The sequence below is a fragment of the Choloepus didactylus genome, chromosome 7 (assembly GCF_015220235.1).
Source record: "Choloepus didactylus isolate mChoDid1 chromosome 7, mChoDid1.pri, whole genome shotgun sequence".
NCBI lineage: Eukaryota > Metazoa > Chordata > Mammalia > Pilosa > Megalonychidae > Choloepus > Choloepus didactylus.
In genome coordinates this window covers 138,713,459-139,001,816 of record NC_051313.1, presented here as the reverse complement: position 1 = coordinate 139,001,816, position 288,358 = coordinate 138,713,459, and the positions used below count along the sequence as shown (strand labels likewise).

At 43.0% G+C, this 288,358-nt stretch overlaps 1 long non-coding RNA gene across 2 annotated transcripts; it reads right to left on the bottom strand.

Annotated features, from left to right (window-relative positions):
• Positions 1-73,054: 73,054 nt before the first annotated feature.
• On the bottom strand, positions 73,055-250,038 carry LOC119539809. 2 transcript variants are annotated; one of them, XR_005217943.1, is made up of 5 exons: positions 249,942-250,038; positions 227,683-227,853; positions 226,050-226,117; positions 225,456-225,593; positions 185,363-186,054 (listed from the first exon to the last, which is right to left on the bottom strand). It is a non-coding gene; the product is annotated as an uncharacterized LOC119539809 (long non-coding RNA). The 2 variants fall into 2 exon arrangements; XR_005217944.1 differs by lacking the exons at positions 185,363-186,054; positions 225,456-225,593; positions 226,050-226,117 and adding exons at positions 73,055-73,559; positions 74,495-74,590.
• Between the last annotated feature and the right edge of the window lie 38,320 nt (positions 250,039-288,358).

The window sequence follows — 288,358 nt, the reverse complement described above, 5'->3', positions numbered from 1 at the left end:
CCCCCAGCCTTATATCCAGTACAGCTCCACTGACAGCCAAGAGAGAAGCAGCCGAGCCCCGTTTTGCCCTGTTGTCATTGCTTTATGCTAAAGCAGACAAGTTAGGACTGGCCACCACCTGAGGGCAGGAGGGCTGGGCGCCGCCCGGCTGGTCACTTCCATCGAGGGATCTGCAATGTATTTGTAGCCACGACCTATGGCATCTGTGCAGGAAAACTTCCTGGCCTCCTGTTTTTCCAGTTTTTCCCTTGGTAGCAGCTCTACCATACAAGCGTTGTGCAAATTAGATGAATAAGAAAAAGATACACCTGCCTCCGGTTTTCAGGCTAGGAGTGTACACTGGATTTCAATGCCCGTGATCTCATGGCTGGAAACTTACATTTATGCACAGTCTGCCCGGCCCTCTGTGGGAGCCCAGCTGGCAGAGCTCGTCTGAATGACGGAGAGGGAGAAGTGGCAGGGGTGAAGTATCCGTCTGTATAGAGGGGCGGCTCACATTTTCTCCACGATGTAGACTCCACCACTCCAAGCAACGACTCTCCTCTTTTAATATCAGCTATTGAATTATTCAAAGGCACTTTGATTGGGAAGCTGGTCTTCCCCATTCCTGTTAGTCAAATGACCAAAGCATAAATTGACTTTCAAAATGTAGTTAGAAATGAATTTTATCCTTTAAAAAAAAGGAGAAAAAAATAAAGTACCAACCACAAATCTGCACCATGGAATACTCAGGAAAGATCGATGGTAATAATACATAGTAAAACCTTCATACTGATAACATGCCTATCCCTGAGCAAGTCACAGCCTCTTTCTGTATTTTTAAATGTAATCGTTCCTCTCAACCTACCTGTGAGATAGAGTGGGTGGCCATTCTAAGTCCCACTATTATAAAAACCGACACTGAAAAACTGAACAGCTTGAACAAGCTCACGTAACACGTTAGCCTCAGAGAAAGTTCAGGATTCCAGCCTCCCAATACTCATTCCTGACAAGACCATGTCGCTGGAGAATGACTCCAAACAGCAGAACAGAGCCAAGATTCAAGACCATGTGCTGTTCATGCGTCTGTCTTGGGCTGAGCACGCTTAGTAGCTGAAATAAATGCCACTCCATTCCTAATCAATAAGTATTACAGTGCCCACATCACGGAGACGCACTGAAGACAGGCTTCTCTGCCCCACCCTTCCACACAGGGCTGGCTTCCGGCAGGTACAGCAGGACAGATGCACAGAGATGCCCAGGTGATCGATTAGGCTTTTGCTTGTTAACAGCAATAACTATTTTATTAGACGTGTATACTGTTTGCCAAACACTGTGCTGAGCATTTCACGTGATTTAGCTTGTAAGACTCTTACTGCAACCATGTGAGGGGAGCATCCTTATCCCTGATGAGTGGGGAGGTGGGAAGATGCCCAAGTCTACAGAGCAGCTTTAATAGCAAAGCTGAGACTTGAACCCAGAGCCACCGCTGATGTCCAAAGCCAGAAGTCATAGCCTGTGTTCTGCGCTATCTCTGATCTAAGTGGGTCCCCAAACTGTCACCACCGACCCTCTTCCACTCCCTTGGAAATGCTAACAACTGCTGCTATCTATGAATGAAATCAATTTAGTTCCCAGCAACATTTTTGATGAAACAGACTAGACAAGACCAGACTACACTAGAAGATATTATATTAGATAATTTCAAAGTGCATCCCAGGCAATGAGGGTAATTATTGTTTTGTGAAATGGTTGTTTCAAGTGTGTGTGTGTGTGTGTGTGTGTGTGTGTGTGTGTGTGTGTGTACTACTGGGTAGTGAGGTAAAATCTGTTTATTGTGGGTCACAATAGCAAAACACGAAAGTACTGACATAGAGTCCCAGTCCTCTGTGTTGCTCAGCTTTCTTGAGCTCGCCCTTCTCCCCACCTTGGCCACCCCAAAGACACCTTGCACCTGGGAATACAACCATTTGTTATTGGTGTTGATTTTGCTGAAGACTGACCCAAAAACTAGAACGCTCCATTTTAACTCCATGTGCCTACTGAGTTTTAATTTATTTTATTTTCAGATTACACATCAGCCTTACGTTGTAGGAGCTGGTTGAAGGATCTGGGGGATCGGAAGTTGCTGGGGTGATCCTGAGGTCTACATGTGCATCCTGTGTGGGACAAGAGGGAGGGGAAGGCTAAATAACTAATAATCAATAATGTGGGCTTGGAGCGGGCCTGGAGATTGCAAGAGGTGAGGGGGAACTTTTAAAGCTAGGCCATTAGAGGCCTTGGCTTTGGTGAGAGAATTGATATGTAGGCTAAGCTAGCTGGGTTCATGAAACCACACTATTAACATGACTTAGGGTAGTCTAGCGTATGGCCCAAAGTTTTCTTGCTAGGGATGCAGAGGAACCAACTGGCCCCTGGTCTGCGGTAGAGAAAGGAGAAGCAGAAGGTCCCACTGTGAGCAAGGAGACTGATTCCAGATACACACAGATGTCTAAGGGATGCTCATATCCCGCAGCCTGCTTTTCGGCATCCCAGGACCAGCAATGGGGAACCGGGAGGCTGGGTGCAATCCTTTCCAGCACACCCCAGACTCTACACTGGGTGCACGCTGGTCCACTGGACCTACCTTCCCACCAGCCAAGATTGGTAGGAAACCTGCCTGCTGAAAGTGGGCACCATCTGCCTGAGAAAGTCGTCAGAAGTTAGAACCAGTTCCACTTACAGGGAAGGAGACTCAGCCTGGTGGGCTAAGGAGAATTACCTGATTGTGTTGCCAATGTCCCTTCCATGAGCCATCTTTTGTTTTCCCTATAACTAGGACAGCAAATTAAAAGGCTCATACAAATGCATATACACATATACAGATCTCTGAAGGGTGGAATTATGTGGCTCTTTCCATTCCTAAAGCATATGTTTCTTGAATGCTTGCATTTTTAACCAAGGTCACCTATGACTTGGTGTTTTAGTTTCCTGGGATGTTCAAGCAAATATCATGCAATGGATTGATGTAAACAATGGGGACTTATTAGCTCATGGTTTGAGGCTAAGAGAAAGTCCAAATCAAGAAGTCATCAAGGTGTGCTTTCTTTCCAAAGACGAGAGTTCTGGAGTTGGCTGCTGGTGATCCTTGGTCCAGGGCTCCTTTGGCACATGGTAATGCACATGGTGGCCTCTCCTGGCCTCCCCATTCTCTTCCGGGTTCTGGTGAATTTCAGCTTCTTGCTTCCTCTGGTTTTCTCTCTATTGGAATTTCATCCCCCGTTTTAGTGACTCAAGTAGTAGGATTAAGACCCACCTTGGGACACACCTTAACTGAAGTAGCTTCATCACCCTACTTACAATGGGTTCACACCCACACGAATGGATTCAGTTTAAGAACTTGTTTTTCTAGGGTACATAGCTCCAAACCACAACATTTGGTAATGGAAAAAAAAGTAACATTTTATAAAAACACAGCACCACACATAGTAATAGCACAAGCAATTTACTAAGTATACCGAAGTATATTTATACGTTTATATATAGGAGCCCTTATCTCCCATCGTATAAAGTGCTGTCATATGGTGGAATTTAGGGAAAGGGACACCTCCTTTTCTAGTCTACTACATGATTCCAGAAAGAAGAGTGAAGACACAGTTTCTCTACATAAAAAGAAAGTCTGAGAAATGGGTTAACTGTTTTCCAAGGGAGTAGAGAAGCCCACCTGGATTTCTGAGTGCAGGCAAACTTGGAAATGATTTGCCCTGGAACTTTCTAGATACCTGAGAAGTCCGGGTATTCTGTTCCCTGATTGGTTTGGGGATCTGGGTTCCCATGGCTGACGTCCCACATCCCACCCTGACATCCTTCCCCACTCTGCTCGGGGTGGCTGAAATCTGTGACCACTCTCCACTGTTTCCTGGGTATAAAGAAAGCATCCTTTGGCTGGAGAACGCCATTTGCAGAAGCAGGGCGGGCACTGCAGCCCTGGAACGATTAAAGGCCTTTATTAGAGCCCTGAGTGTGGGTAGTGACAGGCCGCTGGGCCTTGGCTTTATTAAACTATAGTTCTTCCCCACTGCCACCTCGTTATTGCCAAGGCTATTGTTAGTCTGAATGAGGAGAACACGAGGCTGAGGGGAAAGCTTTAAAAAGGAAAGATGAGTCCAAGTCAGGGAAGGAGCGTCTCAGCCCACCAAAGCACAGAAAAGCTGACGGCTGTTCCCGCTCACATTATAAAGGACCAGGGGAGCAGAGCTCCGGGGTTGTTGGGGAACTGGGCTGGTCTCTGCAGCAGCCAGCAATTGAGCCCAGTTTCTGAACACAGGGCTCCCTTGTGGATTCTGGGAAATAACAAAGCCCTGGCTTTGAGGGGCCCATTCCCTTAGGGGGTTTCCAGCTCTTGTCTGCCAGTAGCTCATGGATGCTTCCAGCAGGGATGCCTCCCAGCCACCCAGGACTGCTGCCCGGCTCCTGGAAGGTTCTCCTGGCTCTGCTGCTGCTGGGAACTCACCCCCAAGCAGCAAAGGCAGAGCCCATCCAAAGTACAAGCCACTGTGTGGGGAAGGCGTCTGCAATTCCTGACAAGGATCCAGAAGCATTTTCCTGACTATCCTATGCTGTGTCTCTCCCCAACACTCCTTCAGCTGCCTTCTGTGTTCTGCTGGCCCCAAAGAATCTGTTCAGTGTGGACAATCCTGGACTGTCCACTCTTGGCTACCCAGTCCAGCCCTGGGTCAGAGCCAGGGATGGGGCCATCCCTCCGTCTCCAGCAGCTGTAGGAAGCTTTCCCTCCAAGCAGCATGGCCCTTCCCGGCTCAGTGGGGCTCGGGCAGTCAGGCTGGGACTGGAGGCCAGGGCCCCCAGGGAAGGTTGCCTGTTCCCAGATGTAGCTGAGATGGCCAAGGATGGCCGGAGCGTGTATAAAAGGAGAAGTGCAAATCACAAAGTGGCCTAAATGCATGGGTTTCCTGTGGCTGCTGTCACAAATGACCCCAAACCAGTGGCTTAAAGCAACAGGAATTTATTCTTGCACAGTCTGGAAGGTAGTGACAGAGCTTCTGGAAGCACTAGCGGAGATTCTGTTCCTGGCCTCTTCCAGCTTCTGGTGGCTCCCAGTCATGCTTGGTGTTCCTTGGCTGGTAGCTGCCTCGCTCAAATCTCTGCCTCACCTTCTCCTCTGCATTTGTCTTCCTGTCTGCCTCAAATCACCCCCTGCCTTTCTCCTGTAAGGAAATTTGACTTTTAATTTAGGACCCACCCGGAAAATCCAAGACGATCCCCTCATCTCCAGATCCTTCAGTCAACTTCATCAAAATAAGTTCACAGTCACAGGCTCCAGTGGATATACATTTGAGGGATCACCATTCCGTCCACAATACACAGTCACCCCATTGTGCTGCGAGGGGAAATCGGGTCCTAGAAAATGGAGGAACCCAGCACTGTGGAGAGAACATGGACTTGGGCATCAGTCCAGACCTGGGTTTGAACTTGAGCTTCACTAGTTACTAATGCTGGGACTTCAGACTTCTGTCGCTTCATCTCTTAAAGACCCAGTTCCCTGGGTGTGGGCAGGAAAACGCATAGATTGTTGTGAGAATTAAATGAGAACCTTCACTCTTCACACAGTACCTTCCACAAATAGGTGCTTAATCCATGTTAGTCATTTGAGTGTTGGGTTCTTTCTGGAAGGCTGAAAGGAACTCACTTCCTATCCTACCCTAGATGGGAGAAGACCTGGTCACACACTTTCCTGGTTGTCAGGGAGGAAGGAGAACAGATGCACCCCTTCAGGACTGGGCACCCCACCCCTTCCTCTCTGGCCCATGCCAGTGTAGATCGAGTTACGTACCCCAGCAAAGACTTGTTCTTAATCTTAACCTGCATTCCTGTGAGTGTAAACCCATTTATTAAGAGGACATTTTGAAGATGCTATTTTTCAGTAAACTGTGGCCAGCTGAGACAATGGGCCTTCATCTGTATTGCTGGAGCCCTATAAAAAATCAGAAGTCAGAGAGAACTACAGGAAATCAAGGATATCACCATGTGATGGGACCCAGAGATGCAAGTCAAGGCACCCCAAGGATTGCAGCAAGCACCAGAATGCTACAGAATTAGGGGAGAAAGGATAGGCTTGCTGATGCCTTGGTTTTAGACTTGTAGCCTCTGAAGCTGTGAGCCACAAAATTCCTGTAGTTAAACTAACCAGCATGTGACATCTGTCATAGCAGTCTGGCAAACTAAGACACTTATCCTCCTCTGTCACCTCCATTTCTCTTTTTTTTTTTTTTTTTGCAAAGATGAGGGAGTCCCCAATACCACCCCCACCCCACCCCCACTGCATCGCCTTAGGATGGGTCTCTGAAGAGGCTGCCCCATATGAGGGGAAGTGGGAGAATTTGCTGTGTGACCTTGGAAACATCCCTTCATCTCTCCAATGTCACAACCACAGGAAGAGTGGGTTGAGCTCTTAGATTTTTTTACTTTACAGCTTCAGAGTGAATCCCCTTTGGCTAACTCCCCTATCCCCTGTATCTGGCACCTGTGTCTTACCCATAATGCCCACTGTAGGGAATCCCATTCTGTTGAAAAGAATGGGGCGCTCCCCCAGTTGCTCCAAGCACAGCGTCAAACCCACACACACCCACTTTTCAATCCCCCCCTTCCCAGGACAGACTAAAGAAACCCTGGGAAAACAACCATAAAGCTTGAGGGATGCAGCATTGAACCACAGGCAACATTACAGACAGAGGTTAACTGTAAGGCCATCTGCAAGGCTCATTTTTCTGATCATAGTCCAGCAATGTGGACAGCCCTTTTCAACATTCATGTTTCCACTGGAGTGGGCTCCAAGGTCCATGAACCGACCAGGAGATTGTCAAGGGCCCAAGAGGAAGCACAGTCAGCAGACCTTGCTGCTTCTTTATTTATCAAAAATAAATGACCTCGCTTCTTGGCTCAGCTTTGCCATTCACTCTGCCATTTGTGACTTTGGGCAAATCACATCACCTCTTTGTTGTTTTTTTTCATGGATAAAGTGCCTGAAAGCATCACAACTTTCTGAAGTTCCAAACGGGGCTGGGTCTATGAGAGATTTTTGTAAATTGTAAAAGGCCGAGTGGGCAGGAGCACGTGGGAGGCACCGTGGTTCCTCTGCGGGCGCGTACATCTCCAAGCCCTGGTTTTCATTTTTTCATCTTTAACAAAGCATGTTCCTGCAGAGTGGCTGGCTTCTGCATGCTCTCTCTGTGGGCTCACTCAACTGCTGCAAAGCAATCTTTCTCCTTCAACTTTAATTTGTCTGCTTGGACCCATATTCCAAAACAGGGAAATGATTCCAGGAGTTGAAGAAGATGGCAGCTTGGGGTTTTGGGTGGGATGGGGTTGTGGTGGGGCTGGTGTCCTGGGCGTTCCCTGGTCAGAGCTGGAGAGCAGTGCCAGGCCCGCTGGGCATTTGCCCAGTGGGCCTGGCCTCTGAGCAGGGCTCTGGCCGTGCAGCCTTTCCCCTGGGTCTCTGCTTTCTGGGGAGTGCAGATGAGTGGTTGTTAGGGCCTTGGGAAAGAGGCACTCCTAGACCAAGACTGGACAGAGAGGACTGGTCCTGGACCCCTCGGCCTCATCTCCATTCCCAAGGGTTGTGGTGAGTGAAGTGCATGTTTAGAGACCTGAACACTCGAATGTGCAGATGAAATCGTCACTGAAGCGAGAGGAAGATGCATAAGGAAGCACAATATGGCTGAGACCAGAGGCAGGGAGATATGGGACACTTCCTGTTAAACCTGAGGACACATGTGTGGGGTCTGATTAACTTGGAGATGAGTCCACAGTTTGTTGGAATATGATATTAAAAGACAGATCCAGTAGTCTTGAGTCTTGAAGACGATTGTATGACAGTGTAGCTTGCAAGGGGTGCAATGTGATTGTGAAAACCTTGTGGATCGCGCTCCCTTTATCCAGTGTATGGACGGATGAGTAGAAAAATGGGGACAAAGACTGAATAAAAAATAGGGTGGGATGGGGGGGATGATTTTGGTGTTGTTGTTTACTTTTATTTCTTATTCTTATTCTGATTCTGATTCCTTCTGGTGTAAGGAAAAGGGTCAAAAATAGATTGGGGTGATGAAGGCACAACTATATGATGGTGCTGTGAACAGTTGATTATACATCATGGATGACTGTATGGTATGTGAGTGTATCTCAATAAAATGGAATTTAATTTAAAAAAAAAAGATGGGGCTACTTCTATACACACTTGTGCCAGTTTGAATGTATTGTGTCCCCCAAATGCCATTATCTTTGTGGTCTTGTGGGGCAGACGTTTGGGTGCTGGTTAGAGTTGCTTGGAATGTGCCCCACCCAGCTGTGGGTGATGATTTTGATGGGATGTTCCCATGGAGGCGTGGCCCCGCCCATTCCGGGTGGGCCTTGATCAGTGGAGCTATATAAATGAGCTGACTCAGAGAGGGAACTCAGTGAGTACAGCTGTGAGTGATGTTTGGAGGAGGAGCAAGCTTGCTGGAGAGGAACGTCCTGGGAGAAAGCCATTTTGAGGCCAGAGCTCTGGAGCAGACGCCAGCTGCCTTCCTAGCTAGCAGAGGTTTTCCGGACGCCATTGGCCATCCTCCGGTGAAGGTACCCGATTGCTGAGGTGTTACCTTGGACGTTTTGTGGCCCTAAGACTGTAACTGTGTAGCGAAATAAACCCCCGTTTAATAAAAACCTATCCATCTCTGGTGTTTTGCATTCTGCAGCATTAGCAAACTAAGACAACACTGCACTTCTAATCCCTACAGGGCCTCTATCTCTACAATATCGTCTTTCCTTTTGGTCTCAGTTTGCATTTATTGAGCTCCTGGTCTGTGTCAGACACAATGCTAAGCACTTTATAAATATTATCATGTAATCTTCATAAAACCCCATGAAACAGACATTATTATCCCATTCCACAGTTCACAAAAACAAAATCCAGAGAGGGCAAATAACTTACCCTGGGTCATCTAGCAGGTAGATGAGAAAGTCAGGCTTGGAAGCCTGTGCACCCTGGCTGCTAACCCCCTGACCTTTCAACTTATGCTGTACTGTCCCCCTTTCTTTGCTCTTTCCTTGCTGACCAGCAAAAGGGGATGAACGTCATTATTGCATTTCTTAAACTAATAAGATTTGAAAGGGCATGCTGAATGTTCATGCAATAAAAATTTACTGAGCTCCAAATGTGTGCCAGGCACCATCCAAGGCAGGAAGACAATGCTGCCCACACTGAAAACTAGAGGTAAAGCCCACTTCCTAGATAATGTATCCTCCCATTACACCACTTTGCCTTTCCCACTGGGGTTGCCTCTCATGGGGTTTAAGTGTCAACAAAGAAGATTTAAGATCTGAAATTTCTTTCTAATACCATTAGAGCCATGGTGGGTCCCTTAAGAAAATGCCTGATATAACTGTAGATAAAATAGAGATTTCCAGTAGCTGGGTGTCAGAAAAGCTGGGTTGTGGCACTTTGGGTCTCAGTTCCCCGATCTGTCCAACCAGGGGTTACCACTTGATCTTTTAGTGTCTCCCAGCTCTAACGCCTCACCAGTTTAACTGAGTGTGCCGTTTCAATCCTCTGTCTAGGCAAACACACCCTGAGGCCCATTTTGAAAGTCTGGGATATTGGCTTGTTTTTCTCATCCCAGGCCCTAAGTTCTGGACGATTATAATGTTTAGTCAATTGTTTTTTTGTCTCTGCACCTCTGATTCATTTGTCATTTACAGATACTTTACCTTTGTTAATATTTGATTCTGTAAGACACACACACACACACACAACCACAATCCAGATGTATACTTAATTAAGAGCTAACTGTTTTCCTTCAAAAGCAGCACACAAATCAAGAAACTGCAAATTGAATCTTTTTTTCAATGTAGTAGGACTGCTTACACTATAAAGAGTGTATAAAATGTGGACACAACATATTTCTGTTTGGCAAATTCGTAGTTTTATATAGTTGGATTACTTCAAAATGAGATGCAGGGACTGTTTTTGCAAACCCAGTCCAGTTGGTTTAGTTTGTATAAGACAGGAGCCAGGCACAAAGGGGTTATTTTTTTTTTTTTCTTTTTTTCCCTAGAAATTTCAAGAAAGACATTTTTTTCTCTTCCTGGCGATTCGATGACTGTAAGTGGCTGCACTCATTCTGTGCCAAGTATATAGATTATAGTGTATCTAATGCTTATACAACCCTTCAAGAACAGCCATTCCCATGCCCATTTTGTGGATGGTGAACCTGAAGTTCAGGAAGGTGTGAAATTTATGCAAGCCCATTTGGATGATAAGTGGCCAAGGCAGGATTCAAGCTGAGTTTAGGCTAAATCCAAATTGTTATGCTTTCTCCACTACATATGCTGCTTACAAGGGAGAAAAATTTGACTAATATCCAGATGGCTTCATACATTATGGGAATAAGCAAGGAGAAATTGGTTCATGTAAGACGCCACAAAATGTGGAGAAAGAGTAGGCTAATGCCAACTCACACCATGGTGCCTTTGTGTGAATTAGCAAAAGGTACCCCTTCCTGGCAGATGCAACCCACCAGGCAAAGGGTCTGTTGCACAGAGCAAGGGCTGACCCTCCATCCCTCATCCAGCCCCTCTGCTGGGGACCTTTCACCCAGCTTCACTATGGAAGGGTAAGTAGAGGTAGGAGTAAGGGTGGCTGTGGGCACCTAGGAGGGTCTTGAGGTCGGAATGGCTGGGGACCAGAAGACTGCATTATTTATTTTATGATCTTCAAATATTTATACTTCTCGCCTTCTCTTTTCTTTTGCAATAGGTTAGTGAGCAGAGGGAAATTCTTCATACTGTTTCCAGATGCCAAGTTCAGTTAGAGAGGCTGACCACACTTCCCAGGGCTGGTCTGGCTGAAAGCCAGGGCAGAAGTAATGCATCATTCTTGTTACTAAGTTGTCCCAAAGAAAGTTCAAGTTGGCTGATCCTAAAGGCATTCACTTCCAGTAACTTGGCCATCAACTTGATTTGCGCCCTGGACTGTCTGCTGCCTCTCAGTTCCCTCCTCCTCCACTTCTTTTGTCCCTGCTAGGCTAGGTCTCTGCTTAAATCACAAGGAACCTGGGATATTTGGGCTTTTGTTAACCATGAAAAAAAATTATTATATATAATATGATATATATCATAATATATTTTAATAATAAAAAGAAGAAAACAAAGTCATATGATCTGTGATAATGTCTGTTGCAAATGGGGGGAGGGAGAGGATGAAGGAGAAGAGAGGTTAATGCTAAAGAGAAAGAAAGAAGACATCCCTCTATTGAACTTTGAACAGCCAGAGGCTGACAAGAAAATCCAAACTACAGTGTTTTATTTAGAAATCATCTTATGAGTCATTAATAGTGCCCAACATTTGTAAAGACTTTACATTTAGCATGCATCATCTCCTTTAATAGTTAGATCAAGCTAGTGAGATACATGGGTACCAGAACCCCATTTTACAGATGAGCAAATTGAGGTTAGAGGGGTAAGTGACTGGTTCAAGGTCACCCAGAGCTCAGGTTCTCACCTAATGTTCTGGTTCCAAGTTCAATGAGGGACCCCATAATGCTGGGCTTTAATTCCCTTTTTTCTAGAGGAAGAAGGGGAATCCATCAAGAGGATGTGATTTGCTCAACTGTACACAGCTGGAGAGTCGGGAAGCCGAACCTGCAGCCAGTCCTCCCAGTGTCAGGGGAGATGACAACCCCACCCAGCCACAGGTAGACTTTCAGCAACTTGTGGGGCAGGGATTTGATAGAATTTGACATGAATAGGTGTTTCATAAGTGTTTGTTTAAGGAATAGGTGAGTTAAGTCCTGAATGGGAAAATGAATGGATCATGTTGCACACATGGGGGGAAGGTGTGTGTATGCCGGAAGGAGTGGTGAGGAGGGGCAGGGGGGAGTGCGAGCCTTGGCAGGCAGTCTGCAGGCAAAATGAGCTCATCCTGTCCAGATGCACCTAACGCCACCTATAATAAGAAACAGAAAATCGCCAGCAACCTTCGGGCATCAAAATGGGATGTGTGGGAAAGCCGACGAAGCTTCACGGTGACAGTGGGGTTGAGCTCGCGGCGTTGGTGCTGATGGCTATGAGAAACATTCCCATAAGCAGTTTGGAGGGTGAGGGTGGAATTGGTCTTTCTCTTCTCCTTCCATCCCCTGCTAGGAAAAGGGACTTGCCTCCTTACTGGGAGGTGTGAGTGCCAAAATGGCTGGGCCCAGGACAGGAGGCCACGGTCAGTGATGCCAAAAGGCCTCTTGCTCCAGCCTCTAACTCCCCTTACCTTTAGCTTATGCATGGAAACTTTGGTTTAAAAAATTAACATAATTAAAATAAAATACTTTATAAAATTAAGTTCCAAAATATGGAGTCCTGGTTTGTCTGTTTTCTCTCTTTCTGCTCCCCTTCCCCTCCTTCTCCCCTCCCCCCACCCCACGCGTGTATTTCCTTTTATTCGGATTTATTTGTGATCCCCATGAGCCGTTTCAGCCGAAGTGGGAGCACTTCCTGATGAATGTACACCTCAGGCACTGAGGGCCGCTCCCAAAGTGTGTATTAATCAGCCCCACAGCACCATCTGTCATGACCAGGGCTTAATTAGAAAATGGGCATTAAAAAGGGAGGCATCGCATGGACAAGGGGGAGGGGCGTGGCGAGCGTGGGCGTGGCTATCGGGGGGCGTGGCTATCGGGGGGCGTGGCGAGCGGGGGCTCCCCCTGCACAGGGGGCGCTGAGACACGCCAGGCCTTCCTGAGCTATCCCAAGGAAGGCTCTGAGACAGACACATTCAATGAGAGTTGCAAAGTGTCAGGGTGTGAATTTCAACTGACTTCAAGGTACCTGTTAAATTTCTTAAGCTGAGAAAAAAAAAATAACAAGAGATTGGATCTGGCAGATCCCCGCTTATCATACCCATAGCCCTTCCCCATTGTCTTCCGAAAAACAAACTAGGTCTGCCAGCAAATTCCCTTAAATTAGCCAGGCACATTTCCTTTTGGCAAAGTTGAAAACAGAACAAAATTCATTTGTATCCACAGACCCTACAAGCCAAGAGAAAGGTAAATCTGGTTACAAAAGCTTGCTTTGTCCCATTCTTTGTGGATGCCGGGGAGTTGCTGTGACAATTCTAAGCCGCTGCTAACTTTCTTTCAGTAGGACAGTTAATTTCTCCACCGAAAGTACTCAACGCACTCTTCGGGGATAATCAAGCAGCAGGCGAACGGGGATTGTGTGTGTTGTCCATGTGCATAACATTTATGCGTGTGAGAGGCATGTCAGTCCCCTTAGCGAGGGGGCCCGTCTGATGACTGGGTCTTACTCATGTTTCTAGAGACCGGATCACATGGTAGGCACACGGCAAGCAGTAAATAAAAAGCTCAGTCCTTCCAGGGCAATTACAGGACTTCTGACACAATACAACACACAGACTAAATCTCTCCCACTGCGCTGAGAGGCTTCAAAAATTTTTGATATTACTGCTCTGAGAGTTCTTTTTCCTTAACTTAAGCACGGTATTAAAACTCATTCCATTCTTTGCTACACAGTAAAATTTCCTTAATTGGGCCCAGCGTTTTGGAATTTATATTAATTACAACACGGTGGTCTTATTGGGTAAGAGGTTTGAATGAAGAGTTGTAATTTAGAAATCTGTACTTTTTATGAGATCTACACATATAACACAGTGTTTGTCTAAATTGTAATCTTAGATTCATTTGGTTAATTTTCCTTATTAGTACTCCATTCATTTCTGAGTTTATAGCATCTGTAGTGTATAACATAATTATCAGTATTTCTTTTAACAAATCCTAGAGTTAAGATTTTTTGTGTGTAAAATTAACTTAAATGAAATTCTCAAACTCCAGTCTTGCAAAATAGTAAGGTTTCACTGTATTTAATTTGGACCTAGTTTCCAGCAGCTTGGTTAGCCATGTGACAAATTAGTTAACCAAAGCCTCGGGAAGGTGTGGTCATTCCGAGTGAAGTAGCTGGATTTGAGGGGTTCTAGATGTTGTCTGGAGGATGCTGTTACCACACAGCCCCTTCTTTCCAGAGCCACTATGGCTATGAGACCCTCTTCACCTTTCCTGCTTGCTACAGCCATCTCGTGAGCCCGCTCTGGCTTTGGATATTGCCTTTGTTTCCTCCCCCACTGGGCCATTACTTTTCCTATAACAACCAAAGAAAGGTATGATTGTCGTTTTCCTCTTCCCATAGCTCAGGAGTCTCTGCACATTTTTAAGAGGCTTTGCCTAAGGGGGTTGTCAGGAGGTGTGGTGAAGGGAAGCTTCTCTCCCTACCCTGGAATCTCCCCCACTTCTACTTGCCTCCTGTGGAAAACTTTCCTGACACCCTCCTGGGTCTGGCTTATTTGTCTTTGCTCTGCTGTTTGGAGCAACGTGCAAAGAATGGGAGTTTTAAAGCTGCATGGGCTGGGTTTGGATCCAAGTTCTAATATTTATAGCAGTGCAACTGTAAGCAAGGTCCTTGATGTCTCTAAGTATATTTCCTAAAAAAAAAAAATAAAACTCATCCAAGGGTACTGTGAGAATTAGAGATAATATGTACAACATATACAGCACCAGAACAGTAAACACTCAAGAATGGCAACTATTTCTATTATTCTGACACCACACTGTGCCATGAACATGTTTACCCATCTGTCTTCTGAACAGGAGGCTGAGCTCTTTTAGGCTATCTCTCTATCCCCTATAACTGGCACAGAGTGGACATTAAATAAATGTTTGTTGGATGAATCAACCACTAGATCAATGAGTCCACGGAAATTGCTGGATCTACCTTTTAATGGCCTGGCTGTTTTTGCATCATTCAGCAGGCCTATTTCTTGAGACCCATTTGAGATTAGAGATCATTCCAAACAGTGAGGGAATCAGATGGAGGAAAAGAACAAATTAAAGAAATTGGATTTGATATTTCAGTCCTTAAAATGTAGTCTGCCCATAGATTATGATCAAACTTACTGTACAGAAGACTAACAGTAACTTGCTGTATCATGGCCTTGAACATGCATATTCTGAGCATTAGAATAAGAGGTGCAAAATGAAAAACTAACCCAGCACAATTCCACCCCCTCCACCCCACCCGGCTTTTCTTATTTATAGGCAGGATAATCACTATTTTCCTTCCAAGTACCATTCCCGGGAAAGCATTCAAATCTTACAGAAACTTGCAAAATGAGCAATCACTGGCATCTCCTTGGGAAGAAGAGAAAAACCCAAAGCTTTGATAGATTTTAAACTGCAGCCCTCCTGGGACACTGTAAATGGCTCATAAATACAGCTGGTGGAATATTGCCTGCGTGTATTTTCCACTTACACTCACCTTTGAGGTTCTGTTCTGGCCCCTTGAGGATCAATTCACACAATAATGGAATTGCTGATGTATTCATCTTTTTGCTGACCTAAGCCTTTTTTCCTCCCAAAGTGGGGGTGACACTGGGATAGGAAGTAAAATCTAGACCACAATGAAAGTAATGGGGGAAAATTTCATTTCTAGACTTCAGAAAATATACTAAGTATTTCTCTTTTTCTACTTGACTGAGGCATCTTTACGGAGTGCCCTGGCTGGCCCAGCAACTCTGGAGCACCCTCTGTCCTGGGTTTGTGACCTTAAAACAGAGTCTAGAAGGACCTCCCAGTGCAGCCTAGGCCAGCGGCACCTTTAGAGCAATAAGCCACTGTGCCAGTTTGGATGTATTATGTCCCCCAAAACACCATGTTCTTTGATGCAGTCTTGTGGGGGCAGATGTATTAGTATTGATTAGGTTGGAACCTTCTGATTGAGTGTTTCCACAGAGATGTGACCCACCCAACTGTGTGTGACACCTTTGATTAGGGTGTGATCTCTCGATTGAATGTTTCCATGGAAATGTGGCCCCACCCATTCAGGGTGGGTCTTGATTAGTTCATTAGAGTCCTATAAAAAAGAGCTCACAAACAGAGGGACTTCAGAGCAACTAAGACTGACATTTTGGAGAGGAGCTGCAGCTAAAAGAGACATTTTGGACAACGCCATTTTGAAACACAACCTGGGAGCAAAGGAAGAAGACACCAGCCACGTGCCTTCCCAGCTGAAAGAGGTTTTCCAGATGCTACTGGTCATCCTTCAGCGAAGGTACCCTATTGTTGATGCTTTACCTTGGACACTTTATGGCCTTAAGACTGTAAGTTTGTAACCAAATAAACCCCCTTTATAAAAGTCAATCCATTTCTGCTATTTTCCATGACAGCAGCATTAGCAAACCAGAACAGCCACCCTCCCCAGAGCCATCCGCTGCTGCTAAATGTTTGAATTACCCTGTTACACCCTACCATAGTGAAGGGATAACTTTTAGATGTGGAGAACTTTTCCCTGTAAATACACATCATAATGTGAAACTGATGGTAACGTTCAAGATTTCTGTCTGTTGCTGATGTGGGGCAGGGAGGAAGATGAACTGCTTTGGAGATGAGTCTCTGAAAAGCTAATAATATTATTACCTAAATTCTCAGCATGAAATTATTAATGCAATATCATTCTAAGGTGATTGACTTAGAAGTGAAGGAAGAGGCAGTGGGCCGCTCATGTTGCAGCTTTGCTTTTCCCACTTTCAGAAGATGGACAGAAGAGGAGGAAAGAAAAAAATCAATTCCTTTATTTTTATTTGTTATTTTCCTTCTCTTACCCCTCCTTAGAAAACAAATAAGGTTATGATCAGAAGATACATGGATGAATGAGATGCAACTTCCCCCACCCCAGGATAAGGAGTGAAGTCAAGGGAGGAATGAAGCAGGGTTGCAGGCTTTGGAGTGCTGGGTTTAAATGGACAGTCCATCCTTCCCTGGGAAAGTCACTTCTTTAAAATGGCAACAATGATATCAGCCTTTCCGGGGCGTTGCGAGAATTAAACAAGATAATGCAAGGTGGTGGGCGTTGTTTTTTTGGTAAGTGGATAGGTGACTTCCCTGTGGGGAGCATGGGGAGCTAGAAAAATTCTGGCCCCACAGGGAAGCTGTCCCTGCCAATAGTCCCTTTCCCAGATTGTCCCAGCTGCACAGTTGTTCCTGGAAGCTGCATCAGGGGTCCACGGTCTGGTAGCGCTGAAGCTTGAAGCTGGTGCTAACTAGACTGATCCTGTGGCAACATTCAAGCTGTGTCTCTGCTGCTCAGCCTTCCTTGGTTTCTGCCTAATTTCTGAGCTCAGTTTTCTAGCCTTCCTATCAGTTCTGGGAACTACTGACACCGTTCTGCTCAAAGTTCCTAAGTTGGTGTCTTTTGCTTCAATGCAGACACCCTGACCAACACAATATGTTACCTGCATAAAAGAACTAGGGCACTTAGTGGGATGCTCATCAAAGTAGGCAATCAATATGTGACACCTATTGTAGTATTAGCCTGGGCATTCCAGGATTTCGAGTTTGATGTTTTTGACTATTCAACTATCCATGATGTGCGATGATAGTTTGCTGAGATCCAAATTTAAATTGCCTTTGGAAGAATTCACATCAAATTATTTCTTAATTGTTTCATTTTTTCACAATGAGTATATATTATTTGTCATCATGAAAAGTAATAAACAGATTTCTATTTAAAAAAACAACAACAAAAGAAATGTGGCTTTGATGTGAATTGTGTATACTCAGAGTCAACAAAGCTTTGGGAATTTATTGTTCTCAAATTCTTGACTAGCAAGCCCAGGTCATGAGAGCGATAAATAGTATTCCGTAATTGAATTCAAGAACGGTAGATATCCCATGGATAGGAAGGAACTTCTGGTGGAATTCATCAACTCCAAGGAGCCTTCAATGGTTAAGGAAGGAAAGTCTAAGAAAAGAAGGCTTAATATTTTGGGTTAAGACCTGGCTTGCCATCTACATTTGACTAGTACAGCCATTTGGTTCATTCACAAGCTTGGGCCTCTGTGATTCAGGGTATCTTGTCAGTCGGCCAAGTCTTTGCTACTCAAAGTGTGGATCAACATCATCAATAGCACCAGGGAGCCTGTTAGAATGCAGAATCTCAGGTTCTACCTGAGGTCAGAATCTGCATAATGACAAGATCCCTGGATGATTCATCAGCACATTAAAGTTTGAGAGGTGCTGGTAAGTAACTTGGCCATCAGCAGTTAGAAGGAGTGTCAAGGTTGGTTTCCCCAAACTAGATTGGAATAAAACTTGCAAGCCCACTTTCAAGTGTCTATAATTTATTCTGGGATTGTTAACCTAGCAAGTATTATCATCTTTAAGGGAACAGCTTAAGGAAATTTCTGCCTTAACCCCTGTTAAATTATCTTTCTCTTTTTTCTTTTTTTTCAAATTGAGGGGTGGAGGGGAACAGAGATCCCTTTTCTTCTTTCATCTACCTCTGACTTGAAATGAGAATTTTAGGGGCACTATGGAAAATAATCCTAAATTGTCTACATCACAGAAAGGAAGTGGTTTCATCTTTTGGTGGTGGGACTGGGTCAGCTTGTATCTTGCTCAAGCTGTTTGTCAGGAGGCTCCTCTACTTGATAAGTATCACCAGCAGAATGGATTAGATCCTGAGGAAGCCATTACCATGGAGTGTCAGTGAGTATAAAATTAACATGTATTTTTAATAAGTCAGTAATTACTTATTCTACAATAGACCATATGGTGTATTCACTTCGTGTGGACTCAAACACTTAAGCCCTCAAATGCCGTTTTGCTTTAAAAACACACACACATAACATGCACCCCTTCCCCTCAAAGAAAACAAAGGAATTGCATTTCAAGCTCCACAACATTTCCTTAAGGAGCAAAAATCCAAATTACTCTCAAAATCCGGAATTTTACACTTGAGTCTAGAAAGCCTCAGTGACAGTCTTAGCCATACCTCTGGCCTTCTTTTAATTTGTTGGCTCAACAGTCTGAACTGAGGGCAGCAAACAGGGCTGCTCAGAGATTTCAGCTGTAAAGTGTGGATTTCCTTGTTTTTGTGAATTTTTGTGTCAGCCCTGGCGTTGTTATCTAAATGAAATCATTGCGTGTTTTTTTTTTTTTTTTTGTATTAGAATTCCGTTAAATTGAGAAACAAAGAACCCTTTGCAGCTTTCAAGGAGAAAATGCCTCCACTTTCCCACTTTTAGACTGTGGTATTTTAGTAAGGCCTTTTGATGATACTCTCGTGAACATACTTTTAGAGACATGCATGCATTTTATGACTTCATTTGGGTCTTTTAAAACTGCCGATTAAGCAATGCCTCTTAAAATTTTTTTTTTCCTGCTCTAAAAGGCTGCAGGGAGTCTCAGCTTGCTATAGTTGCCTGAGAGGGGTCCCACAAAAAAGCGCTCTCTTGCAATGCATTCTGAGGAAAGGAATAATAAATGCCAGCATTAAGGGAGACAAATCAGTCAATTTGAGATGACGGTATATTTTAAAAATTCATTAACTGAATTTTTTAAAGTCAATCTGATCACGATGGAAAATTTCACTTTTTAAATAAGCAAGAAATGCAGCATTGATAAATGGGATGCAGATCACCCAGACTCACAGCCTGCTAATCTCAACCCCTTAACTGGAAATTTAGAGGAATTATCTGCAATTTGGAGAGGCCAGTTCTAGAGAAGATCTGGTAAACAATGCACATTTTTTAGCTTTTTTAACCCAATGGTTTCAATGTTAATAAAGGGAATTCAGACTTAGGTTTTCCTGTTTTAAAAGCCTCTTTTTCATCGACTTGCACCACCACAGGGTAGGAAGTGTCAAAGAAAAAATTACAGTGGACAGTGATAAGCAGGCAAGGACAACTTCATTCAAAGCTAAAATACTATAAAAACAAAAGAGCCTATGTCTTGATGAAATTATAATTCACTTCCAATAAAATTATTAATAACCTTAACTCCTTTATATATGCAATAGAGAAGCAAGACCAGAAGGGAAGGCTAATGTGATAGAGAGAGACCAGAAGGCTATTTTGATGGAGAGAGACGGGAAGGCTATCTCAAAAGCAAGGACAGAGGGCTGAACTCCCTGAAGCAGAGGGCAGGAGAGCTTTCAGGACTAGGATGAGCTAATGGGAGAGGACTGGAGGGGGAGGTGAAGCAGTGGGGTGTGTCCACAACGTGATGCTATCTCCTGAGTTGACCGTGGGGGCCAGGTAGAACACGTTCTGTCTGAGTTCTGTAAGGGCCAAGGGGAAGGTGGTCAAGGAGAAGACTGTCTAAAGTTGAGTCAAGCAAAGGAGAAGTTCAGGCTTCCTTGGACAGTAACCCAATGGGTGGCGGATCTCTTAATCTACACTGTTTTCCAGGGTCACAGGGTTCAGGTAAAATTCAACATAGAAGTTTCACTAAAGAAAGGCATGTTCCAGGCAGAAATGACAGCAGAGGATAAAGCCCACACACAGAAGAGCGAGAGCAAGAAAACTACAAGTAGTTCTTGGAGGAATAGCACAAAATTAGGATTGAGAGCTGGACAGGGTCGCATCCCGAAGAGCCTCCTAAACCAGCTGGATTTTAGTCTTAGGATGATATTGGATATTTTAGCAAGGGAGGGATCAGATTTGCACTTTAGAACAATTTCTCCAAAGCAGGGTGATAAGAAGAAAGTATTAGACCCCTTAATCACATTGTTTAAAGGTCATCCTTTTAAAATTTCTAGTTTTGTACACTATTTACAAATACACTTAAATATAGTAGCAGTAGTACATGCATATAATTTGTAAATGTAAGTATATTTGGGAGTGCAGGGATGACTGCCGTAGAAAATTCTCTCTGGCTGTGCCATGAACAATGTGGAACATGGATTGGAGGCCGCAAGAGTGGAGGCAAGGAGGCTAGTTAGAAGGTTGTTGCAGTGATTGAACTTGAAGTGATAGTGGCATGCACCAGAGTGATGGCACTGAGAATAGAAAGAAGTCACTAAATGTGAATGAGGTAGACTGTCCATCTCACTTCATGCTTGCATATAAGACTATTCTATCAGAAATCTCCAGCATTCAAAATCCCAGCTGGTGGATCACGAGTCTAGAGATCACTCGGTGTCAAAAGATCCAGGCTGTGAGACCTGCTTTCCTCCCTTAAGATGCAATTTGGGTGAATCATTTGCTTTCTGAGCCTGTGTTTCCTCAGCCATAATAGATCCATGTCCTAACTACCTCCTGGGACTATCGGACCGACCAACTGGAATAATAAGGGATGACTTTGACAAATGATAGAAAAGCACTAGACAATTGATAGAAATTATTCCATCTTTTCTAGAGAAATGTATCACTTACAGATTCTATATTTTTGCATGTAAGTTGTCACCAAAAATATGATTTGGCTTCACCTCTAATTCTAACAAGGAAGCTATCTACCCTGATGCTTAGCAAAAGGCAGCTTCATGTGATGGAAACAATAATAGATGGGTCACAGGAGACCTGATTATGCCTCCTCCTACCTGGGAAGCCTGGAGACTCAGTTTCCTCTTCTATAAAAGGAAAATAATGGCATCTATTCTGACTGTCTCCTTATTCACCTTCATATGGGGGGAAATGCACACCCACTGAGCTGGGGGTCAGGAACTGGGCTTGAGCTCTGCTTTTCCCACCACTTCTCTCCGTGACCGTGAACAAGTCATGTGACCAACTCTCGCCTCAATTTCCATATCTGTCAAGTGTGAATGAGGTTGGGGTAGATGACTTCTAAGGACTTTCCAGCTATAAAATATCATTCTATTAAAGATGAAGGATGAGATGAAATACAAAGCACGGTTTATTATGGTTGCAATTTTATTTTTCTGTTTTGCCTGGTTGAGAGATAGAAGAGAAGAATAGGTTGAGAGGGAATAAAAAGTTTGCCACTAGAATTATCTGCATATTAACCAAGCCATGGAAAAAGGAAGAAGCTGTGAAGATTTTCTCAATATGCAGAGCCACCAGGCAATCACCGACAATAAAATCGTGAATGCAGCCAGTCCATGCTGTGTTTTAATTTTCTGGCGCTGGCATGCCCATTAGTTAAGTGTGCATTTGAGTTGGTGCCAGCCTGCCCCTCCCCACCAAGGCTAAGAAGGGGTGCTGAGAGCCTCCTCAAGTGCACACTAGCAGATCGGGGACGCCTGCAAGCCTGCTGCTCTTAGGAGTCAGGAAAGGGAGGTGGAACTGCAGACTTTATAAAGGACAAAGGAAGCTGGGAGAGAATTGGAGAAAGAATGAAGTAGAGTGGAGCGGAGAGGAGAACTGGAGGGATGGTTGGAATAGAATTAAGAGAAAGAAGCAAGGAAGGGCATGACTGTAAATGGTGTTTTCTGGACAACATGAAAGGGAGAAATTAGATGTCAGAATAAGGGATGAGCAGAGGATAGTAGAGCAGATGTGCAATGACTGTGTGTCTTGGATCTCTCTCTTCTCTGGCGAACAGAGCAGTCGGCTGACAGCCTGCGGAAGCTTTGTGATCGGCCACAGGGTTTGAGCTGGGGCCTTGCTCCTCCATGGCAGCCCCCCGCCAATGGATGAGTACATGGGGTCCTAGGGCCTGACTATTTTTACTTAACACAGGATACCACTCTAGAGCTCCCCGTTGGGTTAGCTGAAACTTTCTCGGAGCTGCCCTTTAGTTGGAGGGTCCTCCGACTCTCTCTTCCTTCCTTCCCCCTCTTCTTTCAGGGTGTCAGACCTAATCATGGTCTAAAGGGCCTCCCTCTCCCCTTTATCTTTCACGGTGTTACCCCCAATAAATCTCGTTCTTCTAACTCCACCTTCCCAGAGAAGAAAGTCCTCATGGCTTCGTTTACACTTTTCAGACTATATCCTTATTTTTATTTTGGTAAATGTGCGCATGATCGACAATAGCCATAGGAGCTCATAACATTTGAGTGGGAGGAAAAAAAGTTGAAGAAGTATAGTGGAAAAACAGAAATGAAAGGGAGAGCTAAGGCCAAGAGAAATATGGGTCGCAGCTAGAAGCATAAAGGAAATTGCCTTTCCATAAATGTGTGGCAATGTCAGATTTGAATGTCTTGCTAAGTAAGTAAAGTCTCTCCCAAGGGCTTTTGCAAACAGTGGCAAGGGAAGATACCAAGCGGGAAAGCAAAGGAGGAGACAAGCACACCTGGATGTTTGTCTCATGTTTGCTTTCACTTATTGGAGATTCAATTAAAAATGTATATTTTCCCTTTGCCAATTGCCATCTCTTAAATTACTTTATTTAAGAACACGTACATCACCAAACAAACAAACAAAACGAAGCAAAAATAACATGTACAGAAACAGTATTCCATGTATCGGCTTCAATTCTCTCCCCAACTTTTACAGATTTCTCTGCTTGGTCTTAGAAACTTCTGCTATTTCACTGCAGTTTTTTTTTTTTTCCCTTGTGGTTTACAGAGAATGGCTTGTATGGGTCAATTTCAGGGAGTCTCAGAGGTCATGTGTGTGATACAGTGATACAGTGATGACGCAAAAACAATACGGTCCATGACATGGGGTTTGGAATTAAATGAGTCCCAGTGCTCAACTTGTATGGCAAAGCCTGGCGGCCTTGGAGGTTTTATTTTCATTTCTGAACCAGCACTGACTTTCCTTAGTCTGCAGAGCTCCCATTCATTCTTTCTTTCATCCATTTATACAAAAATCGTTAATGCAGGACCTGGCAGGTGCTGGCCATTGTTTGTGCTAGATGCCAGGGGAGCTCTGCCCATGCAAAGCTTCAGGAAAGATTGGTGACTGCTTTGCTAGGCTGACGGTGTTGCAGGATCACTCAGCTCCTTTAGGAAAGGTGTCCCTTAAGCTCGCCTTAAAACCCTCTCTGCCCTTTTCCAGGTGTCAGACCTGCGGAGACAGAGTATCTGGATGTCGGTTGTCCCGTGTGGCCAGGGAAAGAACCTCGGTCCCTGCTTGCACTGGGGTCTTTATTATGAAAGCTGGAGTCAGCCTGTGAGGCTCAGCTCTTACCTGGCCCTGTTGGCTCTGTAACAGCCAGCCCTCCTCAAATAGGGGTCATCTTGGAAGGAGCAGGGAGTATTCCTGCTCAACACTGACAAATGCCACTTCTATGATAGCCCAGTCACCAATGTGCTGTCCTGAGAGCACCAGAATTTCTTATGCCAATGTTTTGCATTCATCTGGTAAACTCTAGGTGTAATATTTTACCAACTCTCTTCCTTGATAAAGTGGGTGGTGGTGGAAGGTATCACTTCATATTAAATTTAGGAAAGAAAGAAAGATCTGTATGTCTTCTTTTTATTTTGGTTTTCATTATTTTCTTAAAATGACACAAGGGATTCATGATCACTGTTGAAAAATTAGGGTACACGGGTTCATTTGTAATCGCACAATTCCCAGGTAATTGCTGTTAACTTTTTATGTGCAATTCTCCGATATTCTTCCTGTGACAATGGGGTCATATTGTAGGTAATATTTTGTAGCTTGATTTTTGCACTGGATAACATACTGTGTGAATTATTGCAAGATTATATATATATATAGATATATATTTCTACTATAACATTCTTAATTGTTATAATAATATATTCTACTGCATGGATGTACCATTGTTTATTTTAACTGATTCTCTGTTGCTGGACATTAAGTGAGTTTCTAATTTGTCATTATGATAAGCAAGTCTATATCGAATGACTTTGGACATGTATCTTTGTCCATTTGCCCAATTATTTCCCTCTGAAAAATCCCTAGGAAGGTATTTGCTAGGTCAACTGGTGTGCACAGATTTTGAAAGGCTTTTGATGTATATGGATAAACTGCTCTTCAGAAAAATATACCAATTTATAAAATTGCTATTATTTTAGTAGCACATTGTTCATAACCTTATATTGGCTCCATGTATTAAGAAAAACCTCTGAATCCTTTATTTCCAGAATTAAGCTTTGAAAGGAAACTGTCACAAATCCTAGAATATTAGGAAGAAGGAAAAACCAGCTTAATCCTACCCTTTTGGCTTTGAAGAAAATTCTCTTTATACATTGTTTTAAAAATTAAGTTTATCTCCCTTCAATGATGCACTATCCTTCTCTAAAATGGATACTGCATTACCTAAGAGTGCAGGGATTTAAGAGGCAGGCAATTTCTCAAAGAATATATGGATGGGTATAAAAAGAGTTAATGTTACTTAGTATCTGAGGATTGGCAGATGGGATGCAATGAAGAATAGATAGAGTAACTCGGTTCCCCAATTCTGGAATCCATAAATTTAATGTTTGTCATAGGGATCTAGTCTCCACAATCATCCATGTCACAGCATTCCATCAAATCAGCAGATCATAGACACGCAAGAGCCAGGTAAAAGAGGGCCGGCTGGAGCTCACCTGAGTTGGCGTGAACTACAGGATACTCGGGTCTCACAGCTATATCTACTCACCCACACCAAACTTCCCAAATGCCACTGGCAGCCAGAAACATAGCCATGTGGCTGACTGAAGAATCACCTTGACTTTGTCATGAAAGCCACAAAAGGGATTTTAATAACTCCGGACCTCCCATCAATTATAGTCGAGAGTTTCGATAAATGTCTGCTGCATTGAATTCTTCCACGTTAATTGTATGCTTCATCCTCAGGTGTTCACACTGGGGGGCACTTGGTCAGCATGAAAGGGATTGACCAACTGACATTTTTATTCATGTGCACCTGACGACAGAAACCAAAGGAAGCAAAATGAGAAGTGTGGTTAGTCTCTCACTTTGTTAATGTTCATCTGGGGCCAAAGGGGTGGAGAAAATGAAAGATCGATGCATCAGAGCACACAATTAATGTTGCATATTGAGTGCAGTTCTGTAATGTAAGAGCCCTGTTGGCCCCTCGGTGAACAGGAACCATGCACATTTCCTAGGCGTCTGGAACAGTGATAGCACACGCAAAAATTTCAAGGCAGGATTAACCTGAAGGTGAAGTCTGTTCTGCCTCCGTGATACCTTACTTCTAAGCTGTCACTGCACACCTCTTTAAACACCGACGCCAACATGCCAATTAAAAGCCTGGTTTGCAGTGGACAATAGCATAGAACACAGGTTTCATTCTTTCCAGGCTGAACAAAAGCAATGGCTTTGCAACTTGAGCTCCAGGGACTGCGAGGCGGCGTGGCTTCTTTTGAATGGTCCCTGCCACCGCACATTTCCCGACTATAGTCACCAGCCAGATATTTAACAAAAGGGGAGCAGATGCTAATGAACCCGAATTTGCAGAGGTTAGCGGTTGTGGTCGAGGAAGGGCCTGTTCCATTTGTATCTCTTGTTAACCAAAACGATCAGTGACTTTTGGAACAATTACTGCCTCCCTGACACCAAAACCCACACGGCCCATTTGCCCTCTGTTTTATTATTCATGGTCAGGTCACCTTACTTAGCAGGTTACTGGGACACTCTGCACCGCGTGCAAATTAGAGGCTCGTTCCGTTCCATGAATATACTACTGCTCAGTCTATTCATTTCTCCCTAAATGTTTCTCAACTTCAAATTGGCATTCCAGCCATGTTGCATATATATGTATATATTTTTAAGGCCATCTGATAGGTCAATAATATTTAACTCTGGCTGGTGACAATAATTTGTTCCTTTTGACTGTGTGTACGCGGGGAGCTGTCCACACAGGATGTGTCAAGAAGCCCATTCACCATCCCTTTGGTCTCTCCCATCCCAGAGAATGCTCTCTTCCTATTGTGTCCCAGCCTTTTACTGGCAGTCTTTTTTTCCTGCAAAGAGAGATTACAAATACAATCCTAGAATTGCAAATAGAATAGTGGATGCCTTTTGTTCCGCTTCGTGTCCAAGTTGTTACAGGCTTTGTCATGGTAATGAGCCATCAGAATTTCATAGCCTGAAAATGCTCTCAGACCTAATGTATTGTGTGCCTAAATTTGGATGAGTTTATGGCATCCTTCAGCCGAAAAAAGAGAGCTGGAAAAGTTGACCCGTTTGAGAGGATGACCCAGAGCTCTAAATGGAAGTAAACAGTTTATGGGGTTTTTGAAGGGTTTCCACAGCAAATCTCGAAAGCTCTACCTCCACTGTGTGAAAAGTAAAATACACACCTGCCAAGTTTTCTGATCGTGTCCTACAAAAGGTCAATGGGTTTTGTACCCTAGATGAATTTTCCCCAGTTGGGACAGAACAGTTTTTATCACTCATTCAAGGAAATGTGTGGTAAGTATCTACTCCCTGCCAGGCACTAAGTAAACAGTGGGACCGATAGACATGGCAGGTAAAGAGAACAGAAGCACACACAAATAATGTATTTATGTCCGCACGAACAAACAGAAAGCTGATCCATCTCTACCACTTAACTGTTAGGTGACTCAGAAAAAAATTTCACCACTGAGAGCCCATTTCTAACAGCCAGTATGCTGATTAACCAGTCACTAATTTTAACAATGAGTACCCATTTCTCACCTTGCCCACGCTCATTTGCTAAAGGACGGGCGTTGATCAAGATTTGATAACAGAAATGAATTTGTCAGAGCTGCTTCTAGGGCTTCCTGATGACAACCCCAAATTTACCCCCAAAAGGTAAATTCCTGATTAGAGCTGCTTTTACACCTGGGTTTAACTTAACACACGCATGATATTGCATCACCTATACTAAAGTATTTTAAAGCAAATCATAGACGTTGTAACAGTTTACAAGATGACCTGATCTATATTTTATTTCTGACATGAATGAATAATTTATTTCACTGGTATTTCATCAAAATTGTGCCCTTTCCCCTGTTAATTAGATGGAGGGTTTTTTGGTGACAAAGCAGAAACTGTTGGGGTTGGTTATAGAATATAAAAGGTCTTCCCCCCCTCACCCCCTCCTCACCACCACCCAGCAGATGGGGCCCCCCAAAGGATAAAAGAGAATTGAGAGCCACTTAAATGGGCCTCCAGGCCGTTTGTGATTGAAGCTAAATGCTAGCTGTGATTAAATTTATGTAAAGCACCCAACACAGTGCCTGGCACGGAGCAGCTGCTGGATATGTTAGAGCTGCACTCCCCACCCCCACCCCGAGTTGGGTGTGGGTGGCTTGAGAGTACTAAGATGTCTAGTCCCATCTCCAGGCAGGTTTTTTTGGTGTGTGTATGTGTGTGTGTGTGTGTGTTTTTAATTCCACCCTGCCCTTGAAAGAGGACACTTTTAGGTAAGTGACCCCTCCTGGTGTGCATTGAGAAATCATCGGTGAGGCCTAGAATAGAACTTTTGTGTTTTGTTTTCTGTTTCCAATCTGATACTTCCTCTCACTGGGAGCCGCTCTCCTTCTCGGCATGCACCTCTGCCAAAGAGAATGAGAGTCTCAAGTCAACTCAAGTACTCTGGTAGTTTTCAAACAACCAGTTCTTGCTATATCTCAAAAATATGTGTTGCTCTTATATTTGCAGTTTCAAACGTAGCAAAATGCAGAGACATTCTTTCCTTTCTCACTCCCCCTTCTTCCTTCCTTCTCTCCCTTTCATTCCTTCCTTCTCTCCCTCTTCTCCAATCCTTCCTTTCTTCCTTCCCTCCCTCTCTTCATTCCTGCTTTCCTTTCATTCCTTTCTTCTTTCTTTCCTTCCCTCCCTCCCTTCCTTCTTTCCGATCCTATCATTTCCAACAACATCAGGTTGGCAAAAAAGAAAGAAAGCAGGAAAAGGAAAAACCTGCCAAATGTTTTTATGTTGTGTGTGTGTGTTGAGGGCGTGGAAAGGAGAGGGGTCAGGACTATAGCAGAAGGAGCCCAGATTCATCTGGTGCTAATTAATACATTCTAACTTTAGAAAACTTCTCAACACGACTGGCCTGGCATGATTTTTTCCTCCTTACGACCCGATGACGGGAGCCTCTGCAGGCTGGGTGCTTTCTGACCACAGCCTAGTGAGTTACTAAGACAGAAACCATCATCATGGCAGACTTTGTGTCTGCAAATGTAGGTTATTCCATGAGGTCGAGGCTGACCCTGCTGCCTAACAACTGCTGCTAGGCCCCAGGGCTTACATTTCCTCACGCTTTACCTTGGCCCATTGCCTAAAAATGTAAGGAGAAACCGGGCCTTCTCGGCCTCCCTCGGAGGCTCCTTTCTTCCCTGCAAAGAGGGGGATCTCCTGGTTGGCTCAGAAGTTTCTCAGAAGCCACAGCGCAAATCACCCTAATTGTTTGCTACATGAACAATGATCACTCTAACCTCCTAATTAACATTGTTAAAATCTGCTAACAAAGGACATTTAACAGTATCTTAATTAGGAAGGATTTCCAATTTGTGATTTGGAGCATGTTAGACAAACAGGGCAAGGTTCTTCCTTTGTCCCTGGTCTCCGCAGCCAGGGAGATTACATGATATGAAGCTGCCTGTTCTGTATTTGCCATTTATCACTCTCTAGCCTTTACACATTTGCGCTACATAATTAGTGTCTTGGCTAATTTTACCTGTGTTATTGTTTGTGCCGAAATTTGGAGAGAATAGAGTGGGTGATGCTGAGGGATTCCTTTTGGGGCAGGCAGCTGGTTCTCTGTCTCTCTGCAGCTCCCAATTGCCTGCTAGCAAAAAGTGAACCTTTCGGAGCCATCCGTAGGGGGATAAGGGGTGGCCTTGTTGGGTTGATCCAAATAAATACATGCATGACTAACCACTTTAGTCTCCATTCCATTTCCAAGCTCGTACAGCTTTTTGTAACAGCTCCTATTATCTATTAGTTAATTATTAAAAAGTGTCTACTCTGTTTTCATAAATTATCCATGTGTTAGAGATACTGGCGTGTAAGAGAGAGTTGTGGGGAAAAGGGAGATTCCAAGCCAATTATCCCAGCTGGGAAGATTTTAGAATATGCTGGGACCCTCGAGTTATTTTGCACGAGACCTTAAAAAGGTGTGTGGTATATGCTGGGTTAGGGCCCAGGGAGGGAGGGTTAAGACACCTAATAATCCCTTATTCATTATTCTCATCTATCTGTGAGGACATCCTTGATGTTGCTTGGTGCTTTTTCAAGTCCTGAAGATAAGAGAAATGCTTGGAAGAAATTAACACTGAATGTTCTTTGGAATTACTACTTAAGTTACATCATCTAAATTAAATCAAAAAAACATACTGAAACATACTTAACAGCAAGCCTGGCACATAGTTCCTTTTGACTAAATTGTAGCTACAATAAACGATGTCCTACTATAAAGCTGTATATAATATATGATGACATCGTAGGTGCATCACAAAGTTGATGATGCTGTATAGAATACATAATAGATTGCATATAATATGTAATCTAATCAGATGTGCAAGGGCTAATTTCCAGACCCAGCTGGAGTTGCTGAAGATTCTCTTCTCTGAACACCTCAAGGAATAGGACAAAGGTGCAACTACCTCCTCCCAAATCCCCAGATCCAACCACGGAGGAACTGTCCAGCAAGATAGAAACCAAATAAAATCAAGTAGAAAACATTTTTCAACTGAATAAACTGTGGTCTAGGCCCATATTGAAAAAGCTGCCAAACTTGAACTGGCGCCTATCCCTTTTCTCTTACACACATATACCTGCAGACACAGCAGGTCACAGTTACACCGTAATCTTGGGGAGGGTCTTATGATGAGGATGCAAAGGAGAAGCTCCTAAGGGAGAAAGGCACGGTGTGTGGGTCTTCTCTGCTCAGAAAGCTCTTTTACCTTTTTCCTTGAAAGAGAAAGCCTACACCTAACATCACTCTTTGCCCCACGCCCAGCACACATATATACACACACACACACACGCACACACACAGACAACATACACCAGCCTGGCCTTATATTGCACTGGATTATATATAGGCGTTATTAACATTTTATAGTTGGAAGAGGCCTTAGAATCCACCCCCTTCTTATTTTACAAGTTTAGGAAATGGGGATCCCAGGAGGAAAATAATTTGCCTAAGATCCCAGCCTGCCTGTGAGAGAACCGGGGCTAAAACCCTTGGAACCCAAGCCCCAGGGCCTGCTCTCCCTGAAGGCAACAGCTAAACAGCAGTTCTGATTTCAAAGCGAGACCAAGGGAGGAAAATGTAGAAAGAAAATCCATAAGGATCTCTCACTCCTAATGTTCATCAAACTTAGTTGGGTTCCTGCTCGTTCCTGGAAAGGTGGGGAAACTGGGATGAGAGCAGTTCATCTACTGAGGGTGAGGGGAGAAAAAGAGCTGAGAGGAAAAGCAGGAAATTATTTAAATTGACATGCTTGCTCATGATTGCTTGCAAAAACAATTGCTTTTTGATGATACAGCAGCCTTATCAGGAAAAGTAATTTATAGATACCATTTCAAAAGGGGGAGGAATCCTACAAAATCTAATAGCACAGAAATGCAGAAGGATATATTGCTCAGGAAAAAAAAAAAAAAAGCCCAACAAAACAATAAACTTCTCCTGTGCTTTATATGTTGAAAACGTTTGACCGTAAATCCTGATTTTGACATTCATCCCAGATCCATTTTAGAGGCAGCCTCCAGATTCAACAGGGCCAGAGAAAACCCTAAATCATAATTACCTCATAAAAGCAAGGCCTGTTTCTCTGAATGCTTGAGAACTGGTGTAGCTTCTCAAAATATCATAAATCTATTGTGTTCTCTCCTGTTCTACTTAACAGCCAATTAATGTTCCCGTTTAAAAGAATTAAAGCCACGGCTTAGAAGGGGGTGAGAGTAAAGGGAAGATAAAGGTCTTTAAACTTTGACTAGCTCACAGTTACAGTGTGGAGATTCAAACCTCATTACCGGACATCTCATTGAAGGACTCAGCTGCAGAAAAAACCTTGCCATGATCCACACCCACCAATATAATCTTGCTCTTAGGAGCATTCTGCAAAGGAAAACATTTTTCAGCACAGTCTTGAGTTGGTTTTTCTACAGGTTGACATAAGACAAGATGGCAGGAGGTTTTGCTCCCCTCTGGGAAGATGTCTGCAAGTACCTGCAAGTGCGCAGACTGGGCCACCAATTATGGCCAAAGAAATTAGTGGGGGCAGTAGGATGGGTCAGACTGAGGCAGACACACAGCCCCAAGAGGTTTCCTGACACCACGGCAACTCGGGACCCTGCCATGGCCCTATGATCCAGCCACCCATCAACCAGTAAAGATGATAAAATCCTTGTTTGTTCTCAGGGCTGCCTTGCAACTTCGCCACCTTCATAAAGATAGCTAGTTCCATCAGTTGTCACCCTAAATTCTCAGCAAAGACTGGAGCAGCTGAGTGTGGGGACTCCTGACATCGCCTGAAATTGAGTAACCGATGCAGAGCTAGGAGCATTCAAGTCCCAACCTGACCTCCTTTGTGTCTTGGGCAAGACATGCTCGTTGGATCTCAGTTGCTGGTTCTGGAAAATGAAGATGTCAGTGACTGCCAATGGCCAATGTGGCAAAACATTCTAAAATTACTCAGTATATTACTTTTGTTATACATGAATCTCTCTACAGTATTGTGATCTGCAGCCAGGGTGATAACGTAAAATATTTAGCAACCAGGAAGTCCCAAGCACCAGGCTGGATGTCTGATCAACTAGAATGGAGGGCTGATCGATTAGAATAGATGACAGCAAAAACAACCAACATGGCCAGTGTGTGCTGGCTGGTCATCCACCCTGGTCTCTGGTGATTGCCAAAATCTCCCTGAACTGAAGCTAAGGATGGGAGGTACAAGAGAGATGATGAAGGTGGCTAGGAGATGGCCAAGAGGCAGATGACAACTAGAAACTGGACTCAAGAGGAGATCTAAACTGGATTTGGGCATGTCGAAAGAGCATGTGTTTTGTTGCCAGACTGACTTGGCTCAGATCTCATCTCAGCCCCAGAAGTGTGGCCTAAGGCAACTTCCTTCACTTCTCTGAGTCTCAATTTTCCCATCTGTAAAATGGAGATAAAGGGGAGTGTCACATATGAGATAAAATTAAACGCAAGAAGCAAACTATAGCACGTATTAAAACTTATTCTTGATAATCCCTCATAATACCCCTAATGTTTTCTCTCCCAGATCATCTCTCAGTGATCCTAATATGGCCTTATTTTCCTCCAACATTGGAGGAAATCTCTGTATCTCTGAGTGGCCTCAGGTTAGGGGCCATTCTGGAAAAAAAAAAATCATTGTATTGTGAATTTAGTTGGCAGGATCAATCTAGTGCCATGAGATGTTAACACTGTGGAAGGCCCCAGGAATTGAGACAGTGTGAGGGAGTTCTTATTTTGGGTGTTCTCTGGGACCTGGGTACACAGAGGTGAATTGGGAGCAAAGCCGCTTGCACCAGCTATATTAGATTCATTCTCTCTCCTCTCACCACCTCTCTCTTTCTGTCAAGCACACAGAGTTGGAATTGTCTAGGCTGAGTAAGTTAAATGCATGCATCATGCAACTCCACTATAATTATATATATATATATATTCCTTGCATGAATGTTCTAGGGAGCAAGAGGGCTAGAGCTTATCAATGACACAGTGCCGAGACTTGTTTTGTACTTAATCCATACATACTACTCCCTTCCCCCCTTACATTCGGAAAGGTCTTGTTTATAACTATTCTTGAAGAGAATTAGACAAATCACACTGTATGGTAACCCAATGCTCACTCAACATCTTTATCCTTGAATGCCCTTGAAGGTAACAAGAAGTTAAAAGGCGGGAAAGATGGAAGAAGGGAGGGAGGGAGGGAGGGAGGAAAACCACAGAGGAATATCTCTGTCAGTGGAGAGCATTTCAGGACTGTTGGTATTGAACGCTGGGTGTAGGTGGGGAGATGCTACAGCTCCATTCTATGTGTTCAGAGACTAATAGTAGCAAATTATTTATTGATCATATCTTTGGCTATGGACCAGGCACTGTGCTAGGTCTTTCGATGTGTGAGATGGAGGATCAGTAATTATTCATATTCTCTTCCCTTTCCACCTGTTCAAAAGTAGACTGTGTTGCTGTCTGGGTCCTCGGATCCTTGAGTCTTTGTCGGCAGAATTGGGGTGAAGGGCAGAACTGAGAATCACAAGGACAGGCTGGGGAGCTGCCTGCGGGAAGGGCCCTGCTTTTGGTGGAATGGGATTCCACCAGGAATGAGGAGATGGGCCTGCGCTGAGAAGGAGGCTGCACTTGAGGTGTGTGAGGAGTTTGGAGAGAGAAAAGAGATATGGGTGGTGATGAGGAGAGGGAGGATGTAGCTGGGAGTGAGGGGGAAAAAGGTTTGAAAAGACTTTGCAGCATACAAGGAACAAAATCCCCTTCAAAGGAGGTAAAGATTAATTAGCCTTTAAATATATTTTGAGGCTGTGGACCTTTGTTTCCCCAGAATGTGGTGTGCCATTAAGGCTGGGAGCCAAAAGCCCAGCTTTATCTGGGTTACAGAAAACCCTAGGAGGAAGGTATGATTGTGATTTCTACTTGTCTAACCAAACTGAGGCTGGAGAAGGGAAGTCACTTGTCTGAGGCCGCACAGCTGGTGGGTAAGGGTGGGTGGGCTTCATCCTTGTCCTAGGCCCTCTGGGCATGAGGGGATTCAGCTCCAGCTGAGCCTTCTTCTCTGGGGGGTGGGGGGTGGGGATGGGGCAGCTGCCAGCCGTGGGAGCTGTCAGGAAATGGACGCGGCAATAGCTCCGCTCAGCTCCTACTTGAAGTTGTTAGGGGAAAAGGACAAATGCTCACCAACATTCTAAAACCCCCAGTGGGAAATGCCCCTTCAGCTTGACTTAAACTAGTTATGGATTTACTGATGTCACCCCAATGTGGCCCTGTCAGAATGGTCCGGATCTTATCCCTGCTATTTTTGTTAGTTAGTTAGTATCCATATTCTTCCTTATTTTGGTTGTCTACTACCAAAAAAACAAAACAAAAAACAAAACAAAAAACAAAAAAACATTTTGTACTACGATAATTCTTTTGGTCAAAAGTCATGACGTCTGCACCGTCTTTAACCTAGAGTCTTGTTCTGTTTTCCAGTTCACATAAGTAACCACTGTAATAATTGCACAGCACAGTCTCTGAAATATCAATTTTTACAAATCCATTAAAAATTGTTGTGATTGACCAACCCCTTCAAATTTAGCAGTATACAAACGTCTCTTTAGCCCTCTCCGCAGGTAAGGAGGAGCAATAAACAGATGCCTTTCGATGACTTCCCCAAGTAAATTGGTAAAAGTTGTTCTCCCGGCCTGTTATTTTAGGCACGGCTGCTCCGAACAGTGGTTTTGGGTCAAAGTCAGGTTTATTCAACAACTTACACTCAAAGGGGCCTGCACTGCCTCCTGGCTTCTCTACTTCCATAGGCGTGAAGACACAGGCATGCCTATTCTCCCGAAGACTTGGGTGAGACTTGGAAACCTGGAAGGAACACGTGGGACAAGGGCACAGTCTTAGCAACAGGGCAGGGCTGCAAATTAAGCAGCCTGGATGCAGACAGCCCAGTCACCACCAAACATTGCAAAAGAGAAATACCCACTCCTGTGAAATCCTTAGGATTTGCAAACAAGCCCCTCACCGGCTGAAGCTGTTTCCAGCTAATGACTTTGCATGAACTGAAAAAGGCACAAACAGCGAGAGAATTAGTCAGGGTCTTTCCAGGGAGACACTGTCTCAGCCGCACGTTTCCTTCTTTCTGAAAGTGACTGTGACACCCGACGCCAAGTCATCTAAGAATCTCAGGGCTTCTGGGGAGCTAGTGAGCTGGCGCTTTGTTGTTGGGTTGGCTTGTTGGATGGTTTTAATAATTAACAACCTGCAAATATACCATTCTGAAATCTTGGATTTAACTTTCTAATTAAGTCAATGACTTGAGGGTTAGTGAGTGAAAATCTTTCTCCAGCCATAAATAACCCCTTTATTCTATAGGATTCCCATACTTCCTCTGGGTCCATTAAAATCAAAGTAAATACCCACTGTATTTCTGAATCTTTTTTTTTTTTTCTTTCTTTCATTACAGATATCTGCTACCACTGGGACCTACAAGGCTAGACACAGAGACAGAACATCAGCATTATACCTGAACTCACAGGAAAAGGCACCGGTAGGATTTACAGACGAGCAGGTAGTAATGTCTCCTCCTTCTGTTGCAGACACTGCCGATGTACTGAGGCTCAGGCCAGCAATTTCTCTTTGTACAATCTCAGTCACCTCTCATGCAAACATGTGCCTTCCCATAACCACCCCTGGGAAGGTGTTCCTGCCTCCACTTCCTACCTACTTATATGTCCCACTGTCACCAGCTTCAATTCCTTCTCTGATAATGAGAAAAAAATGTGAAACAGGGGATGGAATCTGTGATAATCGTTTGTGTCTAGAACTCTGTGGTGTTTCAGATGTTTGGGGCAGCATATTAAGAAATTAGGACATTAGATACACCCAAAGTTTAAAAAAAAAAAATGAAGCCTTGCTTATTTCCAAGGCCCATCCATGGACTTCAGGCATGGGGACATCAAGCTGTAGGAAGTCTCTAATTAGACAGCAGGGGGGGGCAGGGGCAGGATACAGAAGAGCACTGTGCCCCCGAGTGATCAGGGCAATAGCTGGTGGCGTGGAGGGCATTCTGAGTGGCCATCCTGGTATACATATGGAAAATGATGTCCTTAACCCATTCCATGTCCCCTCCTCCTCCTTACCCCCAGCTGATATGCCCCCTCGAATTACCTCTAGCTTCCACCATAGGATGATGATTGATATATTCTGAAATAATAATAGAGACCATGAATCATCTGAGTCCCTGGTGGGCTGGAAGGACCGAGCATGGAGCCACAGAAGATTACTTGTGGAATCTGCCCTGCTGGGTTGTGAACTTGCTTTAGACCAGTAACCCCCTTTACTCCTTCCAATTGCTCCCTACTGGAATGGGAATGTCTCTACTGTCCTGGGAATGTCTATACCTGTTCCACTATTGTATTTTGGAAGCACATAACTTGTTTTATGGCTTCACAGGTTCACAGATGGGTTGTACCTAGAGTCTCACTTCTACCTGATTTAGAAGATGAGGATTTGCACTTAGAGTTGATGCTGCAATGGGTTAGTGCTTTGGAGATGTTGGGATGGGGTGAATGTATTTTGCATGTGGGAAGGTCATGAATGCAGGCTGCCAGAGGGCAGACTATTAAGGGTTGAACTGTGCCCTCCTCCCCCTCCAAAGACATGTTCAAGACCTAGCTCCCATCCTGTGAATGTGACCTGGTGTGGAACCAGGGCCTTTGCAGTAGTTAAAATGAGAGCAAACTGGATTAGGGTGGGCCCTACTTCAATATGACTGATGCCGTCATCCGAAGGAGAGAAGAGGCAGGAGATGGGCACTAGGGAGAAGGCAATGTGAAGATGGAGGAGGTAGACTGATGCATCCACCAGCCAAGGAACACCAAGGATGCCTGGCAACCACCAGACGCTAGAAGCAGCAAAGAAGGAAACTCTACAGGTTCCAGAGGGACGTAACACCTTGATTTTGGACTTCTAGCCTCCAAAGTTCTGTTGTTTAACAGCACACATGTTGTGGTACTTGGTTACAACAGCTCTAGGAAACAAATTCCGCCCTAGACTGGTCACTGAACCTGTACTCTCTAATCGGTCCAACTCTGCAAGGTGTGGAGGTCCAGAACTTTGAAGGCATTGTACCACCATCTCAGTTTTACACTCTAACACGCCAAATCTCTCAGGGTGCTTTCCAAAGGTCCACTCTTAGTCTGTCCTACTTATGGATGAAGAAAGCAGTGCATCTCAGTTAAGAAACTGTTGGCCTTCCCCACCTACATGGGACGTGACTCCCAAGGGTGTAAATCTCCCTGGCAACGCAGGACATGACTCCCAGGATGAATCTGGACCCGGCACTGTGGGATTAAGAAAAACTTCTTGATCAGAAGGGGGATGCAAAATGAAACAAAATAAAGTTTTAGTGGCTGAGAGATTTCAAATGGAGTCGAGAGGTCACTCTGGTGGACATTCTTATGCACTATATAGATAACACTTTTTAGTTTTTAATGTATTGGAATAGCTAGGAGTAAATACCTGAAACTACCAGACTCCAACCCAGTAGCCTTGATTTTTGAAGACGATCGTATAACAAGGTAGCTTACAAGGGGTGACAGTGTGATTGTGAAAACCTTGTGGATCTCACTCCCTTTATCCAATGTATGGATGGATGAATAGAAAAATGGGGACAAAAACTAAATGAAAATTAGGGGTGGGTGTTATTGGGGGAATGATTTGGGTGTTCTTTTTTACCTTTATTTTTTATTCTGATTCTTTCTGGTGTAAGGAAAATGTTCAAATATAGACTGGGGTGATGAATGCATAACTATATGATGGTACTATGAACAGTTGATTTTAACACCATGAATGATTGTATGGTATGTGAATACATCTCAATATAGCTGAATTTAATTTTTTTTTAAAAAAAGAAAAACTATTGGCCTCTTTTGCTTTCTCTTCCCCAGAGTGAATAATTCTATTCTCTTAACCTTTACCGTGAACTTCTCAAACTTTCCTGTCGTCTTTTTTGTTTCCTTCTGTGCTTAGAAAATTGGTCAGTATTTTCCAAGTCCCTTTTAAAAATACAATCATCTCATTTGGTTATTTATTTCTGATTGGTACAATATGTCTAGTAGACTCTAAACACAACTTTAATTTTGAATTTAAAATCATATAAAGTGTGGTCATTTGATATAAAACTGTATTAATTTAATCCACATTACTGCCCGCATAGCTAATATTTTTCTGGCTATAAAATCATAGCTGGAAAAATGAAAAGATCTAATTAAGCCAGTGCTCAAGCCCCCAATCATTAAAAACCTAGAAACACACAGAGTTCTGTAAAATATTCAGACTTCATTGTTTTAGTGCATATTCTTTCTTGCATGTTGTTATAGGAAAACAAACAAACAAAAAAAACAGAACAAAAACACTGTACTTGGATCCAAAAGGTCTACATATGAGTTCTTAATCCGTTATTTTTGTCTGCATGACCTCAGGCGAGTCATTTCACCTCCACACATCCCCATGTGCACACTTATAGAATGATAGGGTTGTATTACATCTTGATGATGCCTTGAGTTTGGACTTCTCCAAGCCTCAAAACTCTTGAACCAATAAATTCCTGTTGTTTAAGCCAACCCATTGCATGGTATTTGTTTTAGCAGCAAGGAAACTAAAACACCCACTTACACACCCACCTCCTACCATCCCCTCCTAGTTTTAACAATTTATGATTTTATTCATAAGCACAGCTTTGGTATGTGTGAATTTTCACATTCACAGCATATATCTTTCTTTAAAAAATAAACTTTATTTTTAGAGAAATTTAGGTTTACAGAAAAATAGCACAAAAAATACAGAGAGTTCCTTTATATTCCCTCTTCATCCCTCCTATCCAACCCCCTTCCTTGGTTTCCCCTATTAACATCTTGCTCTAGTGTGGTACATTGGCTACACTTAATGAACCAATATTGATACATTATTATTAACTAAAGTCCATAGTTTGTATTGGGAGTTCACTCTTTGTGTTGTACAACTCAACAGGATTTGATAAATGCATAAAGTCATGTATTCACCATTATAGTATCATACAGAATAGTTTCACGGTCCTAAAAATGTCTTGTGCTCCACCTCTTCATCCTTCCCTTCCCAACCCCTGAACCCATGGTAACCCCTGAATTTTTACTAACTCTGGAGTCAGATACTTGGAATCATAGAGTATGTAGGCTTTTCAGACTGGCTGTTGTCACTCAGCCATATGCATTTTAAGGTTCCTCCATGTATTTTTGTGGCTTGATAGCGCATTTCTTTTTATCACTGAAAAATATTCCACTGTATGGATGTACCACAGTGTGTTCATTCATTCAACTATTAAAGGGTATCTTGGTTGCTTCCAATGTTTGGCAATTGTGATAAAGCTGTGATAAACATTTGCCTGCAGGTTTTTGCGAGGACATACGTTTACAACTCCTTTGAGTAAATACCTTGGTGCACAACTGCTGGATCATATGGTAGGCCTATGTTTAGCTTTATAAGAAACTGCCAAATTGTCTTCCAAAGTGGTTATACCATTTTACATTCCCACCAGCAATGAATGAGATTTCGTTGCTCCATATCCTTGCCAGCAGTTGATGTTATTGGTGTTTTGGATTTTAGCCATGCTAGTAGGTGTGTAGTGGTATGTCGTTTTAATTTGCAATGCCCTATCTTCTCATATGTTTATTCTCCATCTGTATATCTTCTTTGGTGAAGTGCCTGTTAACTCTTCTGCTCATTTTAAAAACTGGGTTCTTTACATATATCTTTGATAGAATATACATGGAAGTGTATGTGTACTTACATGTATATACAGAGGTAATCCAAATTTTCCAAAGCTCCTTCAATCTGTGAATAGTAATGTGGTCCCATTAATAGTAGTTACTCAGATGTCATGAGAGCTCTTTGAGCCACAAACATAACAAAGAATAGCAGCCCCATGCACATTACTCCCCAGTAGTTCAAAGTGGGGCAGTAGATGGTCTCATCGATGCACATTAATACGTGTGCTCCAGTAGATGCTGCTGTCCTTCCCCCTGATCCCTTGTCTCTCCAACTGGACATGAAAAATCTCTGTTGGTGTCCATTACATCTGCTGCTCCGCCACGTCTCAGAAACCCCTCCAGGTAAGGCTGTCTCTCTTGCTGGTTGACAGTTCCCAGCCATTGTGGCCCTGGTGAGTAGCTGGGGCAGAGCAACCACCCCATTGCAAACAGCGGCCCCTGCAGGCAGTGCCCCTACTGTGCTTCAGCAGTCTGGACAGCCCTGTCCCAATGCCCTGAGCACCTGCTGTCCCAGTGCCACAGAGCAGGGCAGGGAGAATGCCTCTGTTAGTGTCAAAACACTGTCACTCAGACCTCCATGGTTTAAGAGCCTAAAGAAAAGCTCTAATTTTAGTGTTTATTTACAACCCTGTCCCTCATTGCCACCTTCATCCTCGGGCTTAGACCAGTGGCCAGTGGGTGCTGGACCAGAAGACACATTCAATATAAAAGAGATCACACTATTCTCAGAACGTCCCTTCTCCTAGAATGCTTAGGACTTCTTTACTGGGTCAAATTCTTTGTTCCTGGTTCCTTTCTCCCTGAATGCTGTCCTAGGAGGCTCCTCAGCCCCCATGCAAATAAACTTCAGTTCTCTAGTTGTCCAGGGATGCCTGAACCCCGGCGGACCCAAGCAGGGTCTTTCTGGGACCTTGCACACACACTTAAGGGTGAGTCCATGCATGGCTATAGCATAAATCAAGGGCAGTTTGTCGTCAATATGACCTACAACTGGAAGACTCCCATCTTTTCCCGCAAATTTTCATTTTAGGATCCATAACTGAAACTCTTCAAGAGTGACAGGTGAATAGTAAATACTTAATTCTTTGGTCAAAATGAAATGGGGACCCACGGGAACAACCACATCACTCTAGGCTTAATAGCAAGGGGCTTCAGATATGTGGTAGGAAAACATCTTTATCATCTTTACCATTCACTGATACCACTTTAGTTTGGGCAACTGGCTTAAGAAATAATACAAATAAAGCCTATGACTAAGAAAACTACTTAGATTACCATTTCTCCAAAGAGTGGTGTGCCCTTCCCTAGTATCGTGAGAGTCTCTGAAAACAAACTACTCTATGAACAGGTTTGGGAAATGCAACATTCTATATCACTGTCTGTTCTGGTTTGCTAATGCTGCCAGATGCAAAATACCAGAAATGGATTGGCTTTTATAAAGGGGGTTTATTTGGTTACACAGTTACAGTCTTAAGGCCATAAAGTGTCCAAGGTAATGCATCAACAATTGGGTACCTTCACTGGAGGATGGCCAATGGTGTCCAGAAAACCTGTTGGCTGGGAAGGCATGTGTCTGGCGTCTGCTCTGGAGTTCTGGCTTCAAAATGGCTTTCTCCCAGGACATTCCTCTCTAGGCAGAATCTCCTCCTCAAAATGTCCCTCTCAGTTGCTCTTGGGGCATTTGTCCTCTCTTAGCTTCTCAGGAGCAAGAGTCTGCTTTCAATGGCTGTCTTTAAACTATCTCTCATCAGCAGCTCCTCTCTCAGCTCCTGCGCATTCTTCAGAGTGTCCCTCTTGGCTGTAGCAAGCTTGCTCCTTCTGTCTGAGCTTATATGGTGCTCCAGTAAACTAATCAAGGCCCATGCTGAATGGGCGGGGCCACACCTCCATGGAAATTATCCAGTCATACTTATAACCTACAGTTAGGTGGGTTGCATCTCCATGGAAACACTCAAAGAATTACAATCTAATCAACACTAATACATCTGCCCACACAAGAGTGCATCGAAAATAATGGCGTTTTGGGGACATAATACATTCAAACTGGCACACTGTCTTAGAGGATCACAAGTGCCTTGGTATGCTCAAGGTTGGAAAAATACTGAGTAAAAAAGACCTTTAACTTTTTATAACCCATTTGGTTTTAAAATACATTGACAAAGGAGCTCTCTCTAAAATCAAACACATTAACATTCTTCAGAAGTAATGTTTCCCAGAGTGCATTCTGAGAAAAGTTTGCCTAGAGCAGAGGTCTGCAAACTTTTTCTGCAAAGGACCTGATAGTAAATTCTGTCAGTTTTGTGGGCCATACGGTCCCTGTTGCAACTAGTCAAAGCTGCCGTTGTTGCATGAAAGCAGCCGTAGACGATATGGAAATTAATGGACAATATGGAAATGAGCGGAACGAATGAATGAATATGGAATGAACGTGGCTGTGTTCCAATAAAACTTTGATTATGGACACTGAAATTTAAATTTTATTTAATTTTCATGTGTTGCAAAATAGTCTTTTGATTTTTTGTCAATCATTTAAAAATGTAAAAAACATTTGTAGTTCATGGGTTTTACAAAAATGAGGTGGTGAGTTGAATTTGTCCTGCAGGCTGTAGTTTGCCGACCCCTAGCTTAGAAGGACTATGGAGCTAGTAAAATAATTAAGTGCCTGTACAGATACCTGTACCAAAAGTCCATGGAGCAGAAACTGGGTCTGTTTATTCACCACTGAATCTCCAGGACTCAGCCTGCTGCAAAGGACAGTGCCTAACTACAGGTGCTCATAAATAATTCTTGAATGAAGGAATAGCTACCAATTCAATTTACCAGTCTGTGGCATGGGCAGAATTTAGCTCCCCAAAGTTGTTTTCTTTTGTAGCTGTTGTTGTACTGGCCCTGATCACTGGATATCTCAGTATAACTGACAAATGGAACCCATAGCTCCGGTGTTTTCTGTGCCAACAAAGAGTTTCACACCTTTCTGAATATTATTTAATTGCAGGTAAAGACTGTTGCAGATACCTGGGGTGCTAATTAAGGTCAACAATAATTAGACTGACCTGCTGGAATAAAAATAAATGTCTTACAATAGTTGCCCATCTTTGTCAGATAAGAATTTAGATTCAATGGCAACATCTGTACCAGAACATATATTCATTTCTAGATACCCTTACTCACAGCCTTTTTTCTTGCTTCCTGGAAAGGGTCAGCTTTGGTGTCCTGGTGGCATCAATTTATCTCCATCAAACTCACCAGCTTTCATTGCAACAAGCCTGATTTCCATGCTCACTCCCAAGTTAGTCTCTTTCTTGCAACTGTCTTGTCCTTTGGAAGTTTTGTTTGCATTATGGAATCACAGGATGTCAACTTCCTGCACAGCTGCAGTCCCATCTACTCAGCAACATCTTTCCTCACTGATTTTCCTTACTCAGAGCAGGGCTTCTGCCTCTGAACCAACTGATTGATTGATTGTTCATTCATTCATTCATTCCACAAATGCTTACTGAGCAGCTGGCATGTGCTCCTACTGGAAATATAAAAATGAAAAAAAATCCTACCTTCAAGAAGTTCGCAATTTAATGGAAGTATCAGAAATATAAGCAGATGATGAGAACAACTTCAATAACACTCAGAACACCTCTCAACTAGTTCTTTTTCACACACCACCTGGTAGCTTTAGTTTCCTTTCCAGGTGCTGATGCTATAGCCCTCCAACTACATCACGGACGGATTCTGGAGGGCAGACCCTATGCTCTTTGTCTTTTTTACCTCCGAAGTGCCTGCTTACATAGGAGAGTCTCAGAAGCTGATTTTTTTTTTTAATTCAGTTTTATTGAGATATAGTCACATATCATACAGTCATCCATGGTGCACAATCACCTGTTCACAGCACCATCACATAGCCGTGCATTCATCACCCCAATTTTTCTTTTTAACATTTTCCTTATACCAGAAAAAGTAAAAACAAGAATAAAAAATAAAAGTAAAAAAAGAACACCCAAATAACCTCACCCCACCCTATTTTTCATTTAGTTTTTGTCCCCATCTTTCCACTCATCCATCCATACACTGGACAAAGGGAGTGTGATCCACAAGGCCTTCCACAATCACACTGTCACCCCTTGTAAGCTACATGGTTATACAATCGTCTTCAAGAATCAAGGCTACTGGGCTGCAGTTTGACAGTCTCAGGTATTCACCTCTAGCTATTCCAATATGTTAAAACCTAAAAAGGGATATCTATATAGTGCATAAGAGTGCCCACCAGAGTGACCTCTTGACTCCATTTGGAATCTCTTAGCCACTGAAACTTTATTTTGTTTCATTTTGCATCCTCCTTTTGGTCAAGAAGATGCTTTCAATCCCACAATGCCGGGTCCAGATTCATCCTTGGGAGTCATATACTGCTGGACAACTGATTTTTCAACCATGAACAGAAAGCACAAACGAGCTTGAGAATAGATGCTGCTGACTTTATTTTGCAGTTTGGGTACTGGGTGCTTTGCTTTCTTCATGACCTGGATTCACTGAGACGTGGTGGACCCTATGGGGGGTGGGGGGTGGTGACAACAACAGTGGGATCTGAGTGGGCTGGATGGTGCAGAAGCGACAGCAGGATGCTAGCAAACAGGTGAGTACAGACCAGGAAGGAGTTCATTGCTTACTTCATACCCATCCTCCCCCTGGGGATAAAGACCAGTTCATTTAGCAGACCCCCAGGCTCCACAGAACCCTCAGCCACCATGGACCTCAAAGGATCCACTTTCTAGGTCTATCCCATCTCAGCATGAAGGCCCCAACCAGAGCAGACTCTGGAGGGGGATGGCAAGCGGGGAGGTAGTTACACACTTGTAGGACTTCTCAAAGCAACAGAGAATCTGGAGCAAAATGGCCGAGCTGAGCAGTGAGGCAGGACCTCAGACAGTAGCAGCCCTGCCACCCTCTGCTACCACCCTTACCAACCTTAAGACAACACGGTCACACGTTCAATAGGAGTACAGCCGGAACTATGACTCGGAGAGGTGACGGAGTCTAGTGGAAAGAAAGCAGGCTTTGGAATTAGGAATATGGAGGCTTAGTATCTCAGTCTCGCTGTTATCTGGGACAAATGACTTTATCCCTCTGAGCCTTAGTTTTGGCATCTATAAAGTGGGGGGAAATAATGCCTTTTGCTTTTGTTATGTGGATTGCAAGAGAGAAAGTTTGTAAGGGGCAGGCACCAACAGGGGCTCCACAAATGGTAACTGGTATTATTATCTTTTTACCATAGGGGTTGTTTTCCATGCCATACTCACTTCCATCTGCTGTAGTATGTGGGCTTTCCAATTCCTGAGCCTTCTGAGATCTGCCGGGCGAATTGGCTTGAACCAATGGTATCACCCTCGGGCTCTTAGGTTTGATTTTTCATACATCTGCTAAAGTGAATTACCCTCCCTCCATCTGTTTTTCATCTTCATATATTGCAGTTCAGGATTACAGATGTCTCCTGCCCTTACAGACTATGGAGCTTGGGTTTATGTTTCTTGTTCTCTTTGTTGTTTTGGTGTGATTTTTGAAAAAAAAGGAGGGCAGAAACATCTCTGCTCTAGGTCATCTAAAGACCTGGTTGTCTTTTCGGAGTCATCAATAAGCACACGTAATAGGACATCCTAGGATTCAAAAGTAAAAGCAGATTTTCCCGCTCCCTCCTCCTTCTTCCCTATTCCCTTAAATATAATAAAATACACAATAGCACTCTTATTCAAGCTCTGGTGTTTCCCCTCCATCAGCACATTCCTTCCACTTTCTCCCAAAGGCTCCTCTCGCAGATGAGGCCGTGAAGCCTGGGCTTTGACTGACTTGCAGGGATGGGGGATGGAATCAGAGGGAGGAGAACATTATAACAAACCAGCTGCTCTTCGGAGGTTGATTTTCATTTTGGAAAATAGCAGAAGCAATTACCGTCGCTCATTAGAAGTCCTAACAAACTGGCTGCAAAACTATATTTGGAAAACTGTATTCACTTAGCTCTAAAGTGGTGAGCGGGTGCGAAAGGGTGGAAGGGAGAGGAAGCGACAGACCACGGCTGGCCTATGTTTAGACTCACGTCTGCAAACAGGTGACTGGAATTCAATTCTGAGAGAAACAAGAACTTACTGGAACTGGGACCCTGGGCCAAGCGTAGATCTGTGTTTCAATGCACTGAACATTGGGAGGCTGCAGCCCTTCGGGAAATTGGGTTTTCTCATGGAAAGGCCCTGCGGCCAAGTGGGAGTCTGACTAGAAGATACATCCAGTTTAATTGTGTCCTGCTGAGAAAGTGCAGAAGCCAACTTGGACTTCCAGGGAGCTGTGGTGTGCCTCTGAGATAGGTTCAAGGCTTGTTATTCGGTTATATCAGAGCCCACTAGCCTTTGCAACAGCTTTCATCCTTATCTGTCTGCTGCCTTCTGACCAGCATGTGTTGACACCCCAGGCATTGGGTCAGCTGCTACCTCATGTGTCCTGTATTTGCTCATAACCAAAGGTACTGGCATGGAAAAGACATGCTTAGGGAAAGAAAGGGCATGCTTCAGGAAGTTTGTAGGGTGGAACTATCCCAGAAAGAACTGGAAAAAATCACCTGTTCTCTTTTCTGCTAGGTGAGATAGCATCTGTAGCTGTTCATCCCGGTAACACTTCTTATGAGAGGGTACACAACTGAGCTATATTAATTTGTGCTTAAATAATCCCCAATGTTGGTACAGTCTGTTATATTTTATAAAAAACTTTTACCAGGGCTGCTGAGAACTGCTTTTGCTTAAAAAAAAAAAAAAAATGGGGGGCCCTCCAAGAGAGGCCGGGGCTGGGGAAAATGTTCTTTCTATGGCATTCATATCAAATGCAGCATAGACAGGCTCCAGGCCCCTTCTGAGCCTCCAGCCCTGGTCACTGGCCTTGGCTTCCCCTGACCCATTGATGACCCGTGGCTTTCTCATAAAATAGCTTATTTAAAACTCAGGTGCATATTATCGTTTTTCTTTTACGGAGGAATGCAATGAAGTTCAGGAAGTTTTAATGACTTACCTGGGGCCACCCGTTTACATAGCAACATGGCTGAGACATGAACCCAAGTAGCTTTCATGCCATTTCTACTCTACCATAGGGCATTAACCAGGGATGTGTCCATCTGTAAAAGAACGCCTGAGTGACAATAACTGAAACACATAGGGATTTTTTAAAAATTTTATGTCAAGTCTGGGGAACTCGCCACAAGGAAACAGCTCTTACTGGTTTACCATCCTTACTTAGCATATGGTTCTGTTCTCATACCCATGAGGTGTCTGCTATTCTTCAAGGCATCACATCCTCGTTCTAGGAGAAGAAAGGTAGAAGGGGTAGAAGCAGTATCAGCAGAATTCTTCTGTCATGGCCAACCCAGTAGAGGCAGGCAGGGGAGAAGGAAGTTGGAAAGGAGGGTGGGTATGTCTGACAAACAAAAGAATTGCTTTAATCTGCTTTATTTAAGATGAAAGGGAACTAGCATCACTGAGCTTATACTGTGGAACTGGCACTTCTTAGGCTTCTTAGGCTCTGTATTACCTTAATTGATATTGTAGCTCCTTTCTATGTGTCTCCCCTATTGGATTGTGAGCTCAGTGAAGGCAGGGGTGTATCTGCCATTTCTTTTATATGCCGTAGAGATTGGAGTTTGGTACACATAATTATGTTAGACAAATGACTGCTCTGCCTTCCTCAGCCCCTGCTAACCCGTTCTCTCCCAAGGGCTTCCTGATGTCAGCCATGGAAATTAGCCCTTGTTTAATGTTGTCTTCATTTCCCCCCCAGCATCCCCCCTCCTTCACCATCTCCTCCTCCTCCTCCTCCTCCTTTTTTTAAAGGAAAAGAGCAGCAGTTAACATTTCTTAAGTAATTGAGTGGGTTACTCCTCTTGTGGCCCAGCAAGGAATAAATTCCTTTCCAGTTACTCCTACGTCGTTATAAGTACTGTGAATGAGCGAGACTAGAGAATCAAGGATTATCGTTTTAAGAGGCTGAATTCTATTTCTGAAATGGAATCAAGGGTTATGTGTCCTGTTCTCTATAACTGTAGCTGTACTGGGCACACACATGTTCCAAGTTTCAGAACCACCCCAACTTGTCATAATCAATCCTTTTAAGTGTTTCTAAATGGAAAGGAGGAGGATATTAGAATCAAGCCCCCAAAGCCCCAATCATACATCGGAAGATAAATGTATAGTCGGATAGCGGGAAGAACAGGCAGACAGATGGAGTTCCGAGTGTCTGTCATGCTTGCCTCTGTGCTTTGTAACCAGATGTCACCTCCCTGGGCATAGCTGATTGGACCACACATGAGCACCTGGCCCCAAAGCCACCCTCTGTGGCAGTGGCTCTGCTCTAGAGGTGTGGGGCAGAGTCACCTGAGAGACTTTTCAAAATACCAGATAGCCAATCAACACCAGATGGAGATTCTAATTTATGATGTATCAATGGATCTCCAGCAAGTGTATTTTGAAAAAGTTGCACTATTGATTGTAATGTGTATCTCTGGTAAAGAACCCCAATATTCTGATTTCAAGGGCAATTCTGCTCAAAATGGGCTCCCTGTACAGGACAGAGACAGCTAAACCAAGACAATCCTTCCTGGGGAGTTTGAGTTGGTTATTTAGGAGATTCGGGAGTAAGGGTAGTAGTGAGACAGTAGAGATGTGGTCCTAAAATGGCAGAGCCCTGGAATCAGAAGCAGTGGATGTTTAATCTGAGGGGACAATGAGTGGAATCCATGCAAAGTCACCAGATTAGCTGTTGGTTTGTAAAAGCTCCTACCTTATCAGAACTAGGGATAAGCAATGTTCTGGGCTCTTGAGATAGTTTCCTGACCCTATACTTGCTTATGCATCCCTCAAAAATGCCCATTAACTGAGGTAACCTGAGTATATTCCTCTGTTACTTGCAAACTGAAAAAACTTAACACAGAAAAATAGCTAGACAAACCCATTTAATACTCCTCAAGAATATACATATTCTCCACCGAAGAAGAATTGGTGAGTAAGACAGACTGTCCCTATTTGCATGGAGCTTGCAATCTAGCAGGCAGATACAAAGACAATAAAGAAATTAAAAAAGTGATTTCAGATGGTGATGAGTGCTGTTTTAGAGAATGACACTAGGTAGGCTGGTCAGGGAAGACCTCTTTGAGGTGGGGGCATTCTACTGAATTGGTTCATTTAGAGGTCAGGAAACAGGCTCAGAGAGGGGAAGTGACTTGTCCATGGTCACACAGCAAGTTAGTAGCCAGATGCAGGATTCTTGTCTCCTCATTCAGTGCTCTGCCCACCACCCCAAGCTCACTCTCAGCAGAGGTCTTTTGGGGTGTCACAATTACTTTTACCATGAATTACATCTGTTACTTTAAGATGGAGATGGCTCGAGGGGAGCAGAGAAGCAGAGAAGGTAAAGCTACTTCTCTTCCAACTATTAACAGCCCTTCATTCTTTTTGGGCCAGTTTCTCTCTTACCCGAGGGGGGAGGACCGGGTAAATTTTGTAGATTACAAGGGACTGGATGCAGAAGTATCCCATCACCATGTTCTGACAGCTGTCCAATATCTTCCCCAGAGACTGCAGGGGAAAGGAGTGAAAGAGGGAGGGAGAATGGAGCAAGGAATGTGATCCTCCGTGAAGCAAGTGGGAATAAACCCGAGATGTCCTCCCAAGTTAAATTAATCAGACACTAAAGGCAGCTTTCCTCTGAGTCACCCTTAGATGCTCATTCTTTCCCCTTCTCCCTTTCTGTCTGCCTGGGTTTCTCCCCTCCCTCCACACCCCGCCCATTCCTTCTCCTTTCTTTCCTCTCTCTCCCTCACACCATGTTAGCATTATTGTCAGTAGAACGAGCTGCATGCATGCCAAATCAGGTCATTCACAAATATAGAACAAACGTCTGTCACTACAGATTTACCACTATGACTAAAGCATCGCCTTCTGTCTGTAAAAAGCGTGCCCATTAGTTATGTGGGATCACAGACCCACCCCCATAGCCTTTTAACCCTCTACCTTAGCTTACCCAAGGTAAGCATTCTTCCAATAAACATCCGGTTGAGTGTCTTTGAATGATTTATTGTGGTGGCTTCGTTTGTTTCTAAAGCCAAGACGAAGCCAGACTCTTCCATTTTGCCCCCTGCCCCACCCCAGCATGCGGACAAAGCCATTTCCTAGAGTATAACGCTCTTTTGTAAATATTTGCTCTGGGCTGAAACCTGCTAGAAGATCTGTGCCTAAAACAAGATAACTAAACAACACTCCATTAAAGAAAATGAGCGTGAACCGAGATAACTCTTCATTAAAGAGATTTAAACATCCAACTCTATTTACATTCTTCAAAATTCCTTTTTGGACATTTAACATTCATCATGTATTTTTACATCATTAAACTCAGAGCTAGTCTCCTCTTAATCAGATATTAAGGTATACATGTTGAGAACCAAGAAAAGGAAAAAATGGGAAGAGGAAAAAAAATGAAAAGAGAAAAGTATAAAGTGAATTTTAAAAATTCCTATTTATCTTTAAAATTGTCTTGTTTTCAAATGGTTTGGTCCATTTTGAAGTACAGGTCCACCCTGAGTTTTACATATGAAAGAGAAAATTGGTAATGGAAAATAAAATTCAATACTGAACACAAAATCCCCCCCCCAAAATGTGATCTTTTCTGGTTTTGTTTAACAATTACTGCAGAAAAGTCCAGAGAAATTTTAAAGGTCTTTCCAAACCCTAAGATGAAACACAAAAATAAAAGCACAATCTACCATTCATACAACTTGTTTCTGTTTTGATTGTTCGGCTGGCTCTATTTTCTGAGTTGAAAATTTTTATTTTTTTCAACAAAGGCAGCAGCAAACACAAATGTTAAAACGAGAAAAGCAGACTTGTTATGACTGCCCCAAATATCTGCATTACCCAATTGACCCCGGTTGTAAATGCCTTTGCCAGTTAATTTTTACACTATCATTATTGTTATCACCATTGTTATTATTTTGTTCCTTTCTCTGATCATTAGGTTGCTGGTTCAACCATCATACATGGACTATAATAGAAATTCATTACCATGTGAGGGTTGTTGGGCAGCCTATGGGAAATGACTGGATAGTCTTGCAAACACTGAATCATGCAGTAAATTAACACTCACTTCCATGCACGTTTGCTTGCATGTTGATGACCTGGAAATGCACGCTTTACACTCCATATTTTTTCCTTGTTGCTCCTGATTTGTTTCTTCTCTGGGAGGAAAAGGACAATATGGGCTTCCTCCAGGGGACAAAACAACACCTTAACTCTGCAGCTTGGAAGGGCGTGAGGAGCAGATGGATGTAAAGTATACGTAGAGAGGGCCAAGAGAGCACATGCAGAGAGGAAATGCAGCTACCTGGCATCACACCTGGGCACTGCCAACCATCTTGGCAGCCAGGCTGCCTGGGGAAGGGGAAGGAGTGGGCGGGGAGGAGGGTCAGATCCAACAATGGATCACAGAATAGTCCTTTGAAAGAGGGTATGCTAGGTAGCCTGCTACTGGAGTCGTGGAGTTTAGAATTTCAGTACTGCCCCCCACCCACCCCCACATTTCCGTTCCACACCCACCACCCCAATCCCTCCCCAAAGCGGGGAGTGGATGCAAATGGATGCTGTTTCTTCACTTTATTTAATATCTCCTGGCTTGCAACAGTCTTTATTCCTTTAGTTGGTAATAAAACCAAATCAACTTGTCCTTAATTCAATAAACACCAAGACTTTCCTGGTCTCTAGAGTAAGGTTGGTTAACTATTTTTTTTTTAAACCATGGGTGGGCCTCTGGCAGGTTATCAAAACCCTCCGCAGTGCTGTACAATGGAACTTTATACAATGATGGAAGTGTTCTATACCTGCACTGTCCAATCTAGTAATATGTGGCTATTGAGCACCTGAAATCTGGCTAGTTTGAGGGACTAAATTTTTAACTTATTTTAATTTAATTTTTCTATAATAAAAGTTTTTTTAATGACTCTGAGGATGCAAAGAAGTATATCCTAAAAGTATATCAAGTACTGTGTCTATCGGACTAGTTGAATTGGCACCATAATTAGCTCAATAAGATAGAGCACAGATCTGAAGTACAGTCTTCAGAAACAGCTGCAGACCTTTCTGGCTATTCCTTGTCAACTCAGCAACATGCATGTCATATTGCCTCAACCAAGCTTTAAAAGACCTTGGTGCCTTATTCTTCTTACTATAAACCAAGATTCAGGCCCAAGCTATCACAGCCAAGAATACAATTATTGTCTATAATCTGATGATGCAGAAATCAACCTTCTACACCTGCACTGGCTTTTTGGGTTCATGTAACACTCTATCTACCCTGTCAGTGGGCCAAGACCTCACCCAAGACACCCTGCATGAGAATCTCTGCAGGGGCAGCTTAGCTTAGAAACTTGCAGTTTTTACTAACTTTTCAAGTGATTCTTTTGCAAACAGCCCAACAGTGATTCTTACCACTGCTCTGCAGTGCATTTCAGACTGGACATACTGGGTGAATAGAACAATGATCAAATTCTTCATCTTCCTTCTCTGTACTTCTGCCTTTTCCAATTTGCCCAAACCCAGGAGGCAGTGCCCTAATTTTGGTGACCTAACTTGTCTTAAATCTTAGAGTCAACATCACATATTGATTAAATGCACCCGCCCTCGAGTGGATGGAACATAGGAAGCGTTCAACAAATATTTGATTCTTTTGTCTTTCCTTTGTTTCTCATAACTGATTAGTTGTAAATTAAGGCCTTTTTTCCACATCCTGGGTCCATTTAATTCTCTTTTTCTATAACCTCCACAACTTAATTGATAACTTAATCATCTTCATCCTGTATTATTCCCTCCATCACCATCATCATCATCATCAAGATAGCCACCATAAATGAATCCTATGAGGTTGAAATTATGACTCTTCCCATTTTACAGAGGGCTAAATTTGCCCTGTTTTATCTGACTAATAATTAGAAGAGAAATGTGAGTTTATACCAAAGCTTGTGCTCTTTCCCACTATGTGGTCCTAGCTACCTGCTATATGCACTGCTGCACTGTAAAGTATTCTTCTTCATGAATCAATCATCCTCACTGTTCATCTTGTTGAACAGGCTCTGCCCATTGTGAAATAATAACAGAATCGTCAATGGATGCCGTAACCACTGGGCGAAAGACTGTTGGGGTTCAGAGAATATCCAGAGTCTCCGGGTATCGCCCACGGATGACTAATTACAAAGGTGAGAGGTGGCAGACACCACCTTAACCAAATGACTAAAGTAATGGGACAAACTGAAATCATGTGCCTCTTGATCTGATGCACTGAGAAAATCACATCACCTACATAGCATTTCTGCCAAAATATTAAAGTTGAATCTAATCAAGAGGAAAGAATCAGAAAAATCCAAATTGAGGTACATTATGCAAACACACTGGCCTGGACTCCTTAAAAATATTGATGTCATAAAAGACAAAAGCAATTTGGTGAATGGCTCTCGATTAATAAGGCTAAAGAGACATGACAGTTAAACTCAATGCATAATCCTTGACTGGATTCTGATTTTTTAAAAAGCTATAAAGGACCTTATTGGGATAATTGGGGAAAATTGACTATGGACTATATACAATAGAATTATATCACTCTTAAATTTCCTGAGAGTGATAACTCTGTCATGGTTATGTGGGAAAATGCTCTTGTTCTGAAGGAATTATATTCCAAAATATATAGGGGTGAAGAATCATGATAGTTGCAACTAATACTCAAATGGCCCAGCAACAAACAAACAACTTCCAGAGAGAGAGAAAGCAAATGTGGCAAAATGTTAACAACTGGGGAATCTAGGTAAAAGGTATATGGTATTCTTTGTACCATTTTTGCAACTTGACTGTAGCTTTGAGATCTTTTCAAAATAAAAAGTAGGTTAAAAAAAAGAAAAAGTAATAATGCTAGATAATACTTATGTAGCACTTACTATGTGCTCTTCTAAGCACTTTCCATAGATTAAATCACTTAGTCCTCACAACACCCATTGAGGTACATGATTATTAGCCCCATTTTACACATGAAACAATGGAGGCCCAGAGAAGTTAATGATTTGCCCTAAGGCAAGAGCTAGCAGCGGGTTGAGCTGGGATTCCAACCAGAGCCCATGCACTTAATCTCTCTGCTAAACTGTTTTTTGGGCAGTATCCTAGTTTTCCTAGGGTTGGCCCGAGATTCTCACCACTTGCTTCCAGTCCTTCTGCCAAATTTCTTAAAATCTACATTCTTTCCCATGCCTATTGCAAAACCCTATTTAATTATGTTTAAAATCCATATCTATCACTGCTACTCAAAGTTCTTTTTTTTTTTTTTGACATTTGTATATTTAAAGAATCAAAGAATTTGAAAGCTGGAAGAGACTTCCAAAGTCATCCAAACATTCACCAGTTCTTGAATTTTATCTATGAGATTTTGACCTAATAGTCATTCAGCCTGTATTTTGGAAGCTCTGGTTTTAGAACTTACCATGTTCTGAGGGGGTTGAAAAAGTTGTTCATCACTATTCAACAATTCTAAAAATTTAAAGCTCTTCCTTGTGTTCATCTGAAGTTTTTCTCCTTCTGCCCGGCCTGCAGCCTTTCCTTGGGACCCACAAATTCATCCTGTGCTCAGGACCAGGTGTGTGTCTACAGTCTCCTCGTAGGTAAGGGGACTGCTGGGACATTCCCTCCCCTATTGTCCCAAGGATATGCAAATATTCACTGGAGACGGTTTGACTCTGGTGGGCATGTTTTACCACACCCAGCTCACAGGCTTGTGTTATATCTGTCCATGAAGAGGGGTGTTGGGGAGGGGAGTTCCTCTGCTGCAGCAGCACAGGAAGGAACACGAGAGAGAAGTGCAATGCATAGAACACCTCCCAGGGTCTGCCACAGATGGACACCTGCTGGCTATGGGGAACCAGTGCCTCCTAGCGAAATTGACCTTGCACTGTCTCTTCTCAATGTGAGAACAGTGTCTTTCCAGCATAGCCTGTGTAAGTCATGTGTCTGTTAGCATCCCTGGCACCTGCATTGGAGTGGGCTGACATCTCTTTAGGTATCTTTCCTTCTGACCAACGTTATGGTTTCTATCCATTTGTTCTCTTTCCACAGTGCGCCCGCCCCGAGCAAATCTTCCTCCTCCACTGGAATGTAAATGCCACAGGAATTGGGAATTGGTCATGTTCACCACTGCGTCCCGATGCTAGTAGAGCGTCTGCTGACACATGGCAGGAACTCAATAAATGATTTGTCAAATGAATGAGAAAATGAACGAATGAATAAATGAACAAATAAATGAATAAATGAATCAGCCTTTCAAATATTTGAAGACAATTTCTAGAAAGTTCCGTCTCTGTTGAAAACATTCCCAGTCACTTCAACTGTTCCACCAGTACTCTAGTCACTGTCCTCTACTATATAATTCCAGCATTTCCAATTTTAAGTTCAGTGTCCAGAACTGAAAATAGTAGCCCATAGTTCGCTGACCACTGTCAAGCGCTGTAAGATTGGCTCTTTCCTGGTTTTAGATGGTTTCCCTTTATTAATGGAGTCTAAAAGGTCACAATAATTTTTAAATGTAATTGTAAAAACTACATAACAGACTTCCTCATAAAGATGGTGGATTGAGCGTAAACATTTACTCTTGTTCTATCCTAAGACCTGCTGAAACAACCATAAAGAATTTTTTTTTACTTGCATAAATGCATAAAGACAAGGACAATGAGAGCAGAGGAAATAGTTAAAACAATTTTTTTTTTGGAAGTTGGAAAGCAGATGGACAAATGGTATCTGATTTATCAGACTTAAGACAATTGAAACTTAATCCAGTAGGGGGATCTGCAGATAAACAAACCAGATTATATTGAAGAACTCTCTGAAGGCTCAGAGATTGTTGGCACCAGGTACCTCTAGAAGCAGGGATTAAGGTAGGTCCAAGAGAGGATTGGTTGAAAATCTGTTTAAGACTTGGAATCTCTTTCCCGTGCTGTCTTCCCTCACCCTAGTAGAAACCTCAGGGTCTCTTCTCCAGAGAGGGCAAAAGAGAGGGTTTCTGGACAGGGGTTACACAAGATGCAGTTTAGGACAGGGGTACCTTTATAAAAACAGGAGGATTAAGTAAAAATATTTACATACTGAATGCTGAGGCTCTGCCCTCTTCCCTCACTCTGCTTCTAAAATGTTGGCAGCTTGTCTCTATCTTTCAGGCAAGAATTTGGAAGGCTTTTCTCTAGGGAATCTAACCATTTCAAGAGGAAAGATTTTAAGAAACTGACAATGAACAGGGCTCCCCAAGGAAATGGCTGAACCAGATCATCCTATTGGACTCCACAATGGATAAACCCCACCCATGAGCTCAGAGCTTCCATTTATTTTTTTAGTGCCTTACTCTAAAACAAGAGCAGACCACAGCTCAATAGACATTGCAAAAAGCCTCTAAGCAGACATCTGCTCAGACATCTGAGGAAAGCCTCTAGCATAAAAGACAAAAAACAAAACAAACAGACCAATGGGAAAAAGCAACTTGGAGACAATAGGGATTATTTGAGGAGAATACTATTTCAAAAGGAAAATAATCTTTAATAATAGAGAACAAAAATTATTTCTCATAAATTAAAAGGCATATTGAAACAACAACAATAACAAAAAGGACTAGAAGGTTTGGCGGATGAAATTTTTAAAAAATACCCCAAAAAGCAAAGCAAAAAATAAAACAGATGGGAAATCTGAGAGAAAAGATCAGAAAATTCAAGGACCCATCCTAGAGATCCTACTCCAAAGAGGAATTGCAGAAAATAACTTGAAACAGAAGGAATAACATGAAAAAATTTCCCATACTGAGTCTTTTGAGTACCCACACAAAGGTACATCATTATGAAATTTCAGAATACTGAGGACAGAGAGAAGATCCTGCAAGCTTCCAGAGAGAAGAAAACAGGTCACGTGGACAGCTAAAATATCAGTACAATGTCATCTTCTCAATAGCAACCCTGGAAGTGTGGAGCTTATCTTCAAAATTCTGAAGGAATTCTCTTTCCAGCCAAAGTATCAAACTAGTGTGAGGATCCAATAGAACATTTAGAAACGTTAGACTCTCCAAAAATTAATCTATGTGTTCTCTGCCTTCAGAAACTATGGTGGCTTTATAATACTGAATCTTCTGGTAAACCTACCCATTTATTCAGATCTTCCACTATGTTCTGCAATAATTTTTTGTATTTTTCAAAATAATAAATTACACATTTATTTTTGTGAGGTTTATTTCTGTGTACTTCATAAATTTTGTTTCTTTGCAAATTGTATCTTTTTAATTATATTTTTCTAGCTGGTTATTTTTAGTGTATGTTGAACTTATTGGATTATCTTGAAATTTTTTCCCTGCGGATTTGGAAACTAGGGATTACATTTCCATTCCTTTGATGTTTACCCTAAAATGTTTAATATACATTGGTAACTGTAAACTTTTCTTAAAATGTCAGTACTTTTGAATCCACCTAAATAAGGTAAATGCTTAATGAAAGCCTGACTATGTTTGTATGCCTACATACATATACATATAACTCACTTATATGATTATCAATATAATTTAAGCACAGTGAAGAACATAGAATAGGGGTGTAACAAGTGGTTACTGAATGATTCTATATAGGTGATGTATACATTGGATATAATGACAATATCTGGCCTCTATGGTTCTTTGAGCTTTTATGATGACAACAAAAGCAGTTGAGAATGATTAATATGCACTTTGAAATGAGACCCTTATACTTAATTTTATACAATGGCTATAAAGGATGCTCAGTGTTTTTATATCGCTCTCCAGCTTCTCCTGGTTGAAGAACTGATGATAACCATTAAACAATGCGGCCAGTGGAAGGCCCTGTTCCTCTTCTCTTTGCTCTATATTATCTTTGCTTTCCATAGTCTGATTAGAATAGTAATGGGTACCTTTTGTTTAAGGTCCCTTATTTCAAGTTTTAGGTTTTGCTTATATACTTGCTCTAAGGATAACCACTGAAAGAAGAGAAACACTGAGTCCTTATGAACTGATTAATGGGAGGTTTGGTTTCACTTCAAAGATGTTTTACAGCAAAATGCTGGCTCTATGTGCAATGCTGTGGTATCTGTTTTTACTCTTTCACATGACTGCATGAAGAGGATGGTCCATCCTTTTGATGGAGGAGATACTGAGAGCTGTAAATGAAAATTAGTAACTATTGAATAAAACATTTCCTGTCCAATGTTATCCAGAAGCAACTGTTTGTCAACGTTACTATTTAGCACTTTATGTCCTATATTATGAAGGTTGTAGAACCATGTACACTTAAGTGCTCTCTGTCTATGAAGAAGAGAGAAAACGAGGAGAGTGATTCTGGTGGTCTGATATCAAGTGAATTCCCTCCCGCAATGCATATTGCTGGAAAGTATTTGCACATGAACTGTATGCAATACTGAGTAGTTCTCTGGTGGTGACTGTTTATGTTAATAAGTGAAACAAGATATATATACATTTACCAGTGACATTAAGGACATGAAATACTTAAGCAAAAAAGCCCCCGACCTGATTTCAGGAGTGTGTTTGATGGTGCAATGCAGGAGAAAGGGTTAAAGGGATAACCTTGTTCACTCTTAGCCTAGAGAAACTCTCTTCCTTCCCCAAACCAGGTTGACTTAGGAAACTACCCTACACAGCTGCACAGAGAAGCTACCCCCGGTATAGGTAGGTGCAACCGCTGGTGGGTTTGCAGACCCCACAGTAGAGGAGAGGAAGCTCTTAAATTGCTTCACATACAGAACACAGATCTGTACAGAAGCAAACAGAAACAGAAATAGCTATCTGGGGTTGCACAAACATGGATGATGACGTTTCTGGGCCCGTAAATCTGAATTGTGAACAAGCAAAGAGGCTTCTTTGCTATTGGTAGCACCGTCCTGACGTGAGAACAACCCCTCTGTGCGCCTCACCGAGTGACATGGACTTCCACGGGATAAAGAAAATGACCACAGTCAGGGTGATGGCAGTTGGCAGAGTCAGACCAAATTGCAGATACTTACCTTAGTCCCACCATATTAAGTGATTCACCTGTTCCCTAGCACAAGCAGTGAGGTCAGTAGGAGAAACCCACAGAGGCCAGGTCTTCATAGTAATTGATGTTTCTTTGTGTATTCTTACTTACAGAGCACCTTGACGTTTCAGGTATGCAGAAGTAAAACAGGGATGGCCCTTGCCTTAGATATACATACATGTGTTTAAATAACTGGTTAATAAATAATATGTGGCTTGATGCCACAAAGTGCAGGTTAAGTCATTGTAATTTAAATATTTTTTCTTATCTTTCTATGACATTCTAGTTATGTTACTTTTCTGTTTAAAACTGTTCAGTCTTTGTTCTGAAAGTACGAACTCCCTACCCTTTGAAGGATGTTCAGGTATTGGTTTCTGTCTAATTTTCTAACTTCTTTTCCTAGCATGTCTCCAAAACACAACTATATGAAAACCAAACCAAACTTCTTAAATTTCCTGGGAAATGCCATGCCTTTGTGCTTTTGCACTGATGTTCCATCTGTCTGAAATCTCCTCCCAAGCCCCATGCTTCCATCCTGCCCTTCAAAGCCAAGTTCAGACTTCAGCCACTCTGAGATCTCCCACCCTTCCTCTACCGCCACTCCCGCTGCCCAGTGGAATTTGTTACCTCTCCAGCTTCACGGTCGTTTGACGTGTATACCAGGGCTAAATCTCAGCCTACCTCCTTCGTTGTGTAGGAGATAGCACTCTATTCACTGGAACACGACACAGTTTCTGACCCCAAGTGTCGCTCTGTCAGGCTAGCTAAAACTGCCCATTTCGTCGGCCTCAGGACCCCCTCTCCGAGCCCTGGGCTATGCCAAGGGTCTGCAGTTCTGCACAGGGCTGGGGTGGGGATGGGGGTGAGAGGTTCACACAGTTTACCCCCGAGTAACCCACTGTCTCTGTGCATACAGATCCCTTCTGTGCACTGCATTCTGCTGCCTTGGGGCCATGCTTGGGAAATAAACACCTCTGGCAGCCCGCCCTTGGTTTCACCTCTGCCGAGGTGAGATGTGCATCCCTTTCTCTCTCTGGTTGGTCTTCCCAGTGCCCCAGCAAGGTACGGGGGTCAAGTCTGACTTCTAGTTGCTCCGAGACTCCCAGGCCTCAGTTTCTTTCTCTCTTCTTCCTTCCTGCAGCCTGAGGGGAATCTCTAGTCTTGCAGAAGGGGGGTAGGTTTATCAATTTCAAAGAACCAGCTTTTGATTTCATTGAATTCTTCTACTGTTTTTAATTTACAGACTCCCTTAATTTCTGTCTCTTTTATATCCTTCCTTCTGCTTTGGGTTTCTTTTGCCCCCCTCTCCCCGCCTCTAGTTTCTTAAAGTGGAAGCTTAGATTTCTGAACTAAAGTCTTTCCTTTTTTCAAAAGAAAACAAAAACATTTAATGCTAAGAATTTCCCTCTAGGCACTGCTTTTCCTTCATTCCACAAACTTAAAGAAGTTATTTTTTTGTGTTTTAGTTGGTTCAAAATATTTTTTAATTTTCCTCAAGACCAAACTGAGGTGAACTGAATTGTCTAATGATCAATCCAAGTGTCTTTAGCTATCGTTAACTGAGTCAAGTTAATAATATTTTCCTTTTCACTCTAACTGAAGTGAGGTATTGTAAGGAAGATTTTAAGAAATAATGCATGGAATAGCTATTTACCTTGAATGGTTTAAGCTTTAGTAATTTAACGTAATATTTGCCCTGCAACTTAGCTCTGGGAAGATCCTCGAGTCAAACCCTTGAAACCTCAGAATCAGAAACTTTGGTTATGCCAGTAGCACCTTGTCTTTCAGAAATATGTTATAATGTTTCTTAAACTCTAGTGTGTATAAGGATCACTCTACGAGCTTAATTAATGCAATTGTTTGCTGCATACCAACAGATTCTGATTCAGTGTGTCTGGGAGGGACCCAAAGATTTGCATTTCTAGCAAGTTCCCAGGTGACACTTAGGCTGCTGGTCTGAAGGCCACCCTTTTAGTACTGTTCTAAAGCACTAGAAAATGTGGTCCAACAAGTCTTCTTTGACATACTTTCATACTTTGCATGGTTTTCTATCCTTTTCCTCTTTTACTTCTTTAAAATTTTCTTGTCTCTTTCCTTTCCCTTTCCTTGCCTTCTAAATACAGATACTTTCCAAGAATTATGACTTTGGTCCTTATCTCTTCATCCTTCCTTCCATTATAAATTCACCACCTACTCACTGAAAAGCTTAATTGTTCAGCTGGGCTGTGGGTACCAAATAAGATAAAACCAACGGGATCCATGCCCCTTGCTCTAATATTATTTTCTCTGTGATATTTGTCAGAACTGAGATCTTTTCTCAGAACTGTCTCACAAAAATGACCTTCTCCATTGCCTTCCCATAGCTCTTTATTTGTTTCACTCATCTGGTTTTTATTTCATTCTATCTTGGTTGGGAATTCCTTGAAACAATATCCTAAACCTTTATTGAAAACAGGATCTGGACGGCTCAAAATGATCTCAACCTCCAATACCAATTTTGTCACTCACCGCATTTTCTCTTTCAGGTTCAATAATAATATCATCCCTGGGATTGATCAGAAAATTGTGACAATCTTTTCAACACAATACTACCTTATTCTGATACAAAATATATATCTGAGTTTCCCAAAACTTTGATTAGTGTTTGGAAATTTTGCAAGAGAGGATGAAACAAAATTCCACTTCTAAACGTAGTGACACAAGACTAATATTTTTGGTACTTAATTTTATTTAATTTGGTTCAAATGACATGCATTGATAAATTGCAATATGCATGATGCCATCCTGTTGTATTTGCATGAATTTTTGCCCTTAGCCTATGCCACGACTCTCCAAATTTTGTGGAGAAAATAAAGATCGACTCTGCTGCTTCCAGTCTGCATGTGGCAGCAATCAGTGAAAATAGTGCTCGTCCCTGTAGACAACTGGATGTTAAAACGGGGGAGAAACGGGAACAAAGGAGAATATTTTCTCATAAAGACTGAATAAACATCAGTGGAAATTTCTCTGAGCTATCTCTCCCCTAAACGCCAGACTTCCTTCGCTGTGATATAAAATACTCACGTAGGAAGTCAAAGCACTGCACAGGAAATCCAAGCCTGACCGGATTTATGGGGCCCTCAACTGTTGACCTGTTCCGGGCACATAAACAGAGTGGGAAGGCATTTGGGCAAGAGAAAGAAAGGAGAGCCAAGAGTAAACCAGTAGACCTTTGGAATCAAACTGATCTAACCCAGAATGAATCTTGGGCATTTCCCAGGGAAGGAGGGAAGTGGCCTTCCATCTGTCAATTAACCTTGTGAGGATATCAAATTCTGTACCACAGATATTCTGCCAGGGTTCTCCAGGACAAGGAGAGAGAGCTCCACATACCTTTCTGCACTTCGGGGAGACACATCATATTCACATCCAACCAACATGCATTCCACATGTTTAACGAAAAACAATCATAACCCCTAACGGCACAACAACTACCTTATCTGGTCCTCAAGAAAAGAAACAGAGGTGTGTTCCAATAATGGAAAAAAACTGGCGGTGTTGCTCCATTGAAAGATGGTGCAGTATATTTACATCATGCATGGTGTTCTCAGAGGGTGACTGAAGGGACCTTCCTTGGTAGGAGAGAAATAGAGACTTGGCACCTCTGGGGTTTCCAGAGGCAGCTGTGGCGTTAGGCCAATGCCTCTCAGAAAGTGCTCTTCTAGACCATCAGCAGACAGGAGGGCGATGAAGGCCAGGTCTCTATGCAAACCACCGTCCCCTCCCTTCCCATCCCTCTGTCCCCCCTTCCTTCCCTCTCTTCCAATTCTGCTATCTTAGAACTTTTCACAAGATGAGGGTGATGCAGTGAAGTCCCCCGTTGAAGGGAAAAATTGGTGCAGTGCACTTTTAGTGGGAGCACTCACTCTGGAAAAACTGTGGGGACCCTTCATTGCCCGTGGGCTGTGCAACACAGTAGCTGTGTCCAGCTAAGCACCACCACAGCTGGGTAGTTTCCTAAGCAGGAGTGACTTTGGATTGTCCTCACTGTGAGACCAAGTTTGGTATTGTCGCCAGGCAGGACACCACATGGGGACTATATCTATCTATGCCAAACAGTAGCTCTTCTTCTAGCCTAATGGTAATCAGGTTTTAAGAGGAAGGAAACTATATAGGATTTAGTTTTGCTCTTGTGCAGAATTATGAAGGAAGTGTGTACCCAGGTCCTGAAAGAAAATGGGAGGCAAGGAGCAAATTGGGAGCTCCCTGTCCCAGAGCAAGCTGGGACCATGTCAGTGGGGCAGCCTGATTGCTCCAAAGAACGAGGTCACTGAGAAAACCTTTGCTTCGAGACTGAATTAAGAATAGGGTTCCCATTGTTGGTCTGACAGGGGCTAGCGTTCATGAGTGGCTTGGTTTGTCCCCAGGGACTCTGTTTCTCCACTCTAGCCAGCTCTGATTAAGAGGAAACCATATATCTTCTAAGAATATTTCTGTCTTCTGCTTAACTCAGTAACAGAGGGAAATGAGGTTATGTGAACTTCCCATGGATATATTTTGATGGGAGTGACTCAGCTGATACAAAGGATTCCCTGTGAAACATATCCATATAAATAGAGAGGGAATATTCTGATGATTCCCCTAGGTTTCACCAGCTCAGAAAAAGGAAAGAATATCCTTAAGAGACAATGACTCCATTACTATATGCAGATGGTGACCTAAACACATGGTAAAAAATGCCCCCAAATTAAACAAAGCAATGAAAAATTTTTTTACCTCAAATGGGTTAGGTGTGATATCTTTAAGTGACCTGGTCAATTCTGATCCAAATAGCTTCCCCATTGTTGAATTTTCCAAATAAAATACTATCGTTTGGCAGTCAGTGGGCTAGCCTTATATTTTCAAACTCTTCTATTGCAGAAAACTGATAATAGTGAGGAAAACAAACTCTTAGGCAAAATAGTTCAGACTCATTCAGAATTTAGCAAATGTGAAAATTATTATATGAGAAAATTAATTTTGTCATTTAATCCTAGAACCAAATTTCCTATACCTCTCCCACATACATGCACACACCCGTGCACCAACACATATCCCCTTTGGTTTCTACTTTTCAGGATGTGTCAATCAGCCCCACAGAAAATATTTAACTTTACCAGGGGACAAAGCAAGCCCTTTCCCTAAGCAAGGCTATCTTCCAGATTAGAATAGGACACATCTTCCCTTTTTTAGTCCTAGTGAGGAACCATTGTTGGTATCCTTCCAGAAATAAAAGTGAAGCTTGAGTCTTTTGGGGGAGGAAGAACAAATGTCTTTGAAATCGATTTGCAGATTCAATTTGCCTTTAGGACCATCTGAAATATAGAATCTTTGACTAACCCCTCTTCAGTCCTTATCCAATCAGTTTCCATACTTTTTTTTATTCATCTTCTCTCCTCTAATTTTTATTCATCCTCCAGAATGGTGAGCATTGCCATGCTTTTAAGATAGTAGGCATTTAATAAATATTCCATCAATGAATGGATTTTTTCTGTTTCAGTTCTAGGTATCAAAAGCTTGCTTGGCTCTGTCTGTCAACAGATATTGGTGGGCAGGTGGTTTAGAAATACTACTCTGCAAATACCACTGGAGCTATTTCTTCCACTTCATCAACAATGAATGTTTTATGCTATAGTGGTTTACTGTAACCTGAAGTTACTTACCCTTAAAAAATGTGAATTGGAATCAAATGGGGATGTAAAGAAGGGAAGACTTTTATTTCTGGATCCATTTCAGCATCTCAGAAATACTTCTTTCTCTCTTTGATTTGCAACTGGTTGCCAGGGAGTGTGAAGGTAACTCAGATACACGAGGAGGGAAAATACTCTCAACAAGACAATTAGAAGCTTTAGACAGAGGAGGCATGACAACGACATGACACTCCTGAAAGGGTCTTTCCCCTTCTTTCAGAAAGCCAACAGCTTGTGTTTTCATCAGTAACCACTAGCACCAGGTCCCTTATTATTAATATAAATTATAAACAAAGAATTGATGACAGAGTTACCATAACTCCTTTGTATCTGGCAAAATAAAAGGGGAACTGTCTTCCTGGATAGAACTGTCCCCACCAATAAAAGCACAAGAAGAAAGAAAAACTTTGCCTTGATGGTAGTCCTCTTGGACTCCCCACTCCCCAACAAACCATCTACTGAAAATATTCATAGAAAGAAGGTTCTGCTCAAGGTTGCGCAGAACACAGTATCTAAGTTTATACTCTGCAGTTATCTGAGTTGACAGAAATTCTTCAAGGATAGAACAGAAGTAAAGCCCCAGCTATTGAAAGATAAGACAGTGGTAGCACACAGTACTCATCTGATTCTCCATCCTTGAGAATGCCATTGAGTTGAGAGTATTGCAGGCCTGGAAGAAACCAAAGACATATTTGACCTAAGTGTGGTTTCCCACCTGAGCAAAATGAGACAGCAGAAATTTCCAATTACACATTGAATAGACTCCAGAGCATTTCAGAGAAGATCAAGTATAGTGATTTGGAGGAGGCTTTATATTAGCCTTGCAAAGTCAGATCCCCGGGATATAATAAGTCAGAGCCCTTGTGCAATATTTATATAACTTGCATGTGTCCAAAATCTGCCCTGGAGAGGTGTTCATAAAAAATCTTCTCAGATGTTTCCAATTCTCTGTTATGTCCCTTAGAACCACTTTATCCATTACAACACATGACGACAGTCCAAAGAAGGATTTCACGTCCCTTACAAATCTGTCTCCTTTTTCCAACAAAAGAGTTCATTGTCTGTATCGAATCGTCTTTTCTGTACAACATTGCATCCAGTATTCATTGTTCTGGACACATCCTCTTGCCAAGTGCTTCACAAGAGTATTCAGATGATGGCAACACTGGGCTCTTTTGAACCACCGGGGAGAGAAGGGTTAGATCTCGTTATCCAGAGGTTGTAAAGCCTGCTGCCCCTGACTTTTGCTGTGTGGAGCAGCTGTGCTGCCAAAAGGCAGAATGAATCTTTTGGGATCATTGGGCCCAGCTGTGCTCACGAAACAAATCTAAGAAAGTCCTTGTGAGTCACAAAAGCAGAGAAAGAGACTTAAAAGACCTGGCCAAGATCTTAACCCTCAATGCTGACTGCAATAGGGGTTGCAATAACGGGGTAGGCACTTTCTATTCCATTCTGGTCTTTAGTGCCAAGCTTTGGAGTCATCCAGTGTCTGCAAGCTGGGACCCACATGCTAACTCTGGTCAGCTGTCTGTTCGATACGGCCCATGAGTCAAGAATGGTTTTTACATGTTTAAATGGTTGGGGAGAAAATCAAAAGAAGAGTAATATTTTGTGACACATGAAAACGATATAAAATTCACATTTCAGTGTCCATAAATAAAATTTTATTAGAAGACATATTGCCACATGTCATATTGTATCACATATCATATGGTTGTTTATGTACCAAGCCAGCAGAGTTGAGTAGTTACAATGGACACCATATGGTGCAAAGCCAAAAAAGCAAAACAAAACAAAATAAAACAAAACAAAAAATCCATACTATCTGGCCCTTTACAGGGAAAGTTTGCCAACCCCTGATAAAGTTCATCCTTAAACTTAACCCTGGTCTTTAAATAGATGCCTGAGAACTTGCTCACATGCCTGGGTTATTTTTAGAGGACTGTATATAATCTATTGGAGAATAAGCCATTAATTAAAAAAAAAAAAAATAGAAACTGACTATCTTCATGTTCTAGGTCTCCCAAAATAAAGTATCACAAACTGGGTGGCTTAAAACAACAGATATTTATTCTCTCACAGTTCTGGAGGCTGGAAGTCCAAGTGTTGACAATGCTGGTTCTTTTCGGAAGCTCTGAGGGAGGAGCCATCTGTGTCTCTCTCCCAGCTTCTGATGGTCTCTGCCATCCTTGGAGATCCTTGGCTTGTAGATGCCTCACTCCAGTATCTGCCTCCATCTTCACGTTTCGTCCTCCCTGTATGTCTCTGTCTCGGGGTCCAAATTTCCCTCTTCTTATAAGGACACTAGCCACTGGGTTAGGGCCACCCTGATTTGGTATGACCCTATCTTGACTAATCACATCTGCAAAGTCCCTATTTCCAAATAAGATCCGATTCTGAGTTTCTGGGAGGACACAGATTTTGGGGGGACATTAGTCAGCACAGTACACTGACCATGGGACAAATGGTATAAAAGAGTCCTGAAGGGCCTTGTATTTGTGAGGGTTCTTCCAGGAAACCGACAGGAGATATCTGTAAATATTATGAGATTTTTATAATAATTGTCCCACATGACTGTGGGGCTGGGGCAAGTCCAAATTCTGTAGGACAGACTACAAGCTAGAACTCCAGTGGAGGTTTTCCATGAATTCCCCGGGAGAAGCTGGCTGGCTGAAGCAGAGATGGAAATTCTTCCTTCTGACTGCTGAAATCATCACTTCTCCTTTTAAAGCTGTCAACTGATTGGGCGAGACGTCTCTCATTGTTGAAGGCAATCTCCTCAGTTAATTGTAGATGTAATCAGCCATATACGCAATCAACTAACTGATGAGTTAAGTCCATGAAATATCCTCACAGTACAATCAGGCTAGTGGTTGCTTGACCAGACAAATGGACACTATAACCTGGTCAAATTGACAGATGAACTTAACCATCACCAGTCTATTAGTCAGGGAAATGCAAAATGAAACCACAATAAGATACCATTTCATGCTTTTCAAATTGTCAAAAAAATTTGAAAAGTTTGATAATATGAAGTGTTGTGAGGATGCAGAGCAATATGTTTGGACGGTGCTGATGGAAATGTAAATTGGTACAACCACTTGGGTGAGCAACTTGGCAACTTGTGTGAAATGGGAGTTGTATTTATTCAACAACCTAGCCATTCCATTCCTGGGTTTATCCTCTATTGTAAAGAAATTTTAGCACATCTGCAAGAGGAAACATAAAGAAGGATGTCCAGTACAGCATGGTTTATGTGGTAGTGGTTGATGCTGCTAGCCCAGTAGGATGGTTTCCCCATCCTCTCCTGCACATGGTAGGATCGCACTTCCTGGCTCCATCAGGGTGGGCAGAGCCCTTTGCCTAGTCCCAGCCATTGAGTTTTGAACAGAAGTGACACAAGCCATGGCTGAAGCGACACAAGTCATGGCTGAAGCATGTATTGGGCTGATGGGAGACCCTTCAGAGATATAATAACCCACAGATCGAAGAATAAATTGCAATGGAAAAGAGAAAGTGTTTCAAATTAAATGATAATAAAAAATGCTCCAAATCAAAATGTTTGTGATAAAGCTGAAGTCATGCTTAGAAGGAAATTTATAGCTTTAAATACATATACTGGGAAAGAAGAAAGGCTGAAAAATCAATAACCTTTGAGTCTCAGTGTAGGTCCCCCAGAAGTAGCCCCTGAGTCAAGGATTCAAGGGCAAGCAATGTGTTGGGAGGTGCAGGGACCCCGGGCAGGAACAGGTAAGAAGCGAGACCAGATAGGAAAGACAGCCCATACTGGGTGCTTTATTAAGGCAGCTATCACAGCAGGTGGTTGGAGCATGATTACCACTGAGGGAAACTCTGGAAAACACTGTAAAACATGCTTCCGAATTATCCCAGACAAAGGGCAAGAGTGGGGGTATTTATAATCTGACATCCTTCCGTCTTTGGTCAAAGGTTCTCCCTGGGAGATGTTAGTTCCCAGACACTTGTAGCCCACCCTGCCCACAGACAAAGTGGGTTCAGGCAGCCCAATGGCAGCCCTTCAACCAAGATGTGGGTGCCCCTTTGAAGTCCAGCTGGTATGTTCAGAAACAATTGGGGGATCGCAGGGCATGTGGGAGAGTGCCAACAGTGTCTGCTAAGTAGCCCTCTCAAAAAGTAACAGAAAAAGCAGCAAAGCAAACCCAAAGGAAGTAGAGGGAAGGCAAGAATACAGACAAAATCAAATGTATCATAGAGAGAACCCACAAAATATAAGCTGGTTCCCTAAAACCCTTATACAATTGATAAATTACTAGCAAGACTGAATTCAAATAGACAAGAGGCACAAAGGAACGATGTCAAGAATTTTTAAATGGGACATCATTACAGGTCCTGCAGACATAAGATCATGAAGACCTGAAACAGAAATAAGAGAGCGGGTATGAAGAAGAATAGAAATAACTAATGGTTGTAGAGTGCCAACCACTTGCAGGTCTCTAATTACCATGCCCTGACAATTTTTAATACTTTGATCATCTCATTAAATCTGCACAATTGTCCCAAAAGGTACGCAAATCTATTCCAGTTTGCTAATGCTGCTGTTATGCAAAATACCAGAAATGGATTGGCTTTTAAAAAGGGGGTTTATTTGGTTACAAATTTATAGTCTGAAGGCCATGAAAATGTACAAATTAAGGCATCAACAGAAGTATACCTTCACCGAAGGAAGGCCAATGGCATCCGGGAAACCTCTGTTAGCTGGGAAAGCACATGGCTGGCATCTGCTTGCTCCCAGGTCGCGTTTCAAAATGGTGTTTCAAAATGGCAGAGCCAAACCTCCATGGAAATAATCTAATCAAAGGTATTACCCACAGTTGGGTGGGTCATATCTCCATGGAAACACTCAATCAAAGGATTCCCACCTAATCAACACTAATATGTCTGCCCCCACAAGAATGCATCAAAGAACATGGTGTTTGGGGGACACAATACATCCAAACCAGCACAATCACTAATCCTCATTTTCACAGAGGAGAAGGGAGTTCATGGTCATTTCTCTGCTCTTGTGTTGCTTTGTGTTTTACGGGGTTGATCCAAAGAGTTTCTGTTTTGAGAAGTGGAACCCAAAGAAACAGGCACAAGGTTATTTTAAGGCTTGAAGATATCTCAGCTAAAGGAAGTGGGGCAGGGAAGAGTTAGTTGCTCTGGCAGTCCAAATATAGCCTATACTTGGCCACTGAGGAAGACAGTTTCATTGCTAGCAACAGGTACTTCAGAATGTGTGTGATCTGGCATGTCTGGAGCTGTGAAGTAGATGCAATACAGGCAAAAAGTTGCTGAAGTTGTGAAGGAGGGGCTGTGAGGGGTGCTAACTGCCATCTGCAGGGCTGGGAGGCAGGGTGGAAAGGAGTGAAGAATCTCTCCCAAATTTTCAATGGATTTTCAGGATGGGAAAAACCGTATTGCAACCACCAAGCATTTGGGGACAATAGTACACAAGAGAGTAGGCATGCCTAACATGAAGTTAGGAAAACTGGAAGCTCCTTGCAAACTCACTTTGTAGCTTCCAGGATGTTTGAAGAAAGAGCCAGAGGATTTCAATGAGTGTGGCCTTCTGACTCCTTCCCGCCACTTATTCCGAGCTGCTGATGGAGAGCAGCGATGCCTCTGGGACTTCGCCATAGGATACTGTGGGACATCTCAATAAAGGGGGCCTAGAAGAAACTTATTATAGGATTTGGGCTTGTGTTAGGTATTTTGGGGGAGAATTTAGGGAAGCGGGACTTTGCTCTGGATTATATGCTGTCAGGAAGTGGGGGTGACTGACTAAATCTTACGTAGAAGACAGAAAGACTAGAGTGAGGCTAAAGCTATAATTGATAAAGAAGCAGCAGTGACTCATATTATCCAGGATAGGAGGATGTTGGGCCATTTTTGTGGTTTGGACAATGTTGATGTATTTGTCTGGGTTCGGACATGATTACAGAGTGGTCTTGATTTTGTCTTGATCTCCTGGTCACAGAGCGTCCCTGTCTGATGTTGATACTCTGTGAAATTGTTTATGTTGCACAGAACACCATGCCCGGCTGTGAGTGCCTGACTGGCTTCTGGGTGTCAAGAGCTGCTTTTCTTTCTCACCTTTCAACCCAAACATCGTGCCTCATAGTCTAGGATTTCTAGAGAGATCGTTCATGGTCGGTGAGCGTAAAGTACATGTTGATGGTGGCATCATCTTTAATAGTAACAATTAGAAATGGGCAAATGGCTAACAAAACAGGGTAGGAAAAGGTGGATGATGGCTTTCAGGGCAAACAGCCCCAGTGCTGGCTAAAATGGTATTAAGATGGTAGGTTAATTGGTAGCTGTTTTTAATTACTAATTTTTTTCATGGTGCTATAATATTTCTTTCGCAGCGATTAAAATGAAAATACCTACAGGATAGTTGATAAATAGACTTAAACTTCTTTACCCCTTGGAGTAAGTGAAAACTAGCAAGTGCTCTCTAAGCACATTTGGTGGATCTGCATGGAAGACATGCCGAAAAGGGTACCAACAGGGCACCGAAGGTGGGGAGGGGGCCCAGGGAAATGGTGGGGGGTAGGAGGCGGCAAAAGATCAGAAAGGGGCACCTATGAAAAACCTGGAAATAATACCACCTTTGCAACTTTACCTATTGCCAAATGATGACCCAAATCATTTTCAGTCTCCGGCCTTCAGAAATGTACCAAGTTCCTGCGTAATGCTGCTCTGATGCCCCCAAACACATGGGAAGGAAGGGTAATTGAAGGAATAGCTTCCTAACCATACTCTTCCCCTTCCTGTCTCCCATTCCAGGCTCTCACTCCATTAAAGCTGCTTTAATTTAAAGCAAATATTTTCTTATGTGTAAGATGATAAATGAGAGATTCTTGTGTTTTTTTGTTTGTTTGCTTGTTTTTGGTCTGTTTTTCTTTTTTTTGTTGTTCATTTTTTTTTTTCTACTTGAAAAAGCTGTCCCCAAGAAGAGATGGGGAAGAGACATTTATCTAGACTGTAGATCTTGACAGAGCACCCAGGAAACCTTAGCTTGTGGATTACATTTAGTTTTAGGATGGGTCCTTATAGAGGAGAACATACTGTCACCTTCGTGTTCAAAGCAGAGCCCAATGCTGCTAGCTGGGCCAAATCTGTTTATAGAATAAAGGCTTCACTTTTTCAACAACCAATTTCCACTAATACTTATGGTGTGCCCCAGTGCACCGTCACACTAATCCACTCAGATCTCCCTTCCCACTCACGCCGCCCCATTCCACCCCACTCAGTCACCCAGGGTCTCTTGGAGGTTAAAAGAGTTTATTTTGAAATGAAAGGGCAACTGGAAAAAGCTTTTATTTTAATATGGGGAAATCATCATACAGCACTTACTTCTCTTGATTAGTGTTCACAACAGCAGCCTGGAATGCTTCTTACAGCCAATTTGTTTGTAATCTCATAAAACAGATCTCTCTTCTTGATCTTAATCCACCCCCACCCCACGCGCATTTGTTTTGCTTAAACTTTCACCATGTTTGTTAACTTGAGTGACATTTAAAAAAATCGCCATCCCATTAACGCGGAGCCATCCCACCCGTGGGATGTGCACCATTCATTTCACTGGGATGGCTTGGTTCCCTCCCAGATGTTCCCTTTCAGCAGATACCATTGTGTTTTAAAACTTTGGATAATTATAGCTCTGTAAATCTAGAGTGCAAGATTTGTGGGCTCCAGCCAGCGCTGCACTCCTTATGTAATAGCTTCATTGTTCAGTAATCGCACTATTCACAAAGCAAAAGGATCCATGTCAGCAAAGACATCTATTCAAAGCACTTCCCCACTGCTGGATAAACAGGAGCAGAAGCAGTTTACCATGAACCCAAACACTCCAAAGGGACTCAGCCACAGGTTTGACCGGGGCTGTTCTTTCCTTCTTAAACTGAATTGTTCTTCAGACATTTCTTCACCTTTCCTCCAGTAACAAATCAGCCTCCTAGCAGTCTTTCCCTTGGCTGGTGACATCCCTGCTTGTTTTAGTTTCCCAGCTGCTAAAACAAATACCATGCAATGGGTTGGCTTAAAAACAGGAATTTCTTGGCCCAAGGTTTCAGAGGCTAGAAGGCTTGCTTCCTCCAGGGGTTGGTATCATCTGGCTGGCTGGCAATCTGAGGATTCCTTGGCTTTTCCAACACAAGACAATGCACATGGCGATGTCTTCACCTTTCCCCTCTGGGTTCTCTTGACTTCTGGCTTTCCGCTGCTCCCTGTGGCTTCTCTCTTGTCTGATGCTCACTCAGTTTATAAAGGACTCCAGTGATCCAGATTGAAGCCCAACCAGATTCAGTTGGGCCACACCTTAAATGAAGTGACATCTTCAAGAGACCTTATTCACAAAGGGTCCACACCCAACAGAATGGGGAACAAGACCTACAGCATCCCAAACTGGGCTACACAATTCAGTCCATCAAAGTGCTCAATGTAGGGAGCCCTGAATGGGTTCGCCCATCCAGTCTGGGTGGTGTAGAAAACTGCGTGGCCAATAAATTCTATGAAGGACATGGTGGTAAGATGAAGAGTGCTGGGGGATGGGCCATGCATGCTGTCATCAAGGACAAGGCTGCCAACACAATAGAAAGAAAAGATAAATGTCCCTAAGCTATTTCCTAGAAAAATCCTGAACAAAGTCTAGGCGCACCATAGGAGGGCCAACAGGGGCCACACAATGTAGGAATAAGTAGAGAGTTTCTTCCTGGATTCTGTTAAAGGTCTGCCAGTGATTTTCCCGGCCTGTGGGATGCCTGTGGGATCCCAGTGAATGTTTCTCTGCCTCTTGGCCATACTGCAGATGCAGGCCATACTCACCCTGAAAAGTTCCCCCTCCCATACTGGGATTACTGAGATTCCCTGGGAAATCTCCTTAAAAGATAAAGAGCTTCAGCAGATCACAACTGATTTCAACTAATATTCATAGCGGACCTAAGTTCTTAGGCTGCCCCATCATAATATCAAAGGCCCTCAGCAAGCTGCCCCCCAAACACATAACCTACTCCTCCTTCCCCTCAGTTGTTTCCCCAATCCTGATCATGCAGGACCCCCAGAGAACTGAACGAGGAGCTTGGCAGAGGCCTGAGGAGTATAAGAGAAAAAAACAGAAGAGGATATAAAAAGTAATAATAAAAAAGTGCTCTAGATAACTCATCTGAGGCTGCTTCCATATGGACTGGAAGGTAAAGAGATACTTTGACCCAACCTCTAGACTCACTGTGTTCATGATTGGTCACTAGCAAAATGTATACATATTCTGCTAATGGGCAGGACCTGAAGGCCTCTCAGATCCGAAAATATTCTGGCTACCTATCCCACAATACCCCTTGCTGAGCTCCCCCACCCCCCAACAAACACAGTTATGCACACACCACTGGGCATGGTCTGCTACTATCCGGGTCTGTTGCCACTTGCCGGGCATCAGCTGCTCCCTGCCCTGTCTGCCAGGCACTCATGCCTCCCACCACAGCTGGTGGGCTGCTCTTCCTGTACAGTCTTGCTTCTTACCAGTCCCTTCCAATGGCCTCGATGTCCTACTGTGGGGCCAAGTTGGTGGGCTTGAATTCAGGTGCCATGTTTTCCGCATAAGCATTTAGGCTGTACCTTGACAATGAGAAATAATTGCTTGGTTACTTCAGTCTGCAAATCTCATTAATGTCACCCCCAACACCTAATGCCTTGTTTCCTTTCCTGGGCTGTACGGTGACACTAGAGCCCCTGAGCCTTCTTCTGTGTATAGGATGGAAGCCCCTCTGATCTCTGTGTGATTCTCTGTTAGGGATATTTTCAAAGCACTTAAGCTTATGCTCTAATATTTTATGGGGTTTTAATGGAATGCCATTTCTATTGTTTGTGTTGTTTTCCTTCCCTTTAAAATCCCCCCTCTCCCCATGGAGAATCCTTACACCTAAATCTCATGTGGGTCTGCTGGGTAAACACTCCCTATTCAGAACCCACTGGCTCATGCCAGGACCCTGTGTCTTGCGTCCACTGCTGTTTCCCCAGCAGTCAGCACACAGCCTGGCAACTGGCCAAGTCCACAATCCCTAATCCATAATTCTAAAATCCAAAAGGCCCCGAATACAGAAAGATTTTTATAACTGCTTTGGTGGCAAAAAAATGAACTGGAAGGCTGTGATACTCTTATTTATCCCCCTTTGTGTGACTATTCATATATTTTTCTGATGCAGGACTGTGGAAACATGAATGTGTTTGTTTCACAGGATTGTGTGTTGCCTCAGACCCCTCTAGGGTTTGTGTACTGAATTGCCTTTCTGAATTCAGAAACACTTTTGGTCTCAAGGGTTTCAGTCTGTGACTATGGGTTTACGCACATTTCAATAAATATGTGCTATGTGAATGACTGAATTGCCACCTCCTTCCAACAGCTAGGGCTTTGTTGCTGGGTCACGTTCTCAGCTCATGCCTCCTTCTCTTGATAGAAACTATCTCCCCAGCTTCATGCAAACAGGTTCAGCGCGACTAGCTGGGACGCATCCACGCATACGCTAAAGCACCACTGACCATAGATGTTCCACAGCACAAAACCCACTCTTAGCATCACATCGAGTTAAAAATACGATAGATAGACAAAATATTTTCAGGTCTGAGCAGGCATTCGGGCCTCATCAATTATTAAGAGAGAAAACAAAGAAATTTAATCTTGTTAGTAGTCTCTCACAATACTCTCAATCCTTTACTTGTGCTCCAATCACACTGAATCAACCTCCAGTGGGTGTTCGAGAATACTTATTTATTATTTTTCATCTCCTTCCCTTTCCCTCCTCTCTCCTCTGCCCAAGGTGCTATTGCCTCTTACTTTCCTTGTGTCCCAAATCATAACAGTTGGATTTATCTGGAAGCTAAAAAAGCTTAAGCTTCAGAGCTCCTCACTCTCAAAGCCTCTTCCAAGGCCCTGCACCTGCTTTTGTATTTGCATTTATGTCTCCTACTATTTCAAGGAGTCTCCCCAAACTGATTAAGCTTCGGGCCCCACAAAACATGGAACCCCCCATGGTAGACGCAGGCATTGCCGACCCCGAGCAGAGACCAATGGGGGCTCCTTGCAGTCTCAGGTTTTTCAGATTTTTCATGGTGGAGCGTATATAAAGCAAATCTGCGTCAAGGCTTCTCTTGGCATAACTTGGATATTTCATACTAACTCTTCCCTCCAGGAATAAGAAGATTAAGAAAAAGAATGGCTTGAAAGGAAAGTCTGAACATCCCTATGAGATAGGTCTTTTTACTCCCATTCATAGATGAGAAAAACGATGCTTGGACAGCCTAATGAGTCATTTACCGAAAGTCAGAGACCCAGCCAGGACTTGAACCCAGGTCTGTGAGTCTTCAACAGGTGCCTTGTATTTCACACCATATTTCTAATTCACCAGAGACATTCACTTAAGGAAAAAAAATAAACTAGATCTTTCCTTTTCTGAGCTCATTAACTGATGAAGCACTTGGGCCTTGTGTAACCTGAATCTAATGGTGCCTGCATTTTCAATAAAGACAAAGATAATTTTTGAGGCTGTGAGCTCTTCTTTCCCTTTTTACACTGATGGGTGTTTCGGTAGGAACATAATCCATATGTTCCAGATGCTGATGTGCTTAAGCCACTTAATTTCTGGCTTAATATTTTAATAGTGCTGCCAGGCTTGGAGCCAGAGTAAGCAAGTGTAGCTGTGCCATACACATGTTGCTCTCCATGCTAGTGGCAGGGCAGAGAATCTTGTAAGGTAAAGAGGCATGGGGCTGAGAGGCCAGACCAGGGTGTCAGACAAGGTGGCTTCTAGGCTGAGTGCCCCTGGGGGTGCAGAATAGAGGGTGACAGCGAAGGGATACCAGTTGAAAAATTTACTAAAATATGTAAGAGATGGGACAGAGTCAGGAGAAGGCACTTAGAAGGGAAGATGGAAAAGTTTTCTTGGTGGTTTGCTCTGGGTTATGCATGGGTGGGGCAGGAATCAGAGACGGTACGTCATCAACTGAAGGTTGCATAAAGAGAAGTTTTAATACATCATAAGGCTTGGAGCAAAGGAATGGACAGAAAGGACTTTGTGTTTTCAGGGATCAAGGAACAAGGGAATTTTGCCCTGGCTTAGAGTGGGAAACCTAGAGTGGTGATGGGAGAGTCAGGGCAAAGTGGTACAAGGAGGAACCCTAAAAAGAATTGCTGCCATTAAACAAACAGGAAACTACAAATGCTGGAGAGGATGTGGAGAAATTGGAACTCTTATTCATTGCTGGTGGACTGTATAATGGTTCAGCCACTCTGGAAGACAGTCTGCTGGTTCCTCAGAAAACTAGATATCAAGTTACCCTATGATCTAGCAATTTCACTTCTCGGTATTTACTCAGAGAATCTGAAAGCAGTGACACGAACAGATATTTGCACACTGATGTTCATAATGGCATTGTTCACAATTGCCAAGAGATGGAAACAATCCAAATGTCCTTCAACAGATGAGTCGATAAACGAAATGTAGTATATATACATGATGGAATACTATACAGCAGTAAGAAGGAATAAGGTCATGAAAAATGACAACATGAATGAACCTTGAAGACATAGCGCTGAGCGAAATAAGCCAGACACAAAAGGCAAGATATTGTATGTTACCATTAATGTGAACTCTGTGAAAAACGTAAAATAAATGGCTTATATAGTAGAATATAGGGGATCTAAAGGTAGACAGCAAATAGTGAAGGGGGAACAATAATCTAATAAGGACAGACAAGACGTTGAGGCAGATCTTGATATGGGAATGCTCAGGTGGGACTATGGTTCGTTACTTTTCTTTTGATATGGTTAGGAGTATATCGGAAGGAATAAAATTATTTCAGGATATCTGTTTTTCCCATTGCTTTGCTTTGTTTTGTTTGGAAATGTTCTTTTATTTGATAAATAAAGTAATTAAAAAAATATAAAGGGAACAGGCTGAACAGGGGCTGGGGCTGGGCATAATAACAGGGTAAAGCTGCTCACAGCCTCCTGAATGGGCCTCCCTGAGCAATATCATATCGTATTATAGTATATTGTAAATGGTCTGTTTGTCTCTCTTCCTAAGAGACATCAAGGTCCACAGGCTGTTCTTGTGCAAAGGTGTCTCTCAGCTCAGGACCTGGTGCCTATCTGGGACTTAGGCAAGAGTTGTTGAATGAATAAGTCAATGGACTGCACACTCGATTTCCTAACACTCAGTGGTGGGAACAAAATTTTATAGTGGGGAATTTAGGGAGACGATTTGGTTTGTGGGGCATAGTGAGCCCATCTTGGCTCTGGTTTGCCGAGCAAGCACACTGTTTCCACTTAGGCTGTGGGGTTGTTTGAATTGGCTTGGGGAAGGCTGATAGCTCAAGAGAGGAGGTGTAAAACTACCTGAGCCACCCCTTGGCTGCCACTGAAGCCTGGTGACTGGGTGAGCCCACATTAAGACAGGGTGGGTGAGCAGACTGGGGCTGCAGGTGTCTCCGTTTCCTCTACAACCAGAGATCCCATTCTCTCCCCAAAGGGAAGGTTCACCTCCAGACATGCTTTATTCTAAAGAGTCAGGTGGGGAAAAGAAAGAAAAGAGCCCATTTTGAGGAGGAGGGAGAAGGTAAGTGAAAGCCCAAGCTCCTAAAGAGAAATCGCTTGCAATTGCATGAGGACATCAGCAAATCACTCATTTAAATCCTCTTTGGTCTTGGGCCTGTCTTCTCTCTGCATGAGAGGGAAAGAGCTGGAATGGGCAGCTAAATCTCTGATGATGTTTCCATGTCAGCCTGCTCAGCACCCACGCACTACACAAAACATATGACGTGATATTTTATTCCCTGGTATTGCTAACTTGAAGTATACGTTGCCCAGGAGCCCCCCTTCTTTTGAGCGTATTTGGGAGAGAACCAGCCGGCAATATGTGCCTGGTCTCAAACTTCCCATCGACAGCCAGGCAGCTCCAAACTGGGACTCCTGATTTCCATTTCAAAAATGCATTCAATTTAGTTGATTTAAATGACTTGACTTTGCTCTGTGCAATGACTGTGGCACAAGCTCCATCAGACCCTCTTTGAAAGGCATAAATACACTCCCTGCAGGGACTGATGGAGCTCTGCCACCCATTGTTTATCTAAAAACAGCGTTTTATTATTGTCGCTCAATTAGTCCAGACAGCGGACACAAATGACTTTCAACAGCAACATCCTAATGCCCTGTGCATCACACATAAAATGCCAAAGATTGCTCTAATAGCTAGCTAATAAAGTCAAAATGTGCCTGTGTTGACTCTGCAATTACTAAAATCGTCAACGAATTCCCTAACCCTTTCTTCTGAGATCTCTTCTTAATCTAATTATGTAAAATATTTTTGTTTCAGTAAAAGAACATTAACCTCAGTAATCAGCAATCCTGTTCTCTATTTATTTATGAGCAAGCAACCAAGGTTTTTCTGAACATAAACTTTGGAGCCGAGTTTATTTTCTATACACAAACTAGCACATGTATTTTTTTCCTTTCAAGGTCAAACTGTTATTGCCTGTTGGGTTTTACCCTTCAAACTTTTTTTTTCCTCTAAAATTACACAATCTGCCATTTCACAGACGCCCACAAAAAGCCACTTCTAATCGCTTGCGGAAGATAAGTTTCTCCCTGTTTATACTAACTGCTGTGAAAATGCTATTATACGCAAATGTTTCGTCTGTTTTGTGAACACAGGCTTCCACAAGGCATAGTCATAGTTGCCTGAAATAGAAGTCCCTCAACAGAGACAAAAAAGCAAATGCACTGAGCCAGTCAACATTTGTCACTTTTCAAATCCACCTCGGAAGCGTGGATGACTTCAATGTTTAGAAATCCCATTTGCTGTTGACTGCAGAACCAATCAGTGAAAGCCACCTGCTTCAGACCTTCAATTTACAATTGAAGAAGCTGAGCGTCAAAGTGGTAAAGAGCTTTCTCTAAGGTTAGTAATACGTTAGTGGCAAACGAGTGACTGGGGCCCGAGTGGTTTCCTGGGCCAGTGTGTGATGGGAACTCAAAATCCCTGAGTTTGGGTAGCAAGGCTTCCTTCTCTCTGCGATGATCACGAAAGTCCTGCACCTGGCAGTTGAGTTGCAGTGGGTTTCGTGTAGCTGTACTGCAGCTGCCCTTAGTGGCTGTTAGCATCCCTACCCACCCACCTCCACACCCCCTCCCCATCCTTTCACCCCACCCCTCTGCCCCCTGCTACACATATGCACTCTTGGGGAACATAACATTTCTAAAGTTTTCATTTGCGTTTAGGGTTGGACTATATCCAAGCCAAACATAAAAGAAAATCTCCAAGCCGTCACTCCCCCTCCTCACCACCCCTGCCAAGTTTCCTGTGGTTTCAACCATCGACGGGGAACCAACTTTACCTCACATCTCAAAACTCCAGCTCTGGGCAGGCTTGGTCTTGCCCCGCTCTGCTGTCTCCCCAGGGTGCCAAGAAGGGAGTGATGTTGGCATTGTGAGAGGAATTCCTCTCTTTCCCCACAAGCAGAGAAACTTCACTTACACGAAATTGGGAGCTGAAGGCCAAAGTCAAGGAACCTCCCAAACAGATGTAATAGCAGGGGCTGTGAATGGACTGGGGTTGGGAAGCCGGAGCCCTGCCCTCCTGAGCAGGCTTCGTGCTTGTTGTGTTGGACTGAATTTCCACTGTAGTGTCAGGAAAAGCAGAAGCATGAGGTCTCAAACAAAGGAGTGGCTCAGAGTCAAGGGACCTTAACTTTGGTCTCCAGCCAAATGCCTGCCACTTACCTAACTCTAAGCCATTTGACTTGGGGCAAATTTCCTGACTCCTTCCTGTTTCCATTTCTTGATCCTATATATTTTCCTAATAATTCCTATCCTTGCCTCACGGAGATGTAGAATACTCTTTGAAACGCACAAAATGTCCTCTAAATGCAAACCCTTATTTGCCCCAAACTCCTGTTTTCATGGCATGATGGTAAGTACAAAGAAGAGGTGTCGGATATCTGCTAAGTGAGTTGGGAAAAAAGTACCTTGGCAGGAACACGGTATTATTTTACGAACAATAAGCTGTGACTTAGGGTTCACCTGCTGTATGTATGCCTTTAAAAGAAAATCCTTTTGGAGAGGCTGAACTTGCATACAGTTGTGCCTAAGAGTCTCCCCCTGAGTACCTCTTTGTTGCTCAGATGTGGCCCTCTCTCTCTCTAACTGAGCCACCTCGGCAGGTGAACTCACTGCCCTCCCCTCTACGTGGGACCCGACTCCCAGGGGTGTAAATCTCCCTGGCAACGCAGGATATGACTCCCAGGGATGAATCTGGACCCGGCATCGTGGGATTGAGAATATCTTCTCAACCAAAAGGGGGATGCAAAATGAGACGAAATAATTTCAGTGGCTGAGAGGTTTCAAATGGAGTCGAGAGGTCACTCTGGTGGACATTCTTAACCTCTTAGGTTTTAATGTATTGGAATAGCTAGAAGTAAATACCTGGAACTACCAAACTCCAACCCAGCAGTCTGGACTCCTAAAGACAATTGTATAACATGTAGATTACAAGGGGTGACAGTGTGATTGTGAAAACCTTGTGGATAACACCCCCTTTATCTAGTGTATGGATGGATGAGTAGAAAAATGGGGACAAAAACTAAATGACAAATAGGGTGGGATGAGGGGATGGTTTGGGTGTTCTTTTTTTACTTTATTTTTTATTCTTATTCTGATTCTTTCTGATATTAAGGAAAATGTTCAGAAATAGATTGTGGTGATGAATGCAGAACTATATGATCATACTATGAACAGTTGATTGTATACATGGATGCTTGTACGGTATGTGAATATATTTCAATAAAACTGAATTTAAAAAAAAAAAAAAGAAAATCCTTTTGTCACCATGTCATTATCCTTGGCAGTCCTCAAATTCAGTCAGATTGGTAGTGGTTGGCTGATTTCCCTTCCTTCTCCTTCCAACCCACGGGGTGAAATGCCATCCTTCTCTGGAAGCTGCCCGCCAGCTGACGAGCTGCTTGGCTTTGCTTGGTTTCCCCCGGCTAACGTTTCAACAGTGCTCCACTCTGACTTAGCAACCTTCTCAGGAAGCCACACGAATGATCCCCCAAACGCCTGAGTCTTTCTGGAGCTATTCACCTTGAATTTTGAGGCTCTCACCCCTCTCTTAGGTTCTGGCCTCTCTCGCCTTCTGAAACCACAAAGCAGTTAGAGATTCTAATCTCTCAACACAAAGTGACTTTGGCACTCACAGTCAGATGTCAGCTGTGGTCACAGTTGCCCTTCCTTGGTGGAAAGTTCCAGGCAGTTGCAGTTGCTTCTGTGATCTGCCAGTTGACATAGAGAGAGTCCCCAAACCCAACAGGAAGGTGGGTTTTCTGTGGCATGTTAAAAATATCTATATGTTTGTTTGCCCACGAGTGGTTATTTTTAGTCTGAGGAAGAAGACTGGACAAGGATGTAGAGGTTTGGGGGTGCATGGTATAATTAGCAGGATTTACACCTGGACAAAACCAGTAGTTTGGGCTCTTCTGTTCTCCCTCTTCCCTTCCCTTCCTACCTACCAGTCTCTAATTCTGGAGGAGAAGGTAAACTGATCCCAGATCTGCTTCTCCGTCTAGTTTCTCTGTTCCTCTCTGGGACCTGCCACACTTGAGAGCCCACAGCCTCATAGCTAAGCTTCAGGCTTCCAGAAACTCTTTGTTCCCGCTAAGCACCAAGGGCTGAGTCTTGAGAAGTCGCAGTTTGCAGTGCTGCGCTCAGCGTAGCCTGGCACCCAGTTACTATCAACTGTGAGCTCAAGTCACACCTTCGGGCCAAGTGAGAGTTTGGCTGAACATCACAATCCAGACGGTTCCTCCTGCTTTGTAGAAACTCTAGACTGAAGGGTGGCTAGGAAGTTTAGGAAGACATGCTGGTTCTTTGGTATCTGGTTGCTATGCATCCTTTTGAAATGTAATGACTGGGACATAGAAGAGAAAACAGATGCACATTGGCATCCTCCTACGAGTGCAGCCCCTGCTCCCCAGCCTCAGTGCGGTTAAGCCAGGGACACGTGAACCAGAGCATGTTAAGGTGAGGCAAGGGGCAGAACCCCAGAGGACCACTGGGTGTCCGGGGCCCTGACAAATTGACAGTGAGCCCCAGATCCTTTTGTACTTATGCCACCATGGTTGGCTTCAGCTGAGTTTCTCTTCTAGATTAAAGTACCTACTCTGTGTACAACTGACTCCAAACTATGCCCTACCAGATAGGGTTATTGGATCCACCTAGGATAGAACAGGTACTGTCACAGTGCTTTGCTTGTATTCCTTTGCAACTTTTTATAGTTTCATGCATACCAGCTCCAGGTGGGCCAAGCAGCACTTGTGTCTCCTTGTCAGCAGGCCATACTCATGGTCCTAAAAATGCTTTGCCTACATATGAAAAGCAATAATGGGAATGCACATCCCTGAACCAGTGAATGACAGGTGGGAGGGGGTATAAATGCTTCCGTGTCCTTGGCCCCTGATGGGGACAAAAGTGAGAATCAAAGGGCAGATCTGGAGGTTAGGAAAGTCACACCACTGTTTCCTTCCCTCAGGCCTTGCTTGATATTGTACCCTAAGCTGCATCCTTCCTGTCTGTGGCCTATTTCCCAAATCCTCTACTGGTTTTTCCTGGCAGCACTCCTTAAGGGGATCTTTCAGGGTCTGCTCCTGGGGAATCCAGCATAAGATACAAATGGCAATGTTTGCTCTGAGACCCAGACTCAATCCAGCTTCCTCTCAGCTCACATGGCTTCCTGTCTCTTTGAACTTGAGGCTCCCTAGGTCATTCCATAAGGACTCTTAGAGTTGAAGAATCTCTAATCCTGTTGCACAAACGTAACAGACAGCATTTTCCCATGCCATAGTATCTTCTGGAAGATCTCAACGTAACGTCATGGCTCCAGAAGAAATGCTGCATCTTCAGTCTTATTGCAGAGTGACCTGGTCCTTAGCCAAGTCTTCCCACAAAGGCACACACATTCACTTCGTGTTTCCCTCCTCTCTCCAGCCCAGCAAAAATCAAAGCCAACCAGGGCCTTAGATGGCATTCACCAATTCTTGAAAACTTTTTAAAAATAGTTTTAGTTCCCTTCTTATTGCCCCCCCCCCCAACCCTGAATCTGATTATTCCTGGAAGGAGGCCTCTAGATTCACTGGCACTCAGGGAGAAATCAATGCTGTACCGTTTACCGGAGAGCCCACTTTCTCCTCTACTGCGAGCTGTCAACTCTCTCCTCCCTCCCGGCCCTTTGAGTCCCGGAATTACTTCCCCTGCTCTGCAAAGCAGGCAGTGAGGGACACAGTGCCAAGAGGGAAGCAAGTGATGCGAATCAGGAGAACTGCAGTCGCCTGAGATATTCCTTCCTCTCCTGTACGTATGTTGCCAAGAGCATCAAGTTTAGGAGAAGCAAACCAACAAAGTACACAGGGAGATCCCCACTGAGCCAATTTCACTAAGCAGAGTTTGGGCTTGTTGCAGTCACTGAAGATCCAAGCTTGGCCCAGAAGATCCAGGACAAATGCCAAGAAGTCCTGTGGGCTGCTCCACCCAATACACACTGGCTTGTCGCAGGGCTTTGTAGGAGGGCAGAAGTGATGGGAAGGGAGGGCTCAGGAAAGTTTGCCAAGTGCTAGTCTTTTTACTTAGTTTTAGCTGTCAGGGGTAGTACTGATGGCCCCATAATGATGGATTAGACCTGGATTTTCACGAAGCGTTCTCTTGCTAGGTAGGAGGCTATGTGGGAGGGATATAGATGGAGGTGGGGGAGAAGGAAGGAGAGGGCCAGGAGCAACCCCAAAATCTGCCTTGTATATGCAGTAAATTCTTCGACTTTTGCCAGCAATGCCCTCCAGGGCCTTGCCTTTTCCCTCGACACACAGATCTGAGGGACCCTAGTGAAGCACGTTCACCCTCAACGAGAGTGTTTGAGTTGGAGGAGAATGTCTTAAATGCCAAACTGCAAAATTCTTAAGACTCTGCCAACCCAGGTGTGGAAAACAATGAGATACATTTTTCTTTTTGTTTCACTTTCCTCTCTTGCCAATCAGAGTTAGTGCATTCTGTGCTTGCAGTGGTGTTTTAATTAATTTTTTATGAAAAAAAGCAGGAGAGAGAGAGGGAGTTAAAATTAAAGCCTGCTATATAAAAGCAAAGCAATTTCTGGAAGGTCATGAGCTGCTGCTGGCAAGTGTGCCCAGGAGTTGGGAACAATGGACTTGCTGTTTTGGGAGTAAACCAGCAAAGTAAATCCAGGCTGGAGAAGGCTCTCTTGGCCTAACTCAGGGTTAGTTGGGTTCTCGATTCCCATGAACCTCCTAAAGGCTGATTGAGGAAGTAGGGCTGCATGAGCTCTGGTCCTTTGCTAGCTCAGTGCTTATTCATCAGACTTTATGCCACAGTGTTTTCACGTGGACCATCCATCTCAATGGAATGAGGGGTGAGCGGGGAATAAGCTGGTGCATCTATTTGTTCCCCCTTCACCGAGCACAGTGGTGCGTCGTAAGGACTCATATGTATTTGTTGGTGGTAATGGAGCTTACCAAAGCACTCTTATTCTCTTGTAAGTTTTCACTGAGGAGCTGAAAACCAGATATAGAGGAAGCTGGTAAAGGGAGGCAAACATACAGGGATCTTCTTTATTTCTCTCTTTCTAAACCTAAAAGTTAGATATACTGTTGAGATTTGTGAGAAAGAGGATGAAGAAAGAATTTCCTTAAGAAAATCATTTGTGCTTTTTTGCCTCCACTTTGGGACCAAAGGATTCAGTTTGGTGATGTGGATAAACACATGGGCCCTCAAGCAAGGCTGCCTGGGGGTCTGCCATTCTGTAGCTGTCTGACCTCAGGATATTTACTTAACCTCTCTGGGCTTTGATTCCTCACCCCTAACTCGGTAATATTAATGGAACCTAATTCATAGGATTGTTGCAGCATTAAATGACTGTATGATATAGAACAATGCCTGGTACATAATAATTGCTAATTCATTGTTAGCTGCTGCTGTTGTTATTATTTATTATTCTTTATCAGTCATTGTACCAAGCAGTTAACATAGATCGTCTTATGTTTCACCTATACCATTTCCATCAAGTAAACAGCGTTTTATTAATTTTATCATTTAGAGAACTGAGTTATGTGTCCAAGGTCATGCATCTAGTGAGAGCTGGAGGCTGCAGCTGAACCTAGGTAGGTCTGAACCCAAAACCTGTGCATTTTCCACTAAACTTCACACAAGGGGATGGGTTTGAAACTCCCCTGCTTGCCACCGTGGCGGCATTCTCTCAACCACCAAAATGTAGGAAAACATGCCTCTGAGGTGAGCTTCCACTGACCACTGACAGAAGGGGGTTGTACCCCCAGCAAAGTCCTCAAAACCCGTGAGGGTTCTAGCTACCATGAATACGTAGAGGAAATGAATTTATAAGCTTTCTGGGATTAGAAGAGGAAAAATATGTAGGCAATGAAATAATTACCCTCTTACTCTGATTGGGAAGGTCAAAAGTTCTAGGACCCACAAATATATTTCTCTGCTACTGGGTATTCAAAAACAAACAAACAAAAGTAGTAGAGTCCCAAACATATCCAATCGGTCCATCCCATCTCTAAAAAATCAGAGTCTGGTCACCTAGTATAGGTGACCTGTGAGTAAAACTGCTTCCTATAAGACAACCATAGATAGTGGCAAAGGAGAGGGAGACAAAGGAAGAGCAGTTGCTAGAAGAACAGCCTTGCCTTGCAGTTCTCCTGACTTCAGGACCTTACGTTCTTGACTCAATAATACCGAAAGGAACCCTTTTGGGTATATCCAGAAACTATTCCTTCACGAAGCAGTGATTTAGGACAGGTAGACCGGTGGCCTTGTGAGTTTACTATATTAGAGCCAGTTGCACCTTTGGGCCAATCTAAGGAGACTATGCGCCATTTTCAAGCTATGTTTCTTTGTCCAGTTGCTTTTCAATCTTTCTTAAGCATCTAAACAGCTACCGTGTCTTGCCCTACTCTGGGGGTTAAAACAGGTAGTTGGGGGGCATTGGCTTTTAAAATTTTACACCAATGGATTTTTAAAAACCTTTAATTGAAGTACAGCATATATACAGAAAAGTATATAGATCATAACTATCAACTCAAGGAGCTATCACAAAATGAACATTCTGTCTAAATATCACTAGGGTCAAGGAGTAGAACATTCTTAGCACCCAAGAAACTCCTCTCATGTTCCCTCCAAATTATCACCCCCTTTCTCCTGAACTCCATAGGTAACCACTATCTTGAATTCTAACACCATAGGTTAGTTTGCTCTGTGTTTGGGCTCCATATAAGTAGAATCATACATTACATACCATTCCAGATCTGGCTATGTTCATTTAACATAATATTTGTGAAAGCTATCCGCGCATTTGCGTTTAATAGCAGTTCACTTATTTTCATTGCTGCATAGCATTCCATTGCATAAATATGCCATAATTCATCTATCCATTTTCCTGCCCATCAATGGACATTTGGGTTGTTTACAGTTTGAGGCTATTGTAAAAAATGCTGCTATGAACATTCTTGTACATGTTTTTGGTACACATTTCTGTGGAGGTATATATATAGGAGTGGAATCACTGAGCCAGAGAGTGTGCATTTACTCAGCTTTAGGGGAAACTTGCCAAATAGTTTTCCAAAATGGGTGTGCCAACTTACACTTCCACCAGAAGTGTGGGTACTCTAAATCCTTGCCCACACTTGGTATTGTCAGTCTTTTAACTCATGGTCATCCTGGTAGGTGTGTAGTAGTATCTCATTGTGCTTTTAGTTTTTTTTTTTCCATTTCCCTGATGACTAATGAGGTTGGGTTCCTTTAAAAATGTTTATTGGTCATTTGGTTAACTTTTTATGTGATGTGTCTGCTCATATCATTGGGTTGTATGTCTTTTCCTTATTGACTTGAAGTTTTTTATATCTTCTGGATGTGAGTCTTATGTGTTGCAAATAATTTCTCCCACTCTGTAGCTTGGCTTTTCCCTATCTTACTGGTTTTTTTTTTTTTGATGCGCAGAAGGTCTCAAATTGAATTTATTCCATTAAATCTTTTTCTTTATGATTTGCGTTTTTTATGCTTATTTAAGAATCTTCTTCATACCCCCAAATCATAAAAACATTCTCCTGCGTTATCTTCTGGAGCAGGGTTGGCAAACTACTGCCTGTGGGCTAACTGCCACCCACAACCTTGTTTTGTAAATAAAGTTTCTTTTTTGGAACACAGCCAAGCTCATTCATTAACATATTGTCTATGGCTGCTTTTGCACTGTAACAACAGACTGTATGGCCTGCAAAATCCAAAATATTTACTATTTGGTTCTTTACAGAAAAAGTTTTCCAACCCCTGTTCTAATAGATTTATTGTTACAGCTTTCACATTTAAATCTAAATTCATTTGGAATTGCTATTTGTGTGTAGTTTGTGGAAGAGATCAAGATTAATTTTTTAATATATGTCTACTCAATGAGCCCAATACCATTTATTGAAAATATTGTCCTTTCCCCATGGCTCTGTAGTGTCTTAAATCAAGCATGAACATATGCATGGGTCTGTAACTGGATTTTCTATTCTTTTCCAATGGTCCATTGTTCTATTCTATGACCAATGCCACTCCTCTTTTAATTGGTGCATTTTTTTAAAATGCAAATTTATTGAGATATATTCACATAACAGATAATCATCCAAAGCGTACAATCAATGGTTCACAGTATCATCAAATAGTTGTGCATTCATCACCATAATCAATTTTTTTAAATTCATTTTATTGAGATATAGTCACATACCATGCAGTCATACAAAACAAATTGTGCATTCGATTGTTCACAGTGCCATTACATAGTTGTGCATTCACCACCAAAATCAATCCCTGACACCTTCAGTACCACACACACAAAAATAACAAGCATAATAATTAAAGTGAAAAAGAGCAATTAAAATAAAAAAGAACACTGGGTGCCTTTGTTTGTTTGTTTTTTTCCTTCCCCCATTTTTCTACTCATCCATCCATAAACTAGACAAAGGGGAGTGTGGTCCATATGGCTTTCCCAATCCCATTGTCACCTCTCATAAGCTACATTTTTATACACTCCTCTTCAAGATTCATGGGTTCTGGGTTGTAGTTTGATAGTTTCAGGTATCTACTGCCAGCTACCCCAATTCTTCAGAACCTAAAAAGGTTTGTCTATATTGTGCGTAAGAGTGCCCACCAGAGTGACCTCTCGGCTCCTTTTGGAATCTCTCTGCCACTCAAGCTTATTTCATTTCCTTTCACGTCCCCCTTTTGGTCAAGAAGATGTTCTCCATCCCACGATTCCGGGTCTACATTCCTCCCGGGCGTCATATTCCACGTTGCCAGGGAGAGTCACTCCCCTGGGTGTCTGATCCCACATAGGGGTTGGGCAGTGATTTCACCTGCCAAGTTGGCTTAGCTAGAGAGAGAGGGCCACATCAGAGCAACAAAGAGGCATTCGGGAGGAGGCTCTTAGGCACAATTACAGGGAGGCCTAGCCTCTCCTTTGCAGCAACAGTCTTCCCAAGGGTAAATCCTGTGGTAGAGAGCTCAACCCATCAAACCACCAGTCCCCTATGTCTGTGAGCACATCAGCAACCATCGAGGTGGGGAAGCCCAATACCCCTGCATTCTCCACCAGCTCCTCAAGGGGGCTCTGCATATTTTTTTCCTTTTTTTTTTTTTAAATTAACTTTTTTTTAAATCAACTATATAAAAAATAAAAATAAAAATTTTAAAAAACATACAATAAAAAACATTTCAAACAGATAACTGGTGCATTTTTATAATAAAGTCCTGCTATCTTCCCACTTTGTTCTTCTTGGAGATTATTTCTGCTATTCTTGTGATTTTGTATATCTTTATAAATTTTAGAATCAGCTGGTCAATTTCCTCAAAATAACTTCCTGATATTTTGATTACTGTGTATGGACTCTGGACCAATTTGGAGGGATATGCCTTTTTTATAATGATGAGCCTTTCAATTCATGAACATGATGTATTTTTAAAAATTGATTTAGATCTTCTTTAGTTCCTTTCAAAAATATTTAGATTTCCCAAATTTATCTTGTACATATTTTGATAGGTTTATTTCTCAGTATTTTTGATGCTATTATAATTTATGTCAGCAGTGGCTTTTCATCTGAAAATAAAGAATCAACCCCTGAATAGTCACGCATCAAATACCATGCTCTAATGAAAATAAAATGAGAACCTAAAAATATATTCCATGTCCCAAGAAATAAGAAGGTTTGGGTGGGAAAGGGAAATGACAAGGCTCTCTCTCTCACTCACACACACAAAATCACACATAGCAATGTGTAAACATATGCACTTAAGCATGGGTTTTGAAGGGGAGCTAGCATTGGCTCACCTGCCCGTGTACTCTTAAGACTGCATGACAGATGGAAAGAACTTAGCAGACTGTCAGGACTCCTGAATTCTAACCCTGGCTCTTCACAAATTAGTTGTGAAATTTCAGGCAAGTGGGCCCCAGTTTCTGCACCTGTAAAAATCGTGTTAGCACCAACATTTTCTGACCTATAAGTGAGGTGGGGCACAATTTGGGTTACTAGTGAGCATAGACACAGCCAGGATAGTTGTGGGTGTGATTTTAAATTGCTCCACTGGTTTGTGAATGCTTGGAAAGCCTTTGATATAATAGACTACGCTTTTCAAACCAATGTCTCTGAGAGAGGGGACCCCTGAGCAAAATAAGCAGAGGTAGAAGGGGGCTGGGCACTGGTAACTGAAATGAAGTGGTTTCCAAACAGAGTTGGAGAAGGGTCAGGGGAAAGCCTAGAGGGAAAGCCTGGAGGCAGATATGTAATGAACAGACAGTGCCTGTATGGAGGTTGGGGGGGACAGACAGACTTCTCTTAGAATCATGGAAGTTTCAGAGAAGAGATGAATTAGGGCTCTGACTTAAAAGTCTTTAGAGAAAAGCTGCAGTCAAAGGACAAAGAAGTACTGCCATCTTTCTTAGCCCCTAAGAGTGATGAAGATAAGGGTGCAGGGCAGCTATGGTTGTTTGTCAAAATTCATGGTCCTCTTTGCCTAGTAACATGTTGCTGCTGAAGAAGAGCTGTCATTCAATGACCCCATTCCCTGTACTCCCTTATATCTGAGTTGGGCCAAAAGAATATGAGCAGAATTAATGTTCATCATTTCTGGGTCAAGGCAGTTAAGAAGCAAATGTATCTTCTCCACCCTCTTTCTCTCTTTTTATGGCGGGTTCCTAAAGACTCCCAAGTCCTGGGGAAGAACAAAGCCACGAGATACAAGGAGCCTCAGATCCTGAATTATCTCATTATCTCATTAAGTTATATCCAGGCTTTAAAGTTCATGTCACATGGAGTTTCAAGCAAATGATCTTCCTGGATCATCGCAAAAGCCACGTGGTGGTGACAGAACGACCCACTGACAGAGAAATGAGGGGACACATGAGTACAAAAAAGGAGAGGTCTCCTTAAAAGGACTAATCTAGTCCTTTACTACCCACCAATACCTGAATTGGACTGTTCTGTGAATGAGAAATCAACTTCTGTTGTGTTAAGTCACTGTATTTGGGAGTTTATTTGCTACAGCTGCTAATGTTACCCTAACCTAATGCAGCAGGTTTCTGAAATCATTTATTATATGGACAGGAAGTGAATAAAAGCACAATGTTATTATATTACTGCCATTGCATTTGAGAAAAGATAGGAAATAAGCAAAGAGGAAAACAAAAAAAGTTTCCCCAAACTCTCTTAAGTCATTGGAGAATGTTCCCAATTGGTATTAAAATGTCAATATATAACACATATGCCTAATAGGTTTGCACTCCCCCAAATTGCTTTTTAATTTCTTTGAATTGGCTCATGACACATTCTTCTGTGGGATTCACACTTTGCCATCTCTCTTGGAGCTGTTTACTCCCCCCCACCCACCATGCATCCACGTTCCTGCTGCCTTCTCCCTCCCACAAAGCTCATTTTTGGCAAAACGTTTTCAGAAACCACACATTTTAATGAATCAAGTGTAGTCCCACAGTCACACTTGAATTCTCCCACAGTCCCCTGACTTACACATTCTTCCAACTATGGGAATTCTTCCTCACACCTCCAGAAAGGGAGAAAAAATTTCCAAAAACCAGCACTGGAAATTTTGTCTTTAAGTAGAAAAGTTATGCACAGAATGTGATGGCTTTTCCACTTTTCCTTCCTTTGAAAGTCCAAGAAGGAAGATGATTTTCAAACATTGCATGTCCTCTGAGAAACAAAAATATTCAGAGCCATTTTTCTTTTGGCAGAAGCAAAACTGGTTATGAACATAAATCTGCACAGTTCCCTCTTTATCCTTCTTTAGTAGGATCTTAATGGATCGCTTCTATTCTGCCAAAGAAGAAAGCTGGAGTGTCTGACAACAGGGAAATTTAAGAGCATTTCAGAGCAGAAAAGGGCCATCTCATTTTTCTGCTGAAGAGGTCGAGGCTCATAGAGGTGGTTTAACTTGTCCCAAATCATACAATTAATCGATGGCTTCTGGAAATTTAAGTTACATCAAGGCTTTAAAGTTCATATCACATGGAGTTTCAAGCAAATGATCTTCCCAGATCATCGCAAAAGCCACATGGTGGTGACAGAACGACCCGCTGACAGAGAAATGAGGGGACACATGAGTACAAAGAGGGAGAGGTCTCCTTAGAAGGACTAATCTAGTCCTTTACTACTAAACCCAAGGCCTCTAAACCAAAAGTCCATGCTGTCCATCTACTCAAGTCAATCCAGGATTTTCTTCATTCCTTGATGCGAAAACTACGATGCATTTGACCATTACCAGGGTCTGCAGCTACCCAGACAAAAGATGACCTCTGCCCTCAAAAAGCACACAGTTCGCTGAGGGCAGGTAAATAAACAGATGGCTCCAATACAGTATGATAAATGCTCCCATCTTTTGCTCCTGGCGTATAATCACTTTAGAAGCAATGGTTGCATTTCTCAGGAAGAAAACAGCAGCAGCAGCCAATGGCTGAATCATCAAGGCAAGGAGGCACTGACAGCTTCCCAATCCCCCGCATCTGAGAACATCTTACCCAATCTCCCTCCCACCCACCATCACCACCTGTTGGTTTGGAACCACGAAAGGCTCAGGAAACTAAAGATAATGTGCTAATAAGATGTTCAAGTGAAACCACCATGCCACCCACCACCATGGGTAATTTGTATAAATGCGTTGTTTCTCAGCCCAGCAGCTGCATTTCAAGACTCCAGCATGTGACACTTTGCTAGGGTTTCAAGTCTGGTTTATCCAGAGAACTCAGGTCGCTTTTGACGAAGGACTCTAAAACAGGCAGATCTAACACTTCTCACTGTCTCTTTCTTGTTGCCAAAACATAAAACTCTTGGTTTTATGGGAAACTCATGTGAATTTCCTTTCCAATGAATAACCTGTGATTACAGTTAAAATTAAGATTCCTTCCTTGTAGTAGAGGAAGATTGGGAGTCAGGAGATTTAGGATGTGATCCAGAATTGACTTCAATTTATTAAGTGTAGCCCTTGGTCAAGTCCATTCACTTCTGAGCTCTAGTTTTTTCTTCTTTGAAATAAAAAGAGTGGACTAAATTATCTCTCAGGTCCCTAAAAATTCTGACATTGTATAGGTTCAAAATTGTTATTTCATTTTAGAAAATGCTTATTGAGTACCTGTTACATACCAGCACTGTGGTTGGTTGGCACTGGGAAAAGAGATGAAAGGCCCAATCCTTCCTCCCAAGTAGCTGACAGCCCAGTTAGGGACTTGAGCAGTTAGCAATCAGAGTAGTGTGAGGACGGGATGGCAGAGCTGCACACAGGAGGCTGGGAGGGGATAGGACCCTCTGGGCTCTCCCCTGGGAAGCAGGTCCATATAGATCACATCAACAAGGCTCTGTGCCCTCCAGCTCCTTGTTGGCTTCCACCAATGAAGAGGCACGCAGGAGATCCCAGACGGAGAGAAGTTAGGGCAGGGGTATGTATTTCCCTCTCTGTGAGATGACTCACTCTAACCCTCTCTCTCCATCCAATGTCACTCCCAAGCTGGATTCCTCTTGGGTTTCCATGACCTCTCTCAGACCTCCTCCCTTCCGACCTACAGATGATGGCACTGCTATGGCTGCTGTTAGCCCAAAGCTTCTACACCATTTCTTGTGGCTCCACTTAATTTCACCCACATCTTCGTAATTAGTCCCTTTGTGAATAAACCCAATTTGGCAGTGCCATCTGTTTTCTGCCGGGACCCCTGCTGACACAAACATGAAATGCACTTCTGAGATGTGCATTGGAGGCAGTGGGGGTGCAGTTAGATGGACGGGACAAAGGGACATGAGAATAGGGAATGTGTCCCAGATAAAAACTGAGCTAAGTCTACAAAGATGCCTTGCAGGTAGCCAGTTAAAGAAAGGATGAGAAGGGGAAGATAGTTTCAGAGCAAAATGTGGGTGCATGTGGATCACATGGGAGTGATCTGAGGAAGGTGTAAATGTTCAAGATGACTGGAGGGAAGGACTGGTGAGGTGGGGGAACAGTGAGTGAGGAGGCTAAAGGGGGAAGTAAGGCAAGATCATGAAGGACTCTGATCTGTTAATATGTTTGAATTTTATCCTGAAGACAGTATGAAACAATTAAAGATATTTAAATGGAAGAGTCACATCATCAGGTTTGCATTCCAGAAGACTGAACTGCAAGCAGGGAGCTTGGCTGGCACCAAAGGCCAAGGCAAGAATCAATGACAATTTGGAATGGGCAGGAGGGGACATATATGGGAACTATTGAGGAATAGAGAGAATTCGGTGGGAAGTTGGGGATGGCAATTGGGAATGGCAGTGAGTCTAGAATTTATGCCTAATTTCTGGGTTTAGCAAGTTGGTAGATGGTGGAATCATTCCTCCACAGAGGAAACCCTAAAGGGGGTTTGTTTTAGGGGGGTTCAAATTCAATTCACTCTTCATTAGTTTTTTCTGTGCCCTAATGAACTCCTTCTGATCATTAGCTTTTCTCAGACATTAAGCATCCATATCATTCTTCATCATTGGCCTCTGGGTGTTATTTATCACCTGGCAAGTGAGAATAATCTCAGATCCTTCCTCATACTTTAAGAATTAATGAGGGGATATACGCAAGACACTTAGGATGTTCCATGCATGTGGAAAATATTCAAATTCAAAAAAGGTTGCAGCCAATGTATAAACACAATCCAAAATACAGTGTAAAAACTTTTTTGCTCTTTTGACAAAAACTTTTGTGTGCCCTCTTTGTGCCTATCTTTGTTTACTGCTTAGGTGGACAAGTGTCAAAAAGCTATGCAAAAGGGTTTATTCTACTAAAATAATTTCTGCTTTCTTATTTTTTCATTATATTCAACTTCTTCCCCAGTAATCTTTCAATCCTTCTTTTTTAGCCTTCTTTTCCTCATATTTATATAGCTTCCATTTCCGGAAAGGAAAAAGGCCAGAAAGCTAGATTTTTAGAAAGGATTAGAAAAACTTGCCTGAATTATTGATTCATGGCTTTATAATGCACCCAGGATAGTAAGGACATTTATAGATTTCATGAGCTGTTTAATATCTATTTGTGGAGCACCGCCATGTGCAATCATCTTGGACTCATTATGTTTCTTTGGCTGCCCAATGAGTCATAATGAGCCTCAGAAAATGTAAAATAATGGGTTAGAACTAGAGGGAATGAAGTAACAGCCAAAGTCAGATATAAAATTATTACTTGCAGTCTGCAAGAGAGATCAGGAAAAGGAAGGGATAGAGGGCCTATTGTCAAACATACACATACACTTTAAAGAGAGCTTGCAGGAAAGGGGGAGGTAGTTGGAGAGCCCTATAAAGAAGATATTTAAAAGTGATGGTTTGCAGATCTATTTTCCATTAAGATTCAAGCAGATGGAGGTGGGGGGCTCAAATTATGGGAAAGGAATAGAAAGGCCAGTGTAGACCCTTCTAAGGAGATGGAGCCCTGTACTGAGAAGATGAAAGAGACGTTATACTCCAGCAGTTAAAATGAAGAGGAAGAGATCATTTCTAAACAGGGTACAAGGAATAGTTTCATTTCTCCCTATTAACCTCTGTTCCCCCAAAGAAAGCCAGTTGAAGCAAGCAGGACAGAAGAATTCTATATGAATATCGTCAAGGATAACTTCTGCAAAGGGGGTAGGGCTTTTTAAAAATATGAATACAATTTTCTCTTTTGGTTTTGCAAGTATAGGTCCTTCTCCCTCATTGGCTCCAGGGTCATCTGCTCAGAGTCTCTGGGTGCGATACACATTGCATGCAAAGAGAAATAAAGTTGATATTCAGTGTTTGATGTTCAAAATAGGATTTTATAGCGAGATAATAGTCTCGTAAGAAGTCTGTTTTTTCCCCCCGAGGCCCTTCTGAATTCCTTCATCTCTTCCTTTGGCCTATTAAGCACCAACCAGAAGCACCCAATTCCTCAGGTTCTCCTGCACGGTGAAAAGTTACTCCTTCAGGAGACAGCAGGTGGACCAGGAGGCTTGTTTGATGGGAGGAGGAGATGCCCTCCTGTCAGGAGATGATGAGAGGAAGAATGAAGAGAAAGTGGAAGGGAAGGGGTTGATTTAGGAATATCCAAAAAGAGTGGGTGTGAATTGCAAGGGTAGGTGGCTGCTGAGAAAAATAGAAGGCCCAGCATTGGTAAGGGGATGGATTGGGGTTGGAGGATCTAATGTGCATTTTGGGGAGGCTCCTTCTGTTCTTGTGTGGTGGAAAAGTTGAGTATTGAACCAGGTTAGCTGGGATGATGGGAGCGTCCAGGGCAGCATATGAACCATCTAAGTAGAGGAATAGAATGAGGAAGCAGAGTGTTTTAAGAATGGTTTTTGCTATGGGGTGATCAGGTCAACCAGAGAGAACCACCAGACCTGACCAAGTGAGAGGAATGAGATCAAGTGTTCTCTTGGCTGCTGAATTCTTCTGTCAAATACAACTGGGTAAGCAGCAATCGAGGGGCCAAGGGTCCTTGTTCTGGAGACCACAGGAACCAAAAGACCCTCTGCCAAGAAGACACATCACCCACATCATTTCCCCTAAACACCCAGGCACCACCTTGAAGAGGAGCTGGAGAGAAGAGTAAAAGTGTGAAAAATCAGAGAGATGGGGCATTTTTACTTAGAGAGACTGAGTATAAGCTAACGGGGCTGTTTAAATTACTGCATCACTGGCTTTTTCATTCTTTCCCCACTAACTAGTGGGTAGCAGCTCATCGAGAAGAGCAGATCTGTTATATACAGATTATTAAAACCATATTTTCTCTGCATGTTTAAGTTGTAGTATAAGCAAATTTTGTGACTCCGTTAGAAATGAAACCAAAATATCCTCCCATTCCTGTGCTAAACAATTCTGGGATAAAGCATAGTTTCCTGTTTTTTGAGCTGAACAATGCTAGGACAAGGCAAAAATATCTTAGCTACTTGCTCCAGTAAGTACTTGTTCCTGAAGATTGGACTGTGAAACTACTAAAATAGCTAGTTTATCAAGACTAACAGCTCACTCATCAAAACTCACTTTTAGACTCTTCCCTTGTTGTGCCTACGAATCCAAGCAATTATGTCATAAATTCTGCGTAAACCCAATGAGATCTCTGCCTTGAAAGACCCACCTTAAAATCACCCTGTCCAGTTCCTAAAACCCTATAAATAATCCTCCCTGACTTCTCCCTGCTGAGATACTACCAAGATTCCATCAAGGCGGTATTCTCCCTTACTGCAGAGAGTCTAAAGAAACTTAGTTTTGCTTAACCAATTTTTTTTTTGGGGGGGATGCCTTTTTTTGGATACTCCATAGCCAATATCCATTACATTTTAAATTGTAATGGATATTGTCTGTGGGATGCTAGGGGAAAATAGCCATAGGCAGCGAGTTGAGCACAGGGCAGCAAGAAATGGATGAATTCTTTCTGAGCAAAAGTAGCTACAACTCAGGAGACCAAATGATAGAAATATACACACAGGAGAAATGATAAACATACGTCCTATTAGCAAACAGATGCGTAGGTTCTGTATATGGAAGAGATTATTCACAGCACTTTACTTTCAGTAAATCCCTGCACATAGGAAGAGCAACAATTAAATTGTAAGAAGAAACAACCTTATAAAAATGAACATGTCTAATATCTATATAAACGTAAGCATAGATAGAATGGGTAATAGGGGACACAAGTTAGGGGCTGGCTCATGTATAGATTGGCTAGACAATAGGCATGTGGAGTATGGCTGAAATCGGAGAAGAGTACAAGTCCAGTGTTCCCAGCCTAATATGTTTCCTCTGCATTCCCACTTAGCCCAGTCCCTTCCAATGGCCTCAATGTCCTACTGTGGGGACAAGTTGGTGGGCTCGAATTCAGGCGCCCTGTTTTCCACATAAGCCTTTAGGCTGTATCTTGACACTGAGAAATAATTGCTTGGTTACTTCAGTCTGCAAATCTCATTCATGTCATCCCCAACACCTAATGCCTTGTTTCCTTTCCTGGGCTGTACGGTGACACCTGCGAGTGTACTTGCTTGTATATATAGCTCCTGGATGCATGTCAGCTGAGTCTTGGAAGTAGCAGGAACTCTTTCTCAGCTCCACCTCAGTTGAGCTGTCATCTCCCCTCTCTGTCAGTTCTGATCACACCCCTGGCTGCTGGGGCTGCAACAACCTCATTTTTGGGCCTTCTCAAAGATCTCGGCCTGCACAGCAGCTGCTGTCATTTCTGCTCACACCCACCCGTGGGCCCAGCACACCCAAACCTTCCCGCATGAGCCAGCAGCAAGGAGCCTGGTGACTTTTGCTGGTGGACACCATCCTGTTTCTGTTTTCCTTCTTATATTGCTCCTGCTAGACAAGACTGTCACTTTTCATCCCCAAACATCTGTTGTGCAAACATCTCTTTGCTTAACTTGGTCCTCCAACCCTGTACATCTCCAGACTTCATCACTGTAATGCTGTCTTGTTATAGCAAAATTGTTCAAAAGAACTAAGATTGTATTACTTGGGGCGGTGGGGGGGGGGGGGATATTTACAGGAAGACAAATATTTAACTTCAAATATGTAAAAGTAAGAACATATTGCACTTATTTTGTGGAACTCCATAGAGATGATTTAGTAATAGTTGGTGGAAATTTGGGGAGGGGAAATCTTGGCTAAAATAAGGAAGGCTTTTCTAGCAATTAGTGATATTAAAATGAACAAGCCTACTTGTAAAGTTTCTAGATTTGGGTGCAGATTACTCGTGTGTTCTCTTTGTGAAAGTTTATTGAGCTATATATTTATGTCGTGTACCCATTCCTGTATGCATGTTATTTTTCAGTAAAAAGTTTAAGAAGAACAGGTCCATCTCTTCAAGTTCATGCTTCCTACTATTGGAGCTGTTGAAACAGATACCAGATGATTTCTTATTTGATTAATCACAGGGGATTCATACCTAGGACTAAAAGGTGACATCATCTCAGTTGCCTTCTGAGATGTAGACTATAATTCTAACTTCTGGCTCTTCTTAAGATAGGGAATTAGCCTGGTGTGTTGGCTTCTGCCTCCAAAATCAACCCTGGAGAAACCATAGAAGAAGGAAAAACAGGCTCCAGGAACTCAAAACAGTAATAACCACACAAAACTGTGAGGAAATGCTGGGTCGCAAAAGCTTGTCTTCATTTGGTGTGTATGTGGGAGGTAGGTGGTTACAGGCTGGGGATTGGGGGACGTGGTCTGAAGTGGTAGAGGTAGAAGAGATTGGAAGAAAACCTTTTAAATTCTGCTCTGTTCTCCCTACCCCTACCCCACCCCTACAAGCTTTCTGTGGACAATCCTTGCCTGCTCCTACATCACAGGATTCAAGGGCTCAGTGCTGGTGTCTGCTGTCCGAAGCCCACTGTGGGAGCAGTGCTACCACCTGGGCAGAGGAAACTCCAAAGGAAGGAGGAGTTGATGAAAATGGTGATGGCTGAGTGACCGCCCTCAGGCACTGGCTCCCTCACCCAAACCCCCAAGGCTCTTGGGTTACAGCCTTGGAGACGGCCTCCCCTCAATGCTCCCAAAGTCCAATCCTAACCAGAGAGCTTTCTAATGGAGGGATGACAGTGGCTCTGGGATGGCTGGGGCTCCCACCCTGGGGGTCATATCTTCCTTCCCCCTTCGACTCTCTGGAGCAGAACTTGGTTCTTCTCCTATACACAGCACTGGAGAACCACAACTGATACCCCTGGGGGACTGTGAGCTCTCTTGAGCACAGCTAGACAACTGAGGAGTCCTACTGCCAAAAAGACTGAAAACTGCATAACAAATGCCACCCAAAGCAGAAGTATTAGAACAGCTGGGAATTAAACTAATCATGATAAATATAATTGGAGAAATAAGGGAAAATATCACCTACAGAAAATAAGAACCAGAGATTGTGTTGAAAAAAATAAAGAAGTTGAAGTACCAGGTATGAAAATAACATGGGTTCAAATCTGGCACAGTCCTAAGTGTTCTACATTTGTTAACTCATCCATTTCTCCCAACAACGTGGGATAAGTACTATGATTAAGTCCATTTTACAGATGATGAAATGGAGGCACAGAGAGGTTAAGTAACTTCCCTGAAATTATAGGCAAATCCCATATAGGCAATTTTGGGATTTGAATTCAAGCAGTCTGAGCCCAGACCTAAACCACAACACTGGTTCCGAGGCTTGACCAAAGATTATAATGGAATCATCAGATGGTAGGATGGATACAACCAGAGTACAAACATATGGGCTGGAATACTAGATAGAGGAGCTCTTCCGGAGAGCAGGGGGGAATGTATAAAGTGATACAAAATATCACAGAAAAGCTAAGACATGTGGAGGACCAAGAACAAGTGTTAGCATTCGGATTATGAAGAAAAGAGAAAAAGAGGTTGAAAAAATAAGAGATTCTGTGATTCCGAACAAAATGGTTTAAGGAATGTTCTTATACGTCTCCTGAACTGACGGGTTTCAGAGTCTGCTACACCTACCAGTGGTGAGGAATTTGTCGGAGGAATCATTCAACCTTATGTCGCCGTCCCTGCAGATTTTCACTTTAGGAGGCCCCTCTGTTAAGGCAAAGAGGCAATTACAGCCATTGGGGTTTGTACCGAGGGAGCCACAAAGTAGAGGAAGCAGAGGCCCATAAAGAGAGGCGAACTGGCCCCCTCTCCAGGATATAGGTTACTCTATAGCTAAGTACAAGTGCGAAAAGGGCAGATGGGAAAGGGCTTTCTCCAAGATCAGGACCTGGAAAACTACAGCCTGGGAGTCAAATCCAGCTTTCCTCCTTTTGCAAGTCAAGTTTTCACAGAGCCCAGCCACACCCAGTCATTTATACATGGTTTATGGCTACTTTTGCCCTAAAATGGCAGAGGTGAGTAGCTGTGAAAGAGACCATGTGGCCCAACAAAACTAAAAAATTATTTCCTCTCTGGTCCTTTGCAGAAAGAAAATCTGCCGACCCCTGACCTAGATTAGTGCTTATCAGTCAAAACTTGTCAGGAACATTTTCACACACTCTTGTCCACACCCTCATTCTGGCCACGTCCACAGGTCACCCCTCCCCTCCACCGCTCCCTGCCTGGTTCCCATCCACCACTAGGGTAAGTGACCGAAATACATCACTCACAAGTGGGCTCCCATTGCGAGGTGTGCTCCCTTGCACCCGAGAAATCAGAAGGACCGTTCCATGCCCCTCTTTCCACCTGTAAAGTTAGGCAGGGCTCAGCTTCCTTGAGGGTGGTTGGAATGACAGAGAAGCCACAAGCAACCAGAACTGTGCAAGCAGCACACGGAGCCCACTTGATTTACACCAAGAATTGTGAGAGGACTTGATCTGCAGCTCAAGGCATTAAAAAAAAAAAAAAAAAAAAAAAATACAGCTGGAGTTGGGGCTGGGAGAGGAAGAAGGGGGCTGGCTCTTTTCTGGACTGCACTTCGTTTGCACTGGAGTCTTTTTCCTCTGCCCCCATCTCCCATTCTGAGATAACATTTCCCGAAGAGAAAAAAAGAGGTGGCTCCCTCCTGCAAAGATTCATGACTCTGCTGGAGGGCTTTCTTCTGCTGACACACTCACTCCCTTCTAAAGTTAGCTGAGCACACAAATCACCCCCGGCTTATTTGCAAAGTCCACATGTGAGATAAAAGAGGAGACAGTTTGACTAAGGGCAGAGGAAGGGGGTGGGGAGAAGGAGGATGGAGGGACTGGGGTGCCTGGCCAGACTGAGCCTTCCTCAAATTAGGCCACTGTTTATATAAAGAGTTAAAATTAAACCAAGGACTGTTTTCCAAGTTTTCTGACATTGGACATGGCTGCGAACCCTATCCCTGGAATGCAGTGCAATAAACATCACCGAGCCCATTACGTCATGTTGAGGGAGCAGCCAGAAAATATCGCTGGCAATGAATTGCAGGCTGTACAAAATTATACCGGAGACAGGGTACTTTGTTTTCCCCGACTTTCTCCTCTAAGTTTTTCTGCTGGCTTTTTCTGTTCTGCCACTTCCCACATTTTTATGCTGGGACAACCAAAACCTGTGAGAGCAACCGCACACACGGTTCCGTGTCCCCAGTTTGGGCCAAGAGCATAAAGCTCAAATCGAGTTGCCTCTACAAAGCTCTACCCTTCCTCCCCACTTCAGCAAACCGCTACCACCTAACATTCCTACGGTGACTCCGCAACATGATCCGTAAGATAGATATTGTTAGCACTGATTTACAATGTAGAAAAGGGGGCTCAGAGAGGTTCAGTGACTTGCTTAAGGTCACACAGCAAGTGAGTTGCTAAGAGACATCCGAAGCCAAGTTTTCTGTGTGCGTCCCTCTACACTATCGCTACCTTTCTGACCATCCCTGTTTTTTGGTGCACATCCATAAGTCTGTCATGTTTAAATGGCAAGTAGAATGGAAACTCCCTGAGGGCAGGGATCCTTCTGTCATGTTCCTCAATATATCACTGGGATCAGCACAGTGCCTACCACATAAGAGGCACTCAATACACTGGTGTTGGTGAAAGTCTTTATATCTGCTTATTGGCTGCGTGTTTGACTTGTTTCCCTGTTAGACTAGAAGGTCTTTGAAGGACGGGATTTTGTATGTGTGTATGAGTGTGTGAGTGTATGTGTGTGTGTGTGTGTGAGTGTGATTAATATCAGCCAAGCCAATAACCTCAAACTCTGCTGCCAAGTGATTTAAGTGGAAATAAAATACTGAGTATAAGATGAATCCAACCAGACCACCAAGAATCACACTCTTTATATGGCTTCCATCCTGTCAAAATGCATCTTCTGATTCTTGGTCATTGCTCATTCCAAATTACTCAACACTGTTTCACTCAGCATCTCCATCTGGTACACAATCCTCCTCACTGTTCAAATTCTATCTATGTTTTAAAATAAGCCAGAAAACACTCACTTCATCAGCTCCAAATTAGTTCTTTCATGCCGTTCCTGCTTCCTGGCTCCGTGCCAGACAATTTCCCTCCTCTAGAAAAAGGAAACAGTGCTCAGAGCTGTATGTCTTCACGAGGTACCACCTCTCTCCTGGGACAGTTTCTCTTATGGCAGCTCCCCCATATGCCAGGCTTTTCTTTAGGAATTCCCAGGTCATTAGTGTCAGTGACAAGGCTGAGAATGTGTGTGTCTGATCTCCAGTTTTCAATATGGTATGTGTGTGCTTTGCCTTGACCTGCAAGGCACTTTCATGGAGATTGACGGAAATGGTTTTTTGGCCACGTGTCCAGGTGTTCTCTAAGGAAGCCAGCAGGGATGGCTCATATCTCGTGGAGAACTGGATGTGAAATCTTTAAATCAATCTTTAAATACATAAAAACTTTCTCCCTTCTTGTCTACTATTTCAGTTTCTCTCTCTTTCTCTCTCTCTCTCTTCCTGACTGTCATAATGATCCCTGGAATGACCTGAAATCTCCCCAAGTCAAGCATTCCTAGAAGTCACTAACCAACAGAATTTTTCCCTCTGAGATCACCCACTTTGGGAAGTTTTCCCAGCTCTGCCCCAACTCTCCAACCCTTCTACCTCTCTCCCATCCCTCCACACCCCCTCATCCCCTCACCCCCTCACCCCCAACACCAAGGCACCGTCCTCGATAGCACCCACTACACTGGGCTGGGACTCCCGACTTCCTTGTCTCCCCATCCATCCTCCCAGCCCTTGCCACCCAGCCGAGCTTCTCTATTCACACGTCTCGTTCTTAATAGACAGTCAACAAACAGCTGTTGAGTGAATAAGGAAATAAATGAAATTTTCATGACATCTAGTTTTTTCTCTCAGAATTCAACAAAGGACTCTTGTACACATCTCACAAAAGCAGATATGATCTGAGGGAAAACTGATAGGTGATGACTGAATCATTTTCTAGATTGAAAAAATATCCTTCTTTAGCATTTCTTCTTTTTCAGTTAACTATTATCTGGTAACAAGCCACTCACCCACTCCCGTTATTTCTTGAGTCTGCAGGTTGATCGGACTCAGCTGGAAGTTCTTCAGCACAAAGTTCAGTAGCTGATGTCACTCAAGAGGCTGTGTCCACCCGAGAGTTGGGGTGGGGCTGGGCAATTCTCGATGGGCTCTTGCCCTTCTGGGTTTTCGTCTGCCGTGGTCTAGCCTCAGTTTCTTCACAACATGGGAGATAGCTTCCAAGAGGGAGCAGTTCAAGAGGATGAGCCCAATGTGCAAATGCTGATCCAGCCTCTGCTCCGACACACTTGCTGCTGTCCCACTGGCCAAGCAAGTCACGTGGCCACATAAGGGCATGTAACAGTCTACCACACCCCCCATCCCTCCTAAATATTTCCTTATCTCAAATTCTGATTGCTCCAGTGCACCTTGTAGAGTGCTCCCTTTCCTTTAGCTGGTCCACAACAGTACTGAGTACTTACTAGATGCTAAAAGTGTCCAGAGTGATAGGAACTAGGACCCTTTCCTCATGGGCTGTATATTTTATTTGGGGATCTATATGACACATCTTTGAAAAGATTTTAAGCCATTTAAGCCACCTGCCAGTGCCATTCTAAGCATATCATGTAAATATCAGTCACTAGAGCCACTGAAGTGAACACAGTGAAACACTTAGCTACTAGAGTTGATACACAATCCATTTGCACCTCTATTTCTGTGCCCAGAAGTCTGTTATCTATTGATGCCAATTCTAAGTGAGATGACTCCAATAATTCTCTTAGCAAATGCCCCAATGAATAAAACATATTTGTAGCCCTTCTATGATAAGCTCTTGATCATGATGAACACTGTCCACAGTTACTTGGTTCTTTCGCTTTCTTGCTCTTAATTACTCACCTAAATGATCACCTAAGGCTACCCGGAGGGAAGTGAATAAGAGGCAACGTCATCTGAGGCAGGGCTTCTCACACGGTGGTCCTAGGACCCGCAGCATCAGCATTACGTGTGCGGTTAGAAATACAGATTCTCAGGCTCCATCCAGCCCGACTGAAGCAGAAACTCTGGGGATGGGGCCCTTCCATCTGTGGTTTATTACCCTCCAGGTGATGCTGATGCACACTCAAGGTTGAGAACCCTTGCGCTAAGGGCTACCATGTTAGGCCATGCGGTTTGGCTAGAGCAGGTAATTCTAATTACCTAATTAATTACCTAGGGTAGCTGCTCTTTGGTCAGTGTTACATCCTCTACCTTACCAAACAGTGAGGGATGAAATATGACACTTTAGGTAAAATCACCCAATTTTTCCAAAGGCAAGAAAATTCTCCAGAGAATTTCTATGGTATAGATTTGGTATGTTTCATGTACTAATTTAGACATACCAATCAAGATGTGGGGCTTTTTTTGTTTTTCCTTTTCTATAGAAATTGCATAAGACTGTCCAGAATTTCAAGTTAAAAAACAACTTGAAAAAAAATCTGTTGGTAGAGTGTCTACTTTTACTCTGTTTTTCTTTTCATTTTCCTACCACATCCCAGGCAAGAATGGTGGATGAGAAGTCTGAAAACTGGGTCAGAAAGAAAGCAATCATACTTCTTTTTAAAAAGTTTATCCCCAGACCCAAGTTAATACCATAGAGAATTTCATCTTTCCAGAATTGTCAAGCCATCTGGCAAAAGAGCTGACTGATACAAATTCTATTTAATTGACCAAATTCTCATACCCATTTCCTCTTTTCCTCATAAGTGTAAATATTTTCTAGTTAAATCGTTGGGGTTGGCAGTGGTGGTGTGGGTGGTTCTTTGTTGAAGGGCCATTGATTTTTCCTTTTAAAGCTAAGTGGAGGCAATTTAGAATAATGAATTAAAAGCCTTACACATATTTGTATTTTTGATCCAATGATGGCCTATCTAGGAATTTATTCTAAGAAAGTAATTAAGAATATGTGCAAAAATAGCCACAAAATATTCTTTGTGTTATAATTAATAACGGGAAAAAAATAGGGACAACCTAAATACTCAACAATAGAGAACTGTTTTAAGAAATTGTGTATGTGTATACATACAAATGAATAATATACAGCCATTAAAATCAACAATTGATAAGGATTGTAGAAGAATATTAATTGTCATGAACAGATGTTCAGGATAAATCAAGAGAAAAAGCAGGTTTCAAAATAGTATGTACTGATATGTTTTTATGAATATATGACAAACACATATTTCCTTGGTTTTAAGATGTCATCATTTGTAGGAAGCACTGTTTGCTTAATAACACCTTTTTTTAGACAAAAATGAAATACTATCACATCACATTCAATGTATTGTTAGACATTCTGATTTCAGAAATACCAAACTTTAAAGTTTTTTCATTTTAGAAAGAAGGAAATATATGCCTAAACACAGAAAACAGTCTGGAAGATGCTCACAGCTATTATTTTAGGCGATGGAATATAGGTGTTCTTGATCATTCTATTTTTTCCTATATGCATTTTAAATTTTTTTCTGCATATCATGCTATATTAGTAAGAGTAATTTTTTCTTTACTTTTTAAAAAAAGAGTATGCCCTTCCTAGAATGGTCTTTTGGAATCCATTTAAATTGGCAATTTAGCCCACAACATCCACATGTAACCTGAAAACACCAGATACTGAAAATCAACGTGAAAAAGGACTTTCTGCATTCAGTCAAGGTGTGGGGACTTGCCATCACTAAGCCCTTTTTTGCTTTATCCAACTTCCCTGCACCAGCGTCCACATCAATATTTACACACTCCATCATTCCTCGGCCCATTTTCCACAGTGACTAAGTTTTGCAGCATGGAAGTTGACAGAATTTGTTGCTGATATCAATCTTTATTAAGTTTACTGCTGAGAGTTCAGAAAATGGTGGTTCTGGAGCAAGGCACAGGGTGGGAGCAAGGAAGAGTGCTACGCAGTAAGTTTCAGAAACTTTGATCATTTTGTTCAAAACCTTAATTTACTGATATTTACATTTCTCTGTGATACTTCTTTTAAAAAAAAACACCAACAAATAAAATATATAACTCTGCTAACCAGCACGATCACCATGAGGAAGCAAGAGATAAAGAAGGGACAATCCTCACTGTCCAGCCTGAAGTACTGAATCCCAGAGGACCTCCTGCTGTTGCACGGCCAACCTCCCAAAAAGAACTGTGTTCTGTAGAGAAATATCTTTACACTGCAGGTCCTTTTGTGGATCTTCCAAGACTGAAGAAACAATGCTCCTGTTCGCAGCACTGAATTTATTGTTTGTCTACTGTATGGTGTGTTTGTAAAGCAAGAGGTTTCTAGAAAGAACTTCACTGCCTGGCATTGCTTCTTGCTACCTGTGTGTTTGCTGACAGGATACTCAGCTGCTCTATGCTTCTATTTTCTCACCCATAATATGGGACAACCAATAATTCCTACCTCATACAGTTGTTATGTTATTAAACAAGTAAATAAATTATTTAGAATAGTGCCTGGAGCATAGGATCCACATGACAAAGATTAGTTTTTATTATTATTACAACTTGGGACAGGTTCCAAAGAAACACCAGAACTAGTGCTGGTGACTACAATCTCATATTCACCAGAAATATCTGTTGTGGGCTGTAGCTCTTTCCTGCTACAAATTTGTGCAAGAAAGAGGAGGCACTCTTAAACTGGTCTTCACATGGTACTTTATCAGTGTTGGTTGACAGCCTCAAGCAATGACGCTAGGCTGAAGAATGCTAGGGACCAAAATTAATGCAAAAATGTGTCTGGTGTACAGCCGTGGGAGATGGAGCAGGGCGGTTTAACCAGAGCCAAAGCAACACTGGCATTTAAAACTCTAAGCTGCTGTCTCAGATTAGCATTGTCTTTACATGCAGAAGGACACGTAATAAATAGGTGGGTCACATCTACCTTTTTTGCCATTCTACCAAGCATGAAAACTAACGCCATGAGCAAAATACCAGCATTAGCTTTCTTTTTTTACTTTTAATTTTGAAATACTTTCAAACTTATAGGAGAGTTAGAATAAAAATATAAACCCCATACAGAAAACTCCAACATACCTCTATATCCTCAGATACCCCAATCCACCAGTTTTTAAATTTTGCCACATTTGCTGTGTCATTCTATCTATCCAACTATCATCCGTCCATCCATCCATCCATCCATCCATCCAACTATCTATCTTTCCATTCATTTATCTATTTATCAATCCATTTTCTGAACAGTTGTGTAGGTTGTATATATCATGTTCCTTGAACACTTAATACTTCCATGTACATTTCCTAAGAACAAGAATATTCATTTATATAACCACTTAAGTGCAGATATCAAGTTCAAGAAATTTAACATTGATACAAAGCTTATAATCTATATTCCAACTTTTTGTTATACCCCATTAATGCCCCATTGAGCCTTTTCTCCTCCCTTGATAGATACTGTCCCAGATCACATATTGCATTTAACCATCATTGTCTCTTTAGTTCTTCTTTCTTTCTTTTTTTAGGTGTGGAAACATATACAACATAAACTCTCCCATTCAACCAACTCCCAAGCATACCATCAGTGGGATTAATCACATTCACAACGTTGAGTACCCTCACCACCTTCCATTACCTAAATTTTCCCATCTCCCCAAACAGAAACCATATGCCCATTATACATCAATTTCCCATTCTCTTTACCCCCACACCTGGCAACCTGTACTCTAATTTCTGTCTCTATGAGTTTGCATATTCACTGATATTTTCTTTGTAGTTACCATGGGGCTTAATTTTATCATCCTAAATCTATGATAATCTCATCTGCTTTGATACCAACTTAACTTCAACAGTATACACAAAACTATATTCCTATATGCCTTTGTACCCCCATCTTTATGTTGTTCTTGTCACAAAACCACTGATTTCTCATTAAATTTCATCTGAAAAGATCTACAGGATCTAAAAGAGTAGTTACAAGCCCAAAATACAGTAATACTGGAATCTATTATTAGTTATTATTACCCATGTCATTATCCTTACTGGAGGTCTTTACTTCTTCATGTGGCATCTGTGTATTGTCTATTGTCCTTTCCTTTCAACCTGAAGGACTCTTTTTAGTATCTCTCATAGGATCAGCCTAGTGGTGATGAACTCCCTCAGCTTTTGTTTATCTGGGAATGTCTTAATTTCTTCTTTATTTTTGAAAGATAGTGTTGCCAGATATAAAATTCTTGTTAGCAATTTTTGCTTTCAGCTCTTTAAAATGTCATCCCACTATCTTCTTGCCTCCATGGTTTCCAATGAAATATTGGCACTTAATCTTAATGAGGCTCCCTTGTATGTGACACGCTGCTTCTCTCTTGCAGCTTTCAGGATTCTCTATACTTGGCATCTGGCAATTTGATTATAATATGTCATGGTGTAGTTCTGCTTGCACTTATTCTGTTTGAAATTTGTTGAGTATCTTGAATAGGTACATTCATATTTTTCATTACATTTGGGAAGTTTCCAGCCATTTTTCTTTGAATATTCTCTCTGCCCCTTTTTCTCTCTCTTCTCTTTCTGAGACTCCCAAAATGCATATAGTGGTTCACTTGATGGTATCCCACAGGGTCCGTTCACTTTTCTTCATTCTTTTTCCTTTCAGCTCCTCAGGCTATATGATATCAATTGTTTTATTGATTCTTTCTTCTGCCAGCTCTAATCTTCTGTTGAATCTCTCTAGGGAATTTTAAATGTCTCCTACTGCTCTCTTCAGCTCTGTTTGGTTCCTTTTCATAATTTACTTCTCTCTATTGATGTTCTCTTTGTGTTTATCTACTGTTTTCCTGATTTCCTTTAGTTCTTCGTCCATATTTTCCTTTAACTCTTTGAACAGATTTAGGACCATTTTCTAAAAGTCTTTGTCTGGTGTGTCCCAGGTCTGGCCCCCCTCATTGATAGTTTCCATTACTTAAATATTCTCCTTTGCTGCACCATTGCTTCCTGTTTCTTTGTATGTTTTTTACTATTTTGTTGAAACCTGGATATGTTGATATTTTAATATGTACTTGCTAGAATTTAGACTGAGGCATCTGTTTCATAAGCATGTATTCAACTAGAGTTATGACAGAGCTTTCCCAGTCTTTGCCGATTGACCTATGTGGATGCTCTCCTTCAAAGATTATCCATACAATGGGTTTAGAGAATAGCTCAAAGCGAAAGCATAGGAGCCTCTCTAATCCTTTCTGTGCATGTGTCTTGTCTGGGGCATGTGCATGTGGCTGTAGGAATTCCCCCATTTACACAGCTATGATTGTCCCTTCTTCCCCAGGGAACAGTTTCCTCACGGTCCCAGGCACTGCACTGCATATTCCACAGCCAGCATTCCCTTGCTCCATGCAGCCATGACTTGACTGATCTCCCACAGTGTTCTGCAGGAGAATTCCGGGAGCCACCTTCTGCACACGGCAAGTTCTGGGACAGCAAGCCTGCAACGAGTGTCCTGGTTCAGTCCCTCAAGCCACCACCAAACTGATTGTGCAAAACATACATGCTCCTAGTATGTTCTCTCCTGCTGCTGGAACTGGGACCAGGTGTCTGCACTGGGACTGTGGGCTGGCTCCATGTCAAGCTGGTGAGGCACTGGGGGAAGGCCCAGCCAGGTCGCCATGAGATCCTACTGCTTTTAAGTTGCCTTTCTCTTGATTCAGTGCTTACCCTGTTACTGCAGTCCTTTAACTGTTTTCCGGAGCTTTGAGAAAGATGTTCTTGCCAGTTCTCACTGGTCACTCAAAGCATCTGTGGGAGGGGTTGGGGGTGGAGCCTTGAAGCTTCTCACTCTGCCTTCTTGATCAGGCTTTTGAACTTTTGGTATCAAATGAATGTTTACAAACTGAACTTACCCATGGACTCACTACCCAGATAAAGATATAGAATCTTACCAGCATGTCAGAACCTTCCACCTGCCCCTACTTGGTTATTAACCACTTCCATCCCTAAAGTAACCACTCTTCTGATTTGAGTCATCACAGATCAATTTTTCATCCTTTTGAACTTGATGTAAATGGTATCGTATACTAAGTACATTTTGCCTCTGGTTTCTTTAGCTCACTATTATGTCTGTGAAATTCACTCACACTGTTGCATGTAACAGTAGCTTTGCTGTTTTTCATTGCTATACCTCACAAATGTGTTCATTCAGCTCTTGACAGGCATTGGGTTGCTTTCAGTCTGGAATTTTTACAAATAGTGCTGCTATGAGCATTCTTGTACAGGTCCTTTGTTGTGTAGATTTCTGTGGGATATGTACATACAAATGGACTTGCTGAATCACAGGGTCTACGTATATTCATCTTCAGTAAATATTGCCAGTTTTCAAAGTTTTTAGATCAGTTTAAATCCCCATCAGCTATGTATGAAGTTCCCATTTCCCCATATCCTCCCAACTACCTGTTTTTTTTAAATTCAGATCTATTGAGATATATTCATATACAATCATCTGTGGTGTACAATCAACTGTTCACGGTAACATCAACAAGTACCTGTTTTTGTTTACTTGCTTTGTTTTGTTATTTAATTTTAGCCATTCTGGAGTGTATGTAGTGGTATCATATGGGGTTTTTAATTTTTATTCCCTAAATTGTTAATAATTTTGAGCGACTTTTCATGTCTATTAATTGGCCATTTGAACACCATTTTGGGAAGTGCCTGCTCAAGTTTTTCGCCCATTGATTATTGGGTTACCTGTCTTTTATTTTTATTAAATTATAAGAGTTCTTCATATAATCCATATAAGTCCTTTGTCTTACTTATATATTGCAAATATTTTCTCCTAATCTGTGGCTCACCATCACATTCTCTTAAGAATGTCTTTTGATGAACAGAAGTCTTCAAATTTTATGAAACCTAATTTAACAATTTTTTTCCATTGAGGTTAATACTTTCTACATCCAAATTATGCAATTTCTGCCTATCTCATGATTATGAGGATATTCTCTTATATTATCTTCTAGAAGTTTTATTATTTACCTTTCATATTTAGGTCTATAATCCATATAAAACTACCTTTTGTATATGGTGAAAGATATGGGTTAAAATTCATTTCTTTTTCCCCATTTTGATCAATTGCCATTTATTGAAAAGAATATCCTTTCAGTACTGCCTTGCAAGGCCAACTTTGTTGTTAATCAGATATTTTAAATGTGTAGGTCAAGCTATAGGCTCTTTATTCTTTTCCAGTGGTGAATCTGTCACCAATATCACAGAGCTTCAATTACTTTAGCTTTATAATCCTTTATAATACCTGGTCCCATAGTATAGCTTTGCTTTTCTTCAAGATTGTCTTGCTTATTTTTGACCTGTTGCATTTTCATCTGAATTTTATAATCAGCCTGCAAATTTCCACATGCATTAAAAAATAAAAAAAAGAAACTCACTAGGATTTTGATTGGGGGAGAAAATGACATCTTTACAAACATGGAGTCTTCTAGTCAATGAGTATGGTGTATCCTTCCATTTATTTAGGTCTTCTTTAACATTTTTAGCTTTGTAGTATTCTGAAAACGGGTCAATGGTGTCATTTTAAATTTTTATTTTATAATTATTTGTATTAGAAATACAAATATATTAAATATGGTACTTAAGAATACAATTAATGTTGGTATACTCTCTATATTGCACTCATATCCAGTGGCTCTGGTAAACTTACTTATTAAATATCATAGTTTATTAGATTCTTTTTGATTTGCAGTATACCTAAGCATGTATTCTGTACATAATAGCTTTTTTTATATACATATTTATTTTTTATTGCATACAACTATCCAAAGATCCAAAGTGTACCATCAATTGCCCATGGTACCATCAATTAATTTTTTTTTCAATTTTTCAAACATTTTCATTACTCCAGAAAAGAAATAAAGACAAAAAAAGGAAACTCAAATCCTCCCATACCCCTAACCCCCCCACCCTCCATTATTGATTCATGGTTTTGGTATAGTACATTTGTTACTGTTGATGAAAGAATGTTAAAGTACTACTAACTGTAGCATATAGTTTGCAATAGGTATATATTTTTTCCCTATATGCCTCTCTATTATTAACTTCTAGTTATAGTGTCATACATTTGTTTGTGAGAGAGATTTCTAATATTTGTACAGTTAATCACAGACATTGCCCATCACAAGATTCACTGTTTTATACATTCCCATCTTTTAACCTCCAACTTTCCTTCTGGTGACATAGATGACTCTGAGCTTACCCTTTCCACCACCTTCACACACCTTTCAGCACTGTTAGTTATTCTCACAACATGCTACCATCACCTATGTCCATTTCCAAATGTTTAAGTTCACCCTAGTTGAACACTCTGCTCATAATAAGCAACCACTCCCCATTCTTTAGCCTCATTCTACATCCTGGTAAGTTATATTTCATGTCTATGAGTTTACATATTATAATTAGTTTATATCATGAGACTCTGCAATATTTGTCTTTATGTGTCTGTCTTATTTCACTCAATATAGTGCCTTCAAGGTTTCTTCATCAACCCATTTTATTTAAGATGGTTTTGTTCACACACCATACATTCTGTCCTAAGTAAACAATCATTGGTTCCCTGTATAGTCACCTATTTATGTATTCAGCACCATTGCCACTATCTATATAAGGACATCTGCTTTCTTCCACAAAGAAGGAGGAAGAGTCAAAGAAGGCAGAGAGACAAAAGAAAAAGAAAAGACAGAGAGAGAGAGAGAGGAAAAAAAAACCATAACAGCTGTGCCAGTTTGATGTATTATGTCCCCCAAAACGCCATTATCTTTGATGCAATCTTGTGTGGGCAGATACATTCATGTTCATTAGATTTTGGAATCCTTTGGGTGTTTCCATGGAGATCTGATTCAATCAACTGTGGACAAGATCTTTGGTTGGATAATTCCCATGGAGGTGTTGCCCCACCCATTTGGGTGGGTCTGAATTAAATTACTGGAGCACTATATAAGCTCAGACAGAAGAAGCAAGCTTGCTACAGCCAAGAGGGACACTGAAGAATGCACAGAAGCTGAGAGAGTAGCTACAGATGAGAGACATTTTGAAGACAGCCGTTGAAAGCAGACTCGTGCTCCGGAGAAGCTAAGAGAGGACAAACACCCCAAGAGCAATTGAGAGTGACATTTTTGAGTAACTGCAGCCTAGAGAGGAACATCCTGGGAGGAAGCCATTTTGAAACCAGAACTTTGCAGCAGACACCAGCCATGTGCCTTCCCAGCTAACAGAGGTTTTCCAGACGCCATTGGCCATCCTCCAGTGAAGGTACCCGATTGTTGATGTCTTATCTTGGACACTTTATGGCCTTAACACTGTAACTTTGTAACCCAATAAACCCCCTTTATAAAAGCCAATCCATTTCTGGTGTTTTGTATCCTGGCAGCATTAGCAAACTAGAACAACAGGTAGAAAGCAACAAAAGGAAAGATAGCATTCACCTAAAGTAGATAAAGAGTCAGACAACATCACCAATGCCAGGAATCCCATACCCTTCCCCTATTCCCCACCCCTGCCATATGCAATTAATTTTGGTATATTGCCTTTGTTACATTAAAGGAAGCATAATACAATGTTCCTGTTAATTTTAGTCTCTAGTTTGCATTGATTGTATTTTCTCCCCAGTCATACCCTATTTTCAACACCTTGCAATGTTGACATTCACATGTTCTACCTCATGTAAAAAAATATTTGTACCTTTTATTACAATCGTTGAGCATTCTAGGTTTCCCTGAGTTATACAGTCCCAGTCTTTATCTTTCATCTTTTGTTCTGGTGTCCCACATGGTCCTAACCTTCCTCTTTCAACCATACTCACAGTCATCTTTGTTCAGTGTACTTACATTGCTGTGCTACTATCTCCCAAAATTGTTTTCCAAACCTCTCACTTCTGTCTTTTCCTTTCTGTCTGCATTCCTTCCTTTGGTGTTTCCTGTAGAGCAGGTATCTTGTTCACAAACTCTGTCATTGTCTGTTTGCCTAAGTATATTTTAAGCTCTCCCTCATATTTGAAGGACAGTTTTGCCAGATACAGGATCCTTGGTTGGTGGTTCTTCTCTTTCAGTATCTTAAATATATCATCCCACTTCCTTCTTGCTGCCATGGTTTCTATTGAGAAATCTGCACATAGTCTTATCAAGCTTCCTTTGTATGTGATGGATCGCTTTTCTCTTGCTGCTTTCAGGATTCTCTCTTTATCTTTGACTTTGATAATCTGATTATTAAGTGTCTTGACATAGGCCTATTCAGGTCTATTCTGTTTGGGATATGCTGTACTTCGTGGATCCGTAATTTTATGTCTTTCATAAGACATGGGAAATTTTCATTGATTATTTCCTCTACTATTGCTTCTGCCCCTTTTCCCTTCTCTTCTCCTTCTAGGACACCAATGACATGTACATTCTTGCTTTTCATTTTGTCCTTAAGTTCCCAGAGACGTTGCTTGTATTTTTCCATTCTTTTCTCTATCTTTTCCTTCATGTGTAGGCTTTCAGGTACCTTGTTCTCCAGTTCCTGAGTGTTTTCTTCTGCCTCTTGAGATCTGCTGTTGTATGTCTCCATTGTGTCTTTCTTCTCTTGTATTGTGCCTTTCATTTCCATAGATTGTGCCATTTGGTTTTTTGAACTTTCAATTTCTGCCTTATTTATACCCAGTGTTTTCATTATATGGTTCACCTCTTTTGCCATATCTTCCCTAAACTTTTCGAATTGATTTAGTATCAGTTGTTTAAATTCCTGTAGCTCAGTTGAAGTGTAAGTTTCTTCCTTTGGACCATAACTTCATTTTTTTTAGTGTAGGTTGTAGTATTCTGTTGTCTAGGCATGGTTTCCTTGGTTACCCCAATCAGGTTTTCCCAGACCAAAAAGGACTCTGGTCCTAGAAGGAAGAAATATTCAGTATCCAGTTTCCCTGAGGGCATGTCTTAGAAAATTGGTACACCTGTAAGGCCTCATGTCACTGTGCTTTTCTTCCCAGCAGGTGGCGCCTGTCAGCCTATAACTTCAGACTGGTGTAAGGAGGTGTGGCCGTGGCTGTTTTCCCCCAGGCTCTGGGGTCTGGTTCTGAATGGAAGGTGGGTGGTAGAGCTGGGCCCCACCTCTTTCCTCTTAGGGAAGATAGATCCCTAGGGAGAGTTCATTAGCATTTCAATGGTTTTTCTCTGCCTGTGCTATCTCCACCCTTGTCTGGGTCAGAGTGCTGGGAACTGAAAATGGTTGAGGCTTTCTCCACTGAGCTGAAACAGGGACAGAAAGCCCCCTTCAAGGCCAGTCCACGGCCACCCTCTGGCTCTCCAAGGTCAATCCTCATCCAAAGCCTCTGTCTGCTTGTTGGGGATTCAGAGCTTGTATCAAGAAGTCCACATCTGTTAATTAAAAACCCCAGTTGGAGCTCAGCTGAGCTATATTCACTTACTTGGAGAGAGCTGCTCTCTATCACCATGAGGCTTTGCAGCTCAGGCCATGGGGGGAGGGGCTCCTGGCTTGCATCTGCAATTTTTACTTACAGATTTTTATGCTGCAATCTCAGAAATTTTTCCCAATTCAAGTTGGTGTATGATAAGTGGACGGTCACATTTATCCCCCTGCAGTTATACCAGATTATTTACTAGTTGTTCCTGGTTGTTTATTAGTTGTTCCAGGGGGCTAACTAGCTCCCACTCCTCTCTATGCCGTCATCTTAGAGCCTCTCCCCCATAATAGCTTTTTAATGATTCTTTTCCAATTCTTATAACTTTGATGCTTTTTCATTCCTTTTAACACTAGACCTTCCAATAAAATGTTTAATAGAAATAGTGATAACTGAAATCCTCATCTTATTCCCAAAATTGAGGGGAAAGATTTCAAAATTTCACTGTTAAGTATGTTGTTTACCATGGGTCTTTTGTGGATAAACTTTGTCATCTTAAAGAGCTTCCTTTTAATTCCAAACTTCTGAGAGTTTTTATTCATGAATGAGTGTTAAATTTAATCAAATGATTTTAAAGCATCTATGGAGAAGGTACGGTCTTATGCCTTTGTTCTATGAATGTAGACAATTTCACAAACTACGTTTTGAATGTTAAACTAACCTTGCATACTTTCAATCAAGTCAACTTGATTATGATGTATTATTTTTTCATATGTTGAAGGATTCAATTGGCTAATATTTATTTAGGGTTTTTGTACTTAGTTCATGAGAAGGATTATCCCGTAATTTTTTTTTACTGGTAATATCCTTATCAAGTTTTAATATCTAGGTTATGCTGGCCTTATGAATTGAGGTAGAAAGTGTTTCCTCGTTATTTATACTCTGGAACAATTGGTGTTATTTCTTTCTCAAAAGGATGACTTCATATTGAAGTCATTTGACCTGCAATTTTCTTTGAAGGAAGGTTTTAAATTTTAAATTCAATTTCTTTAATAGGCATAGGATTATTCATGTTTTTTTATTTCTTCCTGTGTCCATTTTGCAAGTTGCATTTTTCAAGGAATTTTTCTACAGCTCCTAAATTTTCAAATTTATTGGCATACAATGCTTCACAATTATTTTCATTGCTGTTAATTTAATCTCTTTTAATCTTCTGAGACTGTAGCAAGTTTCCATTTCTCATTATTGATATTTAGAATATGTGCCTACCCTTTTTTTCTTGTTAGGGTTTGTCACATTATCAAGCTTTTAAAAAAAAACAACTTTTGGTTTTATTTATTTTCTCTATTTTTGTCTGTTTTCTTATTTTATTGATTTTTGCTTGTATCTTTATCATTCCGTTTCTTCAGTTTTCTTTAAATTTAGTTTCTTCTAACTTCTTGAAACTTATGCTTAAATAGTTAATTTCAGTGTTAGTTCTCTTCCTATATGTATTTACATTTAAGAATATAAATTTCCATCTTAGCACTATTTCAGCTATATATAAGTTACGATGTGTATTATTTTCATTTTTGTTTGATTCAAAAGATTTTATAATTTTCATTATGATTTCTTTTTACACCCATGGGTTACTCAGAAGTTCACTGCTCAGCTTTTGAATGTTTGAAGATTCTCTAGTTATGTTTTGGTTACTGATTTCTAGCATAATTTTACTGCAGTCAGAGAATATATTCTCTCTGATTTCCATTTTTTGAAATTTGTTGAGATCAGCTTTATGACCCAGTATGTATTCAGTTTTGGTAAAACATCTCTTAGATATTTTAAAAGTCTGTTTATTCAGAAGTTTGGGTGTGCAATTTGCAATACTTTTCAATTAGATCAAGTTTGTTGAAAGTATCATTCAAATCTGCTATTTATCACTTATTTAATCAATTACTAGGAGAGGATCAGTAAGGTAAGTCATCTACGTATTTGAGCATTTGTCTAATTCTCCATTTTATAGTCAAATTTTGATGTATATATTTTAAAGCTATGGTGCACCCATTTAGGATTGTTATATCTTCCTGTTGAATTGACCCTGTTTTCATCTATTGAATTTGTTTCATCAACAAGAATTTCATCTTTATCTCTAGTAGTATTTTTTGCCTTAAAATCTCCTTTTTCTACTAATAGTAGAGCTTTACCATCTTTCACTTAGTTAGTAGTTGCATGGTATAGCTTTTCATCCTCAACTTTCAATGTTTTGCTACATTTAAGTTGTGTCTTTGTAAGCCACATATAGTTATTTTGTTATATACAGCATGGTAATTTTTTAATTGGGATATTTGGTCTATTTATATTTAACATAATTTTGATAAATGTAGGTTTATGTCTATTGTGCAACTATTTGTTTTCTGTTTGTCCCATTTCTTCTTTGTTACTCTTTTCTCTGCTTTCATTTTCTTTAGTGTTTTTAAAATATATTTTTATTACATTTCCTATCTATTATCTTTTTAGTCATAATTTCCTATACTATTATCTTAGTGGTTATTCTAGACAATATACAAGCTTGATTATTAAAATGAATCTCAAATAAGTATTCTTACCACTTCCTTAATTTAGAATACTCACTATACTACATTTACTCCAGCTTTTTGTGCTATTGCTTTCATGTTTTAAAAATTACATATATATTTCAAATACCAAAAGACATTACTTTTGCTATAATCAGACAGTATTGATGTTGGTTTACCCACACATCTGTCCTTCCCAGTGCCCTTCATTCCTTAACTGCTTTACAGTGCTTCCATCTAAGATCATCTCCCTTTTATCTGAAGAACTCCCTGCAGTATTTCATTTGTGTGGTCCTGCCAACAATGAATTACCTAAGTTTTTGCTTATCTGAAAATGTCTTTTTATGCCTTCATTTTTAAGGATATTCTTGCTAGGTACAGAATTTTAAATGGACTGCTATTCGTTTGTTTATGTTTAGCTCTTTACACATTTCTTCTAGCTTCTGTGATTTTCTGTTGTCAGTCTTGTATCTTTCCTCTCTCTGGTTGCTTTTAAGATTTTATCTCTGTCTTTGAATTTTACCAGTTTTACCATGAAACTTCTAATTTTTTTTAAATTTTTTATTCGGTGTTGACAATCATTTTGAAACTCTCTCAGGCTTTAAATATTGTTCTAATTACACATATACTAGGCTGCTTGAAGTTTTTGTACAACTCATTACTTTAAATTCTCTTTTCTGTGTTTCATTTGGATAATTTTTATTTCTATGTCTTCAAGTACATGGATCTTTTTTCCTGCCACGTCTTATCTGCCCTTAATTCCATCCAATATATTACTTCATCTTGTACATTGTAGTTTTCATCTCTATAAGTTTGATTTGGGTCTTTAAAAAAGATATTTTCCATGTCTTTATGTCATCTATTGAATATACAGAATAGAGTTTAACAACTATCTTAAAGCCCTTGTCTGCCAATTCTAATATCTGTATCAGTTCTGGATTGCTTTCAATTGACTGATTGCTTATTGTTCTCACTATGGGTCACATTTTACTGTTCTTTGTACCTGGCAATCATTGTTTGGATGCCAGACATTGTGATTTTTACCCTGTTGGGTGCTGGATATTTTTGTATTCTTATAAATATGCTGGAGCTTTGTTCTGGGTGCAGCTAAGTTATTTGGAAACACTTTGATCCTTTCAGATCTTACTTTCATAATTTGTTAAGTAGGTCCAGAACAGTGCTCTACTGAGGGCTAATTGTTCCCAACTACTGTTCACAACCTTGCTGAGTATTCTATCCAAATGCCTCATGAATTATGAATTTTTCCAGTATGGCTGGTGAGAACAGTCACTTTTCCAGCTTTGTGTGAGCACCAGGTACTGTTCTCTTATTCTTTCAGGTGTTTATCTGACCCATTCCTGTATAGTTTCCTCACATTCAAGCATGGTCTCTACTCGGCTGTATACTCACGTGGAACCCTTGCAGTGTTCTCTCTCTGTCCAGCTCTCTCCTCTCTAGTGCTCTGTCCCTTGAACTCCAGCATCTGAATCTCCCCAAACCCTCAGCTTTGTCGCCTCAACCCAGGCAGCCTGGGTCGCCCCTTCTTGTCTTGCAACCTGGAAGTTCTCTCAAGGCAGTCAGCTAGGGCACCTCATTTGTTTCCTCTCAGAGATCACTGTCCTTGGAGATTACTGTCCTTCACTGCCTGATGTGCAACTGAAAATTGTTGTTTCATATATTTCAAGTAGGAGGGTCAATCTGGTATCGTTTTCTCTGTCTTATACAGAAGCAAAAAGTAGTGTGTTTTTAAAAATCATTTGACCTGTAGAACTCTTTTTCATGATGCTTACTTTGGGAAACTCTGGGTTAAAGCAGTGAATCCACAGTAATATCAGATCTGACAGGCACTAGACACTCAATATTTTTCAAACCAAGCAATGGAATTTACCTATTAAAATTCATATCCCTTTGGGAAGTAAAAATCTTTAAATCATTAACATCCTTTAGCGCTGATTTGTTTATCTGAAGGTTGGTTTTCCATTTATTTCCTTGCCTAGCAGAGAACAAGAAAAAAAAGAAAGTAAGAAAGAAAGAAAGAAGTGAAATTATAGTGTCACAAAATCTAGTTGTGAATAGAGGATGAAAGAACAGGTCAAACAAAGCCTGATAGTATCAAAGAATCGTTGTTTAGGGCATCTTCCTTTTACAGGTGAGGTGAATCCTGCAGAGGTTAACTGGCTTGGTTAAAGTCATACAGTTTGGGATGCAAGAGCTAGAATGAGAACCTGATTCTAAATTAGATAACACACTTAAAGTTGTGTACCACTCTTAAAGGAAATGATCACTAAATGCTAGTTCATTCTTTCCTTCCTAATTCCAGCGCTGGAGAAGAAGGGGGTAGCTGAATGAGGAAGTAGGGTCTTGGGATACTCTCTGTGAGACCCACAGTCAATGGGCTGGCTTTCATAACTGATCCTGAGTACTAGTACAAGCGTATCTGGTATAAGGAGCACTAAGAAAGGAAAAATAGAGGCCACTAGAGGCCAACAAACCAAGTATAGAGACAGGATGGAAACTGGTGATCAATTATGGCTGATTTTTAAAAACTACTGCCAAGACCTGGACATGCCTCCAGTTGTGCCTTCCTTCTTTCCTCTTTGAATCCCCCCAGACACACACACACACACACACACACACACACACACACACACACACACACACACACACACACACACACACACACACACACAATCCCAGCCTCATGAGTCTTTTGGCTTCCTATCCTGCATCAGCTACTCTGGATTTAGTGGGCAGGCTTTGGTCTGGATACGCAATTCTAACCCACCAGCTCCTTGAAAATCTGTCCAGTGCCTCAGCTGGGGCAAAAGGCACCACTCCTTCAGCCTCACCCCCAGTGCACTGCCGGCCCAGACTTCACAGGGGTGGAAGTGCCAAACCCCCACTCTCCAAAACTGGCCTTCAAGCCAGCATGAGGTCTGAATGAGAAATTAACCTGTCCTGATTTCTGTTACAGGTTCCTCACCACCACACAGGAATGAGAGGTACTTGTCCTTCACCCCAGTCCCACACATCTAAGACAGTAGGGTGGTGAGGCAGTTTTCCATCCTGGAGATTGGAGCATCTTTTGCTCCAACAGAGAATGAACCGACTTTTGTTCAGAGACTCTGGTGGTGGAGCTACAAAGCTGGCCTTCCCAAGAGGCTATGGGGCCCAACGGTTGAGAGAAAGAGTCCCTGAAACTGCGAGATGGGACAGATGGAGAGACTTGTCCCCATTCTGCTACAGAGGGCAGAGTCTTCTGATGGGAAGGCATGTGGGTTTCTGGGCACTGTGTTCTTGGACACAGCTCCAGATGAGGGTCCACCAGTACTGAGTCTAGTTCAGGTGCTCTCTCTGCAACATGCCCAGAACACATTCCCAAAGGTGGTAGAGGCTCTGCAACGGATACAGCAGCAGGGAGCAGAAGGCGTGTATTGATAAGGGAGGATCATGGCTATAGCCTAAAGATCCTGCCACACCCTGCTTTCCTGGTATCCCCTAAGCCCAAGGTCTATCAATGCATAAAAATAATTGTCAGAGTCACAGTCAAACTAGTGCTTTCTGAATACTTGATAGGAGACAGGCATTATTCCAAGTACTTTACCTGTATGGTTCAATTTCATCCTCCACAAGAAACTTACAAGGTAGGCACTTATTCACCCATTTTACTGATGAGGAGACCAATGCAGAGAATGGTTAAGTAACTTGCAAGATCAGGCAGTCACTTAATGACGGAAACAAGATTTTTCCCCTGCCTGACACCGGAGACCTGGAAACCAGTACTGGCCGTCCCAGGGCCTCTCTCCAATCAGGTGGGGGGAGCTCAGAACCACGTGGAGTTTGATTTAAAAATTAAAGAACTGCGATGTTTCGTACTTGGATTATATCAGTTACACCATCCCTGGGCCTTATTTGCAGAACTGGAGTGAGTCTGAGCATAAGACAATGGGATTGTTCACACCCAGAAGTGTCTATGGAGAAAAAAAATCTCCAAATTCCCATTTCCTGGAAGATATGGAGAAAGGAAGAGATCACACTCTCCCAGAAGCAGAAAATAATGTAACCTCATTATTTTCACTAATCTGAACAACCTTGAAGAGAATTCAATGAGGATAAACCAAAACCAGAAAACAAACAAACAAAACTTTAATTTTTATTTGATTGTTTAATTTTGAATTTCTCTATATGGATAGACACAAATTCAACTGTTTTACCACTTCATTTAAAATTTGAAGTAAGAATCTTAATATATAACTGGAAGTTTTTCAGCTGATTATCTATTATCCAGCTAAATCCAACATACTAGATCCAACACACATTTCCCAAAATATTTTGATCAGCATTGTTAAATATTCAGCTGAACAACGGCACAAACTAAACACACAAAATAAATGGAAAACTTGGATTCTTAATATTCAAGAAGTTTACTCTAAGCAGGGATGTCAGAAAAATATACACCAACTTGCTTAATAAAATGACCGTCAATTACTTCTGTATAAAATATGTATACTTATACTAATAATAGCTGTTAAGAATCCTAATTTGTTGAGTGTCAGCTATGTGCAGGCACAGTACTAGGTACTCTATATATGTAATGGCATTTATCTTTGACTTCCAAATAAGACCAGAGAAGTTAAGTGACCTGCTTATAGTCACACAGCTAGCAAATGACAGAACCAGGTTCCAAAGCCCAGTCTATCCGACTTCATCATTTTTGCTTTTATACCAGCCTTCCAAACATACACAGAACAGTGGATTCTTAGATGCCAGGTAGATTTGGCAATATGCAAATCCACGACAGAGATAAATTTGGGATCAGCTTAGCTGGGATTGGATTGGCAAAGTGGAGGGGCACGTTTGATAATTTAAAAAATGCAATACTGTCTATAGCAGTAGAGTCAAGAAAAGAAGAGCTGAAAAATAATACTAATGATAAAGAAAAACCTGGTTTCTTCCCTACAAAAGAATTTAGGGAATAGTGAGACAATAAGAAGAGGGCAAAGGCACTTAATCAGAGATTTCACAAACCACAAAATCAAGAGAGACTGAAATTCCCGCCCGGGAAGCTAGCAGTAAGATTAAGTGGATTAGTCTACTGTACAGAAATCCCAGGAATGCGCGCTGCATGTGCTTTTGTTGTGGATTACTCAGCAGCAACATTATGGTTTTCCATGGCCCAGAAACATATGGGCATGTGCCCTTCTGCAAACCAGCTAGAAAGAGCAGCACGTGGCATGCTGCATTCCTGTCTGATTTCAGGAGGGGGCAGATCCTGGCATTTTATGGAGAATTTGTGCAGGGAACACAGTGGAAATTAAAAGGCAAACAAGCTACTCACACCCGTAATTTCTATGCTCAGAGCCGGGTTCATGATGGCTGAAAAAGGGGAGCTGGAATTAGGAGTTCTGACATCAGTCTCCACAAAGCAGGGGGGAGGGAGGCTTTCCGACAGTGTCATTCCCAAAACTTCAGAGGAAACTGCTAACTGATGATGGCTGAGACGAGTCCTTTCCAAGCTCGTTTCCTTCGATGTGAAGAGCACCAGAAGCAGTGCGTGGAATTAAACTCACAGACCACCGCATATTGCAGTTTGCAGAAATCCGCGTCCAGACTCCGAAAAGTGGAGCACCAGATAGAGAAATGTACAAACCGTGACTCGCCAGAGTTAACAGTTTATATTAGCAGTCTATAATAAATAATTAATCTAGCCCTAGGAGATATAAATCCAGTGACATGGCATCTCTCCCTCGGCTCTAAATGGAACTCCAGATAACCTACTTTGAACAGTAATGTGTTCACAGTATGTGGGAATTAACTGCTCAATATAATAAGTACCATTGAATTTCCCATCTCTCTTTAGATGAAGGGCAACTGCCACCCAAAACACAGCAATAACGGTAACCAAATGATGAAAAGAGAGAACCCCCATTTGTTTATGACAATCTTAAAATGTTGTAGGTTAAAATAATCTTAAAGGGTTTAAAAAACAGCAATTAAATCTTTCCATTTCTGTTTTCCTAGACTGCAGCAGAGAAAACGAGGGCCTAAGAGCCACACCACACTAGCCTGGCTAATAACGCTCTGTGAAAAATCTCATTAATTCAGCCTGGCTCTTCAGATCAGCCGCTAAATCCTTGTATTGTCACTCATCCTCTGGCCTTTTCAGGATTTCCATAGCCTAACTAGCAGCATCTCCATGGAAACCAAGCAGTCCTGCTTTACACATCCCGGAACTTTTTGTTCCTGACAAAGCTTGACAAATCACATGCAGCATGGAGAGTTTAACATAGCGAACTAAATCCTGACCCACACTTAGAAATGATAAACCCAAGCATACCAGCTTTATTATAAATGATTTCCTTACAAGATACTTAACCAAGCCAGAGAAATGCTGAAACAGACAAGTTTCAAGAACAAGGTGCTAGGGGAAGAGAAGGGGGGAAAAAGCAAATAAATAAATAATAAATAGATGATAGATAGATAAGGACCCCAGTCATGTTCAGCTGTAGGCTTTGGAATCTGGTTTTCTGTCTAATTGACTTAAATTGAAAGCAACCGAAGGAAAAAAAAAAGTGAGTGATGCTAGTTCTGTGTCATCTCCTAGCCTAAAAAATGGTCCTCCTTTTCTCCTCTGAGTCAGAAAGTGAAATCCTAAATCCAATCCCTTGTTTTCCCTAATCCCTGCAGAGGATGGGATAGGGGCTCTAACAGGTCTCTGTCCCTGGTGACCCCCTTCTAGCTGTGGAGTCGGGCTGTTGTGAGCTGAGTCTCGCTGGCTCTGGAAAGTGGGGCGATCCTCAATGAGGAGGAAGCTGAATTCCCTTGTAGGGCAACCAAAGGCCCAGATGGGGCAGAGGAGAGGATTCTCCAGGTGCCTGTTCCAACCTGAAGTCCCAGCGTCTCCATTCAGCCCCATCTGTTTTCCCAGCAAGCTCCACCACTCCTCCCCTTCTCCTCCTCTAGCTTCTGTGGAGATGGCACCAAGGCTGGGGTCCCCATTCCCTGAGGAAGGAGAGTGCTGAGAAGAAGGAAGGTGTCCAGACCAGGACGGCTCAGAGAACAGGTGCAAATACTCTAGCCCTTAGCTTTCACTTCTTCACCGAGCTGGTGTCACAGGCCTACCTGAAGGCGATATCTTGACTTAGAAACTTACTCCTCAGCCTTAGCCAGGCTCAAGGGTGGGGCAGGGGAAAATGAGGCAGCTACACATTCTGAAGGAGAACGCGTCCTTCATGGCTTCCTCTGTCTTATTCCTGCTTTACCTGCCTTTGATGAGGCTTCCTAGGAGTGGAAGAGATGAAGTATCAACCAACTCTTAGCTGAGGAAGACACAGGATGGGGAGAGTCATCACCACTGTTAGCCCCTTGGTCTCCTCTCTCCCTCTTGTTGTCTCTGGAATACAACAGGCCAGTAATGGGGAGGCCTGTGACAGGTAAAAGCATGGGGTGTGCGAGGGGGCACCAGACCCACCCCAAGTCCTCAACTGGGTTCTCTTTGGCCTGGGTCTTGACTACACTTGGAATCACACTAGGGATATCTTTAAGGGTCTAACACAAGGTCTTCCTTCTTTGGTTCTTGGTTTTGAGACTTCGCAATGCTAGAAACACCATGGTAGTTGTAGCTCTGGGAATACTTGGCCTTGACAAAAGAGACAGAACTAGATGGAACCTCCATGTCAACAGCAGCATCCAAACCGTCATTACTCAGAAACTGGCTCTTGCATTTCTCCAGCGAAATGCTACTGGATATTTGTAACAATGGCCAACCCTGGGCACATCGTACATGGGCTACAAATATTTACTGAGTAACTGAATTGATTCATGTAAGATTTTGCAGTTCTCTCTGATTCATGAAAGCAAGAGTAAATGAAGCTTAGTCTTTCTCCAGACTTTACTAAACTTCACTGCACTCTTTGCCTTTGAAAGTTGACAACCCATATGATGATGATGGTGATGATGATGATGACGATGATGAAAACAGTAGCTAGCTCTTAAGTTCTTTCTCTGTAATACCAGGTATTCTTCTGTGTTCCACATAAATTAACTCATTTAATCCTCATAACCAACATATGGAGAAGATAGTATTATTATGCCTATATTATTACCTTGTTTTTATAAAATGAAAATACTGAGACGCAGAGCTTAACTAACTTGCTCAAGTTCACAGAGCTGGTTAGTGGTAAAACTGAGGTTTGAACCCAGACAAATTCTAAAGCCTGCATATTTAACCACTCCTCTTTGCCATCTCTCATTCTACCACCATTACTAAATGACTCAAATCAGCCACTGTCATAGCTAACAGTTAGTAAATGTTTGCACTATGCCAGTCACTGTTCTAGCTTTTACATGTATCACCTCATTTAACCTTCACAACAACCTTATGAGGACTGTACTGCAAGACAGGTACTATTATTAGCATCACTTTACAGATAAGGAAACTGAGGCACAGAGCAGTTAAGTTAACTTGCCCAAAGTCATATAACTAGTCAATGACAAAACCAGATTCAAACTCAAGCAGCATGGTTCTAGAAGCTGCCATCAGCCAGAATCCCTATTTCTTTGATCATTCCAGGCAAGATGGAGAATAATACTCCAAGGAAACATTATTCCAGGTAAATGTTTGGTGATTCTCTTTCTGAATGCCCCCACCCAGCACAAGACAAGTCTGGTGTTATTTTTTATTTCCTTACAAGACTGCCTTTCAGATTGCTTTTTTAGAGCTGCTTAGACAAGCTGAGGTGCAGGAGTGACCCCACGGGAAGGGCTGCCCTTTCCCCTGGTCCTGAGAGGTCATACCTGAACAGGTGCAGCCTCGTGTAGAGCTCGTGTTTCCTTCCAGGAGCCTGGGCTCAAAAGGCGCTGCCCCACTGCTTGCACACAGGTTTCTCGGTGAGCTCAGCTGAGTTCCTCTCTTGGCGCAGACTCTGGGAAACAGACAGCGCTCAGTGGATAGAGGGACACTGCCAATGCTCAGGGACCTAAAATTAGACCTACCAGCTGTGTTTTGGCTTTGCAGGCACGTGCATGTCTGCTCCATTCTTGAGCACGGCCGGGTGTTGAAATATATATGAAACCTGTTCTCAGAAGGGCAGGGAAAGCACAAAATTCTTATACCTTTTCTTTTATTTATTGTTTCTCTCCTGAGGCCCTAACCTTATCTTTATGGTCCAGGGGATGACATTTCCTCCCCATCCATTTCACCCCTGGGCCACTGCCTTCGAAATGCATGCCAGCACTTACCCTTAAGAAACCCAGGCAGTCTCCCTGGAGCCTGGAGCCTGAGCCCTGAGCATGTGTTCTCAACCTCAGCTTTTTACAAGTCTAGGCTCTCAGTTTCCTGGGCCACAGTCTCTTCTGGAATATCCAGCATCCAAGTCTTAGCAAGTGAGGCCCAAGGTGAGCTCAAGGTGGCCCAAGAGCTGATTCTTGGCATAGGAGTAGATAAGGCTGGTGCATGGCAGGGACACGGAAGAGAGAGGACCTGGGGTACATATTCCAGGTGAGGGCAAGCCAGGCGCTAAGAGAAGGTCTAAAGTGGGTCCTCTAACAGAGCAGGAGGAGCACAAACAAGGGGCCCAAAACAAAAGGGTCAGCAACCAAGATCTGGCATGATGGACCTGGGATGAGCAGTTGGTGCCTAGAAATATCGCTAGAGGTATTTGACCAAAGGGAATGACAACTTTCTATAGCAGCATTGTCCAACAGAACTTTCTGCAATGATTGAAATGTTCTATTGCTGTGCTAACCTTTGAGTTAGCCCTTAGCCACCTGTGGCAATTAAGCACTCGAAACGTGACTAATGTGACCAAAGAAATGAACTTTAAATTGAATGTAATGATTTAAAATGAGGCTAATGGCTATCTACTGGAAGAGGAAGGAGCTCGGCCAGACGTGTACATGAAGAAGCACAGATTGGAATCAACTGCCCTGGGCAACTTCAGATTTTCCATTGCAGCTCCCTGTCTCCGTATCTTCATCATTCCAACCTACTAGCCTCTTCTTGGCACCCTCCTGGGAAGATGTGCACATTTTACCTTTGTGCCCTTTTCAGAACTAAATAATCCTTGATGTAAGAAGATCCTTCATGGCCTTGTCGGAAATAAAGCGGTGCCTGTAAGGGAATAAACGCTCTCTCGGTTCTGGAGGAGAAAAGAATTTATTTACAATCTTGCAAGATGGGGCGTCCAGCCAAACACGCGGGAGGCTGGCGCCCCAGAGGAAGAGAATGGCGATGTTTAAATCTCCTACTCCTAATTCGCAAGTCCCTCCCCTGTTTCCCCATTGACTGGGTACTACTTAAGTTTCACATGTTTAATTTAAGTCCATCTCTTTTAGGGCAGTCTCCTAGTTGGCCAGCAGTCCTTCACACCTGAAAGCAATATTCTCATTTCAGTTGCATCCTTCTGTGTCAGCTGTCCACTTCACAAACCCTCCCTTCTCCACCACCCTACTCCAATTCTTTATCGTCTTTCACCCGGACTGTAGCATCCTCCAAATTTACTCCCCTGTCCCTACGCTTGATCTAAATCACATCACCATGCAGCAGCCCAAGTGATCTTTTAAAAATAGGAACCAGAATCTCTCACTCCTCTGCTTTAAATCTTTCAGGGGGCTCCTTTTGCGTGATCTGGTTCCTGCTTACCTCTCTGTCTCATCTCATCCCCATTGCCTCCTCTCCATTCCTCCCATTATGTCACTTTAGCTGCTTCACACTGTATAAACTGCTACTTTACTGTATTACTGCTACTTTACTACTACAAGTAATAATACTGTAGCATGCCACCTTCAAAGTACTCAATGTGATAGAAAAACATTTTTACATTGATCCTGAAATGAAAGTGAAGAATGTGCATCTTAAGGACTGAGCCATACGCCAGGAAGGAGACCTTATATTTCAAGCCTGTGACACCCCTACAAAACAGTGTCTTGAGCCTAGGTCCCAAAATGTACCGTAAGTAGCCCTTTCCCAGACATAGATACAGAAGAGAATTTGTCCTCGAGGAGTCATCATAGAGAAAACAGTTTAGAGTTTGGGCACCAAGATCTCAAAATGAACCTATAAAAACCCTTACAATTTTTTTTTACTAAAGTAATATCATAAAGATAGTACAATAAGTAAATAGATTATCATTGGCATTTATCATCCCTTAAATGAGAATATAATCCAGGTACAATTTTCATTTACCATTCCTCACTTACTCTACATGCCTGAGAATCTACATGTCCTACAATTTTAATGCTACTGAGACCAGGAAAGGATTTTCTTATCCTGTAAATCTGCCCAAATGCTTTGCGTCTTTCTGATCTTGTGTCTTGAAATTGTGGATGTCCACCAGATAGATTCTGTCCCTCAGGGCTCACTGTGGTTGCAGAGAGAAAGAGTCATCAGTCTGGTCAAGTGGAATAAAGCTTTGGGTGGCTTTTAATTAATGACCCCATGTCATCACAGAGGATTGTCCAACCCCCTTCCTCAGGATGTAGAGTTGTATACCTTTAGTTCTGCTCATGACAACCCAGCACTGGATCCTAGTGGAAGATGGCAGAACATTACACCAAACTCTGCTAGCCACTGATACACTGGGAACCCCTTAGCCCACAAGCCCCCAGAGTCTTGTGTTAAGACCTTCATCTGGCCTCAGCTTCCTTTGACTCCTGTAAGGCCAGATTACAAAGACCTCTGTCTCATAGATAGAAGAATGGATGGATGGACGGATGGATGGATGGATGGATGGATGGATAGGTAGGTAGATTATTGATAGCTAGCTAGATGATGGATGGATAGGTGGATGGATAGATGATTAGATAGACAGATAGATAGATAGATGGAATGATATAGAAAATGTGGCATCTGGTAACTGGGTGGGGGTAAGTTGGAGATCTCTGTATGGGTTTTATATTATTTTTGCAACTGTCCTTTATATTTCAAACCTATTTCAAAATGAAAAGTTTATTCAAAACAAAACAAAACACCCCTCTCTCTCTGCCCTGCTGTCACCAGCTCCCTCTTCCAGTTGATTTTATCAGGGACCACAAGGCATTGTGAAAAAGGTACACTGGGGTGGAAAAATCAACACATATTAAAATTTCCCATAGGGACAATTTGCTGCTGGAGGCAGAAGATGGCCAATATAAAAGGTCTGATAGGCGTATCTAAACAACTTTCTCCGCATTTAGTAGGGCTTCCAGGGTAAGCCTAAAATGAGATCAAAATCTGCTTGTATGGGATGAATGGATGGACCTATAGGCTGTGGGGATCTTTCTGAACATCAGTTTTGCTTTTTTCTTTTGAGATAAAGGATGCTTGTAAGAAGGAGACATTGTGCTTGAGTATCTAAGAGAAGAGAGAGAGGTACAAGAGGAGCAGGTGAGATTTGCCCCTGGATTTGTCTGGGCACAGGCCAACGGCTGGCCTCCCCAAGGGTTCTGCTTTGAGGTAACTAGTTGACAGGTAGAATTGGGAAGGGGCAGTTCCCTCTTTCAGCTGTGGAAGGACCTGGGTGGATACAACAGCTGTGAGGATGCCAGGAGGCAGTACCCTGGGCAAGGAATCCAGAAGAACTGCTTATAGGTCCATATGAGGTCCCAGGGCAGTCAAAAGACTCCAGAGAAACACCAGGTTCTGCTGCCGTGGCCTTATCCACACCCACCCACGTGTGGGTGGAACCTGAGGCAAGTTGGATGATAAGCTCTGCTGTCCCGATGAATACTATTTTTTATAGATTTGAATGTTCCTATGCTACTCTCCAAATGAAGTGTCAAGACTCCTTCACAGAAGGCTTCTAGTAATAGAAATATAAAGCTATTTACGGCTTAGGTTAAGGAGATTGTGTTTTGGTTACTCAGAAAGGCAGAGAACAATCATGAAATGACATCCCACTTGGAGAGTGGATTGTTTCTTCTGTCTTGCTCAAATCAATTCGAATGTACCCAGTGGGTGTGAAGGAGCTTAAAGAGTTCTCCAAATTCGATTTAGGTGCATCTGAAAATGGACAGGCTCCCATATAAGGGCCTTAACATATGTTCTGTAGGAGGTTTTCACCCAGACCATAAATTTCTCTTCATAGTTTTTCTGGCTTTCCTGCCCAGACTTGGGTCTAACGGTCAGATCTCCAGCCACTCTCTGTGGCTACTTTAATGTCCTTCTCACCTGCCTTTCCACAGATTCTGCTCATCCATCCTCACCCTTAGATCATCTTAGCCATCCTCCACCTCTGCACCATAAACCGGGCTGCTGAGCATTGCCTGAGCCCGATACCACTTTCCCCCAGGAAGTGGCTCCCATCTCTCCCCTGGCTCCTTCTCCACAGCTGACACACTTGCTCAAGACTCCCTTTTAAAGAAAACAGTAAATTTTCCTTCAGCTATAGTCTTTCTCCTTCCTTTCATACCCAAACTCATAGAAAAACTGGTTATATTTCATTTCCCATTCTTCAGCCACGGCATCCTGCCTTGTACGCACATCCCCAACTGTCCACTGAAACGGCACTGCTCAGACAAAGGTTATCAGCAACTGTTTATATTGGAAATCCAACAGAATTTATCAGTACACATTCTAATTTCTCTTTCTGAAATCCCTGACTCTGCTGACTCCTCCCGTCCCACCCATTTTTTCAAAAATGAAATTCCCCTTTCTTTAAATTTGTTTTTATTTGACTTCCATGATGCTGCCCTCTCGTGAAATGCCCATCTGACTTATTCCTGGCAAAGTCTGCCTCATCTTCTCACATTTAAGTATCCTATCCTAGGGAATTCTTTCCTCCCAGATAAAAATGACCACTCTCCTTTACTGCAACCTATCACTCAGCACAGGCTTTCTCATGGTCCCCATGACACTTCACTGACTGCATCTTTAAGTATCTTAAGGGAAGTAACTAGAGTACTTGTACTATCTAAATGTTCTCAAATGCAAAAACAAAAAACAAAACAAAACAAACAAAAACCAACTAAAATCCATGTGCCCAAGCTAAACAAAATACCTCTCAGGGCTGGTTTTATCCTATAAGCTGTTTATTGTCATCCCCTGATCTAGAAAAACATCTGAACAAGAACTTGACGTAGACGCAGTTCGTTCAAAAGGTGGAGCAAACTTTTTTTTTCTGGAGAGTCCCGTAAGCAGAAAGGTCTCGAGGGTAGCATTTCCTAAAGTGTGTGCCATGAAACCAAACAATGGTGCCAAGCAGTTGACAAGCACAATGCTTAAAAAAAAGAAAAAAAAAAAAAAGATAGTTGTGATCAAATATTTTAGAACATGTTGGGCTAAACAAAATAGCAGAAATAGCAGCAGAGGTAACTTGACTAAAGATAGCCAATGCATCCTGACTACCTGCCTCCCGTACAGTCTGACTTCAGACACAAGATTTTGAACTGAATTACAGTAAACTTCAGGTTTCAATTTGGAGGTCATTTTGATATGCTGATTTCTTTGGGGGAAAAAAGTTTTTAAGAAAAATATATTGGTATAGTACCAGTTTGAACTGGTTCCTCATTTCTGTGTGCATGCATAAATGTGTGTGTGTGTGTGTGTGTGGTGTAAAGTTTGTTTATTGATGAGGAAAATAGGTTTTATTTCATGGTCCAATCAAAATTAATGTGTAGGGAAGATAATAATTTTAACATACTAAATCCCTTTTCATCTTCAATAGCCTAGTTCTGCACTGCCCTGAAGCGCCCAGATCCCAGAGTCTGGCAAACAGACTCAAAGTTTCTTCCCTGGTATAGAGAGGCCTCCTGCCCACGGTTGTCAGGGCTGAGGCTCACTGCCCGAGGGAAGGAGGTGGGTCTGGCAGAGAAGTTCCAGACAAGAGAAGAGGACATCTTATACTCTGCTCCCTGGAGTATAGGAGAAAGAGAGGAAGAGACACGGGAGCAAATGGTCAGGAGAGAGTGTGCTGACCCTCCAGCCACTCGAAGCTGGCAGGGAAGCTCAGAGCAGATGGGTCTAGAGCCCAGCTCTCTCTTCAGGGTTCTATAAGGAAACTGTCCCAAGGAACGGGCTTGTGGCAACTTGAGGATGCTGAACAAAAGTAAAAGAGATGGGGTGATGACATTAGAACAAAAGCCTCAGGTAGCTCTCTGGAACCTCCCTTGGCCCTCATGCATCATGGAGAGATCCAGGAGTTTCTGCTAGCCTGTGGGAAACAAGAAAGGTTGCCAAAGGAGCTGAATGACATGCTTCCAGAAAGGACGCTGCAACCCCAGCGTAGTGACCAGTGGCCCTTCAAGGCAGACTTCCAGGATGGGGAGTGACAGGAGTAGCAATCTGTCCCCAGGAAGGGATCTGTAGTGTGGCAGTTGCTAAAGGAGGCTGAGCCAGTCTGGGAGAACTGCTGGTCCTGCCTGAGCCAAGAGAACAGAACACAAAACTCACTGCCAGAGGCCTCATCAGCAGAAACCAGCCCAGAGACGGGACCAACAGATGTCACCATGTGCCTTTCCATGTGACAAAGGAACCCTGGCTGCCAGCAGCCTTTCCTCAGAGAAGGTATCTTCCTCTTAATGCCTTAATTTGGGCATTTTCATGACCTTTGAATTGTAAATTTGTAACCTAATAAAACCCTATTGAAAAAGCCAACCCATTTCTGGAATATTGCATTTGGGCAGCTTTAGTAAACCAAAATAGGGTCTCTCAAGGAGTTGCAGTTGAGATGTTGGCCAGGACAACAGTTATCTGGAGGCTTGACTGGGGTTGGAGGATCAGCTTTGAAGATGGCTCACTGGGTGAGCTGGTGCTGGCTGTTTCTTTGAGGCCTCAATTTCCTGGGCTGCTTGAGGGTCTTCACACCTTGGTGGCTAGCTTCCCCCAAAGCAAATGACCCCAAAGTGCAAGACGGAAGCAGTGATGTTTTAAATGACTTAGCATCAGGAGTCCCACCTTCTGCTCCATTCTATTGGTCATACTGACCAACCCTGATGTTATTTGGAAGGGAGCTCTGTAGGGCACAAATACCAGGAGATAAGGATTCTTGGGGGCCGTCTCGAAGGCTGACGACCACAGGTGAGGACCGTACTTTTGAATTGACTGCATAATCACCAGACACAAGACTGATTGAACCAGAAGGGACTGGAAAGTTCCTGGATGGGTCTGACATTAATAGGAAGACACTGCTATACCTTTAACTGGCAACTTTCCATTTTCCCTGATCTATGCATAACGATGGGGCTTGGAAAACAAAGTAATATCTGTTCTGTGCAAAATCAAAAATTTGTTATGTGCAAAATCAGCCCAGTAGCTGAGTTGTGCCCATTTAAGCAAACCTATTGTGGATTTTTACTGGGGTTATGTTCCATATTTTACTAAAGCATGTAATTCTTTCTGCTTTGGGGTTCAGTAGTTTCCTTCAGTTCATATCTCTTATGCTTAGTTTTTAATTCTTTGTCTAAAAAATGTATGAAGTATCTGATCTTTCCCTCAAGGAATTTTTACAATGGATTAAAAGAGAAAAAAGAAAGAGAAAAGCCTCATTTCACAAAGATGCATCCCCAGAGCGGCCACACTTTCTGGCTGGGAGAAGTGGGTCCAGACACAAGAGGAAAACTCAAGTTCCTCTCGCTTCCTCGCCACCAGGCAGCCCAGACCCCGTCACGGAGCTCACCACTCTTGACTAGAGAAGTCTACTATGAAAGGGAAGAAACAAACCCCTTCCTGAGAAGCATCTCAGGTAACAGCAACAACCCTGAGCCTTCTGGAGAAGAAGAGAAAAAAACACCACAGGATTTTGGACTTGCTTGGAAGAATGAGTTTTCCTGAAACAGGATTCTAGTAACACACCAGAGCTCAGGTTTCCAGGATAATTGAAACCTTTGGTATTAATTGGAGAAGGGGATGGGGTTGAGGAAAGTGGGGGGGCGGGAATGAGGAAAACTTTTCCCTGCCGTTGCTGGAAAAGTTCGTGCTGTGGTTTGGGGAAACAAATAGTCCAGTGTTTCACTGAGGGCCTGAAATAGAGGAGGGGAGGCGAGGGCCGAGTGGGACACGCTCTGCTCAGGCGGCTTCTCAGGTTGGTGAGGGACAGAAGGCGCAGCGTGGTGTGCTGGGGAAGGAATTCCTAAAGGCTTATTATTTCCACACTTGTGGCTTTGCACCCAGGCACCCAGGAGCCCCGGCCACATGCATGTGTTACGAATGCATCAATCTGCAGATATCACGATTTCTACGGCAACTGGTAAATCATGTACACACTGAACAGCATTCAGCCACGATGATCGGAAATTATGCAGTTCCTTTTTTACAGCGTTTTCATTGCTACACCATAGGGAGAGTAGAACAGTCCAGCAGACGCAAGTGAGAACTAATAATAAAATTCGTCATTTTAACATTCATTTGCCTTCTAGTTGTATCTGCTTAATAAGCACTGTGTCTCTGGGTTATATAAGTTAATCCTCCTTCCTCTTACTCTGATTCCTTACCTCTAAATGAACCCCATAGGCCTGAAGGTTACACTGGAAGACATCAGAAATGTTGATTCAGAGAAACTTCCAGAAGGATATCCAGGGGTCAAGTGGAGAATCCAGGATACTCTGACTCTAGAGCTGACCTCCTAGAGGTGCTGTGGTGTGGCCTCAGTCTCTAAACCCAGCATTTAAGAGCCCTTCACTTTGTGTTTCCCAAATTGCTATCTACAAATTTTGTGTGCTATTCCCACACAGCACTGCTGCCTCAGTTTCTTATCTGTAAAGTGGATATAATTTGACAGATCAATTAGAGGTGTAAACATTTACTGAAAGGGTATTGAGAGCACCCAGCATAAAAAGAAAAAGGCAACCCTAGAATGAAAAAGGCAACTTCCCTCCTAGCCTTATCTGTAAAATGAGGGAAATGCAATCTGCCTCACAAAAATTATGAGGATTAACTGAAAAACATGTAAAAGAATCATGTATAGCATCTGGCAATGGGAGATTTAACAGGATGTTCTTGAGAAATGATTGTTCCTATTATTATTAGTCTACACTTCTGTTGGCTCAGAAAGTACTATACTTTTTCTCCTACTCTTTTCGTGTAACCTCCCTACCTTTGTCTCCACACACACATCTAACCCTCCATCACACCTTCATTAATCCTGATGAATCTTTGAGATCTTGAGTTCTGGACTTCCTTGCCCCATGGAGAAGTCAATAGCTTTTCGTGCATTCCAGGGACTGTTTTTAAAGATAACTGACAACCAGACTTTGGCTTGCTAAGTCAAGACTCAACTGGGGGCATTTATCTTTGTGTTGAATAGGCAGACAGGACTGGCCCTAAAGGAGAGAATGGGGAGAGAAGTCACACCAAGGTGGCAGCAGTGACTGGGGCATGCTTGGAGGGAATGCCTGGGAGGTGGCCCGGGCTGGGTGGGTGCCCAGGAAAACCGGCCGTTTTGCTCTGCAGCCCAGGGCATCGCAGCATTACCCAGCTGAAGTGAGGTGGTGATCACCGTAAGTCAAAGAAACAAGCCCCTCTGCTCCTTGCCTTCCCTTTCGGTCCATTTCCACCCCATCCTGGAACGCTGAGACCACAGGAACAAACAATCCAGAAGTCTGGAATCCTTTGTAAGAAAATGAGTCTTTTCATTTCCGGTGGAATATTTCCAGTGGCCAAGATGACTCTTGCTCTGCTCATATCTCATAAGAGAGGAGATGTTCTCCCCAGTCTTATCCTGCTGTTGGTTCTATTCCTGGAGCTTCACAGGTAAGTTACAGACAGGGCATGTTCCCTGGGTCCATAGTTCACATCTTCTCTTCTCTCCAGTTCCTGAAGTCCAGCTCCCTCTCCCTCTAACTTTCCCCTCCCACGGGGACTTTAAATATTTCAGTAAGAGAAGGCTGGGAAACCCTGCAGCATGTAACCTGAACTGTAGATCAACAGTCTAAAAATTACAGCCCTGGTTCCAGGCCTGTGGTTTTGTGTCAAATCCTAAGGAAGAGAAAAATGAGAGTGAGATGGGGAAGGAAATGGTCTGCAGGGCCTGGTTGAACATCTGACCGGGCTCCTGGGTGGATCCCGCCTTGGTTCGGAACACCCGTGGTCCTTGCTTGCTTTTGCCCTTATGGAATGCTTCTATTTATATATGTTATGTTTTCCAGAAATCAAAGAGGCAATCCATTGTTAAGAGCACAGAGATCACTACCGAGTTGGTGGACAGTTTATCAAGTGAGCAAAATGAGGTCTCCATCACTACTCACAAAACAAAGGGCTTGGAGCAGAAATGGATGTTGTTTCCCTTGAAAGGAGCATCCACCATTAAGCCCTCGGAGCTGGGAAAGCGTTTGGAGTCTTCTCTGAATCCTCCATGGCTCCGTTATTAGATTTGTCTCTAGCTTGTTGAAAAGTATTTATTAGAGGACTTCTTGATCCTTCTTCTGTCTGATATGTCATAACTTTTATGACACAGAAATAACCATAATGAAGAAGCAGGGACAACTCAGAGATTATTTGCTGGTTTTCCAAAGACTGTCGGTCATTTACCCAAGGAGCATGCTGGATAATTTATGAAAACAGAAATACTCTGACGGAGTGAAATAAAGCGCTGTGCTATGCGGCAGTCATAATGAACAAAATAAATTCCATCGTTATGCAGATGCTCCATGAGGGCTGTCAGTGTGTCGAGGAAAATTTACTCCCTGTCTCTGATGCCGGAGACAAACAATTCCAGCCTGGAAAGAGAAAGTGGAGCCCGGCTTTCTGTCTTCTCAGGAAGTTTTACTCGACATGAGGAGCAGTACGCTTCTACAACAATAGTGCCCAGTTAGCCTTTTTTTCCCCCCTGCAACAATAGACAAGGGCAACTTTTTTTTTTTAATCCTAGTATTTTGACCTGGAAACACTTATTAAACACCAGGAAATGAAGAAAGACTTTCAGTTTGGATTATTTTGAATGACAGGGGCTCTGGGGCTATAAGAGAAACTAAAATAAAGTATCTGTTGTTTGGTACAAGGTAGAGATTATTCCATTGCCCTCAGCCTGAATGACCAGCCTCCCCCTTTAAAGAAACCCAGAAATGAGTTCTCTCTGGCGTCTACCAGTTACATGTGGTCGTCTACCCTTTTGCCAGCTATAGCAAACACTGCCAAAAATCTCAGATTCCTGACTGTATCCCCAAGGAGCAATCTCCCCTCACCTCTGTGTCTGGTTTTTCTAAAATATAGAAACTGCTGTGGTTCCTCAGACTGTGCCAAGGAGTTATATATTCAGGTCTCCAAGCTACCTACAGTTACTGGTCTTGGCACAATCCATACCGTACTCAGTCCCAGTGGTAATTTCACCATAAATCATCTCTCTCTCCTTTTATTTTATTTTATTTGGGAGGGGGGTCAGTTTCCTCACCAGGAATTACTTTCTCATTAGATAGCTTCATTTCCACTGCCAACTTGCTTCGCTATAGAAACCTGTTCTGGATTGAAAGTGGTTGCGCCGTGGATATTCAGGCCAATGGATTTCCCCTGGCAATTCGTTAGCCAGGTTTCCCACCATCTGAAAGGCACCTGACCTGTCCCTAAATATTATGTATTGGCACCTTAACTTGGTGCCTTTAAAAAAAAAAAAAAAAATACCCACTGAAAAGCAGAAGTAAATATTACTTTGTCTAAGTAACATTCCAGACAACCAGAAGGAGAAAACATCCTGCTCCTCCCTCTTCTGAATTTTCAGGAAATATTACCAAGCAGTAGGTTGATGGGGCCACTCTGTCACTACTCAGAAGTACATAGTTTACACTGCCGCCCTCACTAACAAATTACCCAACCCAAACTGGTAAGAGGGCAAGCAAAATGTCTTCACTCTTACACTTCCTAAAACCAACAGAATCACACCAGGCAACGAGACTGTAATGGACCTAGCCTGGAAACCTTTTCTTTCTGGAAACCAAATAACTCTAACCCAGCAGCTTTATGTAGCTTGGGCTTCTTGCACAATTTCTGCACAGATTTACTGTAAAATCATAGAGCAAAACATAAAAGGAGAATGGCAACAGTAAAGTAGCTTTGCCACTTGACAACAATTATATATACTATCTAGGGCACACTCAATCCCCTAATTGCTAATTGTAATTTAAATGAAAACATGTGTTCCTTGTTAAATTCATCAACAACATTTTTAAGTGCTACTGAGGAGAACTGTGGTTCAGGCTAAATGCACACCTCAGGATTTGGACAACCACAGGGCACAGGTAGCTAAAAGGACGCCATATGAAGCTGGAGGCCTTTGAGGGGCATGGAGCTTTCCAAACCAGACAACTCGTCTCCCACATGCCCAGTTGTTAAGACCCCAAGAAGTTCATCCAGGTCCAGCCTGATTTGGAATCCAGCCCTTTGCCTGCCAAAGATACCCTGTGGAACCATAAAATCCTGACAACTAGAGAAACTCCTGGCAGAAAAGATGGTTCCCTTCTCTCAGTGCATGAGTCTCACAGATGCCATCCACCTCCATGGGTAGAAAGAAGACATTACATAGAGAGATGTTTGTAAAGATTGTGTGTGATAACATGCAATGACTTAACAAAATGATCTGGTAAGTAGCTGCTCAGCAAACATCAGCCTCAACCTCTTACCTGATAAGCACACATTTGATTTTAAAAATTGAAAGTGAGGGAGAAAAAAACTCTTTCTAGGGAAAGACCAGACTTATGTCATAAAATCTGCAGTAGAGAACATTTTAAGTATTGTTATTTTCAATTAGCTATCTTAATTAGAATAAGTTAATCAAATTATGGTTTTTAATGTTTGTTTTATTGAGCTGATAAGAATAATCTGTAAATCTAATCAATCCATGGGAAAATAACATTTGGAAAGTGGGAGTCTCAGATTATTTTATGAAATATTTAAAGCACTTCATCCAAGGCACTGTCTTAGTTTGTCAGGCTGCTGTAACAAACACCGCAGGCTGGTTGGCTTAAACAGAAAGAGTTTATTGGCTCACTGTTTGGGGGACTAGAAGTCCAAAACCCAGGTGTTGGCAGGCCATGCTTCTTCTCAAGTCTGTAGCATTTTGGTGGTGGTTTGCCAGAAGCCTCCATCATATGGTGGTCAGTTTCCACTGTCTCCAAATTTCTTCTGCTTCTAAGGACTCCAGTCATATTGGATTAAGGGCCACCCTAAATCAGTTTGGCCTCACCTTAATAGGATCTTTCAAGATCTTGTTTGCAAATGAGTCCACACCCAGAGGACTGGGGATTAGGACTTAAACATGTCTTTTTGAGGGACCTGGTTCAATCCCCAACTGGCATGCCATGGAAAATGCATGGCTTTGGCATTGTGCAGAATCTTCATGAATTCTGGATCTCTGCACGCTAGGTCTACGGCTCTGGAAAGTTACATGAACCCCTTGAGACCCAGTTGTCTCAAATGCACAATGCGGACAATAATAACTATCCTCTCAGTTCACTGTGTGTGTCACTCAGGTGGGTCGAGGTGCCACCAGCATGCCCCAGCCCATCGCAGGGCACAGGGCTAGAACTGTAGCCCTGTGTGGGCTGCTTTCTCCCACAGGGAGGGTGACGGGAGCACTGGTGGCAAAGGACGATCGGCCTGGAGCACTGGCCCCATGGGCTGGGTCCCATCACAGCCACTTCTCGTTCACATGTTCACTCATACTTGTCACCGTGGGGCTGTACTGTCTGGGTCAGAATTGACCTGGGCAGGTGCTAACTCACAAACCCAGGGCACCCTCTCAGTCTTTCCTCTCAGTCTGACAGCTTCCAATTCGGAGCCTCAAAACAGAAAAGGTCTGTTTATACGCCCTTTCCTAAGACAACAGTGTGGCTGCCACTGGGCAGCTCCAGTCAGTGCCTTTCCAAAAAGTCACGGTGGTGCCTTTGATAGCTCACTAACCTGAACGGAGCAGGGAAGTTCCGGTTTGCTCTCCAGCACAGCATCCTGCTACAATCGCAGAACATTTCCCATGATGCAGGGTAGTCAAGGAACACAGGTTCATTTTTGCCTCTGGGTTTCCCTCATACCTTATTTTTCCTCTTACTTTAATTCCCTCTCTGCAGCTGTACAACCTGATACCACACTCCCCAGGCCTGGTGGAAATGGTCTCATTTTCTTTCTTTAAATTTCTTTTTTGGACCTTGAGTGCACAGAATTGGATTCGTCATAATTTGTGGTACTCGAAACACTCCCATCATCAACCCATGCAAGGCCTTCTTTTAAAATAGTAATTAAATAACTAATTATAACATAAATAAACTCCCTTGAATCCATCATCCAACATAAAAACCGAAACACTGACAACAGTTTACATTTACTAACATTCTCCTCTCCCAACCTGACCCCTATCTTCCTGACTTAGGGGAACTGCTATACTGACTCTTGTATCATTGCTTTACTTTTTTAAAATACAGTTTTTATTCCATGTAGCTGTATTCCTAAAAAGTATACGTTTAGTCCACATTGTCTATATTTTCAATTTGTTCCATAAACCTGTAGATAATATTCTCCTCTTATCTTGTTAGAATCTGTCATTTTATGCCTGTTTCATTCATGGTATTATTATTTGTTCCTTCTCTCTCTTTTTCTTGATCATAATAAAAAAGAGCTTTATCTATTTGGCTGATCTTTTTAAAAAACCAACTCTAGACTTTACTGCCCTCTCTTTTGAATTATGTTTTCCATTTCATTGGCTTCTATCCTTATTTTTATAATCATAGTCCTTTTTCTTTGGGTTTCTTCTTTGTTCTTTTTCTAACTTTTCGAGTCAGACACTTAAGAGCATTCATTTTCAGCCTTTCGTCTTTTCCAGTAGAATGAAATGCTGTGACTCTACTATGACACCACTTGCACTAAATCTCACAAGCTTTAATATTTGGCGTTTTTCTTATTATACAGTTCTAAGTATTTAAAAATTTTCCATTATTTTTGACCCATGGGTTCTTTGACCCATGAGTTCTTTGGAACTTTTATTTAAAAATTCCAAATAAAAGATTTAAAATTTTATCTTTTCATTAATAAATTTTATTTTCATTCTTTCCTTCTGTCTGTCTCCCTCCCTCTCTGTTTCTCCAGGACTGACAGTGAAGGAGGCAGACGGTGGTCTGCGCTAATTTGCAGAACTGGAACTCCCCTTGACCTCCCTTCCCATTGCCCTAACAAAATAGAGTCCAGAGCTCTGTCAACTTCCTGCCCGAGGCGTCCCCCAACCCATAGTCCCTACAAATCAATCTCTAGCCACATGCACTTCCATCTCAGCTCAGTGGAAGTGATGTTTTTCCGCCTGTCAAAAGCTAAACTCTAATTCTATGTTCTTTATCTCAAGCCACCTGCCTCTTCTACAGACTTTTCCTCCATCAATTATCCCTTCTTCCTTTCTGGTTTCAATTTCTCCCTCTCCACTGCTTCCTGTCCTTAGAACACATTTAATTCTTTCCTCACCCTTAAAAATAAACTGTTGAACAATGAGAACAAGCCCTCTCCATAATTGTGACCCTCTTTCAAACTACTATTTTCTCTCTCTCACTCCTTTTACCATAAGATTTCCTTTAAACATCTACTCTTATTCTTTCCACTTTGCCGCCTCTGGTCCGTCTCTTATTCTATGCTAATCCAGCTTCCTTGGAATAGAAAGTTGTTCAATGGCTCATCCAGGTCCTTACCCTCTGACCTCTCTGAGGACCTGTCCATGACCCACAGTCCTTGGTTTTCCCTCCCTTTTCCTGCTGACTGCTTCTTACTCTCCTTCGCTGGCTCATTTTCCTCTGCCCATTTGTGCACATGTATGTGCCAGGAGGGTTTTATCTTGACTTTCCCACATTAGACACTCCCTCAGCCTTAAAGGATCACCTACATCCTGATACCCTCATGTCCGTGACAAGAGACCCATGGCTTTCCCACCTGTGCTACCTCACCACCCTCCTTGTTCTCATCGTGCTGCTAAACCCTCATGCTGAGTGAACAGCAGACGTGGCAGCACGTTGCCTGGTCTGGGAAGTGGGAAGGCTGATGGCTCAGAGGTCCCTGTGTCAGAGTAGCTGTACAGGGTGGGAAGGGCAATGCACTCTTCAGTGGGAGCAGAAAGCCAGGCTAACTGGTGACAAAAGCCACACTAATGTACAGGCATCAGCTCCTGCCCAGAAGCCACCATTGGCACATCTGTTCAAAGACAAAGGCGATCCCTCCACAAAGCGCGGAGGGATTACCTGTGGCTGGCTCCCTCCACCCCCACGGTGCCATCCTTCCACTCTAACTTAAGCTTCCCCACCCTGGCCAGCTTCTCTCCATCACACTCGGATACACCCGCGTCTCCCTCCTGCCTGGCGCACCTCCTACGGGAAGCAGTTCAGAATCTCAGAGCCATTGCTTCCTGGCTCTCTGAGGCAAGGTAAAGCGGAAGAGAAGGTGTTGGATTTGGAATCAGGGGAAGCGAGCTCATGTTCTGGCTGAATCCCTCATGAGATGTGTGGTCTCTATGTATCTCATTTACCTGTCTACTTGTCTGAGCTGGTGGTGTAATTTTTTTTTTTTTTAATCTGTTTCTACTCTGCTCCCACCTCCTGAATTAGTGTAAACTCCATGAGGACAGAGACATTTCTGTCATGTTTACATCTATCTCCCTCAAACCTAGAAATGCCCCTAGCACCATAGTAGGCATGCAAGGCTTATGTTATATGAATGAATTAACCTCTTTGCTGACCCATATTTAAATAACTTTCAACAGGCATCACTATTGCCTTGTTTCAAATCCTAGCTTTTTCATAAGTGGCTGTGTGACCTATGGCAAGTTACTTAACCTGTCTGAGCATCAATCTTAGTGTGGACTGGGGTCTCCTGTGACTGTGAGGTCCCTTCAGGGAGTTAGAACAAAACTATATTCATAACGATACTTATTCATCTCTTATACTTTCATTCTCTCATTAATGCACAGTGAAGTTCTCCAGAGGCTTACGATATATGATGACATCATCACTCTGATGGCTAATGATGCTTGTGTATTCTCCTGCTTTCTACAGTTTTCTAAGGTAGCACAGTATAAATATGTACACGTTTAGAGATTAATTCAGTGTGTTCTCAGTCTTTCTGTGCTCTTACAAGTGATCTTCAGTTCTACCCACTATAATTTTTGTAACCTCATTATTGTCCAGTAAATTGTTATTGTGAAATCCCATAATTTCTTGAACCTATGTGAGAACACAACAAGAAGCAAGTACTCTCTGTTTTCTTGCTCTGCAATAATATTTTTAAAAACTATTTTAATTTTTAATATGGTAAATATAAATAGATGTGACCTACCCCACAAAAATCTTTTGGGTGCTCAATAACTTTTAACAGTGTATATATAATGAGTCCTGAGACCAAATTATAGAGAACTTCCAATTTACAGAATAAAGTCCAAACTTCTTAGCACCATATAAAATGTCATCCCAAATTAGGCACCTATCTATGTTTCCAGATATTTGTTCTGCTATTCTTCCTTTTTCTGTTCAGTTGAACACATACCTATTGCATGCCCATTTCTTTGCTAGGCACTGTGCAGAAACTCTGGGGTTACAGCAGGGTGCAAGACATGGTCATGCTCCTCTAAAAATTTACAGACTGCCAAGGAGGAGCAGATGGGTGAACTGAAGATTTCAATGCAACGTGATACATTTTAAGCAGCTAGATCTTTGCATCCACACCAGGCCACCATTCCCTACCTGCTTCAAACCTTGGCCAACATCTTTCTCTCCCTGGAATGCTTTCTCCCTCATTCTTCCTCCTTTAGACAAGTCATTCTTTAAAACAGGACCTAGAAGCCACCCTCCTATGGAGTTACTCCCCAGACTCCCCAAGCAGAATCAGTCTCGGCCTCTGTGTACTCTGAAAGCTCCCTGAACATGACTTCTTTTAGCACATTAAACACACTAGACTGTATGTTTAACACATAGACTAAGGTTATTATGTGTGTGTTCCCTGCTAGATCGTGAGCTCTGGGAAGGCAAAAACTACCGACAGTTTATACAGCGCTAAGTTAGTATTCAAGAAAAAATCACTGAAATGAGTAAGTATAAGAATGGATAGTTAATTGAATGAACTATATAACATAAAAGATAAATTTTGCCCCCAGCCTCTTCCAAATATTATATATTTGATAAAGTTTAAGGAAGGCAATATTTCTTGAAGGTGAAAAAATCCAATGACAGTCTTTGGAAATTAGAGAAGAAAAACATAGCTCGTTGCCTCCCAGTATCTCTTCTACATAAAGTTAAGATTTGGCAAAGTGAATTTTTTGCAGCATGTGGGTAGTGAAACAAACACAACCCTATTTGATTTACTAAAACCAATAGTTGAATGGTTTTCAAAACTGAATTTGGTCAAAATGATTAAGAACACAGACATAATTCTTATGGAATAAGCCTTTTGCAGTAGACAGAATTTCAGATAGTCTTCAGAAGAAGGCAAGTAAATATTTGGGAGTCCTCGTGCAGGACTCAGGGTGAAAAGAATATGTAAAGAATAGGCAACACCAAATTAGAAAGTCATACCAATGGGAAATTTATTTGAGCAAAGGAGGCCGATTGAGATTTGTCCAAAGGAAGCTTTTGGTAGAAGTTGAGAGGCAAGGGCTCAGTCTTCTGGGTCAACATGGAACTTCATGTGAATAGTTTTATAAATTTTGGTGGTGTGGACATGGTGATTTGAACAATGCCTTTATTTTCTCCCCTCAAACACTCTCGTGATGATGAAGATGTTCTGTATTTTAGCTGAATTGATTCCAGTATCCTGGTTTTGATATAATTTTGCAAGTTATTGCTATTGGAGGGAACTGGGGAAAATGACACAGGATCTCTATTATTTCTTATAACTACATGTGAACCTAGAATTATCTCAAAAATATAAAACTTGGGGCTTGCCCTTATGAAGTTTGTTACTGCAAAGGATAGGTTAAGCCTACTTATAATTGTGCCTGAGTCTCCCCCAGAGAACCTCTTTGTTGCTCAGCTGTGGCCCTCTCTCTCTAGTAACCCAACTTGGCAGGTGAACTCACTGCCCTCCCCCCTACGCGGGACCTGACTCCCAGGGGTGTAAATCTCCCTGGCAACGCAGGACATGACTCCTGGGAATGAGCCTGGACACAGCATCGTGGGATTGAGAAAATCTTCTTCACCAAAAGGGGGAAGTGAAATGAAACAAAATAAAGTTTCAGTGGCTGAGAGATTTCAAATGGAGTCAAGAGGTCACTCTGGAGGGCATTCTTATGTACTATACAGATATCCCTTTTTAGGTTTTAATGCATTGGAATAGCTAGAAGTAAATACCTGAAACTGTCAAACTGCAACCCAGTAGCCTTGATTCTTGAAGACAATTGCATAACTATGTAGCGTACATGGGGTGACAGTGTGATTGTGATTGTGGATCACACTCCCTTTTTCCAGTGTATGGATGGATGAGTAGGAAAATGGTGACAAAAACTAAATGAAAAATAAGGTGGGATGGGGGGATGATTTGGGTGTTCTTTTTTTACTTTTATTTTTTATCCTTATTTTTATTCTTTCTGGTGTAAGGAAAATGTTCAAAAAGAGACTGAGGTGATGAATGCACAGCTATATGACGGTACTATGAACACCTGATTGAACACCATGGATGACTGTATGGTATGTGAATGTAAATAAATAAATAAAACTGAATTAAATACATATATATAAAGCTTAATTAAAAAAAATTCTTGGAATCACCCTTGGCTCCTCTCATCCTCTCACATTTAAATATAACCCATCAGTGAATCCAACTGGTGATACATCAAAGTCCTTCAGAATCAAGTATATGCAGAAATAATCCCTTCTAACTACTCACTACTCTCACCTTGATTCAAGCCACATCATCTCACCTGGATCGTGGCAGTGGTCTCTGGCTTGGTCATCTGGACTCCACCCTTACCCCTTACTGTCTCATCACCCACAACGGAGCCACATTGTTCCTTTTAACATGTAATTTTAAAATGGCTCCCACATCACTCAGGGTTAAAGGGAAGGCTCCTAACATGGTCTCACCTGATCTGGCTCCCTGCTGTCTCTCACCTCATCTCCTACCACTGCAGCCCACCGCACTCCCGTCCTCACTCACGCTCCTCCAGCCACACTGGCTTCTTTGCTCTTCCTTGAACATCTACACTCAGGACCTTGGCACTTGCTCCACCAAAACAAGGGAATAAACTAAGAAAGGAAGACATGAGGTCCAGGAAAAGGGGTTCCCACAAGCAGATGGGTGAAGGGGATTCCCTACATGGTGATGAAGATGAAAGCCAGGATGACAGCCGTGTGGCACGTCTAGAGAAAGGGAAGGTAGAGGCTGCAGTGGAGGCTGTTGTCGAAAAAATCAAAGGATCTCTTTTACTGGGAAATCTGGTAGAAGTTTTATTGGTAGGAACGTAGAAATTAAACAAATAAAGAAGGAAACCAGACAATTTATTAACTCTGGGAGAAACAAAAAGAAAGCGAATATAATCATAATATGTTATATATCTCTACAGTGAACATTTCTACAGTCATAATAATGTAATACTTAATCACAATTTAACCCTGTATTATGTAAATATTTTGGGAGGATGTGGGGAGGCTGTGGATATTGATGAGGTATTCCATATAAGATTTTCCACACATTCTTTCATATAAGAAGTCCATAGATATTGGGAAAAAAATCAAGAAATACTAAGCATATTAACTAGAAATGTAGAGGTAAATACCAGAAATAACACTAAAAGAATTGAAAGTGGTTGCCTCAAGCGCATGGGATTCAGGGATGTGGAGGGCGCAAGAAAGGGATACATTTTTCTTTAGTTGCTTTGCAGTAGTATTTAATGTTGTAAATTATGTACACATATCACTTTGATAAAAATTAAAATTCAGATAAAATCTATTTAGATAAGTTTTAAGTATTCTTTTTTTTTCTCGCTCTCTCTCTTTATAAAATATCTGGCCACCACCCAGCTCCCTGCTAGCCCACACCCTGAGTTGCTGCAACCTGTGATCAGGGATGAGGGGCTAACACTATTGATGGATAAAACATTTTAATTAGGCTTCCAAGTAACGCCATTAAACTGAATGAGAACAATTCACAGCTCTTTCCATATTCTGTTTCTAGTCCTGCTCACCTAAAAGAGAGTTCATTATTAGGGTATTTTTGTAGACCAAAAGGCGAGAGATTTTTTTTGGTGGGTGTGCTTTAACTCTCAGTTTATAAACCCACAAGCTTTTAAAACAGGTCCACTTAGTTGAACTCATCCAGATTGGTCAGAAATCATCTACTTTGGGGAAAAGAGTCTACCAGCCTCCAAAGCTTCTATGCAATGCCAACTCTGCTCCCTTGAGCTCTTGACAAATACTTTTTATTGGTAGAAGAAGAACAAAAAGTGTGTGCGGAGTATTCTTTTTTGGCATGAAGGTGAGGAGAGGTGGGAGAACAAGGGCCTTCCCCCAGCTCCACACACCCCCCACCTCTCCCCCCCATTTATCCCCTGAGCAAGCTCTAATAAAGATTAGGATCAGAAAATCCATCCAAACATACATTCCCCAGCCAGGATGCAGAACCCAAGGCTGCAGGCAGGACTGGCAACATCATTTGCAGGTACAGGATGAAGCTTCTGAAAAATGATAATGCCAGTTCCTGTTAAAAATTATTAAGAATATCAAGACAGTGACAGCCAAACACTAAACCACACCCCCTTCTAAGCACAGGGCCCTGTGGGACTCCACAGGTGGCACGGCCATGGAGCTGTCCTGGTTTTAGGCTGCTGGCAGCTCCAACTACCAACAGAAGCAAGGCTGTGGCTGCATGCTCTGCGAAGGCCCATGTTTTTCATTTGATGGTTAGAAGTTCAAATAAACTTCTAATTGTGGCCACCTCCTTAGGGACAAGAGCCCCTATACATCTGAAATCTAGGTGTGTTCTCTTCTTTCACCCAAAGGGCCAGAGGGACAGGCCATGAACAGGGAGGAAGTGAGATCAGAGTGGACACCAGCATGTCGGCCCCAGCAGCCGTCTGCATGCCTATTGATCTGGAGGTTTTGGTGGCCATCTGGCCTTCCCAGCCAGGAGCATCAGGGCTGCCATGCATCCCCTCTCTGCTGTGAACCCAGAAAAAACTCCTGAGGGCAACCAGCAACTGTTATCAAAAGTCCCATAACCCCAAATAAACATCAAGCTTCCAGAGAAGCAGAAGCCTTGCTCCCCTTTGTAGAAAGTGCTCCGATGGGTTTTCCATGCAATTTAAAGAAGATAAAGGAGAAAATTAGAAAGCCTCCACATATGCATGATATTTCCCCTACTGAGCATTTTGGCACTATTTTGGCAGCCGTGGATTGGACTGACCTTCCCTGAGGGAAGTTTCCAGCTCTAAGTGACATAGAACATAACGTGTTTGCCAAAGTGCATTTTTTTCTGCACTTACCAAACACTGCACAAGAAGGAGAGCAGAAATCATCATTGCAAGAAAGGACATTGTCTCAGAAATACACCCATTTTGGCCTTTGAATTTTTCCCACTGGATCATGAAGCATCATTTTTGAAAATAGAAATGCCATTTAAAAATAGATCAAAGGTAAGAAATAAATATTAGACACTTGGGTTAAATTCTAAGTAATTAGGTGGAATTACATTCACTTAAAATATTGAGTAAATTTTTTCAAGGTCAAAAAGTTTCCACTTGGGTCAATGTCTTGGGAAAAGGCTCATTGTTAAGTTTCTACATCTCCAAAGTGGGTCTGCTATGTTTGGCTTTTATCCTACTCAAATTCTTAAGATTCCTAGGACCAACCACACTGAGTCAGCAAAGGTGAAGCAAAAGGAATCTGATCTGAGATCCTGCCCAATTATTCCGGTCATTCTTAGAACTGAAAAAGAGGATATATCATCCTGAAGTTGCTTCCATCCCTTCAAAGTCTGTCTCCAATTTTACCAGCATGGAAGCCAGATCTGAATATGTATCCCACACCCTTGAAATTAAATCTCTACCTTGCCTGCCCTTTCCTTTTACATTCTCAGGCAGGATTATCTTTGTACTTAGTCATCCTTTGGTTTATGAGAATCGATTCATTTTTCTCTCGACTGTACATGCCATTCCGCTTTGTTGGGATACTATCATCGAGGGCATTGTGGGTCTCCCCCAGAGTATATGGGACAGAATCTACCCCCAGAGTTTCCTCATACTACTCTTGGATCTATTTACCTCTTTCATTATGTAAATGCCTGGTACTGATTGCAAAAGTAAATGTACTGTTTGACTTGCTCCAGGAATACGTGGATTAAAATATGTGAAAATTTTATGCTTGGAGGAATAAACTATATAAAGATTTTTCTTCACAAGACCTGGTATCAGGTGTAAATGGTGCCTATAAAATATACCAGATAAATACATTATAAGCCACAGTGGTTGTTAAAGGCATCAGCTATGATAAATAGCTCTAAAATACACAGAAAAATTTTAAAGTGTTTAAGATGAAGAGTCATGATGTCGATGTTCTTGATCTGACCTGGGTAATAGTTTTGTTGTCTTAAATGAAGGGGTGGTGTGCCGGTTTGGATATATTATGCCCCCCAGAAAAGCTGTATTCTTTAATGAAATCTTGTGGAGGCAGACCGATTAGTCTGTTAATTAGGGTGGAACCTCTGACTGAATTATTTCCATGAAGGTATGGATCCCGCCCATTCAGGGTGGTCTTGATTAAATCGCTGGAGTCCTATAAGAGAGCTCACAGACAGAAGGAGCTCAGAACAACTGAGAGGGACATTTTGGAGAGAAGCTAGGAGCCGACACTGATGCTGACACTTGGAGATGCCTGGAGATGTTTGGAGATACTAGCCCAGAGTTTGCTCCAGAGAAGCTAAGAGAGGACCCCCAGACGCTTAGGTGCAGAGAAGCTGAAGAAGCTAAGAGAGACCCAGAGACATTTTGGAGAAAGCCATTTCGAAACCAGAACCTGGGAGCAAAGGACCAGCAGACACCAGCCACATGCCTTCCCAGCTGACAGAGGTGTTCGGATGCCACTGGCCTTCCTTCAGTGAAGGTATCCTCTTGTTGATGCCTTAATTTGGACACCTTTGTGGCCTTAGAACTGTAAATTTGTAACCTCATAGACCCCCCTTATAAAAGCCAATCCACTTCTGGTATTTTGCATAATGGCAGCTTTAGCAAACCAGAACAGGTAGACTATGATCTTTATGAACCCTGGGAGATTTAACATTCTTTGTTTACTTTTCTTTTTAAAAGTTGTTTCTACACTTACAAATGCATCATCTGCCCCTTCTAAAAAAGGTCACACAATACAAAATTAAGTCAAGAATTAAGTGAAAGAAAGCCCTCCCTTACCCTTCTGTCTCACTTCTTCCTGCTAGACCCTTCTATGTAGCACAGGTATCTGTATGCACACACAGGAACCCACAGGGATTTTTTTTTTTTTTTTTTTTTTTGCTACATAAATGATGTCATAATATATACATTACTTGGATATCTTTCCAAATCCATTTCACTGTATTTCATTCTTCTAATGGACTGCATATTATTCTATAAAATAATTACATCATAATTTCATTATTCTTCCATCAAAAGCCATTTAAGTTGTTTCCTATTTTTTGCTATGCCTGTAGTGACTTCATGAACATCCTTGCATGTGTATCTTTGAGTGCGACATGAATATTTCTGGAGGACAGCTTCTGGGGGTCAGAGGGTTTGTGCATTTTTTATTTCAATGGATGCTGCCAAATTACCTTCCCCAAAGTATCCTACCACTGAATGTATGAGAGTATCCATTTGCTCACCGCTTTACCAACACTGAATGTTAACATTCTTTCTACTTTTTGCCTAACAGGTAAAAACGGCATTTTATTTGCATCTCCCTGTGTTTTAACTTGCATTAAAAATCTTTTTATTAGTTATTGACTTTTGTTTATCATTTTCCTCCCTCATGTCTATTTATTTTATCAAATATCTGACAAACTTTTGTTGATCCTTCATATTTAGGAGTGAATTAGTAAGTTTGGCAGCCAGATCACATTTCTTCTGCAATCATTTCATCTTCCTTTCTTCAATAAGCCATTCCCTGAACTGGAGGGCTTGGGTGGAAGTGAGCAATGCAGGGTGGAGAGCTGGCCCAAAGGCTAGAGGCCTCATCATTTCCAAGGAAGGACAGCTTTGCACTGGGGGGCCCTTTATTTTCTTTCTGAGCTGAACTGCCTTTCCTCTTTTTTTTTTTTTTTTTTTTTTTTTCTTCCTTTTCTGCTGCTGTGGACATTTCAGGCTCTGCTTCTCTCTCCAGAATCAACCTCTACTTTATTTAAGTAGCCATTCTGGGGGCTTTGGTGTGTTTGGGGATAGACCCCTTGAAGCTATCCAGTCACTGTGGGCCAGCAGGGAGAAAGCTGCAACTGCCAGCTATTCTGCAGGCAGTCCTTCTTTCATCACCAAGCCTGTAATGAGCGTCAGGAGACCACAGCCCACTCCTGCTCTAGGAACCTGCTGGCTCTGATGTTTCTGAAAGGTTCGTACCCCTGTAGCAGCCTTCTCCTGCAGGTTTTGGGTTCTAATTTTCTCAACCCATCTATGCCAGTGATAATCAACTGGGGGCAATTACGCCCATCAGGAGCCATTTGTTAATGTTTGGAAATGTTTTTGATTATCCTAACTCAGGGGGCTCTAATAGGGAGAGGCCAGGGATGCTGCTAAACACCCTGCAATGAACAGAGAAGACCCCCACAACAGAGAATTACCCCGTCCAAAGTGTCTATAGTGCCGAGTTTTAGAAAGCCTGATCCAGTCCCATCTACTTTCTATTTGAGTGTATCCTTTCTTGTTTTCCAATGTATGACTTTATTACTTTAAAACATGGTTTGTGATTTTTTTGTTTTTGTTTTTTGGTAATTTCAGTGATCTCTGGGGAATTAATCCTAATAAGGAAATACTCAGACTAGTGTGCAAAGGATGCACGTGTGCTCACCCCCCCACACACACACATATAAAGAAGGTCATAAGAGCATTATTTATGAAAAATTATGAACAACCTACATGCCCACTGAAAAGATACTGGTTAAGTAAATGTGGATAGAATACATCCACATTATCCAATCATGAAAAATTATGTTATATATCTTTACCTGTTGAGATAGAAAGATAGACACAATATACTGTGAAAAGAAAAAGGAATGTTTTGTTTAGGGAAAAAAAAAGTGTAGAAACAAACCACAGAGAGAAGAACACTATATGTGTTTGTGTGTATATATAAAAGATGTCTGGAAAGATATAATCAAAATGTTGACTGTGCTTCTTGTTTGATGGGAATATGAACATTCTCTCTTTCTCTTTTGTGATTTTCCTGAACCTTAGTTTTTTGCCATGATCATGTATCATGTTTATAAGTATATAAAACAATGTTATTAACATTCTAACACAAATAAAAAAATTCAGTGCTTCGTCTCAGCACAGTATTTCTCCAACGAATGCAGGAACACTGATCCTCCTGGTTAGGAGATGCAGGATGGGATAACACTGATAACCCCAAGTGAGGGTGCGGTTGGTTTTGAAGATGGAAATAGAACAAGATGGCAATGGGCAAAGCAGACAGGGAACGCTAGAGCTTAGGAGAAAGGTCTTTCTAACATCCATCAGCAAACACTTACGAACCCCACCACTCAGACCGGTTACTCTTTATCTCTGCAACCAGGTGCTCAGTTTCTTTCTGCCTTAGAAGGTAGGACACACACCTGTTTTGGTGCTCAAACTCAAAGCAAGTGTTTTTGACCCATGAATAAACCCCTCTGGCAAAATATTAAAAAAGAACTATGATTCAACTAAAATAGAACATACCAAAGACAAAGCTTTGGCTTGAAACTATTAAGAACTGTGCTGCAATCAGGTAAAATGTTGCTGTGTTTACAAGCTAACAGGGTAGCCTGGCACAAGACATGAAACTCTGGGGTCAGAGAAAAAGAACAGTCTCCGATAGCAATGCTAATGTCCAGAGTATCATTTTATTGTGCCAGTTTCTTGAGCTCCAATTCCCACATGGTGACATGAAGAGGGCTAGGAGACGCCTGCACATGCAAGAGAAGAACCCCAACTTAGGGAACCTGAATCTTTTATAATAGGCTGCCAACAAACCTGCTTTCTGTCCCAGAGGTAGCTACTATCTTTATTGTACTGGACAGAAGTAAATCTGCCCTTTGCTTTGGAGCAAGAAACACTTTCTCTCTTCTAAGACTGTTTTCTATACAAACATCCTTGAATAGATGGTCTGGAACAAAATCTGTCAGAGCCTCTGTTTGCAAGATGTGCAGAAATGTGAGGGAACCAAGGAGAATTCTATCTCAACAGCAGCCCGCCAACTTTTCACCTTTTTCACATATAAGAGAGGGGCAGGCAAAGGCCTGGAATTTAGCAGTAACCAACTGTGTTTATTTCTTTACAAATTGATAGAGTTATCAAGGCCAGCTGAGGGACTATTCCTGAACATACCCAAAAGGAGAAAGACGGTCTTCTCCTGAGTTCCCAATAGGTCAATTTTATGAATTCCTTCCCTAAGAAGAGATGTCTAGCAGGCTTAGTGACACTATCATTCAGAATGTCCAAATTAGATCCTGCACACATTATCCAAACATAAGCAAACAAACAAAAAATGCACAATCTTAGGGTCACTTTAAAGTGTTCAGAATATTTCTTGATTGAAATGTAGATAATGCAGAAATGTTAAGGATAAATACAGGGCAGGTGTTGATTGAGAAGGGGCACAGGGAAACTTTCTGGGTGATGGAAATGTTCTATAGTTTGACAGGGGTATGGGCTACACAGATGTATCATTTGTCAAAAGTCAGGTAACTCTACATTTGTGTGCCTTTAACTATATGCATGTATATTATATATTGGTATATATGTAATTTACACATCAATTTAAAAAAGAAATGCAGTCAACTTTCATTCAGGAGCCCATGAATTTACCATGAGTAATCCAGATTTTTTGTTTTACATGTTTATTGTTTTCCTCTGGGTTCCATATACTTTAATATTGACCTCTCTGTCATGTTGCACATATTAATATGCCTCTCCTGGACAGAATGCAACGGTAGTTAGTGAAGAGGAAACTCAACTGTGTTCTATGAGTTTCTTATTGAAGAACCCAGCTTAGCACAGTTTGTAGCATCAAGCAGGAGCTCATGATGTGTTTTCTGGAACGAATGACTTGAAATTTAAGAGTAGAATTGGTGGATGGCGGTTGAGCACAGGATTGTGAAACCAGGGGTTAAGAATGTTTTGGATTTGATAGTATATTTTCATTAGCTTCTGCATTTTAAAGTCATTTCATAGATAACCAAAAGATGGTGGAAGAAAATGAATAGGACCTCCATTTGCAATCAGGTAAAATGTTGGTCCTAAATGGCGGCGAGCCTCCCTCCTCCTTAAATTTAACACTTCCTTTGTCTTTTGGGTGCGTTGGAGAGACAAACAAAGAATAGAGCAGCAGTCAACAAAGGTCAGGGTCCCAGTTACAGCAAAGAAACATTTGTGAATCCCACTTGGAGGAAGATGAAGTAAGCAGCTAGCACATCCTCCTACTTCTTATTCTACATTCTCAGTTTTAATAGAGGCTCGCTCCTGGACATATCTCTGATATGGAGTTTGGGAGGAGAAAATCATTTTACCAGAAATACATGCAACCCAGACGTTCCTAGAGTCAAAATATGTCCTGTTAAATTTGCTAACTATGACCTGCTTGAGCAGGAATTCCAGGTCTTACAGAGTCATGATCTAATATTCCCAGTTCCTCACCACATGTCCCTGGGCGTCCCCTCAGAACCAGCCTGTTTGTCCAGTCACTTCCCTTCACAAAGGCTCTTATGGGGGGTTGTCCCCACCCTCACCACAGTCATAGCTATCACCAGCTGGCCAACATCCTTGCCGAGGTTCGAGTCTCCTCCTGCCCCATAGCTGATAATCTTTGAGTGGCCGGAACAATATTGGGCTCTATCCAAAATTGGTAAGAATGGTTTTCTTCCCAACTTCTGGCTGCTTTGGGGCCCAAAGCATAAAGCCTTTCATGAAAACGGCTCCTCAGCTCCAACCCTCCTTCTCATCCTGTCCCCAAACCACCCCAAGGGTCATGGCAGAGGTCAGATGCCACACTTTTCCCCAGTCAACCTTGTCTCATACAATGCATTCAATCACAAAACTCCCCCACTCGTTCTGCCCCTCCATCACACCACCAACAAAAACCATTTGGCACATCAGTTGTGCAAACAAATTCTCAAAGGGCCCCAACTGACCAGTTCAGCAAGTAACCAAACTAAACCCCAGGTAAGGACAGCTAGGATCCCTGCTACCTATGGGGCCCCTGGATATTTTCCAAAAAGCAGAACTGCTCTCATCTGAGTAAAGTGTTTTCCAACTTGCCTTGCTTGAAGACAAATGAACAGAACATGACATCAGGGAATCATGAACATTGCCCATTTCTGGAAACTGTCCCCAAACATTCCAAATTATGATTTGTTGACATTTAAAAGGCCTTGGCATCTTTTGAGACCTATAAGGATAATAACAACGATGGCCATAGGCATCCACCGGGCATGTGATTCGTCCCGAGCCCTATTCTAAGTCTTTCCGTGAAGTAGGTGTTCTTTCTCCCTGTTCTACAGATGAGTAACTCAGGTCCGAGGAGGTTAAGTAAATGCATAAGTTTACACAGTTAAAAAGGGCAGGAGCAGGTTTGAACTCAATCTGAAACAAAGCCTACATCTCTGTCCATTGCACTGTCTCATCTCACTGGAGGAGTCAAGTTCGGTATGTGAAAAGAGGAGTGTGAGCAAGATATTGAAGCTAATGGATATCAAAGGCTTGTCTGCATACGCCCCCTCACCCAAGAGCGGGATGTCATATGAGAAAGTACGGGGCAGGCAATCCCAAGCACAAGAAGACATCGGCACTCTTGGAAGAAGGAAAGGGTTTACATCTGTTCAGTCCACCGTCTAACTGGAAGTAGAGCAGACAACCCGACAAGCGTGTTTAACTTGATTTCAGGCTTGTGTGGTTTGGGCTCTTAAAAGAAGCTGGAAGCAGAAGAGCTTTTCTCAGGCTCCTGAGAATGACTAAGCACATGAACGTGGTGAGGGACCTTTCCGTTTTTCTAGGGGCACCACCACTGAGTGAAATGCATTTGTGAAAAGAAGCAAGGACGGGAGAAAATGGCAGAGGGACACGAGGTAGTAGCAGCCAATGCTAGTATTTGTACCAGCATGATTTCTCTTGGTAGAGAAGTCAAACAATATTTTGTAAAACGAATTTGTTTCCTATTTTTCTTCAGTTTTTAGAAGGCAAAGGGCATTTCAAGGAGAGGAAACAGCCTGTGCAAAGGCTGGGAGAGAGGAATGGTGAGCCGGGCCACGTGTGCACAAGGAGGAGCAGCCTGGTAAGGTTGGAAACGTCCCGGCAGCTCAACTCACATGCATGTGAGATGTATTAACCACTTCGAGGCTAAGACAGATTTTCTGGACTTGGCCTTGATTAAATTAAATTGTGTTCATGTAATAGAATCTCCCCCATACAATTTACGGAATAGTCTCAAGTTGTGTCTCAAACTCTATTTCTGGACTAATGAAATAGGAACACAACTACACTAACTAGAGAAGGCCTTTCCTTTGAAGGCTGTGGTGTTAACAGTAAATTTTTAAATATAATTTTAAAACTGTAAGCAAACACAAGGTTGTAAAATGTAACCTTCAAAGCTGGAAACAGGTATAATGGAAGCTCTTAGTCTCACAAAGGAGCAATTTGTAAATGTAAGGTCTGCAAACATATGTAAATGTAAAGTTTGCACCTTTCCCAGGTGTCATCTAGAAAACAGGAGAAAACAAATTACTGAAGTTTTCCAAACCATTAAAACAGTTGACTCCCTTTGTCTCTAATGTGTTTAGCCAACTAAAGAATCGCTGGGAGACTGCCCCAAACCTCCCAGATAGATGGGCCTTTTGTCTATCACTCTTGTTGCACGTTAACTGAATGATTATCTCTCTTTGTCTCTGAACCCGAGTATAAAACCGAATTGGAGGCAGATTTGGGAAAATTTTCCCTGCCTTCTGGTGGCATAAATTAAACCTTTGCCTCTTCAGCACGGTTCCCTGTGACTTGTATTAGCAGCACCGAGCAACGGACAAGTATTTGGGAAGTGCTCCTTCTTCACTGGTCCCTTAGTAAAGCAGATTTCTCTCAAAATCCTAAAATCCTGAGCTAAAGTCATTTAAATTGACCAATAACAGCGCCATTTTTAGGCAGAAGTACAGAGGCATAATGTTTCCTAGCCAATGACACACATTAGGACCCCAAGTGCACACAGAACATCCTCTTGGACCTATATTAATAAGCCCCCTCTCATATACCAAAACCCACCCTCCTCTTTTCATTTGAGGCAGTGTGCTGCCTTTTTTCTTAAGTTTTCTAATTAAAACTAATGTGCCGGTTTGAATGTATTATGTCCCCCAGAAAAAGCCATATTCTTTGATGCAATCTTGTGGGGCAGACAGAATAGTGGGGATTAAGTTGGAACATTTGAATTAGGTTGTTTGCATGGAGATACGCCCCACCCAACAGTAGATGATAACTGATGGGATATTTCCATGGAGGCGTGGCCCCACCCATTCCAGGTGGGCCTTGATCAGTGGAGCCATATAAACGTGCTGACTCAGAGACCCAACGGAGTACAGCTGTGAGTGACGTTTTGAAGAGGAGCAAGCTTGCTAGAGAGGAACGTCCTGGGAGAAAGCCATTTTGAAACCAGAACTTTGGAGCAGATGCCAGCCACATGCCTTCCCAGCTAACAGAGGTTTTCTGGATGCCATTGGCCGTCCTCCAGTGAAGGTACCCGATTACTGATGTGTTACCTTGGACACTTTGTGGTCTTAAGACTGTAACTGTGTAACCAAATAAACCCCCCACTTTTATAAAAGCCAATCTGTCTCTAGTGTTTTGCATTCCACAGCATTAGCAAACTAGGACAACTAATCATAAGGGAGCAGCAGGAGGTGGGAAAGAGCCTCGAAAGTCCCCAAGATCAGGGACGACTTGGGGGGCATTTGGCTTATGTTTCCGTCCTGCCCCACAGATGATTTAATGAGCGTTGCTAATTTCGAAGAGAGTGTGGGCAGAAGGAAGAGGCTCTCAGTCCCTGCAAGGATCATCCCTCGTGTTTAAAACAGCCTGAGTGAACCCTGGCAGAGCAACCCAACCGAGCAATGACAGGTTCTCACCTGCCCCTTGTCCAAAGCGGCTGAGCTCCCCAGTTCTTCCTCCACAGCCAGCAGGAGAGGGAGGCCAGTCCTTTCACCCAAAACAAACACGAGGCCGGGCAGGCAGCCCTGTTGGAGGATGAGGGCACGCTCTGCAGGTCACTCCACTTAACCCTTCCCCCTTCTGCCTTTCTCTGTTGCTCACGGACGACCAGAAAGGTTGCCTGGTTGTGATTTTTATTTTTCTCTTTTTCTGGCATCTTGTCTCTCAGCGCGGCATGGCCTGCAGAACTCAAGCTCCACTCGGCACTGTCTGGCCAAAGGTGCCATGGGATTAACTGGGCCAGGAGGCTTTGGATCCCCACCTCTGGGGGCTGTTTTTGTGGGTTTTCTGGCTCAGGCCCAGCAAGCCTCAGTGTCTTGTCTTTACCGTTTGTGCATCTGAAAGGCGCAGATGAAAGCTGTTTCTCTGGTCAGCCTAATTGGAGGGAATTGCAGCTGAGAGGTAAGGGTGGCCCTAATAAGTAAGGGGGGGAGAGGAATGGGAAAGGAGTGGACTGGGAGGATACAGGCTCTTTTTTATGAAAATGTGGGCCTCCCCACCATCATTCCTCTTCAGCTGCTGCCTCACAGATGGACCCTTTAATTGAATTTCCTACCGGCCTAGGGGAGGGAGTCATTTCAGGTCAGGAGAGCAACTGAAGTGAATCTGATGGCTTTCGTTTCTTTTCATCGGGAGCTGGGGGGATGTGGGGTCTTGGTGTTCTCAGCCTGTGCCTGCTACCCTCCTCTACTTCAATACAGTGAAGTTTTTCTCCCCTTTAAAAAAATCCCCACTTGGGTTTATTTGGCTCCATCCACGTAGGCTGGAGGGAAGATGCATTAGAAGGGTAGGGTGTAGTTTGATTCCTTTTGATTCGGCAGCCCTTCATGGTTGCACCTGCAATTTGTCTGGGCCTGTGCTCTGCTCTGCAGGAGGAGAAAGTGGTGAGACATGCAGGAAATGCCTCCCACCTTCTCAGAATGCACACCCCACCAGGAAGTGTGTGCTTAAGAATAAAAGCAAAGGGCAAAACAAAGCCAGCAATGAATAAACAAAACCTGTGACAGAATAATAGAAGTCAGTAGGAAGTTCTAAACTGAATATGATGAAGGACTAAAACATGTGACAAAGGCAACCGGAACAAGTCCCTGAACAAGTCCCGGAACAAGTGTGGGACACTGAATTAAGACGATGGCTTGCAGGTTGGATGGTGAAATAAATGCACCTATAGAAGACATGGTCCCCCCTCTGGCACCAGGGAATATTGGGCATGAGAGAAGTCCAATTCTCTTCTCTTTGGGAAAATGGGAAGGACATGCCTATGATCCAGTTTCTGGAGATGGTCAGCAACTTTTGAGTGGACTATAGATGTCTGGATTAAAGTGTGACTCCCAGGAAGGCTGAAGGAAGCCTGAATATTCACCTCTTGACACCTTCAGCCATCTCGGTGGACCTTCCTGAGATGGGGAATTTGGTGGTGGAAAGGACAGGGAAGTTTGCTACCACAAAACCATTCATCGGCTCATTCATCCATTCAACAATATTTGTTCAGTGCCTACACTTTAGCTGACTCTGTTAAATCCTAGAGGCACAAGGTCAAATTTCACATAGCCCCTGAGGCTTAGAGCAGGCACACTTCATTCTGTTAAATACTATTTTATAGCAAGGAAACATCTTAATTGAAATATAGGCAAAGAGTACTTAAAGGATATGGTAGGTGAGGGAAGAGCATTATCTGTCTCTGTTTAAGAGATATCCCTAGATGTAAAACACTCCAAACAAAACACAAAGTCCATGTAATTCTTCGTCTTGGCCTTGGTGACAGCCACATGCGTGGAGATTCTACTGGCACAGGGACAGTCACAGAAGCTCTTAGGGAAGAGGAGATGAGCAAGGGATACAAGACCAGAGCTGTGCTTCAAGAGAGGGAGAAGGTTGGGATGGAGAGAGGAGGAAAAGCTATTATTCTGAGCAGATCATGTCCATGAGTAATGGGGAAAATGTTTAGGCAGGTGAAGTAGATCCTCACCGGATAAAGGAATTTGGCTATTCCTTAAAAAAATAAAAAAAAATTTTTTTAAAAATAAAAATAAATCTATCAACTTCCCACTATAGCTAGGTACTTCCATATTAATTATCATTGCCATCACCCTTAACATTGTCATAAGATTGTCACATAACTAACACAAAATGGCTAACATCCATTTTTGAAGGGAGGCTGAGGCACAAACCATGCAAGTGACTCACTGAGGGTCACACAGCTGGTTAGGGGAAACTGAGATTCACATGCCATCTCCTCCATCACCTCTGCCTCCCTGGACAGGTCGCGGCCAACATCCTCTCGTGCACTCCACAGATAATCTAGGTATTTTTCCTAGATTATCCCCAGTGGCCCTGGAGATACCATGCCAACCCATGGGATGGATCAAACTGCTGCAAGCAAGTTCCTGGGTATGTGGTGACCAGTAGGAAGGTGAATGAAGCTGGCCAAAGGGGATCCAGGTCATTACATTTACACATGGCCCATACCCCAGGCAATCCTCCAAGGCCAGCCCCTTAATCTATTTCTAATGGTAGGTACCCTTGCAACGTTTGTTATCCCACCTGCTGTGCTAGGCACTTTACATTCATTATGTCAATTAATTCTCACACCAACCCTTGCAAGTAAGAATTATCTCTCTTTCATACTTGAGGCAATGGTGGCTCTGAGAAGGGGTTGAGCTGTGGTTCAAAAGCCAGGTCTGACTCCAGAGATTGGCAACACCATCTTTAGATCCCTCCATCCCCTGCAGAAGTCCTAGAGTTCAGAGGTCAGTTCCTGCCACTCCCACCCCCACCCCACCCCCACTATATCTTGCCTCCTCTACTAACAACAAAAACAAAACAAAACAACAATCAATGGATCGACTGCTTCACAAGGAGCTGGACACATAAATGAGAGAACAAGTCATCGTGGGAGAAGCCAGTAGGCTAACTTCCGGTGTGTGCTCCATGCCAGCAAGGCTGCAGCCACCGAGAGGATAAGGCCCCCCGCCCCGGAGACCACCCACCAAGGACCACCCATTCAGCCATCACTAGTACTGCTCAGAAACCGACACTTGATAATAAAAAGCTAACATGTGAGCAGCTGTGAGTCAGCCGCTGCACTGAGGACTTTAAGTGTGTGGTGGGATGATATTTTCAAGCAGGGTTTCTCAACCTGGGCACTATTAAATTTTGTGCCAGAAAATTCTTTGTTGTGTGGGGCTGTTTTGTGCATTGCAGGATATTTAGCAGCATCCCTGCCCTCTCTCCACTGGATGCCACCTCCAAGTTGTGACAACCAAAAATGTCCCCAGATATTGCCAAGTTCCCGTGGACAATGTTAAGGGTTGACTTGCACTCCCCCAAAAGATTTTCGAAGTTACCCCCCAGCACCTACGAATGTGACCTTATTTGGAACGAGGGCCACTGCAGGTGGAATTAGTTCAGATGAGATCTCCTGGAGCAGGGGGTCCCTTAATCCAACATGACTGGTGTCCTTACAAGAAGGGGAAGAGGAGGCACGGACAGACACAGGGAGAAAAATGCCACATGGAGATAGAGGAGGCAGAGATTGGAGTGATACATCCACAAGCCAAGGAACACCAAGGATGGCCCGCAAACCACGGAAGCCAGGAAGAGGCAAGGAAGGACTCACTCCTGCAAGTTTCAGAGGGAGCAGGGCCCTGCTGACGCCTTGATTTCAGAGTTCCAGAAGTGTGACACAACACATTTCTGTTGTTCTAAGCCACTTGGTTTGTGATACTTTATTACGACAGCGCTAGGTAACTAAGAGAGCAATACAGTTGCTCCAGGTGAGAACCACTGTTTTCAAGTTTAAATTGCAGTGCCTCTAAATTGATATGTTGAGACCCTGTGCCTATAGTCCAGTGTAGGCAACCATTGTCAGCTTTGACTCAAGGTCATCCCAGGCTGTTCTGCTCCGTCTGCCTGGAGTTCTGGGTGACACGGTCTTGCTTGAGGGTCGACCCTCCATAGAACCAGTGCATAGCAATACAATAATAAAGCATCCAAAATGGAATGAAATGTCTCCAAACCTCAGACCCTGGGTTTCTGCAGTTGATTTCCTTGGGGACAGCTGCGAGTGGGCCTACATCCCTGGGAGCACCATTACAAATCCTGCCTGGCCACTAATTAGATGTGTAATCTTAGAAAATGACAACCTCTCCAAGCTCAGTTTTCTTGTCTGCAAAGTCAGGGTAACAGCACTTCTGATGCATGGGTTCTTGGGATGATTAAACAGGATGCCAAATATAAATCTCTAGTCCTGTGCCAGGCCCACAGTAGGTTTAATAAATCTAAATGGTCTTTGCCCTCACCCTTTTCTGCCCAAGACAAAAATAGGATTTTATTTGGAACAAAACCAATGAGGGGTGTGCAACAAATTCCAACAATCGGAGCCTGTGTTATGAATAAATAGTTGTATTTCCTTCCAAGCATGACATTAGTGCTTGGCATAATCCAGTCCCTTTGTGAATCTCCAAGTAATCGCTCTTTGACCATCTACACAGATCTGTTGGATCAGGACTGTGTTGGAACTCGCACAATAAAAGGCATGGGACCCTCTGCAGGTGTCTGCTCTCCAATAAGCTTGTCAGCAGAGGCTTGGCAGAGCCAGGCTCATCTGTCAGACGTACAGGTGTACATGGGCTCAGCTTACACCCCGAAGCCAGGGTCATGGTCGCTGGGAGGCAGGAGTTTGCCCCCAGGGATGTGGAAGCTTTTGTCAACCTGAACAACAACCTGCCATAGCCTGGAGCCCACAGAGGTCGATGAAATAGATTTCTGTTTGCCCTCCATTTGAAACTAAGAGCCAGAACTACTGTACAGATCATATTGCTGTAGTTCCTGGGGAATCAGGTTGGGAGGTTCTCAGTAATGCCACAGAAGACAAGATATAGAAAAAAAACAGGGAGGTAGATAAAGGCTAGCTTCCCATTAAACCTTTGTGTCCTATAAAACAAGACTAATGAAGCAAAGCTTAGGTTGTTTAGAGGCTGATAATGCAGTTTTAGATGGCTCTACTCTTTTCTTTGACATGCATTTCTCCGAATATCTCCAAAGAGAGAGAGGAGAGAGAGGAGGAGAGAAAGAATGGAATGAATGAAGATGGTTTTCAAATCTGAAAGTCTTTCTCAGGGTTGCAATTGGAAAAAATCATTTTGATAGAGGAAGAAGGTAATGCTTTGGGTGAAATGGAGTTGGGGGATGATTTAGATTTCATTTACTCATGACCTTGTTCTCTCTTCAAGTCAGTAGGGTCCCTGATCAGCGGCTGTAACATCTTGTGCATATTGCACTTGCTTCTCCTCTTGGCAGGGGGTACAATTATTAGGGAAAGCACGGCCAGCCTTAGGAATTAGGCCTCTCTCTGGGGTCACCCAAATGGGCCATTTTCGCATTCTCCCCAAGAGATGCGGCGAAAGAGCAGTGGCCTCAGTGAGCCACTGGTGTTGAGGGCCTTGCGGTGTGAAGCTTCTGAAAACTGCATGATTTGAACATGGACTCAGCCGAGCTAAGTCAATCATGTGACAAAATCATTCTTGGAGTACAGAATAATGCCTCTTGGGGATGGTGGGTGGTGAAGCATATCCAAATTTAAAAAGTTTTTGTGCTCCCCAGGAAAATTTTGAAGCCCTATGAAATGAGGGTGGGGCCTTCATCCAATATGACTGAAATCCTGGTAAGAGAGGAAAACTACACAGATGCACAGACAACTGAGCCAGAGAACTAGAAGGCAGAGAAGACAGGAGACAGATTACATGATGTGGCAGAGACTGAGTCACCAACAGAATGCTACAGACCTCAGAAAAGGCAAGGCCTGCTGATACCTTAATTTTAGATTTCTAGCCTCCACAACTGTGAGGCAATAAATCTCTACTGTTTCAGCCAACCAGTCTGTGGTTTTTGTCACAGCAGCCCTGGCAAACTAAGACGGTGGGTTACTTACATATTTTGTGTCTGTTTCTACATGTGTAAAATAGGGGAAATAATGGTAGCCCATGTTGTAAGGATTTAACGACAGAATATGAAAATAATTTAGAACACGGCCTATCACGTAGTAACCAGAATTGTTGATTATTATTACTTGTAAACTCGACAACAAACTTAAAAAGGTCAGTTTTATTGTCCATCTTGCCCAGGGGAAGAAACCTAGATTGGAGGTTAGGAAAAGTCCCCCCGGCTAGTTAGTTAGTGGCAGGGTTAGAGTTTATACTGGGTTGCTGTGACTCCAGAGCCCATACTCCTTCTTCTATTCCACTACTCCATACTCCCTTTCCAAAGACTCAGTTTTCTATCAAAATCTAGTTCCTTTATACTTCCCTGGTAGAACTCACTTTCCGATCCATGGATTCTTGCAGTTGACCCCCACAAAGTATTCAATTTCTAGGTCACTTGAACTAGATTTGGATTTATAACCCAAAACTAAAAAGTATTTGGCTAGAATATTATTCATTCTTGCACTCAACATATGTGTCTTAAATGCTTATTTGTGCAAGTCCCATACAAGCTTTAATGGGGGCACCAAATTAGACAGAGACAGTCCTTGCTTCAAGTGGTTGCAAATGAGAGGACAGATGAGATATGCCCAGAATTAGTCATTTATAAGCAAATTTACAATGTACCAGGCACTGTTCTAAGAGCTTTAGCAAATATTAACACATTTAATCCCCACAATAATTCTGTGAAGTAGGTACTAACATATCTCCATTTTACAGATTAGAGGCAAAGAAAGGCTAAAGTCACACAGCTGGAACATGCTAGAATGTGCCACAATGTGCCAGAACTGGGAATTGACCCGGGTCGTCTGCTTTTGGCTCTAGAGCTTGTGCTTTTATGTGCTGTGTACCATGTGGAATTGGATTTATTTAAACAAACCCTCCTTGGACACTAAGGTTGTTTTTAATATTCTGCCTTTAGAGATAATGCTATAGTCAACACTCTTAAGCTAAATCTTTATACACCTCCTGAATTACTTTTCTTGAAGGAGTATGCATGTTGTTAAGGCTTTTCATACATAATGTCAAGTCACGAGAATGAGGGCAGGAGTTCTGAAGTGAAAATATGATCCGCAAAAGCATGAAATGGACAAAAAGAACGAAGTAATATCTGGAAAACGGCAAACACTCCAGTCTAAACGGAATGTGAAGTGCTAAGGCGAGACGGAAGAACAACACGGGAATACCCGGCTTGCCCAGGGCTCTGAACGCCAGCCCGAGGACGGCAGACTCGGGTCAAGCAACACTCGAAAACCAGCATATATTTTTAAACTGGGGAGTGAGATGATCTAATCCTGTCTGAAATGATTTCCTCAAGGAAAACTGCCTCTGTCTCCCCCAGCAGGAGCCATTCCTCAGAACTGCTTTAGTGCAGACAAATTCTCCGTGGGCATGGGGTGAGGGGCCGGGGAGAGGGGTGTATATTTTATTTATTTATTTCAAACATGGTGCATTCTGCAATTATCTATTTTAACATACAGCAAAACATAGGGAATAATAAAAAGAGGACATGGATGCCCTCTACCCAGCTTTTTCAAATCTGAACATTTTTTCCTATTTGTTTCAGATTTTTTAAGAAATAAAATGTTATCAAAATATTTGACACTGATATATATGTGAACTTCCACAATCCATTCCCTGCCCCATCTCTAAGGTAACCACTCTTCTGACTCCAGAGTTTATTGTCCACATGCATGTTTTTTAAAATACTTTGCTCACATACATGTAAGAATATATAAGCAATATATGTTATTGCTTATAACAATATTATTATAAGCAATATAATATTTTAACATTTCTGATAAATAGAATCCTACCGTGTGTAGTCCTCTGTGATTTGAGTCTTGCTTCGCCATGGAGGTTTTTATATTTACCCTTGAGATACATGTAGTTCTAGGTCTTTTATTTTCTTTCACTGCTATATAGCATTTCACTGCATGAATATTCCACAATTTGTTTTTCTCTTCTTGATGGACATTCAGGTTGTTCTGAATTTTTTGCCATTACAAACAACGCTACACTGACGTTCTTCTCCATGCCTTCTCATGCGCCCTCCTCTGAACCACAGAACACAGGAGACGACCGCAGTGACTATATTCCCAACTTGCTCGGGGATGACACATAACTAGCACCATTCCAGAGGCATAAATGAGAAGCTAATTCATTTCACACAATGGATGCCTCCAGAGATTAGGGCTTAATTCTCTGCATAAATAGTTGGGAAAGATTGCAAAGATGTCTCTTAGGGGTGAAATTGCTGCTTAGGTATGCACAATTCCAACTTTGCCTGCTGTTGTCGAATTGCTTTTCAATGCGGTTGTCCCGATTTACACACACACCGATAACATAAAGGAAGCCATAGTGCTCTTTAGCTTTGCCAACTGATGGGATAGTCTGGTGTTTAACATTCTTGCTCATCTGAAGGGGGTAAAATAGCATCTCATTGTTTTTGAACTTGCATCATTCCCATGATGACTGGGAAGAAGAAGCTTTCTCTCTCTCTCTCTTTTTTCTTTGTATTTTCATGGACTATTTGTTTCCCACTTGGTGAAATTCCTGTTTGATCCTTGGTCCATCCATTTCTCAACTGGATTATTTGTCTTTTTCTATTGATTTGTAGACATTACATATTATGATACTAATCCTTTGTCGGTGATATGCATCGCATCAAGTATTCATTAAAGCAACCCTTTACGGTAAATTTTAGGAGGTTCTGAGTTCTGCTTTAAGGTTAATGCAGGGCAAAAAGAGAGGTTTCCCGGAGGGACACACAACATGTGGGTTACAATTCATTCATGCAATAGACAAGTATTACTTGTCTTCTATGGATTAGACTCTGTGGGAGGCTCTGGAGATGCAGAAATAAACAAGACAGGATCTTTGTCCATAATGGCATTAAAATCTAGAGGAGGAAATGGACTTGTAAACATTCAGATTATATTACAACCCCATATGCACTATCATGGTTAGCAAAAATAGCATTACAGTACCCAGTGAAGCCACTTCAGGATAAAGACGATAAAAGGTTTCTTGCAGGTGGTTATCGCTGCCAAACCGCAACAACGTGCTCAAACGATGAGCAGCCGTGGCCAATGAGGAAGGCTTCTCTCCTAAACAATCGGGTCCCATTTGCTGACTGGGCACAGTGTGGCCAGTTCAGGGGCGTGGCCATGCCTGGCGTCCTCTAGGGCTCACACACCTGGCAGGACCCAAGGCCTTCTTAAAAGTACAGTCTTTTAAATATACATGTGTTCTTTGTTCCCTCACACCTCTGTAAACAAGGCTTTTTTTTTTGCTCCTGTTTCCTATCAAGCCGCTCCCTGCAATTGTGTAGAAAGATTGTCACAACAGCACTCGTCAGGAACAGCAGCGTAGCAAGCCATGACAGCTGGTGGCACGAGGCGCCCATGCATCTGCTTTCCTCCCTCTGCCAGGCCCCCCTGAATAATGCGTGCTCTTGTGTACACAAGAATGAAGCTATTGATCGGCCACTATGGGCCGCAAGCCCTGCTTTGTTTTTTAAGTAGCTGGGTTGCATTTACACTAGCCCACACACACCCCGGCACCTCATTCTCCATGGATTATGCAGGGAACACATTTTCACTTGGTTATAAGTGCAAAGAGCCCTGGAGCCCTCATTTGAAGAAAGGGGTGGGGGTGGGGGTTGGTGGTGGCCCTGTCACCTACCAGCTGGGTGGCCGTGGGGAAGTCCTTCAGCCTTTCTAATTCTCTTTATATGTAAATAGGAAAAAAACACCTGTCTCAACTCTCTCAGTGATACACATATAAAATTATTTTTGAAATTGATCTGTGAGCTCTATAGTGTGAAGCAAATCAAATACGAAGGAGTATAATTATTTGCAAAGATATGGCAGTGCCACACTTGACCCTGGAAGGCACAAATCTTAGTGGTCCATTAATTACATCTTGTAGTTTTTGAGCCCAGACATCTGGACCCGATGCCAATGGACACCAACCTTTTTCCTTGGAATGCAAACACACTTAGCACTAATGGTGGCATCCCAGAAAAAACGGAGAATTCTCAAATTCATAGAATTATGGACCATACAATCCAGAGGGAACCTCCCATCATCTATGGAATGACCCAGATGAGTTATATCACTGTCTACCAAACATTTTGTTTACATGCCCCTAGCAGGATAGCATCTTTGAGCATACCCTTCTGGTATATGCATATATGTATCCTTCTGGTATATGCATATATGATTATTTATAAACAATAGCTCTGTGCTACTATACTAATATGTTACGTGCATTGTAAAAGCATATGCAAAATTAGAAATGTTTTAAGTACAAAGAGAAGTTCTAATATTTTCTCCCTGCCCCATGCAGTGGCTCCTATTGCCCACCGCTGAGAAGGCATGCCCGTGACTTTGGGGTCCACTGGGCAAATGAGGAAACCAAGGTTCAGAGAGATGACGCAATTTGCTTAAAACCACACAACCAGTTGGTGGCTGAGTTGACACATGGTTGGAGCTTGCTGCTTGCTGACAATGTGTGTGATCCTGGAGTTTACCCTATCTTACAAATAACCTCAACAGAATTATTGCACTTTGTTCTTAGTTTATTCCTGATGCATTGCGAGGCTTTTTTTCTTTCTTTTAATTTCTGAGAACGGATCTGAGAGAGTGCGTATAGATTTCCTTCACATAACAATATGGGAAATAATAGAGCAAGATTGTATGTCACAGATGAAAATGCTATATTTATGCCTCATTGTAATCCATTCATTGCTTTATGGATCCGAAGTCCCCTTGGGAGTGTCACAAATCCACATAATGTTCCTGAGTGCCGGATTTGGCATTTGGATCTCTGATTTAGCTGTCAGATATGTAAAATCACATGTAGCCAGACAACTCCCTGGGGACTGCACAGCTGCGACTGCTGAAGAGCACAAGTGCTTCCAACAGAGGCAGGCATTCATTTACGCACAGACACCGTTCCCCTTGAGCTGCCCTTTGCTTGCCTTACCTAATTTTAAGTGAGGCTCAGAGAGGTCTGGAGGAGTGACTCTAATAGGATTCTCTTCTTGGGGACTTTTCCAAGTCCAGCAGGAGTGATTTTCAAAGGGGTCAGAGAGCAGCTGTCCCAGGACATCCGACCTGAGGCCATCCCCTGGCTCTGCTCACTACCTCTCCCCTCCTTCTCCTTCCTTTCTGCTTCCCAGCCTCCTCCTCCACACACCCACCTCCTGCTAGGGATCCCTAGGGACCTTGGAATAATTGCCTCAGTAATCCCTCCTATGTCATGATCAGTTCTGATCAGTGGTTGGTGAAAGATGTAAAGGAACATTAAATACTGGGTAAGACATCATTCCCCTCAACACCAGGGATGCACTAAGAGAAATGGTTTTACTGAGTGAAAAGTTGAAGTGAATAATCTCTCCATTCCCTTCCAAATCTACAGTCGAAAGAACAAGGAATGCAAAATCAGGGGCCTGGAATTAAAATCTCCCTCTGTCAGTTAGTAATTGCATGACCTAGCATGTGAAGGTCAAGAAATATTTGTCAAATTGTGCAAGTTATTTCACTTTTCAAGCTTTATCTGTAAAATGGGAATGACTGCCTTGCACGATTGTTGCAATGATTTATGCTTAATAAACATTCATGTAAATGGACATGCACTAGAGATAGAAAAGAAAACAGCAAATGTCTACATAGTATAACATCTTAGTGCTTCACCAACTCTTAAAAGTGGGCAATTCTCTCTAATTAAAAAAAAAGTGGACAATTGTACAGAAAATAACAATAGATATCCATGAGGCCTCTCTAGGCACCATTTCTAGGTATGACAAGCCTAGAAGCCATTGCTGTTCTTAGGTCCCTTCCTGAGAATAATGAACTAAAACACTGATTGATCTCAGAATAAACGAATGGTCACTGAAGCAGACCCCACTTGTCAAATCCTTCTGGTCTCACCTCTTAATTCCAGTCTTGCCTCAGTGACCCACTCATGCAGCTTTCCTGCAGGTGCACTTTCAGACACAGACCTCAAACTCCTCACTTCCATCCCTGGGCTTCCCTGACTCCAGATTGTGTGCAGAATCCATTCTGCACGCACCCATGTACAACCCACAAGTGCAGGAGAAAGTACAATCTGTTGGCCAAAGTTTGGCCAATGAGGGTGGAAGCTGTCTAATAAATGCTTCCTTCTACTGTCCCCTGAGTGAGCAGGTCTGAGACACATTCCAAAAGACTCCTCAGAGAGTCCTGGGAAGCTAGCATCCAATTATCCCTGGTGGGAGCCAATTCAATGGTGTATCTTTGTATTGAATCTCCCTCCTTCCCTGTTTAGCCCCCTGTCCTAGCCCTTACCTGGGATCACTGCAGAATAAATCGCTCACCCAACTTGTCAATCTTCATCTCAGCTTCTGCTTTTTGGCATATTCAGGCTAAGACACCACCACATACCAGGCACTGTATAGGCTATCTCATTTTATTTTCTAGAAGGATTGGCAAACTGTGGCCTGTGGACCAAATCCTGCCCCTCTGCTGCCTGTTTTTTATAAACAAAGTTTTATGGGAACACATTACTTCTTATTTACATAATGTCTGCAACAGCTTTTGCCTTACAACAGCAGAGTTTAGTAGTTGTGACAGAGACCCTTTGGCCTACAAAGCCAAAAATACTTACTATTTATAGCCCCTGCTCAAAGCCTGATGGTTGCACCACCTGCATGAGAATCACGTTAAAATGCAGATTCACATCTACTTCCAAGCTGGAACTTAGTCTAAGTGATGGGTCACAATGCAATGGCCCAAGGAAGCCAAGCAGGGAACATTGCGAGCAACGTGGGATGAGGCTGTCATTTTAACACACGCACATTTTTTTTAAATATTTAAAAATGAGTAGAAAGAGTTTACAATTCTATAAAGAAATATGCTCTCTCCCATAGTTCCTGAAGCTCTGTCCTTCTTTTGCTTTCTGCTTTTGATATAGACACAATACAGGAAAACTGTTTTCTACAAGGGGAAATAGTGTAAGGTCCCTGGGAATCCACATTTGGCTTCAGAACCTGGCAGGCAAAGGCAGAGCAGGGGTTAATGGGTGCAGAGTTCCTGCTTGGGGTGACAGAAAATTTTAGAAATAGATAGGGGTGACGGTTACACAACATTGTGAAAGCAATTAGTGTCACTGAGTTGTATACTTAAAGATGGTTAATTTTGTGATATTTATATCTATCTATCTATCTAATCACAATGAAAAAGGGGTGGAAGGCAGGGATTTATTTTACACTGGGGGGATCCTCCCCCCGTATAAAGCAACTGTCGCCAAGCAAAAAGCATGGGGGCCCGGAGATGCCAGCTTTTCTAATTTTTTTTTAAAAAAAGACAACAAACATTTGAATTCTTTTCTGAAATCTCCCCGTTTTTAAGGTTGGCCCATATTTCTTTTTAATTATCCTATGTGTTAAATAAGACAAGACCAGATTCAACCTAGAAGTTGTTGATTTATTTTTATTTCATTTTTAAATTTTTACCTCTGGTTAAGCTGGGATTAATAACAGTATTAACCAGGGCTGTTATTCAACAGATTGGCCTGGGTGCCAGTTGCAGAGTCCGGGTGGCACCCTGACGCTTGAGGAGGGTGGGGCCGAGAAGAAGGTGGTCTCCCCGATGCATGGATATGTTGGAGCACTCACCCCAGCGTTTGGAGAGAAAAGGGCTGCTGTGTAAGCCTTTGGAAAGTGTGGGACTGCCGCTCTCTCAAACCCCAAGGATACAACATCATTTTATAAAGGACTCTCAGACTTTGAAATCTAATGGAGTTTCCCCTGTGGGTTTTAGGAACTGTTTTTTGGTCCTATTAACCCTATTTTCCTTTCAGTTTCTCCTTATGGCAATGGGATTGTTTATCTGATGACTGTCCCTCCTTTGTATATTGGGCAGATAACTTGTTCTGAGTTTCACAGGTCCACAGCCAGAGGGGAATTCTGCTTTAGGATAAGACCACACATGTCACTGATTCTGATGGGATCTTGTACTTACCTACTGTTACTGAAATGATTTAACTTTTTGTGGCATTGTGATGGGATGAATGTATTTTGTATATGGAAAGATCACGCCATTTTAGGGTCCAGGGAGTGGAATGTGCCAGTTTAGGTGTATTATGTCCCCAAAACACCATGTTCTTTGATGCAATCTTGTGGGGGCAGATTTATTAGTGTTGATTAGGTTGGAACCTATTGATTGAGTGTCCCATGGAGATGTGACTCAATCAACTGTGAGTGAGACCTTAGATTGGATAATTTCCATGGAGAAGTTACCTCACCCATTCAGGGTGGGTCTTAATTAAATCACTGGAACCATATAAAAGAGCTGACAAACAGAAGGAACTCAGTGCTGCTGCAACTTATAGGGACATTTTGAAGACAGCTGTTGAAAGCTGAAGCTGACATTTTGGAGAACGCCATTTTGAAACACAACCTGGGAGCAAGCAGACACCAGCCACATGCCATCCCAAACAACAGAGGTTTTCTGGATGTCATTGGCCTTCCTTCAGTGAAGGTATACTTGTGTTGATGCCTTCATTTGGACATTTTCATGGCCTTCAGACTGTAACTTTGTAACCAAATAAATCCTCTTTATAAAAGCCAATCCATTTCTGGTATTTTGCATAATGGCTGCATTAGCAAACAAGAACACTCAGTTTCTCCAGGTGCCAGAACTGAGGACCTGATATGCAGATCCAAACCCAACCCAGGCTGTCAAGCCTCCACCCCTGCCCCTCACTCTTACCCCAAACTCCTAAGTGAACAGTCACTCAGGGTATTAGCATTAGCAGAGGGTTTTGCCAATTGCCTTCCTAAAGTCTCTTTCAAGAAGGTTGCATCCAAGAACATGGCATTTTGGGGAACATAATACATCCAAACCGGCACATTCCATCCCCTCCACCTTCCTGACAGCCCAGGAAGAAGGTAATGCATTATCCCAGAAGCCCACTCATATCCCATACCCAGCCATCTAGAGCAGCGTACTTAGTCATAAATGCTTTATGGAGATGGTTTCTAGAAAGGGGAGGGAAATGAGAAGGTGGCCCCAATCAATGATTCACCAATGTAATAAAGGTAAACAGGAATTGCTTGTGTCTCCAAGCTGAAGTCCGTAAGGTTTACAGAAGCCTCAGAACCACTCTGCAGCCCTCCCTTCCCCAGAGAGCACACTTTTAAAACAGAATCAGGTCAGACTCATTTCTTGAGAGCTATGGTTACATTGATTCCTAGAAGCTCTCTTCTCCAATTGGACCACAAATACATGGCACCGCATGCTAACTTTTATTTTATAGTCTCAACTTCATACGGGATTTTGGGGTTTGCTTCCTTAGTTATTTATTCTACAGACTTCTGTTCATTATTGTGGTTCTGCATGCACATTAACATGTTCTAGAAGCTGTGGATACAGGGATCCATTCAGCATACATTATGATTGGAGGACACACATCAGCCAACAGAACAATAGCAACCTGGGGCAGGAGCCAAGTTACAAATGGATGGCAGAGGCAGTGACTACTGTGGGAGTTTGGAGGCCACTGGGGAAGACTTTGATCTGTGATTATTAGTTACTGGATTAAGACCGAGATGCAAAACGCTGAGTCTGCCCTCCATCAGGTCTTCTCAAAACCCCTTCCTGTATCAAGCACAAAACCAAAGATTGAGTACAATTGTGGCTGTGTGGATACTGATGAGCAGAACCTGGAGTTCCCCTTTAAGGTATAACTTTATAGTACTATACAGATACTAAAATATTAATTATAAAGACTTACAGAAATTTTATAAAACTATTTGACCACCTCTCTGGATCTCAATTTCCTCATCTCTAAAATAAGGGGACTGGACTAGTTAAATTCTACCATCTGCAAGGAGGCAGGAACAGGTTTTCTTTCTGTTGCCGGTAATAAAGATTATATATTCTCATTGTAAAACAATTAGGACAATATAGAAGAGTATAAAGAAAAAAGTAAAACCCTTCTATAACCTTACCATCTGGAAATAACCAGCACTAACTATCAGATGTATATTCATTGAGACATTTTAAAACAGTTTTTCTTTTTTTCTAATAAAAATGTGATAGCACTACACATAACCTATTATTCTTTTAAAAATATTTCATGAATGCCTGTCCAGGTCAGTGTAGATAAAGGAACATCTCATTTTCAATTACTGCACAATTTTCAGTACATCTCCAACTGATGAGTGTTTAGATCATTTTCAATTTTCATTATTAAAAATAAGACATTGATAGATATCATTTTGAAAACATCTTTGAACACATGTCCATTTATTTCCTTGCGATTCATTTTTAGAAGTGGATTTGCTGGACAAAAAGGTATGTGCATTTTTGCTACAAGATACCAAACTGCCCTAAGCAATTAGGTGGTTCTTTAGGATCTCACCAGCTGAGTCTGAGAGGGCCCATTTCCTCATACCTTATTCTTAGCTATTTGAATAGGTGAAAAATAGGAACCTTTGTCTTTGTAATTGAATCTTATAAATCAAATGTCATTCATTGCCTAACACAATGCCTAGCAAACACTTGGAATGCTATAAATATTCATCAATTTCTATGGGCCTGTTAATTATAAGACTGATCACCTACTAGAAAGCTTAGAAACAAACTTATGATTTATTTCTAAGCCAAAGTATAAGGTATTGATTGCCCTATGCATTTTTTCTTAGCCTCCTACCTGTTTGGATTTTAGTTCCACCTGTCTGTTTTTTTCTTTAGCATCCACTGTTAACATTTTTTTTAAACAACCATAATTTTTAAAACAATTTTTGTTTTCTTATTATATTGTGTGCGTCTATGTTGCCTTAAATTTTAAGAGAATGAATGGGTGGATGAATGAATAAATAAAAGGAGCCTGTCAGTGGTTGCTCATAATGGTGGTGGTGATGACATCATGTCCTGGAATCTCCTTAACCCCTTCCATAACATGAAGATAAATATCACTCCTCGGGCCTCCCTTTCATACAGGAAGGTTGTAAGTGTAGGGAGGGTTTGGGAGGGTACCCAAAAGGCCCTTATCCTGAGATGTGACGTGCAAGGAAGAGTTGCTAGGAGGCTGTGCCAGTTTGAATGTATTATGTCCCCCCAAACGTAATTATCTTTGATGCAATCTTGAGTGGGCAGACGTATTAGTGTTAATTAGATTGTAATTCTTTGAGTGTTTCCATGGAGATGCAACTCACCCAACTGTAGGTGATAACTCTGGATGACTTCCATGGAGATGTGGCCCTGCCCATTCAGCACAGGTCTTGATTAGTTTACTAGAGCACTATATAAGCTCAAACAGAAGGCTTGTTACAGCCAAGAGGGATGCTTTAAAGAACACACAGGAGCTGAGAGAGGAGATGCAGATGAGATACAGTTTGAAGACGGCCATTGAAAGCAGACTTTTGCTCTGGAGAAGCTAAGAGAGGACAAAACGCCCCAAGAACAACTGGGAGTGACATTTTGAAGAGGAGCTTCAGCCTAGAGAGGAACATCCTGGGAGAAAGCCATTTTGAAACCAGAACTTGGAGCAGACACCAGCCATGTGCTTTACCAGCTAACAGAGGTTTTCCGTACACCATTGGCCATCCTCCAGTGAAGGTATATGATTGTTGATGCCTTACCTTGGACACTTTGTAGCCTTTAGACTGTAACTTTGCAACTAAATAAACCCCCTTTATAAGAGCCAATCCATCTCTGGTATTTTCGCATTCCGGCAGCACTAGCAAACAGGAACAGAGGCATAGATACATATACATACATGCATATATGTTTATATATAAATCCATATATATATATATGTGGAGTCCATATGTTCCTTGGAGAAACAGTGAAAAGGTCCTACAGACTGCTGAGAGAGGGGTGAGGCAGGGCCAGGGGACTGCAGAGCAAAACTGGCACATGATTACCACTCTTCTGCAAGAAGGGCTCCAGGTGGGTATGAAGCAGCAGTTTCTGGGTTCTGTTCTGGGACACTAAGCTGAAGGGACACTTTTGGGTGAAACTAAGATGAGGGTTCATTCAATGCCTCCACAGCAACTCCAGGGACACGTGGCCCAGATAGATTATTAATAAATGAACTCAGTGGAGGGCTCAGGAAAGTAGAATGCTGCCCATCACGGGAAGTATGCAAATATCCAGTAGTCTCGGCCGGATAATGAAGAATCTGCCAGGATGACAGCAGCTGAGCTTCTTGCATTATGCGACTGGGTGCCAGAGGTATTTTTCATTACCTCAGAATCTGTCGCTATTTGATCAGTCAATTCAGCTCAACAGTTAAGTGAGAAGGAAAAAGAGTCAAGCTGATTGTTTCACTTCTTTGGAAGAATTGATTGTTCAACTCGGACAAAAATGTTGATCCCATTTTGCATGTGGAGATAGTCAATTTAGAAGAATTTCTCTTGCTGGCCTAAGCCCGGGGAGACAAAGATTAAATCTGACACAGCAGCAGAGGCTGGCAATGTGGGAGAAGTTGAATGAAGCACTCAAATCCTTAGGGGTTTTCTTCGTCTGCTTCCTGGGTATTTTTCAATCTCATGGCTACAGCCGAGCGGTGTTAATTATTGACAATTCAATAAACATTAAGCAAACATTTATAATTGGTGGTAATTCAGTGTGCAGAATAACCAAGTGGTTCTCCCTGGCCAAGGGGAATCGTGAGAGATATCGGATGACTGGGGTGGTGATAAAAGGCTCCCTGCAAGCAAGGTCTACAAAGCCGGGGACTTGTCTGCCTCGTTATTTGGCCAAGGAAGTTACAAATAGTCCCATGTGACTGTGTTCTTCCCCTTTGGGTTCTCAACCCTCACCCAGAGGAATGGAAATGGTGACCTGTGCTACCTGGGGGTGTTTGCAAGGGGAAGGGTTCACTGCAAATGCAAATCACCGATCCTAACTTTGAACAAGGTGACAGGGCACAGGGACTTCCTCTTCGTGTGCTACACATCAGGGTAATCTTGGAGAAAATGCAAGGGATCTCGCACAAAGAAGATCAGGCAGTTCAAAACGTGAGGAAAAGAAAAAAACAGGAGTTTCCTGAGAAAGAGATTGGAGAAATGAGACAGAGAGGGAAAAAGTCAAGGGGAAGAAATTCTTCCTCCTTAAACTCTGCAAGTGATATGAGACATGTCCACTGAAGGCGAGGCCTGGTCTTCCAGAGAAAAAAGTAGAATAATGAGGGATCTGAGCTACCCTTGGCAAATGCAAGGAAATTCCCTAAAAGTTTAAGAAGAAAGGGACATGTGATGATGCTGGGGACTACTGTTGGGGACTGGAGAGAAGGCCTTGTAGAACACCCATGACTGAATTTCTTGGATCTAAGGATGTGGGGTACAAGAGAAAACCCCCCAAGATTTATCAAACTGACAAAGCACATCTGTCTATCCTTAGGGGTATGAATGACATCACACCAGGAATATGACCACTGATGTGATCAGGAATGTCTTTTTAAGGCTTATGGAGTTTGAAGCTGGTGTTTTCACTGCTCCTTCATATCAATAGCTGGGATTTAGGAAGACAGGGAAGTCAAGGGGGTGAGCAGTTGGCTCTGTAGATGGTGTTGTGGGCAAGATCTAGATTGCCAGATACGGTTGAAAATGCCAAAGTGATGGCATCCCGGTTGAGGATAGAATACATTTCAGGAGGACAAGAAAGAAAGAATTTACTGACCTGATCCAGTGTTTTAATAATCCAAGACTGGCAAAATGTCGATATCCTTTCTAGGGTAGATGCAGAGATGGGCTGATCTGCTGCTAAGAGAGGACTCTACCTGGCTGCAACAGGTATGGTCCATAGATGTTAACTCTTTCAGGTCCACCTCAGCTGTAGGGCCAAGGCCATGCTCTTCTCAGAGTGACCCCAGCCAATGATGGTGCAAGACTAAGGTCCAAGGGCTTAGCCATTTAAACCCAACCTGGGACCCCCTCCATGGGCAATCTTCACTCCAGCTCTCTCAAATGGGCTGCCAGAGACTGTCATATCTGCAGGCAATCTGAAGGCTCCCTGGGTCCACTCCCGCTTCTCTGCTTTACTTCTCACAAGTGTTTTTGCCCTCCTAATTCCCCATCAGCATCTGCAACCTGGAAGACCAACTGACACTGTGGTCCAGGAGTGAGCCAAGAAAGCAGGCATAAGATGGGATTTTGGGACTGGACCACTCAGAGCCAACTGACAATGAGAACCCAATCTTGCATGGTATGTGGGCCATGGATAGTCTTTGACACAGGGGAATAATGTAGTGGACAGCAATGTCCTGGTGGGGTGGGTAGACAATGCATACAAGTTCGATCTGGGCTGGCAGTTAGTACATTGCATTGTCACCCTTCGGAGGGATAATAACAAGCTGAGGGCGATTAACAAACAATTGAAACCTAACCGTGAAGGTCAGAAGGCCTCTTGGGTAGCTTAAAAACAGGCCCTCCTCTCCTGCAGTGGGAGAGCAGGAAAAGCTAAAGATCAAATTCAGGCTTTAACAGATAGAGCCCCAGCTTCAAATATATTCAGTGCCAGACCTAGGCATATCTGATATATCAAGGTCTAGGCTCTGGTTGGGAAAGCTTGTGGCCCTGCCTGGCACATGGGATGGAGACATCTGGGCAGATGACTCCCAACATCTTGGCTCCTCAGATTCCTCCAAACTCTCAGAGCCTCCAGAGGTGGCTCACCTCTCCATATTAGGAGCTAGCACTTTCTGATTGTGAGAAGTCACTGCAGAGCCCTCCACTCTCCCCTACCCGCACCTCCTCAGGTGAGAGCACCCCCTAATTATCCCCTTATCCTACCCTAAAATCTGCCCCACCTCCTCTCCACCCAGATGGGGACTTACTAGGGGCCTGATCAGGAGGAAAGGGACTAGAGAATCTGCAAGAACTAGCAAACTTACTAGCTGGTGAGTTCCCATGGGACTGGATCCCAAGGGTGCTCCATCAAGGGGCTGGAGCATGAAACTGGATATAGGGAAGTATATTGACTTGGGGGCATTCTCTCAGGATATGGCATTCAGTACCCTGGCCAGACCCCCTGGATATGGCTGCTATGTGGCTCCTAGATGCCTGGAGAAAACAATGGCTTATGGTGAGCAAAGATAGAATTCTTGAAGTGCTATAGAAGATGGCAGGGGAAGGGATTCAAAGGCTTAGAGAAGTGGGCATGCTGGAGTGAGGTCAGATATTATGTGAGGTCAGAAGATTCACCAAAGCTTTATGCTCCCCAGGAGGGACCAGAGGACACATCAGTCAGCCAGCCCATGGGTGCTTGCAAGGTGCACCAGCATCATTAAGAAGCTCAGCAGTGGCTCTCCTCCACAGGTGAGAGCTGATGGAAAGGGGAGGCTGTCATGGGATTTGGCTCATTCATAGAATTGGGTGATGATGCACCCCTGAATAAATAGAGGCTAGGTGCTGGATCTCAATGTCAGAAGCCAAAGCGGTTGCAATTATGGAAGTGACAATCAATATGGAAGTAGCAGGCAAGTAGTCAGAGAGTTGTGGAGGTGGTTAATAGAACATGGGCAAAATTGATGCGCAGCCAAGAAGGACACTGCTTAATATATATAATCAAAATAAAAGGAGAATGGATGAGCAGGAGGCCAAAGGAGATCACCCCAACTAAAAAGTCATGGTCCCTTGTCCAGTCCCCAAATCTGAGTCAGTTTTGTTTAGTGAAGAGTTACCTGGCTTCCCAGAAGGGACCCAAGAACACCACGAGTGACTGTACACTAGGTAAAGGAGAATAACTAGATATTTCAAGGACAATTGGACACAAAATCTGAGTTGGCATTTATGTCCTGAGACCTGAACCCCTGTTAAGAGGTAAGGGCATTTAGAGTCGGGTAATAAAGGGAGTCCTGGCCAAAATCTAACTTACAGTGACTCCTAGCTTTCCAAGAACCCACCCAGGAGTCATTTCCTAAATCTCCCAATGTACAACTGAGATTGACATACTCAGCATTTGGAATAATCCCCACTTTAGATCCTTGGCTCAGGTAAGATATAGCATAATGGGAAAACATGGAAGCCTCTGACACCACCCTTCCTACTCACCTCTGGCCAAGAAAGCAAAACTAAAATAATAATCGTGATAATCACATGCAGTGGTGGCAGTCCCTAACATAGTTCCATTTAATTCATCAGTCTATCCCCTGCAGATAGTGTTTGGAGAAGCAGATACGTGCTGAAGAAGCAGCTAAACTGCCATCTGCAAAGTTGGGATACCCTCCTCCAGGATGCAGTATGTGCAGTAAATCAGACACCTCTATATGGCCCCCAATAGGAAAAGTTCGTGGATCTGGAAGGGGATTGAACTAGGAGTGGCTCAGTTACCATCATTCCCAGTGACCCACTGGGAGAACTTGTGCTTCCCATCCATGCAATTCTGAGCTTTGCAGAGTGAGAAGTCCTGGTCCCCAAAGGGTCCCACTGAACCACAAGCATCCAGAGACCAGCAGGCAACAAGAGGAGCCACCATCTTGGCAGGGGTAAATGACCCTGATCAGCAGGAGGAAACATGGCTGCCATCACACAATCAGGCTGGGATACTTAGGCACCGCTTGGTCCTTCCTTGCTCAATTGTGACTGAGAACGACCAAGTACAGCAATCCTGGCTTAGGAAGGACATGTTTACCAGGGGACACTCTGCCTAGTTTTAAGAAGTATGGTTAGCTGACACTTCCAGCTCCCAAGTCCTTCAGGTCTCCTTCAGCTTCTGAGCCTAATGATGAAGCAAGACTGTGGTCCAACGGCCCTGCTGTTTCTGCCAACACAGGGCTCCTCTACAGACAGGCTTTACCCTGGAGCTCTTCATTGGGCTGGCAGAAACTCGGTCAGTCTGGCAGCTCCCCTTGCCCAGTCCTGCTTCCACCCATTTCTTTCCATAGGTGTCACTGCCCAATAAATCTTTTGCTCTCCTAACCTCACCTAAACACCTGCTTCCCGAAGGAACCAACAGACACATGGTTCAAGATGGAGGATGTACACATAAAGGTTCATTGTGCTCGTCTCTCTACTTGGGAGTATTTTTGAGCATTTTCATAATAAAAAGTTTTTCTAAAAATGGGAAGAGAATAGAAAATGGAATAAAGAGTGCCTTAAACATTAAGTATAGATGAAGAGAAATAGAAATTCCCAGACAAATCCAGAAAACTAATTGCTGTGAAAACCAGTACATATGACATAGAAAAAAATAAATAAGAATGAGTAAAGTGTCTGGTGATTTGTTTTTTATCAGAAAGCAACTAAGCAGGGAGACAGGAAAAAAAAAAGTTATAATCTTAGCTATCTTATTGTATGCCAGTCAGCAGAGCTGAGTAACAAAATGAATTGGAGATAATTTGAAAGAATTTCTTACAAGATAGGGCAATAAATCTGACCTTGTTTTACCAAGCTTGGGAGAAAATTGACACAAAATTGAAATATATAGATGCAGGCATCTGCTTTTATTTGAAAGAAATGGGCCTGTTAGGGGAAGAGATTGAATAGAATGCTATGTCAAAAAGACAGACAACTCTATGGCTACCCATGAACCAGTGGATAGATGCATCCTGAAGAGCAAATAGATGAGTGTACAAGGATATAGGAGTAGAAGTGACACTGTTATGATGCAGGCCTGTGCTTCTCACACCTAGCAAGTCATCAAAATTGCTTAGGGGATTTTTTTTTTTATTATTATTAAATTCAGTTTTACTGAAATACATTCACACACCATACAATCATCCATGTTATACAATCCACTGTCCACAGTATGATAACATAGTTATGTGTTCATCACCACAATCTATCTCTGAACATTTTCCTTACATCAGAAAGAACCAGAACAAGAATAAAAAATAAAAGTGAAAAAAGAACACCCAAGTCATCCCCCCATCCCACCCCATTTGTCCTTTAGTTTTTATCCGCTTAGGGGATTTTTAAAATGCAGTTTCTTGAGCCCCTACTAAATCAGAAACTCTAGGAGTTGGGTCCTGACATTTGTATTTTTAGAACGAAAAAAGTAGTTTTGCCCATGAGTTGAGTTTGTAAATCCCTAGTATATAGACTACTGGCCCCTGAACCAGATGAATAAAAAGGGTGGTGGGTTCCTAACGCACACTTTTTTAAAAATGTCCTATAGGCATGATTTATTAGTGATGGAGAATTTCAACTCTCTGAACATCTGTTGCAAGCTTTATGTGGCTAAAAGCAGAGCAGCAAATAATTTGCCTTGCTGAGTTTCTAAGAAGATGGAGCAAGCAAATGGAAGAACTACCTACTGCCCTAGATTCAGTTCTGACCTACTAGGACAAAATAATGTTTAGCAAAGAGGATGAGTTAGGAGCCATTAGGAGAAAATGTCATTGAATTCCCATAGTTTGAGGTAGCAGATACAAAGAGAAGAGGATTCAGAGATAAAACTCAAGGATAAAGAAAATCATGATTCCAAGGAATGGGCCTCTGGAAGGATGGTTCATTGTACTTAAGATGTTTAGCAAGTTTCTCAAACATTCAAATCTCAAAAGGTAAATACTTAAATAGTAGAATTTTTAAAATGTACTTCTGTTAGTTGCAACAAATGTATCACACCAACACAAGGTGTTAATAATGGGAATCCTGTATTTTATGCATGATTATTCTGTAAACTCACAACTTCTCTAATGAAAAATAATTTTAAAAGGTAAATACAGGTGAGCGCAATGATAAAGATAGAGAAAATCTAAAATAAATAATGAAACCCAGCAAACAAAAGCAGAAACAAGCAAACATAAACTAATAAGTTACTCTAATAAAGCTCCAACTTTGACCATTTATTGGAATCTCCTGGGAAACTTCTTAAAAAATACAAATCACCCCTTCAAATTTTGATTCAATGTGTCTAGAAAATCAGTATAAGTATTTTTTTTTAAATCTCCATGGCAGATTCCAGTATGCACTGTTTTGGAAGCTCAGGTTTTTAAAGGACCAGATGGGAAGAAGGAAGCAAACCAAAGTAATGTGTAAGAAAGTGACACAGACAGAATATTATTAAAATGACCTAAGGCTGGTAAAGAAACACAAAGGCAAAAACAAAATCAAAACACCTTTCAGCTATGTTTGGGACTGGTTGCTTAGGGACAAGATAGGCATGCTGTTGGGAAGAAGTTCAGAGACTTAGAAGGCTAGAAATGAGTAAATATCTTTGCAATTTTCTAAAATGGATAGAAAATGGATTCTGTAATCTACGGCTGGATGAGCTTGATATGGATCTCAGACAAGAGTCTAGAATGTGTTACAAAAGCAACCTTATAATAGGCGCCAAATGACAAAGAAGTGATTATAGGACCCAGCATGGGTTCACAAGAACAAGTCCTGTTAGTTCAGCCCATTACCATTCCTCAGCGGGAGGGGTGGGGGGAGGTGGTACTGGCAGATGAAGACAACGTAGCACACATTTCCATTCGGGCATCTGGACTTCAGCAAAACAACTGGCCATGTTTCTAATGACATTCCTGTGGTTAAGATAGAGGAAAATAGGTCAGGATGCTAGAACATTTTACGGGGTTATTAACTGTTCAAAAAGCATATCTAAAAACAACACTCATGAATGGACTGATGTCAAACTTGGCAAGAGGCTCCTCGAGCAAAGCACCTAAGTCTTGGTATCTGCCAGAGAAATAGTATACAGCCCTGGGTGGGTCTTAATATTTTTATCAGTGACTTAGATGAACATACAAAAGGCATGCTCATCATTTCTAAAGGAGACATAGGTTGGTATTGTAACGCATATATTATTTGGTAAAATCTGAGTCTAAACAGATTGTGATGGCGTTGGAATGATAAGCAAAGTTTAAAAATAATTAGATTTAAGAAGGTCAACAGTCCAACACTTGATTTCTGAAATCTTATGGACTTGTAGAGAAGTGTGATACAACGGCAAGTGACTTTTTTTTTAAGAGCCTTGAGAGTTTTAGTCAATAATTAACCCAATATCGCTTAAAAACAGTATAGCTGCAAAAAAAAAAAAGTGATCAGTCTACTCTAATAAAAGTAAAGAATCTGAAATGAGGGAGGGTGCAATAGGGCTGTGTTCTGTGCTGCTCAGGTCATACCTGGAATTTTGCATTCATTTCTGGATTCCATATTTAAAGAGTGAGGTATGCAATCTAGAATACATTTCAGGGAGAACCACCAGCAAGGTAAGGAACATAAAACCAAGCCATACAAAGAATAAATGAAGGAGTTGTCTTGCCTTTTAAGAGATGATATTGAGGGATAAGATACCTGACTTCAAATACCTGTAAGGCTGTCTTGTGGAAAAAGAATGAAACTTTATTTGGTGTGCTCCAAACTGACTGAACTAGGACAGGTGCCTGGAAGCTTTGGGAAAGCTGAAAGATTTTCCATTTTAGAGTGAGATACTAGCAATGAGCTGTATGAAAACAGAACCAGCTTCCTCAGCAAGCTGAGTTCTCCATCACTGGGCATGTTCAGGTGGAAGCTCGGAGCTCATTACAAGGCACGTTGTACAGGACAATCAGGCATCAAATCAACTGGATGACCTTGGGGACAACAGGATCCTGACATGTTATGACTCTAAGAATACAAAGTAGACTTGTATAACACATTAGATACATTTCTATCTATAGGAGAGTGGGAAAGGCTTCCATTTATAATGAAGGTCAGAGGCAGGTAGGAAATCAGGGCAGAGTCTCACCATCTTCTAGGATGGATGGTCGATCACCTGTTGACAGGTACTGTCTCTTCCCAGCAATCCAAAATAAGACAGGCCAATGCCCATCTGATGACTTTGGAGTAGGGGCTACTCCTTTGCCAAGTTCACCCTATCAGGGTGCCCCAGATCAAATATTCACTGAATTCTAACGGAAGTTTAAATGGGTCTTTCACTAAAGGATTTGAGTTAGTATCCCAGAGCTAGGGACTGGATGAGGATGGGGAACTGTGCCTTGACTTAGCTATGCTCTCTCTTACACCACACAGTGGAACAAACCCTCAGTCTCTCAGCCTTCCTGGTGAGCCCCCCACGACATCTTCTATTTCCCAACATTTCCTATCTCCTCTGGTTTTCCTCAGGATCCACTCATATTGTGTTCTTTAAGGCCTCTTCCCCCATAGCCCCTGCAATCTCCCTTAAATTAACAGATGAACAGAGTCCAGTCTCTTCTTCCAAGTGGGAAATTCTGCTGTCTCAGAAGGCGTCAGCCCACGGTCTGCTGGCTCTGTGGTGGGCAGAGGGCAGGCAGGAAGGGAATCCTTATGGGGGCCCACACTGGGGGATGAAGAAGTGGCTTCCCCTACAGCTTCATTTCTCTCCACCAACTAGGCTCTGGTCCCTTTCTCCTGAAAGTATCTAAAGAAAACACACCTTGCCACTGCAAGAATCAAATTTTCTCTGGAATGCCACACGTTCAAATCTATGGACATGCCTGTGCTGGTTTGGATGAATTATGTACCCCCAAACACCATGTTCTTCAATGCAGTCTTGTGGGGGCAGATGTATTAGTGATGATTAGGTTGGAATCCTTTGGATTAGGTTGTTTCCATGGAGATGTGACCCACCCAACTGTGGATAAGACCTTTGATTGGATTGTTTCCATGGAGGTGTGGAAAGACCCATTCAGCGTGGGTCTTGATTAGTTTACCAGAACCCTATGAAAGCTCAGACAGAAGGAGCTGTTGCTGCAGCTCAGAGAGACATTTTGAAGATGGCCACTGAAAGCTGACACTGACATTTTGGACAACGCCATTTTGAACGCGACACGCCTTCCAAGCTGACAGAGGTTTTCTGGACATGAATGGCCTTTCTCCAGTGAAGGTACCCTATTGTTGACACTTTAGCTTGGACACTTTTATGGTCTTAAGACTATAACTTTGTAACCAAATAAACCCCCTTTATAAAAGCCAATCCATTTCTGGTATTTTGCATAACGGCAGCATTAGCAAACTGTAACAATGCCTCTGACCTCATTCCTTGTAAAATAATGTCTCTGGCCTTATTATTCTAAATTATTCATTTGCCTTTTCCTGACAGGGTCTTAGAAACGGTCACCTCCCACCTAACTTAGCTTCCTAATTCTACTTCGCTCTGCTATAGTCTTATTTTCCACAGAGCAGCCAAAGGGAATTTCCTAAAACATACATCAGAATTCATCACTCCTCAAACTTTCAGTCACATTTGGAATAAAATGCAGACCATCTACCATGCCCACAGACCCTATCCTACTTCCAATGGTCTCTACTCCTTTACTCTGCCCCAGTCATGCTGGCCTTCTTGCTATTCTTTCACTATCCTAAGTTCCTTTGCACCTCAGGGCATTTGCACTTGCTATTCCCTCTTCCCCCAGCTCATCACCTGACTTGTTTCCTCACTATCAACAGGTCTCTGCCCAATTTCAACCCTTCCTACCTCCCAATCACATCTAAATAGTCTCCCGCATCCATTTTTCTCTATCCCTTTGCTTCATTAGTCCACCACGTGAGATCATAATATATATTTATTTGTTCACTTGTTTATAGTCTCTCCCTCTAGAATGTAACCTCTATGAGGGAGGCAGGCTTTTGCCTGTGTTGTTCATTACTCTATTGTCAGCTCCTAGAACAGTGCATAGCACTTGGTAGATGTTCAAGTTTGAGCCCTGATTGCAGAGCCTGTTGAAGCAGAGTGGGAAGGTAACCCTACCCATCATGTTAGTGAAAATGTAAGAAATTGTGTAGCTGTCTTGGTCTCCATCTAAGCAGGGAATAAGGCACATGCTTTCTCTAATATTCCCAGGCCTGGGTATCATGGACAGAACACCTTGGCTAGTTTGAAAAGGATCCAGCTACATGTTTGACTCAAAGAGATTGTTCTCTAGGTGTCTTGGTAATGAAACAGGATTCTCTGCAAAGTGAAGTCAACCCTTATTGACCCATTGACTCTTCATCCCAGATGGGGAATCTCTCAGTGACCTGCTCCTTGTCAGTAACCCCAGAACACGCAGCAGGGGGAGAGGGAGAGCCCTACAAAGTAGCCAGTGATTAAACCACCTGTCTGTAGCTCCAGATTAGGAAAAAATCATAAAGCACTGAAGGGAAAAGATAGTGAAGCTATTGGCTAATAAGGCCTGGGAATTATTCATAGATTTAATTTATCCATATTATCCCCTGGATCCCACTACCATAAGAAATGGACATGGCTGCACATTTATTAAATGATGCTGAACTTAATGCTCTTTGCTAAAATGTTAATCACTCGTTCACCTGCCCAGATCTTTTTTATCAAATCATTAGAGCATCCTGGCTATGATGGCTGACTAAGCCTCAGAGAGGAAGAAATTATATTCAAGCAATATTCAACTTGAGAAGACACTTTAAATCTAGGATACCTTTTCAAGATGTGCAAACATGAAAATAAATTCCAACTTGTGCATGCTAACTATAGCTTCCATTTACACAAAAAGGAGAAACCCAGTGAATTAGGGTAATAATTACAGGAAATGATGAGGATGAGGATGAGGATGAGGAGGATGATAAACACTTATTTGATACTTATGTACCAAAGGGCTTTACATATAATTTAACCCTCATAACAGACCTGTGAAGTGGATAGTTTGACCCATTTTACGGATGAGGAAACTGAGGTATCAGCTGTCTGAGGTCACACAGCTGATACATGGTAGACCTTGGATTAGACCCAGATGGTCTCCCTCCAGGATTGTGCTCTTTACCACTGGGCCATACTGCCTCTCCCAAGTTTCCTGGAGGGACATCCCTAGCTTCTGGAAGGAAAATGCCAGGCTCTTTCTTATCCATATTGAGAGAGTCATTGATTCTCTCAAAGACAGGGTCATCTGTTCATTCTTTCATTCAGCTCCTCTTTCTTGAGCACACTCTGTGCAGGCTCTAGGGGACAGGTCTTTTATCTAGGTCAAGTAGTCCAGAGGGGTAAAAAGTTCTTATACCTTTGCTTCTTTTTACAGTCATATCTTCTCTTCTCTTATACCCCCAGCAAATCCCTCCATAAAAGAGAGGACATCATGTCAGAGAAGAGAAATGGGAGTGAGGAGCAAAGCTTTAGACACCCCACCCTTCTGGCACCCCACACCCCAAATCCCAGGCCCCACCTCCACTCCTGTGACATATAGGGACATACAGGGACACACATGCAGGGGTGTGCTGGGACCAGTTTGCAGAGGCTCTCGGTCTCACTGCTCCCATGTCTTCCCAACTCTGTTCAGCGATACCATGTTGGCCGTGGGGTCTGTTTGTTTGTTTATTTGTTATTGCTTTCAGCGAGCCGGCTTGCAGCACACCCCTGCACGGAGCATGGGAGGCCTCCCCATGAGATGGGCTGACAAGCCTCGTGCTGTTCTGCTCTCTCCAGTAACTGCATTTAAGATAATGCAGAGTACACACTTGTCTTCTCTCATAATTCCCTCCAGAGCCATTATCATCTGTCAGGCAGAACTTTCATTATGAACATCTTCACTACACGGAAGCTTGCAACCACCAAAGCCGACTGACTCACAACTTCTCTCGTTCACTGAGCACAGACCCAGCATTCCTTCACATCTGCTGACTCCCTCCCCCCAAACCCCAGCTCAGACTGCCAATTCTTCCATCCCTTTCGGCCCTGTTGAATTCTCTACTCCTGCAGTCAACTATAGTTAATGGTTAGACTGCATTTGAACCCCAGCTTTACCACCACAGAGTTCCCTTTAAGCCTCAGTTTCATCATCTGTAAAATTGGGGTGATGGTAGTACTCCCCCTCATAGAATTGATTTGATGGTAAAACTTCTAAAAGTGGGTAAATCACATAGCAATTCCTGGCATGAAAGCCGAAATTACTATTATTACACACTCCTCTCGAAAGGCAACTGACAAGCTCAGCTCCTTTAACACTTAGCTACTCCCTGCTTCTGTTCAGGGATAACATAAACAAATCACCATCCACTTCCCTACCTCCTTGACATTGCTCACATTGATCCCTTATTTGGAAAACCCTTTCCCTGCCTATTGAAATCCTATACAACCTGCAAACCCTAAGAAAATGCCCCCTTCTATATGAAATTCTTGCTGATCCTCCCAGTTGCAATTAGACCCTGGCTTCTTTGCTCTTCTGGGAGGCTGGCTAGGGGTCACTCACATGGAAGTATCACACTTACCCGCCTTCTTCATTTTGCCTTAAATGTTCGTAGAACTCCACTTCTTTGAGCCAAGGTATAGAAAATTGTTATCAAAATGTAAATGCAATCTGGGAGGGATATGCATTTTCCCACATTGATGCATTAGCAATGATTATTAATCCATTAGCACTGATTAATTTCCCAGAATTGTGGAATCGTAGAGCTGAAAGGGCTCCTAGAGATCTTCAGTCTAACCCATCCACTTCACAGATGAAGAAAGGGAGGCTAGTGAGCAACTTAGCCAGGGTCTCACAGCTGGACTTGGAACCTGCCTACTGTTCTTTCCATCCCACCAGGCTCCTAGAGGGTTGGGTTGAAAGACAATGGTCAGATATGGAAGATTTCCAAAGAAGGCAGGTGGGGGGCAGCCAGGAGGGCAGGACAACATGGGGCCATGGGGAGAGAATCAGGTAAAGAGCTCAGAACGTTTCTGGAGCAAAAGTCCTGAAGGGAAATTACCTTCCTGCTTCATTGTTTTGTCCAAATTGGCAAAGTACCTATCCAAATGCTGGCTCAGCCACAAATGGCTCAGCCACAAACGGCACCATGTGTGGGAAGGCAGGCTGGGAGTCGATCCCTCCATTATTTAGGATGTGACTTTTTTACATTTCCTGATGGCTACACAGGTTCCTGTTCTTGGAAGACATCCCGAAGTCTAAAATAGCTGCCACCAAATTCCAACCTCCAATCACTCTCTATTCCTTTATCCTTCAGCAGGCTTCTCACTACCTGAAATTATGCTATTCATTCATTCACTCATTCTCTCATTCATTTTCTTGTTTATTGTCTAATCCTGCCCTAGAAGATAAACTTGATGGTAGGGACTTTGTCATGACCTAGTATGTTCTAGGTGCTTAATAAATGTTTGGATGAATGAATGAGTAAAAGTCACAACCATAATGTGTTCTATAAATAGATACCTGATCTTCCTACTTTTTTGGGGGGAGATTCATTCTGCTGTTCTTTTTCTTACTTCTTAAATTTTCTGTTTAGCTCGATAATTTTGATCCTTCCTACTTTTCTATTGTAAGCATTTAAGCTATAATTTTCCGACTACCTCCTGGTTTAACTGCATTCCCAAAGTTTTGATTTCAATATGTTAATTATTGCTCAATCCAAGCATTTTACATTTTTCATCAGGATTTCTTTTTTGACCCATGAGTTCTTTGGAAGCATAGATGTATGTGTGTGCATATGTTTAATTTCCAAATGAATGGGAATTTTCTACATTTATTACATTATTTCTAACTTGATTGATGGTCCGAGACCACAAATCTGGATGATTCCAGTCTTTTGAAATCCAGTTTTATAGCCTGCCACTTGAGCAATCTGCATTAATATTCCATGTGTTCTGAAAATAAGGTATTTTCTCTTAGAGCTGGTACAACGTTCTTTGTAAGTTTTCTTAACCGTGATATTCAACTCTTCTACGTCCCTTCTTCTGGATTGGTTATTTTTTTTTTCTTTTTCTGTTTCATTTTTCTATTCCATTCTATTCTTTTTCTATTGCTCTATTTCATTTTCTATTCCATACAATTTCCAGTCTTCTGGATTATTATTTTTTTCTTTCTCCCTTCCAGTTTTAGCCTCTAGTTGTTTGAAAATTAAAGGGTTTACTCTATTCTTAAGTGTTTATTGCACCTTTTAAATTACAAAAGAGCCTACGGCTCTTTAATTCTGATCAAACTGCTCCTGCTTATATGCTACTGTGCTGTAATATTTCAGTTTTTCTAATCTATTTTCCAACACAATTTAGACATTAATTGTATTGTTTTAAACAGTCTTTATTTAGACTTACCACATCTTTGCTCACCATTTCTATTTCTATCTCAGAACTTTCACCTGGAATAATTTTCTTCTGCCGAAAGTAATCATTTAGAATTCCCTTTGGTAAATGTTTCCACTTACGGTTTGCCTCTAAATGTCTCATCCTTTAACAAGTAGTTTCACTGGATAAAGTATTGTAAATTGACAAAGTTTTCTTGGAGCACACTGAATATGCTATTCCTCTGTCTAGCAAATTCCACTGGTTGAGAAGCGGTTGTTAATCCTTTGTAGGTGATTGTCTTCGTTTACCAGGGCTGCTATGACAAGTAGCACACAATGGGTTGACTTAACAACAAGAATTTCTTGTCTTAGGGTTTTGGAGGACAGAAGGCTAAAATCAGGGTTTCGACAGGCCACGCTTTCTCCAGGAGTCTGCTGGTTTCTGTTGCTGGCTGGCTGCACTCCCTGGCATTCCTTGCCTTACATCTCTGTCTCTGTCACATGGATTCTCCTTCTGGCTTCTACTTCTCCAGCTCAGTTGTCTGAATTTCCTCTGCCTTATAAGGACTCCAGCCATATGGATTAAGTACCACCTTGACTCAATTTGGCCACATCTAAAGAGGATCTTCAAAGATGCTATTCACAAGTGGGTCCACACATTAACGAATAAGAGGTCTTCAACGATCCTATTTACAATGAGTTCACACCCATGGGAATGCGGATTAAAACTTGTCCATGTCTTTTGTGGAGGAAATGACTCAATCCCCAAAAGTAACCTGTCTTTTCTCACTGGCTACTTTGTAAAAACCTTCTTTTTCCCTTTGATAATTCTGCAGTTTACCTATGGTGGGACAAGGTGCATATTTCTTTTTATTTATCCAGCTTAGATTTGGGGGGTGGGGGTAGGGGGTAGGGAGCTTCCTAGAATAGATATTGGTGTCTCTCAATTAATTTAGAAAATTCTCAGCCATCATCACTTTGAGTATTGCCTCTTCTCCATTCTCTCTGGAACAGTGATGAGACAGAGATTAAACCAGCAATGTCCAAGGTGGTAGCCACATATGGCTATTTAGGACATTTCCATCATTGGAGACAGTTCCATTGGACAGCACTGGCAGACTTCCTCATTCTATTCTTTTCCCTTAACCTTTCTTTCATATTTTCCATCTCTTTGTCTCACTAGACTGAATGATTTGCTTGGATTGATCTGGTTCGCAATTTCTTCAGTCTGTTTAATCTTTGATTTTTAAAATTTCAACTATTATATTTTTATTTATAGACATTATATTTTGTGATATATATACATATTTCATCTCTATATAAGTGTGTGTGTATATCTATATATAGCACTTCTTTATAAGTCTTTCATTTTCTTAAATATATTAAGCATAGTTATATATTCTGTGTCTCATACGTCTTTTATGTTGTTTGTGCTGCTACTATTTTGGGGGGGGGGGGCTTACCCAGGTTGTTTTGTTTCTTTGTATATTTTGCAACTTTGTTTTTTTTAATTGCAAACTGCTATTTTTTTTCCTTGGAACTTAATTTTTGGGCATACCATATACCCCAAATTCAGATTTGTGTTCCTTTAGAGAGAATATGAGCTTGCTTCTGCCTGTCACGTGGTGATACCAACCCATGATTTAAGTAAAGTTTTTACATGAAATTTTCAGCCCACACAGGTGCTGTGAATTCAGGCTGAAAGCTCACACGAGGACTGGCTTTTGCGTACAAATTCTTAAGGAGAACTCTCTTTTCCTCTACCCCACACCTAGGGTTGTGGCAGACAAGTTTTTTTATCTGTCCCTTTCTGTGTGATGGTTTATTTCTTATTACTCTTACAGGGATTGTAGATCCTCGGGTTATCAGATTAACATGTGTGCACAGTGAAACGTTCTTCTATTATATTCATCACCTTGGGAAAGCCCAAGATTGTATCTTCAGCCCTGTACACCTGAAGCCATCAAGGTCCTCATGTTTGGCAGTCATCCCTGGGGAGAAAGCCAGTCTCAGCACTCACCCACTTTCCAGTGTTTTAAAACTCTGTAATCATAAGGAACACATCAGACAGACCCAAACTGAGGAGTGTAAGAAAGGGATAAGTTTAGTTTTCACACAGAGACAGCATGGAATAAGGGAAATGGAGGCAAAACCAGTTTAAACAAGCCCCAGACAAAGAGAAGAGAGAATCTGCCAGCCCCTTATATGGAAAAGTAACCATGGTTACTGGAATGTAAAGAAATATGAGGTAAAATCAGAGGCGGGAACTCACAGCAAAAAGAAAAAAAAATTTTTTAAACTAAATGAACTCTGGGATAGGCTAATCAGTTCAAAATCTCAATAATGAGCTAGTTGGTTCTCTGGGATTGGCTGTACAAATTAAAATCTCAAAAGATGAATTAGTTAGTGTTTTTGGATAGGCTGTAACCTCTGTAGTACCCAGTCAATGGGGAAACAGGGGAGGGACTTACGAATTAGGAGTAGGAGATTTAAAGATCCCCGTTCTCTTCCTCTGGCACACCAGCCTGCCACATATTTGGCTGGACGCCCTATCTTGCAAGATTGTAAATAAATTCTTTTCTCCTCCAGAACCGAGTGAGCGTTTATTCCCTTACAGGTGCCGCTTTATTTCCGACAAGGGGCATTCAACAGTAGCTGACCAGTCCTCTTCAAAACTGTCTAAATAGACTAAAACCTGTTTAAGGAACCGGGTTCCAGAAGGAAAGAGAAGTTTGAAAGGAGACAAATGGTAACAGTTATAGAAAAGCAAGATTAGTTCACATTTAATCCCTCAACAAGAGGGATTACTCAATCAAACCTGTTACATGTAGATAAAAATAATATAAAGTCAAAAAGCCAACACTTCCCCTGAATGGAGCTTTCCCTAAAACTCTACATAATGTCTTTGCATTAGAAAAAGGAGCCCGTCCGAGCCTGCTGTGTGGGGATACTTCAGACTGGACACACTTTTACTGTCTGGAGTAGTTCTGAAGAGGGGTAAGAGGGATCCCGTGAGCTGGAGACCAATCCCACCCCCCTACAACACTCTCAGAATTGGGAAATGTTCTCTTCTATTAACATGGCAAGTCCTGGGACATAATCAATTGTTCTCCTTTCAAGTGCTCTCTACCCAAAAAAGCACAATGTTTTAACCAATAAGGATATAAAGACCCAGAGAGACGCTGCTGACTTTGACAAGGTCACATTGCAATTTGTGCCTGAGACTGGAATAGAATTGGTGCCCCACTGCAGAAGCCAGCACAATCAAAGCCTGGATGACCTCCAGCAATTGACCCAGAAAGTCCCTGAAATGATGAGACAGTGGGTAGAGTCTGCGTCCCAGGAAGCTCCTATTACCTCTCCCAGCCCAGTGAAGCCCAGTGCTAGATTCTCACAAAGTTAAAGAAATAGATAAGGTAGAGGAACCCCAAGATACACCCAGCCAAAGACCTGAAATCATAGGGTGATAGAGACTTTTGCTAGACTCAGACCCTACAGCAGAGCATAGGGAGAATATTCAGAACCAGACTGAAGACCAGATTCCTAAAGATGCAAGATAGACTCTTCTCTATCACCAGGGGTGTCTATGTACCCCCTTTCTCTCAGCATAACCCCTCCAATCCCCTCTCATCCATGCTGTAATGTTAGAAGCAAAAGGGAAGCAGATTCTCCTGAGGATTTGTGAACTAAGTAGCTGGAAATGGGGAGAGGATGTCGTTGAAGAATCATCATATGCTAGTCACTAAGAACACACGTCACCACCACATGTCAGAGAGCTGCCTAGCCCCCAGAGAACCTTCCCTCGGATTCCAGATCTAGACACCACCTCTTCTTCAGCTAAGGCTTCCCCAGGCCTTACACTAGACCCTGGCTGTGGCACTCGTAGCATCTCTTGAACCCATTCCCTCCTTCCTACCCACAATGCTGATGCCCCAGTCTTCCTTAGCTGTTGCAGCAGAAGCCTACAAACTAGCACTGTTGAAGAGAACGATAATGCAAGCCACAGGTGAAATTTTAAACTTCTTAGTAGCTACATTTAAAAAAACTGGAAAGCAACAGGTGACATTAAATTTAATAATGTATTTTATTTAACCTGATAAATCAAAAATAACTCCTGTGTTTATTTTACATTTATTACCACATTTCAAGAGCTGAATAGACCCTTGTCTAGTGGCTACTGTATTGAACAGAGTCTCTCTAAGTGTTTCAAGTGATTTCTTATGGTTTCAAGTCTTGGAAGGGTGTAAGATTTTAGAGGATAGACATTTTCTCATGCACATCTTTTACTTTTCCAGTGGGGTCCATAAGAGAAAGTTCCAATAAATTCTTTTTTATTCCGATAAATTTGTATCAAACTCAATTACCTGCCCTTACATACGAGGTTGTCCGTCTGAAAGAACCGCTTTCCTCTTCCTTTTACCCCATTTGCCTCAAGGACATCAATTGTTTCTTCTCCAGTTCAAAAGGCATTCTTCAGTGAACCAAAGCCAAAATAACTCTAGCCTTCTTGCACTCTGTGGAAGGGCTGGCTGACCAGTTGGGATGGGAGATTCCTCTACATATCTTTTCACACCTAGAAATCCAGGGGAGTCCCATGAAAGGAAAAGTGAGTTGAACTCTAATTCCCTTTGGGTTTCTGGAACATAGGGCATGTCTGATGAACTGCTATGTTCCCAGACTGGGGCTAGCTAGAAAGATAAAAGCAGTGAGGCCTCAGAGAGAGAATTCACCATAAAGGGTCGGAATATTAGAGAGGAGGGTAGATTCTGGGTGTGCCTGCATGCACATTGATAGCACTACAATATGTTGAGTCCGGGTAGTTTTACTGTGAACCTCCTGCTGGTTGAATGCAAAGCCAGAAGAAGGAGAACTCACCCTCTCAATGTAGAGATATTGCCTGGACAAACTGACAAAGATCTGAGAGCAGGTGGGCAGCACTGGTTGATCAAGCCCTTTCCCTACAGGTGTGTTAGAGTTTGAGCTGGAAGGTGAAAGCTCAGCCACACCAGGCTGAGAAGGAAAGTTGGAACACAGAGTGCAGGAGAACCTCACTTCCAAGTGACCCAGTGGCAGAGTCCCGAGGGTGTCTGATATCAGGGCTAGAGAAGATGCTCTGGTTTTCAGCCTCTGGGAGGGGGGGGGGCACCTGTGTTCACAGGTGCTGGTAACTCCAGTAACAGCTGCAGTGGGAAAGAAATTCAGTTCTTCTTGCAGAGTGACACCCTGGTGGAAACGTCAGGCTTGGGGCTATTGTGTGGTCCTGCTTGGCTGGATAAAGAACTGATTTCTGGACATATGTGAATAACCCTGAGGAATTCTCAGGAAAAAAAAAAAAACTGGGAAAAGAACCCTGGAAGCAATTCAATTTTCTGCAGCCAGGAAGGGTATTTTTATAACTATGATTTCATTCGTATAAGCAGGCAAGCAAGACAAAGACGTTGCTGCTAAGCACCCTAAGACAGTCCCACTAGAGCCACCAAATGGAGTTTGAGGATAGTGCCTTTAGAAATAGACTAACAAATTCTGGCCATCTCACCAGATATTCCACGACTTGCTCAAATTTAAAAATGTCATGGCAATTAGTGCAATCGCTTCCATTCAGAAACATCACAAAACATCTGTAGAAAAAATAAACAATCCCATGCCTTTGGCAGAAGAGCTGAACCAAGTGTGGAAACCAAGTATCAGCTGCCGGCATGGAGGCTTTGCGGCACCCACTCCTCTCCTCTTCCTGTTGGAACCTCACTGAAATGCCGGAAAGGAATAAACAATGGCACAAACTCACATGGCCAAAGAGACTGGGAGGGGAGATATCAGTAGGCAATTGATGCCTATCAAAACTGACAGCTGGAAAGTGGGTTCCAGATGACTCAACAGACTAGGGAAAGCTGAAACTTAAGCCAGCAGCATGGGAAACCATGGAATCAAGCTGTTTTCCCATTGAAGAATCGTGGAAAAATCCAGGTGTTAGAGAAGAAAAGGAAAACAGGAGACTGGTTGAAAGACATCGTACATAGCATTTAGATCCCCAGATTCCACCCCCTACTTCATGCAATTAAGTGACTGTCCCTCTCCCATGGGCAGATGACTGGAAGTTCAGAGACTGAACAACGTAGACTTTGGACTCCAAACACAGCTGAGGGCAGAGGAAGAGCCTTAGTGAAAAATGGAAATTTAAGTGAAAGTCCACATACTGAGCAGTGAGACTCCAACATTTCCTCCTACTTGACTGGCAGAAGTTTGACTGCCAAGGCAGAAGATTAGAGCTGCAATTTCCAATATGGTTGCCGCTAGCCACGTGGGGCTATTTAATTTTAAATGCAGTAAAACGGAATACAAATACAACTTCACTTTTTCCATCACACTTGTGACATTTAAAGTGGTCAACAGCCACATGGAACTAGTGGCTGATATTGAATTTTCATCATGGTGCAAGGCTCTACTGGACAATGGTGAGTTGGAGAATCCCTCTGTGATGAAACTGACCAGCTGAGAGAAAAGACCTAGGGGCTGACATTGCTGACCACCCATTGAGAAACTCAACAGTCAACAAGCCCCTCTCATGCAAACGGAGCTTTCTGTCTGCAACTGAGTACCTCATTCTTATACATAAAAGGGAAAATCTGAATTACCAAACATTTGAGCAAAGCCCCAACCAGGAGACAGAGGGAGATAATTCAATACATGGCCTTCATGAAAGAAAAATGGGAAAGTATAAAACATTTGATAGGCAAACAAAAAATTTAGTGGCTTAGATGGTAAAGTTGCTTGGGAAGTCAAACAACAAAACATTGAAAACCGGAAAGAAAACAAGAAAGTTAGAGTGTTTGCCCATAAGCTCCAGCTTTCAACTAAAAGGAGTTCCATAAAGAGAGAACTGAAAAAACAGAAGGAAGAAACCAAGGAGGAATGGTGGTGTAGCCTGAGGCTGGCAGGAGCAGGAAGTTCTTACTAACCTAAGTCCTGAAGACATGAGGGGAGAGGGTGGTTCCTGAACCTGGGAAAGCTGCAGCTGGAGGACACAGCCACCTGACAGAAACGCGGCCACTGCCAACCCACAGCTTAGCAAAGAGGGAGCTGGAGCACAAACACTCCCACTTCCTCCTCCACCCCCATCCAACTACCTCACATCATCTAAAACCAACTAGAAGCCAGAGGATGAGGGAGCTTATTAAATAGGTCCAGAAATATCAGTCCCCCAGGCACAGAGCAGAGGACAGGGCTGTGGAGGAACAACTGAGGAAAGTCCAGCTCTCCTCTCTGTACACTTTCTCAGGAAGCCACTGGCAGCTGGGATTCAGTGAAACGGGAGAGTAAACCAAAGACACAAAGGACAGGGGATCCTTCCCAAGTGAAAGAGGGAGGCAGGGGAGGTCGAGTCAGAGAAATTGAGACCCTGAACCAGAACCACTAGCTAAGTCATCCCCAAATTCCTGACTTGCCAGAAACTTGAAATAATAAGTATTAATTATATTAAGGTGGTAACTTTTGCAGTAATTTGTTACGTGGTAATGGACATCTGATACAAAACTAAATTTGAAGGGTGAAAGAGGGAAAGTGTATCCAAGCAGACATTTACTCCAACCAAACTGGCTCACCCCATTGCCAATTCCTGCATTTGGGAACAGCTACTAAACGGTTTTTAGTATTGCATTACCAGGTTATCCTCTGTACAATAGATGATGTTAATGTACTTCCTTGACTAAAGAACTGTGCTGAGCTATAAGAAACTCACATTCCAATTATAATCATTATCAATGTTATTATCATTCCATTTACTATAGTCTTAATGTATTGGTTTATGGTGGGCATGGATTGTAAATTGTTGAAATCACAGTCTCGGGATTGGCAGAAGCACTGTCTTCTGAGGTAATGCCAGTTTCCCACAAAATGAATGGTCAGCACCATCAGATTTTTAGTGCTTTATATGTGTGGATCCTCCATGATTGCCAAAATGATGAGGATGATTATCATCATCTGCTGTGAATCTTTAGAGCAACTTCTCCCATGAGGAACTGATGGTGGGCTGTTGGGAACAGTTCCTACAAGCCATGAGATGAAGGAACCACTTGGTTGGAAAAAGAGCATAGCAACACCAAGGGCGCGAGGATGTACCATTTCTGTTGGGTGGCCTCATCTTTTCACAGATGGCCTGGGGAAGTGCAGACAAGAGAACAGGAAAAGGCCACCCATACTGAAGGGAAAGCAAATTTCGGGCTGATATTCCTTACATGCTTCATAGAGTGCTTGGTTTTCTCTTGAATTGTTTTCTTTCCAGCCTCTGTTCATACTTGAATCATTTCCCCTCTCTCCTGCCTCATTAAATCCTGCCTTTCCCAACCCATGTCTGATGCTTGGTCTCTAAGCCTGGCTGCTCAGATCTAGCTGCCTTTTCCCAAGTCCTCTGGCCTCACTTTCTTTTTCTTGCCCCTTCCCAGCTGTGTCTCTCTGCTTTTCTGGCACCAAATCATCAAAGTACATCAAACTACAAGAGCACATCAAACCATGTAAGTACAGCGAGAACATGTAGTCTCTTCTCCAGGTCTCTTTTGACTCTGGGAAATCTACATGTCATTACTCAAGGCAGCATATCCCAGTATGTCATTTCCAAGCAGATCTTCACTCTTGCCAGACTGGCTCAATCTACCACTTGTTCCTATATTTACTAACAATCTCAAGATGATTTGCAAATAGAAAATACACCCCCCCATGTTAATTTCCTAGGGTTACCATAACACAAACTAGGTGGCTTAGAACAACAGAAATGTATTATCTCACAGTTCTGAGACTAGAAGTTCGAAACCAAGGTATCGGCAGCCCATGCTCCTCTGAACAGGGAGAGGAATATCCTTCCTCACCCCTCTAGTTTCTGGCGTAGGCCGGCAATCTTTGGCTTTCTTTTGCTTGTAGATGCATCACTCCAATCCCTGCCTTTATCTTCACATGGCGTTATTCTTTCTGTGTCTGTCCGCCTCTTCTTTTGTTTTTGTTTTTTTTTTTAATACATTTTTTATTGTGAAATTTAACATATCTATACAGAACAGTGATAACTTTCAAAGTACGATTTAACAAGTAGTTAAGATCAAATTTCAGAGAATGTTATGGGTTACAGCTCCACCATTTCAGTTATTTCCTTATTGTGAAATATAAGATATATACAGAAAGGTGGTAACTTTCCAAGTAGAATTTAACAGGTACCTATAAAGCAAATTTAAAAGAATGGTATGGGTTACAGTTCCACCATTTCAGTTATTTCCTTCTAGCTAGTCTAATACCCTAGCATCTAAAAATATATATATTTATATAAAGATTCAGTATTCGTAATCCTTTGTTAAATCCTATCTTGTCTGTTGCTACCCTCTCCTCGTGTTTAATCACTTTCTTGATCTTCAGGGGTATCTAGGCAGTGACCACCCTAACTTATTTATATTGAAAAGGAGTTTCAACATTATTGTCCTCCTTTTCTTATAAGGAACACTAGTTATGCTGCATTAGGGTGCATCCTACTCCAGCATGAAATAATTTTAAACTTGATTTGCCATCTGCAAAGGTCCTATTTCCAAATAAGATCACATGCTGAGGTAATGGAGGATGGGATTTGAACACGTCATTTTGGAGGACACAGTTAAACTCATAACAATTCAACCCTAAGGCCCTTGGGTTCATGATAAAGGTATATACAAGTGAAATGTACCACCAGAAGATTAGGTGCCTTTCAGAGGTAAAGCTGCTCGTTGGTCATGTAGACAAAAAGTGCAGGCTTTGGGAAATAGACCCATCAACAAGTAGGGAAACCAAACAGCAGAAGGCATGGTGCCTGCACTTGGTGGCCACATATGGGGGCAGAGAAAGGCCCAGAGAGGCAGCAGCCCATTAAACCAGTGACATTCACTCTAGAGGTCTTCAGGAAAGTCAAATGCCTACTTGAAAGCAAGAGACAGGAGTGTTTTCTCCTTGTGCATGTTCAGGCTAAGAAGGAATCACAAGACAGTGGGGAGATTTGGTGAGCTCTATCTACAGAAGGCGGCAAGAAACCTTTAAGGCTTCTATATATGATCCCAGGGGGAATTCAAAATGATCTGCCAGGGGTCAAGACAATCAGTACTGTAAGACACTGGAGTATTTCCAGCTTCTCCACCTTTGTTATTTTTGCAATGCTCTGTTTGCCCTTCATGATTCACAGTGAAAGCCTTAAAAACAAAAGGACTTTTGTGTTTGTCTTTGGGGGGTATTAAAAAAATGAAAACTGCCTGTTACTTTAAGGCTAGCCTAAAAGGGAACAAAACTCCAAAGGATGGTGGAAGATTCTGAAGGAGAGGGAAGTGGACTGATTCCCTAAAGTCTGCTGTAGAGTGAAAAAAGGTAGAACACAGGAAGCAGAGTAGGATTTTAGGAGAAACCCTGAGACTGTCACAGAAAATCCTTCATGAGATTCCACCAAAATCGGCAATAGGACACGGGGTTCTGCAACATCTCTTACACAACTTTCCCCTTAGTTCTTGCTGCCCCTGGGATGAAAACTGCCTTTGGCTGGTGGATCACCTGAAGCCATCTGGTGGTATGAAAATGTCTCAAGGCCAACAGTCACCCACGTCTTCCAGTTATTGGCTCTATTCCTCTGGTAATGTTAGGAAACCATCAAATGTGCCTTAAACCAAAGGCTGGTGGTAACCTGTCCAGGGCCAGGGCAAACCCCTCATCCTCATTTTCTTAAAAAAATCCACTGACTATATTGAATGTTCAGCTCCATGATAGACTCTAAGACTACAAGGGGCTCTAGACCTTTTAAAAAATTGAACATTTTCATGGTGCAATTTTTAGGAGCACTGAGTTTTGAAACCAGTATGCCAGTGTTCAAATCTCAGCTCTGCCACTTATTGCCTCTATGATCTTGGATGTGTTACTTAGCTCCTGTGACTCAGTCTCCTCACCTGTAAAAGAGGATAGGAGTAGTGCCTTTCTCGTGGGGTTGTTTTCCCAGGAAGAAGTGGACCTTATTATGACCTTGAAGAAAAAGTAGAAGGCATAAAGATGAGAAAAGTGAGTACACTCCAGGCAAGGGGGTCAGAAGCATGAAAAACATTCCTGGACTCCAAGTTCCATTTTTGGCATCTCAACTCTTTTATTAAGCAGAGCAGTGGGTCAGAAATGCATTGCTTCTAAAACAGAGTTATTAAGGGTACATCCCAAGCCCTGGGAAAACCATTTGGCTATAAGGATGCCCAGTCACATCTCCAAATACTTAATCCTCATTTCATCAACATCCCAATTCTACATAAGCAGAAATTAAGGGATCTCATGGGTTTGGGAACCCTCGATGCAGACCACAAGGAACATCAGCGTGGGAATTGTTCATGTGCCTCCAAAGCTGGGGTTGAAGATTTCTTCTCCCCTGAACCCAGATAAGACTCACAAACAAAAGAGGAGTGACCCTCCTGCAGGAGAATGATGAGAAGCTTTGCCCTTTGGGTTCCTTCTTTCACCAAGCGCTTGCTGAGCACCCCTAAGAGACAGCAGGTGCAGGACAGTCAAAAGGGGCAGTCCTGGATCAAACGCCACCCCGCTGGGGCTTTACCCTCACTTCCCCAACTCTGGATTCCTTAAAAACCTACTTGATTCTGCCACAGTACCATGGAGACCCAACACTCAAACATACCCAGCTATTTGCAACTTTCCAAACACTTTCTGCTCCCTCCCACCGTTTTGCCTTGATGAAGGCCATAGAGGAGCAGAAATTTGAATCCAGGTCCATTTGCTGGCACAGTCTGTTCCCTTCCTCATTCCATTCCACTGCTGGGCATGTCCCGGATACTCAGTGTATACACAACTGACTCATCATATCTGCTTCTAGGAAATCTGGGCATATGTCTCATCCATGCATGGAAACCAAATATGCACCAGCACATCATGGGTCAGTTTTCCAAAGATCGGAATCTGCTGCTGACATCTCGAGGAGAGGCTGATAATCGTGCACAGAAGCTCCTGCTCACACATCCACAATTACCCAGTTTTTGCATGCAAATATCCACCTGTACTTGGGTTTCTTCAGTAAATGCCAACTTCATAGGTGCCATCCAGGTGCCCAAATTTGAGAACTTGGCATAGAGAGGAGAAGCTCGGGAACTCAAGCTCTGAGTCAGTTATGGGCTGATAGCATTATTATAATTAATCCTATGGATCCACCTGTAATCCAATAACAATGGTGGATGATTCAGCCTCACTCCCTCAACTCGTTACCCCCCTTTCCCTGCTCACCCCTTTTATAAAAAGAGCCAGCCTCATCTTAACTGTCCTCCCCACCACCACGCCTGCCTTTCAAAATTAAAAGCCCAGATGTGGGTGACCCATCTGTAGTGTGTGTCACGTTTTTAGCATCTTCTTTATTTAGAGCTGGGAGAAAGGGACTCATTAGAGAGAGGAAGTCCACAATGAAATCAGGAAACATTTGATCGGACCATTGTCACAACACAATACATACAATGAGGGAGATGCTGGAGTTGGCTGCAAACCCTTAAGGCGTGTTGACTGGCTCATCACTGACTCCCCCAGTGCTTATCAGAAAAGGGGGCCCAACAGCTCCGTGATAGAATCCAAGATTCTGGAAGTGGGGAGAGCCAGGAGGGTAGGCAAATTCTCTTTACTCTGTGGCTTTACTCTGCCATGGAAGCTGGGGTGTCTGGAGTCTATGGCAATTCGAACACGTTGGGCCTTCACAGCCTCAGTCTGTCCTTCCTTCCCAAGCAGGAGCACCTACAAGGACCTTAGTGATGATGAATCACTACTCCCAAAGTACCTGGCCTTTGGCAGCAGGCTGTTCCCTCAGCTTCCTGCCACATGAAGGGAAGGGCTTGTTGCCGGGGACATATGCCAAGGGCTTGATGCATGAAAACCATTCTTGGACTCCAGTTCCATTTCTGTTATCCCACCTCTTTCATTAAAGCAAGCATAAGGTCAGAAATGTATACACAGCTTCCAAAACAGAGGCATTAATGATACATTCCAAGCTCTGGGAAAACCCTGTGACTATAGGGAGGTCCGGTTACCGTGCCAAATACTCAATTGATGTTGCATCAAAATAGACCCAAATAAGACAGAAATGAAGACACAAAGAGGTGGAGTCTAGAGCCCTGATTTAGGAGAGAAGAGGCTAGACTCCAGAGGATAAAGATGGGGCTCTAACCCTTGACTAAGTCCCTAGCTTTGGGAGAACAGGATCCTTAACCTTACTTGTCAAAGGTCAGAGTGATTGTTTTATCCCTCTCAGAAGGTTGCTGTGAAAGTAAAATATGAAGATATTCATTAAAGCAATCTGGAAAATTAAAACATCATATAAAAGTTAAGTGTTAGTTTTATTACTGTTCGGCCACACAGCAAACCCTCTGCCATTTATGGGGTTAAGAATTCATTCCCCATCTGGTGCTAAATTCATTGCTTCTTCATCTGCTTAAGTGGCCCAAGAGCTCTGCCATTCTCCAAAGACATGGAAAATCCATTTCTTGGTCCAAGCTACAGAGCATGACATTTAGGATTGAGCACAGGAACTTAAATATAAGCAGTTGACTAAATAAATAACTCAATCTTTGCCAGTGTTAATGGATATATGTTCAGTCTCTGGCACATAGTAGGCACTCAATATATACTTGATGAACGAATTAATGAAAAATATATAGAGAAATCACCTATTTGAAATGAAGCCAAATTTATTCAATATTTGAATATTTATTCAATATTTGACTAATTCAAATATGTAGTACAGTGAATACCTAATGTGCTTGTTTGAATCTGCTATGTACCCCATAAAAGACAATGTTCTTTTAATCCAGTCTTGTGGGGGCAGACCTATTGTGGGTGGGACCTTTTAATTAGATTGTTACCAGGGAGATGTGACCCCGCCCATTCAGGGTGGGTCTTAATCCTTTATCGGAGTCCTTTAAGAGAGCTCACAGAGAGAGAGAGCTCGGAGAAGCTGAGAGAGATATTTTGGAGAGAAGCTAAGATACATAAACCAGAGTTTGCCCTTGGGAGAAACAAGGAGGACCCATAGGAGCCAAGAGAAGCTGAGACACTTAAAAAACACCCCGGGAGAAACAAGCAGAAAACTGAGAGAAGCTAAGACAGAAGCCCAGAGACATTCTGGAGGAAGCCATTTTGAAATCAGAATCCAGGAGAAGAAGAACCAGCAAACGTCACCATGTCTCTTCCCATGTGACAGAGGAACCCCAGACGCTCTTGGCCTTTCTTCAGAGAAGGTATTATTCTGTTGATGACTAAATTGGGACATTTTCATGACCTTAGAACTGTAATTTTGTGAACTAATAAACCCTCATTGTAAACGCCAATCCATTTCTATTCTATTGCATTTCGGCAGCTTTAGCAAACTGGAACACCTAGTGTGTCCATGCCTCCAGGTTTTGTTTTGTTTTACCTAATATATAAGTTAAATCAGAATGCCTTTATCCATCGGTCAGCTCTCCAGCAAGGAAAAAAATAATCCTTAGTTCTCTATAACCTCATTTAGTACACATTTCCAACAAGTTTGTTTTTTGAGCCAAATACCAAAATAAAGGAGAGAGAAGGGATAATAAAAAGAGCATACAGAGAAAACAGTGAGAAGTGGCAGCCAACAAGATTGCAATCAAATAGTTGCATAGAAAATTGGAAACCCACAAGTATCATGAGTCCACAGCAATTAACTCTATACATTCCCATAAACCTGGGGGGCTATCACTGGTTTGATTGCTTTGGAAACATTGTAGTACACAAATTCAAGTTTTTCATTGTTGCATTAATGTGATAACCTTGAAAACAATTTAACTTTTCCCTAATGACTCACACAACCTTGCTTAAAAGGAAATAAACACCTATGATATATTTTAGAAAAGATATGTATTAAATACAGAGGACCCATGAGGGATAACACCAAAGCTTCTTTATTTTCATTTCCACCATCTCTCTGAATCTCTTCTATAGGGGTAATGATCTCACCGTTCCTATGAAAAAAGTCAAGAAATCTCCATGACTTTTCTGGTTCTCTTGGGTAATACAAAGTCTTATGGTCATGAGCCAAGGACCAGTTCCTTTTGTCCTCCACCTGCAACCTGCAGAGGACACTTCTCAACCCTGAGGGGCCCAAATGAAGCCTCTCCCTGCTTTGGGGGAGTGTCTTAGCTTCCTAGGGTTACCATAACAAAGTACCACACACTGGATATGGGTTAAAACAACAGAAATGTATTGTCTCACAGTTCTGGAGGCTAGGAGTTTGAGACAAAGTTGTCGCCAGGGCCACACTTCCTCTGAAACCTGTAGAGAAGAAACCTTCCTTGCTTCTCCTAGCTTTTGGTGTTTGCCGGCCATCCTTGGTGTTTATTTATGGACACATCTCTCCAATCTCTGACACCTGCATCTTCACATGGTCTTCTCCTCCATGTCCATGTGTTTCTTCTCTGCTTCTTATAGGGACACTAGTCATATAGGATTAGGGGCCTGTCCTATTCCAGGATGGGCTCATCTTAACTAATGCCATCTACAACAACCCCTTTTCCACATCAGGCCACATTCCAAGGTACTGGGGGTTGAGATTTAGACATATCTTTTTTTTTTTTTGGTGGGGGTGGGGGTGGGGGTGCACAGTTCAATCCCTAATAAGGGGATTGCTTTCACAATACTCAAACACTTTACTCTAAAATTCTCCTTAAAAATATCCCCTGACCTAACCTCACCCTGGGAAAGGGGACTCAGGAAAAACGGTACAGAAGTTGCACAATCAATTTTCAGATCTTTTCTTCCAAAATCTTTGTTTTGTGCCAATCTCATACCTCACTTTGCTTTCTGACATCTATTATATATATATTTTTCTTATTAGAGAAGTTGTGGGTTAACAGAACAATCATGCATTAAACATAGGATTCCCATATACCACCCTATTATTAACACCTTGCATTGGTGTGGAACATTTATTACAACTGATAGCAACATTTTTTAATTGCCCTATTATTATAGTCCAGGGTTCAAATTAGGGTCCACTGTTTGTATAGTGCAGTTCCATGAATTTTAAAAAAACTTTTGTTCTCTATTATATCTTCTTACCTCAGTCCAAACACCCAATTTAACATTTGATTGCATTAGAAACTTTCCACTTAGAATAATATAAATCAAGGAGGGCAGTTAGGTTTGCAATGGAATTGCCATTCAGCTATGCAGAATTACTCATTCACTAAGGGTTTAGATAGTTTTTTTTTTTTTTCTTTTTTACTATATTTGGAAGCATCTGGATTTTTTGATGAGATGTTTCCAATTTAAATCCAGATGTTTGAGATCATGTAAGTAGTCCAAAGTTGGAAAAGTAAATTACAGTACAGCCAAAGAATCTTCTTTTTGATATCATTATTTAGATGTGAACTGAGTGCACATGGAATTATATATCAGAAATTCTGGATCTGAATCTAGATTTGGAAATGGAAATTTTCTATACCTGGAAGAAGCTACTTATGCCTCTGAGCTCAGTTCTCCATTACCAATACAGAGGTTTATGCAATATGTTCTGAGAATCCAGTAATGTAAGTAGCTACCCCTACTATGAAAAGCTTATATTTTGTTTGGAATATAAACAATAGAAAAATTCCATTTATACAAAAGAACTTGGGTTAGTTTTACAGCATGTCCAAAAATTCTTTGATACTCCCCCTTTGAAAAGGTGGAGTCCAGTACCCCTCTCCTTAAGTGTGGGCTGTACATAGTGGTTTGCTTCTAATGAATAGAATGTGGAGGAAGTGATGGTGTGACCTCCAAGATTAGGACATAGAAGGCATTGTGGCTTCTTCCTTGGTCTCCTTGGGTCACTCCTTCCCGGGGGAAGCCAGGTGCCACGTCAAAAGGATGCTCAAGAAGCACCATGGAGAGGTCCACATGGTGAGAAACTGAACGCTTCTACTAATGGCCATCTGAGAATGAGCCATTTTGGAAGCAGATCCTCCAGCCACAGTCAAGCCTTCAGATGATAGAAACTCTGGTGGATAGCATGCTGCAACCTCAAAAGAACCTCTAAATGAGTTTTTAAATGGGTGGTAAAAGCACTGATTTTTCCCTAAACTGTGCTAAGTATAAGTACATGGGTGTCCCTAAAGAACTTCTAAATGTTGCATCTGAAGTTACTTCTACATGCTTTTTGCACTGGGTCCCCTTTATGAGGGCATCAGTCTACTTTTTTATTTGTTTAGGAACATATTCTCATAAAGGAAAGTAGATGCAGGGTTATCGTGAAGATGAAACTTAACCTTTATGAGAATGAGATAAAAGAATTTGCACTTTGGACATGAAATGATGCTTGTATAACCTAGATGATAATAGCACCATATGATGTGGGGAATTTACAGTTACATGTCTTTGTCTCATTTAATCTTCACAATTATCCTGTAGAGCCGGCATTTCCTCCCATTTTACACATGTGGTGCTGCAAAATATATCAACGTGAGAATCCTCAAAGGTCTTACCCCCTCCTCCTACAGTCAAAGATTATCCTGTATATGCAAGCCCAAATTCTCCTTTCCTTATCCCTCCTAACGATGTAGAAATCTTTTCTGGAAAGAGTCACAAATTGCGGTGCTGGGAGTAGGCAGGTTGGGATGGACGTACTATCCACTTTCAGTTAGGAGGAGGGAAGCGGAGTCCTTGGGAGGAAAGGGTGTGATAAGAGGGAGGGGCAGCAGAGCAGCTGTGGGGTGTGAAGGATGGGGACATTCAATGTGTCATGGGGGGCAATGTATTTGCATCTCCTTTAACTTCACTTCAGAGATGTGTGGAATCATAGAATTTATTTTAATTATTTTGCCAGTTGAACTGTGCTTTTTTGAACATTGGTGTCACTTTAAAACTTACTCTGGGATTTTCAAGTGGCACATTTGAGAGTGTTCAGGTTTGGAAGGTATAACTGACTATCCCAAGAATCCAGATCTTCTAATTAAATCAAGCATCTCCCCCATTTTATCACTTACTCTTCTCATTCATTCATTCATGCATGCAACAAATGCAACTGATCCCATAATACAGTCTGGGCACCATCCTCCACCTTGAGGAAAGAACTTGGCTTGCAGCTGCAAAAAGCTGCTTTTTTGAAACTCAGCAAGAGAACTGAATTCAGTCACCTTTGAGTCAGATTCTCCTGTGTTTGGAATAAACAACCTGGGTGGACTCTTTAATTACACAAACGTAAAGCAAACACACACCCCCTATTTGAGGTGAAAGCTGTGAAATGACAGGAATGTTTTCAAATAAGAAGAAAAGTCTTTTCTAATTGTAAATGTTTACTTATGGTTGAGTCAAAGCTTTTGATTTTTTTTTTTTTCTTTTGTTGTTGTTCTTTTTATCCTTTATAGACACTGCAGGGCAGGAATCTGCCTTTTCTCTAAATGGATCTAGAATACCCTGTGCCAGGACATTTTTCCTTTCCTTGAGATGAGAAGGACATTCAGGCATGATCCTCAGGGTAGGATGAAAGAAAGAAAATTTGAAAAAGATCAGGATAGGCTCTTTCTAGTCCACGCTATTCTATGATGTGGGTGTCCCACACACTGTTATTTAAGACCAAATAAAACACACCTTGGGAAATTTATTAATACTAGATCACTGTGTTCCAAAATGCTAACCCTGTTGGAACTATTTCTACTGCCCTAGAATACGAAATAAGGATTTGGGAAATAGCCTCAGGCCAGGCTGAAGAGGAAGACAATCCACCGTTCTCTGTCTTCTTACTCAAGAATACACATTCTACTCAGACACTTCCTCCATCTTGAAATTCTCTCCTCTTTCGGATTCCAAGATACCACGCTTTTTTGGTTTTCCTCCTGTTATTACCAGATGCTCTTATTCAAACTTCTTTTCTGGCCCTCATGCTCTACACAAGATCAAGCATCTCAGAACTTTGTTGTGGATCCATCTCTTTTCTTAGCTGGACACCCCTTCCACCCCTAGCAATCTCATCCAGCACTGTGGCTTTATCCACCACCTATATTTTGAAGAGTACTTAATTTTTATCTCTAGCCCTCCCTTTTTCCTAGAACTCAAACTTGCATATCCAACTGCTTTCTTGACCTGGCCACTTGACTACACCATAGGCATCTCAAATCACACGTCTGTAAAGAACCCTTGGTTTAAACCCCAAACCTATTCCGCCGATCACAGTTCCCTCCTAAGGAAACAGCACCTTTACCCACTTATCTGCTCAACTAAAAATGGGAGTCAACTCATAACAGAGTTCCCAGCTCATAACAGATCTATCAGAAAGCTGCACTGTCCTCTCTCTCTGACACACAGACACTTCTTTCCACCCCTACTGCCACCCACCAAGCCACCCACCATGTTGTCTTGCTCTTGGAATAGGCTCCTAAGTGTTCTCCCTGATAAATTTTATCAACTCATGACAGTCTTTCAGTTAATATCCCCTGCTGCATTGGAATTATCCAAGCTCCTTCACATGTATACAAATCTATATACTCTTAACTCCCACCTGCTTCCCTAACTCAATTCCACTTCATAGCACTCTCCCCCGCCTCATTTCTGCCATAAACTCCTCCTTTTTAGGAGAAGGAAAGCCATGCCACCTCCACTATATGTCAGAATAGTGGTAGCATCACTGTCCCCAGGTCTTTGACCTTTCAGGAGACCAGCAGCAGAAACATGCTACAGATCCTGAGGAGTGGAGGTCAGGGCTCAGCTGCAACTGAACCCCTGTCGCCACCATGAGATGCTTGGACAGATACAGGGGAGGCCAAGGAGCATCTGAGGGCAGCTGAGGCCACCATGAATGGGAGGGACCTCCTGCCCACATAACATACAGAACTAATAGGACTGTGATCTCACCACTTGGTGACAAGCACTGAAGATACATGAGTTTTGGCACTGATGAATCTCATACGGCTTCTGCTCTCCAGAACTTTTGAGCTTAGTAGGAGAGACCAACAGATAAATAACTAATTGCAATACAGTGTAATCAGTGCCCCAACAGAAATACATGCTAGCAAGTGAGGACACAAAGGCTGCACAGATTAAGGTTTAAAGGGGGAGGTCAGCACCAAACTGGCATGAAGCAGATGGAAATATCAGAAGGTTAGTCCTCTATGGCTAGACTTACTCCCCTTTGGGCTTTTCCAAAGAAAAATTTCAGGTGATCAAATTTTAGATTTTCAGCAGTTGCACTAAAAATAAGACCAATGCTACATTTAGAGAAGCAAGGGAGGCCATCTAGATGGTGCTCTTGATTTAAAAGTGCCACTAAAGCATGGGTTTTTTTTTTCATTTTTACAGAAGAAAATAAAAACCTGTCTAAGCTGAGATATGCTTTCTTCGGGTATATTTTCAGTGTCATGCCAGTATGATTAATATTATTCCCTTTTAAAAATATGTTTTGTCTAACAATCCCTGAAAAATAAAGGAGCCACCACCAAAGGGAGCAGGGAAGATGGCCTTATGACTGCAGCACAAACGCTGTCCTATAGAGAGTGGCCGGGAGGGACACAGAGACCCACAGATAACTGTTCCGGAAGCCAAAAGATGCCAGCAAAATCTTTGCTTTTCTGCCTCCCCATTGGGATCCAAATGATACATTTGAATCTTCCATCTTGTTTTTCCTTCTGGAAAAGTTAAAAAGAAAAATTCTTCCTGAAGAGCTGTGACTCTTAGCCCTCAGAGGATTCAAATGGTCTCACAAAGATAAAACGTGGCATTTTCCCTCATGCTGTGTGGAAAGCCATTTTCCGGGCCGCCTCCGAGAACCCCATTCCCCATTCCAAAGCTGTCTTAACGGGGTCACCTTCCCAGCACACAGGCAGGTTGGTTGTCTCAATACGCCAGCCATTTGCTAATGATAAGGAGCACAATTAGATTAGTTTTCTGCAGGCAGAAATCAATATCCTGGTATATGTAAGTCCGATTAGCCATTGCTAATTAGAGCTCTCAGACATAAATCAAATCCCAGGTATGGGGCTAATCAACCAGTGTGAGAAACACAAAAACCCCGAGTGTCCCGAGTCTCCCTTGGAATTTTCCAACCTGGTTCACCTTGAAATCAGACCCGAAAGCAGAGTTCCTGGCAGTACAACTGATCAACTGGGCTGGTAGACTGTGCTCTTTTACGGGCTCCTAGGCTTTTTTGAGTGTGAGGCCGACGTGATGTCATCAGGCTCCTTAAACAAACACGGGCTCCATCCTACAGCCTGGACACACTTTTCATTGACTCCTGTGGCAGCTGTGCATGTGAGCCAGCTGCAAGCTCTACCCAGAGAGGCAGCCCAAGACTCGCAGGCCTAAGCAATAAATAAAACTAAATACTCACTAACTAATATATTATTCATGAAATAGCCCAATTGCCTATCATGTTATGTACTTGCATTCATACAATTATTCCTGTGTGTTTAAATAATGAATGTTAAATCTCTGATTAATCTATATTCAAATGAAACAGTGCTTTATATGAACTCCTCGAAATACTATACTAGAGCAGCCTGCCCTACTACCTCCATTTAGGGACAGTTTCTATGTTAATTCTAAGACATGTGATTGAGGCCTTCAATTTGTCAAAATCTACTCGATAAACTGGGTTTGAAGGAAGATTCTACTGATAAAGCTGGGCAAATCCAGATATGATTAAAGATTTGTGGAATATATGGAAAATATCTCCCAGCACCTATGTCCTCAATCCTGATTCTTAAACGCTTCTGAATGTTACCTGGTAAAAGGCTATTTATGCACAAGAAGCTCTTTCAATCTCATCATAATCTTTTAAAAAGATATTTTGTTAAAAAGACAAAAGTGTTGTGCGCATACTGTCATGACTTTTTTCTTCAGACATGGAAAGTCAGTTTTCAATGAACTCAAATCCCAAAAGGTCCACATGAGATTTGAAATCCACAACCTATAAAGATCGATCAGGTTTTAGGTGCCAAGAAAGCACATTCTTCCCAACCATTCTTAGCATTATCAACTTTAGATTTAAGCAGTGAGAGAGAAATAGATTTCCACGGATTTAATTATTAAGGCAAGCTGAACAGCACTGGAGGAAGGAATAGTACAATATAATAAAAACAAGCATGAAATCAAATCTGGATTTGAATCACAAGTCACAGCATATGAGTTGTGTGGCCTGGGCAAACACAGAATGTCTCTGATCCTCTAAGATGAGGACAGCAGTGTCCCAGTTCATAGTGTGGATCTGAAGGTGATTTGAGGTAATTACACATACAAGCACTTGAGACAATGTCTTGCAGAAGTTTGATAATCAACGGATGCTAGTTCCCTTGGCCGCCTCCCTTAATCCTGGCTCTATTACTAGACCATACTGTTCTAGAGAGCAGGAATTGTATCTTATGTGTTTTTGTGTCCTCAGCACCTAGCACTGTGGTGGCACATAACTGACTCTCAATAAACCATTACTGAGTCAAAATGAACTGAAAGAAAAGCTTCCAAAAGGGAATTTGGGAAAGCATGAATGTTTCTTTACCTTCCTTCCCAAAATCAATATTGGCAGAATCTCCAAGGTGGTAATTTCCAGAAGTGGGAGGAAATATTCCAGAAGAGCCAAAGCAAATCCCTTCTGTAATTTCCAGCTTTCAAAAGTGTGGTTATTTAAAATATATATATATATATATATTCTTTCCCTTTTTTTGCCTCTTTCGTAATTTTTGGGGGCTATTCGTGCATGGAAAACGTAAAGCAGGGAACGGAACCCAAATAGGACAGGTACCCAAAATATTTGTTTTATGAACCATAAAGCTGTGGGTAGCCTGTTGGTGAAAATACAAAATTAGAGCATGGAGCACAGATACTGGAGAAAAGGGCAGAGCTTAAAAATCTTTTGCGGTCGCAGTTGATTCGTCTGGGGGGGGGGGGGTGGCGGCCGGTTGCTAAATCCTAGGCTCCCAGGATTGCTCGGAGGGTACCGGCGGCGGGGGCTCTTTCCCGGAGGCGAGGGCGAGGCGGGGGACTTGGCCAGGTCCCCGGCGGGGTGGTGTGCAAAGTATGGAGGGCGGCGAGAAAGGAACAGGCGGGACACGGTTCTTTTAGGGTGAAGAAGCCAAGAGAGAGAGTTTATTAGGGGAGAGTACAAGCTTATATCGGGCGTTTAGAGGGCAGGGTAGCTGTAGAGGTTAAAGGCTTGGATTGGTTCTGAGAGGGCGCGGAGGTTGATTGAAAAGGGGTGAGAGTTGCTCCGGTAACGGTGTCTGGCAACAATGTATGCGCACTGGTGGTAATGGGAGTTGCACTGGCAACGGGGAGTGTCCGGGCAAGATAAGGGGGTGGGGAAAAGGCGGTTCCCTCCGGCAAGCCTCCCCTAACAGTGGTATTTTGGGTGAGGAAATGGGGCCTGCCTCCGGCCTCACTTTCCCAGGCCCGGGGGGCTGCGGAGGGCGCTGTCGCCCGTGCCCACCACCCTCCCCAGGGGCTGATCAGGTCCCCCAGCCCAGGCCCGCCAAGTTGAAGCACGTAATCAGTGTCCCGCATTTCCCCCTTCTTTTCTAATTAAAGGAAGAAGCTTACCGGAGAGGCCCGCTAAGGGATGAGGGAAGGGGGAGGCCGGGGAGGGGAAAAAGGGGTTGACGGTGGCTCAGCGAGGCTGGAGCTCGGCGTTGGTGTGGCGCCCGGGCACTCGACAGGGGCCTTGCTGCTTGCGGGATGGACGAGGGTGGGGGGTTTAAAGTTGGAGGTTCAGAGAAGCTGGAGCTCGAGGTTGGTGCGATGTTCAGGCGATCGAGAAGGGCCTCGCGGTCGGCGGGTTGACCGGTGGCGGTGAGGTCGCGGAGGGTTGGTTGTCATCTCGGAGTAGGGAGCGTCAGAGGTGGCGAGTCGCTGGTACTGGACTTGTACGAACGAGGAGAAAATAGCATCCATTTGTTTTCTTACAAGCTGGACAATTCTGCGGATAATGCAGGGTCCTAAGGTGAGAGCTAGAATAATCATTAGTAGGGGGCCGAGGAGAGGGAGGAGGTAAGGGAGGAGGGGGGTAAAGATGTGGGACCAATAGCTGGTGGCTTCACGGTCTCTTTTGCGTTGTTCCAGTCCCTCTCGGACCTTCTTTAGGCTGTCTTCGGCGAGACCCGTGGAATTGGCATATACACAGCACTCTTCTCCTAGGGCGGCGCAAAGGCCTCCTTCTTTGAGGAGGAGAAGGTCGAGACCTCGGCTGTTTTGGAGCACTACCTCAGAGAGGGAATTGACAGAATTTTTAAGATGGGAAATAGCATCTTGTAGGTGACGAATGTTTTCGTCAACAGCCGCCCGGAGGTGAGTTAGGGCGGAGCCTTGACTGGCTAATGCAGCGATTCCGGTGCCAGCGCCTGCAAGACCTAGGAGGGAGGCAATCGTGAGGACGGTGATGGGCTCTCGCTTTTGCAGTGGGGCAGAAGCTGCAGTTGTTTCCAGGCGGAGGAAGAAGTCTTCCTCGCTATGGTATAGGACCCTAGGGATGAGGACAATTAGGAGGCAAGTTTCATTAGTTGTATTGAGGGTTTGCACGTTAAGGCAGGGGGTAAGCCCTGTAGAGGAGCAGAGCCATTGGGAGGAGTTATGAGGAATGAGAAATTTTGCAGAGCTGCTGGGAGATGAGTAGTCGGCGCAAGCTGTGAGGTTGGGAGAGTTACTTGTGCGAGGGCGGATGCACTTTTCTGTAAAGGAGACTGAATGAAAGGTTAGGGGGACGGCAGAGGTATTCCAATTACATTCCGAGGGGCTGTCCTCTGTGTTTTTTGAAAAGGAGAGGTTGGAGGCAACTGGCTCATACAGGGGGGAGGAAGTGGAGAGGCAAAGCCAACAAGAGGAGGTAAGATTGGGGTTGGAGGAATTCACTGAGGTGAAGGCCGCTTGGATAAGGCCAAGGAGGGGAGAAGAGTAGCGAGAGGAGTAGCGAGAGGGGGGTAGAGGAGGTCGGGGTGGTGGGGTTGGCGATGCGTTGTTTGCAGCTGAGGTGCGGCTGGTTGGAGCTGAGGTGCGGCTGGAGAGCTGTGGAAAAAGGGGGTTAATGACTTGGTTGGGACCTATGCCAGAGGGTGTTCTTAATGCAGTATTTTGGCCTGGTTGGTTTGCAGCCTCTTTTTTTATGAGAATATGCGTGGGAAGGGGCCACTGCTCCACCCATATAGGTTCCTCAGTATCCCACTGCAGAGGAACGGGCGCTGGAGGTGTTAAACGAGCAGTGGCGCACATTATTGGGGGGGCTGCGTGGTAAGCACTGCCCCAGAGGCGGCGAGGATGTCACGGCCCCATAAAATTTGGTCTATGGTGTGTAGAAATAACGGGCGGAAGGTGCCTGAGTGGCCCTCCTCATCCTCCCACTTAATGGGCCCTATGGCCTGGAGAGAGGTGGAGGTACCAGTGGCTCCCACTACTGAGGGACCATCGAGAACCATGCACATGGTGGCATACTGAGCGGGCATGCAAGAGACCTCTGCCCCTGAATCGAGCGTGCCCGTGTACCATTGCCCCTCTATTCTTAACTTACGAGTAGGCTTCTCTGGAGTGATAGGGACTGTCCAGAGAAGCGTTTTACTGCCGGTGAAGTGATTAGTTTTATTAGAACCAGCCGGCACGCTGCCTCTTAGGGGCGGGGCTGAGGCTTGCCCCGCTTGGAGTTTAAAGCTTGCTCAGTGCCTTGGCGCTGACTGCCGTCAGGGCACCAGGGACAGCAGAGGTTTTTTAAGCTATCCTTGCTAATATCTCTGGGGCTGCTCTTGCAATCGCGCGCCCAGTGATAGCCACGCTGGCAGCGTGGGCAAGGAGTAGGAGGGGGGCGCCCATTGCGCTGCATGAAAGGCGGGCGGTTGACTTCTGCATTGGGGCACTCCCGGGCAAAATGACCGCTCTGCCCGCACTTAAAACAACCGGTGGTGGCGGCTAAGGCGGCAGTGACAGCGCCAGAGACAGCCTGGGCTAGGGACGCGGCAGCTGGGTCAAAGGCGCTGCAGGCGAGAACCCAGTCATTTAGACTTTTTTCCCGCAAGGGGAGAATGGCTTGCTTACAGGGGGGGTTAGCCCCTTCTAGAATGAGTTCCCGGGTGAGAGCTAGCTGGGCTTGGGGGTTGCTAACTTTTCTAGCGCAGGTTTCTTCGACCCTGGATATGAAGGTGGCGAAAGGTTCGTTTGGCTCCTGGAGGAGCTTGGTAAAGTTGTCAGGTCGATGGGCAGAGCAGTTGGCAAACGCGCGTAAGGCGATGCCTCTGAGGATAGTCCAGAAGGTGGCAGGGACATTAATATAAGCAGACGCATCTAGAAACGCTCCCGTGCCTAGATAGGCTTCGGGGTGATGATAGACTCCAGTGGCTGCGTCTTGCTCACTTTGCTTAGCTGCTTTCGCCTGGAAGTGAGCACGCCAATCAACAAACTGGCCGGGGTTAAGAATGGAACGGGCAAGCGAGGCCCAGTCTTGGGGGATGCAAAAGTCCATGCCGAGATCCTGCAGTATTTGGGAAGCGTATGGGCTACCTAACCCGTCCTCCTTGACGGCCCTGCGAAGCTGCTTAATAGTATCAGAGTCAATGGGATACCAGTCATACGGTTTCTGTGGTGTGGGGGTAAGGTTAAGAGGAAAGCAGCGAAAAGCATGAGAGAAAGGAGGACGCGCTTGCAGAGGGCTTGGCGCGGGAGTGGGGGTAGGGGGAGCGTTGCCCCAAGGGTTGCCTTGAGGTGTAGAAGGCAGCCAGGGGTTGTTAGTTGGCAGGGTGGGAGGAGCGGCGGCAGCTGCCGGTAGCGGCTCCGAGGGGGAGCTCGCCGGAGGGGGAGGCGGAAGTGGGAGGCCCCAAGCGTCGCAAGACGGCGGCGCGGTGGGAGTGGCTAAGGCATAAGATGGTGGACTAGCTCCGCCCTGTGAAAGGGCGGTGTAAAGCGCTTGCGGTTTCCGGCCCAGCTTAGGGCTGACGTCATCGCCGGAGCACTTCCTCCCCTCGATGGAAGAAGAAGGAGGAGGAGGAAGTTCGCCATCTTGGCGAGGCTCAGTGTTATTTTGTTTTTTGGGAGTCACTTCGAGCGCGTTGTTAATCTGCTCGACTAAGGACTCTGTGTCCGAATCGTGGTCTACATTAGTATCGCTGTCTGAATCTGTTGACTGGGTTGATAGGGCCTCCTTGGATTTAATGGGGCCTCGATCAGGGGGGAGGGAGCCTTGAAGGCAGGAGCGGACGGTTATTAAGGTGGGGAGCAAGCCGGGAGGGAAGCGCTTGCTCTCATGTTCCATGGCGTTGGTGACCCGATCAATAAGGCGATCATAAGTAACAGGGTCCCAAAGATGGCAAGTGGTGAGCCATGGGTTAAAGGGCAGCAGGAGGTCCCAGTATACTTGCAGCTGCCGGACAGATACCTTACAGCGATGTGTGTCTAGGAGACCAGCCAGAGCACGAACTTGGGGTGCTTGGCGTGCAGATAGACGATTACCCATAGCGGAGTGAGAAAAGAAAAAGGGGGGTTGATTATTGAGTAAAGAAAATGAGGTAAACCGTGGTCGCGAGGCCGAAGGAGACGGCGAGAATAGAAGGCAGGAGCCTCTAGTAGCGAGAGCAGTTTGGGGGGGGGGGGTCGCAAAGAGGCACACCGCGCGAAACAAAGAAACAAAGACACAAAGGACCACAGCAAAGTAATGGAGGGGAAGAGGGAAAGCTACTGGAGGAAGAGTGTTAGGAGGAATGGGGGGACATAGGAAGAGAAGACGAAAGGTAGTCGGGGGTAAGAGTTAGGTTAACGCGGGAAAGGAAGAGCGGCCCGGGCGCGGAGCGGCGTGGGAGAGGCGGCTCCGGACGTGGAGCGGCGAGGGAGAGGCGGCTCCGCGGGGCGGCGAGGGAGAGGCGGCCCTTACTTTGCAGGCGAGGAGAAGGGGAGCTGGAGAGGCGTCCGGGCGAGCGGGTGGTTTTACTGGACCGCTGCGTGGAGAGGACTTTTAATTCCAGGGGCCCCACGTTGGGCGCCAGTTGCGGTCGCAGTTGATTCGTCTGGGGGGGGGGGGGGTGGCGGCCGGTTGCTAAATCCTAGGCTCCCAGGATTGCTCGGAGGGTACCGGCGGCGGGGGCTCTTTCCCGGAGGCGAGGGCGAGGCGGGGGACTTGGCCAGGTCCCCGGCGGGGTGGCGTGCAAAGTATGGAGGGCGGCGAGAAAGGAACAGGCGGGACACAGTTCTTTTAGGGTGAAGAAGCCAAGAGAGAGAGTTTATTAGGGGAGAGTACAAGCTTATATCGGGCGTTTAGAGGGCGGGGTAGCTGTAGAGGTTAAAGGCTTGGATTGGTTCTGAGAGGGCGCGGAGGTTGATTGAAAAGGGGCGAGAGTTGCTCCGGTAACGGTGTCTGGCAACAATGTATGCGCACTGGTGGTAATGGGAGTTGCACTGGCAACGGGGAGTGTCCGGGCAAGATAAGGGGGTGGGGAAAAGGCGGTTCCCTCCGGCAAGCCTCCCCTAACAGTGGTATTTTGGGTGAGGAAATGGGGCCTGCCTCCGGCCTCACTTTCCCAGGCCCGGGGGGCTGCGGAGGGCGCTGTCGCCCGTGCCCACCACCCTCCCCAGGGGCTGATCAGGTCCCCCAGCCCAGGCCCGCCAAGTTGAAGCACGTAATCAGTGTCCCGCAATCTTTTACATGGGAGAAATTATTAGTATCTGATAAAGTTCTCAAGCTAAACATATCAAGTGGGAAGCATCTCCATTACATTCCGTGAATTTGGATCAGGGATACATCAAGTGCGATCAATTATTGTGTGCCTGTGATGTGCCTCAACCATAAGGCACAAGGCAGTGTCCACATCAGCAAGGCAAATAGTGAAATATCAGAAGCTTACGGAAGCGACTGGCCTTGGAACAGAGGAGTAGGATGTAATTAGAGAGCAGGTCTTTCTAATTAAAAAATCATACTACCATTTCTCAAAGTAAGCAAATTCAGTACAATGTAATTTTTAAAGTTGACAACTAACATTTACATTATCCACATGTCATCATGGTGATAACTGCAATTTGAAAAGCTTTAGGAAAGACAGAAATTTGTTACCTTGTCATAAAGCAATTAGTTAACATCTTATTACTTAGTATCTTCACAATTCGAACTAAACCCCATGGTGACACTTTTATTGCAGACAGATTGGGGAGAAAAGATAGTCCACCAAAGAGGTCTCTCCTGCCAAGTTTTACAGTACCGTTGGTCTCAGTTGAACTGTTATTTTTCTTTCCACGATGATTCTCAATTTAGTAAATCATAAGTCTTTATTTACAACCCAAGAAGATCTAAATTGAATAGTTGGCATCATCTCTTTCCGCATGTTTGCGGACTGAATCTCTGTCATTTGGAGCCAAATTCCCAATTCTGAAAATATTGGGAGTTCCCACACAAGCCAAGACCTCTCCCAGGGGCTCTAGAGAGGGTAGAAATTCGAGTGAGTCACATGTGAACATCTGGCAACTAAGCCTTCATTACAGTGGTTATTCAGTCTTTATTCAAATGGATATGGGCTCTGCAAGCAACTTCGTGTTCTAGAAGAAAACCAACGGATGCGGACACACAAGAAGGAGACAGGGTTGAATTTTTCCTTAAAAGTCTGAGCCTTTGAATTCATGGTTTCATCCTGAAACCCCTTCTGCAGTGATATCTCTGCCACAACTCTATTCATTAGTCTCCATCATACCAAGTCAATTCAAATACACAATCCAAATTTCCAGAAACAAGCGACTGCTGGGACACAAATACTATGCAGTTGAGTTAAAGCTCATGTTATTGTGTTAGGCTGGCATAACTTTAAACGTGAAACAATCCCCCCAGCCTCTACTTGTTGTCTCACAACCACAGGCACATGTCAAATTCTTTGCCCAACATCATTTCTCCTTTTCTGGCAACAGCACCCCCTTCTCCTTTAGGTAATTATCCTTCTGCCAAACTATGCAGTGCTGGAAACAGGCTTCCCAAGAAGGGTCATCAGAGACCTTCCCTAGATTTTATATGTGAACACTGAGAGAAAGAAAATGTCTTTCTTTGAGCCTGATTCTCTGGCTATATGAAGACTGGAGCTCTCTGTGCAGCCTTGCCTATTCCCATTTGAAGGTGGGGACAGAATCTCTAAGGCAGAGGAGATTCTTGGCTATTTGATCAATCAAAATTTTAAGCAGAGAGAGAGAGACAGGATGATGACAATGACATCATTTGGTTCCCTGGATCCATCCAGTCATGCCTGAGATAAGATCAGCCTCTGGACTTGCAAATTACGTGAGCCAATACAATCCCTTTTGAAACTCAAAAAGTCATTTTTAATACATGCTTAGTTTCTAGCCCACAGATGCCACCCACCTTTAAGTTGCCTCAATTTATTTAACATTTCTCCCACCCACAGGGCTGGGCTGAAAAATGTCTTCTCAAACATCTAAATCCCTACGGAATATTGGTCTTTTCTTCCCTTGGTTGTGGATACACCCAATTTTATTTCATGATAAAAATGACCGACACCAATTTAGTTGCTATCCTCCTGGGACCTGTCCCTCTGGGAAGTTCTAGGGAGACTTCTCATTAAGGCACTGGGTCCCTGTTTTACTTTCCTCATCTAACTACCTCTAATTATACTGCCCAAATTTCACCTGAATTTTTTCTCCCCCCAATCCCCACTCTGCTGTTCTTTCTTCTTCCTTCTTTTGCCATCTTTAATTTTAAGCTTTTCCTAGAGCAGTGATTATTAGCAAGGCCCACAGACTACACATTAAGTGGCTTCAGGGGTGTCACAGTTTTGCATGGATATGCATATATACATGTATTAGTTATCTATTGCTGTGTAACAAATCAGCTCATAACTCAGCAACCTAAAGCAACAAACATTTACTATTTCACAGTTTCTATGGGTTGGAAATCCAGGGATGGCTTAGCTGGATATTTCTTCTTCATGGTCTCATACAATACAACAATCAAGATGTTGGTACAGGATTTTTGTTGCATCTGAAGACCCTATTAAGGCTGATCTGCTATTAGCTCATTCACATGGTTGTTGGCAGGATTCAGTTTCTCATGGGTTGTTTGCTGAGAACCTCCCTCAATTCTTTGACACATGGACCTCTCTATAGGGCAACTCAAAGCACGGCAGCTGACTTCTCTCAGAACGAGCCAGTGAGAATAAGAATAGGTGAGCAAGACAGAGGTAACAGTCTTTTTGTAACATAATCTTGGAAATGACATCCCATCACTTTTGTTTTATTCTATTGGTTCTTTAGAAGCCAGTGGTTTCAAGGTGTGTTTTTAAATTCCACATGCTCTGACAATGAGGGTGAAGGATACACTGTTTGTTCACTTCAGCTTATCTAGACTAGATGGTAGAATGGAGTACTCTAATAAAAAGACTCTTTTTAATGAGCAGGAGCCATCCAGTCTTTCCCAAACATCACTAATCCACAAGTTTTCCCAGAGAAGCATAGACATTTTCTAGACTTAAGTAAATATTCAAAAGGAATTTTTATCAAGTGGAAGACTACTATATCTTACCACAATTAAATATATTAATACTCTTAAAATAAATAACCATTCACATTTTTAAAAAACCTTTTCATCCAGAGTACTATCCAAAATCATTTCAGGCGCCACCAACCACACCTCACTTTTGCAAGACTGCAAAATTCCCTCCCTACCTGTGAGTTCCCTCCCTTTGCCAACTCCACTGTATGCAAATGTGCTTCCAAACATCTTTTTGATTCCTGTATCTACAGATTGCAAGTCACTCCTGTTGGGGATAATTAGAAAAAGGGAAACTGGGAAAAGGAAATGGAGGCAAAGCAGATGGCAGCAGAGAAATAGAGGTTTTGACACAAAGCGCCGGGAGAGAAAAGAAAGAGGAGAAGGAAACCCTTGTCCCTGAACTGCCCTCTAGGGTCTGGTGAGATAGGGAGAAGAGGTGGGTGTAAAAGGAGCGTGTAAATACCTACCCAACTGTGTTAAATAAAGCTTACTGCAAAATGTTTCTATTTAAGGTATCCAAGTACTTACGTGTCTGTGAGATGAAGGCAGGAGTCAAGGCATGAGTCACCAAGTGTAAGTTATAAGATCAGAGACGCATCAGACATTTGGATGCAAGGCACATGCATGCACATACACACACACATTGCCTCTTGGTGTGCATATTTTCTGCCAGGAATCAAAACAAATTTGAAAGTAGCTTGTAACTGAGGAAAGCACATCTTGAAAAGTCTCCATTGAGTAAGGGAGCATAAATGGAAATTAATAGTATAATGCCCATTATAATCCAATCAAGTCATGAAAATGCCTTTCATAGCTTTATTTCTGCTTTTGTCTTTATTGCTTCATGCTAACAAATACTGTTAAAGTATTTATGAGGGTCTTATTGGCTCACTTGTTGCCTTGGTTCTTACAAACTATCTTTGCCATAAGACAGTGGTTTCAAGGAGTGTTCAGTGGAATATATTAGGGGCCATGCTACCCAGGGGTAGGCAGTATCTGTATTTGTGTGGGCAGTAGCTGAGTTCCCATGCTAACTTCTGTTAGAACTCTTCTGCTTTCACCTACTTCACATTAGTTTTCTCTCTTAAGATTTCACATGAAGAAAAGGTACTGGTACCTTACCTTTTTGTTTTCCCTTAAAATATGAAAACCATGGTAATAAGATCTGAAGTTCCTCAATGAGAACTCTCCTTCCAATTTTCAAAAAAAAAAAAAAAAAAACCCATTAACAAATGCTGCATAATACGATTATATTTAAAAAATTTAGAGTATTTGCAAAGCCCCCTTGAGGGACTGGGGGGAAATATGGAAATATTAAACTTTCCCACCTAGGGAATTACTGATATTCTCACAAGCATTGGGGACTACCAATTTAGAAGGCCGGGCCCTCGATCTGGGGCTTGCCCTTATGAAGCTTGTTATTGCAAAGAAGATGCTAAGGCTACTTATAATTGTGCCTAACAGTCACCCCCAGACAACCTCTTTTGCTGCTGAGATGTAGCCTCTCTCTCTAAGCCAACTCTGCAGGTAAATTCACTGCCCTCCCCTCTACGTGGGACCTGACTCCCAGGGGTGTAAATCTCCCTGGCAACGTGGGACATGACTCCCACAGATGAGCCTGGACCCAGCATCATGGAATTAAGAAAGCCTTCTGACCAAAGGGGGAAGAGAAATAAAACAAAAGAACGCTTCAGTGGCTGAGAGATTTTAAATGGCGTTGAGAGGTCACTCTGGAGGATATTCTTATGCATTATATAGATATCCCTTTTTAGTTTTTAGTGTATTGGAATAGCTAGAAGGAAATGACCAAAACTGTTGAACTCAACCCGGTAGCCTTGTTCTTGAAGATGATTACATAACTATGTAGCTTACATGGTATAACTATGTGATTGTGAAAACCTTGTGGCTCACACTCCCTTTATCCAGTATATGGACAGATGAGTAGAAAAATGGGGAGAAAAGTAAATGAATAATAGGTGAGAATGGGGGGGGTGTTCTGGGGGTTCTTTTTTACTTTAATTTTTATTCTTTTTTTTGAGTAATGAAAATATTCAAAAATTGATTGTGCTGATAAATACACAACTGTATGATGGTATAGTGAAAAACTGGTTGTACACTTTGGATGACTGTATGGTATATGAATATATCTCAATAAAATTGAATTAAAAAAATAACATTTAGAGATTTGAACAGGCACATCGTAAAAGAGCACACCCAAATGGCCAAAAGACGGAAAAGGCATTCGACCCCATTTGTCCTCAGAAAAAAGCAAGTCAAAACCACAAGAAGAGTCCATTGCACTCCCATTGAAATAGCTAAATTAAAAAGGCAATGAGAACAAGTTGCTGCCCAGAAAATGGATAAATTTTAACCTTCATTGAATGCTGGTGAGTACGTAAATTGGCATAACCATATGGCAGAACTGACAATTTCTACTAAAACTGAAAATGCACATCCCTACAACCCAGCTCTACTCCTAGTTATATACCCAAAGGATAGGCACAAAAGACATTGAAGAATGTTCACAGTGGCACTATTCTTCCAAAACTGGAAACAAAACAAATACCATTAACAATAGTGTGGATAAATAAACAGTAGCATATTCATACAACGGAAAGCTATACAACAATGAAAAGGAATGAATCACTGCTACATGTAATACCATGGATGAAAAGATAATAGACACAAAAGAGAATCATACTGCATGATTACAATAGATAAAACCAATCAGTAGCAATTGAAGTCATATCCTTACCTTTGTAGAAGAAGTGACTTGAGGGCACACGGTGGGGCTTTGAATGGGCTGGCAGTGTTCTGTTTCTTGATGTGGGGATGATTATCCAAGTTTGGTCAGTCTGAAGATTCATTGAGATGTACACATGTAGCTTGTGCACTTTTCTCTGTTTGTATTTGCATAAGAAGTTTACTGAAAAAAAAGTATGTAATTTACTTACTTTTTCTTTAATTATGTAAAATTTTAGGATTCTTTAAAATTAAACCTACCCATCCCCCTTTTATTTTAGTTTTGTTGTCTAGATCTTGGACCAATAAAAATTCACTCACTGATTTCAAAAAGTTCTATTATAATGTATTGCTGTGCTAAAAGCAGAAGCGCAATCTCTCCTCACCCTTGTACTCCTCCCTGAAAAGATCAATTAATGAATTAATTCAACATGTGTGTTTTGAGCACATGCACTGGTCAGGCTCTGAAAACACACCAGTGAATGAGGCAGACGTGGTCTTTGGCCCAGAGAAGTGTACAAGGGAAATTAACACTTAATTGTAATTGTAATGAATCGTGAATGTAATTAGTACCACTGAATTGTACACTTGAAAGCAGTTAAAATGGGAAATTTTGAGTTGTTATATGTTACAATAAAAAATTTATATATAAAGTGATAGCAAGAGAGTGTGATAAGCACTGTGGTGAGAAAACTCAGGATGCTTTAGTTTCACACAGCAGCGGATGCCTCTTCTCAAGTTTTGGGGGCCACGTTTCTCTCCCCTATATTTGAAAGCCAGCTGAACTTACAGTTAGTATCACTGAGTGTGGCAATGGACTCACAGTTGTTCTGTTTCCTACTGTTAACTTGTTGTTCCAAATCGAGCGCAGGGAAGAGTCTGATCTTGTATTTCCTGTTGTACTCAATTTGGGGCAAAAATTAGGCCCTTTAAAATAGCTGGAGAGGGGAGGAAGGAAGAATTGGGGAGGGACATCTATAAAGAGAAAGAGTTTTCCCTGAAAGAAGCAGGAAGCGTCTCTTCTGAAGGAAGTCTGGATGCAGAGCGCAGAGTCTGGGGATGGTGGAGACGGTGTTCTCCAAGGCTGGGTCTCTTGTCCTCAGAACCTGCAAATGGAATGCTCTAGAACCACCCAGCTGGCTGAATTCAAACAAGAAAACAATCAGCCTGGCTTAACTTTTTCTATTACAGAAGCCAAGATACGTTTGAGAATAGAAGACTATCACTCCGCAAATGTATTTACAGCATAGAAACTTCCCGGCCAACTCCTTTTGCTGTAGCTTCTGTTTTGGCATCCCCCTACCCTGGGGATCTAAGAGAGATGGAGCGGGGGCTCATCTGATATGATATACATAAGGGACTTGCACAGAGCCAGGTTTGCAGCAGCAAACTCAGACTGCAGGACGGATAAAAATGGGGGTGTAGGGAGGAGAGAGAGAGGATGGGAGAGGTTGCCAGCTTGCCTGCCACAGCTAGGAGGCAACAGGGCACTGATAAATGAAAAGAAGGGAAAAGTGGTAGGAAGCCAAGAGAGATACCACCTTCATTCCTGCAATGACCCGAGAAGGAGCCTAATTACAGTTCTCCATGGAGGAACCAACCAGAATGTTCTACAACCAGCAGGGCCCCCCATCAAGCTGAGATTATGGCAGTTATTACTATTATTATTTATTACATGTTGATATTCAAATATCTAAATTACATAACTAACACCCTTGAATGCCACCACCTAAATAAACGCTTTCTGGAATACTGGCTCTTGTTATCATAATTTATCGACCAATTATATAGTATCCCAGGTCCAAAGACCTCTTTACCATAAAATTCAGGGCAATCAAACTGAAAAACAAACTCTAGACATCTGATTTTTTTTCCTACTTATATAACGGGCATAAAAGATAGTAAGTTCCTCCAAAGATTCACAAAACCTATGGTTCCTGCCCTGGCACTGATCTTCGTTCACAAGCACCATGAACTCTGGTCCCCTAAGGAGCATTAGAGAGCTGCTTGGTACCAGTTGTCATGCTGCACATTATTAGCTCCTTCTTATAATTCCGGAGCCCACAGCCTCGAGACCCCCTCTCCCTTGCAAGCACTCATCCTTCCACCAGCTTCCTATGGCAGGATCTGTATTTATAATTCATGCCTCTCCTTTGGTTTCCTTCCCAGGCCTCTCTAGGCTGGTGCTTAAACAAAATCTCTACCCACATCAAGCACATGCAAGTCCTTCCTCAATTAATAATTAATGGTAATGAAGATAATCATGCACAAATAAAAAAAAGTGTTTATCTTCTGTCTTTCACTTAAGGGTCACTGAACATACCTGGGGCAAACAAAAAAAAGACTCATTCTTCCTTCACACCCTTCAAGGAGTACCACTGAGTCACAGACACATTTCACTGGCTGAGTTTTATGTTATAGTTAACAAGAAAGCATAGGGAGCCCATAGAGGAAATTTGTCATTTTGCCACTAGAATCCAGCCTGTCCTTCATTTTGCCTTGAGGGAATGAAACCCCTTCCACCCCAACTCTCAGCTCTTGTCCTCAAATGAAGCTGAGTCTACCCACAGGCTACAGGGACAGAAAGCATCACCTTGTTTCAGCAAACAAGCCCAGTCTACATCATTGCTACTCAAAGTGTGGTCCTTAAAGCAGCAGCATCTCCCGGAACTTGTTAGAAAAACAGCATCTCAGGCCCCACCTGAGACCTACCGAGTTGGCATCTGCCTTTTAACAAATTCCCAGACAATTCGCAAGTGTGTGAAAGTTTGAGAAGCACAGGTCAATGTCCCCTGCACAGGGAATCCTGTCCCCAGGGTAACAAATTAGGCCAATTAGGACCAAGGAAATCAAATTCCCAGACTTTTATGTTAGCAATCAAGGAAGTAGCATCTCACAGTGGCTGGTTTTAAGGCTTGAAAATGTGTATTTCCCAGTTGCTGGCAGCCCTCCTGCAAAGAGAAAGAAAAGCCTGCATGAAAATCAAGTCTATACCGAGGAAGCACAGCTAAGAGACAAATTAGATCCTCAGTGACACCACTAAGCCCCTGTGTTTAATCATGCCTAGAGTCAACCACATCTGCAAAGAGACAGCTCAGGCACATACCACACTTTTTCTGCTTAAGCAAATATAAACTTGGCTTTCTGTCACTTGCAACCAAAAGAACCCTAAATGATTCAGGGCCCAACATCCAGAAGAATTTATCTCCTGTTTACTCACCAGAGCAAGCAGTTTCTGACATTATGAAGGCAAGTCTAAGTGAGATATTTTGAACCTGTTGTTTTATAGCATCTCCTAGTTAGGCTTTTAAAATGTGCACTACCTCAGTGGCAAAAACACCCACAGGCCAAAGGGTACCAAATTGCTTTAAGGTTTCCTTTCTGCTTTTAATATATTAGATGTGACCCTTGCTTTCCCTTATTCTTGGTAATGCCAGCTATAGTACCATCATTTGGAAATGACAGCCAGCCCAGAGAAGGTTAATGCTCTCATCAAAAATGCCCATCTTCTAAGTTGGCTTAATGGGTCTTTCTGGCTCCCCCGACTGCTTATTCTTTTCCCAGATAGATCAGCATTTCAGTGAAGTGTTCTTGTGATTTAGCTGCCTTTGTCAAAGTTCAGCATCCTGGTTTTCCAGTGGGTCCCAGGTTTATCAAAACCCAACCAAGGATCTACCAAGTACAAGCCAAAAGAGGTATCACACCAGCCTGTTGCTGTCAAAAGACAGGATTCCAGGGGTTGTTTACTACTCCTATAGGAACAAAGAGAAAGGGGCAGTAGAGTAGCCATCAAGAAGAATTTGACCTAAAAATCGAGGTTCCAACTGATCGCCTCTACTCTGTTGACTTACCAATCTTGCCAATGTTTTCCCAACACCATGTGTCTCAGAATTACCTGGGGTGTGCATTCCAACTGTGGATCCCTAGGACTTCCAGACAGTCCGAGCCCCAGCCTAATTATTTCACTGGAATTGGAATAGATGTGCCTGAAAAAGTTCTTTCTAACTCTGAAATCCCATGATTCTGATAAGAAAGAAGGATGATACCAATTTGGAGAGGCAAGTGTTAAAAGCAAATGGTCAACATGGAGAGAAGGAAGCTTTCCAGGATGGGCAGAGGGACAATGGTCTTGATTCAACAACATAGATTAGTAGATACAGTTGGCTGACCGCACCTACCTCTTCGGGAAAGAGACTCAGAATGAGGCAGTTTGGTTGATTCTTGAGGGAGTTAGCAAGTATAGCAGGTTGAATAGTGCCCTCTCCCCCCCCAAATTCATCTCTACCCAGAACCTCAGAATGGGACCTCACTTGGAAAAATGGTCTTTGCAGATGTTGAGAATTCTGAGATGACAGCATGCTGGATTTAGTGTGGGCCCCAAATCCAATGACAGGTGTCTTTATAAGAAGAAGAGGACAGAGGAGCACACAGAAGGCCTGGGAAGGTAGAGGCAGAGGATGGAGTGTGCCACCCCAAGCCAAGAAAGGCCAGGAGTCACCAGAAGCTGCAAGAGGCCAGGAAGATTCTACCCTCGAGCCTTGGGTGGGAGCCCAGCCCTGCCAACACCTGGATTTTGGACTCCATGCCTACAGAACGACGAGAAAATTGATTTCTGTTGTTTTAAGTCACCAAGTTTGTGGTGATTTGTCCTGGAAGCCTTAGGAAACTAAGTCAGTGGAATCAGAGAAGTAGCAAAGAGTGATTGTAAAGGGGAAAGGGTGGGCTCTGTGGTAACTCCTACGGTCAGCATCTAGCTCTTGTTCTCTTACCTCTCCAAGGCACAATCACTCCAGAAAAATCCAAGTGTCTCCCTGGACAAGTGATCAGGGTTTATGAAGCATCTTCAAATTTAGGTGACTCTAAAACCTACCATTCAGACTGTCTGAAATGTTTAGGGGCATTTTGTCTTTGTTTTTTGCTCAGAAAGGATTTCTCTGAAATCATTAGTTTTAAATAAAATTAGATCTGTTTCTAAGATATGCTTGAACAACTTAAATTGGACCAAGATCAGAGCACAAATACTGATTTATTCTATTGGAAGAGTCAGCATCTACTCAACTATGCTATTATTCTCAGAAAAGCCCTGCTCTGAGTTTACAGGCTGGGAATACATGCACCTATCTCTAGAGCAAACTCATCACCAAGAATACACTGGCTGTGGATTCTGCATGAGACAAGCAGACATGGCTACACGGGCAGCCCTTTAATGTGGTCACTGCAGCCAGATGAGACGAGAGACGTGGTCCCTCATTCTTTAACAAATCCAACAAGAATGGTGTGTGGGATTCCTATTGCTACCGTAAAAAATGCCCACAAACTCCACAGCTGAAGACAGCAGAAATTTATTATCTTATGGTTCCGGAGGCCAGAAGTTTGAGATGAGTCTTATGGAGCCCAAACAAGGTGTTGGCAGGGCTGGTCCTTTCTGGAGGCTCCAGAAGAAGATCTGTTCCTTACCTCCTCTGGGTTCTGGAGGCTGGTGGCACTGTCTGGCTGTGACTGCCTCACTCTCACCTCTGCTGCCATCTTCACATCACCTTCTCATGGTCTGCAGGCAAATGTCCCTCTAATAAGAGCACCTTGATTACTTTTAGGGCCCACCCGGATAAACCAGGATAACCTCCCCATCTCGAGATCCTTAATTTAACCACATCTACAAAGTCCTTTTTGCTAAATAAGGTCATATTCACAGGTTCTCGGGATTAAGACATGGCTATCTTTGGGAGCCATTATTCACAACTAGGTTTGAGATCTGAGATAGCTCATATCTGCATATGTGAAGAATGGGCTTGCAGAAGGCAGGGCAAATATAGGGTTAGCAATTCCTGGGAAGCAGCCAGTAATCTAAGACCTCACCTTTCTGCCAACCTTTGAAGGCACATTCAAGCAGCTGCAGACTCCCCCTCATCTCACAAGAGCTAGAATTCCGTATAACCCAGAGACTCACGTGCATGATGGTGCCAGTGTTTGCAACTTAACTCTAGCAAGCGGATTGAGAAAAAATCCCCCACCTCTACCCTCGTCATCTATACACTCTGTCCATGTTATACTTTCTAGTTTGTTCTGACACACCAGGCAAGGGAGAAAGATGAAAACTCATTGCTAATCTATTTTAGGAATCAGCAAAGAACACTCCTCAAGTTAAAAGAGTTAGCTCAGAATTTCTCCAGAAATTCTCCCAAAAGATGCATCTTTCTACATGCATGGGGGAGATGGTTTGGGAACAGTCTGAGAATGTGGTAAGGACAGATCTAGGGTTTTATTGTCTCTTTATGCATGCCTGGGAGAAGAATCCTTTGTAAATCATTGACATTAGCCATATGAAAAACTTGCTGAGCCTTTGAACTGAATTCCCACAAAGTAAAACAGAATATAGTCTAAACACATTTTCTGAAGTCCTGACATCATTTTACGACTCTACGCCATGTTGAAAATTTCAACTGGTTTTCAGACAGTTCATTCCTTGCTGCCTCGCTGTCCCAAAACCACAGGTCAAAATGTGAGATGAAACGTTTTAAGGAGGCTCCCAGGGTGCATTTCCCTAGCCCCCACATTTTTCCAGTTCACACGTCATTCCTCCTGCTTCCTCTGGTTCTGGAATGCATTGATTCCAAATGCTTTAACTCAGAAGATCTTTCTGCTAAATATCATAGACTCGCCTTTGCTGCCCCTTCCTTCCCTCCTCTGTCCAACCTCGGCAAGAATTTCTTTCACTCTTAACATAGTCTCCTCCTCTTCTCTTTTGCCTCCCCAGAAACCTAAAAGTGGTCTCAGCCTCTCTGTCTTCTATTCTAGATCCTTCTGCCTCAGCAAAAGCTGCAGGGCCCGAGATGTTTATTTGTACAATCAAATAGTCTTGGTTGGTGTCAGAATCCCACACTGTGGAATCTCAGAGTTGATTTCTTTTTTTTTAAATCAGCAGCTTTTAGACATTTAAATATTTGGGCAAAGTTAGAAAAGGAAAAGCCTAGAAGTGGCACAGTCCCTCTGAGGTACGGGCAGCTAAAAAAACAGATACATTTGGTTAAAGAAGAGCAGTGCATTTCTAGCAAGACCAGCTTTTGCCAGAGGCAGATAAACGATTCTTCGATTTAAACTGCATAGGTGGACAACATGAAAAGCAAAATCAACCCCTAAAAATTCCTTGCCCTTAAGCAAGAAATCTCTTCAGAATGGCTTCAGCAGTGCAGGAGGCAAGCAGTATGGTTATTTTTTTTTTTTAAAGTCCAGAAATGTGTTTTACCTGCCAGCAGAGCTGTTAGAATTTAATGGGTTCATATGGATGTTCAAGTGTTTTTGGAACACCTCTTACCAGGGAAATTTCCAAAATGGACTTTTCACAAACCAAAAGCAAGAGAAACAGGAAATTAACTGTACAGATTTGACTTCAGTAATGTTGTCTAGAAGGTCCTGAGCTGTTGCCATTATCACTTAATGGAACTCAAGCCCCACAGCTCTGTTGGCTCTGCACAAAGAAAAACCTTGTCTGGGCCTCCATATGGCACCATGAAGTCGAGACCCAGATCGTGAGGGGCTCCAGTGGGGATGCAAGGCCGGTTTCCCTTATTTGTGGTCACACCTGGCACACGTGGGCATCCCAGACCTCGAAGTCACTCACAACGCGGTCTTAAGACCAATATTTAGTGCTCACAACAGCCCTGTGGTTTGGTACTATTATTATTCCTATTTCCAGACAAGGAAATGAAGGCATAGAGAACTCAAGTCATTTGCCCAATCACAGCTAGTATATGGGCAAAGGTGGGATTTGAGCTCAGGACCATGTATTTTGAGAGACGTCAAGCCATATTCCCTCTCAGATGTCTCTGGCTTGTTGAACTGCACTATCACTGAGGTACAAGCTGGCTTTGTTTCTCTTCAATTTGTAGAATTTAAGATCTGCTGAAACTTTGGTTATTTTGTTACACTTTCTCCCTCTAGAATTTGTCTTTCCTGTGCCATTTCTGCATTCTAAAGCTCGCTTGCTTTCTCTCTCTTCTCTCATAGGAGAGTCCCCTCAGACTTAATATAAAGTATGTCTGCAGAAATAGCCCAATGCTTAGAGGGTAAGGTAGAACAAGGGCTCCAGTGACGTTTGCTTCTGCCTCATGCAATTTCCTCGCATCCAGTATCTCTTTTAAGCCTCCCAATAACTCTTTGGGGTATGACTCTTACTAATTTCATCTGACAGATGAGACTGAAGTTCCAAGACATTAGGATATTTGTCCAAGGATGCATGACTAATGAGTGGCCGTGCCAGGACTTGAACCCAGTTCTGTGGGACTACAACACATGTGTTCTTTCGCCTTCCCAGATCTGCTTTTCTGGCTCTAAGAATGGGACAGCTGGGCCTGCAGCCCTCCCTGACCCAGCTGGCCTGGACGTGACCCTGGAGCCGCGTGTCTGTGCCTGGCCTCCTCCTGGCCAGCTGCTAGGTGTCACGAGGCATTAGCTCATTTGACCATCTCCGCAGGGAAGCTCAGAGCTGCCCAGCAGCCTCAGCAGCTCAGATCCTTAGCTCTCACTGTCTGAAGTTACACCCGCCCCTGGTTCATTTACAACAGACGTCACAAGACTGTGGATCCCACATACTAGCTAGGGCGCCAGGGTGCCCGCCGGTGACACTCTCCCCAATGGACCCAGCCATGTCCACTAAACTGCGAGGCTCAGCTGCTCCCAGCTTTCCCTCACCCACAGCTGAACGAGCTGCATAAAGCAAGCCAGGTAAAGTGAGACACCACATTTTTGCACAGAGGGTGACTGAGCAGCAGGGCCTGCAGCTTTTCTCCAGCACAAAAGAAATTCAGAGCAAGTAACCCAGGACCAGGAGCCTTGAGGGCTGCGTGGCCAAGACTCAGGTTCACAAAGGCCTGGAGTTTCACTTTTGACTTCATATCCGAGGGAAGATACTGAGATTTCCTGATACGATAATTGAAATAAATACACTGTGGTCAAACAACTTGGAATTTGTGTCTCATTACGAGACCACTCTGCCTCTAATATACAATAAATTAATATTTTTAATAAATCCTAGGATTGTCTTGTGAATAATGCAATTCCACATCACTGTCTGTTTGTGAAAGAAGCATTTAATTTTTATTGGCCATCAGCAATTTTTTTCTGTAAAGTTCTAGTTAGTAAATATTTCAGGCTTCGAGGGCCACATTCAGTCTCTATTGCATATATTTTTTTAGGGATTTTTTTTTCTATTTTTTTAACAAACCTTTAAAAAATGAAAAAAAAAAAACATTCTTAGCTTGGAGGCTGTGCAAAAATAGGCTGTGAGCCAGATCTGGCCTGCAAGTCATAGTTTGCCACCCCTAAATAAATAGATAAAATGCATGGCAATTTTTGTGATTCTGTTTTATTATATCCTCACTTTTTTTACTGGTTGTCTCAAAAACTAGATAAATGGCTGGTGTTGAGGTCCACCAGACCCCAGCCAGACCTTCTGGAAAAAAGGCTCCATGGTCTGTTTTTAATATCCCAGTCAATGTTTCCTGTACACTCCATGGAAGCATACAGTGGCAGCCATGAAGACGACTTAGGTGTTGCAAACATTAAATTGAGACTTATGATCGCCTTTGAATGGATCTTCAGAAATCATCATCTCTCAGCTTAAACTTGCCCATCTGTAGAATGGGTATAATAATATTAACACTGACAGATCCAGGGCAGTGAGCAATGGATCTGGTGTGTTCCTGCAATCTGGCACATTTCTGCTCAAGCCACAACGTTTTAGGTCAATTTCTACTCTGAGCTTTCCAGTGAAGGCATTTACTATTTCCCTTGGCAAGAGTAGAAAATTGCTGATGGGAAGGTGAGTAATCGCAGATCAACAAAATGTGAATGGCATCAGGAGAGTTCTGCTCATTGTGCAGCGGTTGGGGGGACCTGGCCACCCCTCTGCTCAGAGCCCTCTCCTCTGAACCAACCTCATGCCCCAGTCTGTTCAGAACCCCAGAGGGCCTCGCCAAGAGGGTGCCAACCTCAGGGATATAGCAAGCACCCTGCAGAGAAATGACCTCTGTCTTGGTCTTGGGTTCAAATCCCTGCTCCCTCACACATCAACATATTACCCCAGAAATTTCCTAATCCTTCTGCACCTCATTGGATAGTATGAGGACTTGGAACTAAATGCCCTCCGAGATCCTTCTGCTTCTAACTTTCTAAATCTCACCTCCCTCACCCTTGCCCCTCAGGAGATGCCCTTAATTTCAACTTCCCAGAGAAAATAAAGGACAGGAAAGTTCACTTGTCCACATTCTCTGCTCTCCCAGCCCCTAAATTATCAACATCCTCTTTCGTGAGTCTTCCTTCCCCAAGCTCTTAAAAAAGAAGCGAAGCACCTTCTGCTCTGCAGCTAAGCCCTGCTCTGCAGCAATTCCAGTCTGTCCCACCTCTCCCAGCAGCACGTTCCCTCCCTCCTGTGCACCCCCTGCCCTCTCCCTCTCCGAGCACCCATTTTCCTTAGAGTGGAGATGTGTCCTGGTGGCCCCAGTCTAAAACCACCACCACAAAACACCTCACTGGACCCTGCCTCCCCCTCAAACTGATAGTTGATGGTCAAGAACCACCACCAGTAGCATCCTGGCAACTGGTCCAGGACAACCCCTCCTTCCCCAGTCCCTGGAGTGCTATTTTCCCGAAGCAAAGCATTCCCTGGCCCTAGAGCCCTTGGAGGGAGAGTCCCTGTCAAGTATTTACATGAGTGCTTCTCAACCAAGCTCACCCCCACCCAAGCTGAGACTCGCAAACGGAGGGACCCAGGGCTGGTCACTTCTGCGTCCTCAGAATGTGCCACTGCATTTGGCACACTGTAGACTCACCAACAGTGTACCAAATGATGGGAATGCAACAGCAGAAAGGAAAGAAGGAGGAAGAATCACTTCTGGAAAAGCACACCCTACTTCTGCTCAGGAGAGCGATCCCCTGTAGACAGGTCACCCTTTATTACCCCATTGAACTGGGCTCCGCAGTGTTAATCTATTGGGAATCCTAATTGCCAGCCAAGAATGCAGGACATGATAGAAAGGGAGGCTTAATAGGTTTCTTTTATTTTCTGGCCATGGTTTCCTCTTTATCCTCCCTCTTAAAAAAAAATAATAATAATAAAGGGGGCACTTGAGAAGCTGGGATTTTAAATCTCCCCAGAGGTCAAACAAATTGCATTTTTGCTGCAAAGGAGGGAGGGGAGGGGTGGGGCAGATGGCAAATTGGCTGTGAGGACCCTCCCGGTGATGTCTTTTTCTGGGCCCCCAGCTGGTAAAACGGCTACAGCCTCGTCAGTGGGCAGATCCCACCGCAAATAGAGAAACAAGGAACAGCAGCAGGAGCCTCGCCAGCCGGGAAATTATTTCCTAATAAAACTACAAAGGGAAGGATGATAACTGGGCACTGCTGACAAGTATTGTTGTCTTGTATCAAAATCTCTTTATAAACCTGTTTGAAGACAGAGCACAGCTTCTCTTTGAAGTCCCAGTTCAAAGCCCTCGATGTGCACAGTTCCCAGCCACGGTGGGGGGAGGCAGGGGAAAGAGGAGTCGGGGGAAGCTTGGCAGGACTCTCTGTACAAAGAAATACCTTCATACGCTGACGGTGATTTTTTTGGTTAGATTTCCCGTTAACTCCCACTTATTAATAACAGCCACACACCACTACCCCCAGCTCTTCCTATATAGCAATGTGCTTTCTGTAGACGATCTCATTTAACACTGACAACCCTGCAAGGCGAATGCTGTTCCCTCCATCAGACAGATGAGAAAATTGGGGTTTGATTCCCAGCCGGGGCTCATCCTCCAATCCATGTGACTTGTCATGAATGCAAAGGAACTCAGTTTCCAGATGACCCTCGAGGACCAATTCAGTAGCTGGCAGCTCTAGCCATCAGCAGGCAGGAGGAGCAAGGGCTTGGACAAAATGAAAAAAAAAAAAAAAAAAAATAGTACAGGTCCTACCCCTTCTAGGTCCTGCTTTCAGGCTAGGGAATATTCTGCCTCAGTGTCCCCACACCCAGATGGAAATCAGGCCACTGACCATGCACCAGGACCCTTCCTGGAGCAGAGGAAAATCTGCCGACCCTGGTGTTCTGGGTCAAGTTGAGTGTCCCCAAAAGATATCTCACGTCCTCATCTCCAGTCTATGAATGTGATAAGATGAGGCCAAGCTGGATTAGGATGGACCCTTAATGCAATACGCCTGATGTCCTCATAAGGACAGGAAATTGGACACAGACAGACAGGGACAGACATGGCCATGTGACAGGGGCAGAGACTGAGTGAGGCCGCCACAAGCCAAGGAGCACCATGGCTTGTCGACTGCCCCACAGAAGATGGGGGCGAGGCGTGGAATGGATTCTCCCTTAAGACGAAGCCGGGTCTTGTCCACGCCTTGATTCCAGACTTCTAACAGTGAGGCAATACATTTCTGCCATTTAAGCCAATTAGTCTTTGGAGCTTTGTTGCAGCAGCCCTGACAAACCAAGACACCTGGAAACACCTGCAAGGGTGCAGGGGAGGGAAAAACTCCGGCATTTCCCTAAGCTGGAGAGTGTATCCTTGCAGGTGCTATTCATAGAGGGTATGAAAAAAAGTTGAAATATGGATGGTGATGGAGACCAGCACACACGCAGAACAGAGAGAAGAGAGTTAGTTACATTCCCAACCTGGGTTAACTCCTGTTTAACAACTCCGTAACTCCAAACTCTATTCTAACAATACTCTCTTCTCCTACCACCCGGCACACACCTTTTATCTTTATCCGTGACCTTTGCCCCAGTTCCCATCTACAAACGCATGTTGACTAATTCTCTAAATTAGTGGTTTTCAAAATGTGGTCCAGGACTAGAATCATCTGGGAATCTGTTAGAAATGCAAATTCTCAGAACCCACCCCAGACCCACAGAATCAGAAACTCTGGGGGTGGGCTTGTGGTTTAACAAGCCCTCCTGGTGATTCTGATGTCTGAGACTCACTGCTCCAGGCTAAGATGGTGTGCAGCTGGGTGTTGTTTTTCCTGTGCTCACAGAAATAGTACCTTGGCATCGGGAACCAATTGCTTATACAGAAACGGGTCTCGTCGATAACAGCACTATTCCAACTATTGATTCAGATGAGGTGGAAAGAGATTAATAAATTGCAGTGGGGTTGGAAAGGTAAATGATAAAATTTTCTTGGAAGAAGGAGGTCACTGCCTACCACCCTCCTTCCTTCTTTATGGTGTCTTCCTGATGACACAACAGGCTTGATAAAAAAGTCTGACCTTCTGATTTTACAATGCAAGGTCGTGGGCCTTCCGGCCCTTGACACTATAAACCCCTCCACAGGTGGTTTGGCCATCTACACAGGTGTACAAAAGACAAATATGAGGCAAGTCTTCTTGTCCCTCAAGAGATAAGAGAAGTCTTCATTGTTTCTTCTTCTATTTTTCTGTATAGTGTTGATTGAGATTCTGTCCAGACTTTGTAGTCACTTACAAAGTGCTCTCTTTACACACATGTAACTCTGATCATGCGGACCCAGTATTAAATTTCTGCTTTCTCTCACTTCCACATTGGTGCAGAGGGGTCTTCAGTTGGCAGGACGGTCTTGTTTTCTCAACACAGGGGGAAAGGGTTGGGAAATATCTGTGGATTTCTTTTGCTCGATCATCCAAGCCTACAGGAGAAACAGTTTGGAAGTAACTATCCTCAAATGTCTTTTCTCCAGGACTAACACCTTGAGGACCTGATCCCAATAATACCCTTTTCCAGTATTCTTACAGTTTTTACTCTATGATATTTGACTTCTTTGCCTTTACTGCCACCTGAAAGACTCCATATATAAATGAGAAGTTGCTTAATGGTTTATCACCTGCATCCCCACCCCCATTTACAGACGCCAGCTCCGTGAGCCACTGGCTTGGCCTGTTCTTTGCTCAGGACGTTGTAGGCACGCCAACTTCCTCCCCCATCCGTTCAGGCTCATCAGTCTCTGGAAGAGCAGACCCGAACCATCCTATTTTCAATGTCCTCTGAAACAAAACAAAACAACCTGCCAAAGTGAAAAGCAGCTCAGTGTACAGAGTGTTCGGCAGACCCGAGTCATCCGATCGTAAAAGAACCCGGCCATCGGCTTATTACACGTCACTTTCAGACCCATAAAAATAACATCTCACACAGTTTCTCATGAACCTGCTGCCAAGGGCACAGGAGCTGCCACCCCAGGGGTGGCAGAGAGAGGTGGCACGGAGAAGGTGGGGCGTGGAGACGGGCATCTGCTGTCTCCAGCGGGTCTCCCCTTTGGCAGAGAATCCTCGAATTGATGCTCGATTCTGCACCATGCAAATGAGGTGCTGATGAGGTCACTGCATTCTGCCGGATTATTATCTCTGACATTTTATTCATAATAATTATAGAGCCTTTCCACCTTCAAAGTGCTTTGCAAACAATAATTAATTAATTAACACTCATAGCAGCCTGGTGAGGTAGCTTAGTATTATTAATTTATCTCTACAGTGTATTATTAACCACCATTTCCTCCCTCCCCACACACACACAAAAAGAGTTGAGTTGCTGCGCTGTCTCTAGTCCCAGACCAATTCTCCCAATTTCCTATTTTAATATTCTGCTCCATTCTGCAGTTCGACAGCCCTACATACACATCTTTGGGTTTTAGACCAAGTGCCCTACAAATCACCACTTACTTGTCTTTTTATTGGAGTTTGTCCTCAGCCCCAGGACATCTCTTCCACCCAACCCTCTTATTAACGCAAATCTTGGGTTTCCTCTGTCCCTCTTTCACTCTATCCTTTTCCTTTTTTTTTAATTTTTAATTTTGAAATCTAGTACAAACGTATATTTAATCCCCATTCTTCATCTGGTCTTTGGCTTTGTGTTTTCTTCCCATCTCTGCAGTTCTATCCACCGGTTCATTCTCCATTCATTCTCCTAGTTATTTGGATTTTAATTATGTAAATGAGACTTCTCTGAGGGGTGCTTAAAGGCACGCAATCATTTAAGTCCTCTCTCCTGCTCCTGCGCCTCATTTTTTTTATCTCGTTTCCTTTTGGGTACTTACTGCCCTCTCTCCTTCTGCTCCCATCACCCCACAGCCTATAGTTCACTCATTCATTTCGTCTGTACTCAGGCATTGAGTTCCTACTACAGGCAAAGCTCTGTGCTAAGTGTCTGAGGAAACAGGAGGAGGTGGGGGGCAGGTAGCAGATAAATTATGACCCAGGCTCCATCCGCCAAAAGGATGCAGTTAACAGAACTACGATAGAGGGACCTGAGCAGCAACGTGGGGAGGCAGAGGCTGTGATCCATTTTAAATCTTCCTAAGGATAGGAAGAGGGGAGGGTCCCAAGCAGTTTTCACAGAAACAGGGACCCTTGGAAGAAGAACGGGGTTGGTCTCAGGCTAAGAATGAGTGACAGGCCAAAAAGGGAAGAGCTTGAACAAGGGATTGTAGCATGGCTTGGTGACGAAGGGTGGCTGGCCTCACAGGTTGCCTCTGACTGCACCTGAGCACCTGGGACAGCTTCTCCATCGCCTCCTCTTGACGGGAAAGGGGGGCGGGAGGGGAGGGGAGGGGAAAAGAGATAAACTGAGAAGAAAAGTTGAATATCACAAGCACAGAAGGGCAATGATTTTATCAATGATTTTCTAGGAACAGAGTAGGAACAATTTGCATTTCTCTCCAAAAATCTCCCCTCAATATCATTGTCTGTCCCCTCCAAAGTCCTTTGGGAACCAATCCCAGAATATTCTTAACCTGGATTCTACATCCTCCAAGGTCCAAACCCCAAGCCCTGCAAGTGTGCAGACCTGTCACCCTATCACACTCCCCCTTTCACGACCAGAGGTATTTCCTTTCAGTCTCTCCTCCTCCTCTTCTTCCTCTCATGCCGTCACCTCAACTTTGGATGCAGATGCCCCACAGACAAAAAAGCTCTCGCAACCATGGTTTTAATAGATTGGGGGAGGGGTAATTATAAATATCAAATACTTTCTTCTCATCACAAATACTTTTCTTTCTGGCACATTTGTTTGTGGACATTACAAATAGTCTGCTGTGGCATCACGTGCCGCTAAAGCACAGTGTGAGTGTTATGCGTTATGAGGGCGTGTGTGTGTGTGTGTGTGTGTGTGTGTGTGTGTGTGTGTTTAGGGAGGACAATGGGCCTCAAATACCATTCTAAGGAGTTTGGGGTGACTTCCTACAGGCAGTGAGGAGCAATAGCAGGGTTTTTTTTCTTTCTTTCTTTCTTTAGTCCCTTATTTTATTAGAAAAGTTGTAAGTTTACAGAAAAATTATGTAGCAAATACACAGTTCCCATAAACCTCCCTATTATTAACACCTTGCATTAGTGTGGTACATTTGTTACAGTTGATGAAAGAATATCATAAATATAGTCCATGGTTTACATTAGAGTTAACCATTTGTGTTGTACAGTCCTATGTTGTTTTTTTCCATTTTCCTTCCAGTAACATATATACGACCTAGATTTTCCCCTTTTAACCACATTCAAATATACAGTTCATAGCTGTTAATTACGTTCACGATGTTGTGCTACCATCACCACCATCCATTACTAAAACTCTTCCATCGTCCCAAAAGAAATTCTGTACAATTTAAGCATTAACTCCCCATTTCCTACCCTGCACCCCAGACCCTGGTAACTTACTAGGAGGTTTTTAAGTAAGTCAGGGGTTGGGAGCCACATGACTAGATCCACATTTGGTCAGAAGGCGACCAAGGCAGCAGCCTTTAGGGGACGATGAGATGTTGGGGAGAGTGCAGAGGACCCACCAAGAGGGCGTCAGGAGAGTTCCCTTCACAAAGCACCTGCGTAAACATCACCCCCAACCCCAACCCCCCATCTTGTCTTGTTTTCATCCCATCTCTCCCACGTCAAATTCTGATGCAATTCTAGACATTCTAAGAGTAATAACAAGAGTTAGAATTGCTAAGCGCCTACTGTTTACTAGGTACTGTGCTGAGCACCTCACCAACAGCATCTCATTTCATCCCCATGTCTTTTTGAAGTAGGTGCTATTTACTTAGCAAACACTTACACAGCACCAACTCTGGGCCAGGTACTGTACTAAGTGCTTTTCAGACATTAACTCATTTAATCCTCTTAACAGTTCAATGAGGTAAATACTATTAAAATACTGTGCCTATTTTACAGATGTGGTAGCAAAGTTTATGTAACTCGTCCAAGTGGCAGAGCTGGGCTTCAAACCCAGGCAGTAAGATTCTTAAGTTCTGGGAAACATGATTCTGCCTCTATGAACAGCAGTGTACTGCCCCTGAAGGCCCAGGAATTGTCCATGGATGGGAACATGGGTGGATGGTGTAAGTACAACAGAGAGAGCATTTTGTACATTCTTAGGCATGAGAATGAATCTCTGCCCATAAAAAACATGGAAGAAGGTGGGTAGGGAGAAATCATAAAACTTGGGAAAAAAGTTCTGTCTGTGACGTGTGCCCCATCCCTCCATTAAGGCTGAAAGATAAGAGTAGAGATTTCCAAAATAACAAAAGTGGCCAAGACACGGGATGATGCACCAGAGATGGATGAGTTTGCCGATGGGGTCTCGGAAGACCAGAGGGAGACAGGAGAACAGGTGCTTCTGAGATGGGCAGAAGCTGTCCCTGTTCTGCAACCACAATGGAAAGGGTGAAGCAGGGCTCTGGGTGGCTTCTGCCTCTGGGCTCTGCTCCATCCTCCACACAGAAGCCAGGGTGATCTTTCTAGAATGCCAAACTGATTACATCAGCCCCTTGCCAAAAAATACTCAGTGGCTCCCATTGTCGACCAGATGAAATCTAAACTCAGCCAGTCCTCGCCTTTTCTGCCCCACTTTACATTCCCAGCTCTGGCCACGCTGTCCCCACTGTGCTCTGCTCTCCCTCGTCCAGGGTGGGCACGTGATTTTGCATGTTGTTCATCTTTTCCATGCTTCCTCTCACCCTACCCAAACCAACCATCTCTGCTTCCTTCACCACCGCCACCTCCTTCGGCCCACTCATCTTTCAGGTCTCAAGTCACTGTGAAACCGTGCTTAATTTCCCTAAGCAGAGGGAGAACCACTGTCATCTTTGCTCCTGGCCCTCTTTGGGCCAAACCCCATTCATTTTATTGTGACATAGTCACATCATGCATATAGTATCAGAGTCCGTGACTCCAGAGTCCATGCAGAATATATAATTTTCCCACCCTGCTGGGGGTGGCAGAAATCCCAACATAGCCACTCCCAGGCTCACCCTGTCCCCGGGGGTGGGATGATTAGTTATCAGAGCCTCCCCTATCTTCAAAGGACAGGAAGGCCTCTCCACTCCACTGTCCACCCTTCCTTGTTCCCATGGGGAGCCCTACAGTCCCAACTCCTACAGCAGTGGCTCTTCTCCTCTGGTTCACATGTGGGGAGCTGGGAGTGAAGTTCGGTCCCTTGTGCTTCCCGAACCTCTCTAGGGACACCACACAGCCAACCCCTTCATGATTTTTCCATGTTTCCTCACTTTTCTGTCTTCCTTCCTCTCCTTTTTTGCCTCTCCCAAAGCCCTCTCTCACTCAGGCTCTTGCCCCAGCATCACTCTCTCTTTCTCTCACTGCCCTCAAAGGCTTTCCCTCTCTTCCCTACCTCTGGAACTCCAGCATCCTTTCTTGAAAGAGCTTGTCATTGTTACAAAAGCCCCTGCCTTCAAGCACCTCCTGTTTTCTGCCCTGAAAATCTCCCTGAGGCAAGGACAGGCAAAGGGCCTGTCTACCTGTTGATCCGAGAGATCATAAAAATAGAGCAAACTACAAAACAATAATTCAAAATATTATCCTGCTATGTTCTTCCCACTAGACAGGAGATACCTTTAGAACCAGGTGTCTTCTCCTCTTTGTTTGGCTAGCATCTTTAGCATAGAGTAGTGGCTCAATAAACATTGTAGACATAGATGACTGAATGTGTGAATTAAAGTAACTCAGGATTTTACAGCCACAGACTCCTCCCTCTTTAATATTCACATAGGTGCCCACTCTCAGGCCCAGGTAAGGGATAGGTAAGTGTAATCCCACTATCTACAATGCCAATTTTGTCTTTGGGTTTCCCCAGCTAAAAAAGTATGCATGATTCAAGATTTTTTAAAAAAAATAGAAAAATACATTTTATTTCAAAATCTTGGTGTGCCAGTTCGAATGCATTGTCTCCCAAACGCCATTATCTCTGATGTAATCTTGTGTGGGCAGACCTATCAGTGTTAATTAGATTGTAATTCTTTGAATGTTTCCATGGAGATGCGCCCCATCCAACTGTGGGTGATGACTCTGATTGGATAATTTCCATGGAGGTGCTGCCCGCCCATTCAGGGTTGGTCTGAATTAAATTACTGGAGCACTATATAAGATCAGACAGAAGGAGCAAGCTGCCACAGCCGAGAGGGACTCTTTGAAGAAAGCACAGGAGCTGCAGATGAGAGACATTTTAAGGACGGCCATTGAAAGCAGACTCTTGCTCTGGAGAAGCTGAGAGAGGACAAATACCCCAAGCGCAACTAAGAGTGACATTTTTGAGGAACTGCAGCCTAGAGAGGAATATCCTGGGAGAAAGCCATTTTGAAAACAGAACTTTGGAGCAGATCCCAGCCACGTGCCTTCCCAGCTAACAGAGGTTTTCCGGACGCCCCTGACCATCCTCCAGTGAAGGTACCCGATTGCTGATGTGTTACCTTGGACACTTTATGGCCTTAAGACTGTAACTGTGTAACCAAATAAACCCCCTTTTATAAAAGCCAGTCCATCTCTGGTGTTCTGCATTCTGGCAGCATTAGCAAACTAGAACACTTGGTTTGTTGGGACAGAAGGAGGATGGAGTGACAATATGGTCTCCTCATTGAATTTGAGGCCCCCCAGGGCACAGCTTAAACTAATTCTCTCCAACCTAGTGCTAACCCAGGGATAGGAGAACAACCCACCATAAGCCATGTTCTTCCAATGGGACCTGCTCTAGGAAAAGAGAAATAAGAGTAAGAGGAGACAATGAATTGACAGATAAATGACTTCAGATCAAAATTGGGAGCAATTCCTAGAGGCACCATGGCATCCAGCTACATCTTAGAAAATGAAGACCTGCTGTTTGTTATGCCCAGTGGGGAGACCGGGAAGCCACAATCTTTCAGGAGCCTGGTCAGGTTTGGCATAAAGGAAGCGACCGTGTGCTGCTGGTTTCTGCAGAGAACCTCAGCCTCTGCAGCGGGGCAGCGTCCAGAAGGGGCCCACAAATGGTGGGCGGCCTTATTAACTGACCCCTGATGCATCCTCTCCCGTTCACTTCAAAGGGTGCCCCATAAGGGAAAGAGACAAAAGACCATCAAAGGGTCTTAAGAGAAGGAGGGAACTGGCTAAATAATTAGCCCTCCACCCTTCAAAGTATGCTGTAATCATTAATTAATTCAGCCAACTGGGCTCTGTGGGCAGATGCACATTCCTCGCCCTCCCTGGCACACCCAGAGCTAAATGAGTCCAGGGGTTGAGCAACCTGATATAGCAGCAGGCAGGTCCTCTGAAAAGAAAGGGATCACAACCACAAGACTTTGGCTTTGAAATTCAATGTCAGTAAAACCTTTGAGATAACCAGAGTGAGGTGGCCAAAGAGGACAAGGAGGCTTTCAAGAAAGAATTGATCCTGAGGATGGGCAGAACAGGAGTGGCAGGTGGGCTTCCACTCCAAAGGCCAGGAGTCAAGGGGGAGGATGGCGGTGGGTCTGCAAGAGGCTGCTGCTGCCCCCACTCTCTGCACCCTGAGGACCACAAGCGACCAGTGCTGGATCCCACCAGCTGTGTAACAGCAGCAGCTGTCGCCTTGAGCAGAACTCCTGAAGACACCCAGGGCAGGTTTCCCAGCAGGGCACACCCATTCAGACTGCAGGGCTTCAACAGACCTTCAAGACACCTCTATTGCGCATCCCGCCTTGGCTGAACTTGCTGATCTGGGGGGTGGTTTTAAATGTTCCCATCCGCATCTTCTTACCAGGTTCCCCATCTAACAATGTGGACTCCTTGCAATACGACCAACTAAAATAAGGACACAGTTTAAAATTTCATCCCCACAAATGAACCCACACTTTCAAAGTCAATAGTTAGAATGGAAAACGAGTGGTAAGATCGAGGTTTCACCAGGGAAGCAAACTGCTGCGGTCTCAAGATTCACAAGAAGTCCTCCACCCCAGCAAGGTCACCGGAAGTCGTGGCCCTCAGGAATGGAGGCACGCACACCCCAAAACTCAATTTCAAGTCTTAGTCATTTGGGCTTCAGGACACTGAGTCATCCAAATGGACATCAAAATGAATTGCAACCTCAAAATGAACTATTATTACTAAACCTATCCTCACTGAGTACTTACTCTGGGGTAGGTATACAGCAAAGCACTTGACATGCATTCTTTTCCTCACTCCCCAAACTGACCCCATGAGATGGTACAGCTCTCATCCCCACCTTTCAGAAGTGGAAACTGGACCTTCCAAAGTGAATGCCACTTGTTCAAGGTCTCACATATCTAAACGAAAGAGCTGGTTCTCAAACTCAACCAACAACCCCTAAGCATATGTTATGATCACTCCTCTCTGTTGCCAAGACAGGCACAGTCACCAAGCCAACCAGATGCATGTGAACACCTGTCCCCTCACAGACAAGCAGGGCCACCCAACGGCCCTTTGTGAACACTCTCAAATCAGCCCCCCTCCTTTGTCCCACGGGACCTTTCTCAAGGCCTCAGAGAGGCAGGGAGCATCCCTGTCTTCCCCACAGTGAGTGCTGGGGCAGCTCAGCAAGTAGGCAAGGCCTGCAGCAGATGACATGGCAGCCTGCAGTGCCATAAGCCCACTCAGGGATGCCACGCCATGGAAACCTCCATGGACAGGCGGGGAGGAAGGACTCGACCTCGGCCACGTCCGAGTGTCGACGGAAGCCTGCCCAGGACAGCGTGTTCCGACTCCACCTCATCACACCCTGACAAGGTCGGCTCTGCACACCACCCACCCCCATCCCACCCCCCTTTCCACTTGCAGACTCCCTGGGCCTCAAGTCTCCCCCTGCAGTCTTGAGCTTCAGAGAGTGTTGGTTTTATGACTGGAGCGGTTGGCTGGAGAGACACATTTTAAAATTCATGACCTTTCCCATCAGGGTTCAGAAAAGAAATCAGACTCCAAGATGAAAGCTTCGCTGATTCTTTCAGCGGTCCTGCCAGACCCCCTCCCAGCTCCCTTCCACTACCCCTCCCAACCCCCTTCTGCTTCACTCACCCATTGACCTCCAGGATCTTCTGCATTTATCCCTGTTTTAAATCCCCCTGATAAACCGGAGCAAAATGAAAATTCCCCTGTTTGCAAACGGCTCATGGGTCCCACTGTCAATGAGTGCCTGGCCATCAAAGGTATCTCTCCTTGTCAGGTAGGGCCCAGCCACTCAGAGCACAGCTGGGCTGAGGAGATAGAACAGAATTTTGAACGGAAAGGGAGTCAGGCGGCAAGGGTGGCAGTGTTTTCATTTTTCCAGGAAAGGCATTTGCTGGGGAGCCATCCACCTGAGGCTCGGAGTGGGCTAGGGGGTGCAGCACAGGCCCGACAGACGCGCTGGCTGCAGCACAGCCCCGGAGACCCTGCCAAGGCAAATGAAAAAGCCATGTGTTTGCTTCTGGCCACGAGTATAAGCAACAACTGAGAGCCTCTCGGTGGAGTTCTTGTCTTGCAAGGCCAGGCAGCTGTCCTCAGCCGCCCTTTGCTTGCAGCTTCCCCCCCTCCTCCTCTTGGGCCTTTCTGAGAGCCTTGGCGAGAGGCAACGCCTATTTTCCTAATTGACACTTAGAACCGGGGAAGATCAATCGCTTCCCAGACACCGGTTCTCACACAGGAGGCCTGTGGACTTTTTTTTGCAGCCACAAGGAGAAGCCAAGCCTGCTGCCTTCGGGAGAGTTGGCGGTCACAGATTTAACAAAGGAGCATGTCCATTTCCAGGGAGGATGACACGAACGACGATAGGGGACACTTGCTGAGAACTTTCTCCATGCCAGACACTGTCCTAAAGCTCTTTATGTATATCACCTTATTTAATCTGTACATCAACCTTAGGAGCTACATATTAGTGGTCCCATTTTATAGCTGAGGAAACCGAGGCACAACGAAGTGAGATTCCTAGCCCAAGGTGTCATGGTCAGGAAGTGGTACCAGCAGAATTTGCATGTATGCAACCTGGCTCCAGCATCTTCTCTTACCCAAATGCTCTCCTCTCACCACAGGAAGTCACCGCCACATCTCTGTCAGCAAATTAAAGCAGCAGCAGGTGTAGTGGAAAATGCATTCAACTCAAATGTAGCTGGGGCAGTGGACAGGACAAAGACTTTGAAGGCAATGAGATTTGTTTTCAATCTAGGCTTCAGTTTTACGTCTGTAACTTTGGGCACTTTATTAAATCTCTCTGAGCCTCCATTTTTTCTGATCTGCAAAGTACCTTTGCAAGAACTTTGCAAGGATGTGGAAGTATTAAATGGGATAATGTTATGTGCAACCTGTTTTTCCCAGGATACAAGTAAAGTCCAAATTCTAATGTTCTAAGTCCCCACTTGCCTGACTTACCAAGGTACCATCTTCTATAAATAATTCTTTCCCAAAATATGAATTCCTCAAAGCTGCCTACCTGTGTCCATGGTGGCTGTACTGAGTCCACTGCCCCTGTCTCAGGGTGGTGGTGTGTATGGGGGGGGTGCTCCAACCATCTCAGCCTCAGTATCAGGAGTCCCACTTTGCGTCACAACCACCAGTCAAAGCAACTCCCAGAGCAGAGCTGCACCCACACCAGGCGTGGGCTGAGTCCCAAGGTGGTTTTCATCTACCCCTGGGCCATCCCATCACACCAGAGCCCTCTTGCTCATGGTGAGAACTTGCCCGGACCCCTGCCCTCGCTGTCCCCAGCCCCACCCACACGTTTATCAGATCTGTCTCCCTGTGGTTGAACAGGGTTCTTGTGTTTTTCTCTCAGAGGCACCTCTAGCCCCCGTGAAAATGAGCATGCACAGGAAGATATGCCCAAGGAGGTTGTTTTGCCAATAACATCTCTGCAATAGATCCTGCCAGGCCAAAAGAACAAGGAGCCTCGTTTCGTTTCGTTTTGTTTGCTGTTGTTTTCGTTATACGTTGAAGATGGTCCACATGCCAGGAACCATTGCAAAACACTTGACTTAACTTATCGTGTTTGATCCTCCCCACACCTTCAAGGGTGTATCCACTGTTCCCACTTTACAGATGAGAAAACTGAGACACAAGGAGGAGAAGCAATGTACCATTGCCTCACAAATAGTCAGAGCCAGGATTCAAACCCAGGCTTGTCTGACTCAAGAACCCTCATCCTTAAAAGGCTGGGCCTTTATCATGGGCAAGTCCATCCATTTCTAAGAAATACGAGTTATCCTTTCCAGGATGCCAGAGACCTGAGGTCCACCAGCGCTGTCATTTAGAAGTCAAATGGTTCTGAGGAAGTCCTTTATTCCCTTAGGCTCAATTTCCTCATCTGTAAAAGGAGAGAAATGGAGGAGAGCCGAATGATGTCTTTAAATTTTTACATTTCCAAATATTAAGAGACTAGAGAACCTCAGCTAACACATTTAGACCACATCCTCCTCAGCTGGTACTTGGCATTGGAGAAAATTCTCAGAAACAAAAATATAAAAAATTAGGCGTAGGCTGTCTATCATATTTACATATTACGCAGCAAAATGTTATTGTGCTGTTCTTTTTGTCTTTGAATGGGAACATCTAGGACTACATATGGTTATAATATCGCTGAGATGGAAGCTATTACTGATTGGCCAAACACAGATTTCCAATTCCAAGAATCTTCTCCCAGGTACCATGCTTGATAATGCTAATATTTAACCCCTTTTACCCAATAAACAATCTGGAAAGCCATTTGTCTTTTTTTAAGGTAAAATTAACATTGAGAATCTCACTTTTTTAAAGTATTGAAAATAGTCATGGAAATAAGTGTAACAAAAAGGAAAAAAAAAAAAACTTTGGGAAGGAATAAGAGGGAAAGAGGGAGAAACCTGATGTAACCTCCATCTCCTTGTATTTATCCTTTGCTTTCTGGCTTAATGCCACTGCCTTCATGAGCACAGAAATTGGGATCCATGGCAGATCCTTAGCCCCATGTATGGGCAAAGATACTTCCCAAAAAATGAAGAGGGAGAGAATGTTGGAGCTGTCTGCCGGACCATTTAAATCAATTCGCCTCAACACACAAATTGTTCCATTTTATTCCTGCCATCTTGCTTGGCCTTGACCATCCCTGCCATAACCCCACAGGTAGTTTATAATTTTGATTAGGAATGTCAGTGCATCAATCAGGAGGGGCTTGCCATCCTGCCCTGTGTACACACTGCAGAAATCTCTCTGTTTCTGTTTGCTAAAGCTGCCGGAATGCAATGTACCAGAAATGGGTTGGCTTTTACAACAGGAATTTATTAACTTACAATTTACAGTTCTTAGGCCATGAAAATGTCCAGCTCAAGGCATCAACAGGACGATACCTGGACTGTGAAGACAGGCTGCTGGCATGCGGGACAACTCTGTCACATGGGAAAGCACATGGCCGGCGTCCACTGGTCCTTCGCTTCCGGGATTAATTGCTTGTAGCTTCTGGTTCCAGAGGCTTCCCCTCTGAGCTTCTGTGGGTCTTCTCCTAGATTGTCTGGGGCTTTTCTCTATGAGCTTCTCTTAATTTCATCTCTTAGCTTCTGTATGTGTTTTATCCTCTCATAAAGGACTTCTGTAAGTGGATTAAGACCCACCTAGAATGAGGTGGGTCACATCTCACTGAAATAACCTAATCAAAAGGTCCCACCCACAATAGGTCTGCACCCACAGCAATGGGTTAAAAAAAACATGGACTTTTCTGGGATATGTAACAGCTTCAAACTACCACATCTCTCCTTTCTTTTAAAATTTAAAGATATTTTTAACCAGATTTTTATTCATTTATCTATCATTTGGCACTGCAAATACACAACATAAATGTTCCCAAAGGGACCGTCAAATTCCAAAAGATAGTAAACCTTCATTTACCCTCTTTCCCAATAATTAGCAGGTGCACACGCTGCCAGGAGGTATCTACACAGAAACAAAAAGACACCATCACTACCCTAATGAGCCTCCTGCAGAATTCAGCTCGAGGGCCACCTCCTCCAAGATGCCTTCCTGGGTACCCAGGTCAGGAGAAGAAGCATGTCCTCGCGTCCTGTGGCACTGGGTCCTCCACATCCGTGACTCACATCCCAGCCCTGTCCTTGTCAGCTTACGCAGGCAAGCTCTCCTTGCTTCCTCACCAGGTGGAGGTGAGCCCCACCGCAGCTAAGGTGGCCTTAATGGCAATAATGATGTTGAGGAGGATGACTTAAAAGAAACAAAAGTGAACCCCTTTCTCAAGAACGATTTCTTATTGTCTCCTTCTGCCCCAAATCTCTGGATGTGCCTAGCCAAGCGCTGATAGGGGACTGGTGAGTGCCTGAGAACTGCCAAGATGACAGCATGACGTCCGCTTCGTGCGGGGCACTGTTCTCTCTGATTTGTTCCAACCTGCCTGATACGCTTCAGCTGTATTGAAATGAAAAATGAATAGGAAGTAGATCTTGCTGCTAAAGCATATGTGTCAGAAAATCATTATAAGCATTAAATTACAGCAATAAAATGAACCAGAACTAATTTTGCAAATTAAGATCCAATAAATTTTTTTCATGGCCACACCTTCTACTTAAAAAAAAAAAAAAGAGCAAAATAAGATTGGGTCTAAGCCTTTTGGGGGTGACATGGGACTATGTATAGAACCGGAAATTTCAATATGACAAATATATTAACATTTTGGAAGACAGGGGACAGACCGTTGTTGGGCAGATGGTAAGAGTGCTGGCCCGGTGCCAAACAGTATACAGGCATGATCAGTTTTTAAACTGACATACCTACGCATTTTCCATGTAAAATTTATGTGTACCTATTCCCCTTCCTCTCTTCTGTTTCCCACACCCACCTCCCCACTCCCGAGACAAGGTTCTGCTGACACGCGAAACTAGTTGATTTCTAAATTTCTGACAACCTCTGATTTTTAGAAGAGACTATGGCTGTCCGTCAAATCAAATCTGCAGCTATAAACAAACCTTTAGAGCTTTGCCTGCTCGCCAGAATAGAATAACAGGATATCTCCCTCCACCCAAGCAGGCGAGAAAGACTGTAATTAGCTCATTGTCCCTGAATATGCACAAAAGAAGCAAGGGCTCCCTTTCAACTAGAGATCTTGGGGGCAGATGTTAATTAATCAAGTGAGTAACTTCTATCCTCTCCTGGGAGCTGAGTTGAGCACAACAACTTGTTCCAAAAAAAGCACGAGGAAGAAGCTGAAACACACTGGTCTGGGAGTCGCAGATGGGGTCAACAGAGGAAGGGGGAAAAATAAACCCACCACAAAGCTCCGCCTCCCCCACTGTCTCACTCCTCCTGGCTTGGCTGATGCCTAAGAGCTGTTCTGCTACACCCCCAGCAAACTCGACTATTTATAGCCTCCCAATCATTATAAATAAAGCTGTTTACAACATGGAACCTTGGCCCTGCATTTGTTAAAACCCTAGACTGGCAGCTATAAATAACTGTGTTACATGCTCAAGTGTGACTACTGACTGATACTTCCTCAAATTATGACAAATAATGACAAGTTTGTTTGACAAACATCCCACTGACATTCATCTGATTTTGAATAAGCGCTGCTGCTTTTTTAATTTGGTCCCTGAGGCCCGGGGTATCAGGAACTTTCTTTATTCTTTCCCTCTCTTACCCCGTCTGTCCTGTGTGCAGTTGTTTTTCCCCCCTAATCACTGGAAGGGATTTGGGGCCATTTACGGGAAAGCTTATTAAATCCACTTTTTTTCTCTCGTGGGACAGTTCTGCTGTAGGGGCCATGCAAGGGTCTGGGGAGTTTTGTTAATGACACAGATGCAGTAGGGAGAGGGACGGACAGCAGGTCTCCCTGGGGTGTTGGGTAAGGCATGGTGGAAAGAGAAAAAGAAGGGAAGGGCCAGGATTTAGTATTACATCTCTGGGAATCTCAGTCTTCAAGGGAGACTCCGAAATGCTAGAAATCAGATACAAACTAACTAGGGAAGGAGGAGAGACTAGCCATTTACCTCCCAAGGCACCTGACGGGAGAAATGGTGCACAGTCTGAGGTGGGGTCCCCGTAGCTTGGGTTCTCTCTCTCTAGCTGAGCCCATAATAACAGACTTCAGAAGTTACATGGGATTTTGAGGTCTAAAGGACCTTTGAGGCAACCACATCGAACTTAAGTCATTTTATAGCTCCAAGAGTTGAGGACAAATAGGCTCCCACAACTAAGCAGAGCGAGACTAGAACTCAGCTCTCTGGACTCAGTCAGGGGCTGCTGAATTAATTCATATGTGTAAAGCTTTTGGAAGCATGCCTGGCCCCTGGTACATGGCAGTTAAAGACAATATGTGATCCTGGATTCAATCTGATAATGGAGGAGAAAAGGCCCAAAAGGACATTATGGGGACAAATGAAAAAATTGGAATGTAGACTGTAAGCTTTATATCAACGTCAAATTTCTTGAATTTGATAACAGCATTTAAGTGGTTATACAAGTGAATATCCTTGTTTTTAGAAAAAGTACATGGAAATATTAAGTGTTCAAGGAGCTTGATATTGATAACCTACTTGCAAATGTTAAGAAAATAGATAAATAGAAAGATAGATGATAGATGATGGATGGATAGATACATAGATAGAGAGAGAAGGCAGATGGACAGATAGGTAGAATGATAGGCAAATGTTAAAAGTTGGTGGATATGGGTATCTGTGTGAGGGTATGTTGGAGTTCTCTGTGTTTTGCATTATTTTTGCAACTGTCCTGTAAGTCTGAAATTATTTCAAAATAAAAAGTTGGGAAAAACCTCCACTTGGTTCTACAACTGCAAAATACCTATAGAGTTCTTTATTCTTGCTCTCAAAGGCCTCCATGACTGGTCACTCCTATATCTCCAGTCCAAGACTATGCTTTACCCCAAAGTATACTCCTCACTCTTTCCAGAACATATACTCTCAGCCAATTACCTGCCATTATATCTTTGGACTATTCCCTTTGACTGGAATGCCCTCCCTTTGCATTACAAAACCTTGACTATCTTTCCAGACCCATTGCAAATGCCCAAGGAAGCCTTTGCTGATTGATTAGGCAGCTGTGATAGTTCTTTCCTTGGCATCTCTGTCACCCTGGTTTACATGGCTCTTTCAGCCTCTCTTAATCTTGCCTTACAATTATTTGTGAATGTGTTTCTCTTTAATCCTCTTTTCCAGTGGTAAGGAAGAGGAGGGCAGGGACTCTATCATTTTGGTATCATCTAGCACAGAGTATACTAGACAAGGGTAAGATGTTTTAACAGCGTACTTCCTAAAAGTGCAAGCAAAACTTAAAAAAAAAAAGGCTTTGAAAACAATAAATGACAGTGTCAACTAACAAATATTGGCTGAAATATGTAAATAAGTTGCAAAGCATATAATGGACCCTTGCAGGTTTGCACCAGCCCAGCCTTCCGCAATTCAAAGAAAGCTGTACAACTACAACAAATGTCCACCTGGCAGATGTGTCTGTTGTCTGGACTGGCAACAGACACAGAATACTTGTGAGGTACCTGAGAAGTGGAACCTGGAGATCTGGGCCGTTAAACAATCTGGAGGATTGAAAGGGCGAGGATCTAATCGGCCCATCAGTCAGCCAGCCAGCCAGCAAACATTTATTTAGTGTCTGCAAAGTACACGACATGGAACCATGCATTAAAGAAGGGATGTTTCCCCGGTCTCCAGAATTTACAATCAGAATTTCCCATCCTACCTATCAGCTTTCACAATATGAAGACCCGTGAAACTCCAGGTCTCTTATTGGTTCCCAAATTCTTATTTGTGTGTTGAGAGAATTTGCCAAAGGTGGCCCAGCATCCCTGTCACCACCCGATCAACCTCCCTTGGTCTGTTAGGACCACAAGCTGTTTGGGGTCTCTTTAATACACACGGACACATGACTAAGCATATCAGAACTCGTCCATCCCCCGAGAAGGAGCAGATGAGAAGCCAACCACCAAAGAGAGAAAGCACAAATTAAACACTCCTAAAAACACTGGGATCCTTTTTTTTCCTCACAAGCTACAAGGGAAGGCAGGCATAAGGCGGGAGAGGGGCTCCATGTCCCTTTGTGCTTTTCCATATTAACACAGTCACACTTTGCTATGCAGATGTCGCTTCCAATAAACACCAGGGCTTTCCCGGGCCTGGACTTTAATTGAAGGGATTGTTACTGTTGGTGAATGGCTGGGGAATTAATTAATGCAAAGCCAACCAGTTCATAAATGCCTACTTTGTGAGCAGTCCCAGGGCCCTGGGGAACACGACTCCTGCGGTCAGCCCAGCCGCCGGACTCCGTGTCAGCAAATGGTATTTATTACAGCCGTCCGCCCCTTTCCCAACCCACCAGGAACATGAGGCATCATCTGGAGCCCGGGCTTTCCCTGCAGTGGGCACAGTTGATGTCCCCTCATTTCTCTGGGGCTGAGGATGCGGTGCGGAGAAGCCACTCAAACCTTAGAGTCAACCTCTTGATGTTTGGCCCATGACCCGACTTTGTTTTCAAAGAAAGGTTTCATCTGCACATCTTAAAGATGGGAAGGGATCCCAAGATGAAAAAAAACTTTTCTTAACCCAGTCCACTCCCAGTTTGGTTACTTCAGCTCTATGCAGGGACAGGAGCATGCTAGCACATACACACTTAATGCCACACATGCACACACAGTTTCTCTGATCTACCGCACTCACGGTCACTACCTAATGTAAAAATCAGTTCTGATTTGAAAGTGGCAAATGGACTCTTCAGGTAACCTATTTCCTAAAGAATATATGATGGAAAAAAGAAGTGGTAAGTGAACATGCAACTCCAATACAGACACACCTCATTGAATACACACAGGGTGGTTTTATTTCTCCCCCCAAGACTGCTCCCAGGTTCTGCTGATGTGGCAAATCCAGGTCCCACTCCTGTTTTTACTGCTGCCTCTTTATCTAAACTATCGTGGGTGTGGTACTGAAAACTCCTTTTTAAGCTTAAAAAACAAATGCACTATGATATATATATATATAAATATATATATTTATATATATTTAATTTAATACCTCTGTCCCTTTAGAAACAGCCCACCAGTTCAGGCATTCTGCTAAATTTGGGAACGTCTGCACAGAATGTGCAGTCAGCAAAAATATTCACAGGCCCAGGGCTTCTGAAAAATAATATTCTTTATTCTTACTTGAGAACTGTATTTGCTAAGTAAATAATTATATACATTGAGTGGCCAATAAATTAAAATGCATGATTTTGAGTGCTATATTTTGGAAAGAGATGAGGAAATTGTATCCCAGAGAAGTTAAATAATTTGCTGAAGGTCATTCATAGTGCATTTATTTTTTAAGTTAACAGTGGCGGAATTGAGGATGGTTTTATTTTTCTTCATACTTTGCTGTTATGCCTAAATGTTCTATGTTTTATATTCAAGACAAAATGCATGATGTAAAAAAAGAAAATTATGTTTGTTTCAGAGAAACCTCAAGATCCTGAGGTTGGCTTTGGCAACTTTATCTGATGTTTGCAGACGTGGTGTTTTGGTCTTGAAAATTAGTCCGGGTAATAAAGCAAGGAGACTATGACATTCTCTGAAATTGGATCCTGGACTGCTGGTTTCTGTCTAAGGAAAAAGCAGGAAGTAGAGGAGAAGTTTATTCTTGATAACTCCATTTTCTCCTTTCCATGTTCTTAGGCCTCTTTCAATGCCCTTGCCTCTCTTGCAGTCCCCATAGCTTTCCCTGCTATGACTTAAAACACCCTCTGAGGAAAGGATATGGTATCAGTCATTCACACCTTAGTACAAATTAAATTAATCCAAATTTTTTTAGCCTTAATGTTTTGAGTCTAGAATATCTACATTTTAATTGGATATCCATATCAGCTAATGAATAAAAGAGCTGATCTCTGCATCTCTGAAATCAGACATCTAAGCTCCTGGCTCCTCTGTGTATGGAAAAGGGAAGCTCTGGGACCACTCATACAGCTGACTGCAATAAATGTTTCTACTTTAGCTATAGAATATCACCATTTAATACCTCTGTCCCTTTAGAAACAGCACACTAGTTCAGGCATTCTGCTAAATGTGGGAATGTTTGCATAGAATGTGCAGTCAGCAAAAATATTCACAGGCCCAGGGCTTCTAAAAAATAATATTCTTTATTCTTACTTGAGAACTGTATTTGCTAAGTATATAATTATATGCATTGAGTGGCCAATAAATTAAAATGCATGATTTTGAGTGCTATATTTTGGAAAGAGATGAGGAAATTGTATCCCAGAGAAGTTAAATAATTTGCTGAAGGCCATTCATGGGTCAATGTTGGGTTTGAACTAGAAGTCAGGATTTCTGATTCCTAACCCAGGGTTCTTCTTGCTTCAACACCATACCTAATTCAAGTCCTGGACAAATCCAACCATTCAGGCTGATATGAAACCTGGAACGTCAGACTGACCCTCCTGATGTTCTCTCTCTCTTCCTTTTTGGGAATTCTTGTAAGCAGGTTAAGAGACAAGACCTAATGAACCAACACCACATTTCTGATCCCCACTCCCCGAGCCTTCTCAACACTATAGATCATGTTCTGCAGATAAAAGGGCAATACAACAGAAAGGCAAACATAGAAAGGACCAACTGTTTGTCACTGCGGCCTGCTCCATCTTCCTGATCCATAACATGACAGGTGTGGGCAACCCCTGGTTATCCATGCACTGGCCAGCACCTCAAGACAGACAGGCAGGGCCTCAAGGAACTTCCCCAGGACCCACCCCTTAGAGTTTCCTAACTGGAAGTCCATACCCCAAACCCGAGGGCTAAATTAGAGGGAGACTTCTATTATCCACAGGTGGGATAATCAACAGTTGACTCTGCCCATGGTTAGATTTGGGCTCACCTTTTCCCCAGGCCATGTGGACACAGGTATCTAAGCTCTCCAATGGCTGTGTTCCCCGCTTGCCGTCGGTCACCTGAAACCAAGATGAGAGCTTGATCTAGACCTGTCCATGTGTGCCACATAGAGAATCTCAGTACCTTCTGGGTAAAGATTTGTTCATTTACTCCGCTAAAACATATTAAGTGGTTACTGCATGCCAGGCACTGGGCCAGGCCTTCCCTGTATAAAGAAGCTGCACGCACAGCTCCTGCTCTTGACAAAGTGGATGTGACAATCAGAAAGAAAGAGATGAATGACAAGGGAACCAAGTTCATTTGTACCTAGATGGACAAATGCCTCTTTACCCTTCAAGTCACAGATCAAACACTGCCCTCTTCAAAAAAAGTTTCCTGATCATCTGCAAGTGGTGACCTGCCCTGATAATATTTTGGTTGCCTCTACTACAGCATTTCTCATTATGTTAAAATTATTTCTATGTATGTCTGCTTCACTCTACATTGTGTGCAAAAGAAAGATGGTGGAGGAGGCAAGGCAGGAACTGTTACTTAGCATCTCTGTTTACCCACAGTGTCTGGGACCTTCAAGATGAAGGAATGAGTGAGTGAATGAAATTCCTGCTCTCTTGAGTTCAACATAGATTACCTTGACCCAAATGTGTAAACTCCCCCCCCAGTCAAAACAAGAAGTAAATTTCCTCGTGGGCTCCTTAATCAGTTGAGTGTGGTTATTTCCAGCTCATGATGTAAACTTACAGAAGAATTCACCTATAAGCAAGTGCATCTGGAGCAGTGAAATCCTCATCTCACTTGATCAAAAGGACTGTTTTGTTGTCTTTGTGTTCATTTTCCCAGGACCATGGTTAAAGTATGTGTGAGCAGGCATGAATGTGGGTGTGGGCCTGGGAGTGTGGCTGTCAGTTCTGTATGGCTGAGCCCTCAATAACAGGTGTCTCTCCAGCAGGTGGTGTGGAGGGGCTTGCCAGGAAGATGGGGAGAAGAGGCCTGCCAAAGCCAATCCTATTAAATCTTAATGCTCACTCGGGGGCAGTCACAGCTGGGGAAAACTGATGAACGCCCAAATGTCAGGGTCATTACAGTGTCTGGTGACCAACCTGTTAATGGGATTGTTGAGAATTTTACACAGAAATGATGACGGCTACCATCAAAGTAAGGCGGGCCTGGCTCCAAGCCAGTTACCATCAAGGGCTGTCACCACCTCAGGCCAGGTGCATGGGGGTGTTTGCTGCGACCTGCCCTGTCCTCCCACATCATTTCAAGTTTTTTCTCTGTCTTGTAGCCTGTTTCTTTTAAGAGAAGGCTGATAACCTCCCCCCAAAAGTGGTTCATAGTGTCATAACTTTTGCTTGTTCTTACAAGTGGAATGAAGATCTTTTACACCAAAATAAGATGAGTGTGGAAACATTTGTCACTCTCCTCTCTCTCCAGGAAAGAAGGAAACGAGACATGGATCGCAAGGGCAGGTGGTACCACAGTCAAAAGAAGGCGTAAATATTTCAGGGCAGAACACAATGAACCCTAAGTAGATTCACGCCAACTCTTTGTCTTTGGTTTTCTGGCCTGCCCATAGCACAGATCATGGAAATCAATATTCAGCAAGTTATTAATACTTATTGACCACCAGCGTGGGCAAAAGACTGCCTTAGCTGACTGAGGGACAGAAAAGGATATGTGAGACCTGGGCCTCACCTATAAATAACTTCTGATTTAAAGGGAATAGATATTTCTAAACAAAGTAAATTTTCATTATCCTACAGGTAACTGAATGAAATGGGATTTGGGGTATTAGACCAGAAAAAAAGTCCTTAAAGATCTTTTCATGACCCTCACCCATTCATTCCTTCACCCTTCATTCACTGTTAATCCCCATATTTCAAACAGTGTCGCCTGCTTTTTGTTCTATGCCACTAAATCTGAATAACCAGAAAAATGAGAACTGATGGGGGGAAGGAGGAAGGCAAGGGGAAAGGGGGAGGTTTCTTCCCTGGAGAGGTTTCTCTAGACCGTGACTATGTCTGTCTGAATATTAAAATAAGAGTGGACACGTGCTGCAAGTGCTGCACTTGTGGGCATCACGCTGTTGATGTCTGAGCTGAGAGTATCTTGGGGTCAGAACTGCTCACAGGTGTACGGGAGTGACATTTCCCTGAAAAGGTATCTACAGATTTGGGCATAAAGCTACAACTTGGATGGATGCCAAGAAGCAGGCATGCTCTTCCACTGTCGTGTTATTTAAGCATTTTAATACTTCAGTTACGCAGGGCCAGATCGGGGTTCCCACGTGAAACCTTGCACACTTAGCACTCCAGATAGGAGACGGTCTGGCTTACAGACGGTGAAACAGGGCAGATGCTTCCCTCCATTTCAAAAATGGTGTCCTAAAACCCTCTCCTAAGTCTCCCACGGGGGATAGGGTCTAGGATGTTACTCAGGAGGAGAAGGATGCCAGGTGGAGAGAAAGCAAACAAATACCCTAGCAAGTGATTCCAGGCAACTCCTATTTCAAAGCAGGGATTTCTTTCTGTGGCTAAAGTCTTCCACAATTTAGGAGGCAAACTGAAAAATGTTTATCCTTGAAAGCTGATACCTGCAGGTATAAAGGAGACTGGGAAGAACGCAATGTGAAAGTGGCTGGAATATTGTGCACTGTTTATTTTTTAAAAAAAAACATAGTATCTTACAGCAAAAAGACTTTTCTTGTTACTTTTTCATAGTTGAGACTCAATGAATAAGATATAATCATCCCACTCCAGCCCTTATCTTCACGTCCTGCTATTATCTTTGAAAAAAGAATTAAGTCCTGGAAAGGAGTTTCTAAGCAATTTGGCAAGGACCACCCAGCTGTCCAAGGAAAGTTAAAAGCACAGCCACAAAATTTTCTAGAAAACCATAGTCGGTGACTCTGCCTTCTAAAAATCTGCCTGGAATAAGTGGCAGCTGGAAAACACCATATCGCAAATTCCAATCTTTGTTCTGCAAAATGATTCATGTTGAGTCCCAAGTATAATATTTTGACAAATAAGAACAATAATAATCATAATTGTTATAAAATCCTCCATTCAATTGCCTTATTCTGGTACTACAAAGGAAAATACTTACGTATAACTGCTTATACAGCTGAGAAATATTATGGAAGTGGGGAGGGATGGGGGTTGAACTAGCTAATTCCAAGATTCTCTCAGTTTATACTTTAACTAAAGAGGATGGCTGGAACTGATCATATCTAGCTCTTAGAGACCAGCCATGACATTATACAAGTGGGTCCCAGCCATTCCTCTTTTTAATTAAATCCACCAGTAGAAGGAAGGAACACCATCCTTCAAAGAACAGAGAGATGTAGGTGGTAAATTCTGTCTATAGATCTCATTTATGAGAAGGTGGCGAGGTATACGGCTTATCATATGGTGTCCCTTTTTCTCTACCAGAGTTGTTTTATTCATATTGTTCTTACAAACATTTGTTGGGGGCCTATTATGTGCCAACACTGTGCTAAGGATAGGAGATAAGAAATACAGAACAGTAAACAAAATAGAATATAATGTGGTGATATTATAGAACTATATGCAAAGTGCCATCAGGCAGTAATCCAGGAAGACATTCCTTAAAAGTATATGACAGAGAATGAAAAAGAAATAAAGATTTAAAAATAGGCACTATAAACTGTTGATTGAAGAAGCAAAATCCTCTGGTCCAGATGTTCTCAGCATCTATGAAAAGTTGCCTCCCTTTTTTATTCCTGATTAGAGCAAGCTACTTCTGTTTTCATAGCTTCTACAGATGCCTCCTATCATCCAGCTCTTAAATGGCAAACTGTCTAAATTTAGCATTCTTTATTTGCAAGAAAAACGAATACAATCCAAACCCCTTATTTAAAATTCCTGAAAAGTCTTTCCCCCTCAAAGTCTGAACCTGTTGTATTCCTAATCCGTATCCATCTCAGATGACTGTTCAGAAGGTTATCAATCATAGGCCCTTCGAGATCACATCTCCAACTTCCCATCCCACAATATCCCTGACAGATGATCAGTCGGCATCTATTTGCCCCCTTCCAATCAGGCACCGCTCGGTGCTTTATGTGGCTGTCGGCTTCATCATTACGCCAGCTCTTACGATAAGAAACTAATTTTCTTTTCCATGTAACACTGAGCCAAACTCTGTTTTCTGGGAACTCCCACCCATTGGCTCTACAGTTCTTCTCTACAGTGGACTGAAAGAAACCACTGGAAAAAAAAAATTAACTAATGGTATCTTACTCAACCAACAGCTGTCAGTTTCAACTAAGAAGACATTTCAAGAATGAATTCAGGAAAAGGTCAAGCAGACTACTAGAAAAAGAGAGAGAATAAAATAAAATGGTTCCCTAACCAATGCTTCCCAAGCCTTTTTCAAGGCATGGCAAATATGGGATGTGAAATATTTGGAAGGCACAACAATGCACGCCGTGGAGGATGTGCAGAACCAGAGGGGCCAACCCAGGAGCCTAAGGGCTCCTCCGAAGTACGAGAAGATCTTTTGGTAGTCCATTTTCACCTCACTTCATTTTCAATGACAACTACATTCTTATGATCCTGAAGGCCAACTCATAACATTACCAAACTTTCTCACAGGTTTCACTGATTTTCTAATTGGTCACACCTATGAGGTTAATCAACTAGTCAGCAAACACACTTAAAACCTACTAATCTGGTGTAGCAAGAAAAAGATGACTGAATTAGAAAACATTGCTAGGCATGGGCTTAAGGTGTGTACTATAATACATATTAAGCATATATATATATAGTACATCTTTGGGGTTTTCTGTCTTCTACAACTTAAGCTCCATTTTCTGGAAACCACACCCCACAGTCACAGGACTGAGCCCCAACAGGCATGTTTGAATCACAATCCCCATCCCCACCGCCCAAAATTAGACCAGTTATAACTGCTAGGAGCAGCAGAGACTTTGACCCAAGCTGACCCATCACATTCTCTCTCCTGGGAATTTGAAACTGGCAGAAGACAGCTAGGCTAACTGGGCTGGTTGGTTGATGGACAAGATATAAACTCGGAAACTATAAGCAGGCCATCTTTCTTCATTTTGACAGATGCAGAAGGTCAGTCTGGAGAGGAAAGAACGGGACAGATGCCAGAGAGAAACACACACAGATCAGATCCGCATGATAGCCTCTCAAGGAGCCTGGCTGCCCATGGATTCTGTACAACACTCCAATACCCTCCCTACACCTCCTTTTTGCTTAAGCCAGTTCAAGCTGATTCCTGTTATTAGCTACCAGGAGAAACTTGATTAAGACTTAAATGAGCACCAAGAAATAAAGGTAATGAATAATGATTTAGATTTCAAGTAGAACGTGATATATGCTACATACAACCTTCCTTAACCAGGGACAAAGTACTTTTGGATCTAAACATTTCCGGAATCCTTAAACTTTGTATCCTTGTTTTAAAGAAACTATTGATTTTATTCCACCAATTACTCATTACAATAGAGTTTACTAAGTGTTTATTTCATGCATGCCAAAGAGGATTCTGAACAAATAAAAAAAAGTCCTTTCTTCCCCTTGAAGTACGGATAATCTAATTAAGAAGATAAAATTTACACCTTTATCTCAGGCCCCCTGTCTTGTCTTGTCATAGTTACCAGGATTTTCAGCAATCATAAATTGAAATTTTCTGTTTGTCACGTCCACTGACATGTTTTATGCTGACGTCTCTCAACCAGTCTTTGTGTGCCAAATGCAGATCTCTATAAATCAGCTGAAAAGTGAACACTGTGAGCTATTGCTTGGTGGTGCTGCCAGCCAACAGTTTGGTTTCAGTCGTTGTAGCCATTTTTATCTGCACAGCAACGTCTCCTGTTTGTTTTCCAAGCTCCACAGTATAGTAAGACAGGCACTTGTCTGAGGCTAACTCTCTCTGCCCCTTCCTTTCTTCATTCATTTAGTATGCCTTCCTTCTGTAGATCTACAGTTGGAATCTTGGACTAGCCCAGGGGTCCCACAGGGCGACATTTGCCATGTCTGGGGACATTTCTGATGGTGACTACCTGGGGAGTGAGGTGGGGGAGACGGTAGTCCTGACATCTAATGGGTAGAGGCCAGGGATGCTGCTCAACATCCTATAATGCATGGGACAGCCCCAAGAGCAAAGATTTATTGACCCAAAATGTCAGCAGCACTACCGAAGTTGAGAAAACCCAGGGCCCCTAAACTCTGCTCTTAATTTAGAAAGGCTCTTTCTATTTTAAAACTCTCTTAATCCAATTAGCAAGCCTCCGGATTATGGGTTTTCTCTCTAAATTGTGTGGGGTAAGTGACTGTGTACACATTGCTGGCAGTTGCTTGGAAAGGGCCTGAGTGACACCAACATTTCCTGAGAATTTACTATAAGCCCAGCAAGCACTATTCTAGGAGCCTTACATACGTTATGACAGTTTAATCCTCATTACATTCCCATGAGACAGGTCTACCAAGCTCCTCATTTTACAGATGAGAGATCTGAGGCTAAGAAGGTTTAAATAAGGCATTGAAAGTCACGGAGCTCCTAAGTAGTGGAACCAGGACCAGAATCCCGGGAGCCTGAACTAAGACTTGCTAGATGCAAGGAATTCCAGGAAAGCAGGTGAGGTTCCAACACAACATTTAAAAGAAAGGAGAGGAGAACAAGGTATAAACACAGTTGGGCCAGATGACACTCGGACACGTGGCCTCAGGTTCCTGGTGCTGACTCAGCTTGTAAGTGTAACAGCTCTGCAAGCTGAGGCTCAAACCTCTGTTCCCGCTGGCAGCCCTGCTGCTTAATACTCTCAGCCCATGCCTGTGTTGTGGCAAAAGGGAAAAGGTTTTCTTTCCTATTCAGACTCATTACATTCTGTTAACCCAGAACTTGTTTTGTGCAAAAGCTGCAGATCTGGGGAGAGCAGCAGAAAGCCTGCGATACGTTTAAATATGCCCAAGCAATCTGCTGACCAGCGAGGTTTGTTTATTAAAATCTTTACGTGGGGTGAAGCTCAGTAGAGCTGACGTCAGCTGGTTTGCGGAGGGGCTCCGTTTTCAAACCAGGCTGCTGTCTGTCTTCTTTACTGAGCTGACAGAGAGCATTCTGGAGGATACATTATGCCAAAAACATCTGTATTATAGAAAATCAACAATGGAAAGCAACAGCTCCAAATGGAGTTACTGCTGTGAAAGGCTCTTATCTGTCAATAGATTAAACTGCTATTTTTATCTAAGGAGGAAACTAGAGGAAGCATAAACCAGTTTAAGAATAGCGGAAACTGATCTACTCAAGGTTGAAGCAGAGTGGTGCTTTTTTTTAATCAATGTTTAAAAATCACTTAGAGAATTATCTTGTGCCAAAGCAGAATACTTGGGGCTGATTTTTTCTTTTCTTTTCTTTCTACTAGAATATGACCCTGAATGAAGCAAGACGCTAAGGGGTTGCCTCTGATGTAGAACTGGGCCCTTCACATCCCTTCTTATATAAAAACCCTGGACTGGCACAGGCAGATCAGATCTGATAGATCTTTGGGGGAAGGAACTAAATTTGGCAGCAATGTTTTTATTAGATAGTAAGAACAATAGCAATAATAAAATGCTGTTGCAAGAGTCTAAGCCTTCATTTCAGTCTTGCCACAGATTGTCTCTGCCGCTGACCCACACGTCCTTGGTATTGGCATAGGGTCCCTGGGATTTCCAAGCGGGTCCCCCTTCTCAGCCATGCTCTTCCAGGACCTCTGCAGAGGGAAGGCTGTGCCACGTCACAAGTGTATGCCAACCCTCCAGGGAAGCCCTGGGCCACCAGGTTGTACAGGGGTGTTCCCAGCTTGATGTAAAGATGGTTGAATGGGGCATGTTAATTTCCTCCTTTTCGCACAGCTCCGCCTTCCCAGCTCTGGGACCCATTAGCTGTTGTTGCACTAAAGGCCACTGTCCACGGCCGATATTGTGGCATGTGCGCGGTGCTACGGGAAACACTCCCTGTCGCACTGGGTTTCTTGGCTTGGCTCTGGGCTGTGGGTGCAGCCCCAGGCAGGAGCATCCTCAGGCCGCCGGGGAGATGGCTGCAAGGGGCGCAGTTTTTTTCTCCTTTTGGCTTCCCTCTGCCCCCCTGGCCCCGAGACAATCAGCAGCGGGCGTTGGAAGGGCTATCCTCCACACCAGACACCGAGGCACTGGTACAGCCCACTCCTGCCGTGCTTCACTGCGCGGTTCTCCCCATGGTATCCACAACTGCTCCCGGATTTTTTTATTTGAAAGAACTAGTTCGTCTCCAAACGCCAACCCACAGTTTCCCCACGCTGCAATGCGGCTGCCGGACTTTCAGCCAGCTCAGTCACTGATTTCAGAATGCAGACTCCTGGTTTCATCAAATGCACGGTCCCTGTGGATTTAGCAGACCTTGTCTGGCTGGTGCATCACTGGAACTGGTGTTCTTGGTCACTTTCTGTTTTTTTTCTAGTATTTTTCACAGAGGTGTTTTTTTACCCTGTCTCACCTAGCCGCCATCTTAGGTTCCTTGGATTGGCTTTTAATAAAAGGGGGTTTATTTGGTTACACAGTTACATACATAAAGTGTCCAAGGTAACACATCAGCAATCGGGTACCTTCACTGGAGGATGGCCAATGGTGTCCGGAGAACCTCTGTTAGCCAGGAAGGCACGTGGCTGGTGTCTGCTCCGGAGTTCTGGTTTCAAAATGGCATTCTCCCAGGACATTCCTCTCTAGGCTGCAGTTCCTCAAAAATGTCACTCTTGGTTGCAGTTGGGGTATTTGTCCTCTCTTAGCTTCTCCAGAGCAAGAGTCTGCTTTCAACAGCCATCTTCAAACTGTCTCTCATCTGTATCTCCTGCGCTTTCTTCAAGTGTCCCTCTTGGCTGTAGCTCCTCTTCAAAATGTCACTCACAGCTGCACTGAGTTCCTTCTTTTATGTCAGCTTATTTATATGGCTCCACTGATCAACTTAGACCCACCCCAAATGGGCGGAGCAACACCTCCATGGAAATTATCCAATCAGAGTCATCACTCACAGCTGGGTGGGGCACATCTCCAAAGAAACACTCAAAGAATTACAATCTAATCAACACTGATAATGTCTGCCCACACAAGATTACATCAAAGATAATGGCATTTGGGGGACACAATATATTCAAACTGGCACAAATACTTTATCCAGCAAAACTCTCCTTCAAGTTTGAGGGAGAGCTTAAATTTTTCACAGACTAATTCTGAGAGATTTTGCTAATAAAAGACCTGCCCTACTTCATATACTAAACGGAGCCCTACCAACAGAGAAACAAAGAAAGGAGAGAGAGATACAGAGAAATTTAACAGACATATATAGAACATTACTTCCCAGGTTACCAGGACACACAATCTTCTCTAGTGATCACAGATCTTTCTCCAGAATGGACTGTATGCTGGGACATAAAACAAGCCTCAATAAAAAAAAAAAAAAAAAAAAAAAATTGAATTTGTTCAAAAGCCAATCCATTTCTGGTGGTTTGCATTCCAGCAGCATTAGCAAACTAGAACAGGTATCATGCCCATTTTAAAGGTTAAAGATACTGAATTCAAGGGGTTAAAAATCATCCAACTTCATGAAGCTAACAAATGGTGGATCTGGGATTCCAGCTCAGGTTGGCCTGACTCCAAAGCATATGTGCCAAACTGCATTGCCTTTCATAAAAGCTAAGTGCACAGGGGCTTCTCCTTGAAAGGTATACAGGTCTTTTGTATAAGTAAGTTGAGAGGCCAGAGGAGAGAGAATATTTGGGCAATGTGACATGAATCCAAATCCACTCCTTCCCCAGAAGACCTTTAGGCAGGTCTATTTTGGTTCTAATTCCCATCTTACACTTTCTTCCTTTTCTATTACTTTGATTGACTGTCCCAATAGCCCTACTGGGATCTCAAGCCTTGTGGGACTTGACTGAGTAACAAGAGACTGGAAACACACCACTGCACCCCAGGCCTAGAAGAGAGATTGAGCTTCAGCAGCAGCCATGGAAAAAGTGAAGGCATCAATGGATATAGAAGTGAAGGACGGCATGGGACACCTGCAAACCAATCAGTGTGTATGTGCCCACATTTCTATGCATACTCTAACTCATGGGTCGACTTGCTTCTCCTCCCCTCTCTAATGATCATCCTCAGTGTGCTAGTTTGAAGCTATTATGTACCCCAGAAAAGGCCGTTTTTTTAATCCATTCTTGTGGGTACAGACCTATTGTACATGGGGCCTTTTGGTTAGGTTGTTTCAATTGAGATGGGACCCAACCTATTCAAGGTGGGTCTTAATCTTTATTGGAGTCCTTTGTGAGAGGATAAAAGGCAGAGACATTTGGGGAGAGCTTAGAGAGAGAGAAATGCCCTGAAGATGCTGAGAGAGAATCCACAGACACTCAGAGAGAAAGCCACTGGAATCAGAAGCTGAAAGCAACAAAACCAGGAGTGAAGGACCAGCAGACGCCTGCCATGTGCCTTGCAATCTGACAGAGGACCCCTGGATGCCAGCAGTGTTTCTTCAGAAAAGGTATCCTCCTATTGATGCCTTTATTTGGACATTTCATGGCCTAAGAACTGTAAATTGTAACTTAATAAATCCCCACTGTAAAAGCCAATCCATTTCTGGTATATTGCATTTCAGCAGCTTTAGCAAACCGAAACACTCAGTTCATTTTGTTGCTGCCCAACCATTTCTATGGAGAGCATCTATCTCACATATCCAGTAAACTGATTCACTGTTAGGATACATGTATACTGAATTAGCAATCATATTTTCTACATGTTTTTAGAAGGAAAAGAAAAGGAAGAAAAGAAAGCAAATGCGTTCAAAGAATCACTTAAAGATAAAGGAAAGATGGCCTGTCCTCGTCAAACAAAGGGAAATCCAATGCGCAGTTCCAATCAGCCCTACTAGGAAGCCCCTATGGCCCTACCTTTGAATCCTTCCTAACCCTCACAATCAGAAGTGATTTTTGGCTAGAGATACTGGGAGACCAACCACAGATTTATAGGAACCTCAAGGAATACTCTCAGCACAGCTCTGTCACTCCATCTCAGCCTAGCTCACTGGTGCTTTCTGAAGGCAGACACGGAATTAGCCAAGACACATGCCTCCTAAGTTACTCGGCCAGGTTACAACTGATCACGCAGCAAATGCACAATTATTGTGTGCCAATGAACACCACTCATTAAGAGGGAAGAAATCACTGGATCCACTGAGCCTGGGCTAGTGAATTCATCTATGGAAACATGACTGGGGTGAGTAGGTATTACACCAGAAGAAACCCACTCTGCTTTGCAGGGTCTCTAGAAGCCTTCTCTCCTCTTCTCCACCTTCCCTCAAGGAAAGCAGAGGCTACTAGCCATGGACAATGTGCATGAAAATTCCTTCTTCTTGCCCCAGAGCACAATCAGTCCAGCTCTCCCCCAGACTCTCTAGGGCCACACTCTGTATGTTCTGGTCTCAATCAAATAAAGCTGATTGAAAAGAAGGGAGTGAACTTGACATGACCCTGGATCCAACTCCTTTGTGATCTTTTGGAATTTATCACCACAGGGAATGATGTTTTGGTTGTCCAGGTTTTCTGAGGTCAGAGGAGTAAGATGAGACAGATACCCACCCTCGCTTCTAGGTCGGCTTTCTCCCAGCCCATTCACAGGCTGATGGTCTCACAGCCTCCCTCTCTCGTCACACTGTGCATGCTCATTCTGCCATCCCTTTGCTTGTGCCATTTCATCTGCTTTCTCCCCTTTCTCTCCCCTTTGAGCAACCCTTTAAGATCTCATTCAGTGCATGGCTTCTGTGGCAGGTGCTTCTCACTCACATCATCAGAACAGAAACAGCATCTTGTTCCAGTTTGTTTTGCATGATTTGATGAAGGAAGACGGAGGCATCCTTTCTCCTTTCATCTGCAATTCCTCAGTAGCTCACATGTAATAGACATCCCAGTGCAATGCCTCGGTTTCCTAGGGCCACAGATTCTTCTAGGAATTCTATCTTTGAATTTGTGTATCTGCCAGGCACACAGAAACTGAACAGACTTGATTGTGCAGGATCTTGGGACTGTTCCTCTTTTCTGGTGGATAAAAGAATTCAGGAGATTTCACCTGTGGTTAAATGAGAGTGGTTAAATGAGAGCCAATATTTGACTCTCACTTTCTTGCATGCCAGTATCTAAAGGAAAAAAAAATCCTTATTAAGCAAGGTTCTCCAGAGAAACAGAACTGACAGAGAATCAGAATAAAAATGTATTTATTATAGGAATTGGCTCACGTGACTGTGGGCATTGTTTGAATTCCATAAAGCAGACTGCAAGTTGGAAACTCAGATGAAGGTGACATTGGATTCCCCAGGAGAAGCTGGCTGGCTGAAGTAGAGACAGAAATTCTTCTTTCTAGCTTCTGAAATCCTCAGTTCTTGCTCTAGGACCTACAACTGATTGGATGAGGAGACTTCCCTCATTGCTGAAGGCAATCGCCTTTGTCGATTATAAATACAATCAGCCTTAGATGCAATCAACTGACTATACATGCAAATCCATCTATAAAATACTCTCATAGTAACAATCAGGCCACAACTTGCCTGACTAAGAGACTGCACACCATAACCTAGATAAAAATGACATAGGAACTTAACCATCACACATCCTGTTTTGTTTCCGGTTGAATTTTTCATGGGTATTTTTCTCAAAGTGATATTTAATCCTAAGAAGCTGTGTCATCCCCTCACAAGCTTATAAAAATTCCTCCTATTCAATTTGAAAGAAAATCAAATTGCTGGAAGTCACCCACATGAATGGAAAAGAAGAGATACACTGTTGGGATCAGCTTTTAAAGTTGCTTTAAAAATACAACCTTTGACATCATTTCTTAAAAAATGAAAAACTTGAGGACTTTTGAGAGTTTTGAAGCTGCACATGATGGATGGATGAATGGATGAGTGTAAATCAGGGGAATTCAAAATCATTTGCAGCATCTGGTTTAATCTTAATCTTCCCAAGGAATGAATAAGGTCTAGTAAAAACTCAGGTGCTTAGAGAAACATTAACTCTTTCAAGATGGAAATCCACTCTTTATAACACTCTTTCCTAACAGATCTAATCACTATCTCCAATTAACCTGATGAAAAACTATGGGAAAGAAAGAGAAAGTATGTGAAAGCTCCCAGCCCCACACCTGAGACATAACTCTCAATATACGTTAGACAAATCTTAAACCACATTGAAAAGTCAAAGGCGAAGATGGCAACAAAACTCCTATTTCCTAATCCAATTACATTCAATTTGCTAAAGAGCCTAGTTTTTTATATGAAAACATAGATGTGCCTTGTTCTAATTAGTAGATATGATGCCAAAAATAGAAGCACTCAAAATATTTTGATGCATACCTTTGTAATTCATTCATGTAATATATATATACTGAGTATTTACTATGTGCAGATGGTGGAAATAAAGAGATGAATACACTCAGGATCCTGAGGAACTTGTGAACTAACAGGGGAAACAGAAAAGTTAAAAGGCAGTTACAGTTTCATGTCTAGGAACATGTCAGCAAGTCACCTGGTACAATCGTGAGTGTAGGATTGTTCAAGGACGTGCTCTCTAAGCTGACGAATGTTGGTCCCAGGGATTGCCACACTCTATGACAAAAAGAAAAGTGGCCTGAACCAGAGCAGTGGCAGGGGAGATAGAAGAAAGCAGTCAAATAGTAGAGATTTTAGGAGAAAGCATCTACAGGATTGGCTGTGGCTGTCACCTGGTGTCTGGTGTATCATGTTCCTGAGTAGGGAAGTGATTTATTTTACAAAATGAGGAATGATACTCTAATACATCTTTGTATTAGCTTTGTAGATCTCTGTTTTCACACACAGCAGACTTGTTCAAAGCTGGGTAAAATGTCTGTTGCAGAGCAGCGTTGACACAATTGAATCTTTACACAAATGATGTGCTCTACCCCACCCCCAAATAAACATTTTCTATGACCTCCTGCTGTCTAACGTGCCTCATGCGGATTGTCTAGATGCTGTTTAGAGAGAGAGTCTTCCACCTTTGGTCCTCACAAGCAGAAATCAGAGGCTACTTTAGACTTCACACAATAATATGATGAAGAGGCACATTGAGAGTGAGCAAACACTAATTTGTCCACATGTGAGTAAGGCATCACTCACATAGCAGCTTCTGTGGGTTGGGTGTTTGAGATTTTCCAAAATGAATAATACCCCTACTCATGCACTTAAAATGTTGTAGAAAAGACAAATAGCATGTGATAAGTGACATAATAAAGGCACAAAAAAATTCCGGTGAGCACAAAGTAGAGAGAGTGATGCCTTTGGCTGGGGTTGGAAATTAGTAAGGACAACACTTTCATGAAAGGGGTAGCTTTGAAGCTGAACCCTGAAGAATAGGTGGAGTTAACAGAGGGGTACAGGAGTGCATTCCAGGGAGTAAGGCTGTCATGAGCAAGAAAGTCAATGTGTGAATGTAAAAGGAGCAGTGTGCTGGAGCCAGAGTGTGCAGAAGGATTGAAGAGTGCTGGGAGAGATGATCTGAAAAACAAAGATTCACAGATTACAAAGGGCCGTGAATGCCAAAGAAAGGATTCTGAACTTTCTGTAGGCAGTGGGAAGCCAGAGGAGACTGTCCAGAGATAGAGCGAGGCGGCCCGATCTGCTGCTCAGCAGCAGTGCATGTGGTAGATGGAGGAGAGAGAGATCAGTGTCAGGGAGATCAGCTAATTGACCCTGAAGCAACTAAGATTTGAAGAAGATCTGAACCCAGGCTTTGACAGGGCGATAAAGAAAAGGGACAAAATCAGGAGACATTTCCATAACAGGATCTAGGACAGTGGATGACCAACATGATATTGGGGGTGAAAGAGAGAAGAGAAACTAGACTTTCTAATTTGGACATTGTGTCATTAAAAGAGAGGAAATTCAGAATAGGGATAAAGGTGTGTGTGGTGGGGAAGATCAATGTACTGAAAAGCAGAGCAGAGCTTGTCATCTGCTCTGACTCCCTCCACTGTTCTTAACTTCTCCACTTCTCTACTTCCCAGGGAGCTCCTACCACCAGGATAAGAAACCTGCTCATACTAGGGGCTCCGCCTTTGGGAAGGACATCCGGAAAAGCGGGATGGTAAGGATGAAAAAGCAATCAGAAGAGGAAATAATGGGGAGGGATGAGAGAGTTTTCTAGGATTTGGAGAGTAAGAGCTCTGAAGAACCTGGGGAGGGGAGTTTGGGATGGAGAATCAAGTAGAAGAACCAGTTGCTACTAACTCTGTGTTTGGATTCCCTTTTTGATGGTCTTTGAAAATGTGAATAAAGGACTTGAGTTATTTCTAAGTTCTTTTTGGATGCTAGATGGACTCCCTAAATTAGCATTCCCTTCCAAACCAGGCCCCATGAGTCTCTGGTTTCTGGAGAGTTCCACTGGATCCGTGTTGCATTTATGATGAGCAGTGGATAAGTCCATCAGCTGAGGGAACTGTGTGGAGTACTTGGCAGCCATCTGCTTGTAGGAGATAGGTGATGCTTTTGGAGGAAGTGGGATAAAAGTGGGAGGGGTGATAGCAGAACCTTGGGTTGTACAAGTTTAAAGAAAACATGAGGAAAGAGAAGCAGGCAATGGAGACTACAAAAGAGGAGTCATGGGGTAAGAGGAAAACAAAGGGAGCATAGGGTTACTAAGGTCAAAACAGAAGGGACTTCAGAAAAGAATGTCAGAGCATCACTTACTATAGAGAAGCACTCACTAGATTTTTCACTTTGGAGATCATTGCTGGCCTCTTTCTAATCCATTAATATCAAGTGACAAGAACCAAAGTTAGTATGTTAAGGAGGTAATGAAAAGTATACATGGAAAACAAGAGAAAATAAGGATATTATTTGATGATTTAAAAAAGGAGAGTTGTGCAAAATTATTTATGTACAAGGACCATTTATAATGAAAACATAATACAAATGTAATAGAATTTGAAATAACCTAAAAGACCAATACCAGGTGCAGGCTAATTAAAAAGTGTACTGTAGAAGTATATTTAAAAATCCATAGATACCGCTTGTTGATTCTGTTTCCCTGGAGAACCCTAACTAATACAAACCTCCACACATAAAGTTATAGTATTATTATTTTAAGGATAATATTTGGTAGGGAGGAAAAAGAGGATTAGGACAGCAGCTTGATGGACAGACAGGACAGAAGGGATGCATTTTGGGGATGAGTGAGACTTGGGAAAGAGCCAAAAGAGAGGAAGAAGTTACAAATCAGAGATTTTTAGCACACTGAACGTACTAAACACCACTGAATTGTTCAGTTTAAAATGGTTAATTTTATGTGATGTGAATTTCACATCGATTTTTTTAAAAATTAATGAGAGAGGGAGGAAAATTAAGATAGAATGAAGACAGTATGAAGGAGTAAGCTTTGGAAAGGAACAGGTCCACTACTTCTCTCTAGAAAAGAAGAGGAAACATAAGAACAGATGGCAACACAAGTTAAGTTTGGGAGCCGTGGCTAGGGAAATGTAGGCAGTTTGGGCTTGCTGGCCTCCATTTTTATTATGAGTGGTCATCCATAGAGGGTGAGGGGAGAGGGGGCAGAATTAAGGTCTAGGATCTAGAGCAAGGGTTGTAAGAGGAGCTGGCACCCATTGCTTGCTGTCATCTGTCTGTGCAGGTGTCTGCTGAGATGGCCATTCAACCACAGTCACCTGAGACATCCTTGGCTGCTGTCTGCCCGCACTTCCAGTCCACTGGCTCTCCTTACCAGTTCACGCACATATTGATCTTGCCAGTGCCACACTGGGGCATGGAAATCTCCACAATTCCTAAGGCCCCACCAGCCTGGTCTCACCCTGTAACTAGCCCCTGGAAGTTGGATGCTTTTCTCCATATTGTCATCACTTACTGCCTTAGTTTTCCAAGTTGCAATGACAAATACTACACAATGGGTTGGCTTTAAAAATTGGGAATGTATTGGCTCATGGTTTTGAGGCTCGAAATCCAACATCAAGATGTCAGTAAAGCTTGCTTTCTTCTCAAAGATTGTAGCATTCTGGTGCTGGTTTGCTGATAATCCTTGGGGTTCCTTTGCTTTCCTGTCACATGGCTATGTTCTCTCTTTTCTCTTCCAGTTTCTGCTTCCGGTTTCTACCCATGGCCTTCTCTTACTTTGGCTTCTGGTTTCTTCTCTTTATTAGGCCTCCAATAACACAGATTAAGACCTGCCCTGGTTCAATTTGTCACAACTTAACTAAAAATAACATCTTTGAAAGGTCCTGTTTACAATGGGTTTTCGCTCACAGGGATGTGGATTAAGACTAAAAGCATGTCTAAATTGGGGTACATCATTTAATCTTCCACACTTACTCAGCTGTCTTTCCTCCTTCCTTAACCCCAGGGAAACCTCATCTAGACTTGAGATGAGGATGGCTGTGGGGGAGCAAGCTTCATCCACTGACATTTCTCCCTAAAGGCACAGTCTCTTGAAATATAACAGGCAGAAAGAAGTGCCCAGGCTATTTGCTGACCCTCCTACCATGTCTTTCCCTGAAGCCACAAGCATGACATGGCCTAGAGGCTTTAGCATAGGAGGGGCTGGCAAAAAAGGAGAATTATGGGGGCAGGGGATGGGACAGAGGTTAATTCTTCAAAACCACTATCCTGACACGTGGATATAGACAGACAACAGCAACAATTCGCCATGCTTGCATGCACACTAGAGTACAGATGCATTAGTAATTCACTGAGACTTTTTTTATTCTTTCCAGCCTGCATCTCCAGGTTTCTCCACTCTCTCCGCCTTCAGTAAAGGACACACTGGATTCCTCAAGACTAAATAGGAAGGTGAACTCACAAATCAGAAAATTTTCAGCAGATATTTGAGCAGTTGTCATTCCCTGAATTGCCAAACTTGGGCAGTTGGCCGGAAAGGATATATTGGTCCCACAAAGGAATGATATATGCCAAGAGGTATTGCATTAGGCTCTTCATTAACTGGAAGACCAATAAATTTATGAAAATCATGAGTCAGTTAATTCATTACTTACAGCAATTAATAGCTAATTAACATGAGGACTGGTGCTGACCCTTTCATTCATCTCCCCTGACTCCTGAGTGTCCACCTGCACACATAGCATTCTAGGCTGAAAACAGACCTCGGGTGCCTGTCCACTGCATGTTCAAAGTAAGCCCAGTGGAACAAAACTGATGAGATGGACTAAATGCAACCTTCTCTTATTGCTGGGCCTTTTCTGGGGCTTCATGAAATTTTTGAGCTTTGTGTCATGGAAATAGTCAAACATGAAAAGCAGAAAATAGTCTAAAGAACTTGATGTACCCATCACCCTCCTTCAACAATTATGAATACCCAGCCAGTCTTATTTCATCTATGCACTCTTCCCTTTCCGGATTATTTTTAAGCAAATCCTATACATCACATCATTTCATCTATAACTAATCAGTATACATCTCTAACAGATAAGGACTTTTTAAAAATATATCCACAATAACATTATCACACCTAAAAAATTAATGATAATTCCTTAATATCACCAAATAGCTAGTCAGGGTTTATATTTCCCCATTAACCTTATATTTCTTAACTACTGTTTAAAAGCAGTATCCAAATAAGGTCCAAACCATGCAATTGGTTCACATGCTCTTTTAATCTATAAGTTTGCCCTCTAGCATTTCTTATTCTTTGCAATTTCTGATGAAGTTGTCATTTGTCCTTAGAGTGTGACACAGTCTGGGTTTTGCTAATGGCATCCCTGTACTGCTGGTTAATTGTGCAGGTGTGTGTGAACACCATGTATTTTTTTAAAAGTGGAAGTTAGATATAGAGGCTTAATTCAGATTCACGTTTGATTTTTTTGGCAAGAACTTCAAAGATAATAGTGTGTACTTCCATCCAGGGACACATAGAGTCCGGTTATCTCTCTTCAGCCATTGCTGATCATTGCCTGGAGCAGTGGTTCTCAGCTAAGAAGAGGGGATAGTTGGGGGAGGGGTGATTTTGCCCCCTAGGGTCCATTTGGCAACGTCTGGGGGCATTTTTGATTGTAGCAACACAGTCTCAGTGGGAAGAGGCCTGGGGTGCTGCTAAATATCGTGTTATGTACAGCCCTTCACAACAAAGAAGTATCCAGCCCAAGATTTCAAAAGTGTCAAGGCTGAGAAACCATGGCCTAGACCCATTAATTCATTAGGGGGGCTGCAAAATGTTACATTCTAATTGTATCATTCCTTCTTTATTTGATAGCTGGAGTACATGTATAAAGAAAAACTTCCTAATCAAGTGTTTGGCTTCCCATAGGTAGAATACATACAGTAAATCTAAGTAAATGCTTGATTCTTTTATTTCAAGATAATGAGGTAGTTTCCAAGACTCCTCCAGAGGTAACCAATGACATTTTTTTTTCTTTCAAGAGTCATTTATGAACCCATGGATATAAAGGTGTTAGATGTGTTTAAACCATTGTAGTGATTATCCTTACAGATGCCTAAATTGTCCCATCTTTGGATAACAGGAGCTTAGTGAGGTATGTTCCTAAGTCATTTTGACCCAATCCTAGTAGTCTTTGGAAGTTGCTTGTGTTTTGGGATGACAAGATATTCTAGACTCATCTTGGATGTTTACTGCCCTAGATCTAGCATCAACCACTCCTCCAAGGAGCCCTGCTTCCTTTATGTGGTATTTAAGGCTCACCATCTGCATTCTAGAAAGACTCATGCAATTTAAGACCAGCAAAGCTCCTCAGCCCTCATAAAATTATATTTCTCTCTAAGGATGGAGTTTTCTGAGCTATTTTGCATACAGAAAAACCAAGACTCAGTTAAAGCAAATGGAAACTTCTGGAAGCTGGCAATAAACATCCACCCCCACCCAAATTGCCTCCGTTCATCAGTAGGCCTCGGACTGGAAAGGACTGTCTTGAAAGCTAATGATGAGGTTAAAACAATAAAACAGACTGGATCTTGGGGCTCAAGAGGGCATGGAATTTCCAGAATTGGCCTGAGGCTATTGGGCCTCTGGTCTCTCCAAGGCTAGAACCTCACAGGCTCCCTCTCCTTTGCTAAAGCAGCAGTATTTGGCCTGAGTTATCCTTTCCTGCAGGAAACCAGTACCTGCAGCCGAGATGGGAGAACACCAAGTATGGCAAGCCAGCGGATCTACATGGAGAGCCAACTTCTCCAAGACAAGAAAGCAGGGACTCAAACAGACACTTGCACACCAATGTTCATAGCAATACTATTCACAATAGCCAAAAGGGGGAAGCAACCCAAGTGTGTCCATCGGCAGGTGAATAAACAAAATGTGTGACAACCATACAATGGGATATTCTTCAGCTGTAAAATGGAATGACGTTCTGATATGTACAACAACATGAATGAACATGGAAGTCATCATGTTAACTGAAGTAAGCCAGACATAAAAGGACAATGACTGTATGATCTCATCTATATGAAATATCTAGAATTAGTAAATCCACAGAGATAGAAAGTAGATTACAGGTTATCAGGGGCTGAGGGGCAGGGATTGGGGAGTATAGCTTATGGGGTACAGAGTTTCTGTTTGGGGTGATGGAGAATTTTTGATAATGGATGGCAATGATGGTAACACAACAGTGTTCATGTAATTAATGTCACTGAATTGTACATTTAAAAAATGGTTAAAATGGGAAGTTTTACGTTGTATATATGTTGCCACAATAAAAATTTTTAAAAATATGTATATAATGATTAGCATGCAAACTACTTAAATTTAAATTATATGACTTTGAAGAATTTCCACTTGTTGGGCCCTCTGATGGGTCCAGAATCACTGTTTTCTGGCATTGGGGTATTTTGGTGGAAAAGTTTGAGAAGCATCGCCAGGCAATTCTGAATCCACTTTGTTCCCATGAAGGTGTCATTTCTTTTATTATAAACATAGGTAGCTTAAATTGTATTGAAAAATCGGAAGATAGGTCATTTGTTGAAAGCCAAGACTTCTTCTGTGTAGGGAATTATTATCCCTTACTTTCTCCTTTCTTAGAGATTTTAATATATCAGAGCTACCTATCTCTGGATTAAGCTGAAGCATGTCAGATTGAGAATAGCCTTAAATCCTTTCTGGAACCAGGTAGAATATATATAAATAAATCAGACTATGGAAACACACCTGCTATCTGCCACACACACAAAAATTAAGTGCCTGGATGGTTTTTTTTATTAGCCTTGCAGACACCTCTGACTGAGCTCAATAAAAAACTCCACTGCCCAAGTGATGAAATCAGATTAGCATGCCCCAGCTCTGATGGTCTGTGCTGAGGGAATTGGAAGGAGCTGATAATGCAGGAGTTGGGCTGTTTTGCATTTTTCAGTGACATCCTCTAATAAGCTGACAATGCAGAACACCAGGCTGCTGTCTTGGAGAAATGAAAACAATACAGTGGTCATTTCACATCTTATCATCCTAATGACAACCCATAAACTGCCTTCTTGCCTTTGATTAAAATACATGGGACCTGCATGAGGAATTGAGAGCAAGAGCCCCAAGGACTGGGAAAGAGATGGACAAAGACTCTGGGAGGAGGGTGTAGGGGGTGGGAAGAGGCACCCTAACAAAAACCCATTTAAGAAAGTCAGAGAGCACAAGGGTGACTGGCCTTGGTGGTCCCTGAAATGTGCATTCTTGTGAACTGTTGGTTATAATACCTAACTTTCTCTGATAGAAACAATGAAGAGTTCCATCAAAGAGACCCAGCTCTATTCCATGGCTGGATCCCAATAGCAGTGCAAATTATAGGGATGATGTTCTCAAGGCAAAAATTCAGCTGGCATGTACTGGTATAGCTGGACTGGTTGTTAAAATATTGAAATACACATGCTGGTTGACAAATAAGTACTCCCCAAGCCCTTCTCCCACCCAGTGCCCCAGCTGCTCCCACCCCTCTCCTCAAACCCCCAGGCCGCCCCAACAATGCAGCACTTTTACTGAAGGGTCCATGCTTGGTACAGTAAGAACCCTCCAACCCCATGATTCAGCACAGTGGGTGACCTCCATTCTGATGTCCACACCAGATGAGTTGTTATATAGTTTTAATATCTGATTAGACATGCAGACTGGACTGCTCAGCAAGGACGAGTCTACCCAGAACTCTGCGAATGACCCACAGGGAGGGCTGGGAGTGCTAGAGGGCTCCGTGCTATTTCCTGGGGCCCACTGCCAGCACACTGCACTTCCACTGGTTCGATGGAAGAGCAAAGGAAAGGAAGGGCATGCGATAACTCTGGCTCTCAGAGGACCTGACAACCTTCCTGTGCTCACAGCCTTACCATTAGGATTCTTCTACAGCCCTTTCTTGTCGCCAACCCTCTTTAAGCTTCCTAAATTAATAATGATGAAGCTCTTTAAGCCCTGTCGTGAGTCTTTGTTTTCAATGAGTTCCGTTCTCTGGGGTCTTTGTATCCCCCTTCAGTAGCGCTTTACCCACCTCTCTTTCATTTGTACCCCTTGTTCTCAGTTATCCACAGTGATAATCACTGACTAGGTTATTTAAAAAAAAAACAGAGAGAGGGGACACAATTATGGAAAACAAAGAAATAGGCATTTAGGTATTGCTAAGTGGAGGGTTTGGATGAGGAACCACATGAAATTTCATAAGCTGTTGGTCCCAGTGAAAGAGCCCAGGAGGGGAAAGGATGGACTGTCCCTAAAGGATCACATATGGCATCTAGCATGTGACAAAAGGGGGACAAGAAGGTGATGGCACTACATCCTTCAGGACCTACATTTAAGCCTAGGCTTGAGATGCCTGGTACAATGAGAAAAAAAAATCTCTCCAAAGCAACCAGTTAATCACAAGTAGGTAATCCTCTGCATTGGAATATGCATCAATCCTTGCTCATTCCTCTGTCTCCTCCTTCCCACATCCCTTGTACTTCTGCATCATTAGACTTTTCTCTAACCCCTAACAGGTTAGCATTCTGAAGGACAGGGAATGACCCACATGGCGAGGGAGAATCTCCCTGTGCACCATCAGCTTTGGGTGGGAGCCAGGGACTCAAGCTATCAAACTTCCAACACAGAGGGGAAAGGCTGCCAGCTGGAGTGGAAAACCCTGTAGTCTTTGAGAAGTGAGAATGCGTTGAAGAATCACTCCTCAGTCTGCTACTAGGTTTAGCTTCTCTGATCCAGTGCAAATCAAGAAAGAGATGTCACATACTCCCTATGTGTCAGAACCTGCGCAAAGTGTGGGAGGGGTTTAGAACAGCAGAAGACAAGTTTTTCCCTTGGAGAAAAAGGTCATCATTTGGCTGGAAGACAGCTAAAATTAGCCAATCTATAAAAAAAAAAGTAACAATAATAACTCTCTCATTGTGACAGACACATGCTAAGTGTTTACCAATTCAGTTTCTCTTCGGGAGCACAGCTTAATAACATGTCCCAGCATCCCTTGCAGTGCCCGTGTGAGTGAGCTCTGGCTGATGGAAAGTGGATCGAGGGTTGAACTCCTCTTCCAGACTGGCCTCTGAAACCTTTTCTATACTCTTCCATGCATTGTTTCTTCCTCAGCCAGCTGGAAGCAGAAAATTCAGCAGAGGACTCAGACACCCTTAGGAAATAGGGCTACCAGAGGGAATTATTCTGGGTTCCTGAAAGACTATGAAAAGCAGAGCAGCCCAGCCCAACACGTGTGCACAGACACACACACACCATATTAGACTATGATATGAACACAAAATAATTCTGTGAAAATCCATATAGATTTTAGGGATGTTTGTTTCAGCAGCTAATGTCACTACCCTATTTAGCATGCTTATAGATTTCATGAATAGATGGAATGAACAAGAGCCTAGTGCTGCACCTGACCATAATAGCAGCTCAGCACTATGCTGGAAGTATAGCAGGTGTTCAGTATTTGAAGGTCATGAGAACGCATACTAGTTGCTTTTCTTAAGAGGCCCTAGAGGCAGAGTCTCTGTCAACATGACTCTTTGCAGCTAAGGAGAGTAAGAAGCTCCCAAAATGACATTCCAAAAACCAATGAAAACACAGGGACAGACCTACTGGGAAAGCTGCTGGGGAAAAGCACATGGGGAAAATGTAAATAGCTATAGTCACCATATACCTTTTAATCTGGCTGCTTCTTCCTGGCTTCATTAAATACTCCATCTAACCTCCCAGCTTCTCCATAGGTCCTGAGGCTCTGGCTCTCTCGAATATTGCTTGTTGAACCTCCTTGAATTCCGGCTACTTCATTCACCTAGTGCCGGACTTCCTTCCCAGGACCCCTCAATCTAGCCACTTGTCTCATTTATAAAGTACCTACTATGTGCAAGGCACTGTGCTAAATATCAGAAACAGGGATGTACCGAGGTTGGAAGGGTGGAAATGGCCAGCCTCTCGTACAAAGCAACTGGGGCAGGGGGTACATAGTCTGTAGAGAATGTAAAAATAATCATAAAGCCAACTGAACATCAGTCTGCTTTTTATTATCATCACACAAATATAACTCTAAATTAATTAGTATTGTGGGAGAAATGAACAGCAAGGGAAGGCTTTACCTATGAGATGTTACTGGAGCTTAATTTTGATGGACCAGAGCTAGGAAAACACTTCATGAAAAAGAGACAACATCGAACACGTGGCCCAGAGGTGTGAAACTGTACGACGCACCAGGAAAGCACAAATACCGTCAATCCTCATTATTTGTTTATCTGTATTTGGGAATTTGGCTACTTGCTAAAATTTATTTGTGACTCCAAAATCAACACTCACAGATATATTGCAATCATTTGTGGACACGTGCAGAGTGGTGAAAACTTTTAAGTCACTCAGTGCTCACATTTCCAGCTGAGATCGAACAAGGTGACGTTCTACCTTCTTGTTTCAACTCTTATACTTTAAACAAAGATCCTTTTTGTGGTATATCCTGTGCTATGTGTTTTGCATTTTTCTTGGTGATTTCACTGTTTTAAATTGGCCCCCAAGCATAGTGCTGAGTGCTGTCTGGTGTTGCTAAGTGCAAGAAGGCTGTAATGTGCCTTGAAGAGAAAATATGTGTATTGGATAAGTGTCATTCAGGAAGGGGTTATAGGACTGTTGGCCAAGAGTTCAATGTTAACGAATCAACCATATATAAATAGGGTGTTGTGCCAGTTTGGATATATTATGTCCCCCAGAAAACGCCATGTTCTTTGATGCAATCTTGTAGGGGCAGACATATTAGTGTTGATTAAGTTGGAAGCTTTGGATTAGGCTGTTTCCATGGAGATGTGACCCACCCAACTACAGGTGATAACTTGGATTAGATAATTTCCATGGAGGTGTGGCCCCACCCATTCGTTTACTAGAGCCCTATATAAGAGCTCAGACAGAAGGAGTTTGCTGCTGCAAGCTTAGAGAAACATTTTGAAGACAGCCATTGGAAGCTGACACTGACATTTTGGAGAATGCCATTTTGAAACACAACCTGGGAGCAAGCAGATGCCAGCCACATGCCTTCCCAGCTAACAGAGGTTTTCATATGCCATCGGCCATCCTTCAGTGAAGGTACCCTGTTGTTGATGCCTTACCTTCGACACTTTATGGCCTTAAGATTGTAACTTTATAACCAAATAAACCCGATTTATAAAAGCCAATCCATTTCCGGTATTTTGCATAACAGCAGCATTAGCAAACCGGAACAGGAGTCTTTAAGCAGAAACACACACAAAACAAGCTTATGTATTTGTCAGTTGATGAAGATGTTGTGACCACTGGCTCACAGGAATCAACCCTGTATTTCCCCAGGAGCAATGATTCAGCATTCATAATTCAGTGTTCATAACAATTTTATAGAACATAAGCACTATGAATAATGAAAACTGACTAAAATTCCACATGGCTGGAGCTAAAGATGCCAATCAGATGATCAGACTAGAGACACCAGCAGAAGTCAATTCAGGAAGAGCCCTTATTCTGATAGCAATCAGGAACCAGCAAAGGATTTTTTTTCTTTCTTTTTTTTTAAACAGTTTTATTGAGATATAGTTCACATACCAAACAATTCACCCATTTAAAATGTACAATTCAATGGCTTTAGTGTATTCACAGGATTTTGCATCCGTCACCACAGTCAATTTTGGAAACTTTTCATTACCCTATAAAAAAGCTCCTATACTCCCTTCTGTCACTCTCAAACCCCCTCTTGGCCATATTTCTAGAAGCAACAAAAGGTTTTCAAACAGAGAAATGAGAAACTTGATATCTTTTAAAAGATCACTCCTTGACCTACCACTGCCCAAGGCCCAGCATGGATATATACATGTACCTGCCCACCCATAAGCTCATGCACACACTCACGTGCACACACACACAATTTCTCTCATCATCATTATGATGTAAGTGTGAGATCTGCAGCCCAGTGCTCTCATTCCTTACCAGCTTCAGCCACTCCAATGTGCTTGCACCTGCACACCCAAGCCCACCCACTCCTTTCCTGCCTTGGTGAGAAGCACGTAAGCGAACATAGCTAACACAGCTTCTGCATTCAGGCAAGTTGACATCCTTTGGGTCCTTCTTACTGGTAACTACACTTAGCAGATCTCTCTACTTCAAGATATTTCACCTCTTGGCCTGTTCATTACCTCTGAGAGTTAACTTCCTCACCCTCTGTTTCGGTTTGCTAAAGCTGCTGGAATGCAGTATATCAGAAATGGGTTGACTTTTACAATGAGGATGTATTAGTTTACAAATTTACAGTTCTAAGGCCATTAAAATGTCCCAATTAAGGCACTAACAAGACGATACCTTCTCTGAAGAAAGGCTGATGGCATCCAGGGTTCCTCTGTCCCATGGGAAGGCACATGGCTAGCATCTGCTGATCCTTCTCTCCTAGGTATCATCATTCAGGTTCTGGCTCTTTTACTTTCTGCGGGTCCTTGCTTGCTTCTCCCAGGCTTTCCTTTCCAATCTTTCTGGGTGTTTCTCTCACAGCGCTCTTTTTTTCTGTCCTTTACCCTCTCATAAAGGACTCCAGTAAAGGATTAAGACCCACCTTGAATTGGGTGTGTCACATCTCAATTGAAACAACCTAATCAAAAGGTCCCACCCACAATAGGTCTGCACCCAGAGGAATGGATTAAAAGAACATGGCCTTTTCTGGGCCATATAAAGCTTCAAACCAGCAACCCTCCAAACCCTTCTTCTTTACCCACCACTCAAACCATCCTGCTTCCCTTTCCTCAAGATGGGCGAAGCCTAGCAGCTATTAGCAAGAACAACAGTAATCCCACCACCTCACTGGATTATCTGTATTTCTCTCAGGACCCCTGCAGGGAAGGTATCATTGTCCTCATTTTAGAAATGGAGAAATTGAGGCTCCAAGAGTTTAAATGCTGTTCCTATGGCCACACCACTGGTAAGTGGCAGAGCCAATTTTGAGCTGCAGCTGGAGAGATGCTGTCATCAGTTAGGAATGCTTTCAGCTTCTTGCAACAAAAAGTCTGATACAGTCAATCAAATGGGGATTATTTTTCTCACCTAACAACAAGTCCAAGTGAAAAACTGGTTCAGCACATTGGCATGTGAATAAAGTCCCAAGCTCCTTGCATCTTTCTGCGATTC